The sequence below is a fragment of the Rosa rugosa genome, chromosome 4, assembly GCF_958449725.1.
Source record: "Rosa rugosa chromosome 4, drRosRugo1.1, whole genome shotgun sequence".
Classification (NCBI taxonomy): Eukaryota; Viridiplantae; Streptophyta; class Magnoliopsida; order Rosales; family Rosaceae; genus Rosa; species Rosa rugosa.
The window spans coordinates 39,644,666-39,930,609 of record NC_084823.1 but is presented as its reverse complement, the minus strand read 5'-3'; the positions used below and the strand labels follow the sequence as shown (position 1 = coordinate 39,930,609).

The 285,944-nt window shown below is 38.2% G+C and overlaps 22 protein-coding genes, 4 long non-coding RNA genes, 1 other non-coding gene and 2 pseudogenes across 57 annotated transcripts; 11 read left to right on the top strand and 18 right to left on the bottom strand.

Moving 5' to 3' along the window:
- Positions 1–16,004: 16,004 nt before the first annotated feature.
- Positions 16,005–20,222, top strand: LOC133745826 (pentatricopeptide repeat-containing protein At5g47360). 16 transcript variants are annotated; one of them, XM_062173980.1, is made up of 4 exons: positions 16,005–17,698; positions 18,544–18,652; positions 18,861–18,971; positions 19,718–20,222. In XM_062173980.1, the coding sequence occupies exon 1, from the start codon at positions 16,075–16,077 to the stop codon at positions 17,503–17,505; it is 1,431 nt and encodes a 476-aa protein (XP_062029964.1). In that variant the 5' UTR covers positions 16,005–16,074; the 3' UTR covers positions 17,506–17,698; positions 18,544–18,652; positions 18,861–18,971; positions 19,718–20,222. The 16 variants fall into 16 exon arrangements, with proteins under 16 accessions (XP_062029964.1, XP_062029967.1, XP_062029963.1 ...); XM_062173983.1 differs by lacking the exon at positions 18,544–18,652 and adding an exon at positions 18,177–18,219; XM_062173979.1 differs by lacking the exon at positions 18,544–18,652 and adding an exon at positions 18,177–18,219 and having other exon boundaries at positions 16,005–17,708.
- A 3,481-nt stretch (positions 20,223–23,703) lies between these two features.
- LOC133707031 (phosphatidylglycerophosphate phosphatase PTPMT2) lies at positions 23,704–26,948 on the top strand. Its single transcript, XM_062132577.1, has 6 exons — positions 23,704–24,434; positions 24,831–24,953; positions 25,042–25,135; positions 25,406–25,488; positions 25,561–25,650; positions 26,368–26,948. The coding sequence occupies exons 1-6, from the start codon at positions 24,237–24,239 to the stop codon at positions 26,755–26,757; spliced, it is 978 nt and encodes a 325-aa protein (XP_061988561.1). The 5' UTR covers positions 23,704–24,236; the 3' UTR covers positions 26,758–26,948.
- A 244-nt stretch (positions 26,949–27,192) lies between these two features.
- Positions 27,193–32,724, bottom strand: LOC133707032 (uncharacterized). The gene is made up of 12 exons (XM_062132578.1): positions 32,355–32,724; positions 31,168–31,252; positions 30,743–30,794; positions 30,636–30,656; positions 30,493–30,546; positions 30,104–30,154; positions 29,537–29,599; positions 28,892–28,957; positions 28,743–28,781; positions 28,249–28,371; positions 28,058–28,150; positions 27,193–27,727 (listed from the first exon to the last, which is right to left on the bottom strand). Exons 1-12 carry the CDS (start codon positions 32,449–32,451, stop codon positions 27,506–27,508), a joined length of 966 nt encoding a protein of 321 aa, XP_061988562.1. The 5' UTR covers positions 32,452–32,724; the 3' UTR covers positions 27,193–27,505.
- Positions 32,725–37,595: 4,871 nt separating this feature from the next.
- On the bottom strand, positions 37,596–41,403 carry LOC133707434 (cullin-1-like). 4 transcript variants are annotated; one of them, XM_062133000.1, is made up of 3 exons: positions 41,187–41,403; positions 40,297–40,356; positions 37,596–40,092 (listed from the first exon to the last, which is right to left on the bottom strand). In XM_062133000.1, the coding sequence occupies exons 2-3, from the start codon at positions 40,310–40,312 to the stop codon at positions 37,844–37,846; spliced, it is 2,265 nt and encodes a 754-aa protein (XP_061988984.1). In that variant the 5' UTR covers positions 40,313–40,356; positions 41,187–41,403; the 3' UTR covers positions 37,596–37,843. The 4 variants fall into 4 exon arrangements, with proteins under 4 accessions (XP_061988984.1, XP_061988983.1, XP_061988986.1 ...); XM_062132999.1 differs by having other exon boundaries at positions 40,297–40,340; XM_062133002.1 differs by having other exon boundaries at positions 37,596–40,086; positions 41,187–41,402.
- Positions 41,404–41,472: 69 nt separating this feature from the next.
- On the top strand, positions 41,473–44,920 carry LOC133707438 (uncharacterized). The gene is made up of 4 exons (XR_009845117.1): positions 41,473–41,569; positions 42,084–42,707; positions 42,826–42,928; positions 44,786–44,920. It is a non-coding gene; the product is annotated as an uncharacterized LOC133707438 (long non-coding RNA).
- Positions 44,820–46,903, bottom strand: LOC133707437 (RING-H2 finger protein ATL22-like). The gene is made up of 2 exons (XM_062133005.1): positions 46,080–46,903; positions 44,820–45,271 (listed from the first exon to the last, which is right to left on the bottom strand). The coding sequence occupies exons 1-2, from the start codon at positions 46,732–46,734 to the stop codon at positions 45,030–45,032; spliced, it is 897 nt and encodes a 298-aa protein (XP_061988989.1). The 5' UTR covers positions 46,735–46,903; the 3' UTR covers positions 44,820–45,029.
- A 316-nt stretch (positions 46,904–47,219) lies between these two features.
- On the bottom strand, positions 47,220–48,850 carry LOC133707436 (cullin-1-like). Its single transcript, XM_062133003.1, has 2 exons — positions 48,257–48,850; positions 47,220–48,151 (listed from the first exon to the last, which is right to left on the bottom strand). The coding sequence occupies exons 1-2, from the start codon at positions 48,669–48,671 to the stop codon at positions 47,352–47,354; spliced, it is 1,215 nt and encodes a 404-aa protein (XP_061988987.1). The 5' UTR covers positions 48,672–48,850; the 3' UTR covers positions 47,220–47,351.
- A 4,400-nt stretch (positions 48,851–53,250) lies between these two features.
- On the top strand, positions 53,251–59,153 carry LOC133746169 (cytochrome P450 CYP72A219-like). Of its 2 annotated transcripts, none has more exons than XM_062174332.1 (5): positions 53,251–53,539; positions 56,537–56,751; positions 57,285–57,529; positions 57,893–58,280; positions 58,562–59,153. In XM_062174332.1, exons 1-5 carry the CDS (start codon positions 53,257–53,259, stop codon positions 58,985–58,987), a joined length of 1,557 nt encoding a protein of 518 aa, XP_062030316.1. In that variant the 5' UTR covers positions 53,251–53,256; the 3' UTR covers positions 58,988–59,153. The 2 variants fall into 2 exon arrangements, with proteins under 2 accessions (XP_062030316.1, XP_062030315.1); XM_062174331.1 differs by lacking the exon at positions 53,251–53,539 and adding an exon at positions 55,608–56,271.
- Positions 59,154–64,447: 5,294 nt separating this feature from the next.
- Positions 64,448–66,553, bottom strand: LOC133707321 (cytochrome P450 714A1-like). Its single transcript, XM_062132878.1, has 5 exons — positions 66,199–66,553; positions 65,889–66,115; positions 65,529–65,785; positions 65,011–65,407; positions 64,448–64,924 (listed from the first exon to the last, which is right to left on the bottom strand). The coding sequence occupies exons 1-5, from the start codon at positions 66,464–66,466 to the stop codon at positions 64,499–64,501; spliced, it is 1,575 nt and encodes a 524-aa protein (XP_061988862.1). The 5' UTR covers positions 66,467–66,553; the 3' UTR covers positions 64,448–64,498.
- Positions 66,554–81,756: 15,203 nt separating this feature from the next.
- On the bottom strand, positions 81,757–86,004 carry LOC133742954 (cullin-1-like). The gene is made up of 2 exons (XM_062170682.1): positions 84,923–86,004; positions 81,757–84,624 (listed from the first exon to the last, which is right to left on the bottom strand). The coding sequence occupies exon 2, from the start codon at positions 84,602–84,604 to the stop codon at positions 82,151–82,153; it is 2,454 nt and encodes an 817-aa protein (XP_062026666.1). The 5' UTR covers positions 84,605–84,624; positions 84,923–86,004; the 3' UTR covers positions 81,757–82,150.
- A 495-nt stretch (positions 86,005–86,499) lies between these two features.
- LOC133742955 (cullin-1-like) lies at positions 86,500–89,341 on the bottom strand. The gene is made up of 2 exons (XM_062170683.1): positions 89,192–89,341; positions 86,500–88,879 (listed from the first exon to the last, which is right to left on the bottom strand). The coding sequence occupies exon 2, from the start codon at positions 88,851–88,853 to the stop codon at positions 86,733–86,735; it is 2,121 nt and encodes a 706-aa protein (XP_062026667.1). The 5' UTR covers positions 88,854–88,879; positions 89,192–89,341; the 3' UTR covers positions 86,500–86,732.
- Positions 89,342–100,557: 11,216 nt separating this feature from the next.
- LOC133707207 (phenylalanine--tRNA ligase alpha subunit, cytoplasmic-like) lies at positions 100,558–102,217 on the top strand (annotated as a pseudogene).
- A 137-nt stretch (positions 102,218–102,354) lies between these two features.
- Positions 102,355–117,043, top strand: LOC133707208 (uncharacterized). The gene is made up of 3 exons (XR_009844994.1): positions 102,355–102,757; positions 116,598–116,692; positions 116,932–117,043. It is a non-coding gene; the product is annotated as an uncharacterized LOC133707208 (long non-coding RNA).
- A 52-nt stretch (positions 117,044–117,095) lies between these two features.
- LOC133742423 (uncharacterized) lies at positions 117,096–119,416 on the top strand. The gene is made up of 6 exons (XR_009862576.1): positions 117,096–117,299; positions 117,404–117,460; positions 117,867–118,007; positions 118,119–118,265; positions 118,370–118,449; positions 119,228–119,416. It is a non-coding gene; the product is annotated as an uncharacterized LOC133742423 (long non-coding RNA).
- A 1,685-nt stretch (positions 119,417–121,101) lies between these two features.
- LOC133744811 (cullin-1-like) lies at positions 121,102–124,886 on the bottom strand. The gene is made up of 3 exons (XM_062172853.1): positions 124,832–124,886; positions 124,542–124,742; positions 121,102–123,664 (listed from the first exon to the last, which is right to left on the bottom strand). The coding sequence occupies exons 1-3, from the start codon at positions 124,884–124,886 to the stop codon at positions 121,206–121,208; spliced, it is 2,715 nt and encodes a 904-aa protein (XP_062028837.1). The 3' UTR covers positions 121,102–121,205.
- A 5,016-nt stretch (positions 124,887–129,902) lies between these two features.
- On the bottom strand, positions 129,903–134,117 carry LOC133743663 (cullin-1-like). Of its 2 annotated transcripts, none has more exons than XM_062171668.1 (2): positions 133,814–134,117; positions 129,903–132,165 (listed from the first exon to the last, which is right to left on the bottom strand). In XM_062171668.1, exons 1-2 carry the CDS (start codon positions 133,847–133,849, stop codon positions 130,033–130,035), a joined length of 2,169 nt encoding a protein of 722 aa, XP_062027652.1. In that variant the 5' UTR covers positions 133,850–134,117; the 3' UTR covers positions 129,903–130,032. The 2 variants fall into 2 exon arrangements, with proteins under 2 accessions (XP_062027652.1, XP_062027653.1); XM_062171669.1 differs by having other exon boundaries at positions 129,903–132,159; positions 133,814–134,116.
- Positions 134,118–136,082: 1,965 nt separating this feature from the next.
- LOC133746502 (cullin-1-like) lies at positions 136,083–140,972 on the bottom strand (annotated as a pseudogene).
- Positions 140,973–149,994: 9,022 nt separating this feature from the next.
- Positions 149,995–152,342, bottom strand: LOC133742253 (phospholipase A1-IIgamma-like). Its single transcript, XM_062169925.1, has 2 exons — positions 151,806–152,342; positions 149,995–150,820 (listed from the first exon to the last, which is right to left on the bottom strand). The coding sequence occupies exons 1-2, from the start codon at positions 152,340–152,342 to the stop codon at positions 150,218–150,220; spliced, it is 1,140 nt and encodes a 379-aa protein (XP_062025909.1). The 3' UTR covers positions 149,995–150,217.
- Positions 152,343–152,582: 240 nt separating this feature from the next.
- TRNAM-CAU (transfer RNA methionine (anticodon CAU)) lies at positions 152,583–152,672 on the bottom strand. The gene is given in 2 exon segments: positions 152,583–152,618; positions 152,635–152,672. It is a non-coding gene; the product is annotated as a tRNA-Met (tRNA).
- Positions 152,673–154,204: 1,532 nt separating this feature from the next.
- LOC133744810 (phospholipase A1-IIgamma-like) lies at positions 154,205–155,886 on the bottom strand. Its single transcript, XM_062172852.1, has 2 exons — positions 155,263–155,886; positions 154,205–155,090 (listed from the first exon to the last, which is right to left on the bottom strand). The coding sequence occupies exons 1-2, from the start codon at positions 155,884–155,886 to the stop codon at positions 154,464–154,466; spliced, it is 1,251 nt and encodes a 416-aa protein (XP_062028836.1). The 3' UTR covers positions 154,205–154,463.
- A 744-nt stretch (positions 155,887–156,630) lies between these two features.
- Positions 156,631–162,049, bottom strand: LOC133745668 (deSI-like protein At4g17486). 8 transcript variants are annotated; one of them, XM_062173781.1, is made up of 6 exons: positions 161,646–162,049; positions 159,950–160,237; positions 159,671–159,741; positions 159,498–159,584; positions 157,772–157,898; positions 156,631–157,190 (listed from the first exon to the last, which is right to left on the bottom strand). In XM_062173781.1, exons 1-5 carry the CDS (start codon positions 161,824–161,826, stop codon positions 157,818–157,820), a joined length of 708 nt encoding a protein of 235 aa, XP_062029765.1. In that variant the 5' UTR covers positions 161,827–162,049; the 3' UTR covers positions 156,631–157,190; positions 157,772–157,817. The 8 variants fall into 8 exon arrangements, with proteins under 8 accessions (XP_062029765.1, XP_062029767.1, XP_062029763.1 ...); XM_062173783.1 differs by having other exon boundaries at positions 156,631–157,180; XM_062173779.1 differs by having other exon boundaries at positions 156,631–157,122.
- Positions 162,050–166,180: 4,131 nt separating this feature from the next.
- Positions 166,181–168,542, top strand: LOC133741749 (uncharacterized). Of its 2 annotated transcripts, none has more exons than XR_009862094.1 (5): positions 166,181–166,369; positions 166,609–166,683; positions 166,787–166,858; positions 168,311–168,390; positions 168,480–168,542. It is a non-coding gene; the product is annotated as an uncharacterized LOC133741749 (long non-coding RNA). The 2 variants fall into 2 exon arrangements; XR_009862095.1 differs by having other exon boundaries at positions 168,486–168,532.
- Positions 168,543–170,268: 1,726 nt separating this feature from the next.
- Positions 170,269–173,745, top strand: LOC133744809 (uncharacterized). Its single transcript, XM_062172851.1, has 3 exons — positions 170,269–172,835; positions 172,976–173,075; positions 173,158–173,745. Exons 1-3 carry the CDS (start codon positions 170,269–170,271, stop codon positions 173,743–173,745), a joined length of 3,255 nt encoding a protein of 1,084 aa, XP_062028835.1.
- Positions 173,746–174,055: 310 nt separating this feature from the next.
- Positions 174,056–177,002, top strand: LOC133744808 (uncharacterized). Its single transcript, XM_062172850.1, has 7 exons — positions 174,056–174,236; positions 174,381–174,625; positions 174,744–174,950; positions 175,032–175,121; positions 175,338–175,424; positions 175,512–175,841; positions 176,706–177,002. Exons 1-7 carry the CDS (start codon positions 174,056–174,058, stop codon positions 176,823–176,825), a joined length of 1,260 nt encoding a protein of 419 aa, XP_062028834.1. The 3' UTR covers positions 176,826–177,002.
- Positions 177,003–185,457: 8,455 nt separating this feature from the next.
- On the bottom strand, positions 185,458–189,301 carry LOC133745342 (nudix hydrolase 8). Of its 3 annotated transcripts, XM_062173401.1 has the most exons (10): positions 188,769–189,296; positions 188,590–188,683; positions 187,920–188,212; positions 187,589–187,654; positions 187,246–187,383; positions 186,846–186,923; positions 186,705–186,755; positions 186,537–186,571; positions 186,201–186,309; positions 185,458–185,972 (listed from the first exon to the last, which is right to left on the bottom strand). In XM_062173401.1, exons 2-10 carry the CDS (start codon positions 188,672–188,674, stop codon positions 185,766–185,768), a joined length of 1,062 nt encoding a protein of 353 aa, XP_062029385.1. In that variant the 5' UTR covers positions 188,675–188,683; positions 188,769–189,296; the 3' UTR covers positions 185,458–185,765. The 3 variants fall into 3 exon arrangements, with proteins under 3 accessions (XP_062029385.1, XP_062029384.1, XP_062029386.1); XM_062173400.1 differs by having other exon boundaries at positions 188,590–189,295; XM_062173402.1 differs by having other exon boundaries at positions 185,884–186,000; positions 188,590–189,301.
- A 2,716-nt stretch (positions 189,302–192,017) lies between these two features.
- Positions 192,018–198,962, bottom strand: LOC133706399 (plasma membrane ATPase 1-like). Its single transcript, XM_062131932.1, has 22 exons — positions 198,804–198,962; positions 198,264–198,364; positions 197,701–197,820; positions 197,469–197,567; positions 197,237–197,374; positions 196,968–197,102; positions 196,575–196,754; positions 196,203–196,406; positions 195,980–196,099; positions 195,426–195,545; positions 195,147–195,269; positions 194,952–195,056; positions 194,726–194,870; positions 194,369–194,533; positions 194,050–194,288; positions 193,910–193,942; positions 193,729–193,810; positions 193,428–193,588; positions 193,085–193,297; positions 192,740–192,922; positions 192,412–192,590; positions 192,018–192,286 (listed from the first exon to the last, which is right to left on the bottom strand). Exons 2-22 carry the CDS (start codon positions 198,321–198,323, stop codon positions 192,193–192,195), a joined length of 2,898 nt encoding a protein of 965 aa, XP_061987916.1. The 5' UTR covers positions 198,324–198,364; positions 198,804–198,962; the 3' UTR covers positions 192,018–192,192.
- A 27,238-nt stretch (positions 198,963–226,200) lies between these two features.
- LOC133746430 (ethylene-responsive transcription factor 5-like) lies at positions 226,201–227,589 on the bottom strand. The gene has a single exon (XM_062174619.1). It carries the CDS (start codon positions 227,449–227,451, stop codon positions 226,429–226,431), a length of 1,023 nt encoding a protein of 340 aa, XP_062030603.1. The 5' UTR covers positions 227,452–227,589; the 3' UTR covers positions 226,201–226,428.
- A 21,212-nt stretch (positions 227,590–248,801) lies between these two features.
- LOC133745769 (ethylene-responsive transcription factor 2) lies at positions 248,802–250,045 on the top strand. The gene has a single exon (XM_062173887.1). It carries the CDS (start codon positions 248,935–248,937, stop codon positions 249,832–249,834), a length of 900 nt encoding a protein of 299 aa, XP_062029871.1. The 5' UTR covers positions 248,802–248,934; the 3' UTR covers positions 249,835–250,045.
- A 5,170-nt stretch (positions 250,046–255,215) lies between these two features.
- On the bottom strand, positions 255,216–261,036 carry LOC133706754 (COP9 signalosome complex subunit 7-like). Its single transcript, XM_062132297.1, has 9 exons — positions 260,725–261,036; positions 259,693–259,768; positions 258,994–259,082; positions 257,550–257,639; positions 257,345–257,389; positions 257,174–257,244; positions 256,734–256,875; positions 256,017–256,105; positions 255,216–255,535 (listed from the first exon to the last, which is right to left on the bottom strand). Exons 1-9 carry the CDS (start codon positions 260,881–260,883, stop codon positions 255,514–255,516), a joined length of 783 nt encoding a protein of 260 aa, XP_061988281.1. The 5' UTR covers positions 260,884–261,036; the 3' UTR covers positions 255,216–255,513.
- Positions 261,037–285,944: the final 24,908 nt, after the last annotated feature.

Below are 285,944 nucleotides of genomic sequence, written 5' to 3'. Positions count from 1 at the left end.
AAAAATGAGGGGGGGGGGATGAAGAGACCTCCCCCAAATATAACATTCAATTAAATTAATTTTTTTTCCTGGAATTTCCTTATATTGCCTATATAGTTTTATAATTTACCTAAAATAATTCATTAAAAATAATAATTTATATAGATGGCTCATCATTTAATACAAAAATAAATTCAAAGCAATCTGATTTGAAATTTCCTTAAACTAAATTAATTGAATATTATGATATAGTTATTACTCGATCTTCCAATCCAAAACCCTTGAAATCTTTCTTTTAGCAAATTCAAAGCTAGAGATTCCAGCAACATATCAAGATCGAGAACCAACTCTCTGATTAATTTTGGTGGAGGAAAGACCTACTAATAAGAGAGCAACATCATGTGATTTTGATTCATTCTTCTTCTCGTAGTTGAAGATATAGATAAAAAGTAGAGTAACAGATTGTTGTATCTTATGTTCAAGGGTGTTTTGGTAAAAATAAGGAGGTCTACTTAGCTATTCAAGTATTTTAAAAAGTAAATTACAGGTGTACTAAGTATGGGAGGTCAATAATAAATTGTAAAAAACTCAATTTGCAAAAACTTGATATTTTTGCTAGAGAACGCACCCCGGGCGCTCAAACCCTAGGAAACTTGCCTGTGTTTTGCTTCGTTCTCGTCTGGTTGCGCTGCAGCGCTGGGGCAGGCCTCTGGCCGCACCGGCCCACGATGTGTGTGGCCAGACGGGATGCCGGTTTTGTAGGCGTATCCCTTGCTCAAAGGCTGAGATCGGAGGGTGTTTGTAGCCATTTCTCTCGGTGTAATGAGGCGGCTGCATCTGGACAGTTTGGGACCGAAGCGAAGATGGACCGTAGCCAGGTTGGAGTGGCGTCTTGCTGCGGTCGGAGGGTGGCCCGGGATCGATGGTTAGAGGGGTTGGATCGCTGGCTTGACGGGAGGGACGACGACGGTTTTCTGAGGCTTGAATCTGTTTCTGCTGTAGATCCATGGTGGCAGTTAGAGGTGGCAAATGGGCCACTAAGCACGAGCACGGCACGGGCCCGACACGCTTAAAAGATGCCCGGCACGGCCCAAGCCCGTTAGTGGCCTGGCACGACCCGAGCACGTTAGAATAACGGGTCGGGTTGGGCCTAAGAATATTGGCCCATTGACCCGGCCCGGCCCGAGCCCGTAATGGGCCCGACACGGCCCGAGCACGACATATTGTGGGCCGGCCCGTTACAAACACAAAATTTCATTTTGTTTTTAAAAATATTAAAAAACTACAATGATGAGATTTGAATATGAGACCTTTTATTTAAAATATCATGACAATTCCACCAATGCTTTCTTTTATATTGTCAAAATAATGAAACAAAACATTATATCCTTGTTTTGACATAAGTATTTTTTCTAAATATTAAATATATGTTTATTAATAAAGACTGATCTCATAATAATACAACTATAGAATGAAGGAAAGAATAATAGATACTAAATCTTCATTATATTAATAAAGATTAATCTCACAATAATATACTAAAAACAATATATTTTGAGTTTTTTTTTTCTTTCTTTCTTATAGTGGAATATAAAAAATTATTTGAAATCTAAATAGTTAAATAAAATTAATTTTTATTTGTTCAAATTAAGATTTTTAAATCGTGCTTTATAGTGGGTAGGCACGAGCACGGCCCGTTATTGACCAGGCACGAGCACGGCCCGACACGATATGGGCTCGGGCCGGGCTTAATGTTTAAGTAAATGGGTCGGCACGAGCCCAGCACGATAATAAATGGGCCGGCCCAAGCACGGCACGAAGCACGACTAGGCCCGCTTAAAATGGGCCGGCCCGTTTGCCACCTCTAGTGGCAGTGTGGTTGGCTCTACAGCAGTGCGCCGAAACAGGAAGGGGAAGTCGTACTGGTCGGGGTCCGACGACAGTGTTGGAACGGCGGGTTGATGCAGCTGTTGTTTTGGGCTGGGAGGGCAGGTGGCCCACTTTTTGGTTTGACCTTTTGGGCTTGGATTCTGCCTGTGGGCCCTTTCTGGGCTGAAGTTAGGGTTGGGGCTCAATTTTTGGGCCCTGCCTTAAGTTTTATCTTTTTTACTGTTTTCATTTATTTTTGTTGTTTAGTTATGATGCGCTTTTTGCGAGCAATAAGTCCCTCTATTTGTTGGGTAGGGCTAGTGGGGCTTTGTGCCTGTGTGTGCACTCAAAATGCCTTGTCTGCTCTAGGTAGGCAGCGAGTTCCTTGCTTCGTCAAATGGTTGCTACCACCTAGTGGCAGGGTGAGACTAAGTGTCGTCGGATTTATCCTCCGGCGGCAACATAGTAAGAAAGTTGTGCGTATGGTAATTATGCTACGTTGTAATCAGGTTACATATCGAGTTATCTTTCGGTTATGTCACCGCTATGTCAAAGCAAATAGAGTCGCCAGTAGAGCGCACTTTGCTAGTTGCTTCGTCAAATGGTTGCTACCACCTAGTGGCAGGGTGAGACTAAGTGTCGTCGGATTTATCCTCCGGCGGCAACATAGTAAGAAAGCTGTGCGTATGGTAATTATGCTACGTTGTAATCAGGTTACATATCGAGTTATCTTTCGGTCATGTCACCGCTATGTCAAAGCAAATAGAGTCGCCAGTAGAGCGCACTTTGCTAGTTGGTGCCTAGTTGAATACAGTTATTGGATAGAGACTCATGATAGTATTTCAGGATGTTCTCTAGATGCTTATCGTAATCAGGGGTTTAGGCTCAATGTCCCCCCTTGTATTCAACAGTTTCATTAATCAAGGCTTGAGGGCAGCTGCACCAGCCCTTTATTCAAAAAAAAAAAAAAAAAGTATGGGATGTCCAAATTGCAAATTTGGAGGTCCAACTAGAACCACCTGGTAAAATATCCCTCCCAATTTTTTTTTATCGCATTCTAATAGTGACATTTGGGTTTTCTTTAGTTAAGATTTCTATAACTTACTATATATGTGTGTGTGTTTTTCCACCCAACTCATCCTTGATGCTAATGAGACTTGAAACCGTCACCTCCACAACCACAATGTTAGTTAGGCCAACTAACCAACAAGCCACAACTCATTAGAAACTTATTTTGTACGATTCTTGGTTTAAAAGGTTTGATTTGGTCACCCACCTCATAATTTCATGTTCTTTGCTTAATATATTAGTGTGTGTGAAGGAGGCTACTCCTATCAATCGTTTCATCAAAACAGAAAAAAATAAAGAAAAAAATCCATACTCATTTGGTGATTTCATTCCAAATGATCATACATGTACTCTAATTATTGCAATTTTTGGTCACATGTTTTCATTTTTATTATTAGCACTAGTTCGCCATTTAGATGATGTTGCCTACCATTATTCCTTAGTTCTCCTCCAAGAAAATATCCAAATGCCTGCTAGATGATGTTGCCTACCAATTCAGAAGTTATTTCTACCAATGATCGAGCTCTGGCCCTCAATTTTGTTGAGTTGAATCTTGTAAACTAACTTGCCGTAATCCCCCATTTCCTTCCAATACTTCTCCACCAAGTATAGTCCAACATACATATATTTCTTATCTCTTCCACCTGATGATTCAGAGCTGCAGATCACTCTAACAGGATTCTTCCCGTCGAGACTATTCTTCATAGCAAGGTTTCCACGTTGACGCTCTTGCTTTCTGGGAGCCTATGATGCATGCATCACACTTCCTCCATGCTTGGTCGGTGTAAGTCAAGGAGTTCAAATCATGGAAATAGTCAGCATATCCTCCAGATGCTACAGTACTGGTTGCAAGTGATTCCCTACAAAAATATGCATAGTCTATTCCACCTTCTGTCTGGCGATGTAAGCCAACAATAGTGATCGAGCTCAACTCTGTAACGGAACTTTACACCAACTTCAACACCCGAGACATCTCCCATGATTTGTTTGCCTGTATTAAGTAAGAACTTAGTCATTTAACACTAAATCAATCACTTCAGTACCATATATAACTCAATCCTTCAGAATGCATGAAATGTATGTATATATTGATCGATGTACAGATTTGGTGATCTTGTATAAATGATATGGAATTTAATGTATACCAAAATTTGCCTACAGTCCATGTATTTGGCCATACCAGCTAGAAGAATTTGAGGTTGGTAAACCTTGTAGGGAAGTCTTAAGTTAATCACTATAAATTCATGAAAATTATACAAGAAAACTTAACAAGTTAAGATAGATACCTTGCATGGGAGCAAGTCCTCTTGGTTCAATTTTTTCCATGCCACTCATTTCTATAGTAGAATGAAATTCTTTGAGTAACTGTAAACGTTTCTCAAGTTTTCCCTCACCTTGCTCTTTCCCATTGTGCTTTCTCCCTTTCCTCATCCCTTAATTCTTAGATATTGCCTCGCAAGTTTTAAATAGATCTATGACCGGCAAGGAAAGAAAGGAAGAAACTATGAAAGTGAAAATGGTTGGGGGCCTATTTATAGAACTTTGGGTGACATAACCAAAGGGTTAAAATTTGAAATTTTCAAAAAGTTCAAGTGAAAATTAGCCAGTCAAATAAAACAGCCTATGACACATATCTTAACTTTCGTGATATTTTAGATAGACATTTGTTGAATTACTAGAAAATCATTTACTGATTTCACGTGAAAATGCAGAGCACCAACAAAAAGAAACTATCAATTAATTTTAAAGTAATATTTCAGGTAAAGTATTGGTAAACTAATAGAGACAAATATTTTACCGGTTTCACGTGAAAATAAAGAGTAGCATTTGAATGAAACTAAGTGTCGCTGGATTTATACTCCAGTGGCAACATAGTGGGAAAGCTGTGCTATTTGTAATGATGTTTCTCCGTAGTAAAGTTATCTTTCCGGTATGTCACCACAGTTGTAAAGCGAATGGAGTAGCCAATAGAGCACTCTTCGCTAGTTGGTGCTTGCTAGAATACATTGTTTTAGTTGAGACTCTTGTTATTATTTCAGGAAGTTCTCTTGATGCACATTGTAATCCGGGGTATAGGCACCATGTCCCCCCCCCCCCCCCCATGTATTCTGCAGTTTCATTAATCAAGACTTGAGGGCAGCCGCACCGGCCCTTATTTCAAAAAAAAGAGTAGCATTTGAAAGTCAATTGCTTCTAATTGACTTATGACACACATCTTACAACATCTTATGCAGAAGTTTGTTGACACTATTGACATATCTTTTTACTGATTTCACGTGAAAAGACAGAGCCCAATAAAAAAATAAAAACCATTTAATTTTGAAATAATATTTCAGGTAAAGAATTGATGAACTAGAGACAAATATTTGACTAGTTTCACAAAAATAAGCGCAATTGAAACAGCTTATGTCTTTCATGACATTTTAGGTAGACATTTGTTGACTATTGACAAATCCTTTACTGTTTGATGTGAAGAATCAGAATGCAATTATATCAGGCACGGTTTAACTCCATGTATCCATGTCAGCATTGTTTCGAGCAATAACAAAAGTACTTTTTGAAGAACTCCTGTCTCTAATAAACAGATTTTTGTTCCGATTCCAACAAGTTGACCTATAGTGACTCGAGCGGTCAAGCCCAATATAGACTCGAAAGAAAACTGAGCGTTGTAGGGAAAACTAGGCTTGGAAAAGCTTTAAAACTTCCTAAAACGGGTTGATTAAATGTGGAAAAGTTTATAGAAAGTCTTTTTCCTCAGACTTCTAGCTAGTTAGTACGACTTAAGGACTCATAACTTATACTACTTTATATAAAACCTTCTCTACCAACTTTTTTCTAAGCCTATTGCTTACATTGAAACAGTAACAGTATCGACTTAATATCAGAAGGTTCTCGACCAACACCACAACTTTGCCCTAATAACTGAGGGACATCAACAACAATTTGTAAGTTAAGTTAATATAAATAGATAAACGCAGTCTATTCCAAACTAACCCATCGCTAATGGTAAGACCAGGTAACTAATAGCAATATAGCATAATAGGTCCTCGGAGCTATACCTTAAATTGAAAAAAAAACTATACCTTAAATTGAAAAAAAAAATGAAAATCTTTTAGTAGAATAGTTAGATATAGGGAGCCCTTCTAATAAGGATTACTAAAATGAGGACTAGTTGAAGACTTTTGTGTGAGACCTACATTTTGATCACATATTTGCAAATCAATCATTGAATGTTTAGATATTATGTGTAGATCATTTATGGAAATTTTCAACCAAATTGAAAATCTTTAAGACATTCATAATTGTGATTTATCAGTTATGAACATAAGCGTTCATGTTTGACAAATTTGGTTTGTCCATTGATTTGATCTAGTTCGGTACTTTAATGATTAACAATTTGGATGAAATTTTTTAGAAGTGATCTATTCATACATACATAAACATCTAATGGTTGATTTGCCATAATGTATTCGAAAAGTGGGTTGATTAGAAAGTCCTCAACTAGTCCTTATTTTAGTGTTCCTCATTAGAAGGGTTTCATTTGGATATATGTATGTCTTTAAATTACTAATTATTTATCTTTGTATTTTTGTATTTCAAATAATGTTATAGGTGTGCATGGAGTACCAAAAATATCAAAGATTTTATTTGAAGACTCTAGTTGGACTGTTTTCCCCTTAATGGTCAGATTTATATCCATGATGATCATTTTAATGAACAAATTAATGGAATTGTGGGTCTGTACAATTCGTAGGAGAGTAATTAACGATGAAGGAAACAATATGATTAGGTTGCAGAGGCGATTCACATTATATAGAGAACCTGTTTGTGGGTATTTCCAATGAACGTACAACTTATGTGATGATCGACTATTTGACAAAACCAGATTGGTCCAACAAAAACATACAAAAAAAAAAAAAAAAAAAATTAACATCTCTCATGATTTAGTTTAGGCATCTAAATCACTCCACGGCTCCATCTATCATTGAACTTGAATCAGTTCAAAAGGTCGGCAAAAGACCAAATCCAAAATGAGTCTAAGTCCAAAACCCAAATCAGTTCCAAACACAATTCATTACCGTTCTGGCTCGACACAGTTTCAAGTTCGAGTACCATCTTTTTGGCTCTCTGTAAAAAGTTTCTTCTCTATTTCAGCATCAAGTGTTTAACTCGATTTGTAGAGAATGGATTCGATTCCCATACATATACGTGCTTTGGAATCTCCAAAATGAAAATGTGTGTTTGAGATTTCCTTTTTTCTAGCTTAAAACTAAGTAGGACCATTGATCTAAGAGATATATTTTAAATGAACATACATATTCAGTCTCTCATTTTCTCCGCTACTTAGCTAGAGTGAAACTTTTCTAGGTGATGGTCGTAACATGTAGACTTTATCATCTAGATTAACTAGCTAGAGAGAATTTATTTGTCTCCTTAGCTACGTGTGAAGTTACGATAGGATTGTCAAACTAGATAACAAACTCTAATAGTTTTGACTGTCACCTAGAAAAATTTCTCAGATTGATGAGGCAAAGCTGGATGACACACACACACACACTTATATAGTACTACCATAATAAAAATAGAGAGGTGAGGCCACCCGACAGTGGTGCACGAGACGGGTTTGCACAGGGTGAGAAAAGGGGAATGGAGCTGGGCCTGCTGTTGGGTCTTGGATTGGGTTGTCCTTGGGCCTTATGGGTTGCTAAGTAGATAGATTTTATTTGGGTCAACCTTATTTGCATTATCGATGACGAGTTAAGCAGGTGTTGGGATTTCGGTCTGGTAAAGCTCCATTCACTTATTTGGGTGTTCCAATATTTGAGGTAAGCCTCGGCGAGTTCACCTTCAGGCCTTAGCGGATAAAGCTCAGGCTAGACTCATGGGTTGGAAAGGTAAATTGTTAACTATTGCTGGTCGAGTGCAGCTTGTACAATCGGTGTTTCAGAGTATGCTTTTGCATAGTTTTTCGGTGTATATTTGGCCTACCTCCCTTTTAAATCATCTAGCAGCTTGTGCTCGCAACTTTATCTGGTCTGGGGATGTGGCTGTGCGCAAATTGGTTACTGTATCATGGCGCCAAGTTTGTTCTCCCAAAGCTGAGGGTGGACTTGGTCTACGTGATCCTAAGGCTCTTAATCATGCAGCTCTTTTACGGTTTGGTTGAGATGCTCTTTCTTCATACTCTCAGTGGGGATCTTTTATTCTCCAAAGGTTTTCTATTTCCAGATACATGAAGTGGGGTTATTTTACTTCTTCAGTTTGGCATGGATTGAAGTTATCCCTTCCTCTCATCTATCAGCATTCTCGTTGGCTTATTGGTGATGGTACTTCGGTTAGTTTCTGGTCAGACAAATGGCTTGATGTTTCAATATTGGATGAGCTACATCTTTCACGCTTCGCACCACTTTTAAGCACTCGTGTGTCTTGTTTTATTACTAATCAACAATGGTCCTTGCCACGTCGTTTCTATGATTTGTTCCCAGATTTAGCTTTACGGAATAAAAATGTTCCTCTTCCAATTTACACAAAGCGAGATTCTCTTATCTAGGAGCTTTCTAGCTCAGGTGTTCTCTCTTTCTCGGATGGTTATGAGCTAGTACGTCATCACTTCCCCACTTTGGAATGGGCCTCTCACTTATGGAAGCACTTTATCCCACCTCGGTATACTTTGTTAGCTTGGAGGCTATTTCATAATAAGCTTCCAACAGATGTGCAGATTCAAAAGTGTGGAGTTTCACTAGCTTCAAAATGCCTTCTTTGTTCTTTGGGGTGTGTGGAGGACTCAAGTCATCTATTCTTCACCTGCTCATTCGCTCAGCATGTTTGGCAATGGGTTGCTTGCTGTTTTGGCACTTCTCTACCCTCTCAAGGAACTCTTGAGGACTTAAGGGTTTCTTTCACTAGTAAGTGTTTCTCCCCACAATTAAAAAATGTGTGGCTTGCAGTGTGTCTTTATTCTTTATTGCAGATATGGAAGACACGTAATAGTCTTGTTTTTGACAATAAATCGCCTTCTCTTAGGCGTGTTTATTGTTCAATCAAGGCTTGGATTAAGTTTGCATCCCCTCACTTTCCTGGTTGTGCTTCGGGGAGGTTGGATTCCAATTTGCTTTTGGAGCTTGGGGTGTAGCCGGTGGCTAAAATGGTGCGGCCTCCCCGCCTTGTTTTTTGGGTTCCTCCAACGTGTCCATGGATAAACCTCAATATTGATGGTCCAGCTGCTTGTGGTGGAATTTTCAGGGGAGAAAATGGTTGTTATATTGGGGGTTATTGTGGTAGGTTGGGTATTGGCAATGCTTTCTATTCGGAGTTGATGGCTATCATTATTGGGGTTGAATTTGCATATCTGCATGGCTGGCATCATTTGTGGTTGGAGAGTGATTCTACTAGCGTTGTCAATTGTCTCGTGTCATCAACCTTTGTCCCTCCTTGGCCTATGCGAATCCCTTGGAGTAATTGCCTAGCTCGTCTTCGGGTAATGCAACTTCGTTGCTCTCATGTTCTCAGGGAGGGTAATGCGGCTGCTGATGGTCTCGCCAACTTGGGTTTAGCTTATCCATCTCTTTCTTGGTTCTTATTTCCTCCAATGGAGATTCACGGGTTGTTGTTACGTGATGCTTCTGGCGCTTCACATATTCGCCGCAAGTAATGTTTTATTGCACGGACTGTTTCTACATAGTAATCACAGCTGCACACAGTTTGATTTCTTTACTCTCTCTTTTGGAGGAGTTTTCTTTTTTCTTCTGTTATTGCTCTTTTTGGGAAAAGTTTTGGTTTGGTCCCCCTTTCCTCTTTGTATATTTTCTTTTATCCTTTATTTTTTAATAAAATTAAATGGAGGGATGGGCGGTGGGTTCCCGGTTGTGATGGCCCCCTTTCATTCGAGGATGTGGGAGGGTGCTTGACGCCCCAAATCGGCTGTTGCAGAGGAGCTAATATCGCCTAATCCTCTATTTATTTATAATATAAAAAATAATTAAAAAAAGATAGATTTTTCTTTCTATTTAATTTCCTATTTTTTTAGGGAGTTATTCACTTGTGTGTATGTAGTGTGCCTATTTGCTATGATAATTTTATAGTTTATAGGCTCGCTTTTTGTAAGCACTGGTTGTTTAATGAGTGGTCTATCCCTATGTACCATCGTGGTACCCCACAACCACTTGTCTGTCTAGTTAATGGTAGCGGAGGGGTATGTAATGGTCATTCTAGCTTGTGATTAATATATTGGCTATGCCTTCATTCAAAAAAAAAAAAAATAGAGAGAAAAGGTCAATTCATTTTGTAATAACGTAGAATTCAAGTGAAAAATTTATGAATCAGAGGCAAGTATTTAATGTTGTTATTGAAAAATACAGAGTAGTAGTTGGAATCAATTGAAACAGCATTTACACTGGAAATCAATTTTTATGACCTTTTAGGTAGATGTTTGTTGAATTGTTGACAAATCAGCACCAATAGAAAGAAAGAAAAAATTAATTTTGAAATAACATTTCAGGTAAATAATTTATGAAGTTTATACTACTTATAAATCACTTATAAACAAAACAAACCTCTTATAAATCACCCAATGGTTGCTAAAAAACTTTATAGTCACATTTGTACTCACACAACCTAACAAATAGGTAGCAGTTGTCCAATGTTGAATCACATAACGAATAGAAACAATGTGTTGTACAACTGGTGCAGAATTTAAAACTGAAAATCTCACATACAACAGTCATTGGGATTACAACCATCAAAGTATCAAACCACAGTTATTTAAAAGGGTTTTTTTCTTCAACAGTGTCTGAACTCTTCAAGGACTTTTGAAATGATACCTGAACTTTCAAAGTTATCAATGTGATACCTAAACTCATTTTTTCGTATCAACGTCGTACCTGCGGTCGATTTCCGTCACAAAACCGTTAACTATGACCACGTGCTCAGCACGTGAGGCACAAAATAAGGGTAAAAATGACCTTTCCTACTTCCTTTAGTTCTTCACGGGGTTTTTTACTTCAACAGTGTCTGAACTCTTGGTGGTGATAGTTTACTCTGGTAAGACATATATTACAATTTACAAACACATATATTCAACTTCTATTGATGCACATGATCTCCTCGTAATTCCCTAGCATAGGACCAGCATTATGAGTACGGCTGCATCACTCATTTGTTACATGTCTGGCAGGATAAGTTGCTTGCTGTTTAGGGAAGAAGAACCCGAGGCTGCCTATGTAAGGCTGCAATTAATGGATCACAATTAAGTAAGAACTTAGTCATTTGACACTAAATCAATCACTTCAGTACCATATATAAATCAATTTTTCTGGACACGTTAATCTGCAAATCGATCAATATATACATACATCTGATGCATTCTGATGTACTCTTATATCAAAATGGATCAGATGTATGTATATATTGATGGATCTGCAGCTTAACATGCAAATTACTCAAAAAATGTATGACTTGTATAAATGATATGGAACTCAATGCATACCACATTCTCCCAGTCCATGTATTTGGCCACACGACTTGGAAGAATCTGAAGCTGATAAAAGTTGCAAAGATATCTAAAGTTAATCACTAGAATTTCATGAAAACAAGAAAACTTAACAAGTTGAGGAACATATCTTGCATGGGAGCAAGTCCTCTTAGTTCAATTTTCCCATACCACTCATTTCTATAGTAGAATAAATTTCTTTGAGTAATTGTAAACGTCTCTCAAGTTTTCCCTCACCTGGCCCTTTCCCCCCGTTCTTTCTCCTTTTCCTCATCCCTTAATTTACAGAAAATGCATCTCAAGTTTAAAATGGATCTATGAGTAGCAAGGAAAGAAATGAAGCAACTATGAAAGTAAAACTGGCTTGGGAAACTATTTATAGAACTTTGGGCGACACAATCGATGGGTTAAAGTTGAAATTTTCAAACTTCAAGTGAAAATAATTGAAAGTAAATTGAAACAACTTATGACACACATCTTAACTTTCGCGACATTTTAGGTATGCGTTTGTTGAATTTCTGACAAATCATTTATTGATTTCATGTGAAAATGCAGAACACAAACAAAAAGAAAATGCTAATTAATTTTAAAATAAAAATTATGGTAAAAAATTAGATAAGTAAAAGAGATATAGAGATAAATATTTAACTAGATTCACGTGACAATACAGAGTAGCAATTGAAACAACTTATGACACATCTTAACTTTCACGATATTTTAAGTAGGTGTTTATTGTATGGCAAATCTTTTACTGATTTCACGTGAAAGTTCAGCGCACCAACAAAAAGAAAATGCCAATTAATTTTATAATAACATATCTTGTACAGAATTGATGAACAATAAAGACAAATATTTAACTTGTTTCACGTGAAAATACAGTGTAGTTGTTGAAAGCCAATTGAAACAGCTTATGACACACATTTTAACTTCACTATATTTTAGGTAGACGTTTGTTGACCTATTGACAAATGTTTTACTGATTTCACGTGAATGTACAAAGCACCAACATAAAGAAAAACCCAATTAATTTTGAAATAACATTTCAGGTAAAGAATTGATGAACTAGAGACAAATATTTAACTAGTATCACAAACATATAGAATAGCAATTGAAACAGCTGATGAGCCACATCTTAACTTTCACGACATATTAGGTAGACGTTTTTTGACTACTGACAAGTCTTTTACTGATTTCACGTGAAGATGCAGAGTGTAATTGTACCAGGCATGGTTTAACTCCATCTATCGATGTCATCATTGTTACGAGCGATAACAAAAATAGTTTTGAGAAGTTAGGAATGATATTGGGTCTCCGATGAACACTTAGGATTTTTGTTCCGATCCCAACAAGTTGACCCATAATGACTGGAGCGGTCGAGCCCAATGCAAACTACAAAACTAAATATTATGGAGGGTAGTATGGAAAATTAGGCTTGTGGAAAACCTTTAAAATTTCCTCAAAACGGGTTGATCAAATGTGAAAAAGTTTCTAGAAATATTTTTCCACAAGCTTCTAGTCAGTATGACTTAAGGACTCCTACCTTATATTACTTTACATAAAACCTTTTACACCAATCTTTTTCTAAGCCTATTACTTATGTTGAAACAGTAATGGTCATGATGAATAATAATATGATAGTTTACTAAAGCGTGTATGTAGAGAATCTGTTTAAAGGTATTTCCAATGAATAATCGGGGGGATATCATTTGGCAAAATCAAATTGGTTCAACAAAAGGGCTGCGAGTACCTCTTGTGTTACACCAATCTAGTTCCATTGAATATTTCAATGATCGCCCACTTTGTTAATTGGGAATATCATTGGACAAGTCTTGTACATAATGTGAAATCTTTCTGCAACTCAATTACATTGTTTCTTGGCACGTTTACTTACTTGGAATGGAAAATAATCATGAATCGGAAATAATGGCACGTTTACTTACTTGGAATGGAAAATAATCATGAATCGGAGACAAGTGGAATGGGAGAAGAAAGAAATCGGTATTGATTCCGGAGGAATGATTTCTAAACCCATCTTCCCCCTTCGTAATCGAATTCCTGAGTATTCAGGAATCGATTCTTGATAAGGAGGTGGGACCTACATCCATTCCGATTCCTTCATGTGTTAGTAAATGCAGGATTTCTTTTACCCGGAATCATTCTGATTCCTTTATGTGTTAGTAAACGCAGGAATGTTTTTACCCCGTAATCATTCCCTTTCCTTCCAAGTAAGTAAACGTGCCCTAAGTGGAATGAGAGAAGAAATGAATCGGTATTGATTCCGGAGGAATGATTCCTAAACCCATCTCCCCCCTTCGTAATCGAATTCTTGAGTATTCAGGAATCGATTCCTGATAAGGAGGTGGGACCTACATCCATTCCGATTCCTTCATGTGTTAGTAAACGCAGGAATTCTTTTACCCGGAATCATTCCGATTCCTTTATGTGTTAGTAAACGCAGGAATGTTTTTCCCCCGTAATCATTCCCTTTCCTTCCAAGTAAGTAAACGTGCCCTTATTGTTCTCCCACGATTTCTAGAGACCCATAATCCCAATTTCATTAAGAGTGATTGTTTTTGATATAAACCCGAAAGAAAGAGATTTCTTAGGAAGACAGTCAGTTCTTCAACGGACACAAAGCGGTTACAACTGCAAACACTAAATATACTGTTACCTTGTAAAAGACAGCTGTCCAGGCCCATTATGGTTGGGCTGTTCTACTAGACCCCAAACTCCTCGGCCTACTGAAGTTTACTGCCTTGTCCTGATCAACTTCATTCAGCGCCTCAATTGTTTGGTGAGGCAGTCGGGGAATCTTTTCCCCAATTTTCAGTAGTTCCATCCAAACCGTTTACTTGGAGACTCTATCCTTCTAGTCTTTGCGGCTCAAACGTTGGTAGAAGATCCGGTTACTCAAGCAGATTCCATGGACAGAAATCTCTATCAAGGAAAGGGTGATTAATCAGGTCAACTCCTCCAACACTTCAAAAAAAGCCTTATGGTGAGGAACGTCTTCCAAACGAAAAGGGAGTATTCACAGGTACTTCTGGGCTCCATGGTGCTTTGGATGTCTGGTTCTCCTGTCCATATTGAAAGCCATTGAAGATTTTGGTGACCGTTATTTAGTTGGCGTATGGCGCTGTAGTGCTTCAGATTTGTATCCGTTTTCATTGTTTGCGGATTACACTTTGTGTAATTTGTTTGTAGGTGGTACTCTTTCCTTGGTTCAAAGGTTTTTTTCATGAGATTTTATCTGAACAAGGTTTTAATGCACTGTATTTTCTACAAACGGCTTCTAGATTAGGTTTAAGAGGAGAAGTGAAGACTTTTTTTCCAGTTCTTTCACTTTTGGTTATAAATATTTTCGTGAAAGATACAGGCAGCGTAGCTAGTTAGTAGTGACAGCACTTTTTTTTTTTTGAAGAATATCATGTCGACATATTAATACTCAGGCCAGAAAGGACCATTACATATCCTCCCTCTACCATCTCTGGGTAGATAAAGAGTTTGTGGTAAACCACAACGATACATAGATTAGGTCCGATCATTTGACGGTACCCATGCTCACTTATTTAAGCAAGCCTATACACTATGAAATAACATAGTAAATAAGCAAGCCTAAGGTAAAAACTCATAGTTGCCCTAAAACAATAGGAAATTAATTAGAAAGCAAGAAACTAACTAAATAGAATAGCCCAAATAAAAGCCACAACCCAAGCCCAGCAGGTGGATCAGCACCCGGCCCAAATCTTCCCCTCCTCCACGTTCTTGCAACACATACAGCAGGCTTCCCTGCCTTCGGTCTAGGCCACCTCCACGACCATCACGCCGCCACGCCCACGTCGCCTGCACCATGCCGCCACGATCATCAACACCGCCACGACCATCAATGCCCACGCCCACGTCGCCTGCACCAACGCCGCCACGATCATCAACACCACGACCACGCCGCCTGCATCACACCGCAATGACCACGCTGCCACGACCAACAACCTCCAAGCTCCACCTCTGTACATCCCACCGCCACACATCGGAGGCTCTAAATCAGACCCCGCTGCCTCAACAAACCTGCAGAAGCGGCAGCGACTTCTCAGACCACCAGAGCCATAGTCTCAAGACAGTCCCGTCCGGCCGCACTCTCCACACAACGACGAAGCCAGAGGCTTGCCATGGGCGGGAGCCGCCGGACGAGCAACGAGATGGAAATCTGGAAAAAACCTAGTTTGGGGTAGGGTTTCTCGTTGAGAGAGAAAGCCCCGTTTTTGTAGAAAACTTTGTTTTCAATATATTTACTTAGTGACAGCACTTTTGTTTCTTGACTTTCATATTAAATTGTGGATTGTCCTTATAATGCCTTTAAAAAAAAAAAAAAAAAAAAAAAAAACTTATAATGCAATTCCTCCACCCTTCTCAAAAGAAAAAAAAAAAAAAAAGAAGAGATTTCTCTTGCATCGTTGAACCGTGAAAAAGACCAAATCCAAAACAAGTCTTGGTCCAAAACCAAAAATCAGTTTCCACACATAACTCATTACCGTTCCGGCCCAATGAAGCTTAACTCGATCCGACCCGATACCCGTTTCAAGCCCAATTCTCTTCCATTTCGGCCGGAAAGTCTGTGTCTTCTCCATTTCGGCGTCGAGGGTTTAACCAAAAGCCCCAAACTTTCCTTCAAAATGACGACCCTTTCTTCAATTTCTCGGTTCCTCTCTTCCTCCATTCGCCTAAAAAATCACAAGCTCTCAATCTCTCACTTCTCTACTGCCTCGTCGGCAGAGACGGTCTACAATCACCTCCAGAAAAATGGTGGCAACATTGAGAAAACCCTAGCCTCAATGAGGCTCAATTTGGACTCCAAATGTGTAAGTCAGGTTTTACATAGATGCTATCCCACCCAATCCCAAATGGGTCTCAGATTTTTCATATGGGCTGGGGTTCACTCCAGTTATAGGCATAGCTATTTTATGTTCAGCAAAGCTTGTGAATTGTATAGGATTAGGCAAAACCCAAGTGTGATTTTTGATGTTTTGGAGGCTTATAGTGTTGAAGGTTGCTCTGTTAATATGAAAATGTTTAAAGTTGTTTTCAATATGTGTAAAGAAGCTAAGCTTGCTGATGAGGCTTTGAGGGTTCTGAGGAAAATGCCGGAGTTTGGGCTGCGAGGGGATAATGTAGTGTATAATGTTGTTATAAGGTTGTTTTGTGATAAGGGTGATTTGGATATGGCTGAGAGTTTGGTGAAGGAGATGAGTATGGTGGAGCTTTATCCGGATTTGATCACATACATGGTGATGATTAAAGGGTTGTGTAATGTGGGTCGGTTGGATGATGCGTGTGGGTTGTTTAAGTTTATGAAGGAAAATGGTTGTTTGCCTAATGTTGTGGTGTACTCGGCCCTTCTCGATGGATTCTGTAGGTTTGGGGATATGGAGAGAGCCTTGAAGTTGTTAGAGGAGATGGAGAAGGAAGGTGGGGATTGTAGTCCTAATGTAGTAACATATACATCTGTGATTCAATATCTTTGTGACAAGGGTCAGTCAGTGGAGGCATTGCTTGTTTTGGACCGAATGGAAGCTCGTGGTTGTTTACCAACTCGCGTCACGGTTAGTTCTTTGATCACGGGTTTTGTTAAGGAGGATCAAGTTGAGCAGGCTTATAAGTTGGTTGATAGAGTTGTTGAAAGTGGAAGTGTTACAAAAACTGATTGCTATAGTTCTCTTGTTGTGGCTTTGGAAAGAGTCAGAAAACCCGAGGAGGCAGAGAAAGTCTTTAGGACGATGCTTGATAGTGGGGTCAAACCAAACAGTTTGGTGTCTACCATTATGTTAAAAAAACGTTGTTTGGAGGGACGTATGGTGGATGCATATTGCTTGTTTGATGAACTTGAGAAGATGGAATGCTTATCTTCTATTGATTCTGATACTTATTCTATTCTTTTAGTGGGGCTTTGTCAGCAAAGACACTTAATGGAGGCTGCAAAGCTTGCAAGGGTAATGCTGAGTAAAGGAATTAAACTAAAAGCTCCATATGTTGATATTATAGCTGAGGTCCTGATGAAATCTGGAGATGAGGAGTTACTGGAACAATTGACAAGAAATGGAAGGTGACATTGAAGAAAAGATAATATTCAACTGTCTCCTTGGCTCTTGTTTGTTAAGAAACTGGCTCTCGTTTGTTGACCTGGGTGCTTCAGCTATAGAAGAAAACAATTCTTGAGTTGAGTTGGTAGTGTTTGCAACAAGCGAGTACTTGTTCCAATCTGGCAGAGAAAACAATTACTGGAAGTGGAAGTGAATAAAGGTAGATCCTGGTAAACATTGAATTCATGTGATTTTGTGTTATTCTAAATTATTCATCTATTATCTGAAAGCTATCTCAATGGCATAACGAATACTGTTCATAAGTTTTAGGATTTTGCTCCACAATCCTAGTTAAATATATCACTCCACAGGTCATAGTTGCTTTTTAACAAGTAAACTGCATAGCTCTGTTTATATTTTGTGGTTCATTATTTGCTTTCAGTTTGTGTGTCATGTAAGGGAGTGGAGTTGAACATAGTGACTGCTGATATCCAGATGCAATTATGTCTTTTATATTCCTCATACCGTGTATGTAAGAGCATAGGTTTTTTGCTAGCATCGATAATGGCAGTCTCATTTCTTGGTGATCTGTGATTGTATGTTGCAGTTTCTGTTGGTTGTTTTTTTTCTCTCTCTCTCTCATAGATGCACTTCTTTACATATGTTTTTCTTTTCTTCTTTGCTTTTATGGATTCAAGGTCATGAAGAGGGTTATCCTTTCAAGTATCGAAGCACTTCAAGGTTTTTCTCTTTGTGCACCTTGTGCCTGTACTGCTTTTCGGCCTCTTTGTGCGGAATGCATTAATGGCTTTCTAACACTGACTTCATTTACATAAGTTTTCTCTCACCCTGATAGATCTACTGGTTAAGATGACATAATTATAAAAGCTGGACTGACTTTGAGGTAGCTTATTGAATTGGTATAGATTGTATAGTTGATAAATAATGAAGGAAAGCCATGCACTTCTACTCTGGTCTGTTAGCCTAATTGCAGAAAATGTGATTGAGTCAGAAAATCTGTTAGCATTCATCTATTCATGAGCTTTTTCTGTTTATTGTTAATAGTTTTCCTATATGTATTGTTGAGACTTGAGATTATATCTCATACTGGGAATGTAAAGTCGTGCTTACAAAAGGACTTGGGGTCTCTCCAGCCATTGCCAATTGGGTTCAGGTTGGATGCATAAATCTCTTCATTTATTTTAACCTGTTTTCTGAAGTTCAATATCTTGGTGTCAAGTCATTATCACTGTCGTCGATCTCAAATCACGAAATTACATGGCTAACTAAGATAGAGCATTAGAAGCACTGTGCTGAGGTTATTTCAATACATAAGCTTGTGATGTTGATAGATCAAACCATTTTTCTCCTATTTCTTTTAGGGAGGGCAAAAATATCTAGCCAGGTACCTGCCACCGACCCTCAACTTCCCCCTTCCTGCCTCCCTTATAGGGAACAAGAGAGCGAGGATGAAGGACAACTGAGCTCTATGGGTGGGTACCCATTCATTATTTTTGCCAATTCTACTTTTTTGGCTCATAGTTCAATTTCAAATCACTGCTTGTGGTCATAGGATCATAGTTCGGTCATATCCTTGTTTTCATATGATGGATAAATGCCTAATTATAAATTATATGGTTTAACTTTTCATTCCAGGCTATATCTGACTAGTAGGGGGATATAATCTTCTTCCAAAGCTTAACAACCAATTGATTGATGAGAGAACTCTATTTATTGAAATTGTTTTGGAGCTTACAGCACTTGGTGCTCTTATCATGGCAAGCTGGAAATTCTTCCTGATTACATTTTAATCTTGGTCTATCAATTATTAAGATTGTTAGAGAAGAAGCATTTTATCTAATGAGAGATGTTCATCTTTCTGCATCTTATTTTTGTGGTTTCAACAATATGACATGACACTGTTAAAATCAATTTTCTTCTAACATGGGTGTCTCTCTCTTAAAAGTTTATTTCTTTTAGATACTATTATTCTGCTCCTCTTTTTCATCCCTCTTTAAATAATTGGAATTTTCAATTTTGAAATTCAAATCACAGAGATAACAAAACACGGTTGTATTTGTTGTCTTAAAATATGAAGAAATCCACCTGGATATAGTTGACCATACAGTACGTTGCTCAATTTCTTATTAGTAAATTTAGTGGAGTGTCACAAGATTTCCCGTTATGGTTCAACCATAAGCATCTCTCACTCTCATTGTGACACCTTGTTTCTATGCAGACAAACCTTTACACTGTGGACTGGATTAGTTTGGAAACCTTAAAAGAACCTGAGAGGTCTGGATTTGTGGTCCAGGAAGTCATTTAGGAATCTCTGAACGTCATATTAGAAAGTATGTGGTGCCTTGATAAAAGATTTGCATCAAGAAATGGCAATCAGAGTGGTAGTTTACTGAGTAAAGTATGCGGTGCCTTGATAAAAGATTTGCATCAAGAAATGGCAATCAGAGTGGTTGTTACTGAGTAAGTGAAGTTCATCATAAAGTTGGTGAGTTACAATGGGGAGCAAGCTGTACCTCGGTTTGAAGCACCAACAGCAGTACTTGAAGGTTCATCCTATCCAGGTGCTTCTCATCAACTGAAAGCTTCTCTAGTTAGCTACTGGGGCTGTTTGCCTTACTGTTGAATAAGATTATTGCATGAACTTTATTTTTGGTCATTGGATGATCAAAGTAACTGTATATGAAATCTATTATTTGCCCTCATCATCATATTTTGAAACTCCATATCGAAGTCCTGTGTCCATCTTATCTGTTAGAAAGAAAGAAATAAATGAAAATCTCTCAATGGGAAGCATCCAAAATTTTGGTAGTTGTAGTATTACTCGGATCAAATATGTGATGATAGATCTTGTGCCACTTCACTGGTAGAAACTAGTCTTGCTTGGTGACACTTTCCATGCTTCTAATCCCACATATATGGCACTGAAAATGAATAGAGCAAGTTAGGGTAGATACATAGAATATAAAGCAATCAATGCAGAAGCTCCGCTGTATCCTAGTCAGATACCGGAAGCTCTGGCTGTGAAAAAATGGACGGTTGTGATGTTGACTGTGGTGAAACTTTCATATCTTTAGTTTATTACAAAAGGTACATCTTTAATGTCTTAGCTTTACTAGGGGGCGGTGGCTTTGTGATGCAAATTTCCATTTTGTTCATCTTAGTGAGGCATTTAGTATTTGGCCCTTGTATGATTTTAGACATCAGTGTGGACCTACATTTTTGTCCTAGATGTTGTGGATGGTGAGGATGATTACATGAATTTCATTCACAAGGAGAACTTGACATGATGTTCTTTTGTTTGTTCTAGAATTTGCATCAAAGCCTACTCCTTTAGTGGCCCTTTTGTTCGGCATCTTTATTTGCATTTATATTCTCCATCTTCATCATATTTTTGGTCTCTCCCTTCATCTGCATTTACCCAAGGGGGGGGTAGTCCTCTTTCCTTTTCAAAGGGCTAGGTAGTCTCTTGGTGGGTAGGTAAGACTCCAATTAATATTTAATTTTCAACTGGAAACCACCAACTGTAGTTGTTGTTGTTGTGTGTGTGTGTGTGTGTGTGTGTGTGTGTTTTTTTTTTTTTTTTTTTTAAATATTTTTAGTTTTTGATTTTTTTTTATATTAAATTTTGGGTACAGTAGGTCATTAGGCCAAAAATGGACACAATGCTTGAAGGTTCGAACAACCAGTCGCATCCGAAAGGGGGATGTCCAGGAGAAGAAGCTAACACATTGAGCCCCAAGATCAGTCTGATGACTCGAGCTAAAGTGAGGATGAGAATATTGCTCTTTAAATCTTTGGTTGGACTGAGAAGGACTCCAGTTCTCTTTTGGTGTGGCTTTTATTAACTATCCAAAGGAGGCAAGGTATATTAGACTGAAAGAACTCAATTTAACAAAGCTCTTTGGCACTTTTTTCCCTTAAGCAACTTAAAAAAATTGCCATTCTGATGAATTTTCACTTTGCTTGCAAGTATAAAAATGTAATTCATCTGCTTTCAATGTTGGTAAGAGCTACCTAATCTTAAAATGTTTTCTTCTATAACTAATTTAAGGTCAAGGCTTCCTACTATAAGAAAAAAGAAATTTGACTTTCAAGATCTCCATTATTTCACATACCTACAACAGTCGGACTAGTCATGACGACCTCTCCCTCTCCCACCGCTTGTTGGAAAAAACTGTCTCACCCCCAAAAGACTTTTGAAATGTAGTGAGAATTTCATTTAGAAAATTAGAAGAAGTATTCCTTCAGATTATCACACAATTTCGAAGTATATCTCTACAACTCCATCCAGCTTGGAAGAAGCATCCAAATTTGTATGGTCCATCTCAATTCGAAATCCTATGCTTAACATATATGTATTAACCAGCCAAATCAGATACGTACTTTTAATATGACTAAGAATTTTTTTTTTTTTTTCTAATATGACTCAGATTAATAAGACGATTATATATAGACTCAAATTTGGATTTGAATTTGGTAATCTCGTAGAATATAATGACAAATTCATTCTTGGAAGAAGTATGCAAGTTTGTATAGTCCATATCAATCGGAATTCTACGCTTAACGGATATGTATTAACAAGTCAAATTCGATACGTAAAACTCATATTAATAAGACGATCACATATAGATTCAAACAAGCTGAATCTGCCACAAATGTCAAGGTTGTGATTACAAAAAAAAAAAAAAAAAAAAAAAAAAGAGTAATTTCTGACTCGAATGAACAGTTAACTGAACTTTAGTATGTAGTATAATTTCAATTTGAATTAACGAACCCAGTCTACATTTAATTATAAGGGAAAAGTTCACAAAGAGTACCTCAACTTAAACCCATTCTACACTTTGGTACCTCATCTTCAAAAAAAATCACTTTGGTACCTCAACTTATGATTTATATATAACATTCATACATACCGTTACTAACACCGTTAACTCAATTGCCGCATGACTTTTTCTATGGGTGTTTTCGTCCTTTATTGTTTTCCCTCTAAAAATCTCATAGCTTTCACTAGATCAACTAGTTCCCTCCAAAAGTTATAACTCCCTCCAAAATGTTTGTTCATGTTTTGCAATATTCCCTCCAATAGCCTCATGTTCTTTGGAATAAATTGAAGCATGTCAACAGCATCCTCATCATTAGTAATTGGTAAATACCCACTCCCTGGTTCATTACTGGGTATTCGATACCAATATATAATTGGACCCTGCACTTAACCTAAATCGTTGGCCTAGTAATTAAAGCCATTGAACCTTGACTATAAATCATCCCTCCATGATTTACTGCAAGACTAAACAGATCACCTACAAATGTTAGCAAAATGAATGTTAAAATCCAAAATGACCATGTTAACCTAAGCTGCAATTTCATTCAAGGAAAAACAAAGTTCAAAATATTCATCAATTCCATCTTTTTGCAATGAATATTCCATCCCAATTTTAATTCAATGCAAGTAGTTCAACTACTTTTTCCCCTGCACATCAGAACCCAATTTATGACTAGCACCCCAACACCCATAAATAAAGAACCACTACTAACAGTAATACGAGTACATGTGAATAACAAATATAGTGAGGTACAAGTGTTTCTACGTGAATTATCTCTGGTAATTGTACAATCTGTTTCTATGTGAATTATGAGAAAGAAAATAATCCCTTATATATATTACCAGAATCTGGAAATAATAACTCTAACCCCTTATTGACGTTGATAAGGGTAGGGGAAAATGTAACAGGACGAAAACACCCATAGAAAAAGCAATGTGACAATTGAGTTAACGGTGTTAGTAACGGTGTGTATAAGTGTTATATAGAGATCATAAGTTGAGGTACCAAAATGATTTATTTAAAAGATGAGGTACCAAAGTGTAGAATGAGTTTAAGTTTGGGTACTCTTTGTGACTTTTTCCCTAATTATAATTCTAACCAAATTTTGTGGATAGACAAAATTAAGAATTTTTCTTGTTTCACAAAAAAAATTATGTGATAAAGTTGAAATAAAATAATAATGACCTATTATCCAATATTATGTCGGCAAAACCCCCACCTTTGCCTTTGAAATTTCCAAAACTCCACCCAAAAAAAGAAAAAAAAAAAAAGAATTTCAAATCTCAAATATTTCCACGCGTCAATCCCTCACCGACTCTCAAACCCTCTCTCTTTTTTTTTTTTTTTTTATGTCATTCCCCGTGACTCTATCCTTTCCCTCCATCCTAACTTCTCGCCTTTTCTATCTCTCTCTCTTCTTTTGCCTCCGTCGGTTTCTCCAAGTTTGTTGAGCAAAAAAAGGTGGACTAGAATCTCGTGCTATCCTCTCATCGAAGCACTTCCAAATTCTCTAGGGTTAGGGTTTTCTCCATATTCTCCAGAATTTCCCCAATCCCTTTTTGATCACTCTATTTCCCGATCCTCCTCGATCGCGTCGCCGTCGTCTCCGCCGCTCTCCGGCCGTCCGATCGACCCTGTTTTCGCAAAACATGGTCGCGATTTCTCCCAGGGTTCACAATCTCTCTATCTCCAACTCGAATCTGCTCCCGATCCTCCATCTCTCTCACTCTTGTAGACGTTACAGGCTCTCTCTCTTGATTCTGTGATTTTTTTGTGAAGATCTAGGGTTTTTTTTTTCTTTTTTTCGATGCTAGATATTGTGTGATTGTTGTTTGTGTGTAAATAGTGTGAAAAAACTAGGGCTTTTTGTGGTGTAATTAGGAGTGATCTGGTTAGGGTTTGACTTGAGGTGCTATGTATATTGAGGAGTTGAAAGGTGGGGAAGGTGGAGAAGAAGTGGATTTAGGGCATGGAAGGGGCATCGTGGGGTCGGATGCGAAACGGGTCTTGATCGGCGCAGGGGCTCGTGCGCTGTTTTACCCGACTCTGCTTTACAATGTCATCAGGAATAAGCTTGAGGCTGAGTTTCGCTGGTGGGATAAGGTCGATGAGGTACAACATGCTCTTTCTCATAGTTTTTTGTGTATCGTTGATCGGATGTGGATTTATTTATCTAATGTTTTTTCTTGCAATTGTGAATTGTTTTGTAAATATCGGAGCTTTTATACATGCGTTAGCTGATGTTATTATGAAATTCTTTTGCTTGTTAGTCAATTGGACATGTAATACTTTTAAATAAACCGAAATTTTGTTGTATGAAAGGCATGTGGCTTTTGCATGCTGAGTGTTTTATGTGACTGATGAGGTGTTTTGTTGATTAGACTGCTGTGTTCTTTTGTATTAGACCTGCAGCATTTAATTTAGTTGAATTTTATGTCGGTTTTTATGTGCGTGAAGAACTGTTGGATTATCTAGATTTTGTTTAAATTCTAACAATTCTTGTTTCAGTTTGTATTGTTAGGTGCAGTTCCATTCCCAACTGATGTGCCTCGCTTGAAGGAGGTCGGAGTTCGTGGAGTCATCACACTTAATGAGCCATATGAGACTTTGGTTCCAACATCTCTTTATCAGGTTAGTTTCACATACATTCAATACGGTGTGCTTGCTGGCGTTTTACTAGCCACCGCCATATTTTTAACTTTCTGCGTAAATTTTGCAGTCCAATGGCATTAGCCATCTGGTGATACCTACCAGAGACTACTGCTTTGCACCATCGCTGAATGATATATGTCGTGCTGTAAACTTCATTAATGGTAAGCATTCTTGCGACTTGAATTGATTGAATTTGATAAATTTTTCTCTAATGGAGGAGGCATATGTTGGAGTTGCTTGTTGTAATTTTAAATTTAAGGGCATACAAATTTTTTGATTGGTTTCAAAGCAGTACTCAATGTGATATGTTCAGTTAGAGGGGGCTGAGGAGTTGTGATACTTCTGTTTTTATTTGCTTTGTTATTTTAGTCTATATGCAGACTTTCCCGAACAATGATCTAACTATATATTTCTGATTTTTTGTTGTGAAGAAAATGCATCAAGTGGGACGACAACATATGTTCACTGTAAAGCTGGACGGGGCCGTAGTACGACCATTGTTATCTGCTACTTGGTTAGTGTGACTCAGAAAAAGTAAAAAATTAATTTAAGATTGCCAGCTTTTTTATATTTCTTTCTTTTATAGGTCCATCACAAGCAGATGACACCTGATTCTGCCTATGAATATCTGAAGTCAATTCGGCCACGTGTGCTTTTGGCCTCTGCTCAGTGGCAGGTAACTTGTATGATTTATGTTCTCACAGTCTGGGCATGTTCTTCCTGCTTTTGGTGTTTGGAACATGGAATTTTTGTTTTCATTTTTTCCCTTTGTGGCAATGCCCGTCTTCTTTTTTATTTTTAATTCTTAATTTTTTTTTTGGTAGTAGTTGTTTTATGGGTGATTATAATAATACGGAAGCAACTCTTGAGTTGGCTAATATATCTGTTGTAAAATTTTAAGTTTTATTTTTTCCTTTAGGCGTTGTCTGCGAGAGTAATCTTCTGACTTTTTATGATGTGGCTCAAGTTTGGGGAGAAAAAAAAGGTGATGCTTGTGTCAGTAATGTTATCCGAGTATTTGGGTCTTAAAGGGAAGACACTGGGGAAGGAGATTTTTAAAAGAAAAAAAACTAGGGCATTCATTATATTTGGTTTGAAGTAACCTTTTGTAGTTCAATTTCTGCTCCATTTTACATTGTAGTACCAGTTCTGCTCCATGTTAAATAATGTCAATAGTGAATAATATCAATAACACGTGGTGGAAAAAATAATGATTGTATCTGCTAATTGCCATTTAGCTAATAAACCTGTGGATATCTAGAATCATTGCTCTGTATTGGAGACATCACGTTGTGGATCTGTTTGACAGAAGTGTACTAACCTGGATTTACATTGACACATGAAATGATCTAACTGTACTTCCTGAACCCTTCTTTCATTGTTGTTTATGCAGGCTGTTCAGGAGTACTACTATTTCATGGTGAAGAAAGCTGTGGTTTACAGCCACTTGACTAATCTAATATTGAATCCCCCATGTTCAGCTCCCTCACATGATCTCCTTGCATTTGACGAGGGCTCTGTAGTAGTGGTCACTGAATCAGATCTTGAAGGATATGATGCAAATCTCCAGTCTGGTACTGTGAGAAATGAGATTTGGGCTGACTTAAGTGTGGTCTATCGGGTTCGAGTAGCTGGTCAGGCAGCTCTCACAAGGATTTCATGCCTGTGGCTCCGTTGCCATGCCCACCAGGAGAGTTCAGCTAAGAAGTTGGGCAGGGAAAGCAGCTGCTCGATTACAGCTGATCATCTGGGAGGCATTAGCGTGGACATACAAGTTTACTGAGGAAAACCTCAGTAGTAAACCGTAAATACATAAAAGATGTTTGCTAAGTGTTTTATATTTTTCCTTCTCGTATATAAAATGGGAAATAACGTTATGTTAGGCTCTGCAATAAACTCGGTTTTTCTCCATCCTGTAAATTGAGTTGGTATTTTACTTTGAATCGAATGAAAGAAAGTTGAGCTTTATGAGTTTATCACCTTGTTCTGTTTTTTTAAAGGTTGCACTTCTCTTTTTTAATCCGGGGTAGTCTTCTGATTTTCACAATTTTGTGATTTACTGAGCTTTCGACCCCTTTAGGAGGCCCTCAAAAAGACCGAAACGATCTCATGGGTTATCGTTGTCAGCATGATAGAACAAATGCTGTGTTGAGTTCTGGTCGGTCACACCTTAAGGATTCCCTCGAGAAGATTGAAACCCTTGTCCGACAATCATACATGAAAGAAAAAGTTTCATACGTATATTATACGAGTTCTCTACTTTCTTGATCAGCATATCAAAGATAGAGAGATAACATGGTTTGTACTTTGTACTGACAATCATTCCTAGTTTTCATTTATTTATGTCTTGGCATTGGGGATCCGTAATTGAGCCTCAGTCATTTGAGTCGAACACTAAATTGCATTTCCTGTACATAGTAGTCCCATCGACCACAATATAACTTTGATGAACCAATTAGTTTTAGTCAATTGCATATACAGAACAAATTCACTGAACAAGTTCAATCAATGCTTTCTCATCAAACTGAGGATCATACGGGCTCCTTTTTGCATCCCACAACCTTATATTGAAGTCCATTCACCTCATTGTTTCCATTTGTTGGCGATGCTGAACTTGTCAAGTAAGGCACCACATGCTTCTTCATATCACTTTTGGAGATTCCAAGATGACCTCCTGAAACACTAATGTATTTGACCCTTCCAGCTTCATCCAGTGTTCTCAAACCAATCCAGTCTTCAATGTACAGATCAGTCTGCATAAGAATAAGATAAATTCAGAAGCAAAACTTGCTCAAAGTGAAAAAAACAAATCAAAATCTTGGAAACACGAACTTTGATTTACTGTGGCTACTTAGAAAGGTATAGTATTAGTATGACTAGGTCTTGAATTTTTTTTTTTGGCTGAACAGAGGGATAAGAGAGCAATGAACCTCCTTAACGCCTCAAAATTTATTTAAAGAAAGCTGAAAGAGATACAAGGAGAGGTCTTGAAATTATCTGATTTTTAGTTTCTTTCTCAACACAAGGATAATTTCACAAGAGAATTTGTTAACCCACTTTAACGATATCAATTGTATTATTACCTGCTCTGGACCTATGATTGAATTGAAGGCACCATCTGGGTAATATCCAAACCACGAGGTTTCTCTGGGTACCAAAACATTGTCTTGCTCAAACTGTGGATAATACAAAGATGATACGATATTCTTTAGTTAAAGTAAATGATTCTTGAAAACTAACAAGAGATTTAAGTATATATTGTTATCCAACTTACCATAATAAGCACCAGGTTTTCTAAGCTACTAAATCTTTCCTTATAAGTGGAGTTTCTCTCATCAGGGAGTTCATTGTTGAGTTTTGGAAGAAATCTACACCCCCCTAAATAATCATTCATATCCTGGAAACACACATTGGTGAGTCAGATGCTTAGGATAGCCATCATCATAAGAAAACTGAGATAATTATGCAAGGTGTAAAAGAATATAAATGCATATGTAACAATCATTATATGACAATTGGAAAATTGATTCATGAAAGTGCTGCTTCATAAAGTGTACTCTATCCCATATACCCAGTGAGCACAAACAACTTTGTTTGAAGTTAATTGTAAGTCAATAACAAAAGGGAAGGAGACAAATAAGCAGGCTGTAAAATAATTTCAGTGAGCTTATGATTGCAAGGTTACTTGTATGTATTGATTCTATAAGAATATTGCTGTAAAAAGCCTCATTAAATGTCTCCAATTCTCCAACAAAGTTAGCCACTCACATTTGGCAATTTAATATAACCACTGGGAGCCAAGTGTTCCTGCAAATTCAAATCAAGATTCAGAAAGGTCATGCCTCACCAGAAATATACTGAAGAGAATGTAATTTGACACCACGCTAAAGATGAAAGAATTAGCACAGGATGCATACTTGGATATAGTCACTGTAGATCTTCCCTTTGATTAGCTTGTTTGCAATAATGCAAAATATGCCAGACTGCAGAGGCACAAAACGAGTTCAGGAACAAAAGCAAGTCAGCAAAATGACATATAAAAAAGGTCACAGATGTCAGAATTTCAGGGTTCCTCAGCAGTTATTTTTTATCTGTGTTTTTTTATATGGCCATTATGATTTGAGGAATGAGCATTATGTACAAAGTGAAAATACTTCATATAGACATCACTTGAAGGTTGGCACCTTCAGTATGATTGGTGGAAATATTTGTTGGAGGTGCCACCTTTTAAGTGGACAATCATACAAGTTTTCAAAGTATTCTGTTATGTTATGCAGGCAAGGAATTGCAGAAAGCGCTGATCCATTTTTTTTATTAAAAGCACAAATTTCCTCATACTTGTTGAACCAAAGTTTACAACCCCCATGTAACACCCCCAAGCTTGTCCCAAATTCCCAGGTGAGGAAATATCAAAGCTCATATACCAGAATTGAATGATGTGAAACTCTACACCCTAAGTCGGTCCAATTGTAGGTACTCTTTTAACCAGAAGATATTTCAGCAAGTCAAATGCATTAATTTATATAGTGACTTGAGAGCCATAAAGATAGTGCAATACTTACACCACAGAGAGGTACAGAAGCAATACCCGCATGAGGTCCTCCTAAAGAAATAAGGTTTTTAACCTGCTCCAACAAATAGAAAAAAAATAAAACTTTTCATGTTGTAATTGGTAAGTATGCACCTGTGAGAAAATCATGAGAGAGAGAGAGAGAGAGAGAAAGGATTTGAAATTATTTCTCTTAAATTGATTCAGCCAAACCTTTACATTTGTTCAACCATTGAAGACCATTCAGAAATCATGCACATAAACTTCTGGCACAAAAAGAAAAAAAGGCAAATCCTAGGAATGATAACAATAGGAAAGAAAAGGCTATAACATTGGTTGACTTGGAAATTTTTTTCTTTTAAGACCCATAGATAAATCCTATGAACTATAATATCACATACAATCTGAACAAATCCTAACAACTTACCATTTCACGTGCATTATCAGATAAGTTTGATAGGATGTAGCTCAATAAGTGTATGATAACTAAGGTTCAACCACAATTACAATAGCAATTCCTGTAGTTAATTGAATGAAATAAAAAGTTGGAACTTGCAGAGTTGCTTGAATCATGTCTTACCGGAGGTCCATTGTCGCAAAATTCTACAACACCTCGGCCTATCAAATTACCCTGTCAAATTAAAGAAAGTATGAGAAACTACCACTCTTGACAACCTTGTACTTCACATAAGCATGACTGACTTGATAAAATCCATTCACTGGTCCAAATCAAGACAGCGATTTCTCTCTCTTTTTTTTTTTTGGGTACTCAAGACAGCAATTTTATTAGAACACATGAGCCTACCCAGCTCGGTGCAATGAGAGAGACGACACATTGCATATATTGGATACAGTTTTGAGGTTTTAACTTTTGATTGCAGTCAAATTGCATATCAATCAACTTGTTGGAAACTTGAAGCATACTGTATCAAAATATGAGTTACCAGAAAAGCTGATCATAACAATTACCTGGGAGAGCCCAACAATGTTGTAACCTTGTCTGAGTTCTTCCATTTCTTTAACCTATGGTTACAATTGCAATCAACGTTAAAGGTGACAGAAACTTCCAAAGCCCAGGCCAGCTATATATGGTAACTGAGAGAGCTTACTACCTTTTCACACACAAATCTGGTCTGCAAACATGTGGGGAAAAGTTCAAATTAGAAAATGTATATAACAATATCATTTCAAAGATGGAAGGCCTTGTTTTGCAGTTTACCTGTTCCTCGAGAGGCACAAACCAGGAATCCCATGTTCCAGCCCCAACTTCTCTGAAAAAAGGTGGTAAAAACAAGCATTACAAGTAGAATAACTAAACTGACCTGTAAAAGATGCCTAGAAAAGAACTGAGAAAGACAAAAACTCATCTGGTCGAAGATACTGAAAAGAAGAGACCTCAATAACCATGTTAATCATATTTTTCATCTTGTTCTATAAAAGTTAGGTGGCAATACTAGTATTATATATTGCAGTAATCATATAGATCTAACTGTTTAATAAGCATACTAGATCAGAATTTGAATCAGAACATATATCAAAATTGTTAAAAGCAAAGTGATGCATGAACTGCTAGAAATTATCTCTTGCAGAATATAACTTATGACAATCAGAAGATAAGCAGATTCGATGAAAGAATGTACTTACATGCAATATCCTTCAGCACCCGAAAAGTCACTCAGTTGCTCCGTAAACTGTTTAACTCCTCTATTGGCGCACTGATCTCCAATGCCTGTCATGATGAAGCATCAGAAGTGGAGCAGAGAAAAAAGAAATGTATAGAACTTATCAGTTAAACTGGTATTATGATAAACTTAACATCTATTCCAAGAATGTAAACTATCAGAACTATCAGAATCAGGATGAGAGAGAGAGAGAGAGAGAGAGGTTACGCAGATTAAGGGATCTTGGTGCACTCAAATTTTTAAAACATACATATACTTTACAATCTCAAAACAGTTATGCAGATTAAGGGATCTTGGTGCAAACTTAACCCGGTGAATGAAAATAGTCAGCTGCAGTCAGATGTTGCATGGCGAGGAAGCAGCAGCATATAACAACACCCATGCTGCTGTTGGTTTTATTCCTCAGCAGTTAAAATTTCAAAATTCACCACAATATCAGCCTTTTTCAACGGAAATTTTCTTTTGATGAACCTTCACATTGATTCTATAAATTCAAAGTTCATCACAATATCATCCTTCTTAGTGATCAAACTTCACATTGATTCTATGACTTCTTTTCTAATGTTCAATTAAAACACAGTAAAGAAACAAAAACCAACCTCACGTGCTCCTCCAAATTAGAAGCATATAGGATACAACTTGGGACAAAGTTATGTACTCTCTCTATAAGGGGATAGGTGAACTGAGACTGGATTTAATTGCTTGATCATCTTCATGTTAACGGTTTGACTAATCTCAATACATTTATTTTACAAGATACTTTTTCACAACAGACAAAAATTCGAGTTTGCAGAAAATAAACCAGAGACCCGCTTCATGAATTCTCTTCATAGTTAGACTAACATATGCTACATGTATATGCATCCTGATAATTGGACACATTAGTGTCTACATGAACCCCTTCAATAACACATGAAACTTATTATTAGTTCTTAAAACCTTCTCTAATACAGCAAATCACACCAATGAGGCTGCAATACCATACATTAATCAACACTTGTGGAATCATATAAATAAACCAATAATATCCAGAACCCAGATCATATAAGCAAAACCCAGATACAAAAACATATTCATACACAAAAAGATTGATTCTTTAATAAGAACAACAGCTAATGAACTACTAAGAAATAGAGCCCAGAAAATTACCATGGAGTACAATGAAAGGTACTGAAACTGAACATGGGATGAACACAAAAGCCAAGATGAAGACGAAGCCAATGGAGGAGAATGAATTAAACTCCATGACCGTATTGGGTACTGTTATCTCTGAAAAATTCTTATACTTTTTTCTACACCAACCAGTCTGTGCAAGAATTAAGTATTTACAGTAAAGAATTGATCTTTGACAATAGTAGTGACAACTGGCGGTGTGGTATTGGTCGAGACGAAGCAGAAAACACGGAGGCACGTAGGGCTGAGCCACCGCGGACTGTTGCAGGTCCTACCGTCCTAGGCTCCTAAGTTGGACTGTTGCGCAGCTCAGAACTTGTTGAGGAAAATCAAGGTTGCTTGTTTAAGTAACCAATTGAGATCAGAATATCAGATTGTCTACTTGGTTTTGTTGGGTGCCGGTTACACCAGGATACTATCTTGGCCGTTGAAAGGGATAGGCACAGCTAGGATGATGCCACGTCATCACTGGTGTGGTTGTGGTGAGATGAAAAAGTTGGATCTCTAATTTAAAACAAAATTAAAGGATCATTCTAAAGTTAGGTTGATATGGCGATCTCATTTGTATTAGAGAGGGCTTTCATCGGCTTTCATCTCATTTTCAGCTGAAACTATTCAGTGTACCGACGTGCATTTGCAACGGGCGGTTGGATAGAGAAAAAATTGTTATTAAAAAAAAGATTGTCTATAAATATTAATGGTTGAGATTTGCTAGATCTGTTGGTTCACTTGCACTATCGATGCATAGAAGAATTTTTCATTTTTCACAAGTTGGAAATTTGGAATGATGAATATCCGACTTAAGCACGTCTCATGTTTCCTTAAACATGTGCTTAACCAGGCGATGGTGGGAATTTTGGTCTCATTTACATCTCATGTTGGTTGGCGAGAATGTCAGTCAGGCAGTTATGAAGTTATCGTTAAGTGGTGATAGGATTTGTCAATTGGTTGGTGAGGTTGCCGGTCGGTCAATAAATCTCCGGTCAGTAAGTGAGATTGTCGATAGCTCGATGAGATTATTGGTCAATCAATGAGATCACCGATCAATCATTGAGGTGGCAGGTTGGTTATCTAAGTTGCTGGTCGATCAATGATGTGGTAGTGGCTGGGGTTTTTCAGTTGGCAATTCTCTAAAAACACCTACAAACTATAAGGAAGTGTATCTGACATAGCTTTTTTTAAAACAACCTACCAAACTTGTTTTACGTCTATTTCTAGATTTGAAAAACGAAAAATTGTGTACCAAATGCACCCTTTCTAAGACACTATATCCATGTAAGATACAATTGTACCCGTGAATTTGGTTCGATGAAAATGTATATTGATAAATTGATTATCTCATTAAATGAACTTAGCTAAATATGACCATTTCATCTAATAACATAAGTTTTATTTTTATAATAGAAGTCATATGTTATCTACTCTATAGTTCATGAATGAGTCCAAACAGAAAAAGAAAAAAAAATTAATGCAGTGCATGGGTACGCCATTCTGTAGGTGTAAGTGTAACTGAGGTTTATGGTGGTGGAGGTTTATGGTTTGGAAAGAATTAATGGTGGTGGGCGGTCTGCGGTCCATTGGGGCAAATCATAACTGACATGAGGCAGAGCGATGGGGCAGGTATCAATCTAGTGGCGGCGGCTATTCACTGTCCAATGGCAGCTCTGTGTCGAAGAATTATGGGTAGCAAGGGCTTCCTTTTGTTTTTCTATGAGAAATTTTGTTTTATATATACGTAGTTTAGTTTGTTGGTTAGGTTTAATGAACCCTACTCAATTGATATGGTTCAAGGGTCTTGGTCACGTTGCTGTGCCTTTTCAAAGGCGTTATTTTTGGGAAGTATGGTTTATTTTATCAATGCGATACTCAATTGCTTTTATATGTAGTCTGACTATTTTGGAACACAGTGCGAAAGAGAGTTAAGTGGCTGCATCCTGATATCATATGTTGGCTTCGTGATTGTATAGTGACACAGTTACCTTTCATGTATTGTAAGAGCAAGTTCACCCGTAGTCAAGAAAAGGCAAAGTCGAGAAGTCAAGAATTCGACCGGTCAAGTTACTATTCACTGCCACTGGATATAGGTTTACACCCGTTGTTTTTCTTGCCCGGTCAACACTGTTCACCTATTAATTCCATTACCGTCGATCCACACATTTAATTGAAAATAACGGCTCAGATCAAAGGACCGTTGCTTTCAAATTTGCTGATATCAAACGGAAAGCTTCCACGCGTCAAGTGTCGTTGCCCACTTGTTGTCGCTAGGAGACAAACCTGCTCTGCCTCCACTTGTTGTCAGCTGTTGATTCGTGCGTGCCCACAACGGTTGCTCTCTTCCGCGTCTGTCCATGTTGCTCTGACGCTGACGTTCTCAATAAATGCTGCTGGAAGGAGATGGCAGCTGGGCAAGAGAAGTCAAACAAAATGTCATGGGCTTGCCTTTTATTTTGCCTAGGGTCATCAAAAGCCAAAACATGGCTGGGCAATATTCTAACGGTGGAGTTGCAAAAACACTCTTGCCTGGTCACCACATCATCATTCCTTAGCCTTGCCCGGGCAAACCAGCACTGGTGATCTTGCTCTAACTCAGGGGTATGGGGCATGAAATTGTGCTCTTTTGACTCATACATATCATTATAGATAGCGATAACATTATATGATGTGACATTGAGATTATAACCAATCATTTCAATGCATTATAATATTTTCATCCATTATATAATATATGTTTTCTCTAATAAAAAAAAAAGTGTTTAAGGAAAACTGAATTGGAAGAGAATTGAGTCGTGCTTTCATTGATAATCGGGTCATCTTTATATAGAGGATTACAAGACATATAATCAGAGTTGTACAATTAATCGGATATAATTCAAAACCCTATTACAACTAGGTCAAATAACCTAGAGTTTGGACCAAACACATATTCTGAATTTACTTGAACAAGAACAACTTTTTAATACAAAATTTGATTCAACATCATCTTAAAATTGTTGGCCATATTAATATTTACGTACTTATCCATTCAAAACAACAGTCATTGAGAGAGAATAGGTAACAGATTCCGCATAAGATCAAATAGGCACAAAAACCCTAATCACAATCAGTCACAAGTTCACAGCTATGGGAATGGGATTCAAACTCGCAGCTGCTTGCTTAGCCAGCATCGCTTGCCTCTTGGTCATACCCCTCGTTATCTGGCCATTAAGTAGGCGACTATTCGAGCACTTTCATCCCGAGTTCAGGGTCGACTCGGCCTTAATTTCCTCACTCAACACGACCACCCCCGCCGAGCTCACCGCCACTTGGGACATCACCCTCGTCGCCATAAACTCCGACGACAAGCTCATCGTTGACTACGACGTCGTCCAGGTGTGGCTCTACTACGGCAGGTCGACCGAGGACAACGCATTCGTCCTCGCAACCACGATTCTGCCTCCCTTTGTTTTGAACCCCACGAGGAACCAGACCAGACTGAGTTTCAAGCTCGTGACGCTGAGGGCTTACGTGGGAGATGACGTAGTGAAGAACATAACCGAAGCAGGGAGGGTTACGACGGCGTTCGGGCTCAAGGTGGTTACTGAGTTTAGGCTTCGGATGAATGGGGTAAAAAAAACACAGAGGGGTACCTATCGGTTCTTCTGCAACGAGGTAATTTTCGGGTTTTCGACGAACAATCAAACTAGGAGTGATTCTGTTACAGGTCAGTCAAAGGCATGCGAGAACGTAAATTACGGTCCGAAGGAAACTCAGCCGCTGAGCAGGTTGTGGTAGTTTAGAACTTTAGTACGTAGTATACAAATTTGTGACATTTATTAGAAGAACTTCTATTTGGGTTTTAACGAAATTAAAGCATTAATTTATTCTATGTGAATCAGTGACAGTAATGTAATCCAAAGAAACCATAACTACTACTTTAACAGGTCAGTTGAGGGCATGCAAGATCAGTTAATAGCATGAATAGACTTGATCCTGTTAGTGTTAAATTTAGTAGGACGGTGACGCACTAGCTAGCATGCTTTTAGTTCATTTAGTTGTCTGAGAACCTCTTACACCACAGCTTGCTCTTTGCGCATTCAGTTTGGATGTTAAACAATCTTTTGAACTTTTCTATCTTGTCAATATTGTGAAAGCTTTGGACGTCGATCAATATGGTAGAATTGTCATTAACATCAATATTGTTAGTGTTAATTAAGTAGGATTGTTATGTATCTTTACGGAGTCCCGCCCTATAACTTAAATAGCGTGAAATGTTAGCTATTTAACATATGTTATATATATTTGGCTCCTTTAATGAGGATCTTGTAGTTGGCACATTGCAGTGACGAAAAATTGGAACCAAGCCCTCTCGATAAGGTTTATGGGAGTCGTTAGCAATGACTTCCGATCCAATTGCAATGAATATTTTGAGTAGTGACGGCTTCTATCCGACATTGTGAAGGAGAAATATATATATCACGAGTCGAGTGAATACAAACTATAACAAAATTCTGCTTTGTTGATCAAACATCCATATATAGATGATTTAATGGTTGATGCTGCCAGATCGATTATTAGAAAACCATGCAAGAACTCAATCAGGCCGTCAATATCACTCAACATGGGTGTGGTTTTTGTTTTGTGATTAGCATGGGTGTGGTTTAGTATGGCAGAACAACTCTTTATTGTTACATATCCATTTAGTTTAAAGTTGATTAGTATGTATGACAACAATAGGTTAGCTGAAAGAGAAGAGGTAATGGGTTCTGCATAGGACTGAATGAGAGTATGATAGGCCTTACGCTTTGAGGAACATCACCGAATAAACAAAGGTATTTGCCAGGTCCCTTAGAACATAGTCAAAGATAGTGAGAGGTCCCGACTGGGATTGGTACCACCGCAACGAGACCAAATTTGTGTTTCCACAAACAATGAAACCATGGTTACTTTAACAGATAGGTTAGGGCATGCATGATTAATAACCACAGAACAATTTGTGTTAGTTTGGTCAAAGGCGTGCCCTTTTTCTCTGGTTTACATTCTACCGAGGTTGTTTATTACACTAGTAAGCTTATGGTTTCTCGATCCCTGATTCATGGAATGTCTGTGTCCAACACATGAACCAAATATGTATAATCGCCATGTAAACATCATGGCTCAAACAACAAATGAAGATGAAATCAGAGAGCACATACATTTATATATTCTAGAAAATGTCATGACACGATGGAGATTCACATATAAGAACAAAGAAAGACAAAAAAAGAAAAGACATTCTCATCTCATCATTTCGTGTAGATCTCCTTTGGGTAAATGTTACAAAACTGGCTGTAATAGGTAATTGAAAAGAAAGTACACTCTCCGTCTGAAGTCATAATTTCTAATAGACATACTTTACAGCAAATCTAACACTCATAAGAACTATAATTACATATATTCCTGAACTTCGACTCTCTATCCCAAGTTATATGAGGAATCCAGCACTTAAATTATGCAAGATACCTGATCATCTTAAGGTTTTCCTTGTCCCTCTCCAGGTAGTCGCGGGTGATGAGATCTTCAATGCGCTTCTTAATTGCTCGGATGTCAGGCTTGAACATATGTTCCAACTGCTCGACACACCCCACAACTAATTCATGATGACGCAAAGCTTTACGACTCTTCATTATCCGCACAACTGCAGCATCAATAGCATATCGTTTATCTTTGTCAACATCTTCGATTACCTCCTTCGTTTCATCCACTGGTGGGAGAGGAATCTTAATTCTTCTCATTTTGTGTGTGAACTTAGAGTTGAACTCAAAGGTGTCATTTGGCAAGATAGTGTTTGTATTTGGCTCCTTAACAAGGATCTTGTACTTGCCACATGACAGGGAGTGAAGAATTCTAACCAAGTCATCATGGTTAAGGTTCAACTGAGTGAATATTTCTGAATAGCTCCATCTATCCGCAGTATTAAACAACAGCAGGAGAGCAGCCTGGTAGGTGGATACAACCAATTCAATCACTTTTGCCTCAAACTTCCCAATGATGTTGCAAGAGCCCAATGAGTAAATCCATGTAAGTTTTCTGTTTTTTGTTTTTGTTTCATAGAATCCCTTGAAAACTTCAACACACTTGACAAGTTCTGCAGGAAGGTTAAGATCAAATGATTTATAACTTGGCCAGAAGCCAGTTGTAAGAACAGTGACTGCCAAATCCATCCCAGGATTCACATTTGGATTACTGTGAAGATATTCCTCAAAGCCAGTCCGATTCTCCCGAGCCAATGTCAAATCAGTGACCATCCCCTCCATCTTTGAGGTAAACTGTCCACCACATTGCTGCTTCAGCTTTCCTAAAGTACTCTTTTCAAGGTCCTCATTCGAACTCTGATTAAAAAGTAGCCGACGAGCAAGTTTTTTCCTGTAGAATTCTGCAAAAAGGTTTTTGTCACTGATATAAGGAAGCAGCTTAACAACCTTCTCAAGAGTTTCTTCTACAGCCTCATCACTTGACTTCTCACGGCCACCTGTTTTGAGGATATTATCACATAGTGCTACAAGTAATTCAGCACAAGAACTCCCTGCAACAGTTTTATTGCAAATGAACTCAAAAGCTTCTTTGATAGCCCTGCGAAGGAAAGAGTGGTTCATAAAGCAATCACTGACGTATGCCATATACTTATCATGCAGCTCGGCTATTTCTTTGACATAAATTTGTTCCCGCATTCCAGATCCATTTGAAGAGTGGTCATTTGCAGCATTTTCAGTCTGTTGGACCAAGGTTATACCTTCAGCAATAACATGCTCTCTAAACAACCTGGCAATCGGTTCCAAGCCTCGTGGAATCTTATTATAAAGTCTATACATCCTTGAAAGATCCTCCACCTGATCATCTCTAAGCAAAGCACGACATCCAGAAATGTCCTTTTCAAGCAGTGGACCTGAATAAACCACTAACAACTCGAATTGTACTTTCTCTATCAGCTTCTGCTCACTACTTGAATGCAGGTAATGAGAAACTCTATCTCTTTCCCTTCTCAAGCATTCCTCTGCCTTAGAAATGTACTCTGGACACGAATCCTCCAAAATCCAACTTGATGCTTTACGAGAATAGTACTCAGATGTAGCTTGTAGCATGTGAGCTTCAAAGTCTTCTTCATAAGCATCAGTTTGTCCCATGCCCATTTCAACAAATATATTTACCACATTCTTCAATAGTGCAATGTCAATCTGCTCCCCCTCACGTTCTTTATTAATAATAGCAATAACAGCAGCTCTCACATTAGCCTTCACAGCCCGATAAACCAAATCACGGAAGCGGGTAAGTCCAACTTCCCTTAGCTTAGGAAGTGATCTTCGACAGACAAAGAAACGGTCAAGATAATTAAAGAAGAATGATAGCCACCTCACCATAACCTTATGAGTTTCCCATCTTTTTATAAACTCCAGCAGAAGAAACTCATCATGCTTGTTTCTTAAAGAGGGCAAAACCGCTGAAGTAATGTATTCATCCAATACCTCCCGGTACTTGTCATAAAGTTGCCAAGAATAATCATATGGGGGCTTTTGAGTACACATGTTATAGATAGTTGTGTAAAGCATCATATTTTCTTCTGATGTAAACTGAGACTCTGACAATCCTTCTAGAATTCTCTTCAGCTTTGTGAACCCCTTCTGCATATAGTCCCATCCTTGATCCCACTCGATAACTTCGAGTTCTGTTTTTGTAGTCACAAATATTCCATATCCTGCAACTAGAACGATAGCACTTAAGAGAAGAGTAACAAGTTAAGAATGGAATATGGTTTCTTAAAAATTTGTTAACGCGAGTGGTCAAGTTCTACAATCCCTATTCTTTTCTGCGTTGTAAAATGTATTAAAGCAAGTTGTACCCTATATTTCCTTGTTTTTCATGGGATTCATATGCTTAATACAAGATGATATCACTAATGCATTACCTGAGTCCCTCGCCATAGTTTGAGAAATCTTCTGTCTTCAAACTCTGTACATCATAAATCCTAATCAGAGCATGAACCTTTGATTAACTACACACAAAGACATGTCTATATAGGTAAACATTCTCTTACCATATTTCTATACAGTCACAAACATTCTCTTATCCTGATGTGTTATAATTCATGTCTATTTACTATTTCATATAAAGGAAATGAAAAGCCAAATAGCATGCGCCGAGTGTTTGACTGTATTGATATGCATGTACAAGTCTATTGCTCGGATGAGATCACACATCAGGATCCCTCGCTGTAATGTCAAGAGAAATATGTTCTTCCGCTGGTTCATTTCCATATTAAACCTCACAACCGCAACCCCATCCATGAAAATGGACAGAATTGGCTCCAGAGCAGCAACGGGTTCTCACAAAGAAAGATCTTTCTACGAAATTGCTATGAACAGAGACTATAATCTTAAATTGGGCCGCAACTTCATCATCTATTGATAATACCTATTAAAGTTTCTTGCTGTAAACTAATCTTATGCATTTGAAATGCCATTTGCTCATTAGAATTCCAACCTTTTGATTCTACATAGTGAAATTGCATAATTATATAACAACCATAAAGCCCATGCACATAACTACAGCTACATCATTCAAGTCATGTAATTTGTTGAGTAACACCAAAGTTACTACCATGGGAGTTTCCTTATTTCTATCAATTTCATAAAAAACAATATGTACAGACCAAAAATAACAATAAAAATCCATTCTTTAGAGCACCTTGAGATTTCTAACCATCAAAACTCATGAAATTCTCCTCAATTTTGCAAAAATAAAATAATTGGGTATCTGATTCATTTCAAATGATAAAGATGAAAGTAAAGACCTCACCTTTCACATGTGCTTTGGTGAAGAAGCATTATCCCCCGTCTGTTGTGTTTTAGGCTGCGATGAATTGTGACCCAGGTTGATCCCAGATGAGACATCAGGAAGGAGAAAGGAAGAGTTCTCAGAAGCAATAGCTCAAAATAGGGATGGTTTGTAATACCCTAACCCAACCGATCAGTTCAGATATCATATACCACCCTTGTTTTTTTCACTACCCAGTCTACCCCTCTCATTAAAGAAACCAACTTTACCTCCTTGTTTTCAACTCCTTGCTCTCACTTACAAATATCACAAAGTGGGTCACTTCTACTGTGGAAATCAGAAGGGTTTGTCTTTGTGATGGATGGAGAGGTTTTGTTATTGTTTAGAGCCACCCATGTATAAAGGTAAATTCTTTTTCCTTTTCACTGTTTGGGAATTTCATAGGGGTCCTTGTTTAGTGGATTTCAAGTTTTGTATTGGAAATGTATAATACCCATTACCCAGGTCCAGATTGTATGTCGTTTTTGCTTGTTAGTTGTCGTTTGCTCTGTTCTTGAGTGGTACAGGAGGGTTTTGCATATTGTTTCTGGGTTTTAATTTTGGCATGGACTGTGATCCGGGGATCGTGTTTTTGAGTCTGAGAGCAAGTGAGTTTGGATGTGGGATTTTGGTATTTGGTTGTTTCCCACTGCTGTACTTTGTTTTGATGCAGTTGTCATGTTTGATTTTAGAAGGAAAGCAAGTGATTGAGTAATGGGGTTTGTTCAAATTGTGGTTTTGGTGTAGTGTGTGCTCAAAAGGTTGTGTCTTGAATTATTCGAAATGCAAATGCAGATTTTAGTGTTAAGCAAAGAGGTTGTCAGATTGGTTTGGCTGATTCTCACTACTGTGCTTGTGAATTTTCATTTGAGTTTACAGGGAAAGCAAGTGAAATGGGCAACGGGGGGCTGGGGGTTGTTCAAACTGTTATTTTGGTTGGTGTTGCATGCGCTCAAAAGGTCCGTCTTGCTCTTCGGGTCCATTGAATGATTCAAAAATCCTAATGTTGATGGAGCATTTGCACCTGAGGAAGCAATGGCCATGATCTTACATCTTCTGAATGAGACACCAGGAGTAGTAGTATGAATCCAGTCAATTCTACTATGCAAGAATGCCATAGTGTAGCCAAACGACAGAGATAGTACTTTTTCACAACAGTGATATTGTGGTCAAGTTTTTGATAAGACTGTTTATATGACCAGGTGACACCTTAAGATCAGAAGTGAATTATAGCAGTATTGTTTTTGCAGTCAACCTCATAAACAGGGTGTTCGCACTGTTAGGGCCTGAGGCTATTGGCCTCTTACTTGGAAATGAAACCCCAAATTGGTAGCCTCATAACTGCAATTTGGTATTATGCTGTTTCCTGTGAAAGCCTCTATATCAAGGAAGCTGGTACTGAAGAAGATGATTTATTTTTAAGGAGGGCCAGACATGCATGTGGCTTATCAAACTGACTGTGCTTTGCTGCGCTGGGAACAGACAGTACCACTGCTAGAAAATGTACACCTCTCTCTCTCTCTCTCTCTCTCTCTCTCTCTCATGATTTTCACCGACTTGTATCCTGCTATACCTCTTCAGTCACTGATTTGTATTAACTCAAGTATTTGTCTCTTGTAAGATACACCTGCTGCTATTGCACACCACCACAATGATTTCCAGAACAAATGAAGTGGTGGATTCTTCAAATGTGGATGGTTATTCAAAAACAGCAACTGAAACAGGTAAACATATATAGTCTGTTCAAATTCTCTATCTTATGCACATCACCGGAAATTTGGTAGCCAAAGGACCCTTGTAGACCACTTGCTGTTATATAACTTGATTATAGTAGTATATATCATTAACATCAGAACTCCTTTTTATTCACTACCCCTGTCAATAACTCAACCCCTCCATCTTTAGGCTTATTTTTTTTTTTTAAATTAAATTTTTTTTTTTTTATCCCTTCCAAGTGTCACCCGGCCCACTCTCCCTTACTGTCAGTGTCTTCCTTTCTGTCTCCATGGGTTCCAATGCTTTCTCCACTATGAATACTAGAATAAATTTCATTTGGTTGTTTTTTTTTTCTTTTTTTCTTTTGGTAATCTGACACCGTGCAAGGATTTTTATTGGCAAACTTCCAGTGTGATATTTCATTCTTTAGAGTTCTATATAGAAAGAAAAATCTTGTTGGATAATATCTTTCTCTTCATGATTAATATGGGAACATCACTTGCTTAAATTGGAAGTTAGAGTACATAAAGTTTGGTATTAGGGAGTGCTGGGAGAGAGTTGACAGATCCAGATGCAGATCTTGGGTATCTTTCACTGGTTGGTTGATGTTTGCTCCACTTTAGTTGTAGATTGGTCTTTGTTTTCTCATTTTTGGGCATGGACATGTGCTGTATGCTTCAAGGTTTCGAGTAAAAGCAGCAAGTTTGTAAGCGGGTTTTTGGTGCTTGGCTGTTTGGCTATTTCTCCTTAGTTTCCAATAGGGGTTGTTTCGATCTTTGGTTTGGGGTATAAGGTATTGCAAGTTTCATGCCATTCTACGAATTTTTAAAGGAATTTTTATTTGATTTTGCAGGTAAGTAAGTTAGTTGAGAAACAGATTTTGTTCCAGTGTAGTTTTGATGAAGTATCCACTGCATAGGGCATGTCTTGCATTTCAGGTCTATTGAAATTATTGGAGAATCCAAAATCACCAAATGCAGAATCTTTTGTAAGGAAAGAGTTTTCCAATATAATTGGTAAATTGAAGGAAAAGATGTAGAAGAAATGTTGATGATGATGAGAAGGAAAGAATGGCTGCGACATCTGCAGCTGAGGATGCAATTACCATGACCATCCTAGTGTTTCTTCAAATCTGAGAAAAGTTCAATTCTGCAAAATGGCTGAGCAGGTGTGGCAACATGATGTCATGATGTAGTAGTTATTTAATGCAGTGGGATGTAATGAGATGCAAATGTTAGAGGAATCAATTTGATGACCTAAATATGAGTCTGTTCCATTGTACAATGGGAGTAAAGCCCAAGACAGTTGAGATAATACTTTTTCTCATCATAGCAGTATTGGGGACTTCATAACATAATTCTTTGGATCAAGAAGCTTGATCAAGCAGTTTCATAGCATATGTGATGGATTTCAGGACCAAGTCACCTAAAGTGGGAAGCAAATTATGGTAGCTAGTGTTATTCTTGCAGTCTTATGAACAGAGTGACTACAGGTTAGAGCTGTTGGGCTCTAACTGGAATCTAAACCAAGAATTTAGATTTTGGAGCCCCATAAGTGCAGTTGCTTGTCGTGCAGTTTCCATTGAAGATTTATACATCAGGGAAGATGAATATGAAGAAGAGGATACTACTTTTATTTGATCTAAGGAGGGCCACTGGGGCTTATCAAACCGTTTTTGCTTTGGTTTGTGTTGATTGAAGATAAGTTCAGTGCTAGTAGTAGAAAATAAACCACCTCTCTATCTCATTGGCTTTTTTCTTTTGTCACACATTTGCATTATGTTTATAACCTCTCATCTTAGTTCATTGCATTTACTCATAGCACATTTATAGTTTCTAATTAGATGATGCTTACTCCAATTGCAGAGCAAAGCATGCTGGAATAAAATAATGCGGTGACTGCTTCAACTGTGGATGATTATTCAGCAATAGCAACTGAAACAGGTAAAAATGTAGGGTATCTCTATTCTATTACATAACTGAAAAGTCAGTAGCCAAAGGATCCTTAGTAGATAAATGCCTGTTGTGTATTGGCCTGATCTTCTTTCCATAGGTGTTGTGACATCACAACTGCATCTTAACATGGTGGATATTTTTTTGACTTTAAATCTCATACTTGCACTTTCTGGTTCTTCATGATTTTAATGTCCATAACTGTTTCACACTGACTGTTGCTTTGCTTGAGATCAGCTTCATGATATCTTCCGGTCTTATTGGCTCTGTACTCTCCCAGTAGTTTCTCAACCTGAATTTGATTTTCCCCTTGTTTCTGATAATGTAGTTTTCTGGATTGATTCATGTTTACTCTTATAATAACTGCTGCCGCCACGAAAATAAGAATTGCAATACACACTGCAGAGATCAAACCACTAGTATTAGAGACTCTTTCTGTGCACAAATACAAATTCATTGAATAGTATAGAACACTGACAAAAATTCCTTGTTGAGGTGCTAGGAAGGTGGTTAGAAAGGTCAGAAGGGGCACACAGTGAATAGAACAGAAGTTTCCTTCGGTTCTTATGGGTGAGTGGGTGACCAGTTAGTCAAAGTCTATTTTATCAATTAATCAACTTGATAGTAACATAATATGATTTCTTGGCATTAATTATAGTAATAAAGAGTGGAACAGATTTCTACCATCTTTGGAATCTTCTATCAGATTCTTCCCTAGTACAATATTTTTCGTTTTTTTATTATACATAAGATTAACAAAAGAAATTAACTAATGAGAAAATTGTTGCTGACATCTGATGTCCTTTTAATATTTCATTTAAATATTTAAACCAACATTTCAGTAGCAATTTCCATTTATTAAAGTGCTGCACTTGATTATTGTATATTCCAGTTCATCATATGTGCATATGCATATTGTCAGTGATTCTGCTACACCTTAGCTAATATTGTTCTAGACTTCCAGCTATATATCATGATTTCTTTTTGGTATTATGTATAGTGCTTTTATGAAAAGTGAATACTTATGTCCTAAGATATCATATAGTCTCTACCTCAAAAGTACTTAATGGTTTCTGATCTTGCAAGTTAAACAACATTCCTTTTGTTTCCACTTTAATCACCTCCATAATATGCAAGTGGAATACTAATTTCCTGAAGAGTTGTGACGGAATGGAAAAAGTAAAAGAAAAAGGAAGATGGAATTTACCTTTAACATGTGCGATAGTGAAGCAATCAGTTTCTTGTTCTGTTCGAGTCTGCAATGACCCTACTTTTGCTTCATGAGAATCTTCATGCCCAAGTAAGTTCCAGGTTAATCCCAGACCGAAGCTATTGTCACTCAGATAGGGACTATACTCAAAAGGAATAGGAACAGTTTTCACCACCCTGCAAGAATTTGGTATAGCGAAAGTAGGCTTAACAGTGTAAACATGGTAGCCAGAGCCACTCAAGCAGGGAACTTCTCTGAAACATTTTGACAGCCTAACCGAACAATTGAGATACGAGTACTCTTTCATGACATAGTAGTATTGAAATGGTGTAAGGGAGAGATTGAGATTAAGAAAGACTCCATGAACACAATTCTTGGGGTCAAGGAGCTCAAGTTTCTTGATATCGTAGGAGATAGATTTCACAATCAAGTCACCATAAGACGGGATGTGGATCGTGGTTCTGTTGTTGCTGCAGTCAAGATCAAAACCAGGGAGACCACAGTGTTGGGGCTGCTGGCTTTTTAATTGGAAAGGAAACTGAATTTTGGGAGCCCCAACAGCACATTTCTTTGTTTTGCAGATTTCACCGGAGGCTTCTGTTTCAAGAAAGATGGAAGTAAAGAAGAGGATGAAGAAGATGAAGGCATGCATAGCTTATTGGCAATGAGAAACACAACTACACACGGGGTTTCGTCTGGTTGTTATATTAGAAAGAAATGTGATGTAAGGAGAAATTTAATCTTGGAAAAAGTCTAGGATACACAAGAAGACTCCAAGTGGGGAAGACCCAAAAGACTCCAAGTGAGAGAAAGATTAATGAATTCCCAGTGGATATAAAGAAATGGCTATTCTTGTAAGCTTTAATAGACTTTTGGGTAGAGTGTTCGTTGGGGTTGAATTTTCAGTTAGGAAAATGGGTATTCTTGTAGACTGGTATCTATGGGCACTTTCTTTGCTTCCCCTTACCTTTCCAACACGGCATTAGAGGGTCCATAATTCATTAATTCTCACTTTATTTTGTTTCCTTGGATTAAGTTTGTTGACTTGTAATCCCTTCTAATTCCATGTAATTATCTACTAGATATATTGTAATCAATAAGTATTAACTATATACTGCAAAGAAAGGACTGTCAATAAGCCCTTATTGTAGTCTTCCATGAAAATGATAGAATTAAAATCTTTGTTACACTTGGAAAGCAAATGGGACAGATTGACAGAAATGTCTCCTTCATTACTTTATGTCATTGTTTGCATAAACCACCAGCAACTCATGCATCTTTAACTTTGTTCACCAGCTTCTGCTCACTGCTTGAATGCAGGTAATGCGAAACTCTCTCCCTCTCCATTCTCAAGCATTCATCGACCTTCAACATGTAATCTGGAGAAGAATACTCTAGAATCCAACTCGACGCTTTGAGAGAATAGTAATCGCCAGTGTTTTCCAGCATGTGAGCTTCCAAGTCCTTTTCGTAAGCATCCATTTTCCCATTTCCGATTTCAACAAACATGTCTACCACATTCTTCACTAGCTCTCTGTCAATCTGCTCTCCTTCACGTTCTTTGCAGATGAGATCAATCACAGCAACTCTGGCATTAGCATTCACCTCATGATAAACCAAATCACGGAAGGAGATAAGGGCAACTTCATTTAGAGAGGGAAGCGACCTCCTCGCGATGAAGTAGCGATCGAGAAAATGAAAGAAGCGTGACAGCCACCTTGCCATAACTTTATGATTTGTCCATCTTTTGACAAGTTCTTGCAGCATCGACTCTTCAGGCTTCTCTCGTAGAGAAGGAAGCACCGTTGAAGTAATGTAAACCTCAAACGTCTCCCGATATTTGTCATAAAGCTGTTGAGAGTAATCATTAAGGGGATCCTGAGTACACAATTTGTAAACAGTCGTGTAGAGCTTCATATAATCATCTGAGCTGAACTGAGTTTCTGGCATCCCTTCTACGATCCTCTTCATCTTTGTGATCCCCTTCTGCAGAAACTCCCATCCTTCATCAAACTCGATGAAATTGCGATCCGTCGATGTGAAAAGAACTGTTCCATATTCTTCCCCAGCTACAACAAAAATGCAGTAAGGAGAGGGAGTATGGTTTGTTGACAATACTCAGCAATATGTCAAATGAATTGAAACAGAATAAAATAGAAGAAGATGACATTTACGTTTGTAATGACAGTCCCTTTGTTCTGCTTTAGGCAGCTGTAGTGGACTCTGACCTTCTTGCAATGTTGTGTGGTTTCCATTGGAGGCCATTGTATCAAGAAAGATGGAACCGAAAAGGATGAAGAAGATGAAGAGATGCATAGGCAATGAGGAGTGAAAGGTGCAACATAGAAAGATAAAATATATAATGATCACAAGGCAAGTTTCCAAGTGGGGGATGGAGCCTCTGTCTCCTAGAAGTAGATGGATTGGTTGTCTTTCGTTTTCAAAAACTGGAGAAGAAGAGTTAACACAAATTAAAAAAAGAGTTTGGTCAATCAAAGAATGGTTTATTGAGGTTGATTTCCAGTTAGGGGAAGGCACATTGAAGAAGCCAGGGACCAGGAAGCTTGGTTGGGATTTGAGACCCACCATTAACCAATCAAACTGCAGCCTCTATATTCCTATCACTAGTTGGGATGAGACATGAGAGGTAGCTTGGTGCTGACTAATGATTTTTTTTTTTTTTTTGGATAAACAAAGCCTAGGTCTGGGAGAGGCTGCTCCCAACTAAGGCCCAGTTGAACTAACACCCACGCCCACGATGTATATTAATAGGAGTGGACAGAGCCCACTAGTTCCAAGATTTCCCAGCTTGAAGAACTTGAAGACATCCGTTGATGACCGCTTCTAGACTAGTATTTCTCCCTTATGCTCGTTAGTGTACTGGTGCAGATTTTTCAAATTCGATTTTGAAACTGTTGCACAGGTTTCTGTTGTTGCTTCTGGGCATGCAGTGGCGTCAGGGCAATGTGGTGACATTTCCCTGTGTCGTCTTGGCGGCCGTGGTGGGTCGTGATGACGGTGGCGTGGTGACGGTTCTTGCACAAAGGAGTGGAGGCTGGAATTGGCTTCGGAAGTCCTATTGGGCTTTGGGCTCAGTCTTTTCTTTTGGGCTTAATGGGTTATTTGTTTTCTGTCTCAATAATTCCCTTTTTTAAGAGGTAGTGGGCTCCGGCCCGGTCTAGGCATTTTTTATGTTTGTTTTTCTTTTGGGTTTTTGTCCATTTACACTATTTTTAGAGATTTTTTTCCCACTTACCCTATTAAGTTTTTTTTAATTATTTCTTACCCAAAACACTCTAAGGAGGTCTTCCCTAATACCCCATTAAGATTATATATATATTTTTTTAATTTTTTTTTAATACCATTTTACCCTCACCCCTTTGTTACTTAGAGAGAGAGAGAGAGAGAGAAAATGGAAGAGAGAGAAACCATGGGAGACTTCGCCGGAGCCCGGTCACCGGCCGCCGAAGTCCGGTCTCTGGCCGCCGGAATCCTGTCACCGCCGCCAGAATCCAGTCAACTTTCGCCGGATTCCGGTCAACAGTCGCCGGATTCCGGTCACCGGCTGCCGCCCATCGGAATTTGCTGAAAATCTCACCGGAAAGTTTTTTTTGCCCCCAATAGACATCTATTGCCCCTCAATAGACGACTATCAGCCATGTATTGCCCCCCAATAGATGATTATCAGCCATGTATTGCCCCCAATAGACGTCTATTGCCCCCCAATAGGACTTTCATTTGCCAGAATGAGAACTAATCTCCTTAAATTTAGACAAATAAAACTTTGATTACAGAAAAAAAAAAAAAAAAAAAAAGCTAGAAATTGATTTGGGCACCCCAATCAATAGTCGGACCAAAACCACCGGATCGAATCACCTCCGGAGCACGCCGCCGACCTCTCTCACCTCTCCGAACCTCCAGTCCTCGTCAGAGTAGCCACCGACTTCGCTCACCACATCCACCTCGTCGCGCCAAATTGTACTGCTCCGGCACCGAAGCTCGATGTCGATTTCTTCCGACTTGAAGCTCGAAGTCGCCGACCGGCACATTTTACTGGTACAGCGAGTCACTTGACCTCGATACGAAGCTCGAGGAACCTGGGGAGAGAGAGAGAGTCGCAGGAGTCGTCTGGGGAGAGAGAGAGACGTCGGAGTTGTCTGGGGAGAGAGAGAGACGCCGGAGTCTTCTGGAGCGAGGGAGAGAGACGCCCGAGACGCTGGGTAGAGAGAGAGAGACACACCAGAGTCGTCTGGGGAGAGAGAAAGAGAGAGAAAGAGAGAGAGAACTCAGAGAAGAGAGGAAAGAGAGTGGCAATGCTGTAATTTATTAATTAGGCTTAGGGAAAAATGGTCATTTAACGTTAAACTGTGTAGGTGGGAACAAAAATCTGTTGCTGGGGTAAGTGGGGGCTAATCTATTCTTATTTTGGTGCTTTGGGTCAAGGACCCTTTTCTTTTTTCTAAACGTTAATTAGGTGACAAACCACTTTCCGCTCAATCGGGTTGGTCATGTCTATGCTAGTAGAAACTCCTCTAGGAGCCTTTGTAGAAGTATTTGGTTTAAACGTACCACAATGGCTTGCTTGGCTTTTGCAGTCAGGTAGAATAAATTACCTAAGAGGCAAGGAGATCTGTTAGCATAGACTACTCTGCGCTAATATTGTCTAAATAGAGTAGTTGTTTATTGTACTATTTTTACACATGATTCAAGGTCATACAAATGTTATTAACTCTTTCATTCATTAAAAAAAAAAACCACACCACAAGACTCTAAAATGGGCCAGCTCCAAATGGAGCAACTACAACAACAACACGCCCATTATGAACAATAGAAATGTAACATTTAAGAACACATAACAAATGAGGACTTTCTTCCTAACCTAGAGTAAAATTAGCAAATCTCCATAGGGAGACAGCATATCTCATTGTTAAATAGTGACAAGTGTGGCCCGTGGCCCACCATTGTACCGATATTGTCTCAACTTAACCACCAATTATGTATTAGGTTTTAATCACAAAAGGCCCCAGTACAATTGGGTAAGAGCCATCCACTTATAAGTTATATTTTCTTTTGTCACTTTTTCAATGTGGGATCTTTCCTCTCCAACACACCCTCTCACGTGCAACCTAACTCTAGGTCTGCACGTGAAATTAATTAACAATCCAATTTCCAATAATCCATATTGGAAATTGGGACATAAGTCTCATATCGGAGACTTGGTCAATGTAACAATCCAAGGCCCACATCGGACACTTAGTAACAATCTAATCGGAATATTCTGATGACAATATAAGAGACCCAAATTCGGACCCATGATAATTGGAGACGCAATTGGAGAGGGGCCCGCTCTGATACCATGTTAAACAGCGACAATCGTGGCCCACCATTGTACCGATATTGTCCAAACTTAACCACCAGTTAGGTGTTGGGTTTTAATTACAAAAGGCCTCGGTACGATTGAGTAAGAGCCACCCACTTATAAGTTATATTTTCTTTTATCACTTTTCCAATTTGGGATCTTTCCTCTCCAACACTCATTGATCTTGCTTTCATTGAACTTCGAAATGGCCGGAGGCTATGTAGCCATACTCTTCCATAGATATTCCAGATCTATCACTGGCCTACTCGAGTTTCTGTCCTAGCACCCATAGATGATAGTCCCTGGAGAGACCTTCCCTCTTTCATTCCAAAAGGGAACATAACATCCATGCTAGGCTTGATACGGTCTAGGGGACCTCATGTTAAACCAATGCGAATTTCACATTGAAAAATTATAACCTTGCAATATAGTGATTGTGAAGCTATTGGTAAATTATAATTATAATATTGTAAATGTCATGGGTTCGATTCTCACTTACATATGTAGTGGTGGGATGAACTACGGGTTTAAAAAAAAAAAAAATAGTGATTGTGAAGTTCTAATTATTTTATCATTTTTTTAAAGAAAATTACTTTATCATTACTCTTATCGCTTAATGGAAGCAAACTCCTTTTAATTTTTATTCTATTCATTTATTTGTTCGTTTTACTTGTATTCGACGTCTGTGGCATGAGCTTGAACACATTACAGAAGGCCACTAAGTTTTATTTGATTATCTACGCAGCAACACTGATTTAGTGGTGTGAATCAAAAAAAAAAAAAAAACACTGATTTAGTGGTTGGACCATCTTAGTGGTTCAAGAGTCCACGAAAGAGTTTCCCTAAATCTTATTACATTAGTGACAGGTATATTCGCAGCAGAGACATCTCTTGTTCTTTTATTTTTATACGAATAGTTTGTGGCATGTGCTTGAACACATTACGAAAGTACTTAAATTTCATTTGATCTCTTTCTAACAACACCGATCTAGTCGTCGGACCATCCTAAGAGCCCACAAAAGACTCTAAATCTTAACGTTACAGATAAGTGGATCTGCAGCGCACAAGACGTGTCTAAGTAGTACTTCTTGAGAGTTAACATGAATTGCATGAGTGCCAAGTGGCAAAATAATTGACACATGGATGCGTTCTTGTGTATATATAAACTACTTGCTGACCTGGGAAGATTATTGCAAGAGTGCCAAATGGACGACCAAAATGTGGAGCACAGCTCAGTAGAGATTGCATGATTGGCAAATGTTGGAGAAACTATTTATCATTTCCCACTATTTCAGTACGTGCAATTACAGGCATTTATGACCGGTAAGATTGATGATGTCAAGGACAGTCCAGTAAAGATTTACCTTGGTGCCAAACCACACATAGATGCTCTTTCCTTGTGAGTTTAATTTCTATCATGGCTTTTCCTGTTTTTTTCTCCCTCGATCTGTACACACACTTTCTTCCCATTTTTTTCATGTGGGTCATTTTTTCTTATACAGTAGACATTTCTATGTGAGGTTGTTAGTTTTACATACATAGAATTTGTTTTCTCTATTTAGATAGTTATATATGCTTCCCCCATATGCATCACCTTTTTCATGAATAGAGTATTTAGTGTTGACAGCCAAACCACCCAATAAGGGTTGGGCGACAATCAGAGTCGCAAGAAAAATGTGAAGGGTGCGTGGGTGACCCAAAACAACCATCAAATGCTCACCCGGAGAAAAAGAAATTATCAACGTAAACCTGCATATTCCTCGTTCCAAAACTCTCCTCAGAAATAATAATATTCTCTCTCTTCTGATCAGCTCAATGGAAGTTTCAGTGGCTGGTTTTGCACTGAGCGTTGTTCTTGTTGGCCTACTGAGTTGTTCATGCAGTGTACTCAACTGGGTGTGGCTGAGGCCAAAGAGACTTGAAAGATTGTTGAGACAACAAGGCTTTCAGGGAAATTCCTACAAGCTTTTCTATGGAGACGTGAAGGAGAGTTCTGCAATGTTGAGAGAAGCAAAATCTAAGCCAATGAAACTCTCGACCTGTCATGATATAGCCCCAAGAGTCATCCCGTTTGTGCATCGAACCGTCAACATCCATGGTATTGCATAATATATATAATTTAGTTATGACATCCTTTTTAATATATTTTTGTTTATATTTCAATATTATGATAAAGAATTTGTAGAGCGGCAATAGACTCAATCAAGAAGTAAGATCTATGAAAAATTGGGTAGATTCATGATAAATTAGTCATAGATCTTAATGCGGCAATTGTAGATCTTATTGTTTAAGATACCCTATATATATATAAATTTTTCTTTCCGATTACAATTTAATATTTTAGATGTAGTTGTTGCATGTGTGTTTTTCTTGACTGGTAGAACTAGTCAAGAACTATTTCATTTCTTTTGGAATTTATTTTAGTGAGGAAGGACCTTTTATATATAGAAGATGTACGGGATTTGATCGAAAGGAATTTCAAGTCAACTTCATGGAGGATCCCCCAGTAGAATATGTAACAAATTAAGCTGCTCCTAGTGTAGCGAAGCATGCTTGGAGTCTTAGTTTTGCGAGGCAAGTTTGGTTGAGAGACGAGGTGCGATGGCTCTCTCAGATCCCGATAGGTCATAGTTTATAGGCCACAGTACGAGGGTGTCCCTTTTTTTTTTTTTTTCCTTTTTACCAGACTTTCTCTTTAGGGTGCGCCTATTGCAAACTTACCATTTTCTTAGTTCACCCTACAAACATATGAAAGACTGTACTACCCAAATATAAAATGACTAATAAGTACACCAATTTTTTAAAATTCAAATATGTAAGAAAAAATAAATACATAAATAATTAAATAAATATAAGGGTTTTTGTCCATTTACCCCATTTCTAGATATTTTTTTCCAACTTACCCCATTAAGTTTTTTTAATTCCCTCTTACCCAAAACACTCTAAGGAGGTCTTCCCTAATACCCCATTAAGATTTTTTTTTTGTTTTTATTTTTTTTTAATACCATTTTACCCTCACCTTTGTTACTTAGAGAGAGAGAGAGAGAGAAAATAGAAGAGAGAGAAACCATAGGGGACTTTGCCAGAGCCCGGTCACCGGTCGCCGGATTCCGGCCAACTTTCGCCGGATTCCGGTCACCGGCCAACGCCCACCGGACTTTTCTAAAAACCTCACCGGAAAGGTTTATTGCCCCCAATAGAGGGGCAATAGACCTCTATTGCTCCCCAATAGACGTATATTGCCCCAATAGTCTATTGCCCCCCAATAGACGACTATCAGCCGTGTATTGCCCCCCAATAGACGACTATCAGCCGTGTATTGCTCCCCAATAGACGTCTATTACCCCCCAATAAGACTTTCAGTCGCCAGAATGAGAACTAATCTCCCTAAATTTAGACAAATAAAACTTTGATTACAACAAAAAAACAAGGAGATTACATCAATTCAAAACGTCTATTGCCCCCCAATAGACGTCTATTAGGAGGCAATAGACCTTTAACAGACCTCTATTACCCCAATAGAGGTGTTTTCTTTTTTTCATTTTTATCTCATTCTGGGCCCTGTGCCCCATTTTAAGTACCTAAATATAAAGACTACTTAATTTCTCATTGGATAATATTAATTTTTATCTCTCCACCCAAATTTGAATTTATTACTATTTTTTTCATCTTTTTGTTACCTCCTCATCGTTAATTCATTATTCAATTCATAAAATCATTAGTGTTAACTTCATCAAAATCTTTGCAATACCTTTTGTGAACACTGCAAATAAAAAATTTAAAACACGAAAAAAAAAATCAATCTCTTCTTCATTGCTCATAGTTGTAAATTTACTAATATTTTTACATGGATTGAAATAAAGAACATTGAAATTGAAAAAATTTAAAAAATGGAAGTAAATTAGATTATGATTTTATTATAAAACTTTAATATATTTTACTTTTTTTATTGGTATAAATTAAATGAGATATTTTCATTAAAAATATTTGTTTTTTAATTGGATATGTCATATAAGGATATTCTTAGAAAGAGAAATGGGTTAGATAAGTAAATTTAGTAATTAAAATTAAAATACAGGGAGTAATGAGCAAGTAGGTTGAACAAAGAAATTAAAGGGTAGGATGGCAATAGCTGCACTCTTTTTTTTTTTAAAGGAGCCGCAGCCTTCTCTCTGCTGTCATCTTAAGTAGTGACGTCAGACAAGAAGGTGTGGTAGTACCCACATTAATTGGTACATAATCAATAGGTTCACTCATTAGACATCAAATTACATAGAAAAATAGTGTGAATCCTCATTTGGTACTATTCCAAAGGCGCTAGAGACACCTGGATTGCACAACAAGTGCTTAGTTCCCTAAAAACAAGTAGGGAAATTTATTGAAAATAGAAATAACTAAAATGTAGTCAAATAGCAGCCCAAGGCCCAAACCCTAGGCCCAAAACAGTTGACCCAGCCCAATTTCCTTCACCGTTGCAGACAAGACATGAATGAACCCCAAGCGACAGAACTCGCCGCTACAAGGCGCATAGTGATCGGATGCACCATCGTCGCCACGAACCCAGAAACTAGTTGCACCGCCGCCACGAAACATGGAAACAGCAGCACCGCAATGCCATAGATAAGCCTTGCTTCCAAGAAGAATTCAGAGCTCCAGCGCCATCATCGCAGATTGGAAAAGAGATGGATTCTGATCCAGTCCCACCCAACACCAAACTCGTCTCCTAGAACCAGTGTCCATGGATGCCTTGCCCCCAAGCCCGATCTGGAAAAAACCACGCCAATCAATATCTGTCAAAACCTCAGGCTAAACCACCTCCCAGATCAATAGGTATTAGACCAACCATCACCCATCTGGTAGCAGCCAATCATCGGCGTGGAAAAACCAGCCTCGACTCCGAGCGCCGCCGGACGAGAGGAATTTTATAAACCCTAGACCAGGCAGTCCTAGTTTTATAATCATTATATATTTGATTCATGATCATAGGGATTTATAGTGATTGATCTCTGCTAATAACCAGATTTCTTTAGTCAATTACTTTTTATTTCACTATTGAAAAATTGTTCTTATTAGGTGAACATAACAATTAATGCAGGTAAAAATTCTTTCACTTGGCTTGGTCCCAAACCAAAGGTAAACATTACTAATCCAGAAGATCTGAAAGATATCTTCACCAAATATGATGATTTTCCAAAGCTAGCACCCATTTATAAAAAGTTGCTAGCAGCAGGATTTGCAACAGATGAAGGTGAAAAATGGGCTAGACACCGAAAGATTATCAACCCAGCCTTCCATATGGAGAAGCTAAAGGTATTACGATACTTTTTATTATTATTACTATTTTTTTTTTTTTTTTGCAATTGAAAAAAAATTATTAATTAAATAAATAAGATAACATTTAAGTGAGGGATATGAAATTAAGATAAAACATAAATAAAATTAAGTATAGCCGATTGAATTAAATATCAAGACGTACAACAGGTGTCCGACTGTGGGTAGGGTAAGGGTCTCATGAACCTCATTTGGACCTTATTTTTTTATTCTAAGACTTTGGAGGAACTTAAAAAAATTCTCATCTAGAGTTGTTTAAACCAGGAACTCTAAGGATTTATCTCAACCAAGAAGTTTATCATTTTTCAAATCACCCCAACAAAACTTAGTTCGATGAACATTAGATTCTATCAAAGTAGAATGCATATTACCAGCAGTGCCAACCAAAGTGTCAATGCGCTCTCCTATAGTTATTTATTTATTTATAAGCTATATTACCACCATTCTGGTTTAGGTATATGTTTGGTCAACATATAATTTTGATATTTCTGGTTTTGCTTGTTCTGTTACAGTCTATGTTACCAGCGTTTCACCAAAGTTGTAATGGGATGATTAAAGAATGGGAAAGCTTGGTTTCCAAAGAGGGTTCATGTGAGTTGGATGTTTGGCCTAGTCTCCAAAGTTTATCAGATGATGCGCTTTGTCGAACATCATTTGGAAGTAGCTATGAAGAAGGAAAGCAAATATTTGAACTCTTGAAAGAGCAGGCAGTACTTTCAATAAAAGCTTTACAAAGTGTTAACATTCCAGGATGGAGGTAACAGTACGTCCAAGTCTCTTTTAGTGTTCCGCTACATGCAGTTTGTACCTAGCTAGATCAATTTCGTATTTAAATTAGACTGATTGAACTATTGAAATATTTTATTAAATCTCAACTCTTACTTTTGTGAAATTTTTAGTTTAAGAAATAAAAACTTAATAAATAATGAATCATGTAGAAGAATAGAAAGACATTTGGGGAAGATTAACAAACCCAGCTTCCATTTCTCTCAAGTTCTAAAATGCACGCAATGCTTTGTTTCCCTCATGTTTCTGGAAGGTCATTCCACTGCATGTTGAGGAAAATGTGCTTGTCTTCTTTTTGTATCTTCACAAAAAGTTTGGCTTAACTGATGTGTAGGTTTGTACCAACTAAGATGAACAAGAAGATGATGGAGATTGATAAAGAAATTAAAGGTTCACTCAAGGGAATTATAAATAAAAGAGAAGAGGCCATTAAGGCTGGTGAACCCTCTAAAGACGACCTACTAAGTCTACTTCTGGAATCCAATCTCAAGGAAATTCATGAACATGGGAACAACAAAAACTTCGGGATGAGTATTGAAGAAGTTATCGAGGATTGTAAGCTGTTTTACTTTGCTGGGCAAGAGACAACCGCGGTGCTGCTTGTTTGGACAATGATTTTACTTGGCCAATATCAGAACTGGCAAACTTGTGCGCGAGAAGAGGTTCTGCAAGTCTTTGGAAGCAACAAACCAGGCTTTGATGGGTTAACTCGCCTAAAAATTGTAAGTATACAATACAAAATTTGCTTGGAATACATACTGGTCATGAATTTATTTGTTTGATGTCTTGGTCGTCTTCTTGTTGTTCAATTAATCTCTCTTTCTTGCCCTAAAATGAAACGACCTTTGTTTGCAGTAGCTTCTCAGCTGCCACTGGTTCCGTCCTTATTTTGAATGTCATGACACAACTAATTTGATCATATATATCATAATTTTGTAGGATTAGTTCGTTGGTCTTACTTAATTTGTTGTAAATCTAAGGACTTTAATTTATTATGCAACAGGTGACCATGATTTTACGTGAAGTTCTCCGATTATATCCAGCGGCAGTCGTGATTTCTCGAAACACTTACAAGGAAACGCAACTTGGAAAATTATCTTTACCAGCTGGAGTCGAAATCTCATTGCCCATACTCCTTGTTCACCATGACGAAGAATTGTGGGGAGATGATGCAAAGGAGTTCAAGCCAGAGAGATTTGCAGAAGGAGTTTCAAAGGTTACAAAGGGCCAACTTTCATACTTCCCTTTCGGAGGTGGTCCACGGGTTTGCATTGGTCAAAACTTTGCTATGATTGAAGCAAAACTCGCCTTATCATTGATATTACAGCACTTCACCTTTGAGCTTTCTCCATCCTATGCTCATGCCCCTTCCTCAATAGCAAGTCTTCAGCCACAATATGGTGCTCATCTCATTTTGCATCAACGCTGATTGGTAATGAGTTTTGAATAGAAGAACAGCAAACAGAGACACCGCCAATTTAAATAAAAGGAGGAACATTAATTATGCATGGCTAGCTGTGCTCTTAATTTCCATCTGGGCCGTTAAATAAATTATCGTATAAACAATCGTATGATATTCGAATTTCATTATTTTGTCTCTACCTCTAAAGAACTAATCACACATCGTTATTTATTTTATTTTTTCTAAGATGTTTGGAACTCAGCCTAGGTGGAAGGCTCAATCCTACAAAAGAGAAAAAAGCAAGAGACAGGGAAATGGGGGACTATACCAAAATCATCCCAATCATTACAACTTAGAACGAAAACAAAACAAAAAGAGATTACAAGCTGGGACCCCAGAAATGAAATCCACAAACAAATTAGCTTAAGCAAATTTATAGGGACGCCCAGAGAAATCATGACCAAAAGATGAATGCAAGAATTGAGGCACCATCTCTCACCAGATAAAGTCACCATGTGAGGTTCTACAATTAGCAAGCCTGTCTGTCACTGAATTTCCTTCCCTGTAGATGTAGGAAAAGGCTAGGGAATATTCAAATGTTTAGACATATGCAAACAATTCCTCCATTGTGTGCGCACACGCCAAGGGACACTAAAAGGGTGTTGGTGCAGAAAAATTCCGTAGAGGAGTTTGACTCACCAATGAATGCGGACTGGAGCGGGAGCTGACCGGGAACGATCGAGAAGCTTCCTTCGAGCGTTGACCTGGAGTTTGACCGTCGGCTCGAGGAGAAGGGGGGGTACCTACAGAAAACTCTCCGATGCCTAAGTCAGTATGTTTCTTAGTAATGGAGCAGAGAGAATTGGAATTCGATGGATTACCTGGACGTCGAGCCTCCTTTATATAGGCGATGACTTACTTAGGGAGCAAGCTGTCATTATTCCGGCTTTTATGGCTGCATTTATTTACACACTTTATGATGATAATTATTGCTGCACTAATAACAGTTAATCATTGCGTACTTACAACCGTCATTCATTGCATATTTATGATAGTCATTCATTGCGCACTTATAATCATAATCATTGTGCGTAGTTATTGTCGTAATAATCGCCGCATTCATGACTGAAATTTAATGTCATACTAACTACGAAGTTAATAGCTTTAATTGCGGGCCCAGCAGAATTTGACCACTCCCACAATGCCCCCAAATTTTCTCTTTGGACACTAGTCCTAAGAGGAAATTTCCATTCTCTGGCTGTTTCGAATCTTGCCTCGATTATTTCCTCGAACTTGGCCGTCCCGATTCTTTCCTCGAGCCCTGGCCGCCCCGATTCTTTCCTCAGGCCCTGGTCGCCCCAATTCTTTCCTCGGGCCCTGGCCGTCCTGGCCGCCCCGAATCTTTCCTCGGGCCTTGGCCGCCCTGAATCTTTCCTCGGGCCCTGGCCGCCTCGATTCTTTCTTCGGGCCCTAGCCGCCTCGATTCTTTCCTCAAGGCGAAGATTCATTTTCAGCATGAGATATGGAATTGCCCCCATTTCCTTTTGAATCTGATCAACAAAATTTTATTCTCCTTGGCCACCGGCCTTGGGTATTTACTCTGGCCACCAGCCTTACACATACATTTCAACAACACCAAGCACAAATATATTTCAAATATAAAAGGAAAAAATCAGAATATGATTACTAAAGGAAAGAACGCTAGTTTACGTTACCCAGACTTTTATCACTTCGGGGCTTGTATTCCATCACTCCCAGTCCTTAGTGACAGAAATGAGATTTCTAATGGTGCAGCTCCCGCCATCACTTTTTAGGGAAAAGTGCTTCCCACAGACGGCGCCACTTGTTGGTGCAGAAAAATTCCGTAGAGGAGTTTGACTCACCAATGAATGCGGACTGGAGCGGGAGCTGACCGGGAACGATCGAGAAGCTTACCTCGAGCGTTGACCTGGAGTTTGACCGTCAGCTCGAGGAGAATGGGGGGTACCTACAGAAAACTCTCCGATGCCTAAGTCAGTATGTTTCTTAGTAATGGAGCAGAGAGAATTGGAATTCGATGGATTACCTGGACGTCGAGCCTCCTTTATATAGGCGATGACTTACTTAGGGAGCAAGCCGTCATTATTCCGGCTTTTATGGCTGCATTTATTTACACACTTTATGATGACAATTATTGCTGCACTAATAACAGTTAATCATTGCGTACTTACGACCGTCATTCATTGCATATTTATGATAGTCATTCATTGCGCACTTATAATCATAATCATTGTGTGTAGTTATTGTCGTAATAATCGCCGCATTCATGACTGAAATTTAATGTCATACTAACTACGGAGTTAATCGCTTTAATTGCGGGCCCAGCAGAATTTGACCACTCCCACAAAGGGTCATTGAAATATTTGAGCAAAATCAAGGAATCCACCTCTGCCCACAAATTCAACCACCCCTTTGAACTTACGATGCTAATTGCTTCGATTACTGCAAGCATTTTCGCATCAAGAGCACATCGGGCAACCACCTTTTAGTAAAAGCACTCAAGAAAGAGGCCTCGATACCCTTAAAAACACCACCGTAACCTGCCTGCAGATGCTGATCATGGAATGGCCCATCTGTATTCAATTTAATCCAATGAGAAGAAGGAGGACGCCAAATTACCTAGACAATTTTTGGAGCTACAGGCCGCAGTTGAGACCAGCCCAGAAGACCAAATATTGGAACAGAGTGTGAAGTGGAGGAGGAACCAAAGATTAATCTCGTCGATTCCCTAATTGAAAGAGTCAGCTTTTGTTTAAACTCGTAGAGATTGAAAACATCCTCATCATGCTTCAGATTATTTCTTTCATTCCAGACGCACCAGATTATATTGCAAACCGATAAGAACCAAAGCAGCTTGAATTATCATGACAAAGCTCACTAATCTCAAAGGCCTGATTGAAATGAAGTCTGAAAAGTGGTAAGATCCAGCCCCATATATCAGCAGCTACCGCACAGTTCACAAAGAGGTGTTGTTGCACTGATTATGTCGCCGCAACGCACAAGTAGCAGCAAGAACAGAGGGTTCTGCCACGCCGCTGCAACTGCTCTTCAGTTGAGATCTTTTTCAGCGAAAATTTCCAAGTCACTAATCTCTTACTGTGCTCAATAGCACGGTTCCAAATTCTTCTGGCCCAAGCTAGCCTAGGCTGCTACTCAGAGAGAAAAACATAAGCTGCCTTGGCGGTGAGTGTACCTGCACTCTCAGCAGCTCAAATCGGTTTATCGCTGGACTCCTCAATTGGGAGTGGCAATCTAAAAATGTCATCAGCTACATCAGGGAAAAAATCTCTCATAACCTCCATAGAATTTTCCATTCTGTTATCAATAAAATCACTATCTGGAATATAGCAGCTTTGAGTCCATTCATTTTCTTAGGCCAGCACCACCACTTTTCACATTCCGGAAAATTGGAGTTCCTAAGTCCGACAACACCTCAAGTATCATAAGAATGCTTTTCAACAATACTCGTCACACCAAACAATATTCACTTGATCATTAATATTTGTAAAAATGCTTGATCAGTGACTCAAAAAGTAGTTATGTTCTCATTAGATATAAGATACCAAATTACTTTGGGCACCCATTTACTATTTTAATAAACTCATCTTCCTTTCTTGATCAACATCAACTCTTATATTAAAATCCCAATGACCATTGTTAATACACAAACCAAAGTCATAGTTACATGCTAACTCAAGATGCATCCAAATCCATCTTTAAATAACTCCACAATTACATATAAATTCCATGTAAAGGTCCAAGACTATACTAAACTCACATGCCAATTCCCAGAAGGAAATCATAAACCATGCTCTAGTTTGGGAGTCCAGAATTTATCTCCATAGAAAACTAAGCCAAAAACATACCATCCAAGTCGCAGCAAAACGAATTATACAACAACTCTTAGGCTCAGGGACATTGTTTACCTTATTTCATACACATTCCATTTTGCTATCGAATTGAAACTCGACCTCAAGCATCAACCTTCAGTTTTCCTGGCCTTCACAACAAGCAGAATTGAACATTCATGTTTAGTTGTTTACACTACGGAATTAAATTTGTATCAATAGCAGCATGAACTACTCGTTGAGACGGCCAAATTCCAAGATTTCCTATCTTCGTTCCAAGGTTCTGTCATTTAAGCAAAACCATGCTTTCATTATAGATTTATAGACATAACCATTATCCAACTATTTCAGCAGATGTCAAAATCACGCAAAGATTAGTACTCGTAGTTTACCTTTGTCAAATTGTTCAACCTCATATTTCAACGCCCTCGATCATCTTTGTGCCATTCAATTTGAACTAATCGCAGGGTGCACACATATACCAACTATCTTCTCTGCATACTTGGAATGTCATCACTTGGACAACCTCTGCCTTTACAGAACCCAAGCCATTATCAACAGGTTGGGTTGGAATCAAAACAAAAGCTTCCTTCCAGCAACTTAGAACGTTAATAGCTAGCTAGCCCAAAGAAGGATTTATATCCAATTTGATCAACTCTGTGAACTAAGCAAAACCAAACTTCAGTATAGATGCAGAGACCCAGTTCGTGATCCCAACTGAGACTGCAAAGACCAAAACCAACGCCATGCATAATAAAACAAGCGATGGCCGAGAAACCCAATTTTTCCAAATCTTAATCGAAACCAAAATGCAAGTATACTTTCCTGTACAGCTCCAACGCTTTGGAGCTCCATTACTCTTTCATATGTCGTCGGTTGAGCAATAAATGAACAGAGTGTGGTTGGCGACTTCGAGACGAAGAGACTGCCACCGGTCTCGCCTGCAGCCTTTGTCGGAGTTGAGAGAACTGACCGGGTTGAGAAAACGGATCACCAGCTCGGGAAGTTCGGTTCCTTCCAAACTGATCTGGGCCTATATATATAAATACCAATCCGACGATCCAGATCAATCAGTGGTAAAAGCAATGGTCCAGATCTCACAACATGATTTTTCTTTTCCTTTTCTTCATTTGGTATTTTTTTTTTCTTTTTTCTTTAAACTTCCAAAATTCATAAGAAATTGCTCAAGTGTTTGAAAATTTTAACGAACTCATCATGATGTGTACTTAATTATCGAGTTCTCAAATTGCAGATGTCACTTCCTTGAAAATGACTCCCGATCATTCTTAGTAATTATCGAGATCATTAATCTTAGTCTTAAATAATTTCATCTTAACTCCTTGAATTTTATAGAGTCTCACACATTAGATATGAGTACACTCACTCAAACCTTCAAAAAAATCTCATAGAGTTTGAATTGAAAAGCACAACTAGATCGATGCAAGTTTGGCCAGACATTAGCCAATTATTCAAACATCTACCATATCTAGTGTCTGGCCAAACTTGCATCCAGTTGTGCTTTTCAATTTGTTTCCTATGTTGTTTATATGCTTATGATTTTTAATTTCAGTTGTGTGCTTTAATAAAGGAAATTTTTAAATAAAACTTTTATTTCATAACATTTATGCATACATAATTGATAAGCTGCTGCCTAAACACGCCTAACAAGGAGATTGATGCCATGTTCTGGCACCAATACCATTTTCAAAACGGGGGAGTGGTGATAGTTTGGTGAAAGCGAAAATGAGAACTTCGATAGTAATAGAGAGAGTACTATCTTCAGCTCCATCATCGCAAACGTCTGGCCTATACACAGTCGACTCCCAAAACCAAATGGCAGATATGCATTTGGAAATTTGCATGCTTCTGTTACGCCATTTGCAAATCTCTCCGGCTTGAACTCATTAGCATCTGGACCCCAATTTTTTGGGTCACGGTGCAACGATGCAATGGCTATCCATATGATCATGTCTTGTGGCACATCAAGATCCCCCAATTTCATGTTTGCTAGAGCTTGCCGTGGTGTTAGGACAGCTGGTGCGTAAAGACGCAGGCTCTCTTGAATCACCATTGTTAACTGCAGAGATAAATCAATTAATGTAACAACAGTTTTGAATTTATTTATAGAAATAATAATAGTAATTAGTTCAAGTACGTCCGTACCATTTTTAATTTGCTTAACGTATCCATGTCTTGTAAGCAACGATGGAGTTCATGTCGATCATGATCCCCACAAATGCCAATAATCTCAGCTCGAAGACGCTCCTGCCACTCGGGGTGCAAAGAAAGAAGCATCAAGGTCCATGATGCAGTCAGAGAAGTGGTCTCAGAGCCAACAAAGTAGATAGTTCTACAATTGTCCAAAACGAAACGTTCAGTTTTAGGTGTATGCTTCCCATTGTTAGCAGCAGCAGCACTTTCTAGTAGCACTTGTAGTAGGTCTTTTTGTGCATTGTGGACACCACCACCGGATTGGCGATGCCTCACTATTTCGAGCAACATAGCGTCCACTTCTCTCCTTAAATTCCATATCTTCTTGTCATTGTTAAAAGGAAGAAACCTGAAGATTAGGTGGATAGACAATCACATGATGGTGGAAGAGCACTCTCCCTCCATTTATTAAAGAAAAAAAAAATTAGGCTAGAGTTCCCTTTGAAATTGGGAAGGCCCAAATGACAAACCTGAAATTTAGAAAGCCGAAAAGCAAACTTGGTTTCGACAAAGCTTCCTGCATGAGAGAAATCTTTTCAAAAATCTGGTTTCCTTGAGCGTAAGAGCTGCTAAAACAAGCCCTGGAGATGATATCTCGGGAGAGGGTCTTCAAATCCTTATCAATACTCATGTCAAGAACATTCGAATCCTCACCAACTTCTTGTATACGGCTCTCCCATTCCTTCATTATTTTCATTGTAGATTCCAGCATCAAACCCACCATGCCCTACATGCGGTGGTAAATCTCTTAATTTCATACTAATTTAATTTAAAAGATAACAAGAAGTTAGAAGGCGTGCTCATACATGTAAATATATACATATACTTACCATAACCTTGTTAAGGAAGAATTCGGGAGCAATGATTTTTTTCTGGTTGGCCCAGTGTTGTCCGTTGGACCTGACAATTCCGTCACCTAGCAAGGGTTGGAGTGGCTTACCCAGGTACGTAGGTTTACCCAGATCCAAGGTGTTATGCTGTTTGATCCCCCTTAACAAATTTGGATCACTCACATAAAGGTGTTGCTTGCTCCCTGTGGAGTACATGTATATTGGACCTGCATGTTTTAACTAAACTAGTTACTATAAGGTAAAACTTGTTGTCAATAATTTATCTCATGGTAATTCCAAACGTGCGTACCGTACTTTTTTTCCCATTTGTGAAGATATGGGAATATGGAGGGAACCCAATTGTGGTGCACATGTTGCTGAGCATCACTAGGAATCTTGATGGAGGACTGCATCTCAGGAATGTTTCCGAAAGGGAAGCTTGGTCTCGGTCCTCGAATGCCTTGCTTATAAAGCACTGACCTAATTCTTCGAGGCTTAAACCACAACTGGTTAAGCGCTCTCAATACCAGGCTTGATATACAAACAAATAAAGCTGTCAGCAGCAGTGCTATTGCCATCTCGATCTCTCTTTTCTGAGGCAAACGTGGTGTGAGAGCTAATTATTAGAAGTTTTGCACGGGGAGAATGGTATACATTGTGCTATGTTGAGGGAAGCCTTCTCTCCCTTTTAAACTAACTTCAATAAGTGCCCATATATCCTTTTTTGGGGTGCCTGACCGTATCTTACAAGGAACTTCACATATTTCCTATTATCAGTATAAATCTGTAATATATATTGTGATTTTATTAAACTTATGTAACTTCACACAATAAATTTAGATGAATCAGATTCTAGCTATCTCTCAGTTCAATATCTCTTTATATCGTCGATATTCTTACTGAAATTTTATGATATATTTCGATATTTCTTGGATCATGTTCAAAATTCCCAAAAGTTAATCAGATCTTTTGTAATTAATTTATTACCTAATAACATTGAAATATGTAGAAGAATCAATTGGCCGGCCCTCCCAAAAATGAATATCTATGAACAATTAAAATAAATTAGTTGGCGTAAAAGCTGCTAAATCAAATACGAATAATAATTCAACAAGAATCGTTGTATGTAGATGAAGTTATCATCTATCAATGCTTTAATCCTTAAGGAGTGATGAGAATAGAAATGGCAGTCACAATTTCTCCGCTGTGAGTCCTTGATGCAAATCTGAATAAGGAAAGTTTATTTTGATGATGGAAGTTTTTATCCTCCTTATTTTGATAAAAAAGCAAATATGGAAAGAAGAGAAGTTGTAGAGAAACTAAAATTGGTTGTTTGATGTCAAATTTTAGAGGCTAGGATAGGGTCCATGTACTATAATAAGAGGAATCAATATCAGTTTTCTTTCCGTGGAAGCAAGCACCTTTATGCTAAAAACATGATTTTGCTTAATATTGATAAACTCAAAATAGCAGTTTTTCAGAATGATAAATGCTTATTCCTTTCAATGCCAGCAATACCAAAAAAAAAAAAAATGACAATACATTCCGCTACAAGCACCATATCACACGAAACCATTATAATGTAAAACTTGCAAATAACTGAAAAAGTTTCTTCTTTCGATCTACAGCTTTTGCACACATTAAATTTGGCAAGCTAAATTAATTAAGAATCCAAAAAGTGGTTGTTGAAGATTGAAAAAATCCATACAAAAAAGTGACAAAATTCATAAGTGGTACTAATTAATTGTAATAAGATTCTTGACCCAATTGCTTTGCTGAAAATGACACATATCAGCTGGATCCCACTGAATTGTGGAGGAGGAATTGAAAAATGCAAAATTACATTATGCTACAAGCACCATATCACACAAAATTACCATTATAATGTAAAACTTGCAAATAATCGAAAAAGGAAACTAAACTTAAGTTTTAGGATTAATTCCAGTTTACCTACCTCAACTTATAGTCATTTTTCATGTTAGTCTCTAAACTTTCAATTTCATCAAGAACACCCCTGGACTCTCAATTTTCATCAGCCGTGTCCAATTCTTCAAACTCCGTCCAAAATTTCCGTCAACTGATGACGTGGCAGACGACAGAAAGGTGAAATTCCGATAATAACCCTATTTGATTATAATTATAAATAAATAATAATTAAAAGCCAATGTTTTTAAAATGAAAATAAGGACTTTATAGGAATAATATCTTCCACGTTATTAAGTCTTGTATTCATACATAATCACAATTTCTTGACAGATTCTTTCTTCTATATGAACACAACATCTCCTCCAAGATTTTGAGACTCTGAGCCACAATATCAAGTCTTGTTCAGTTTTTTTTTCCAGCAGTCTGCGATCTAACTCTCTCTCAGACTGAGAGTCTCAGTATCTCGCACTCCAAAACCCAGTCCTTTAGTCTTTAATTCAAAATTCAGTCGACCACCGTGCGCTTCTCTATCCCCTTCCCCACCGATTTTCTATATCCAACTCATAGACATGATTTATTTCAATTCCTCATTCTACCAACGGAAAACAGAGAATTTGATCCTAGAAATAAACAAATCGAGTTAAACAAAGGCGTATATAGTTATATACCTGGAAAATGAACCTCGACCAATCAGTCCCTTCGATCTGAAGCAAAATGACTCTGACGGCTTCCAGGTTCGGTTTTTCTACCAAGTTTAGCTTGCCCAGACCTAGTGTACGAATAGCTCCGCATCTCGCACTCGATCGAATCAGAAATTGAATGGTGCTAGATTTGGCAGCCTCTCCAAGTTATATATTACGGTCAATCTATCTAATCCCATGGTCTTATCTCAAGCCTATCACTCCCAAGCATGCATTTTTCTTGTACAGATTCTTAAATTTAGAACTGCAACAGGTTTCTAAACCCATATGCTTTCCTCAATCTCTCATCTCCACTACCAAATTGGAAACCACAACACCAAAAATTCACAGATAATTGAAGCCATCTAGCTAGAAGAAAACCCAGCAATTGAATCCAGATTGCAACAATTGAATCAATCAATTCTACATATTTATGTTCTTGAACCCAGCAACAAAATAGAAAAGGAAAATCCCAACCAACAAAATTCAAATACCGGCAACCCAAGTCGTCCATGAACCCACTGCCACCATCAAAGCCGCTCGAGCACTTCCACCACCGCGACTCTGACGCCAGCTTCACAAGCAGATCGCCGTGAGGCCTTCCTGTGGTTGCCGAAGAGAGGACCTTCTCGTCGTACTTGATCCCTAGGTTTTGAAGATCTTATGGAGGCGATTCACCTTAGGGTGATAGAGAACCGTAAGAGTGAGGTTCACGATCTGGAGATCCTTGGTGTCAGAGACAGAGAAGAAGATGTGGAGCTTGGTCCTGATATAAAAAAGAAAAAGAAAATGATCCCCTTCAAATAAAAATAAATAAACAAATAAAAAAGGCAGATGAAATGTAAATTGACCATTTTAGCCCTTCTGTCTCTTGCCACGTCATCAGTTGACGGAAATTTTGGATGGAGTTTGAAGAATTGGACACGGCTGATGAAAATTAGGAGTCCAGGGGTATTCTTGATGAAATTAAAAGTTTAGGGACTAACATGAAGAATGCCCATAAGTTCAGGTAGGAAAACTGAAATTAATCCTAAATTCTATCAATCTACAACTGTTGTACACATTAAATTTGGCAAGCTAAATTAAGAATCCAAGAATTGATTGTTTTTTTTTTTGAAAGAAATAAAATAATATTAAATACTAAAGCCTCTGGAGCACCTAGAGTTTACACGGTCAAACAACAAGGCTCTTGAAGCTACCGTCAGAAATCTATTAGACCAAGTAGCTTCAGAGGTAACAGTGTGTCCTAAATTTGCCACTGCATCAGCTACAAAATTTGCCTCCCTAAGAACATATTTAAAGGAAATGGCATCAAAGCAAGAAGCAATCTACTTAATATCTCTAACAAGGGTGATCAGTCGCCAAGGAGGGTTAATGTTTCCTGTGACAGCGTCTATTGCTTAGAATCCCCTTCAACCTCAATCCTCTTGTAGCCTTTGTCTCGGGCACAGGCTAAGTTGTTACGCAAAGAGATGGCTTCCGCAACCGGAACCGTAGTCTTCCCCAAATTTCGAGCCGCCGCAAGCAAGAGCTTTCAGTCAATATCTCTTAACACAAAGCCTCCCGCAGCAGAATTCGAGCAAACAGATCCATCAAAGTTTATTTTAATGAAATCTCTGGAAGGGGGTCGCGAATGTATTAAGTTTGGTTGGGTGTTTGGCAGCTCCCTTCAAACCGTGGTCAGCTGGGTGGAGCTGCTGAGCACGGTGGCAGCAGAAGCTATAGAGACAGTTCTCGGGCTAGGAGATGTATTTCTAAAAATAACATCATTCCTAGCTTTCCAAATTTGCCAACATATAGTTATAAGCTTGCAAAATAAGACACTATCATTGGGCTGTAGCAAAAGAGCTCTTTAAAAACCTTAAGGTAACCCTCTTCCCAGTTTCCTGAGGTGTCAACATTTGCCAGCTTCCAAACTTCTGAAGCAAATTTGCAGTAGCCAAATAAGTGATTTGCTGTTTCATTATCTTCTTGACAAAGGGGGCAAGTGTTATCATCCAAAACTCCAAACTTTGAAAGCCTATCTCTAGTTTTAAGCCTGCCCCGAAGAAGCAGCCATCTGAATAATTTAATTTTTGGTGTACCTGAACTTATCTTCTATTTTATCGATGGTACCTGAACTTCAATTTTGATCACAACCAGTACCCAAACTTTTCGATTTCATTTTAAATGGTACCTAAGGCCACCTTCGGTCACTATTCTGGCCAAAAAAGCCAAATCTAAAAAAAGAAAAAGAAAAAGAAACAAGTTCAAGGCAAGTCTATTACCAAAAAAATCGTCACTATATATGATTGCAACCCTTGAAATCATCAAAAATCATCACTATGCCTCCCATGCCGTTTTTAGTCGGAATAGTGACCGGAGGTGGCTTTAGGTACCATTTAAAATGAAATCGAAAAGTTCGGGTACTGGTTGTGATAAAAATTGAAGTTCATGTACTATCGATAAGATTGAGGTATAGTTCAGGTACCATTTGTGATAATAACCCAATATTTAATTTCCAGAGTTTATTAATGAGATCAATTTGATCATGTTTTTGTAAGTCTGAAAGCTGTTGCCAAGTGGCAGACTTAATGGAATACTTACCTTGAGTTGCAGGTCCAACGTACCCATCTTGCTGTTCTGAAATTGGAATGGGGATTCCAACAATCTGGTTAACAATAGGGCTGTTCAGAACAGTAGCCAATTTGTTCCTATTCCAAATTTCGTTAATGATGTAATCACTCACAGTTTTCTCAATATTGATTGAATGCCTCTTTTCTTGCGGAATGTAGCTTATTAAGGGGTGATCAAGAACCCAATTAAAAGTCCAGAACTTTATATCCCTTCCATTTCCTAGAATCCAACGCATAACTTTGAGAATCAGGATCTGTAAAACCATATATTCATGCTCACAATCATATGCAAAACAACTCGACAACAATCACAAAAGACCAAAACTTACCTGCAGCAATCACAGGCATGGATTCCATCTTCTGCAGCTGCAAACTCGATCACTAGAATATAGTCTTCTGTTGCTTACCAACCTTGCTTCTCAATGGACAGAACTAATGCAATAATCGTGGTAGCAATAGGGACCAATTCATCCATATATATAGGAGACTTAAACCTCAAGAAGCTTCCCATTAAAGCAGTCCATATCGGTTTAGGTTTCCTAGTTAGATTCTTAATGTATCACATCATTGTAGTCTTTCTTACAGACCAAGAATTGGATTACTTACCTTAATGAATTGATACACTCTTTCATTAAGTTACAATATTGATTTTCAGTTTGTATCCATGTTAAACTAGGATTGATATTAAGCTAATCATCATATACATTATGATAATTTGTGACAAGTCCATATTTGATTCTTACAATCTCCCCCTTGGACTGACACATATTATACTTGATGATTTGCACCATATAATATCAAAACTAATTTAACTTACCAAAGTGCGCGCCAGATAACAAACTTGAATCATAAATCCATTCCAACATGGTCAAATCACAGTTACTTATGCAGAGCAAGAAACAGTATACATTTTAACAAAAATGCAGAGTTTCAAAACCACAAACACAAGCTCCTGCAATCTACATATGTCAATCCAAAAGTGATACGATATATGCTAATGTGTATCAACAAGAAGGCATATACCAAGTCCTACTTTATGTTTCATAAACCAGAAACTCAAGCAAATTTTTTTGAACACTGATGGCTTAAAATTATTGCTTGAACCATAACATCATGCTATATATACATGATTTAAGCCATCTGATAGCAAGTATAAAAATCGACAACTTTCAGAACATTTAACAAAAGCTGCAGCAATAACCAAATTCTGAAAATACCTCAAAATTTCATTTATAACTTTAAACTGTCATTACAAATAAGTTGTGATAAACAAAACTAAAAGATCACAACTGAAAACACAAGAACTCAAAAACCTCAGAATTTTAAAATGCTCCAACTGGACAAACTCTCACTGAATTTAAACATCTAAGTTAGCCAAAACTCCAATGCTTGCTGTATGCTTCTGGAATACAGCCACTGACAATGCCTTGGTGAAAGGATCTGCTAGCTGTGAATTTGTGTCAATACTCAAAACAGCTATTTCACCATGCCTTACTCTTTCTCTAACACTGTAATACTTTAAGTCAATATGCTTGGAATTATTTGATCTTTTACTGTTCTTGCTAAAGAAAACAGCTGCTTCATTATCACAATAAATCACAAGAGTTCCAGCCACAATGTGACTCAACACTTTGGTCTGCATCAAAAAATTCCTGATCCAAAGTCCTTCACACACAGTCTCATATACTGCAATAAATTCAGCTTGCATGGTGGAAGTTGAAACAAGTGTTTGTTTCATGGTCTTCCAAGCAATGGCACCTCTTGCAAGCATGAACACATATCCACAAGTAGACTTCTTGGAGTCTGGATAATTCCCTGCAAAATCCGAGTGTGAAAATCCAACAAGTTTCAGATCCTCCACTTGCCTATACACTAGCATGTAATTCTTAGTCCTCTGCAGGTACCTCAACACTTTCTTCCCAGCTACCCAATGCTCATGGCCTGGATTGGATTGGAACCTTGATAAAATCCCTACTGTAAAAGACAAGTCTGGCCTAGTGCAGACTTGTGCATACATGAGACTTCCTACAAGTCTGACATAAGGCTTTGACTCAATATTCTCTTTTTCAATATCACTTTTGGGACTTTGCTTCTTGGTTAGTTTATCTCCTTTGGACATGGGAACTTCTCCAGCTGCACACTTCTCCATACCAAATCTCTTTAAAATTTTGGTAACATAATTCTGTTGAGACAAACCAAGTAGTCTCTGTGCCCTATCTCTTTTAATCTCAATACCTAGTACATAGGATGCTTCTCCTAAGTCTTTCATGTCAAAATTCCTTTACAGAAAGCTTTTGGTATCTTTAAGAAGTTTCAGGTTATTGCTAGCCAAAAGTATATCATCCACATAGAGAACTAGGAAAATAAAATTGTTCCCAACTGTCTTCAAGTAAACACACTCATCAACAAGGTTTTCTGTAAATCCAGAAGTAGAAATCACATAATCAAATTTCTTGTACCACTGTCTAGAAGCTTGTTTTAGGCCATAAATTGATTTTCTTAACCTGCACACTAAGTTTTCACTTTCAGCTTGTACAAAACCTTCTGGCTGCCTCATATAAATCACTTCATCTAATTCACCATTCAAAAAAGCTGTTTTAACATCCATCTGGTGCAGCTCCATATCAAAATGAGCCACTAAAGCCATGATTATCCTAAATGAGTCTTTTGTAGAAACTGGAGAAAAAGTCTCAGTAAAGTCAATGCCCACCTTCTGTGTGAAACCTTTGGCAACTAACCTTGCCTTGTGTCTCTCCTCTCTACATTGCCATTTGCATCTCTTTTGGTTTTGAAAACCCATTTACAACCTATAGGCTTCTGTTTGGGGTTAGGTTCAACCAATTCCCAAACTGCATTTTGGCTCATGGAATCAATTTCTACTTCCATTGCTAGCTGTCATTGATGAGATTAACTACTTTCAATGGCCTGATTAAATGTAGTTGGATCATTGTCCTCTGCACAGTCCATTTCAATTTCTGCTTCTTGCAGATAAACAATGTAGTCACTCCCCCCCCCCCCCCCATAACTTGGTTTTCTTGGTCTCTGTGATCTTCTAGGCTGAGGATTTTCAGGATTAGGTTGAGCTACTGGAGGATTTTGAGGTTCTTCATCAAGGATTGGTTCAGGTAAAATTTCTGGTTCAGCTTGATGATCATCAAGATGCATTTCCTGATCAGGTACTTGATCTTGTGCATCTTGATTTTCTGTAACAGTTTCAGTTGCTAATGGTTCTTGTTCTAAAGGCAATGCTACATTTATATTCTCATTTGACACAATTTCCTCAAAATCTGAGGTTAAATCCTCAAGATTTGTATTGTGAACTTTTTCACTTAGGAATTTTACTTGATGAGTTTGAAAAATCCTAGGTGAGTGGTGAGCAGAATATAACTTATAGCCTTTAGATTTATCTGGATAACCTATAAAATAGCAACTAACAGTTTTGGGATCAAGTTTATTCAAGCTTGGATTATAAATCCTAGCTTCTGCATGACATCCCTAAACATGGCAATGATGAAGACTAGGTTTCCTGCCACACCAAAGCTCAAAAGCAGTCTTTTCTATGACTTTGCTAGGTGTCCTGTTGCAAATATAATTTGCAGTTTTTAAAGCCTCACCCCACAAAAATTTAGGCAAACCAGTTGTACACATCATGCACCTAACCATGTTCAAAAGAGTCCTATTCTTTCTATCTGCAACACCATTATGTTGTGGGTTATAGGGTGTTGTATATTGAGCTTTAATTCCATTGTCTTGCAAAAACAAGGCAAATGGACCCTTTTGTTGGCCGGATTCAGTGTACTTGCCATAGAACTCACCACCTCTATCTGATCTCACTGTTTTGATTTTCTTTTCTAGTTGATTTTCTACCTCAGACTTAAAGATTTGAAAAGCTTTCAATGCTTGTGCTTTTTCTGAAAGTAGATAAACATAACTATATCTAGAGAAATCATCAATGAATGTGATGAAATATATATACATTCCCACAGATAGTTTGATGCCTAAATGGACCACATATATCAGTGTGTATGAGTTCTAGCAAATTTTGGCTTCTATATGCAGTCTTCTTCCTTGTATTGGTTATTTTTCCCTTAAAGCATTCCACACAGTCTGTTAGATTAGAGAAATCAAGTTCATTTAGGATTTTGTTTTTCACCAAAATTTTCAGTCTCTCTTTTGAAACATGGCCGAGTCTTCTATGCCACAAAAATGCAGACTTTTCATTTAGTTTGGTTCTTTTAACACCTGTTAAAGTGCTAGTACTGTTTGTGTTATTTTCAACAAGTAAAATTTCTTCTTGAGTCATTGAACAATTTAACTGTAAATAATCATGAGAAAATTAGAAAAAAACCCAAAAAATGAAGCCCCTTTTAAGAAAAACCCAACCATATGTTTTCTTTTAATTTACACCCATTCACATTTTGAACCTTCCTTATAGGTTTTAAGTCTATAATTAAGTTTTTTCACGTTTTTTTTTAGTTTGACTATTTTACCCTTCTGGTTGAATAAGGAAAATATGCATCAAATATAGCTGTTGATTTTTTTTTTTTGAATTTAAATATGGCATCAGTTATCAACACAAATTAGAATTTTATACATTCAATTTATTTTCCCTTATTTAAAGACGGTTAATTGCCTTAATTATTGTATATCTTCTTTTCTGATTTGATCTATATATTTGCCCTTTTTTAGTAGATATGTTTGTGTTGATATTCCTATTATTAGATATCTCAACGTGATTAATCGCCTTAATTATTGTATGTAACTGATGCCATATTTTAGAAGATATGTTTGTGTAGATATTCCTTATTTAAAATATTAATTGCCTTAATTATTGTATATGTATCTCTTCCTTTCAGATTTGATCTATATATTTGCTATTTTTTAGTAGATGTGTTTATGTAGATATTCCTATTAGATTTCGTAGATTTCTCAACGTGATTAAACATCCTTTTGTGGAGATAACATCCTTTTGTGGAGATATTCCTATCATTAGATATGTCAACGTGATTAAACATCCTATCCTCCAGCTTGTGTATTATCAGATTCTATTATATAAATATTTCTCTTTATTGACATGATTAAACATCCTCTCATTAAGCTATGTTATTTTCCTTATCTGTTCTAATAGGTGTAGTTATACAATCATTCCATATTCATTAATTTTCTAAAATGGTCGAGTTAATGTAATTAGCCCATGTAAAATGTACTTGATGTAGATTGATTGCTTTAAGATTTTTTTTTTCACCCCTACATTTTTCTCCACATGGGTGCCTGATTCTATGGGGTGGTCAAGGACCACATAATAGTTATGTGTAACTGTAGGGTTTGCTTAATATATAATTATCCCTTAATTTTGGCGCATTGAATAATTTTGAATGTGCAAGAGTTTTTGCACTATAATTTAGCAAACTCATTATTATCATTCATTGTTTTACAATTGAAAATGAACTTTACAATATTAAGAAACTTATTTCTAATATCAAGGTAATTTAAATACACATTCTTTTTGAAGGAATAAGCCTAAAAATTTATTGAAATAGGGACAATGAGTACAACCGTAAATGACGTTCATCCAGTATTGAAATAAACAATTTTAAATTTGTTTTTACAATTGAAATATAAACTTTATATTTTCGAACCTAATATAAAGACCATTATAACACTTCATCCGTCATCTCGACTAGCACTTTGCAATGTAGTCTTCAAAAATCTCCCAACTACTAGTGCCTTGCATGTTGTGATTCCTTATACAATTGCAAATTACCTTCATAGATCTATTTCAAAGGTAAAACTCTATTAGGATTTACATACATATATCCAAAATATATTATCTAAATTATAGGTATATTAATTGTCAATGTACTACTATAGGTTATGGAATAAACAACCTACGATATAGAGTCACACAAATAATTTAAAACTACAAAAACAAACATCTAAATCATAGGTATTACATATTAAAGCAATCTAAGTATCAGGTAATTAGAAATAACGATTCTATTTTGAAGGAATGAAACTAAGTTTTGTACCAGATTCATAAATTGAAATTTCTAATTACTAAAAATCCATCCAATTCAAGCTTTACACAAAATCAAGGGATTAACAAATATATTATACTAAATAAATCTAATGAATAGGTAATTTGAATTACGAATATGATATATGTACCTATTTGAAAGAAAGTCTCTAACCCATAAGAAATTGATGAAATAAATCTCATGAATAGGTCGTTTGAAATCATCCTTTGAAATCATATGCAACTTTGTGAAAGGTCTCCACCCAAAGAAAAAATGATGTATGAATTCCTTAGCTTCTATATATAGAAAGAAACATACCAAAAATTCATCATTGTATCATAATAATGAGATTAATGTAAACACCTAAAATTAAGTACTGATTAAAACCTAAAGTGAAGGTAATAACAACAATAACGTCAATCAAACTCCATAATCTTTGCTAGATGATTTTGACTATTAATCCTATTTAATAGGAGAATGGGGAATTTGATAGTGGCAGCTTTAGTAATTCTTAACAACATTGGGTTTTAATATTTATCCTATTTAATAGGTTTTTTTTTATTTTGAATAAACCTAATTAATTGGTTTGGGTTTATATTAAAACACTCTTATGGATGGGTTTATTCTAAAAGGGGTGTGTGAATTTGGGTGTAGAATCAAATTCCCCAATAATCATTCAATAACACCAGAACCAATTTGAACAGAATTTTTAGAAATAAGAATTTCATTACTATCAATAACAAGTCTACAACCAGATTTTACTAAAAAAGAAACTGAAACCAAATTCCTTCTCATGGAAGGTACATAAAAAACATTGTCCAGAGAACTAACAATTTTCCTAATCCTAAATCAAGCTTTAAGGTGCCAATAGCCTTGACTGCCACTCTCATGCCATTGCCCACACACAGGTTCACTTCATCACTTTTTGGGATTCTCCTCCTTATGAATCCCTGCAAAGAATTGGTAATATGAATAGGTGAGCCTGAATCTATCCACCAAGACTGTGGTTCAACATTTATAAGATTAATTTTTAAGGAAAAAATTGAATTAGAAAAAATCTTACCCTTTTTGGCTAACCAGTTCTTGTAGCCAGTGCAGTCCTTTTTCATGTGTCCTACTCTTTTGCAAAAGTAGCACTTGAACCTAAATGGCCTGTTTTCCTTGGCCACTGCAGCTGTTGAACTCTTAGTTATGGCTTTTGTGGGCTTCAACTTGTTCTAGGGCTTTTTCTTTTTAGGCTTCTCTATGAGGTTTATGGCTGTAGCAGGTTCTTTTTCTTCCTTGATCCTTGCTTCCTCATCTACACAGATGGATATAAGTTCATCTAGAGTCCAATTTCCCTTTTGAGAATTGTAACTGGTTCTAAGATGGCTAAAACTATTAGGTAGGGAATGCAGTGCATTATGCACTACCTGCTCATCCCTAACCCCCATCAAGAGCTCCCTGAGTCTTGCTTCCTCATCTACACAGATGGATATAAGTTCATCTAGAGTCCAATTTCCCTTTTGAGAATTGTAACTGGTTCTAAGATGGCTAAAACTATTAGGTAGGGAATGCAGTGCATAATGCACTACCTGCTCATCCCTAACCCCCATCAAGAGCTCTCTGAGTCTGCCATTTATATTGATCATCTTCATAATATGCTCTCTAACTCCACCTGAACCCGTGTACTTCAAATCATGAAACTCCTTAGTTAGCCTAGCTGCTTATGCTTTTTCACTTTCCTTAAACTTAGCAGCTATGAGTTCCAAAAAATCTGATGCTAGCTCAAGCTCTTCTATACTTCCCCTGACAGTCTTGGACATAGAGGTACAGAAGATTTTTAGCCATTCTATTGGATCTATGCCACTTCTTGTAAAGATCAGTTTCTTTCTTGGTGCTCTTATCATTTAACTCTGCAGACTTATCCTCAGTAAAGCAATAGTATATGTTCTCATGCATTCCCATATAATTTTCTACAGAGTCTAGCCAAGCTCTATAGTTGGTTCCAGTTAGCATCAAAACAAAATCCAAGTGAGTTCTCAATTTGTAAAGAAAATAACTTTTAAGTTTTTTGTGTTTTATTAAGTTTTAAGCTACTAAATTAAACAAGAACAATCCAATACAAGATCATATAGAAAACCTAAACAATCCATACTTGCATTCATGTCAGTCCATACATAAAACAATATTAAGCATCACTTTTGAGCAGAAGCCTAATATTCTGTAGTTCTTTATCAATATGCCATGTTTAATCAAAATATGTTATCCAAGGAGATTCATCCACATCTTTAAACAGAAGAAAAATTTCCAAGTATCCAAATATATTTCCATTAAGCATGCATACTGCTGTCTTGCATTCTAAGACCATACTTGACCACTTCTTTGGAAGATAAACTAAAGTATAGTCTTAAAACACAAGACACAATTTCAGTTTTGTTATACCATATGCTTTCTGCCAACATCAATGAAGGATGCTTTATGCACCATGTTCACTTATGCCAACAGAAAACCACAAAACTCATGAGCTTTTAACTTTATATTCTACCCAGATCATTGTCTTTATAAGAAAATTAAGCTCTTGCATCTGTCAATTTCTACAATGTGTAAAGTTTTGGGAGATTCTGATTCTTCATACATTGTCACACGATCACAGATGCAATACCATATAAGCAATCAATTCATCATGCATATTCAAGCACAACCAAAATTGTTTCGATTCCAAGAAACCACAGAACAATCAAGAAATTGTAAATTTCATCCGGTCACCATCTACTCTAGCCTAACGCACGCCGGGAATGCAACTAGAGTTCTTGAGCACAATCAAAAAACTCAATTATCATGCTATGAATCGAAACCAATTTTCACAGAAAAACCTGATTTTGCCTTTTCCCCAATTTGCTGCAAAAAATCTCAGCGGAAGCATGAATTCGATATCCAGATGCAGCAATCGACTCTATTGGCTTCTTGATTCACAGCAGTTGGAGTTTTGAATCCCTTCTCGAGATGAAAACATCCCGCGCGTTTCCGAATCCAGTCCCAGACCTTCATCTTGATCAAAACTAACCGTTGTAATACAACGGTCACCTGTTCTTCATGTTTTGGTCGGGTTTGGGCTTGGATAGTCCGTGTGTTGTGACTGGGCCTAGAGTTGTTAACAGGCTGACCCGTATAGCAAATTTTTTTTTTTTTTTTTTTTTTTTTGCAAAACCCTAAAACGATTTTCATGTCAAGCAATACTTAATTCATATTTGTGAGCCTATGCTCTGATACCAATTGTAAAACCATATATTCATGCTCAGAATCACATGCAAAACAACTCGACAACAATCACAAAAGACCAAAACTTACCTTCAGCAATCACAGGCATGGATTCCATCTTCTGCAGCTGCAAACTCGATCACTAGAATATAGCTTTCTGTTGCTTACCAACCTTGCTTCTCAATGAACAGAGCTAATGCAATAATCGTGGTAGCAACAGGGACCAATTCATCCATATATATAAGAGACTTAAACCTCAAAAAGCTTCCCATTAAAGTAGTCCATATCGGTTTAGGTTTCCTAGTTAGATTCTTAATGTATCACATCATTGTAGTCTTTCTTGCAGACCAATAATTGAATTACTTACCTTAATGAATTGATACACTCTTTCATTAAGTTACAATATTGATTTTCAATTTGTATCCATGTTAAACTAGGATTGATATTAAGCTAATCATCATATACATTATGATAATTTGTGACAAGTCCATATTTGATTCGTACAGGATCCCATTCCATCCAAGAACTTGATTCTTACAGGGTCCCATTCAATCCAAGAACTGATTGTTGAAGACTAAAAAAATCCATACAAAAAAGTGACAATTAAAACGAAATATAATTCATAAGTGAATTATTTACTACTAATTAATTGCAACGAGATTCTTGACCCAATTGCTTTGCTGAAAATGACACACATCGGCTGGATCCCACTGAGTTGAGGAGACTTGAACCCATGTCATGGGAATACACTCTCTACAAATGTACCAACTGGAATAACCAAACAGTCTTTCATTTTTATCACTCCAAGTTCGTTTATAGAAAAAAAAAAACTAATTATGTTAGAGAAAAAAAAAAAAAAGGTCTACACGAGTACCAATCTGTTAGTGCCTTTCCTTTTCACCTAAAATATTTAATCACTTTGTGTCTTTGTCAATAGGTTTGTTCACATCATAATTTTCTTATTTACAATAAATGAATAGTGTCATGACCCAACTGGTGGAAACAAACGTAAAAAAAGCAGTAAACAATATTCTGACCCATAGACTTAACGGATGGATTTGCTCTTCGAATCGGTCAGTTTGAACCTAAATAAGAGTTACCGATTTCTAACAGATGCTTGAAGCTCAAATGAGCCAAAAGGGACTCGAGGAAAAAAGAGCTTTTTTGTTTCGCAGTTCCACTTTGGTATCAGCACCATGCAGCAGTGAAGAGTTTCAGTTGAGAACATACATGGAGGAAAAGGTCTCCAAGGCATACTTGAGTATCTACAGTTCCTAACCACATTATCACATCCGCGCAACTATATTTCTTTTGAACCAGCTTGGCTGAAGCCGCCAAGAACTAGCAAAATACACGACGAGTAACAGTTGTAATGCAGCTTCTAATTTACTTGAGCATAGTGATGAAATATTATAAGGCAAGAAGAATGTGGACAAGGAAATCCCACTTAACTACTTGACAGTTATATAACACACCAGAAGAAAAGTTTTCTTCAGTTCTTTGGTATATAGCTAGTCAAAGTCCTATTCACTCTAATTAGCTAGGCAGCAAGAAAATGTTTATAACAACACCATGAAAGCAAATGTAAGAGAATAATATTTACATCTATTCACATCATTTCCTAGGTAAATTGAAAAAACTTTCTCCACTCTCCTTCCAAAATCCTAGAAATTTCGAAAAACTGCACAGTATGATAGGCAATTCAGAATCTAAAGAAACAATAATCATGCTCTTGTAATTGCAGTATAACCAAAATTATATGAAGACTCCCAGCAGTATTTGTCTCATGCAACATATCTAAATATGTTCTTGTTTTCCTCCTCCCTCTTCAGGTAATCACGAGTGATAAGATCTTCGATGCGTTTCTTAATTGCTTTGATGTCAGGCTTGAACATGTGTCTTAACTGCTCAACACACTCCATAACTAATTGTTGATGACCCAAAACTTTCTGAGTCTTCATAATCCGCACGATTGTAGCATCAGTAGCATATCGTCTGTCCTTATCAACATCACCGATTACTTCCTTCCTTGCATCATTTACTGGTGGGAGAGGGATCTTAATTCTTCTCCTTTTGTCTGTGAACTTAGAGTTGAACGCAAAGCTGTCATTTGGTGAAATAGTCGTTGTATTTGGCTCCTTAACAAGTATCTTGTAATTAGCACAGGACATAGAGTGAAGTATTCTAACCAAGTCGTCATGGGGAAGGTTTAACTGAGTTAATATTTCTGAATAACTCAATCTCTCTGCATTATTGAAGAGTAACAGGAGAGCAGCCTGATATGTTGACACAAGCAATTCAATATCCTTTGGCTTAAATTGTCCATTAACATAGCAAGTGCCCAATGAATAAATCCATGTGAGTCTTCTGTATTTAGTCCTTGTTTCATAAAATCCTTTGAAAGCTTCAATACACTTCACCATCTCTGTAGGCAGGTTAAGATCAAATGACTTAAAACTTGTCCAGAAACCAGTCTTAAGAACAGTGACTGTCAAGTCCATCCCATGATTTAGATTTGGGTTACTGCAAAGATATTCCTCAAAGCTCTTCTGATTTTCCTGAGCCAATGTCAAATCTGTGACCATTCCCTCCATCTTTGATGTGAAATGTCCACCCCATTCCTGTTTCAGCATTGATAGAAAACTCATTTCATGGTTCATATTGGCACTCCGATCAAACAATAGCCGACGAGCAAGTCTTTTCCTGTAGAATGCTGCAAAAAGGTCTTTGTCACTGATATAAGGAAGCAAGATCCTAACAACCTTCTCAAGCATTTCTTCTATGCCCTGATCACCACTCAACTTTTCGCTCCCACCCTTTTGGAGGATATTATCACAGAATGCAACAATTAATTCAGCAACTGAACTCCCAGAAACAGCTTTATTGCAGAAGACCTCGAAAGCCCCATTCAGAGCCTTGCAGAATAGAAAGTGATTTCTAGAGCAATCATTGATATATGCCAAATACTTATCATGCAACTTGATTATATATCTGATAAAGAGCTGTTCCTGCATGCCAGTTTCATTTGAAGCCCGGTTACTTGCAGCTTTTTCAGCCTGTTGGACCAAGGTTGTAACTTCAGCAGTATCATGCTTTTTAAATAGATTAGCAACAGCTTCAAAGCCTTGAGGTACTTTCTGGTCAAGTCTATATGTTCCCAAAATATCCTTTACCTGACCTTCTCTAAGCAAAGCTAGACCTCCAGAAATAGCCTCATTCAAAACTACCTCCAAATCCTCACTCAGAGCCATGTGAAAGTGGTGGTGATTTTTAGAGCAACCATTGACATATACCATATACTTCTCGTGCAGCTTGATTAATTTCCTGACAAGGAGCTGTTCTGGCATACCAGCTGCCTCAGAAGAAGCCGGGTTTCTTGCAGCATCTTCAACCTGTTGAAACAAGCTTGTAAGTTCAGCAGTAAGTTGTTGTTTAACTAATAGATTCTCAAGAGCTCCGAACAACTCATGCTGCACTTTCTCCACCAGCTTCTGCTTACTGCTTGAATGCAGGTATTGAGAAACTCTATCCCTCTCCCTTTTCAAACATTCCTCAACCTTCATTATGTACTCTGTATAGGAATCCTCCAAAATCCAACGTGATCCTCTACACAAATAGTATTCACCTGTATCTGTTAGTATGTGTGCTTCAAGATCCTCTTCATAAGCATCCATTTTTCCCATTCCAATTTCAACCAATATATCAACCACATTCTTTAACAGTGCTTTGTCAATTTCCTCTCCTTCTCGTACTCTACGAATTAGACTAAATACAGCATTCCTCACACTAGCATCTTCTCTATAAACCAAATCCCGGAAGCAGACACGCGCAACTTCATTTAGCCGAGGAAGTGAGCTTGGAGGTTTGTAACACCTATCAACACAACTAAAAAACCGGTACATCCTCGTATCCATAACTTTATGCGTGCTCCATCTTTTCAGAAGCTCCCACAACATTCTACACTCATCACGCTTCTCTCTTATACAGGGCAATACCGTCCAAGAAATGTATTCCTCAAATGTCTCCCTATATTTTTCATAAAGCTGTTGAGAATAATTGTGAGGGCTGTTTTGAGTACACATGTCATTGATAGTTGCATAGAGCTTCATATACTCTCCTCCACTCAATGAAGGCTCCCTTAATCCTTCTGCAATCCTCTTCAGCTTCTTGATCGAGTTACGGATATAGTCCCATCCTTGATCCCACTCGATAATCTCGCCTTCCATTGCTGCAAACATAAACTCTTGATATCCCCCAACTGGGATGATATCACATAAGAAATATCAAAGGTGGAATTCTAGAAAGGTCTAAGATTTGAAATCTACCATCAGATTCTTCTCCCAAGTACAACATATTCCAATCATTGGTGTTGGGTTTTTTTTACTGAAGTTTCAGTAGCAATCATTGCAAGCATTTAGTAGTTGAAGATGAATCCTACTATAACATCATCACTAATTCTCGATTTTCATACATGAATGACTGCATGTGAGATTGACTCGAAGCTAAAAGTCTAAAACTGAATAGATAGAAAAAGAAAAGGAAGATGAAATTTTTACCTCTAACATAAACAGTTTGTGTTGCGCTTTCTGCTGCGATGAACTTTGTGATCAATCAGAATATCAAAACCCAAGTAAGCCCAGGCTCGATAATAAGATTGAGATACAGAGAGACTTGTTCTGCACTTTCTGTTCTGGCGTTCGTTCTAACTTCTAACTATAAAAAATTGTTCTAAGATAGTCGACTTTTGTGTGTCGGATGCACCATGTCGCGTGCTAATGTGGTGCCTCTCTCCGATGTGATTTTGACACGTGGAAATTTAGTATTTTGAGTAGGGCTGCTTGACCATTGGATGGTCCGTTATTCTAAATATCTCTGCCCCTTTTTTCAAAAAAAAAAAAAAAAAATCTCTGCGAATTTCCCCTAAGATTTTGGGGTCTTCATATTTGTTGGTCCGAGCCTACTTACCGTAAAATGAAACATGCCAGCGTGGCGTCAAAATTCCTCTGGATCGAGGTCAGCCTACAAACGATAAGCCTAAGCGGGCATCATTTTTTTTTAATTTTTTTAATTTTTATTTTTTATGGGTCCTCCTTTTGAAAGCTTGCACACCTCACAAGCTTCTTGGGTATGTCTAACACTAATCCACAATTATATATAGCCTTGGGTGCTATAGCCACGTTATCCATCTGCCATCTTGGTCTCATGGCCTTCTCTTCTCTATCAAGTTCTGCCATGTTCTTTATTCAATTACCTGTAATGGCTTGCTCTCACCCATATGCCTTGCCTCGAGCTAAATACGCAATGCTTGCGTGCCACTCGAGTGAGCAACTAATATAGAGTTTGGATTACTTTCTGCTATTGCCCTGTTTCTTACAATATAGAGTTTTGGATTGATATACGATTAACATCTCTCCGTGAATTTCCAAATCACTAAATGTATAGCAAACTAAGTGGGAGAGTTACCTACAGCTTCTATAAAACAAATCATGAGACAGTATCAAATCAAATCAATAGCAAAGAGTATATATATACTACTTTTACCGTGCAAATAAATAACACAGGTCCAGAAAGTCCAAGCCTCCCAAATACAGCTAAGGGATAAGCAAACAACCTGAGAATCAAATCAGAGGAGCCAAAACTGAAAGCAATCAAAGAAAAAAAAAAATACCATCTCGAGAAAAATTTCACAAAACTAACCCTTCTGACAAAGATAACTAAACAATTGAAAAAAGGCAAATAACAAAAGAAAATTGAACAAAGGAAATTTTCATTGTTGAATATGCAGCTATTCCTTCAGTGGAGATAACAGGATGTCCAACAAATGGAAGGCAACAAGGTTCAAAGCTAAAGCAGATAAGCTGTTTCCAGTTTGGTATCAACAGCAGCTCAGAGGTATCGATATGACTTATAATGGGTTAGCCTTCAGACCAGTCATTTGGAAGCAAATGGACAAAAAATAAATATCAACATTTCATATCATTACTTATAATGGGAAACATGGCTCTCATCAGAAGAAAGGACGGGTAATTAACATGAACAATGCAGTCCATCACAGTAAACTAAAATACCTAAGATTATAACTCCATCTCATCACTACAACAATGGAACCACTTAAGACTAAGTTCATGTCATATTGGTTGGTTGAATTGCACAAAACTGGCTTTAATGGTAAACTGAACACATCCTAGAATCTCTACAATCTAAATTAAAGCCATTAAAGCCAATCATAGTTTATATCCTACAATCTACAAAAAACTGGTTGTAGCTGCAACAATTGACAGCAATCTAATATCAAAATAAACTCTAAGTCATGTTCATGTACCTACAGCATATCTCCAGATAATTATGAAGAATCCAACACTTGAATCACACAACATACCTATATACTTTTTGGTTTTCCTTGTCTCTTTCCAAGTAGTCACGAGTAATAAGATCTTCAATGCGCTTCTTAATTGTTTTGATGTCAGGCTTGAACATATGTCTCAACTGCTCAACACATTCTATAACTAATTCCTGATGACCAAACACTTTCCGACTCTTCATAATCCTCACGATTGCAGCATCAATAGCATATCGCCTGTCTTTATCAACATCTTTCATTACCTCCTTCCTTTCATGATCCACTGGTGGGAGAGGAATCTTAATTCTTATCATTCTGTCAGTGAACATAGAGTTGAACTCAAAGGTGTCATTTGGCGAGATAATCTTTGTATTTGGCTCCTTAATGAGGACCTTGTACTTGCCGCATGACAGTGAATGAAGAATTCTAACCAAGGCATTCTCGGGAAGATTTAACTGACATGAGATTTCAGAATAGCTCAATCTATCTGCTGTATTGAAGAGTAGCAAGAGAGCTGCTTGATAGGTTGACACAACCAATTCAATTGTTTTTGGCTCAAACTTGCCTATAATGTGGCAACTGCCCAATGAGTAAACCCATGTAAGTTTTCTGTGTTTCGTTTTAGTTTCATAGTATCCCTTGAAAATTTCAACACATCTCCTCATCTCTGAAGGAAGGTTCAGATTGAACGATTCATAACTTGGCCAAGAACCAGTTGTAAGAACAGTGACTGCCAAATCCATTCCAGGATTTATATTTTGGTTACAACGAAGATATTCCTCAAAGCTGTTCTGAGTGTCCCGAGCTAAGGTCCAATCTGTGACCATTCCCTCCATCTTTGAGGTAAACTGTCCACCACACTGCTGTTTCATCTTTGTTATAACGCTCTTTTCATGGTCCTTGTTGGCGCTCCGATCAAACAGTAGCCGGCGAGCAAGTCTTTTCCTGTAGAATTCTGCAAAATGGTCCTTGTCACTGATGTAAGGAAGCAACGTTTTAATAGCCTTCTCAAGTGTTTCTTCTATGCCCTGATCACCACTCAATTTCTCACACCCACCCTTTTTAAGAAGATCATCACAGAATGCAGCAAGCAATTCAGCACATGAGCTTCCAGCAACAACTTTATTGCAAAATACCTCAAAAGCCTCATTCAGAGCCTTGTGAAAATGATAGTAGTTTCTAAAGCAATCATTGACATATGATGTATACTTATCATGCAGCTCAACTAAATCTGTGATAAGAACCTGTGCTGGCATCCCAGCTCCAATGGAAGAAGCCTGGTTTCTTGCAGAATCTTCAACGTGTTGAAACAAGGGTGCCAATTCAGCAGTAACTTTCTGTCTAACTAATACATCAGCAAGAGGTTCAAACAGTTCATGTTGCACTGTGCGCACCAACTTCTGCTCACTGCTTGGAGGCAGGTAATGAGAAGCACTTTCCCTCTCCTTTCTCAAGCACTCCTCAGCTTTCACCATGTAATCTGCATAAGAATATTCCTCCGCAATCCAACTAGATGCTTTTCGAGAATAGTATTCCCCAGTATCTTTTAGCAAGCATGCTTCAAGATCCTCTATGTAGACATCCATTTGACCCTTGCCAATCTCAACAAATACATCTATCACTTTCTTCAATAGCGCTCTGTCAATTTGCTCTCCCTCACGTTCCTTATGAATAAGACCAAGTACAGCATTCCTCACATTAGCACTCAAATCCCGACAAACCAAATCTCGAAAGCAGTTGCGTCCAACATCACTCAGCCTGCGGAGTGACTTCCGAGGGATGAAGTAACGATCAAGATAATGAAAGAAGCGCGACAGCCACGTCTCCAAAACCTTATGCTTTTCCCAACTTCTAACAAGCACCTGCAACATAATGACCTCATTTTGCCCCTCTCTTAGAGAAGGCAACACCGCGGAAGTAATGTACTCCTCAAAAGTCTCCCCGTACTTGTCATAAAGCCGTTGAGAGTAATCAAAAGGGGGTCTTTGAGTACACATGTTATAGATAGTATTATACAGCGTCATGCGTTCTTCGGAGTTGAAATCAGGCTCCGGTGAACCTTCCACAATCCTCTTCAGCTTCTTAATCCCCTCCTGGATAAACTCCCATCCCTCATTAAACTCTATATATTTGTACTCCATTGCCATGAACACAAATTTTCAACAGCCTCCAACTGGAACAGAATTTCAAATTGGAACTACTTAAAATCCTCGAAAATTCGTTAACAAAGCTCATTCACTACAAATATCATATTGTTTCAGTTTTCCCCAAAAAATTAAATAGTGTTGATTGCAAAGAAAATTTTCAGTAAAAATCATCATCATCATTTTACGAATCAAAATATATAGCAGTCAAGGGTTTTCATTCTAAACTATGAGATGATGTGTACTGCAAACTAAAATCGACTCGAAGCTAATCGATTCAGACTGTCTGTTTCTGATGAAGGAAATGAAAGAAGACGAAGAAATGGAAAATGGAAATTTACCTTTTTCGAAATTGGAGGTGATGTGCTTGCGATCTTCGAATCCCAGCCAAGCCCTAAGTTAATTGCAGGCCAAAGAGAGACAGAGAGAGAGGCTCTTTGTGTTCCAAGGGTTTTTGGAGACGAAGAAGTGAGACAGTGAGTATTGGTATTTTATTTCTTACAATGCGTTTTTCTTTTGTAGTTTCTATTTTTTTTTTTTATGGGAAAATTTAAAAATTGGGACTGAAATTAGAAATTATATTAAAGTAGTTACTTTCCAGATATAGAATTAATGACGGAAAGAATTTTAGTTAATATAAATAAAGGTTTTTTTTTGGGTTAAAAATCTAAAAACTTTGTTAGCTCAGTGGTTAAAACACTCACTACTTAAGATCCAAGTCTTGAGTTCGAGTCATCATGGGGTAAGAGTGAAATCTTTTATTTTTCTTTAGAGAAATAATTTTGGTTGTGATAAAATGTTGCAATTGTAAGGCGTCCCTATACCACCTGGTATGCTTATGTGGTGTATATTAAACTAATAAGAGTTGAACACGTGGCATGCTACTTGGCCTACGCCACCTAGTTACATAGCACAAAGACATCTCTCGGATACGAGAGAGTAGGTCTGGCATTTAAACCCGTAACCCGCAAACTCGCCCGATACCCACACGCTAAAAGCCCGCACGAACCTGCCCGTTTATTTATCCGTGCTAAGAAAAGCCCGCACGCAAAAAACCCGGAAATTAACGGGTCTTGCGTGCTAAACCCGTTAACTCAAAACCTTTCCTAAAACCCATTTCGACTCTTTCCGTCTTTCGGCAACCATAAAAAACGCAAGCAGAGCAGCCTTCACCCTTTTCTTTTCCATCACCCAAAACCCAATGCTCTCTCTCTTCTCTCTGTGTTTTGCTTCCTCTCTCCAAAGGTTTTCACTTTCTTACAGTTTTGGGATTTTGCTGCGTTTTGCCAAGTTCTCAAGGTATTGGATTGGTCTTTTGCTTTGGGTTTTCGTTGATTCCGTGGAGTTTTTATATCTGGGTATTGCTTTGGATCGGTCTTTTGCTAATTTTGAAATTAGCTTGTATTCCTTGCAATTCCCTCCAACTTCTACAAATGTGCTTGTTCTGCAAAGTTGGAGTGCCTCTGGTTAAGCTTTTTAAGTTTTTGTTTGCTGTTCTTGTTGAAGCAGCCTAATGGCTTTTGTCAGCTTTTTTCTTTGGGACGTGTGCTATCCCTTTCTCTCTGCCCATTCCATTATGTTTGGTACGTTTGTTTGTAATTGTTGATTGTTACTGGTCTGGCTTTGAAAAAAAGTTTGAAAAAAGAAAAATGTGCTCATGGGTTTGAAAAGAAAAAAAAAAAATTGTTCACGGGTCTTAACGAGTTTTAACGGGTTCCAACTGGTAACCCGCAAACCCGCCGGGTTTAGTCAGTGAAACCCATTAAGCTAACGGGTTCTTACCGTGTCGGCCCGTTAAGAACCCGACCCGTTAAAAACTCGCACGGTACCCGCACTATACCCGCACGTTGCCAGGCCTACGAGAGAGTCTTCAGCAAGAGAAGATCTTGTGTAAGGCGGTGATGGTGTAATTGTCCTATCACTCCAATAACATCTTATTTCTCTTCTAGAATCACATTGTTTCTTAGTGACTGTCAAAAATATCCCTATATCCACCCCTTATTGGTCTACTGCACATGGTATTGGTATACCATATATGAATAAGTCTAAGTCTCTAGACTATCTTGCTATATGGCGGTGCAGACATGTCCTGATAAATGAAATGTTTTCTATGAATCTCACAAATGAGTTGTTGTCATTGACAACCATGTCATTCCTAAAAAGTCTTAAATTGTCCCTACCAATGGTGCAATTGGTACTCTGCTAGCTAGATACAAACAGTGTTAGTAGTTTGATTTAGCTAGTAATTTTACAACTGTTAACACTAGATTTAGTAACTTCAGACTTTTTTAGATTTTTCAATTTTTCCGTTTACCTCTGCTTTGAAGCTTGGATCTGTTTTGTATGTGTGCAAAAAACATACACCAATATATGTTTAATCTGCTACAGATTACTCGTGCTGTGTTGTTACAAAGATGTACACAAAGAGAGTCTTAGGCGTCCATGCTTCATGTCAGTTGCTTTGCTTGGGATGATATAGGGTTTTTTGTCTTTTTTCTATTCTGATTTGTCAGTTTGGTTTTTTTGCTTTTGAACTTTTTGAGTTTTGAATAATTTTAGTTGGACATTGAGATGTATTATGAGGGACGTCGTCGATTTGTAATGAAATTTGATTATGTTCCCCTCAAAAAAAAAAAAAAATGTCTATGGAAAGCTGTGCATAGATCTTCTATGTATCAATGAATTTGATGGTCTCCAATACTTGTGCGGTTTGGTATGTGCAAGGGGCATATTAATTAGTCACCAATATGGCAATATATTACCCCACTTGAAGGGCAGAACAAGATTCATTAAATGCGTTTCGGGCATTTTGGTCCTTTTACTTAAATGTATTAAATTTTTCTTTCTCTTGTACTAATATAATTGATATGTAACAATCTATATTACCGAGGAATTAATGAGGCTAAACGTTTGCTGTGTATCAATTTCCAAACCAACTTCTTGTCCCTGAAACACCATACAGCAAACAACTACGTGTATGATGTATCAATTTCCAAACCAACTTCTTGTCCCTGAAACACCATACAGCAAAATGCACTGATTCCAGAAGAGTATACCAATCTAGCTAGAGTTCAATTTAGACACTGAAGGAGACCAACTAGTATAGAATATAGGGTTTTCAAAACTTTCTTGATCCAATCTAAGAATTGGAAAACCACCACTAGCATATTCAGGCGGGCGCGCGTATTGTCTACAAAAAGTAAACCACACTACTCAAAAAGACGTCTTCAAGAAGAGGACTGAAAACTTCTGGCAGGAGTGAGACCAGCAACATGCAGCACCATATTCAGGTTTTGAGTATTTCCATAAACAGCTTTAAGATCACTTTCAGCAGCCTTCAAGTGAAGCCAACCAAGGCCATGGCACACTCCCTCAACGGGCAGTGTGGTGCTTCAAAATTTCAGTCCAGAAAGTCTTCTTGTTGAGGGTACAACGGGCAGCATACACTACTACAAAAACAAGCATAGGACACCATCGATTACGGGTGTCAAATACTCACGTTAGCCAAAACCGTGAATAGCCACTATGCAGCCACCGAACTGATGTCAGTGCCCTTAAATTTACTTTAAATTTTGCTTCAATAACTGAAAAGAAAATATTCAGGTCATAAGAACCAGCACTCATCCTGCCAACCGAAATGTAACAATCCTGAGATACACCACTGTCAATAACAAAGAAACAAAGTTAACAGAAGATTAAACATGGTGCAAGCTTGCCATGCACAGCCCAATGCACACAATTTCACATTCTCACAGCTTCAGTAGTTTCCATCACGGAACCAACTTTAGACAAACATGATATTTGGATATAAGTGTCATGACTAGTACAAGCTAGCAATCCCAAAAGTAAAATGCCAGACATTACATGCAAGCTCTGAAACTTAAAAACCCTTAGATCCTATAATAATGTTAAAAAAATAATGGGAGGAGTATTATTACCTTCAAAAATAAAGTAATAGCATGTCTTCTCCTTGATTGGTTTCTCACTCGCTGCAGGAAGTACAATAAACAAAGAAATGTGAAGACCGCTTTTTGTATGGTTCATCACACTAACGGAATATAATACAAGTAGTATTTATTTGAATATTACATGTGTTGCATTTGGGTTTGTAACAAAGAGAAATCACTCATAATTTCCAGATGCTCACTAGTCAAGGCTTCAAGTCAGAAGAACTTTGAAACCTCCCCACTGAAACATACCTAGCCATCCATATAAACTAAGGATGAGAAACTGGAAGCACAAAAACATGTAAGAAAAGATATATAGGATACAGAACGTAATAACCCACATGCCAGCGATAAATGAGAGAAGAACAATAATATAAGCAAACAAAAAGAAAGTTCTAGAAACTAGAGTGAAATATTGAAACAGAGAACACGACTACCAAATCAGAACTACCATCGTTGCATAACTTACAATGCAGCAGAAACCTAAAGGAACCATGATAAAGGCAAAAAGCATTAAGTTTATGCCTGTCGACCCTGACTATCAGACCTTAATTGTTCCTACAAAATCAAATTTTTGATAAGCAAAAATCAAATAGTAAGTACATATATGATGTTTTACGTACAGAATTGAAAGCAACCAAGTCTTGAAGCACCATGCTAATCTTCTCGTCTCTGAATCAACGACTGGTATTATCGTAGTGAATGCCACTACGATAGTAATTGCCCGCCCTGTAGGATAGTCACTTAGTCAGTGGCTCGAACTAAAATTATAGCATAGGTTTGGCTGCTGTTCGGTTCTTCCCACACAAATATTTTTCTTTTCTTTTACATTGAGTTTAATTAGCCCAACCTCAAATTCCTGGATCTGCCATCTGTGATGTCTACGCCGACCCTACAGGTGAGGGACATGGTTGAACTCGATGAAACTGAAGGAAAGATCTTCAAAATGTTGCTGGGAACGCTTGACCATTATAAATTGAAGACAGAGCTTCGTGTCGCAGGTGGATGGGTCCGTGATAAGCTTCTGGAAGCAGAATGCAATGACATTGACATTGCTTTGGAAAATATGATGGGGAGCGATTTTGTTAAAAAAATGGAAAAGTACATAAAGTTTATGGGGGAAGAGGTTCGAGGAGTGCCATTATTCGAAGCAATACTGTGGAAGATAATTAATGTGTGTAGAATTATAGGGATAAATCAATTAATTAGGAAGTAAACCAAGTGGTGTGGTGTGTTGGTTGAATGGCCTAGTCTGGAACCCCCAGGTCTAGCGTTCGAATCTCAGCTCCATCCTGTGGCCAGCAGATTTGAGGGACCCTTTGAGTTCGTGCGTCTGCGGTCCAGTGGATTAGTCTGGCTTTGCCAGGCTTTCGCCGCAATGTCGATGCAGGTGTCCTGGCGCTGGGATACCACTGCATGGGTGTGTGGGTTACTAACAACTAACCCGATCAAAAAAAAAAAAATTAATTAGGAAGTATTTAATTTTGCTAAGATATTTATTGTTTTCTGTACTGTCCTTTTCTAATTTACTTACTTATCTTTGGTGTGCTGTTAATCTAGATTCTCTCTCAATACTCAATTCCTTCACATTCTTAATGATTCTCTCTTTTTCACATACTTCTTTTTATTTATTTTCTTTTTTATTTTTGTCACGCCCCGAATTTTGAATAATAAATTCAAATCCGAAACATGAATAATTACAATTACAAAATCCAAATCTCGAAACTTCGAGTTCATTATTACAATTCACTCTCACAAGCAATATTGTAAAGCTCAAATGAGCATAACACACCTCACAACGTACAATTGCTGTAAAACTCTAACAATTGCTCTAACCGCACGATCACCGTCCTGGTTCTCCTGTCCTGTAGGATTACCCGCTACACAATTTGAATAGTGTACCGGGAGTTGCAACAACACAAAACCCGGTAAGCTTTTTACAGCTAGTATGAGTAAACAAGAAAGAATTGTTGATTTATTTCTTTACAATTAATATAACTCAACACAATCACCATAAAAGGAAGGATACTCTTGAGGCTCTCTTTTAAGAACTCATTCTTAAAAGACTCAAGTATCCTCAACACTTCTCACATAAGACCCCTCACAGTCTCAAGTAACCTCAACATCACTCATACATGACCACTCACAGTCTCAAGTAACCTCAACATTTCCCTCACAACACCACTCAACAATTGGCAGACAGACTAGAGCTCTAACTGATCGTTTCCACCTACCCGGCGCGAGAGCGTGGTTCACGATTTAATACTATCAGTTCCACCTACCCGGCGCGAGAGCGTGGGTCGCTGATAGTATGCCATGGTCACCCCGTGACCTATTGATCTCCACAGATCACAACAATTTATTGTTCCTCAACAATAAAACTCAACATCTCTCTCAATATATTGTTTCTCAACAATAAACTCAATACCCCTCACAATATATTGTTTCTTAACAATAAACTCAAAACAACTCCAACAATACATAATATTTCACAACTCCAACAATACATATTATTTCACGTAAATAATATATATACATAGACATTCGCACAGGAATGCCTATTAATACCAACTATAGTTCACACGCATTAAAAATATAAATTCATTTTATACTTAAATTCATTTTCTTACCTGTGAGCCGCAGCCCTATGAACCGTAGTTGATCAAGTTCATATTATTTCAAAACAAATCTTTATTTCATAAACAATTTCCACACAATTACGACAAAAAAAATCAATTAATTATATTCGGTTCGTAATATGAACCATGTGAGGTTTACTCACCTCTAATCCAGCTGCGTCTTCTTAACAGCTCAAAATACGATCCACAATCGTCCACCAACTTAAACCGTCAATCACCTAGTCAGATACGATCTTAACTTAGCAATCATTCATAAACCACACATATACAACAATCCAACGGTCAGATTCTAAATTAATGATGATCCAACGGTCGGATCGAAATTACGCGATGATCTAACGGTCAGATCCTCACGGATTGCCCTTAGGATCATCCTCCAAGATTATCACGAAGATCCAACGGTCAGATCTTCCTGAATCGTCCTTACAAACATCTCCACAAATTTATACTATAATCCGACGGTCAGATTCTCACGAATCGCCCTCCAAATCACTATTTCACATTTATACGAAGATCCAACGGTCGGATCTTCGCCCGTGACCACACAAAGTCATCGGGACAGTCATACGATCAACATATCTAAATTTGAAGTAAAACCGATGGTCAGATCTTCGCAGATCGTAAACTTAAGATAAAACGTAAAAACGTTAAATAGTAACGTAAAAACGTAAATCCACTATTTATCAACTTTTTCTAACATAACCTTGTAATATATCAAAACGCTCGTATGGATGCGTAGAACATAGCCTAGATAATAAAAATTCAAAAAATGGTCGAATGCGCCGCCACAAGGGGCGGTCAGTGGGCGGTCAACGCGGCGGTCAACGACGGTCAACCACCTCCGATGCAAAAGTCGTCAACTACAAACTTGTTCCAAATGACGAGCTGATCCACTTTCATAACTAGCATGAAGTCTTAAAACGAAAGGAAGTGGTCGGAAATTACCTAGAACAGTCGAGGTGACTGGAAAATTTCCAGAATCCGGCGAGAAACTGCAGAAAACGGCGAGCTCCAATTCGACGTAAAAACGTCAATTTAAGGCTTCGATTCCTTCTGAAGAGTTGTTAAGAAACTCAAGAAGAACTCACTGGTTCAAGAATCACAGAAAAATATGGTCTGTAGCTCGAGATATACCGATCGAAAGCTTCGGTGGTCGGAAAAATTCCAGAATTTTGCAGAATCCGGCAAGGCTCGATTTCGACGTCAAAACTTCAATTTAAGGCTTCGATTCCTTCTGAAGAGTTGTTAAGAAACTCAATAAGAACTCACTGGTTCAAGAATCACTCAAAACGACGTCCTGTAGCTCAAGATATTTGGATCGATAGTTCCGGTCTCGTTCTTGGCTGGGTTGACTTGTAGTTGCTGCTACGGGATGCGCCGCCATGCAAGGCTGCTTCTGGGGGCTTCAGGAGGTTGAGGGAAGCACGAGGATGCAGTTTGGCAAGGATCGGTGGCCGGAAGCACGAGTTATCGAGCTTGGAACTAAAACGGGCTTAAAACTAACCGGACTTCCGCCGCCGTTTCGGACCGTTCTGCGGCGTAAGGCTGCCTCCTGCAGCTGCGAAAGATCAAGGTGAAGCTGTGGAACGTGGTCTGGGGTCGATCGAAGGCCTGTGGAGCGAGAACAAGCTTGGAGAAGGAATGCTCTGTTTTGGTTGCTAGTTTCGGCAGAGAGAGAGAGGTTTATTTTTTTTTTCTTTCTTTTCTGCGTGCTGCCTACCCCTTCCACCAATTCTAATTCAATATACAAAAGAAGCAAAGCAAAGCAATGCAGCCGTCCCTTTGTTGCTCAAAACACGGAACATGCCGCACCATTTCTATTAAAAGAAATCTCCACTTAAAAAAAAGGGGTTATTACAGTTTTACTATACTACCCCTCCAGATTTGTTTGTCTGACATAGCTTAACAGGGTTAATTGTGGTAGTTCAAATTTTGGTGAAGCTTTTGGAGGCTTCGCTTTATTGTAGTAGAGATAACTCCCCAGCTAGAGTCTGCATCTTGTTCAAGAATTTACTGTATAATCTAAATCCCTCATTGTCTTAAAGGGCAATGATATGGGGCCTCAATGAGGCCTAAGATTTGTGGCCTCAAATCCTAGGTGTCATGCCATGTAAGTAAATACAAATTTTATTTTCAATTCCACATAATATATCTTTTCACATCATACTATTGCAACACCAAATTTACCCTTTTACATTTCCTTTTAGATGTTAGGGGGTGAATCAATTACATTAATTAATTTAATTAGGTGACAAAAAAAATATCAGCTATTAATTATGTATTAATTATTTAATTTAAGAGATATATCTACGGATTCTTTGACCAATATTTTTCTTCATTTAATTAAATATTTTCCTTTAATTTTTCTTTCCAAATGGCATTAATATATTGAATTATGTGTCAAGAAATAGCTAGACGTTAACTTTTCTTTCCAAATATTGATTAATTTCATCAAAAAAAAAAAAATAGCATTAATAAATCGAATTTGGGAAATACTCATGTCTTTTTTTTTTTTTGAAAGGATTTGATTTTATTAGGTATCAAAGCCATGAAAAAACAGGCCAGAGTCTAAAGAACTTACATACGAAGAGCCGGAACAAACCGGATATCCTATCTAAGTCATATCTGAACTCATTAAAATCTAAATGGTCGCTCGCTGAAACAGCAAGCCAACAAACTAAGCAAGAATAATCTCACTTCCTAAGGCAAAATCATTCATCTAGTCTAATCTGCCAGCACTCAATTGTGGTACATATATCAACTAGAAACATCTTAGAGAAGCATATAGAAATCACTCCTACTTGAGAAGGCTTGAAGTTCAGAATGTCTTGAAATTTTAATATCTTAAGCAAGCACCTGCTCTTACCTCAGATTCATTAGCAGCCAACAACCTCGGCATCAGGTTGGTCTTCTTGCTTTTCATCTTGTCAGATTCTCCATCTTTCTTTGCATTCTTCCCTTTTCCTGCTGTCCCATATGGTAGTTTGTTAACACTGCCAATTGGGCGTCCCCTCTTCCTCTTAGGTTGTTCGATAGTATGGGAAGGTCCCTCTAGTAATCCCATGGTCATTGCATCCAGATTTTTCTTTCCAATGGCTAGACTCAAACGAAGTTTTTTAGGAGAAATTGTTACCTCATCATCTTCCCGAATCCTACGTATTCCGGTGAGTTGGTTCTCATTGAGTCTTGGTTCAGGTAGTTCCCGAATCTGTACCTGTCTCTTGTGGCGTCGCATGTTCATGACCGATTGAGGAAGGAGAACTTCTGGTATGCTCCTTGGCACCTGCGCTTTGAATATTAGGGTTTGGTTATTGATCACCACCCTATTAGAGTTAGGGTGCGGTACAGATTCTCGCATGACATCCAAAGCCGTGGGTGGTGCTACTGCCCCCACCGGTGTATCAGTATCTTCAACTAGTGCCGGCCCGGAGCAGGGGAGGCCAACATGAGTAACCAAACCACAAGTGCCGCAACGACCGAAAAGCTTGTCATACCTGAACTGCACGATGAATTGGACTGCATCTTCGACCCAGAATCGACGACGGAACAGCAGAGGTTTCACGTAGTCGATCTCAACCCGAATACGCATGACCCGATTTCTGAAAGCCGGACGATCGATTTCCTTGAGGTCACCGATCGCGCTGCCAATGAGGCGCATAATGCGCTCCGATCTAAATGCAGGTGGGATTCCTTGCAGCGTCATCCAGTACGATGACTTCTTGAGGGGTACATCCACCGCCGAGCTGACACCGTCATACAATGCAAGGGCTATCGGAGCTCTGTTATAGCCCCATGGTCCTCCTTTCCAAACACGATCAATATCAGTTGGGTCTGTGAAGGAGAATAGAACTCTGTCATCTTCTCCGACGTCTTCCACCCGGAGGCTGCCATTGATCCTCCATGCAGCTCGGAACATTCCCAGGAACGATCGGCTAGAGTATTCCCTCGCCGTAAGGAGCTTGCCAATCATGAATGCTTCGGGTTGTCTCAAACCCTTGGATGGGCGCAGATCCACCGGGTTCTTCCCTTCAGCCAGGGCTAGGGAGGAGGCCAGGCGGGCTGCCATTGCATCGATCGTTGTCATTGAGGTGACAAAGAGAAGAAGCTACGCAGGCGGCAAAAGAAAACCCTAACCCTAGGTTAGAGAGAGCGGCTGCGACTTGATATACTGCAAATAGTTTTTCTGGGAAATACTCATGTCTAAATTAAGAGGTAAGAAAAAATTCCACGTTAATTAGCAGTCATTAATTAACATCTACAATCTAAATATAAGAGAAAAACAAACAAAAAATAATAAATTCAGATCTAACGTTTAAACCCTAGCTACATAAGGAGAAAACAATGAACAAAAGAATATATACAATCATATGAATATGCATTTTTCACATTATATTTTCAAAATTTGTAGGAACCCAATAAAGGCTGAATTCATATACATGTGTTCTGCAAATCTATTAATCAAATGTACATGCAAGTCTATTGACTGAATTACATGAAATTTTTTCTATTCTTGATTAAAGAAAAAAAAATTGTTGTTTAAATCTAACATGAGTGTAATGAAAAGAAAAAAAAATGAAAGAAAGCCAAAATTTGTTTCTTTTTAGAAGAAGCTAAAATAATTTAGAGTCATTAGATTTTGGAAGGATAAGATGATATTTTTCTCAAGAATTACATGGCATGATTTGACAAATAGGTGATGTGTACAGGTGACAAGGTGTGCCTTAAATTGAGGCCACAAATCTTAGGCCTCATTGAGGCCGCAAATCATTTTCCTTGTCGTAAATTCATTTATTTTCAATATCCAAAATTTGAGCCTAATTTTACGGTGACCTTACGAAGGAAAAAAGAAGAAGAAAAGAATTGTTTATATGTGGCTAAAATTATGTTCCAGCTCGCTTAAGGTAACAGTATGTTCGAAACAACGGAAGGATTTTTTTATTTTTTTATAATTCAGATTACTCATAATCAATTAGGAAAAGGCTTTATTATTTTCCATGGTAATTTCCTAGATTAGGTTGCTTGTTCTAGTTGCAGTAGGATTAGGTTTCTTATTGTACTAGTTTCTTTGGGAACTTGCTCTCTATATTAGTACAAGATTGTCTCATTAAAGGTAGATTGTTTTCTTTCACAAGCAAGCAATGGCGGCAGATCAACACCCAAGAAAAGAAATACTGGAGAAGGCTATTCTTGGATACCTAGAGAACAACAACGATATCTCAAACTTGGAACAGTTTGCAGAACAGTTGGCAGCCGAAAACAAAAGCGAAATCAATCACAACGACATTGACAGTGCCATCAAGAGCCTCCGTGGTTTCGGATACATTGAGAATCACGACATTAGAAAGGAGTCATGGGTGCTGACTGAAGAAGGAAAGGGATATGCTGCTGCTGGATCACCTGAAGTGCAAGTGTTTTTGACCATACCAGCAGAAGGTATCACACAAGTAGAATTGAAGAAAAAGCTTGACGAGTCAGTTTTCCAGAGAGGTTTTGGTCGTGCTGCAAAAGTGCAAAGAACGAATGGGTAGAGATATCAAAGAAACTAATAACCAGAAAGGTTCAGCATGTAGATGACAAGGTCAGAGAATTGCTTATGAAAATACATGCCAATGAGGCAGTCGACCAAGCTGAAATTGAGGCTCTAAAGAAAAGGGAACTCATCCAGAAGCAAACTCAAAAGGGATACTCGCCGGTTAAAAAGGGTCCAAATTATGCTCCCGTAAGAAAGAAATTTGTTACTGATCTGAATCGTGAAAGTTTGCAGAACGGGGATTGGAAGGAATTGGAATTCAAAGAGTTCAACTTGAATGCTCAAGGTATGCCTAGTAAATTTGGTGCATTACATCCACTCTTGAAGGTAAGGAAGCAAGTGAAGGATATTTTCATACAGATGGGGTATGAGGAGATGGCTACTAACAACTATATTGAGAGCAGCTTCTGGAATTTCGACGCGCTCTTCCAGCCGCAGCAACACCCTGCCCGCGATTCACACGATACATTCTTCCTGAGAACCCCTTCAACTACCAAGGAGCTTCCTGAAGATTATGTTGAGCGCGTGAAGCGTGTGCACGAGAGTGGTGGTTATGAGTCCAGGGGATATGGTTGTGATTGGAAAAGAGAGGAAGCAGAGAAAAATATTCTTAGGACGCACACCACTGCTGTCTCCTCCAGGATACTTTACTTGCTAGCCAAGGAAGCCCAGCAACCTCCTTTTGCTCCCAAAAAGTACTTCTCTATTGATCGTGTGTTCCGAAATGAATCAGTAGATCGAACACATCTTGCAGAGTTCCACCAAATAGAAGGTTGGATATGTGACCGAGGGCTTACTCTTGGTAACTTGATGGGAGTCCTCGAAGACTTCTTCAAGAGCCTGGGCATGTCCAAGCTGAAATTCAAGCCAGCTTATAATCCTTATACTGAGCCTAGCATGGAGATTTTCGGGTATCATAAGGGTTTTCGGAAGTGGGTGGAGATTGGAAATTCTGGCATGTTCAGACCAGAAATGTTGCGTCCTATGGGATTCCCAGAAGATGTTGAGGTTATTGCATGGGGCCTCTCGCTCGAAAGACCAGCCATGATACTCTACGAGATCGATAACATTCGAGAAATGTTTGGACATCAAGTTGATCTTGGTTTCATCAAGAGAAACCCAATTTGCCGCCTTGGATTGTCTCATAACATCGAATGACACCACCAACTCATATCTATAGCCATTGATTTTGCGCATGTCTAGTTAAAACTGTTTAGTCCATATGTAATGAATATGAGAGATAATGAGTTCATGCTTATTGTTGATTCTAATTATCATGTCTGCTTAGACGAAGAGAAGAAAATTGTAGCTTATTATGAGTCGCAATTTTTTTTTTCTTAATTTATATATTTTGAGTTGGATCGGTACCATACTACAAAAAAAAAAAAAAAAAATTGCAATGGCTACACAGGGGTAGCGTCGGCACTGATTTGCCGTCGCCAATGGTTCAATATTTGCTTCGGCGAAATATGCGGTGGCCAAAATTACTTCGGCAAAACATGCCGTCGCCAATAGTCCAGTATTCGCTTAGGTAAAACGTACCGTCGCCCAAAATTGATTCAGCAATATAAGGTCGTCGCAGTAATTGCGACTGCCAGTGGTTTCCGTCGCCATGTCCTCCTTTACTTTGCATTAAGCACCAGCCCTAGAGATCATATTTGACAAGAAAAAAAAAAATAGACATCGTCAAGTCCTCTCTTTCTCTTCTCGCCACCACCAGGATCTCTCTCACTGTCGCTGCCGTCGTCACTTTGTGGTCAATTTGAGATCTGAATATTTTTCTATTCAGTGGTAAGTCTCCGACGAGATTTGATATCTAATCTTGATAGTTGTTCACATTGTGAAGATTCACCGATTATGATTTATTGGTTTTGTTTCAAGAGATAAATTGGCGAAGCCCTGGCTACCTTCCGCTGAATTTTTCTGCAATTTTTCTTTTGTTTTGAAATGTTAGGACTTCTACTACTGCAAAGATATATATATATATATATATAATGTGAAATTGGAAAGGATTTCAGACAAATCAGTTAGTTTTGTTTTAGTTTCTGCTGAATTACTGATAATACTTGTGGGTACCCAATTCAGTAATCATGAAAAGTTTGAAGCTTTTGTGAGACTGCTTTGATGGTTTTGATATTACGTATCAGTGTTTTGAATTGGAGTTTGAGGAGGTTGGAATGAAAATGATCTATTCTTTTGATTTTTGTTATGAGTGTGTGACATGAATTGGTGAATAACAGTGTTAGTTATTGATGATTCACATTTTTTTGGTCTTAGCTGTTTGTGATTAATTAGTTGATTTTGTGGCCTATTCACTGTGTTTACGTCCGTATATCAAGCATATACGGGATCCAAAAATATTTGTAAGAGGCAAGGGTCGAACTCCCGACCTCGAACACAAAAGTTTTGCTCCCAACCACTGAAGCAAGAGCTGCCTTCATTAATATATGCTCACGTGTTATATTTATTATGTCATAAGCGACATAAATAAAATAACGGGGGAGGCAAGATTCGAAACCTCAACCTGCTGCACGAAACCTTTGTCCCCAACCACTGGAGCACAAGCTGTGCTTAATATAATGTGTACAAATGTTATACTTATTATGTCATAAGCGAACATAATAAAAATAAACGAGAGGCAAGGTTCGAACCTCTGACCTCTTGTACAAGAGCTTTGCTCTTCAACCACTAGAGCACCAGCTGCTCTCGTTACTATCCATGCAACTCCTTTTATTTATTCTATCATAAGCGATGGAATAACAACAAACTGTCGGTACACTCCACGTGCCACGACACGTCTCTTCCGTGATTTACGGAAAGCAAATCACTTTCGGCTAAAGCTGTCTGCCACAGCGTCTCGAGATTCCCTCGGTCCCCTTACACGCTCTCCACGCGCCAACAGCTTTTCCGTGTTTTCGGGTGACTTTAATCCAACGCGTAGAATGAATCTCAGAGATCGTCCATCCAACGGTGGAGATCTGTTCACCTTGTTCTATAAATAGGTGCATTCTGGAGAAAAACTGTTCACTCCAAAAGAAAAGAAATTTTCTTCCGAGCTCAAGTCTTTCTCTCTCAACTCTTCAGCCTTTCTCTTCTCAAATCCTTTCTTCATCAATTTCGATCCTTCTCTTCTGATCTTCTCTCCCATCTAGTTGATTCAATCCCATCTTTCCTCTGAACTTTCAGATCTTCAATCTTTTCCTCCAAATCTTCAATCCTTCTTTCTCAGATCTTTTCTTCCATTTGAAGATTCGATCTCATCTTTCCTCTGAGAATCTCAGATCTCCAATCACCAGTTCAACAACTCCAATCCTTCTAACAAAATCTCCCTCAACACTAAACCATGTATTCCTCGATTTTCACATCCTCTCACTCCATGACCCAAGAGCCACGAACTCTGCAACTAATGGAGCTCCAAACCCCGCAACAAATGGAACCACAACAACAGCAACCAACAGAGGAGGGAGGAAACACCCAAGCAGCTGGAAGTAGTGCCAACATGGATTTCTGGCGAAGCCGTACCAGGTGGATTCCTACTCCAGAACAAATAAGAATCCTCAAGGATCTTTACTACGTCAAGGGATTTAAGTGCCCAACTACAGAGCACATTCACGAGATCTGCCTCCAGCTGAACCAGTATGGACATGTTGAGGGTAAGAACATTTACTTTTGGTTCCAGAACGTCAGGGCTCGAGAGAAGCAGATGAATAGGTGTAATCAGGCTGCTCCAGTGCCCATGGAAACTAGTTCTCTTGGTACTGGTGGATCCATTGATCTCAATTTTGGGTCCACTGGTTCTACTGGTGCTGGTGGATCCATCGACATCAATTTTGGGCCAGCTGGTGGATCCATTGACATCAATTTTGGGTCCACTAGTTCTACTGATGATGGTAGATCCATTGATCTCAACTTTGGTTCCACCTATTCTACTGGTAATGAAGGATTTCTTGATTTAAATTTTGTTTCATATTCTTCCTCACACTTCAACACTAATACCAGTACAACTCTTTTGGCACAACAGGAAGACAAACATCCCTGCAACAACGAGGAGGAGATCACCAGGAGGTTCAAACTCTTCCTCTGTTCCCCGTGCACGGCGAGGACGTCTTTGGTAACCTGAAGGCTACTTCCGAGGAAGGTAGCGCTTTTGGTTACTATTCTGGTGGCTCAGGCGGTTACCACAGTGGCTCAAACGTTTCTCTTGAGCTCAGCCTCAATCCATCCGGAGCTGCTGACTAGGCTTAGTATAGCATGGTCCTCGTTTTCCTTTTTTTTTTTTTTTTTTTTTTTTTTTTTTGTAATGTAAAATCAATAAGATGGTGTGCATGTTTTCTTTTCTTTTTGTTTAACCAACAACAACACCAAGGATCGAACCTTGGTCACCCAATACTATTTTCAAAACCATAAACAACTCTACTGCACACATCTTTCATAATGATGCAATAAAAACAATCACTCAAAAAGAATCCAACAATCAATTAAGTCGCATCGAGGTCTAGCTAGTGTCCTCTGAGTCAAACCAAACACAACAATTTCATCGATAGGATTAGGGATTTATAAAGCTAAACACATCCTGAGTTAGCTAGGAAAAACCCACGTCTTTAGAGTTACTCTTACAAATCTTATAAAATCTCAACCATTTCCTCTATTAATTGCTCCATTAAACTTACCACAATTCATACCCTATGAATTTACGATTTAGAAACCGAATCAAACTCCATATCGCATAGTAATTCACTTGAACCACTATGGATACCCAACAATGTCACTACAATCAATACCCAAAATTGCACTTAACCATTTCTCCTAAAATCCATCACCACAGAAACACACCCTCATCTAATAACATTTACAGAGAGTTGACTCTAAATCTCCCCATTATTTACCGACCAAGATCAAACTCCATTTCAAAACTTTAAGTGTCCCGCCTACTTAAACTTAAAACACAAACAACCTCAAATTCACTTCAGTCCAACTCCATACTACGATCCAAAACTTAAGAAAACTAGTTCACAAAATCAATTTCCTTCACTTAAATAAAACTATGTCCACAAGTCATAGTCAGGTCAACAGACCAAGGTGTCCAAACGGAGAATTTCCAATCCAGTTGTCTTTGTGAAACGCAAAATATCAATCAAAATGATGCTCGCAACATCAACCACGTATACAAAACATGTTCCTCGGATCTCGATTTAAATTTAGAAATACTAAAACTATCACTAGTCCCACTTCAAATAGCCCTTAAGATTTTAGGTACTCGGAGAGAACTCAAATATATAGTCGTTCGTCTCAATCACTCAAACACGAGATCAAACTCCGTTCTCGCACCTCAAACTCTGCTCAACAACTTACAAGCACATGGAAGAATTAACCACAATAATTTCTTCCCTAACCGCAACACTACTCACAACTCCACATGAGTCTAGAATCTATTCAAATGCATCTGTATGTCCAACTTAAGAAGGCAAAATTACTATCAATTAATACTCGTATCCACATCAGATACGAGCATAGGTCCACACCATGCCTTCAACCAAACACTTCTACATACAAAAGGAAACTCATTTCCATAAACAATCCTCACTGACTCATCAGAGTTAAATCCGGAGGTTTCCATTCCTCGAAGATCACAACTCGCGGAAACTAAACTTATTCTAATACGAACTTAGAAGGCAACTCTACCGTCCTACGGACATACACGCTGTCTAGACCCCATACTAAGACATACCCAATGATTGTACCAGTACCGAAGAGTATATGATGGGGATCCGCTGCAGACGGGCCATCACTCGGGGAGTACTGATTATCACCAAATATGTACCTTACGCTCTGATACCAAACTGTCACGCCCCGGATTTTGAATAACAAATCCAAGTCCGAAACATGAATTAATACAACTCACATAAATACAACCTGAATTTTTTCTCAAAACAACCACACCTCACATCGCTCGATATTACATAAACCAAATCTCAAATTTGTTTATTACAGCACACTCTCACCAAATTATATTGTAAGGCTCAAATGAGCATAACTCACCTCACAATTACAATTGCTGTAAAACTAAAACAAATTCTCTAACCCGCACGATCACCGTCCTGATTCTCCTGACCTGCAGGATTACCCGCTACACCGTTTGAATAGTGTACCGGGATTGCAACAATACAAACCCGGTAAGCTTTTTGCAAAGCTCGTATGAGTAAATGAAAGGATTGCACGATTTAAAGTAACCAAATCAACTCAAGCATAAATTCAACTCAAGTATTTTCTTTGCATAATAATTGAAGTGTACAACGTCACTTCAAGCATCAATCAACTCACATCTCAACATGACTACTCAAAAACAAACAACTGTTTACTCAATATATACTCACAGGCTTATGATTTATTTATATAAATCATCCCATGCAGTATATTATACTTACAGGCTTATGATTAATTAGATTAATCACCCCATTCAGTATATCATACTTACAGGCTTATGATTAATTATATTAATCACCCCATTCAGTATGTCATGTCATACCCAAGGGCATATGATAACTCGTTTATCCCCCAAGCAGTATGACAGCAGACAGACTAGAGCTCTAACTGTATCGTAAAGTGTCACCTGGGCCAAGGTTCACCTTACGAATGACTGCTTTTCTCAATTCACTCGACTCCTCATTTAATTCATCTCAACGACTCAACTATCGCACTTTACTCAATTACCCATTATCATAGACAACACAACATCTAAGATAAATCACATATTCCAAAGGGTAATGCTCAAAATATAACTCAGTAAATCACACCATCCAATATATATTCCACGTAAATATATATATACGTAGTCACCCACACAAGAGTGACCACTAATACCAACTATAGTTCACATGCAATAAAATCTAGAAATTCATTTTTATAGTTTAAATACATTTTACTTACCTATGGACCGTAGTCGATCAAGTCCATATAATTTAAAACAAATATTTATTTTCATAAAACAATTTCCACAATTTCTCAATTAAATAAAATCACCGAATTTCGGTTCGTGAATGAACCATGTGCGATTTACTCACCTCGATATTCCCGCTGCGTCTTCAATTCAACACAATACACACCAAAACCGCTCACCCAAGGGAGACCGTCAATCACCTAATCACACATGACCTTAACTTAGCCAATAACTCAAAAACATATTCAAACGACAATCCAACGGTCGGATCGAAATTAAATGATGATCCAACGGTCGGATCCTCACGGATCGCCCTTAGGATCACCCTCCAAAAATCATCACGAAGATCCAACGGTCGGATCTTCCTGAATCGTCCTTACTAACATCTTCACAAATTTATACGAAAATCCGACGGACGGATTCTCACGAATCGCCTCCCTAATCACTGTTTTGCATTTATACGAAGATCCAACGATCGGATCTTCGCCCATGACCACACAAAGTCACTGGGACAGTCATAAGATCATCATATCAAAACTACAAGTCCATCTGACGGTCCTAACTTCACATATCACAAATCTAACGATCGAAATCGATCGAAACTTAAAAATTCATAACTTAATCATACGATATCCAAAAATTGCGTATAATATATCAAAATGATCGTATTGAAATATAGAATCTGAAAATGTACAGAAACCATATTTTTGATCCCCGGAGGTGGCCGGAAAGGGCCGCCGGAGTTAGTGGCAGAGCCGCCGCCGACCACCGCCAATGGTGTCGGGGCCGGGCTGCTCCTCTTCCTCTCATCATGCTTAACAACTTTCATAACTAGCATGAAGTCTAAAAACGAAAGGAAGTGGTCGGAAATTACCTAGAACAGTTGAAGGTGGCCGGAAATTTTCCAGAAACCGGCGAAGAAATGCAGAAACCGGCGAGCCAAGATTTCGATGTAAAAACTTCAATTTCAGGCCCCGATTCCTTCTAGAGAGTTGTTAAGAACATCAAGGCAAACCCACTGGTTTAAGAATCAATCAAAACGATGCACTATAACTCGAGATATCACGATCGAAAGGTTTTGATTTTCGATCAAAAACCGGTCGAGCTCCGACGAACGTGAAAATGGTCGATTCAGGTCTGGTTCTTCTTGGTGCTTGTTCAGAAAGTTGATGCGAATCATATGAGCCAAGAATCAAGAGTATTGGTGGCTTGTAGCTCAAGATATTGAGATTGATTCGAAATCGGCTCAAACGGAGCCAGGTCCTCCGCCGTCACTACAGTTCATGTTGCGGCGCAAGGATGCCACCGGCGGCTGCGCAAGGTCTAGGCGAAGCTACTGGAGGTGGTCCGACGTCTTGAGGTGGCCTGAGGAGAGAGAGGTCGGCAGGTGAATGGTTGCTCTGTTTTTCTTGCTGGGTTCGGCTGATAGAGAGAGTGAGAGTGTGAGTGGGAGAGAGGGAGAGTGTGAGTGAGGGAGAGAGAGAGTGTCGGCAATGTCGATCAATACAAACAATTAACCCAGCATAATCATTAAAGTTAAAGTAATCGAATCATGAAAGTAAAGCACACTGTTTGCTTTGATTAAAGAAACAACCGGGTATTACAATCTACCCCCCTTAAAGGAATTTCGTCCCGAAATTTAGGCGCAAGTTAATTGCTCTCGATTACGGTTAACCTAACCATCGAATCTCCATCTTTCCCAAAACTGTAGTAATCTACAAAGCCACAGCCCTTTGTATAAAAATACATTCCTATGGCCACTAAATCCTTTCATCACAAACGTAAACTCACACAATAAGAATTCACAAATGAAATCCTCATTCCCACTTAAGTCATCAACATGACATTCCTTCACCGCATCATTTCTCAAAATTACAGCACAACAATTGCCTCAAGCAACCCACACTCAAATCACCACGTGGCATTGCACATATAGCTGTTTTCACACTGATCGTCATCCTGTACTGGCATACAAACACAATAAACACTCCCACAAAGCGTTTCGCTACTCAATTAGCATCACTCAAAACAAATCATTCTCAAAAGCACTCCAACAAAACATGTCACCCAGTGATGATGACTTGGGCTTGCTCAATCCTTGGGCTAAGCATTAGGGCTGGCCAATTGGGCCGAAGAAACCGAACCATCCACATTTCGAACCGGCCCGAACCAATTTGGGTTTAACATTTGGGCCTACCATTCGGGCCGAACAATTGGGCTTACTATTTGGGCTTACTATTTGGGCCTACCAATCGGCCCACCGACTTCCAGCTCGGCTACGGTATGAAATTGTACATACCGTAGGTATACCGTATATATGTATGCATACCGTACAGACCGTATATACGTATGTATATCGTACAACTGTATATACGTATGCATACCGTACAGACCATATATACGTATGTATACCGTATATACGTCCGTATATCAAGCATATACGGGATCCAAAAATATTTGTAAGAGGCAAGGGTCGAACTCCCGACCTCGAACACAAAAGTTTTGCTCCCAACCACTGAAGCAAGAGCTGCCTTCATTAATATATGCTCACGTGTTATATTTATTATGTCATAAGCGACATAAATAAAATAACGGGGGAGGCAAGATTCGAAACCTCAACCTGCTGCACGAAACCTTTGTCCCCAACCACTGGAGCACAAGCTGTGCTTAATATAATGTGTACAAATGTTATACTTATTATGTCATAAGCGAACATAATAAAAATAAACGAGAGGCAAGGTTCGAACCTCTGACCTCTTGTACAAGAGCTTTGCTCTTCAACCACTAGAGCACCAGCTGCTCTCGTTACTATCCATGCAACTCCTTTTATTTATTCTATCATAAGCGATGGAATAACAACAAACTGTCGGTACACTCCACGTGCCACGACACGTCTCTTCCGTGATTTACGGAAAGCAAATCACTTTCGGCTAAAGCTGTCTGCCACAGCGTCTCGAGATTCCCTCGGTCCCCTTACACGCTCTCCACGCGCCAACAGCTTTTCCGTGTTTTCGGGTGACTTTAATCCAACGCGTAGAATGAATCTCAGAGATCGTCCATCCAACGGTGGAGATCTGTTCACCTTGTTCTATAAATAGGTGCATTCTGGAGAAAAACTGTTCACTCCAAAAGAAAAGAAATTTTCTTCCGAGCTCAAGTCTTTCTCTCTCAACTCTTCAGCCTTTCTCTTCTCAAATCCTTTCTTCATCAATTTCGATCCTTCTCTTCTGATCTTCTCTCCCATCTAGTTGATTCAATCCCATCTTTCCTCTGAACTTTCAGATCTTCAATCTTTTCCTCCAAATCTTCAATCCTTCTTTCTCAGATCTTTTCTTCCATTTGAAGATTCGATCTCATCTTTCCTCTGAGAATCTCAGATCTCCAATCACCAGTTCAACAACTCCAATCCTTCTAACAAAATCTCCCTCAACACTAAACCATGTATTCCTCGATTTTCACATCCTCTCACTCCATGACCCAAGAGCCACGAACTCTGCAACTAATGGAGCTCCAAACCCCGCAACAAATGGAACCACAACAACAGCAACCAACAGAGGAGGGAGGAAACACCCAAGCAGCTGGAAGTAGTGCCAACATGGATTTCTGGCGAAGCCGTACCAGGTGGATTCCTACTCCAGAACAAATAAGAATCCTCAAGGATCTTTACTACGTCAAGGGATTTAAGTGCCCAACTACAGAGCACATTCACGAGATCTGCCTCCAGCTGAACCAGTATGGACATGTTGAGGGTAAGAACATTTACTTTTGGTTCCAGAACGTCAGGGCTCGAGAGAAGCAGATGAATAGGTGTAATCAGGCTGCTCCAGTGCCCATGGAAACTAGTTCTCTTGGTACTGGTGGATCCATTGATCTCAATTTTGGGTCCACTGGTTCTACTGGTGCTGGTGGATCCATCGACATCAATTTTGGGCCAGCTGGTGGATCCATTGACATCAATTTTGGGTCCACTAGTTCTACTGATGATGGTAGATCCATTGATCTCAACTTTGGTTCCACCTATTCTACTGGTAATGAAGGATTTCTTGATTTAAATTTTGTTTCATATTCTTCCTCACACTTCAACACTAATACCAGTACAACTCTTTTGGCACAACAGGAAGACAAACATCCCTGCAACAACGAGGAGGAGATCACCAGGAGGTTCAAACTCTTCCTCTGTTCCCCGTGCACGGCGAGGACGTCTTTGGTAACCTGAAGGCTACTTCCGAGGAAGGTAGCGCTTTTGGTTACTATTCTGGTGGCTCAGGCGGTTACCACAGTGGCTCAAACGTTTCTCTTGAGCTCAGCCTCAATCCATCCGGAGCTGCTGACTAGGCTTAGTATAGCATGGTCCTCGTTTTCCTTTTTTTTTTTTTTTTTTTTTTTTTTTTTTGTAATGTAAAATCAATAAGATGGTGTGCATGTTTTCTTTTCTTTTTGTTTAACCAACAACAACACCAAGGATCGAACCTTGGTCACCCAATACTATTTTCAAAACCATAAACAACTCTACTGCACACATCTTTCATAATGATGCAATAAAAACAATCACTCAAAAAGAATCCAACAATCAATTAAGTCGCATCGAGGTCTAGCTAGTGTCCTCTGAGTCAAACCAAACACAACAATTTCATCGATAGGATTAGGGATTTATAAAGCTAAACACATCCTGAGTTAGCTAGGAAAAACCCACGTCTTTAGAGTTACTCTTACAAATCTTATAAAATCTCAACCATTTCCTCTATTAATTGCTCCATTAAACTTACCACAATTCATACCCTATGAATTTACGATTTAGAAACCGAATCAAACTCCATATCGCATAGTAATTCACTTGAACCACTATGGATACCCAACAATGTCACTACAATCAATACCCAAAATTGCACTTAACCATTTCTCCTAAAATCCATCACCACAGAAACACACCCTCATCTAATAACATTTACAGAGAGTTGACTCTAAATCTCCCCATTATTTACCGACCAAGATCAAACTCCATTTCAAAACTTTAAGTGTCCCGCCTACTTAAACTTAAAACACAAACAACCTCAAATTCACTTCAGTCCAACTCCATACTACGATCCAAAACTTAAGAAAACTAGTTCACAAAATCAATTTCCTTCACTTAAATAAAACTATGTCCACAAGTCATAGTCAGGTCAACAGACCAAGGTGTCCAAACGGAGAATTTCCAATCCAGTTGTCTTTGTGAAACGCAAAATATCAATCAAAATGATGCTCGCAACATCAACCACGTATACAAAACATGTTCCTCGGATCTCGATTTAAATTTAGAAATACTAAAACTATCACTAGTCCCACTTCAAATAGCCCTTAAGATTTTAGGTACTCGGAGAGAACTCAAATATATAGTCGTTCGTCTCAATCACTCAAACACGAGATCAAACTCCGTTCTCGCACCTCAAACTCTGCTCAACAACTTACAAGCACATGGAAGAATTAACCACAATAATTTCTTCCCTAACCGCAACACTACTCACAACTCCACATGAGTCTAGAATCTATTCAAATGCATCTGTATGTCCAACTTAAGAAGGCAAAATTACTATCAATTAATACTCGTATCCACATCAGATACGAGCATAGGTCCACACCATGCCTTCAACCAAACACTTCTACATACAAAAGGAAACTCATTTCCATAAACAATCCTCACTGACTCATCAGAGTTAAATCCGGAGGTTTCCATTCCTCGAAGATCACAACTCGCGGAAACTAAACTTATTCTAATACGAACTTAGAAGGCAACTCTACCGTCCTACGGACATACACGCTGTCTAGACCCCATACTAAGACATACCCAATGATTGTACCAGTACCGAAGAGTATATGATGGGGATCCGCTGCAGACGGGCCATCACTCGGGGAGTACTGATTATCACCAAATATGTACCTTACGCTCTGATACCAAACTGTCACGCCCCGGATTTTGAATAACAAATCCAAGTCCGAAACATGAATTAATACAACTCACATAAATACAACCTGAATTTTTTCTCAAAACAACCACACCTCACATCGCTCGATATTACATAAACCAAATCTCAAATTTGTTTATTACAGCACACTCTCACCAAATTATATTGTAAGGCTCAAATGAGCATAACTCACCTCACAATTACAATTGCTGTAAAACTAAAACAAATTCTCTAACCCGCACGATCACCGTCCTGATTCTCCTGACCTGCAGGATTACCCGCTACACCGTTTGAATAGTGTACCGGGATTGCAACAATACAAACCCGGTAAGCTTTTTGCAAAGCTCGTATGAGTAAATGAAAGGATTGCACGATTTAAAGTAACCAAATCAACTCAAGCATAAATTCAACTCAAGTATTTTCTTTGCATAATAATTGAAGTGTACAACGTCACTTCAAGCATCAATCAACTCACATCTCAACATGACTACTCAAAAACAAACAACTGTTTACTCAATATATACTCACAGGCTTATGATTTATTTATATAAATCATCCCATGCAGTATATTATACTTACAGGCTTATGATTAATTAGATTAATCACCCCATTCAGTATATCATACTTACAGGCTTATGATTAATTATATTAATCACCCCATTCAGTATGTCATGTCATACCCAAGGGCATATGATAACTCGTTTATCCCCCAAGCAGTATGACAGCAGACAGACTAGAGCTCTAACTGTATCGTAAAGTGTCACCTGGGCCAAGGTTCACCTTACGAATGACTGCTTTTCTCAATTCACTCGACTCCTCATTTAATTCATCTCAACGACTCAACTATCGCACTTTACTCAATTACCCATTATCATAGACAACACAACATCTAAGATAAATCACATATTCCAAAGGGTAATGCTCAAAATATAACTCAGTAAATCACACCATCCAATATATATTCCACGTAAATATATATATACGTAGTCACCCACACAAGAGTGACCACTAATACCAACTATAGTTCACATGCAATAAAATCTAGAAATTCATTTTTATAGTTTAAATACATTTTACTTACCTATGGACCGTAGTCGATCAAGTCCATATAATTTAAAACAAATATTTATTTTCATAAAACAATTTCCACAATTTCTCAATTAAATAAAATCACCGAATTTCGGTTCGTGAATGAACCATGTGCGATTTACTCACCTCGATATTCCCGCTGCGTCTTCAATTCAACACAATACACACCAAAACCGCTCACCCAAGGGAGACCGTCAATCACCTAATCACACATGACCTTAACTTAGCCAATAACTCAAAAACATATTCAAACGACAATCCAACGGTCGGATCGAAATTAAATGATGATCCAACGGTCGGATCCTCACGGATCGCCCTTAGGATCACCCTCCAAAAATCATCACGAAGATCCAACGGTCGGATCTTCCTGAATCGTCCTTACTAACATCTTCACAAATTTATACGAAAATCCGACGGACGGATTCTCACGAATCGCCTCCCTAATCACTGTTTTGCATTTATACGAAGATCCAACGATCGGATCTTCGCCCATGACCACACAAAGTCACTGGGACAGTCATAAGATCATCATATCAAAACTACAAGTCCATCTGACGGTCCTAACTTCACATATCACAAATCTAACGATCGAAATCGATCGAAACTTAAAAATTCATAACTTAATCATACGATATCCAAAAATTGCGTATAATATATCAAAATGATCGTATTGAAATATAGAATCTGAAAATGTACAGAAACCATATTTTTGATCCCCGGAGGTGGCCGGAAAGGGCCGCCGGAGTTAGTGGCAGAGCCGCCGCCGACCACCGCCAATGGTGTCGGGGCCGGGCTGCTCCTCTTCCTCTCATCATGCTTAACAACTTTCATAACTAGCATGAAGTCTAAAAACGAAAGGAAGTGGTCGGAAATTACCTAGAACAGTTGAAGGTGGCCGGAAATTTTCCAGAAACCGGCGAAGAAATGCAGAAACCGGCGAGCCAAGATTTCGATGTAAAAACTTCAATTTCAGGCCCCGATTCCTTCTAGAGAGTTGTTAAGAACATCAAGGCAAACCCACTGGTTTAAGAATCAATCAAAACGATGCACTATAACTCGAGATATCACGATCGAAAGGTTTTGATTTTCGATCAAAAACCGGTCGAGCTCCGACGAACGTGAAAATGGTCGATTCAGGTCTGGTTCTTCTTGGTGCTTGTTCAGAAAGTTGATGCGAATCATATGAGCCAAGAATCAAGAGTATTGGTGGCTTGTAGCTCAAGATATTGAGATTGATTCGAAATCGGCTCAAACGGAGCCAGGTCCTCCGCCGTCACTACAGTTCATGTTGCGGCGCAAGGATGCCACCGGCGGCTGCGCAAGGTCTAGGCGAAGCTACTGGAGGTGGTCCGACGTCTTGAGGTGGCCTGAGGAGAGAGAGGTCGGCAGGTGAATGGTTGCTCTGTTTTTCTTGCTGGGTTCGGCTGATAGAGAGAGTGAGAGTGTGAGTGGGAGAGAGGGAGAGTGTGAGTGAGGGAGAGAGAGAGTGTCGGCAATGTCGATCAATACAAACAATTAACCCAGCATAATCATTAAAGTTAAAGTAATCGAATCATGAAAGTAAAGCACACTGTTTGCTTTGATTAAAGAAACAACCGGGTATTACAATGTAGTTCGTTTTTGTTCATTACCTTATGTTGTTCCCTGATTGCACACTTAGCAGGTATTTCAGAGGTCCTGAGCTTCATGTTGATTTACAAGATTATGACTATTCTTTGGACGTACTTGTGGAGTATTTGTTGTATGTTTGCTGGAATGGTAAGCATTTCCCCACATTTTTTTTTCTTAGTCATCTAATAGATTAGATACTGCTGCATGCATTGTTGTAGTTTTTTTTTTTTCTGATATATTATATCATCCCCAATCACCCCTGACAGTATGCTCTCCTCAATGTTGACCACTTGAGTGTTATTCACTTGTTCATCGTCTTTGTGCAGTCTGAGCACCAATGTTGACCACTTAAGTGTTATTCACTTTTGTTCATCCTCTTTGTGCAGTCTGAGCAACTAGTTGCGACTTCACTTGCTCACTTGGTTGAGTCTGCATCATTTACTGGATCTGGAAACCCAACTACAAAGTTTCAACAGGCAAAGAATCATGAACCCTTAAAGCTTGTGTGCTGTTTTTTATTTTTTGTATCGTATTACATGCCCTGCAACTTCATACCTCATGATAATAGTTGAAGTTTTGTATATGGTAGTAGTAAATTTGGCTTTAAAATCACATCCAAGCTAAGAAGAACATTTGACCTGTATCTCATCCTCTTTTTTCTTTTCTTTTCTTTTCATGATTTTGCCAGTGTCTACTTCTGAATATAAGCTATTGCCCTGCATCAGAAGTAACTTTGTCTGAGGGGAAAAAATTGGTCAGGAACTTAAAGTTTTTAGCGTCATGATCTTACTTGTATTAGCTGTGACTTTATAGTCTGCCTGTAAATCGTATCAACTGGTGGTGTTTTCTCATCTATAGATTGTCGTGGTGTACAATTCTCTTGGATGGAAGAGGGATGACACAATCCGAATTCCTGTGAGTACTTCCTTTCTGGTTCCAATCTTAGTGTGCTTTATGTAACGTGGTAGTGCTTCTTTCCATTCATAAATAAAATAAATCTATATAAACAAAACAAAGAAAGTCCTGCAAGTTCTCAGCATTAGTTATTATGCTAAGTTGCTAACCAGGACGGGGTAACATTCTGCAAAAGCAAAGTTGATAATCACTAAGGCAATTTAATATTCAAAAATGTTTTATTTATTATACTTTCTCTTTGGGGGTGGGGGGTTGGCGGTGGAACGATTTTCTTATGTATTGGAATGAATCAAGTGACATATACGAAATTGTGAGAAGAATTACCTTTCATAATGATAATGTCAAGTCTTCCCATATATACAGTTGGATATTGTTTAAATTATTTACTTAAGATCATTGGCTGTAGGTCATCAATGAAGATGTCATTGTTCGTGATTCGGAGGGAAAAGAAATTGAGTCATAGCTTCTTCCTCTAGATGATGTCCATCTGGGCTTAAGGAACTACTATGTTGAGGCATATACACTATCTCGGGTGCTGAAGTGGCAGGTTCAGTCTTATACTTGCTCATGATTGAACTTTGTTATGGGGGCATACCTGGGGTCTATTTTTGAGGCTAGTAATATAAGCTTGGGGTGTTGATTTTTCTCTTTTGGTTAGGTGCTAGCTAGCTTGACCAGATCATCTGTTTACACCTTTCAAAGTAGGGAAAAGTTGACTATGGAAGTTGGTCAAGGAAATATGAAACTTTCTTTTTCCACAGATCAAGGCAAAATGATTAATAATTATGTCAATAGCAGAAGCTTGGTATGTACTGCACCTCAAAGCTTCTTGATTATTATCTTATCTGATGCTTGAATTCTGTTCTCCACCATTATTACCTTATGGCATCTGTTTCATTACTTTTGAAGGTGGAAGAATGGTTCATCAGTCTTACAGCTTTTATAATGGGTATAATGGCAGTAATGTTGAAGCTCCTCCGATTCCTCAGGTATATGCATACTGAATAGAAGTTTTTTCTCTTCTCTAAGATCCAAGAATTTTCCAATTTCTTTAAGTGGTTTTGTAATTTAGTACATGTTTCTGATTTAGATGATTGAGAAGTACAATGACATGTACAGGAGTGGAAGGTAGTATTAAAATCATTTTTTCTTAGTTCTGTGTATCAGCTTATATTGAGGTTTTCAGTTCTGTGTAAGGTAGTCCTTTATACTTTAGCTTTGAAAGATAATTTGGAATCTGTTACTCTCTTAATTCTTTTGGTGTGCCTTTCTCCACTTGCATCTGTTGTGATCTCTTATGTATTTTAAATCCTTCTTAGGAGTTAGCTAGGTGTGAATATATATACATGTCACAAGAATATGACTATGTTCATGCTACTTCCTTTTTGCACAAATAATGTTTTACTTGTTGAAGTTTGATGATGATTGTGAAAAGAACAATGCATGGTTACATGAACTGTGGCTGTATGCTAGCTATCTGTGAAAGTTTTTGCTGCTTAGTTGGTTGCCACTAATATCATCAGTTTTGTCACGAAACAAGATCGTAGTTGTATACATGGCTTGCATTCTAAGTTGTAATGTAGCCTGCTATATATTTAAATGAATGGTGACATAATGGAAAAATTGGCACATCTCTGTTTACTTTGGCAATTGAAGCTACACTTGAATTTCTTAAGTTTAAATTGCATTAAGGTTTACTACTAAATTATAGATTATACGTCTACAAATCGTTAGCTTATGTCATTTTCTATTTGATTTTTGTTATAGGAGGCTTGCCACAACATGAATGATTGGTACGTGGAGTAGATCGAGGAAGATTCGTGCAACGTTCATCTTGCAATAGAGGAAGAAAACTACCTTGTAAACTTTTGTATAAGAGCTTCATTGTTACAAAAATGCTAAAATGCTATCATGAGAAATGCTAAAATGTAACATTCCCTTTTATATATGCTTAATTTCTTTTTGTATAGCTTTTATCCACACAAAAATAAAATCTGGCATGCATATTTGCATGCTAGATTTTTTTTTTGAATTCATAATTACCACTATGCGACGGCAAATGACTTTTCGCGACGGCACATTGCTTCTGTAGCGGATGGTGGCGTCGCTAATGCTATTGGTGATGGCAAGTGCGCCATCGCAATAGTATTGCGTCGGTACATCTTTGCCGTCGCTAATGCTCGTCGCAATAGTATTGCGACGGTGCAATTGGCGTCACCAATGCTCTTTTGCAAGGGCGTGGCGCCGTGGCTAATGCAATTTTTTTTTGTAGCGTATGATTAGTATTCTGATGGCTTTCTTCCCCGGTAGTATTCGTCTGTTTCTCCAGAATGCTACTTTGAATATTTACTCTTCATTGATCATAGTTTTACTTTCTCTCTCTCTAGGTAACGAAAAAATTAATTTCTCATTCCTGTGAATATGAAAGTGACTGGTGATGCTCGAATTCAAAGTTAATTATGACATCCCGCTAAAAAAAATAAAGTTATGTATTCATCCAACATTTAAATCATAATGAGATAGATAAGTAGAACTGTATCTGTATTGATAGTATATTAGTAGATACCAAGACTAATCCAACATTTAAAAAGCATCAATCATTAGTATCAAGCTTAGTGAATGCGATAAGAACTTGAAAAACTACATAATGTTACACTACTTCCTCTGGCACATTAAATCTGGGTTGCTTGCAAGCAGATTAGTTGTATATCAATTACATTTTTTCCATCCTTGACGGGGATATATATAAAGGTCTTCATCGTTTCATGCCATCAGGGTTCTCCAGTGATAAGTGGAAAAATCACCCACAATACTAATTTTTTATGCTTCCAACTAAAAACGGAGTGCCCGATTTCACCCTCTTAATAAATAATCCAATTCCTAGTCACTACTGGTTACAAGACAAAGCCTTAAAGAATTTAATTAGGTTGTGTGTGGCCCAAGTAAAGTACATCTTTTAGAAAATTAATTTGGAAACCCTAGCTACATATTCTAGCTCTAATCTCTATATAAGCGTCTACGACTTTGAGTAGGGAAGTTTGAGTAGGAGTTACTGCTGAACGTAAAAATTGGTCCAAGAGGTTGAAGATGCTATGAAAAACAAGACTTCTGGGAACGAAGCTGATACACTGGAAGAGGACGTTCATGCTAGAAAATTAAACAAGCTGCAGAATATGTATACTGCGTATGTCAAGGATCGCTTTAAAGACTACTATCACTTCAACACACTCCAAGAATTTTGGCAATGAAGCTGTAGCTGTGGGAGTTTAATATGAAAGCAGAGAGAAGTTGAGGGGTGGTGAACAGGTCATAACAGAAACTTGGTTACTTTTTTACTTACCTCAAATGTTTATGTGCAGCCCTTTCAGAAATTCAATTTTGTTCAGTTTGGTAAAAGTCTACTCAAATACCGAGCGCACAAAACTCATGAACTAGACTTAAACTATGGAACATGAAACAAGAATCAAATAAATCTTTCTCCTGCAACAGATAATATATTTGTAAGGTATAGTCAACAACAAAGGCAACTGTAAACATATAGAATGTAATTTTTATTCAGCTCGCTTCAAAGTCCATGTCAATTTAGTCACTTGATGGAAATAAAAGGCCAGAAAACCTTACTGATAAACCTCGGAATCAAATGTAAAGTATAAATGTTCTTTATTTCAAGCTCACTCTTTTGGTGAATTATTGCAGAAAAATGAATTGAACAGGTAAACTTCTAAAAGACCAGCACATGATAGCATCACGCAACGTACCGGTACAAGTTATAGTTTTTCTGGTCCCTTTCCAGGTACTCACGATCGATGAGATTTTGAATGCGCCCCTTAATGGATTTGATGTTAGGCTTGAAAGTCTGTCTCAACTGCTCAACACACTCCAGAACCAATTGCTGATGACCCAAAACTTTCTGCTCCTTCATAATCCGCACGATTGCAGCTTCAATAGCATATCGCCTGTCTTTGTTAACACCATTTTTTACCTCCTTTGCTTCATCCACTACTTGGGGGTGAGGAATCTTAATTCTCCTCATTGTGTCTGTGAACTTTGAATTGAACTCAAATTCGTCATTTGGCAAGATTGTCATTGCATCTGTATTCTTAATGAGGATCTTGTACTTGGCACATGAAAGTGAATGAAGGATTCTGACCAAGTCATCATGATTGAGATTTAACTGAGTTGCGATTTCTGAATAGCTCAAAGAATCAGCAGTATTGAATAGTAGCAGAAGAGCAGCCTGATGGGTTGACACAACTAATTCAATCGCTTTTGGCTCAAACTTCCCAATGATGTTGCACGTGCCCAATGAGTAAACCCATGTAAGTTTTCTGTGTTTGGTTTTTGATGCATAGAACCCCTTGAAAACTTCAACACACTTCACCATCTCTGCAGGAAGGTTAACATCAATTGATTTATAACTTGGCCAGAAACCAGTTGAAAGAACAGTGACTGTCACATCCATCCCTAGATTTGCATCTGGATTGCTGCGAAGATATTCCTTGAATGTTGTCTGCCATTCCCGAGATAAAATGACATCTTTAACCATTCTCTCCATCTTTGAGGTGAACTGCTCCCCATATTGCTGTTTCATCTTTGTTAATATACTATTTTCAAGGTCCTTGTTGGCACTCCGATCAAACAAAAGACGGCGAGCAAGTCTTATCCTGTAGAACTCTGCAAAGAGGTCTCTGTCACTGACATAGCGAAGCAACGTCGTAACAACCTTCTCAAGAATTGCTTCTATGTCCTGATGACCACACAATTTGTCATTCCCATTGATTTTCAGGATATTATCACAGAATGCCGCAAGAACTTCAGCACTTGAATTGCAAAATACCTTAAAAGCCTCATGAAGAGCTTTGTGAAATAGGGAGTGATTCATAAAGCAGTCATTGACATATGCCATTTGCTTAGTGTGCAGCTCAAGTAATTGTCTAATAAGGACCTGTTCCTGCATGCCTGCTCCATTTAAAGCCTGATTATTTGCAATATTATCAGCCTGTTTAATCAAGGCTGTACCTTGAGCAGTAACACACTGTTTAAATAAATTAGCAAAAGGTTCCAGGCCTCCAGGTACTTTATGGTAAAGTTTATATATCAGTAAAAGATCCTCCATCTTATCCTCTCTAAGTAAAGCAAGAAATCCAGAAGAAACTCTATCACGAAATTCCCCAAAAGCCTCAAATAGAGCCCTCTGAAAGTGAAAGTAGTTCTTGAAGCAATCATTGACATATTTCACATACTTAACATGCACCTCACTTAATTTCCTGACAAGAACCTGTTCCAGCATGTCTGCTTCATTAGAAGAAGCCTGGTTTTCTGCAGCATCTTCAACCAGGTGTACCAAATTTGTACATTCTATAGCAACTTGCTGTTTAAATACATCAGCAAGAGGATCAAACAACTCATGTTGGACTTTGTCCAACAGCTTCTGCTCACTGCTTGAATGCATGTAATGAGAAACTCTATCCCTCTCCTTTCTCAAGCATCCCTCGGCCTTCCACATATAGTCTGCATATGAATCTGCCAAAATCCAACTAGATGCTTTATGAGAATAGTATTCACCTGTATCTCTTAGCATGTGTGCTTCAAAATCCTGTTCATAAGTATGCATTCTTTTCATTCCAATTTCAATATATGCATTTATCACCTTCTTCAAAAGTTCACTGTCAATTTTCTCTCCCTCACGTTCTTTACGAATAAGATTGATTACAGCAACTCTCACATTAACATTTGCTTTCTGATAAACCAAATCACGGAAGCAGTTAGGTCCAACAATGTCATTTATTCCAGGAAGTGACCTACGAGGCATATAGTAGCGATGAAGATAATGAAAGATGCGCGGCACTGTATTAACCGCAATTTTATAATGTGCCCATCTATGGACAAGGTCCCACAAAATAAACTCATCATCCTGATTCATTGGCACACTGTATTTTTCACATCTCTCCCTGCATTCTTCACCTATATTTCGGTATTTGATATAAAGCTGTTGACTATGATCATAAGGGGGCCTCTGAGTACACATGTCAAAGACCACTGTATGAAGAGTCATGTGTTCTTCAGCTGTGAATGGACGATGTGTTCCTTCCGCAATCATCTTTAGCTTTGAAATCCCCTCCTCAATACATCTCCATCCTTCATCGAACTCAATCGGATATTTTGTTGGCCAATTCATTATTGCATATAGAAATATCCAGTATCCTGCAATTATAGTTAAAAAGGTATGTGTATCAACATTGTTATGACTCGGACAAATTTAATAAATGAAAATATAACCAAAATGAGGAATTTTAACTGTACATAGTTAAGGTAACATTCTGGTCATAATCAAGGCATGTAAAAATAAATATCATGATGTAGAGAAGCTTACTGAGTCCATAGTGATAATTAGATAGAGATCGTTATAGAAATATCTATATATACTATATATGTATTAGCCAAAGCAGAGAGTTTGTCCGACAAACTGAAATGATCGAATGAGTAATATCTGGAATTAATTAATTTGTTGAGGAATGAATTTTAAAGGATACCTAAAACATTTGTAGTTCTGATCATTGGTGTGCAGGCTTGGGGTAGGGTGTTCAGATTGTTATAAATGTGTACGTTGTTCATTCTCTGTATAAAATAGATCCAAAGGTTCTGTAAAAATCAGTTCCATCCTTCAAAGAATCATCTAACTTGGGCTTACACATAAGCTAAAGTTTTATACTCATGTATTGTCATGTACACATACATAAGGTGCAAGAACTCCATATTCATCATCACAATCTAACACAGAACTCAATGAACTCGTAGTCCATTAGCTTCCAAGAAATTTGGTCTTTTTTCTGTTCATAAAGTTAATATATGATGGACATAGTAATTAGCCTACCAGAAGATATTTAAAATTTATATCCACTGACTAAATTTTCCGGAGCAATTATTGGAAAAGGTTGCATATTCTACCAATTTCTGGTGTGTAAACTCTGTGTGTGTATGTCTGTGTGTATTGCATTAGAGTGTAGAGGCATGAATCAAAAAGAAATGAACTAGTGTATTTTGTGCATTTTCTTTCCTTTTATTGTATTCTGTCCATTGCCAGGTTCAATATGACGTTCCAATGACCCGAAAAACTCCACAGATAATCTCCGGAAAGGGCCAGTTCTGTTGGCTAAGAGTGGAGCAACAATCACAGCTTCAACCACATTGCAGAAGCTTGGCTCCACCACTCTCATATCCTCATCACTACCACCGGCCAGTACGTACCCACCACACTTCACCACCTCCGACTGCTCCAATCCTACCAATATATATAACCGCTTCCCCAATTACTCAGGCTACTCAGCCATGCATAACTTGTAGCCCCACTGAGTAATTGGGTGGACATACTCTCGACCATGGCCACCATATTCTCTGAACACAGATCATGCTCATCTTCAACCATCATTCCTAACACCCAAGCACTAACCTCTCAAATCCCACATCTGAACCACTCTCTTTTCCACAAACAAAGTATGCATGTCCCTTCTTCCATTTCTGATTTGACTAATTCAAAAGCTTGATTACTCACTCAGAAATCATGCCATTAATCCCCCTTCCCCCAAGTTATCAAAATGAAAATAAACCCTAACTACAATAATGGCATGGATCAAACAAATAATGTCCTGCACAGTTCATATATGCAACACATGATTTCCTTCAAATAAAAAATAAAGAACATAAAGATAATTCAAATTTGACATGCATCAAGTCTCTGATTTGGGGACTAGAATAAATTTATCGAAGACATGTAGTAATATCAAAATTTCAAACAAAAGGAGCTAGAGTTTTCGTTCTTGTAAATTAACAACTATGATCATGATCAAGAAACATGCAAGCAAAAATATATATTTGATCTAACAAAGTGTATATACCTGAGCCTTGGGTGGTACTGTAAAGAACCTCTGGCTCCGGCGACTTCAGTAGTTCGGAGTGAGAGTGAGACTGAGAGAGAGGAGACAACCTTTGGTTATGAGATGTAATGAGACCCGGATTTTGGAAATGAGGAACCTAGGAACGTGAATCTAGGGACACGGCTGTTTTGCTTTATATAGGTAGTTTTTTGGGCTTACGTGTCGTTCTTACAACTCTAATTCCTTTTATTTTCCAAGGCACAGCTCTCTTACCTTCTTTTAAATGCGAATAGAAATGATACTTTCGTAATTAAATCGTAATCTATACTATATTTAATAGAAGAAAGGTTGTCAGTTAAAATAGAATTTTAAATGCGACTAGAGATGATACTTTCGTAATTAAATCGTAATCTATATTATATTTAAGAGAAGAAATGTTGTTAGTTAAAATAGAATTTCGAATGTGAATAGCAATGATAACTTTTGTAATTAAGTCGTGATTTATACTATATTTAAGAGAAAAGAGGTTGTCAATCAAAATAGAAATTTTTTACGTAATAATCCTCTCGGTACACTAAAATACTATGAAAACCAAATTAATTAAAAATGATAAATAAGTAAACTACAAATAACAGAAAATATAAAAATAAAATAAAAAATAAAAGACTTGCATAAACTGTTTATAATCACCCACCTTCTTTTTCTTGGTTTTTTGACTGAGTACGTCTTGTGGTATTCCAAAGCTTTCAACCAAGAACTAATCCGCAATTGAAAAGTCTTGTCAGAATGCTTCCTCCTTCTGGCCACAAACAACAACTTCATGGATCGAACGCGGGTTGGGGGATTCCCAAACCTAGCTAAACGCTCAACCTTAAGCATGCATAATTTCTATTGGTTTGATCACTTAAATACATGCACTTTTTGTTTTTTTTTTTTGGGTTTTGATCTCCGTCGCTCCCTTTCGAATATATGAAACTATAGTCATTTTCAAAGTCCATATATATATTTTTTTTAACCAAACATCAATTTCATTCAACTCAGGCCAGAATAGCATGGAGATATACCTTCCCTTGCCATACCAATGACAAGTTTAGGACTTGGTATGCTAACACCACTCATTAGACAACCAGGCTCACTTATTCAAAAGTGAGATTAAGAACTATGAAAACTAACACATAGTAATTAGGCATAGTTTAGAAAGAAAATAACAAAAATTAAATTTTCTCCTTACTCTTAACAGTTGGGCTAAGAGGTTTGGAAAGATAAGCAAAACAAGTCTCTTGCGCATCCACAATCTTCTTTGACTTTAGGGGATTTTTATTCCTTGACCCCAGAGGCCTTCCTCTTTTCTTTTTTGTCTCAGAGCTTGTTGGCATCACATCTTTAGGGACCAGAATATTTCCAAGTGCTTCAATCATACCCAGGGACCTTGACCCCAGAGGCCTTCCTCTTTTCTTTTTTGTCTCAGAGCTTGTTGGCATCACATCTTTAGGGACCAGAATATTTCCAAGCGCTTCAATCATACCCAGGCCAGGGACCTGGCAGAGAACTTCCTTGTGAACATTGGCATTTCTTGCTTTTTTGCCTGAACATCAGGGAGAAGCGGTTTGAGTAACTCTGGCAGCAGAATCTTGAGCTTTTGGGGAGATTTAGCAGGAGAGGGAGGTAGCTGGCGCTTGTCCCACCTATGCTCTTTGTTCCCTTCTTCAACTGGTGCAGATGTACCTGTGTCTTCAGAAGCTTTCGGGCTTTTAGTCTTGTTAGCCGGTTCAGGTAGCTCTTTTTCAAGCTCCATGCAATCACCTGGAGCATGAGACACAGGTTCTGGTACATCTGTGTCTGGAGCTGCAATCACCGCCAAAGCCAAAGATTGGTGCACTTCCTTCTCACTCTCTGTTAGATTTAAGGCTCTGTCACGCAGTATGATAGGTTTGCGTGCTTTACTTGCTTCCTTGGGTTGGAATAGAGACCTGCAAATAGATGGGAGTATAGGTGTTTGCACACCCTGAAAACGAAAAGTTCCATCCATGAATTTGTTAGTAGCAAAACCTAGAGAAGGACCAACAATTTCCTTCCTTCGTTTTCCAGTTCCACTTATTGAACCCAGTGTAGCATGGCTACCAAGTAACGGACAATTGTCTCCCTCATGGTAGATTAAATTACAATGATCACACTTGCCCACCAAATTCTCAAAAAAATAAGAAATTTCAACTTCAACCCTAGGAGCAAGTTTTAGGGTTTTCTTGAGGAAAAAATGTTTGGAGATGTCATGTGCAACATGAACCCTAATTTTACCCTCATTTGCAAAAAGTTTATCATCCAATTCAAGGAACTTACCCGCCACCGATGCAATGTTTTTTATCATGTCAGGCTCCTCAAACATTGGCGGTATGTTGTTGATTCGCACCCAGAAGAAGAGTAAGGTCAAATCAATTTCTTCAATAGGCGTGATCCCATCATATTCCTGAAGCACAATCGGCGCATGATTGAACCTCCATGGTCCACCCTTTAACACCTTGTTGCGATCCTTACGCAGGTCAAAAGCTAGGATGAAGCGGTTTGGCTACCTTTCTTGAATCTTGAAACCCTTATCAAGGACCCATACTCTTCTGAAAAAGCGTTTCAAATCATTCAACGACGGCGACTTTTTCACTAGCGGACGAGCCAACAAGTAGGATTGTTTAGGACATCAGAGAGATCCCTCAGAGGTTTGGGAGAAGTCAATCACGTCGCTGCTAGCAAGTGCAAGCGATGTAGCAAAAGACGATGTTACATCATCGATGGTGGACATGTTGACGGGATTGGGAGTCGGAGAAGAAGCGACGGTAGTCGCTTTGTTTGCTAGGTTTGACGGCTGCGCACAGAGCACGGCCTTAGGGTTCTTAGGATTTGCAACTTTCAAAGTCACAGCAATCCCAAACTAGCCCTAAGGCCTAATTTGGGATTGCTGTGACTTTTAAAAAAAAAAACTGTTGCTGCTGCTGTGTTGTAAGAATAATCAGCTGTGAATTAAAACAGTTTAGTGTTCGGTAAATAATATTTTTAAAAGTGTTGTCAGTACATAAAACAACTGCAGAGTGTGTTTTGATCCACAACATCTTCTAAAAGCAACCTCTAGGTTGCTTCTAAAATCTGCTGCCAGTGACCTATAACTTTCATTTAAAGCTGCTTTTTATTTACTTGCCAAACACAATAAAATCTAAAATTTTGAACAAAAGCTGATTTTTTTTTAAAGCGAAGCAAATCCCAAACAGGACCTAAAACTATCTAATAGACACATGATACGCTTTTTTGTAATTTTTTTAAATATATTTATAACTAATTTTCTTTATTAATTTAAAAGCGTTTTTTAATTCCAAACCTGCCCTTAACAAACGAATGATACAAAAGGACTTGGGTCAACCAATAACCTCCCTTTTAAGCCGAATTAGATGACTAGATCGACTAGAAGGCTTGCATGACAAAACAGACAGAAATCAAGCTAGTTTTCTGCTCAACCATTAAATGGCTATTAGAAAGAGGCAAGGGGTGTTCAACCCTGTGAAATCACACAACTTCCCTAACCATTTCAGGTTGAAGAAAAATTTTTATATCCAGAAAATTCTGTAGTGGTGATCCACTTGATGACTACTAAGAATTTAACTCGATCAGAAGAGGAAAAAGACCCAACGCCTCTCTGCATATTATTGAATCTCAGCAAGTAGCTCACTGGCGAGGACGGAGAACCATTCCCCCTACAAGAACACCCCTTTTCATCAAAGAACAAAGCACCAAATTGCTTCCAGAGGGATAAACCTGAATGAGACTTTTGTATCAGTGAGACTTGTCCAAGTTGGGCTTATTTCAATAACTGTTTACGAGTGTGAACAATTTCCAAGGACGAATAGAACGATTTTCGACAGCGAGTGTTCATTTTCCAGGGGATTTGGGCCTTTCCATTCAATATATCAATCAGGAGCCTAGAGTAACCTTCAATATTAGTATTCTGGTACCCACTACCCAGCATTCCTTGTAGCAGAAGATCCCTGAGAGTAGTGCACTTCCTTCAGCTTGAAGAAGGATGCTTGTACCAGTACTTCCTGCTCCCACAATCAAACACTACCAATGGAGTCTCGAACAACCTGTAGCAGCATCATGGTTCTGGTTTACGCAGCTGTCAAAATTCAATTTAAGCTGAGAATCATCATCTAATAGTTACTATTGCACAGGCTTGATTTCCAGTTGGCGTTGAGGCTGGTGCAGGAAAGCATAATCACATTCCGAAACTCATTTGTAGCTTTCAACACTTCGGATAAATTAATTGAAGGAAAGTTTCCTACTTACCTCTGGTTGACTACCACGTCAAAGTCTTAAGCAACTTATTCCACTTGATGATGGCTTCAAATATATAAACTTCCATGAAAATAGCTACAAGAACCTGTAAATAACAAGACCTTGGAAGCAAATAGAAAAAGTTCAACTTTTTCTTCATTTCCATCACTTCTTTTTTTTTTTTTTTTGAGAATAATTTCCATCACTTCTTAGACTAACTGCAGGGAAAAAAAATGGCTAGCTGTCATACTGCAATGTACAAAAATCCTCCTAGATATTTCAAGCTGCATACATATGAAAACATTCTAAAAGCCAAACTAAGTATAACATATGATTCCGCGCTTGCAGCATATCCACAGATATATGAACACTACAACAGTACTTGCATCACAAAATATACCTATATACTGTTGCGTTTTTCTTATCCCTCTCAATGTAGTCACGGGTGACAAGGTCTTCAATGCGCTTCTTGATTGCTTTGATGTCAGGCTTGAATGTATGTCTCAACTGCTCAACACACTCTGTAACTAATTGTAGATGACCCAAAACCTTTTGCCGCTTCATAATTCGCACGATTGCCGCATCAATAGCATAACGTCTATCGTTGTTTACGTTACCTATTACTTCTTTCCTTTCTTCCACCACTCGTGGGAGAGGAATCTTGATTTTTCTCATTCTGTGTGTGAACTTAGAATTGAACTCAAAGTCGTCATTTGGTGAGATAGTCTTTGTATTTGGCTTCTTGATAAGAATCTTATACTGAGCACATGACAGTGAATGAAGAATTCTAACCAAGTCGTCGTGGTTAAGGTTTAACCGAGTTGCTATTTCTGAATAGCTCAATCTATCTGCAGTATTGAAGAGTAGGAGGAGAGCAGCCTGATAGGTTGATACAACCAATTCAACTTTTTTTGGCTCAAACTTCCCAACAATGTTGCACGAGCCCAATGAGTAAACCCATGTAAGCTTTCTGTGCTTCGTTTTTGTTTCATAGAATCCTTTGAAAACTTCAACACATCTCACCAACTCTTCAGGAATATTAACATTAAATGATTTATAACTTGGCCAGAAACCAGTTGTAAGAACAGTCACAGTCAAATCCATCTCCAGATGATTTACATTTGGATTACTCTGCAGATATTCCTGAAACCTCATCTGAATGTCCTCACTCAATGCCAAATCTGTGACCATTCCCTCCATCTTTGAGGTGAAAGGCGCACCACATTGCTGCTTCATCTGTGTCAAAATTCTCTCTTCATGGTCCTTACTAAGACAGTGATCAAACAAGAGACGACGAGCAAGTCTTTTCCTGTAGAATTCGGCAAAAAGGTCTTTGTCACTCAGATAAGGAAGCAGCGTACTGACAACCTTTTCAAGAGTTTCTTCTATTTCCTGCTCACCCATCACCATCTCATTCCTTCTGCTTTTGAGGAGATTATCACAGAATGCAGCAAGTAATTCAGCACTTGAAATCCCAGCAACATCTCTATTGCAAAATACCTCAAAAGCCTCCTTCAATGCCTTGCGAAAGGGATAGTAGTTTTTAAAGCAATGATTGACATATGCCATATGCTTATCGTGCAGCTTGATTAAATTTTTGACAAGGACCTGTTCTGCCAGGCCAGCTCCATCTGAAGAAGCCTTGTCTTTTGCAGCATCTCGAACCATGGTTGCACCCTCAGCAGTAACTTTCTGTTTAAATATGCTAGCGAGAGGTTCAAAGAGCTCATGTTGCACTCTCTGGACCAGCTTACGCTCACTACTTGCATGGAAGCAATGTGAAGCCCTATCCCTCTCTTTCCGCAAGCACTCCTCAGCCTTCGACATATAATCTGCATCAGATTTTACCTCCAAAATCCAACTTGATGCTTTACGGGAATAATACTCACCAGCATTTCTTAGCAAGTCTGATTCAAAGTCGCTTTCATAAGCATTCACTGTTCCCATTCCAATTTCAACAATTACATTTACTGCTTTCTTCACTGCTGCTCTATCAATTTCCTCTCCACTGCGCTCTTTATCAATAAGATGAACTATAGCATCTCTGACCTTAGCATTTACCCTCTGATAAACCAAATCATGAAAGCGGTTAACTGCAACTAATTCATTTAGTGTAGAAAGTTTCTCTCGGGGGACAAAGTAGCGATCAAGATAAGCAAAGATTCCTGGCAGCCAATAAACCATGAGTTTGTGATGTTCCCATATTTTGACAAGCTCCCGCAAAACAAACTCATCAGGTTGATTTGTTGAAGTAATAAATTCTTCACACGTGTCCCTGTAATATTCATGACATGTCTCCTGATATTTTCTATAAAGCTCTTTAGAATAATCATAGGGGGGCTTTTGAGTACACATGTTAAAGATAGTTGTGTGCAGCAACATATATTCTTCTGCTGTGAACGGAGGCTCTGATCCTTCTGCAACCAGCCTTAGCTTTGTGATCCCTTTCTTGACATATTCCCATCCTTCACTGAAATATATGAGTTTGCGACTCATTGTTGTGAATTCAATATCCTGCAGCTATAACATAATCAAATAAGGAACATGTTCAAATTTGTATTTATGATATAAATTTAAGCAAAGATAATAAAACAGACACCAAATGATTTAATCGTAAATAGTTAGTATATCATCATGGTCATCATCTTGGCATGTATAAGAAATCCAATCATTAAGAGAGTTCACTTGAGTCATGTATATTAGAGTTACATATCGTAATATATATACGTGTCTGTGTGTGTATTAATGTATATAATCAGGTTTACTTCTGGACATCTGATAATTTGAGTAAAATTGTGGGCTTCTACAACTAGACTGCTCTGCAGAGTTCAATTATCAGAATCGCACATCTCTATTACTGAGAACCATCAATGTAAAATCAGCCACAGACAAGGAGAATTTGTCTGATAAACTGAAATAATGATACTATGATGATGTGACTAAACAATATCTCCATTTGAGTCATTGTTTCAGGAATGATCCTTAAAGGATTAACTTAAAATGAATAGTCTCTGTTATTTATTGCAGGTAGGTTACCGGTAGGGTTCCAAATTATTCATATTTCCTTCTTGAACCTCCCTATAGAATGTATACAATTGGGGTTTATTTTGGTAAATAAAATAGAACTGGGCCTACTATCTTAAATGTCAGGAATTTCACTGTTCTTGGGGGTTCCTTCCCTTTACCTCCCAAGGAAAATCCCAAAAAGTATCTCGAGTTGACGGGCTAGTTTGAATTACTTACTAATGGGATGGATATACCTAAATGAGCTCGATAGTTATGATTAGTTTATGGGTTAATATTAAATGTGTCTAGAGTATGCTAATACGTCATTTATTGTTATATAAGTGAATGAGCTTTCACTGTAAGAGGCTTGAATAAAACAAATTAAAGCATATTTCCTGCATTTGATTTCCTGTTCATGTACTATTTCCTTATATTGCGCCAGCTTCATCAAGAAGTTCAGACCTATATATGAACTCAATGAATGACCTCCAGAGCGCCATTCATGGAGAAATTCATCACCGATTCCCACCAACCGAAGCAAGCTTGGCTCCAGCATTGTCTCATCTCCTTCTAACCTCACCGACTACCACCAGCACCAATAACACTTGAGCACCACCTTGAACTACTCAAATTACTCCCAGTCTTACTGATAAAACCCAATACCCAAACACTCAGCCATGCTCAATTTTACCGCCTCCGATTACCCCCTTTACTCTCAAATATCAACCATTCTGATTCCATGATCACAACCTAGAGCTTGTCCCATCACAGTCAAACCCACTCCTTTTTCACCCAACAGAAAAAAAAAAAAAAATTTCTCTTAAGCCTTCTCTCTTTTTTCATTTCAAAAATTCTACCCCCTCAAGCAGGTTCATATCAACAGCCCTAAATCATGACCACTCAGAAACCTTGCTATCAATTATCAATTTGATTCATCTATTACCACCCTAAACAATTTCAGCAAAACAAGAAAACAAAACCCTCAGAACTAACAGATCAGATGAACAACCATGCAGTTGTAACACTTCATTTCAAAGGCAAAACACACAACTTCATCCAAATTAATTGATACCCAGACAGAACGTAAAGCTCTAATTGCTGTAAATTAAGCACCAAATCAAACATGAAGAACAGTAAAAGATTGATTTAAACAAAAGCACACCTGAGTGTTTGAGCACTGGAGATCAGAGAACACCATAGAATCTGGGGAACTACATTACTTTGCTCCTTTCTCCTTCTTCTTCTACACAGTGAGAGAGAGAGAGAGAGAGAGAGAGAGAGAGAAAAGGACAAACTTGCGAGACGGATTCATTTTGGAGATGAAATAATTTGGGACCCACTAGGTATTTCCAAAATTGATCTGTCCCAAATTGTATTTTGACTGTTTTTTGGGCATCGATTGACGATTGAGAAGAGAAGGTGTTCGATCTGGACGGACGGTCACGACGGGGTTGCATATTTTTCATTTCTTTCTTTGGGAAGATGAGATGCCAAAGTCAATTTGAAATGATTTTCAAATTTGAACCATATATCCTCCTGACGTCTGTTGTAATTATTTAAATTGTTTAATATTATGTAATTTTTATTTTCAGAAAAAAAAAATATATATATATCATGAAGTTGTTCCTGCACTATCATGAAATCTAAATTTCAGAATTTGAATTTTATTAAAAATCTTGTGATACTTGAACTGTTATGTGAGTGTGACTACTGCCAATGGTAGCATCAGAACCTTGAACCTACCATTGGCAGCGGACCACTACTCGGCTACAAAGGAGGAGTCTTGGCTCCATAAGCTTCCTTCACTCTAACTCCACCACCAAACTCCAACTGACGCTCTTTCCTTCCCTTTCTCCCCTCCTTCTCTCGCTCTCGGACTCTCCCGACCCGACCCGCCATGCCATGGCCGTGGCCGTGGTCTCCGCCTCCCCGGACAGGATCGAAGTCACGCCGCAATAGCAGCAACACCCCGTCATCGAGCCCTCGCCGTCCAGATCCTCCACCAACTCCGACGCCGCCTCGTCCTCACCGCTCGTCTCCTGCTCCGCCGACACACCTGATCATACTGATCCTTCGTTTGCTTCTCCCAACGCCGTTCAGGTCCTCCCAGTCTTCTTCTTCTTCTTAATTCACAGTGTTCTTGTTTTGGAAACTTCGTGTTTGGAAATTTATGCTTTCCAATCCAATTGGATTTTTCACACACTCGGGGCCGTCGAGGAAGTGGCATAGCAAAGCTCAATTTTTGTTCACTCTCCGCATCAAATTCTCACTACCAGTCACAGATGAGTGAGAAGCTGTGCGTAGCTATTAAGCAGAATTATTAGACTTCCGTTTGGTCTCTCAGAGTGAACAACCCATACCATCAATCAATGGCTGAACCCAAAACCAAATACGATCGTCAGCTTAGGTACTCTCTCTCTCTCTCTCTCTCTCTCTTCTCTCCGTTTTGCCCTTCACCATTCTCACGGCTCTGCTCTCCTCCGAGCTTTTTAGTTCGTTTTCGCCTTAAAAATTCATATCTGTTTGCCCTAAGGTTTTGACTCCAGTTGATTTTGCAGAATCTGGGGCGAGCAAAGCCAAACAGCGCCCAAGAAAGCCAGCGTTTGCTTACTCAATTGTGGCCCTACTGGCTCCAAAACCCTCAAGAAGAGAGAGGAAACACGTTGACAAACGAAAAACTAATTTTGCCCTTCATTATGTGTGTAATGGCATGCGGACTGACAGAGTCATTGACGTCGTGTACATATATTGGGTCGGGTTTCATATTTGATGTACCGAAGTTTATATTTTGGAACTTGATGTACTGAAATGCATAGTGAGCCTTACTTTGGGTACCATTCATGAAATTTTCCCTTAAAGTAAAGGATAGCCAAAGACCAAACTATGCTAAAGAGTGAAGGAGATGATCCTGATAAAAAAAAAAAAATACAAATAAAAACAAAAACAGAACATACCATGACAAAAAGAAACAAGATGAGCCAGTGAGTTGTGATTGTCGCAGGTTCAATTCTCACAAACATCATGGGATGGATGGGATAGTGTTAAAATGTCATTTCTCCAAACAAAAGAAGTTTAAGGAAGCAAATTACCCTGTTCAATTCAATGTTATCATGTATAATTATGTCACCAGCGTTATACTTTGAAAGGGGAGAAGCTTAAGTTTTCAGTTCATTAACCATAGAACTAAGACTAACTACATATACGGATATACCTGCTGGGATCTGGCTCCTCGATCCTACTTCATGATCTTCATATGATACAAGTAATACAAGACTCATCTTGCCAAGTCTCAAACAAACAAAAAACCTGAAGAAATTATCGGCAGGCTTAAGGTTTTCCTTTCTTATATTTCAACAATTGAAAAGAATACATGCAGCAGCACTACGGAAAATCAATTTTACACAAGTTTGTCATGAGATACACCAACACTACTTGAATGATCACACAAGATACTTCAACATGTTAAAGTCTTGCTTGTCCCTCTCCAGGTAGTCACGAGTGATAAGATCTTCAACACGCTTCTTAATTGCTTTAATGTCAGGCTTGAATATATGTTTCAACTGCTCAACACAGTCTGCAACCAATTGTCGATGATCCAAAATTCTCCGGCTCTTCATAATTCGCACGATTGCAGCATCAATAGCATATCTCCTGTCTTGGCAAACATGGTTAATTACTTTTTTCCTTTCTTCCACCACTCGTGGGAGAGGAATCTTGATTTTTCTCCTTCTGTGTGTGAACTTGGAATTGAACTCAAAGTCGTCATTCGGCGAGATAGTCTTTGTATCTGGCTTCTTGATAAGAATCTTGTACTGAGCACATGAGAGTGAATGAAGAATTCTAACCAACTCGTCGTGGTCAAGGTTTAACCCAGTTGCTATTTCTGAATAGCTCAGTTTATCTGCAGTATTGAAGAGTAGAAGTAGAGCAACCTGATAGGTCGATACAACCAATTCAACTTTTTTTGGCTCAAACTTCCCAACAATGTTGCAAGAGCCCAATGAGTAAACCCATGTAAGCTTTCTGTGCTTCGCTTTTGTTTCATAGAATCCTTTGAAAACTTCAGCACATCTCACCATCTCTGCAGGAATATTAACATCAAATGATTTAAAACTTGGCCAGAAACCAGTTGTAAGAACAGTCACTGTCAAATCCATCTCCAGATGATTTACAGTTGGATTACTCTGCAGATATTCCTGAAACCTCATCTGAATGTCCTCAGATAATGTCAAATCTGTGACCATTCCTTCCATCTTTGAGGTGAAAGGTGCACCACATTGCTCTTTCATCTGTGTCAGAATTCTCACCTCATGGTCCTTGCTAAGACGACGATCAAACAAGAGACGACGAGCAAGTCTTTTCCTGTAGAATTCTGCAAAGAGGTCTTTGTCACTGAGATAAGGAAGCAGCGTGCTGACAACCTTTTCAAGAGTTTCTTCTATTTCCTGCTCACTCATCAAACTCTCTTCCCTTTTAAGGAGATTGTCACAGAATCTGGCAAGTAGTTCCGCACTTGAGCTCTCACCAACAGATCTATTGAAAAATACCATGAAAGCGTCCTTCCAAACCTTGAGAAAGGGGGAGTAGTTTTTGAAGCAATCATTGACATATGCCTTTTACTTATCATGCAGCTTGATTAAATTTCTAAAAAGAACCTGTTCCAGCATGCAAGCTCCATCGGAAGAAGCCTTTTTTTCTGCAGCATCTTGAATCAAGTCCGTAGTAACTTTCTGTTTAAACTTACTAAGAAGAGGTTCAAACAGCACATGTTGCACTCTCTGCACCAGCTTCTGCTGACTCCTCATCGAAGGCAAGTAATGTGTAGCCCTCTCTCTCTCTATCCTCAAGCATTCCTCAGCCTTCAACATATAATCACTATCAGAATATTCCTCAGAAAGCCAACTCAATGCTAAAGGAGAATAGTATTCTCCAACAGCTTTTAGCATGACTACTTCAAAGTCCTTCTCATAAGCATCCATTTGTCTCATGTAATAACCCCTTTTTTTTAAGTGGAGATTTCTTTTAATAGAAATGGTGCGGCATGTTCCGTGTTTTGAGCAACAAAGGGACGGCTGCATTGCTTTGCTTTGCTTCTTTTGTATATTGAATTAGAATTGGTGGAAGGGGTAGGCAGCACGCAGAAAAGAAAGAAAAAAAAAATAAACCTCTCTCTCTCTGCCGAAACTAGCAACCAAAACAGAGCATTCCTTCTCCAAGCTTGTTCTCGCTCCACAGGCCTTCGATCGACCCCAGACCACGTTCCACAGCTTCACCTTGATCTTGCGCAGCTTCAGGAGGCAGCCTTACGCCGCAGAACGGTCCGAAACAGCGGCGGAAGTCCGGTTAGTTTTAAGCCCGTTTTAGTTCCAAGCTCGATAACTCGTGCTTCCGGCCACCGATCCTTGCCAAACTGCATCCTCGTGCTTCCCTCAACCTCCTGAAGCCCCCAGAAGCAGCCTTGCATGGCGGCGCATCCCGTAGCAGCAACTACAAGTCAACCCAGCCAAGAACGAGACCGGAACTATCGATCCAAATATCTTGAGCTACAGGACGTCGTTTTGAGTGATTCTTGAACCAGTGAGTTCTTATTGAGTTTCTTAACAACTCTTCAGAAGGAATCGAAGCCTTAAATTGAAGTTTTGACGTCGAAATCGAGCCTTGCCGGATTCTGCAAAATTCTGGAATTTTTCCGACCACCGAAGCTTTCGATCGGTATATCTCGAGCTACAGACCATATTTTTCTGTGATTCTTGAACCAGTGAGTTCTTCTTGAGTTTCTTAACAACTATTCAGAAGGAATCGAAGCCTTAAATTGACGTTTTTACGTCGAATTGGAGCTCGCCGTTTTCTGCAGTTTCTCGCCGGATTCTGGAAATTTTCCAGTCACCTCGACTGTTCTAGGTAATTTCCGACCACTTCCTTTCGTTTTAAGACTTCATGCTAGTTATGAAAGTGGATCAGCTCGTCATTTGGAACAAGTTTGTAGTTGACGACTTTTGCATCGGAGGTGGTTGACCGTCGTTGACCGCCGCGTTGACCGCCCACTGACCGCCCCTTGTGGCGGCGCATTCGACCATTTTTTGAATTTTTATTATCTAGGCTATGTTCTACGCATCCATACGAGCGTTTTGATATATTACAAGGTTATGTTAGAAAAAGTTGATAAATAGTGGATTTACGTTTTTACGTTACTATTTAACGTTTTTACGTTTTATCTTAAGTTTACTATCTGCGAAGATCTGACCATCGGTTTTACTTCAAATTTAGATATGTTGATCGTATGACTGTCCCGATGACTTTGTGTGGTCACGGGCGAAGATCCGACCGTTGGATCTTCGTATAAATGTGAAATAGTGATTTGGAGGGCGATTCGTGAGAATCTGACCGTCGGATTATAGTATAAATTTGTGGAGATGTTTGTAAGGACGATTCAGGAAGATCAGACCGTTGGATCTTCGTGATAATCTTGGAGGATGATCCTAAGGGCAATCCGTGAGGATCTGACCGTTAGATCATCGCGTAATTTCGATCCGACCGTTGGATCATCATTAATTTAGAATCTGACCGTTGGATTGTTGTATATGTGTGGTTTATGAATGATTGCTAAGTTAAGATCGTATCTGACTAGGTGATTGACGGTTTAAGTTGGTGGACGATTGTGGATCGTATTTTGAGCTGTTAAGAAGACGCAGCTGGATTAGAGGTGAGTAAACCTCACGTGGTTCATATTACGAACCGAGTACTTTTAATTAATTTATTTTTTTTGTCGTCATTGTGTGAACTATAGTTGGTATTAATGGGCATTCCTGTGTGAATGTCTATCTATATATATATTATTTATGTGAAATAATATGTATTGTTGAAATTGTGAGATATTATGTACTGTTATGGTTGTGTTGAGTTTATTGTTGAAAAGCAACAATATTGTGAGAGGTATTAAATTTATTGTTGAGAAACAATAAATTGTTGATTTGTTGAGATATATTGATCTGTGGAGATCAATAGGTCACGGGGGTGACCATGGCATCTATTAGTGAACCACGCCCTTGTACCGGGTAGGTGGAAACTAATAGCATTAAATCGTGAACCACGCCCTCGTGCCGGGTAGGTGGAAACGATCAGTTAGAGCTCTAGTTTGTCTGCCAAATGTTGAGTGACCTTATGAGGGTAACGGGGAGTGACTCATAAGTGTATAATATTTATACATATATATATATTTATATATATATGAGAGTGAGAAAGTGAAGTGGTTTTGTGGTGATCATTGTAATTGTGATGTTTCTACATTTCTATACTTGAGTTAAAGGAAATGTATTTTATTAAATCAACAGTTCATTCTTGTTTACTCATACGAGCTGTCAAAAGCTTACCGGGTTTTGTGTTGTTGCAATCCCGGTACACTATTCAAATTGTGTAGCGGGTACTACTACAGGTCAGGAAAATCAGGAATGTGATCGAGCTGCGTAGAGTAGCTGCAAGTGTGTTATTCTGATTTTCTATTGTGAGGTTTGTTATGCTCATTTAGAGCTTTACAATTTTACTTGTGAGAGTGAATTTGTAATAATAAACTCGAGGTCTTCGAGATTTTATATTTGAGTGGCGAGTGGTGTGTTTGTTCTGAAAAAAAAAAAATTCAGAACGTTTATTTGATTAAGTTGTTAAATTCATGTTTCGGATTTGAATTTGTTATTCAAAATTCGGGGCGTGACATCTCAATATTCCAATTTCCACAAATACATTTATCGTATTCTTCACTAGTTCTCTATCAATCTCCTCTCCCTTTCGCTCTTTATCAAAAAGACGAATTATAGCGTCTGTGGCATAAGAACTCACCTTCCGATAAACCAAATCACCAAAGTTGTAAACTCCAAGTACTTCATTTAGCTTAGAAAGTCGCCTGCCATGGCGATCAAAATACTGAAAGATGCGTGGCAGCCAATAACCCATAACTTTAAAACATCCCCATCTCTTAACAAGATCCCGCAAAATAAACTCTTCAGATTGATCCATTGAACTATTGTATTCTACAGTCACTCTGTAAAAATCTTCACATGTTTCCTTAAATTTGTCATAGAGCGGTTGAAAATGATCAGATCGTTGTATACACATGTTATAGACAACTGTGTACAACTTTATAAATTCTTCTGCTGTGAGCAAAGGCTCTGATCCTTCGGCAATCATCTTTTTCAGCTTTGTTATCCCCTTCATAATAATTTCCCATCCTTCGTCAAACTGGATATCATCATTAGTCTCGAACGAAGAGACAGGAATATCAGGGCATTGCTTACGTTTCATTGCTGTGAATAGAAAGCACAAAAGCAATATGTTACAACTCCAAAATGTATTGACAGCAACAGCTTAAAGAAATCTACTAGTCCCATGATTTATTAACGAAGGTTACATATCCATTCTTAAAGGTTGATAGAGGTAGAAACAATCAATCAACTCTAAGGAACCACCACAGGTGGTCAAGTTGGTAAGAGCCTCCAGGTGTGGAACCCCCACACATATCCATTCTTAAAGGTTGATAGAGGTAGAAACAATCAATCAACTCTAAGGAACCACCACAGGTGGTCAAGTTGGTAAGAGCCTCCAGGTGTGGAACCCCCACACCCGGGTTCGAATCCCGCCAACGCTTATTGGAGTTAAATCTCAATATATTCTTGGTGGCCAGGGGGGAGGAAGCGTTCTGACAAGATCCCCCGAGCACGGATTAGTCTCTGAGCCTAGGAAGCCTTTGAGGACACCGTGTGATTAACAAATCAAAAAAAAAATCAATCAACTCTAAGGAAGTTTTCATTACTAGAAAATAGTTGCTAGACTATGTCACTCTCGCTTTTTGACCAAAATTTCAATAGCCAAACGGGAATGTAAATTTTTATGTAATAGGGAGAGTATATTTAGTCATAAATTTCCTATCCATATTCTGAATAGATAGTCTTGTAATATTAGATTTAAATTCTATGTAATCTTTGTACTCTTTTCCAAATAATAAATATATAGATGGCCCTTCTAATGAGGGATCTTTTTTTTCTGTTCTTTTTTTGTCTATTTAAAGGGATCGTTGATTATACCAACCTTTCGATCACATATTGACATTTCAACCGTTTAGTTATTAGGTCTCTAACTATATCACTCTCAGTAAATTTTCAGCCAAATTGATAATCGTTAAGGTACCGAATTAGATAAAAGCAATTGACAAACTGAAGCTGTCCAACTTGAACCGTTCATGTTCATAATAGTAAATCACGATTAAGAATACCCAAACGATTATCAATTTGGCTGAACATTTGCACAAATGATCTACTCATAGAGATGTAAAAACTAAATAGTCGAGATGCTGATATGTGATCGATAAGTGAGTCCCAAAAAGAGTCCCTTAAAATAGCCAGTATAGAGACCAAAAACATAAACCCCATTTATTCAAGCTAAAGAAAATAAACCCCCATAGATCAAACAAAAGCTGTGCAAATCGAATCAGTTAAGTATGTTGCAGTGGATTTAAATAGTACTATTGTTTCCCTTCAAACACTCAATTGGAGACTCTGGATACTATTCAACTTAGACAAGCTAGTTTTTCACTCATTTTCTTATTATTAGGGCTTCAAGAAAAGAATTGGTACAGTTTTTGTTCGAATAATAACCATCAATTTCTATAACCAGCAAACATTAGCATACTCGTGATTATCGATCACCTACCCTGAACATGAAAAACTATATACTGATATGATAGAGCATACCTGAGTTCTAGGATATAGACGACTAGACAACCACTCTTTGCTTTCTCGCCGTCTGGTGATTAGAATAACCTCTTGTCCCTATCAATGAAGAAGTACGCATTATTCTCTCTCAAATTTTCTCATTCTACAACAAATATATATATATATATATATATATATATATATATATATATATATATATATATATATATATATAAGGCATTCAAAACGGCCACTTAAGATTATAAGTATGAACAGTTCAAGTTTGACAGATTTGGTTCGTTCATTGATTTATTCTAGTTTGATACCTTAACGATCACTGATTTGGCTGAAAATTTGCATAAGTGATCGACACATTTGAACCTAAAATCTGAACGGTTAAGATGTTAAAATGTGATCGAAAAGTTGGTCTAATGCTCTATCCCTATAAAAGACCAAAAAAGAGATCCCTTAGTGGAAGGGCCCTGTATATATATATATATATATATATATATATATATATATATATATATATAAAACCCTTCTAGTGACGGATCTTTTTTTGTCTATTTAAATGGATCGTTTATTAGACCAATTTTTTTATCACATATCGGCATCTCTGAGTATATCACTTATGTAAATTTTCAGCCAAATTTTTAATCATTAAGCAGGTACCGAACAAGATCAAATCGATGGACAAACTGAATTTGTCTAACTTGAACCGTTCATGTTCATAATAGTAAATCACGATTATGAATACCCAAACGATTATCAATTTGGCTGACATTTGCACAAATGATCTACTCATGAAGATGTAAAAACTAAATGGTCGAGATGCTGATATGTGATGGATAAGTGGGTCCTAAAAGGAGTCCCCTAAAATAGCCAATATTTATAACCACGGACCAAAAACATAAACCCCAGTTATTCAAGCTAAAGAAAATAAACCCCTACAGATCAAACAAAAGCTGTGCAAATCAAATTAATCGTTGTTTAGGTGTGTTGCAGTGGATTTAAATGGTACTATGGTTTCCATTCAAACACAAAATTGGAGACTTTGGATGCTATTGAACTCAGACAAGCTAGTTTTTCACTCGTTTTCTTATTATTACGGCTTTTAGAAAAGAATTGGTATAGTTTTTGTTCGAATAATAACCATCAATATTTATAACCAGCAAATACTAGCATACTCGTGATTTTCGATCACCTAGATTGAACATCAAAAACTATATACTGATATGATAAAGCATACCTGAGTTCTTGGATATAGACGACTAGACAACCACTTTCTGCTTTCTTGCCATCTGGTGATTAGAACAACCTCTCCCTATTTTCGAGATATAAATGGAGACCAGAGACTATACTGATAACTTGGTCCATTAGTCTACGAGGATAACTTTTTATGTCCATTTAACTTGGCCACATTAAATTCCATGTAGAATAGTAGGAAATTTTGACTAATATTTTTACACGTTTACTTACTTGAAAGGAAGAATCATGAATCAGATACAACATGAATAGGAGAGAAAAATAATTGGCCGACATAATCGGAGACTATACTGATAACTTGGTTAATCAGTCCACGAGGATAATTTTTCATTCCATTTAACTTGGCCACATTAAAGCCTATGTAGATAATAGGAAATTTTCACGAATATTACGTTTATTTACTTGAAATAGAGGAATTCATGAATCAGATACAACGTGAATGAGAGAGAAAAAGAATTGGTCGGTATAAATAGAGATCAAAGACTATACTGATAATTAACTTGGTATATTGGTCCACAAAGATAATTTTTCATGTCCATATATTTAACTTGGCCACTCGAACAGAATGCCCCAATTTTAGTGACAAAAAAAAAAAAAAAAGACAGAGACGCTAGGGTTTTAGATCTTCTCATCCTCTCTGTCAGGCGGCACGTTCGGTGACGTTGTTGTCGGATGGGAATCCGTTGTTGTTGGAGTAAGGTATGTAGGACGAACATGGGGTTCCTAGGGGCCATCTTGGATTAAAGTTTCAAGCCGAGGTTGGTTGAAGGAGATGGTTGGGGATCAGAAGGCAGAACGCTGCTGCTGATCTCACCGGTAGTTGTCGGATATGGTGGAAGACACGATCGATCAAATCAGATCGGAGGATGATCGGAGAGTGGGGAGGTAGGGGTGCGAGATCAGGTTTCTCTCGAGTCTCTCCGTTGGCAGCAATGGCGTGCAGAGATGGCAGAGTTGCAAGATCGCGGTTGGCGTGCGGTGAGTGGTGGTCAATCTGGTCTAGCGGCGCAAAGGGTGTGGAGCGACAGAGGTCTAGCTTTGCTGCGACAGGAGGCGATGATCCTGCATGGTTGTTGCGACGGTGGTAGTGGAGTTGGCCCTGACTGGGCTGGTGGGCTTCTGACACTCTCTTTGGAATTAGCTTTGGGCCCGGACCCCTTTGGGGTTTATCTTTTGTCTTGTGTTTTGTTAGATTGGGTTTGGGCTCAATTCTTGGGCCCAACTCTTGCTGTTTTTTCTTCATAGTTGTTTTTTATTTATGTTTTTTAGTTTGGTTGCGCTTTTTGAGAGTAATAAGTCCCTACACTTGTCGTGTAGGGCTAGTCGGGCTTTGTGCCTGTGTCTGCACTCCAAGTGCCTTGTTTGCTCTAGATAGGCGGCGAGTTCCTTACTTCGTCAAATAGTCGTTGCCACCTAGTGGCAATGTGAAGCTAAGTATCGTCAGATTTATCTTCCGGCGGCAACATAGTTGGAAAGCTGTGCAATTGGTAATTATGCTACGTTGTAATCAGGTTACATATCAGTTATATTTCTGCTATGTCACCGCTATGTCAAAGCAAATGGAGTAGTCAGTAGTGCACTCTTTGCTAATTAGTGTTTGTTGGAATACATGTATTTTGTAGAAATTCATGACATCATTTCGGGACATACTCTAGATGCTTATTATAATCGGGGGTTTAGGCTTAATGTCCCCCTTTTGTATTCAGAAGTTTCATTAATCAAGGTTTGAGGGCAGCCGCATCAGCCCTTTTATTTAACTTGGCCACATTAAAGCCTCTGTAGATGCTAGGAAATTTTCACGAATATTTTTGCACATTTACTTACTTAAAATTTGAGAAATTCATGAATCGGATACAAACTATGAGAGAAAAAGAATTGGCCGGTATAAATGGAGGATCAGAGACTATAATGATAACTTGGTCCATTAGTCCAAGAGGATAACTTTTCATGTGTCCATTTAACTTGGCCACATTAAAGCCTATGCAGAACTGTAGATACTAGAAAATTTTCATGAAAATTTTGGCACGTTTACTTACTTAAAATAGAGAAATTCAAAAATCTTATATAGCCTGAATGAGAGAAAAAAAGAATTGACCGGTATGGGAATGAAAATGATTTTGGTTATGCTATACTAACCATAAACAATGTTGTTTACAATTTAGTCCGAATCGGAAAGAAAACCAATATGATTACTAAAACGTCCCTACTAAAATAGGTAGTCGAAACTTTATTTTAGAAAAATAAATTATTGGCGCACAAAGCTCGTAAAAGGAATTACTCTTTAGTATATGATGATCATAGTTGATAGATAGTTCTGTATGTTCTTATACAGTGTATACCGGCCAACTAGATATGTTTTTTTTTTTTTTTTTTTTGAGAAACTGGAATTCATTGAAAAAGGATCAAAGATTACATGAGGACGGAACAGCCATCCTTAATTCTAGAACTATAGTATAACTTGAATTCACAAGCCCAACCAGGCATTTATCACGCTCCAAAATGCCAGATACAAACCCAGAACCTCCTGAACAGCTGCTAGAAAAATCCCAGAAAACCATCGTGCACAGTGAGCTCCGTCGGCACCAAAAGCAACCAAAAACCAATTCGTTCATAACTCAAGCAATCGAAAACCATGTATACAATCGTGTAGAACATGAAGAAGAGATTGATTTTTGTACCTGATGCATTGCTGATGATCGCCGGAGTCGCTGGAAAACACATCGAAACTTCACCGCAAAACCCCGAAGCTTCAGGCTTTGATTCTCTCTCCTCGATCAACGATTAGACAAACCCATACCATGGGGACGTCAGGGAGGATGAGACGAAAGGTTTGGCGTCGGTGCGCCTGTCGGAGGTGACCTTTCCGGCCCGTCAGCCTCCAGCTCCGAATTGGGCGAAAGTGAGATATTCGGGCTTGAATCGGGTTTGGGGAGATAGAGAGGAGTTACAGAAGCTTATGCCTACGCCGCCTACTCCGATCGAGGAGGAGGACGAGGAACGAGATGGCGTGGTGTGGAGCTTCAGATCAAAGGGAGGTGGAGGTGGAACCGTGGTCTTCAATATAGACAAGGGGAGAGGGAGGGAGAGAGGGAGAGAGAGAGGGAGAAGAAGAAAAAAATAAGAGAGAAAAAATTAGAAAAATTGGAAATGTCTATTTTGCCTTCCTTGTAGGGTTTAAAATCTAAAAAATGGGCCCCTATGTCTGTTCCAACTCATCACTTGACGTCATGTTTTGAGCCAAATTCAAATTTTAGACTCGGGTGATGTCATTTGAGAGTATAGGGACCATCGTAATCGATTTTCAGAAAGAGGGACCAATCTGATTTTAGGCCTAAAGTTCAGGGGAGTAGACTGAATTTAATCCTTTAATTTATTCTCAAAGTTTTTTAATATTTCGGGGTTAAATATGTCAAAATTTTTGGTTTTGGCTAACAAAACCTCTTATCTTAATAATAGTATAGATAATAATAATAATAATGTGAAATATTGACAGAACAATATATGTTACTTTCAGAATGAATTAAGTGATTTACCAATGTTATTAGAATTTAGAAGTAAAAAGGTCACTTTGATGTCTCGACCTAGCAGAGATCTGCTAGGGTTGGGAGAGCGCCGCCTTCGGGTTTGGCCTCTCTGTACCTTTCTCCGTCATGTATGGAGTACAACTACGGCGTCTCTTTTGGGATCACCCAAATCAAGGCAGGGCTTTGCCGTGTCTTCTCTTTCGCAGGTTTCCCCTGCGTCATCATGGCTCATAGGACTAGGGACTTGGTCTTTTTTGGAGCGATTGGTTTTTGCGGTGCAGGACTGTGCAGTGTCGGGGGTGCCGTCAAGTTATGGTGGCTCGTCTAGGCCACGGCGTGCGCGGCTCAAAGAATCTGAGGTGTAGGCAGATCTGTTTCGAGCATGGCAGATGCGATTGAAGGGTTGGGTTTTGTAAGGGTCGGGTCAGATCCTGTTCAAGTCCCTTCATGGCTGTCTTTCGGCTGATTGGCGGCTACTGGTATGGCGGTAAAATCATCCTACTGCTCCATCTCCGTTTTGCTCGTCTGTTTTCCAGGTTGACGACGTTGGACTCCGTCTTTTGGTCCCTCCTCATCGGCAGGTTGAAGGCACGGGGGTTGGCGTTCTCTCTCTGCCTAGGTCGTGTGGTTGTATTGGTGTCAGGAGTTTTCTGGTTCCTTGGAGCAGGTTGACCGGAGCTATGGTGGCAGGTGGGGACGGCGGTGGCGGCAAGACTAGAGCCACTATTGTGTTGGCTACAAGGGCAAACCCTAATTGGGTTTGGGCTTGGCTCTAATTTCCTTATTTGGGCTTGGGCTCTAATGGGTTGACTAAGGCTGCAGAGTGTGGGCTTCTGCTGTTCTGGATTCGAATTTGGGATCTCGGTGGATTTCTTATAAAGATTTGGGATCCAGGACGACATCTCCAATTGTTATTTAATTTTGTTAGGTCGCAAAGATCATAATCTCTGAGGGTTTTTTTATCTTGCTTCGTAGATTATTGATTTTTGTTTGGATTAAAAGTGCGTGAACTGTCTAAAATGTGGGTGTACTGGGGGTATAGTGAGTTCTTGTTCTTGTTCTTGTTAGAATAGGAGTCTCAGGATACTCTGAGAAACGATTCTTTCTGTCGACCCCTTAGGGGTGTTTCGTTTTTGTACTGCTTGCTGAATCTATATAATAGGCTGACCTCTTTCCATCAAAAAAAAAAATTAATAATAATAATAATAATAATATACTACTATTATTAAGAGAACTCACTTTGTCAACCAAAGTGGGTGTGAAATAACATAAATATCCTTACACCATAGGTTAATATAAAATAGTTTTTAATATATGCAGGATATTATGGTAAATAGCAAAATAATAACTTAAAAATAAAAATTCAAAAAAAGAAGAAAACTGTCAAGAATAACTTTCAATCTCACTTTTTACATATATAACTTCCCACTTTTTTCCTCCAAAAAGTAAAAGTAAAAATAAAAATAAAACTTTTCATACATGCATCACATGTGTCAATAAAGATGATACTAATAATAGTAGTAGTAGTGGTAGTGGTAATAATAAAAATAAATAACAAAATCTATGTAAATAGAGAAGATAGTTATATTGTGTTAATGAAACTACTTGAGAATATTTTTGTTAGAAAAATTTCAATCCCGTGGGATCATTCCTACTTTCCCATTGGTTATCAATTTCCTAAATATTCAGGAATCGATTCATGACATTGATATGGGATCCGCACTCATTCTCATACGTACCCATATACGTATGTTAATAAAATCAAGAGAATTCATCTAGTGGAATCAATTCTTCAATTCTCATCAGAACCGGCTTAGAGGCTGTGCAAAGTGTGCGATGGAACAGGGCCCCCAAATTTTGGGGCCCTATATATACTTCTTTGTACATCTATATTATTTATGAAAGGACCCTCATTACTTGAAAGTTTTGTAGTTCAGTTGGCAATTAGCTTTCTTTCCAACTTAGTAGTACAAGTTCAATTCTCATTGCAACTGATTTGCTTTTTATTTCTTTTTTGGGCCCCTTTTCCTACCCCCATTTTCTTGTCCTTTTGAGCCCTTTTTCCTCATTGCAGGTGATTTGTTTTTAATTTCTTCTTTTTTTGGGCTTCTTTTTCTGCCTCCATTTTCTTGTTCTAGTAGATATTACATTTATCTTTGATCCTTGTTTCATTTATTTCTGTCTTTTAGATAGTATTGTATTTATCTTCGTTAATAATTCATAATTCAATTGTAATTTTGTCTATAAATGGTTTTTTGTTAACAAGCTTTAGTTCTCCTTCTCTCTAGATTTTTTTGTTTTTAAAAATAATAATATAAGATAAGAGGGCCAAAACAAAAACAAAAAAACTAAAGTAATTAATTATGTATTTATATTTGTTTGTATATAACAAAAATTTTCTAAACCCCTTTCAAAAAAATATATATATATATATTTCAATGATATATATTCATGTATAATCGCGTAAAGAGGGTCATATTTTCTATCTCGCACAGGGCCTCCAAAACTTTTGAGACGACTCTGATTCTCATACTTGAGTAAAACGTGTCATTAGAGACTTTAAGATTTAACTCTCTATCTCTCCATTTTTTTTTTGTTGTTTATAACTTCTCATGTTGCCATGGCCTTTTCATTATCTCTACACCTACCTCCAGTCCTCCACACCACCAAGTCACACCGACCTTTGATAACGCCAATCAAGTACTTACGCCACCAAGTTTTACGAAATTCTTCATGTACATTTGTTATATTTTGAAAATACAAATAGCAATTCGAACAGTGAATACACATTGAAATGTTGCCAGAGTTACAGATGATAATTTATATATTGAAGACTCGAACTATCTCTGATTCTTATTGTAGTACAATTCACATTTGTGCGCTTATATTTCGTCATCAACATTTCAAACGTTCCCAAATAGTGGAATGAGCGAGAATCATCCAATATATATTTTCTTGCTGGAATTGGCATGGGAAGGACATTGATCCCAAACAACTAAGCACGAACACATAAAAGGCCGCAGACGTACAATACCATTGGTAAACTTTACTAATAGACTACCTCTTTCAGACTGGTCAATTATCATCATCTTTCTCACGATCCATCAAAACCCAGGAGCCATTATCCATTTGAACCATAGACTTGTTCTTCTCTGTCCACCAATTAGCAACTACATTATGTTCGTCGTTTAGACCATCCAGCTTTTTGTTCACTAATGCAAGATCACGATAAACCTCCAATTTGAAACCATTTATCCCTTGTGTTCCTGCAACTCCATGAAGGTAAACTTCCAAATTGTGTAGGGACTGCGATGCATCCTTCAAGTAGGGAGATTTGAGAGTGTCGATTTCCAACTCTTTTCCAACGTGAACATAACTGCTTGATGGCGGTAGAATAGTTATAACATCGTGGAGATTTGTGATGCGTAAGACATGAAGGTTTTCGAGACTACTGAATACTTTTCTGAATCCTTCGTCTCCGAGACGAGGGCTAGCGAACACAATGGATGTAACAAGGCAGGCTTTATCTGGATATGCAGTAGGCACATTGTATCTATTGTAAACAATGTCCGTTGCATTCAAGATTGCAAATGCAGCACCCATGCTGTAGCCAGTGACAGTTACGCTTATTTCCTCATCCTTGTATTGGTCCACTACTTCTCTAATTGTAGCTAAAACCTGGAAGAAGAGTATAAACTTGTTAGATTCTTTGAAGTTTGAACAGCATATGATAGATTAGTTAGTTGTGATCGATTTCGTAACAATTACACAAGCAAAGAAAATACTTTCTATTGAACTGAAACAACAAAAAGATCATGATCGTTGTTGATCAGCACCAATAAATTTTCAATTTAGCTGATATTGTGTAGACTATATATATTTGAAGGGCAGGTAGCATAAATAATAAACAGTTCTAGCTCAGCCATGTTGCGGGGTGGACCAAAAGAATACTGCTGGATGAATTTTTTTTTTTTTTTTTTTGCATCAGACCGACTATTATCACAAATGGTACCTGAACTATACCTCAATCTTATCGATGGTACCTGAACTTCAATTTTGATCACAACCAGTACCCGAACTTTTCGATTTCATTTTAAATGGTACCTAGAGCCACCTCCGGTAACTATTCCGACTAAAAACGGCATGGGAGGCAATCATAGTGATGATTTTTCATGATTTCAAGGGTTGCAATCATATATAGTGATGATTTTTTGGTAATATACTTGCCTTGAACTTGTTTTTTTGTTTTTTTTTTTTTTTAGATTTGGCTTTTTTGGCCGGAATAGTTACCGAAGGTGGCCTTAGGTACCATTTAAAATGAAATCAAAAAGTTCGGGTACTGGTTGTGATCAAAATTGAAGTTCAGGTACCATCGATAAAATAGAAGATAAGTTCAGGTATCATTTGTGATAATAACCCTTAAATTTATGTGGCAGCCATGTAGTACAGAAATCTTATCAGATTTTATTATTACATGATGTGCCTATGCTATATGATCTATCACATGAAGTGAGATCTAGATGGGATAAGAAAAAAGAGTTGTTCACTTAACATTAATCGGCCAAATGAAAAGAGTGTTTAATTTGTGAAGCTGTAATCATATATTCTTAAATGATTACTGCTACATGTACCTAGATATGTGATTAATTCATTTCATGCGTACCTGGTCTCTACAACTAGTTTTAGTGTATGGAGAAACAGGGTCCACATTAGTGTAATAGGAATGCCAACCATGGTGCACCTTAGCTCCACTCTCACTTCCCAGAATATCAGAAGCCGAGACTAAATCGAACAACAAATCAATTCCGGCCTCTTCGTCCAGCACAGTTCCTCTCCATGAAATCAAAATGTCCCTCCTCCCCAACACTTCCTTTCCCTCATCCGTTGCCACCGCAACATAAGCCAACCAGTTCGATCTGCCGGGAGATAACATTGTTGCTGCATACAAATACTTCTTCACCACGTACTTATAAGGGTTGTAGTTCTCCAAACCCACCTTGGTGAAGAATTGGCTCTTTGCATATCGCGGAAGTCCACAGTTGCTTGATTTTGTTTCCTTGATGAAGCCATCGCCTATGGCTCCGGCCCTTTCACCATAGTGAATGATGTAGCGGCGGAGATCAATATCGAGAGGATCCAATAAACCCGCCCACTCGTTCTCGCCGCTCAGAAGCCTCCACCTTGTTGCTATGCTACCCATTAGCTTATTGTTTGCTTAATTAGTTACCAACTTGAAACAAGATTAATACTCTTTGCCTTTAACATGCAATTTTAGAGGATTGAAATTGTTGAACAGTTGGTGCATGCTTCTGTCATGACTCCGTGCACCTTCAAAAATCAAGAGTATCAATCCTCTCAAATTGGAGTTGCAAGTCCAATTTGCAAGTTCACTATAATCCTGCATGGAAAAAATTGTGCAATCAACATAAAAAAAAAAATTTGGGGTGAGAGAGGCTCGAACTCTCGACCTCAGGATAACTCACTGTTTAAGCTATGAGACCTACGCGCTAGCCAACTGCGCCACCACCCCAATGATGGTCGTTTAGCTTGGTACGCATATATGTTGGAGTTTATCATCAAAAATGAGTTGGGATTGAAGTTTGTGGAATTTGAATAGGAACAGTTTGAACTTTGGAGAACCAAACTATTTCAACTATATATGACTACTCTTCTGTTTTCTGCTCCCACCCTTAACATCACTACTTGGAACCGTGAAGTTGCATCTCACGAGTGTTGCAAGCCGTGTACCAAAAGATCACCAACTAGATGCATGGGGACTTTAGTAGATTTTATTTTTCCTTTGAAGTTAAAACATTATTTTCCTTCTATTGTGTAGGTTACGAAAGAAGGGGTTTAAATATCTATAAAATTATTGAATTTTTTGTAATTCTTTGACCATAAGCAAAAGTATATTTAAAACTAGTATTTAAGTACTATATTGACTGATATTTATTAAAATCCAACCGACACTCTAAATTTTCATGAATTGAAAGTAACAAAGTTTCCATCAAAATTAAAATTTTAAGGGACAATGACATATAAGGCCATTTTTACTAATTTTATTATCCTCTAGGCCACATAACATTTTTATCTCTCATAAAGCCACCAAAATATATAAAAAAATATCAATATTTACAAAAATACCATCGCATTTTTTATCTTCATCATTTATGAAAATGCCACTATGTCAAAATAGCTATTGTCATTAATTGAAAAGGTACGGTCAACGAACAAAAAACATACCGCTGACGAACAAAAAAAAAGAAAAGGAAAATGTCTATTTACCCAAATTTTAGCTACTTTAATTCCATTTACCCCAACATCTTATAAGATGACCCACTTACCCAACAAATTACATATTTTTTGCCCTAATACCCAATTAAATTTTGTTTTGGACAATTTTGCCCTCAATCCCTTTGTCACATAATAGGGAGAGAGTGTAATAGAGAAAAGTCATCGGAGACTTCGTCGGACTCTGGAATCGTGTTACCAGAGGTATCCAAAGAGGTTTTCGAAGATCTCATAAGTCACTGAAGACTTTTATTGTCCCCAATAGGCTTTTATTACCCCCAATAAACTTTTATTCCCCCTCCCCCCTCAAATAAAATTTTATTTTATTGGGGGGCAATAAAAATTTATTGATGAAAAAAAGACTAATCTCCTTAAAATTAGATAAATAAAACTTTAATTGAGAAATGAAATGAGGAGATTACAGCATAAGAGAAAACAATGAATAAATAAAGACCTGTTTTTGAGTCTTTGACTTCTATTTCATAAGAGAATAAATTTAGCTTTGTTATATAATATAACAAGGAGAGTTTGTGAGGTGAGAGAAGCCTCGCCTCTTGCAAGATTTAAACCATTTTGCATAATAGGAAAAAAAAAAAAAAAAAGGACAGATATGCGTACAATAGAACTTTTTTTTTTTTTTACTTTGTCAAGGGAAACCCAAAGGCTTCTTAGGCCCAACATAAACCCCTTCAGCGCATGTGAAATGCTCCAACTGTGCATTGCAGCACAGTGGCTGGTCACTTTAATATGAACTTAATTTATTCAATATGACAAGACTTCAATACATGCTGATTGGACTGTAGCTAACATGTAGAAGAAGGAATTAACAACATGAGACTATGGAAGTTCCGACAAAGACCCCTATTCCAACAGAAAAGGGGATTTTTGGGAACCCAACACAGCACCAAACCAGACGAAGGAAACCTTATTCGAATTACGATAGAGCTTATAAGCTTTATTTAAAGCTGGAATACCAGATTATATATTATATGCAAGCCAATGGTACCATTTGGATCATAGACTAGCCTAACTATTCATCTTCCTCGTGATCATCCAACACCCAAGAGCCATCATCCATTTGGATCATAGACTTATTCTTCTCAGTCCACCACTGAGCAACTATATTATGTTCATCCTTCACGCCATCAATAAACTTGTTTACCAGTGCCAGATCACGATCAACTTCCAATTTGAAATCAGAACTTTTGATCCCCTGTGTCCCTGCAACTCCATGCAAGTAAGCCTCCAGATCGTGCAAATTGTTAAGTTTTTCTGTGACATTAGTATCAGGAATAACTTTCAAGAACGGCGACTTGAGAGTGTCGATTCTCAACTCTTTTCCAACATGAACATAATCCACCGATTCTGATGCTTTAGGGACGATATCTTGGTCATTTGTGACACGCAAGACGTGAAGATTTTCAAGACCAGAAAGTACATTTTTGAAACCCTGGTTTCCAAGACGAGGGCAGGCAAACACAATAGCTGTGACAGGAATGACCTTATTTGGTTGATCTGTCATTTTATTGTATCCGTTATGAACAATATCAGACGCATTTAGAATTGCGAGTGCAGCACCCATGCTGTGACCAGTGACAGTAATGCTGATTTCATCACCCTTGTATTCATCAAGTACTTCTTTAAGTGCAGCTAGAGCCTGAGACATAGAAAAGAAATTATTAAATCTGAACTCAGTCACTTAATAGCATGCAGTTAATCATATTGTGGTTAATCACTTAAGAGGCTAGGATCGGCTTAGCTACGTAACTGTTTTTTTCAGTTAGTTTCATATTCAAACTAAAAGAGAAAAAAAAAAAAAAATAGAATACCTGATCTCTGGAACTAGTAAGTTGATTGTGTGAGGACTCAGGGTCCATATCAGTGTAATAGGAAAGCCAACCCTGGTGCACCTTAGGATCATTCTCCTCTCCCAGAATGTGAGAAGCTGAGACCAAATTGATCTTCACGTCAACAAGCCACTCATGTACCAATGTGGTTCCTCTCCATGAAATCAAGACATCCCTCCGGCCTAGCACTTTGGTTCCTTCATCAGTTGTCACCGCAACAAAACCCAGGAAGTTTGATTTCTTGGGCGAAAGTTCCAGATGAGTTGCATAAAAATATTTTTTCACCATGTACTTGTATGGATTACCACTCTCCAAGCCCACCTTTGGGAACAAATGTCCTTTTGCGTATTGCGGAAGTCTGTAGTTCTTCGACTTTAGCTCCTTCACCACGGATATCGTCGCTCCAGCCCTTTCACCATAGTGAATGATATAGCGGCGGAGATTGATGTCGAGAGGGTCTAGTAGACCCTCCCAGTCGTTCTTGCCGCTCAGATCCCTCCAGTTTTCTGCAAAGCTAGCCATCGCCGTAAGTTTTCGTGCTCGAGTAAGCAAAACTTGAAAGGACTGAGTTTCTTGTTCTTCTTCGATCTGAGTTTCTTCTGCCATCGCCGGCTCTTGTATTTATAGTGCCCTGCATGGTGCTGCATGCATTATTTTATTCTGTTACGTACTACAACGTGATGGTTAGGTTTGCATAGGTTTCATCGAATCTGAAAGGACCATACCTCGTATAATTCTTAGAGCCAGCAAGGACTTATCAAGTTATCATACACTCTGCTTTATAGCCTTGTAGGCATTTTTTTTGTTTGTGTATATATAATGGTAAGTAAATTTGGTCCTCAGAAAATCAAAACAGATGTGGTGTTCTGTTACACTGCACGGTTTTATAAGTAGGAAAGAGGTTTGAAGACTTGCATCATCGGTGTCTAAAATTAAAGTTTAAAAAGAACCCAATGTAACAGGTCATATATATATATATCATGATTCATGATGGTAAGGTCTGATTTTATCTCGATTGCTCGGGTCATGTAGGAAAGAATTTTACGTTTGAAGTATGGTGAATACAAAGATGGAATGGGCCTTCAATCTTTTCTCTTCTCCACCACGTCTCCTCCCCCCCCCCCCCCCCCCCCCCCCCCCCACCAATTTAAAAGATACGGAACAAAAACTAATGTTGAACGATTACACGTAAGCAATTTCGTGTTGAGAATAATTAGGAAATTATGTTGGTAAGGGAGAAAAGTTCAATCTTATGATGATATATTGAGCTTGTGCAAGGACTAAAATTAATTCACAGAACCCTTAATTGGTTCTAATGTGTAGGATGACAATTTGAAGAAAAGGGTTAGATCATCTCCAATAGATTTTGCTAAACATTAATTTTGCATATAAGAGTTTATATTAAATTGGACATTACATGTAATCAATCACTTCTTTTTTAATCAACTAATTTTCATTAACCAATCATAATAAACTTAGCTAAATTTTAAGCAACATTGATGGTCTATAGGATGAATATAATGCCGTTGCTAAGTGGTGGCAAGAGTACCACAAGTCTACGGTTCAAAGTGATGATGGGTCTTGGGTGTTGGCTGATAATGAAAAAGATGAGGACACTGAGCATGGTGATGATGGTAGAGCTGGAGCCTAATCTTTGAACGTACGAGAAAACTAAAAGCCACCATTTGGCCTTAATCGCTTTGCACTGGCCCTGCACGGCATAATATCTAAGCTGGCAATGCCGCTTGCTAATCGTGTATTGCTTGGGAAAGGGGTCTCGATGGAGCCTCTGTTGTCACATCGCTGCGGCAGCAGCATGTTCAGACTCTGAAATGCCATCTCCTAAATGGAACATAAATTGCTTTAGCTTCACATTCACATTGTAAACCCTGCAAGGATGCTTCAGAACTCTTTCATGAAATATCAGCTCCCACAAATACTCATCAGTCTGGCATGAGGTATAGCTATTTATGAATTTAGCATACAGTAATATTTTCCCCAGAAAACTCTGATTCGCCAACCAAAATTTTTTGTTTCTGCTAACTTTTCCAAACAAGTAATATATTTGGTGATCAAAAGAATTAATAATCAAGTATTTAATAAAAAACAAGACCATTGCAAGACATTGTCAGGGATCTGCCACATTCATAATTGCAATTTCTTTTCAATCAAATAGCATCTCGGCATAATTTATTATATAAAGAATGATAATGCAACAACTGAATAATAATGCATGGTAGTTTGGATATAAGTTGGAGCATTCACATATATTTCAGAACAATACAGGCAGCAGAAAATCTCGAGCACCATCAAGCAAACTATCGCCCTTTTTTTTTTTATATAAGAATCAAGGAACTAATCCCTGAGATTGGGAATGCTCAAATAAATGAGACATGTTTTAGTGGTACATTTAGAATCATAGACTACAAGGGCACACAAAGAGACATGCCACACAAATAACGATGGGAGTTACATGAGCTCCCTTGCTAACCTTACTGGTGTTTCCTTCACGAAAGCTACATCCCCGATTGGTGCATTCAGCAGGTGATGATTTGAATCCTCATCACTTCCTGTTCCAGATGAAGCAATTGACTCTGATCCATCATCATCATCTTCTTCTGTATTGACATAAAAATAAAGGAAAACCATAACATGTGAGAAACACATGTAAAGCACCAAAACACCTACATATATAAATGCTATCACCAAATAATTAAACCATAGATTCTACAATTAGTGTAGTCACACATAATCAATGTCAGAATGCATAGCATTCTGTCACAAGATCCAACAAAATAGCACTGAACATCCTCACAACAAATGGCTTAGCCAATTTGAGTTTCTAATTGTACATTAGTACATCAATTTTCAACCAAAAGCCGATATGCAACTAAGCTTCTGTCCATCCATCTGGTGTTTGAAATGACTTCCCACAAGATTCGCAAAGATAATCACAGAGCATGACACCTTTAGGCTAAAAGTTATGGCATACAAAAGACTTGTAGTGTTACTTTTGAAACCAAAAATAGGCTATACGACTATTAAAGAGACATTTGGGTGATTCTAATTTGACTCCAAACCCATCTTAGTTCCCTCTTGGTGCAAATTTCAATATCTAGATTACGATTTTATACAATGATAACCATAAACAGATAAAATCAAGCTAATGAAACTAACGTATTATCTATCCCCACCACTTACAATCACCACCCTCTCTCTTTACTTCGTCTCTCCTACTCCGCACTCTGGCCAAGCTTCTCATATAAAGTCTCTAACTTCTTAGTGTATCTTAATACGTTTGGCAAATGAAAATGTGAAATTTATTGATAATACTTGTTTACAATTATGGGTCCAAGATTCCTTCAGCCAACCAGGGTCAAATGATAATGCACCTAACCTGGCAATCAAAAACTTCAGTATGTTCCATGCATGTCGACTAATATGTTCCATTTCATGTTTGTTCAGTTATAGGGCATCTCAAAAAACATTCAAAAATCAGACTACAAAAGCAATGGAAGTTATCAAGCAATTTAACGCAACCTATAAATCAAACAATATATCCTATAGTAATCTGATGAGTGCAAAGTATTGAGGAAGTGAGATTGAATGAAGTTATGGGTCTAGAGAGGAATTGCAAACATAAAGTTATATCGGTAATATTGGTTTGTTTAATTAAGGTAGTTTTGGTAGAGGGATTTATGAAGTAAACTTTTTAAATCATGGGTGGGCCAACTGATATAAAACTCGGGTCCAAATGCAGTCACTGAGCTCTTCTTCGTTGTTGATTATGTATCTGTGTGACTGTGCTCTTCTTCGTTGTTGATTATGTATCTGTGTGACTATGTGTATATACATTGAAGAGGACATGACTACCCTACTTTAGTTCTATGTTTCCGGCTTATACTCTCAACTTCCTCCGTTACACCAAACTCTCTCTCTTCGCATAGCAACTCTGACCACATTGCATGCCTATCATGTGTACTATAAAGAAAAGAACTGTGTCAATAGAACTGTGTCAATTTATTTTCACGCTCTGTGATATAACATATACATTTATACGTTACTAATATGTAATATAGATAGGAAGATCATATTCATATAGCAGCTTTGTTTTGCTTTCTTTGTGACAGCTGAGCATAACTCTCTTAAGGATAGAAAAGTATGCAATATTGTGATTCAAAAATCTTAGAAACATGGGTTGTCCACTAGAAACATACCAGAATATGGCGGATGATCAGGAAGATGTCTGACTGCTGATAATTGAATGTTTTCTGGCAGAAGACAATTACAGAAAGAACCTGAAACTTAAGAAGATTCTTTACTCAGTATTGGAAAAGCCCATTAACTCTGGTCCAGACAATTAATATCAACAAGGTGAAGCGTTAGCAACCATGGCAGATAACCCCTGGAGACCCTTACAACCCATTTCCATAATGGTTGGACCTGCCTGCGGCATGGAGTCTATGGACAGATGTAACTAAGTTAATCACATAATATCCAAATTCCACACTAAAGGCATTTATAATCAAAGGATATGTTATGTCTATGGTCTAGATCAACCCCCCCACCCCAAAACAAAAAAAACAGAGAAAAAAAAAAAGCGACTATCAAGTATCAAGGTAGCTTGTTAGGTCCTGTGGATATTGAAGTAGAGGATTTTTAATCTCACCTACTCGTGCCAGCCGGTTTACCCATCCAGGGATAGGTTTTCCAGTTAGCCGCAAACAGACTTCATCAGTGAAATGGTTGCAATTCTTAGCAATTAAATGATAGGTATCGCCATGATACTTTCCAGAAAGCTGTTCCATAAATGAGCGTAATTCTGTACGAGACATATCAGTGCTGCCCAGCAGGACTGACCTTCTGAATATGAAGCCAGGGCAACTTCTTGGTTCGACCTCAAAAACTCCACTGCTAGGATACTCATGGGCTCCAAAGCCATACTCCATGCCATGCACTGTTTGTAAGAACAGGTAGAACTGTATCAGGCTTCTGGAGTATAATCATACAAAGGCTGCACAGGGGATGCCACCCCATCTAACACTCATGTATGGAATAACTAACTAAAAACTCCATGGCAAAACAAACAATAATAAATGTAAGAATTTTATAAAATCAAAAAATTAATGCAATCTCCAACATTTCTGTAGTACATTTGGTATTCATGTGTACCACAATTTACGATACATTGTGCCAAAGTAACATAGATAACTATCAGCTTTTTTTGACATAGTTACAAAAACCCTTTACTTAAGCTGAAGCAGTTGCTTTACAAAAAGTATATGTTCTGTCTGAGTAATTTGATGCTTCTATTCAAAGACCATAAATAATCTACTAGATTCTACTAAAGATCTTGTCAAATTTAGAATTCCCTCATGCCAAATTGCCTTTCCTATGACAGATCCTCAAACTAACTTATCATTTTAGTTTAACAGAATCTCCAACTCCTTGCTATATAAATTTGCACTACTACTATCTAGTTATGCATGCAACGGCACTTTCACATGATAAGAAAAAAAGAAACTTCTTAGATTCCTTAAAGTTTGTTCAAGCTGTACTGATGTTTGTTATAGAGAAAAGAGTGATTGAATTGGCAACTAGGGGATATTCCATGCACACAAAGATTAAAATTCATCGGTTGCCATTAATTTGTATTAATAGAGGATGGAGTTCTTTTGGGCTTCATTCAAAGCATGCTGATATGTTCTTCATTTTAAATGCTAATCATGTTCTTCATGTTGCTAAATTAAGAAAACTTTGTATTTTGAACAACATTATGATATTTGGTGTACATTTTGATTGCTGTTAGAATGAACTCTGCAGACTCTGCTATCCTTATAGCTTCTTAATAAACGAGTGACCAAACTGGCAAACTAGAAGAGATGGCATGCATGCAAGCAATGCTTGCATTGATTTCGATTATATGCCACGCAAGCCAGCAGAGCATAATCTAACAACCCATTAAATTCACTTCCCCCCATAAGTATCTCAAACCGTGAACAAAACAACATACCACATTTCAAACTAAAAACTTCCTAATTTGACAACAACAAGAACATAATCATCAGCATGCTCCCAATGAAGCCCGAAACAGAGTTGCCTTGTATATCAACACAAATCAACCATAACCACTTAAATTTTGATCTTTGTGTGCATACAATCTCAACACACTCTAGAATACCACAATCTAGCTCAATCTAACAACAACCAAAATCTCCCCACCAAACTCACTACCCCACATAACCATCAAAACACTAAAAACACTTTTTTAACAATTCTCAAATTTCAAAAATTTAACCACAATCAAGCAGCAAGAACACCTCAAGATCCAAACTTGAAGCAGCAAGAACCCTAATTTCCCATACCTTCGATGCCAGAGTGGAAGACCCCAAATCCGAACCAGTAAAGATAGTTATTTACAGGGGTGAGATCATAGACATTGAGGTACAAAAGGGCGCGAGTCCTTTTCCGATCAGTCTGCTGCTCCTTCTCTACGCTAGAGCTAGAGCTCGAGCTCGGGCTCGAGTTCAAAGGGAACAACCGCATTGGATTATCGAGACGCTAAAACCCTAATATATCCCCAATCGGGTTATCACAAGCTCATCATCTTCTTCTTCGCCAATTGGATTGCGAATTGAAGATATGGGTTTCCAAAATTTGTGGAATTTGGATTGGATAAATATTCAAAATTTGGGGGTTGGATTTTGAAAGCTAAGTTGGCGAATGGCAAAACAAGGTTTCTTTAATGGGGGCTTTTGGACAATGCCCTCGGTTTTTATGGTTTATCACCAAGTTATAGGTCTTTGTTAATATTTTTCATTTTGAATTAAAGCTATGTTTTTAACTTTTCCTTCAAATCTTTGGTTTTGTTTTTCAAATGTTAATTACTTGATTATGTTTTGGGTTAATGCTCATACACCCCAGATTCCTGAGAATACTTCTCATACACCCCAGTGTCTTATTTTTATTCCTCTTTACACAACTTTTTCTCTTTTCTTTTCTCACCAACCCATCTTATCAAAATTCCTACCAGTAGTACCCTTCTCTGAGGTCTCTGTCAGTTGTTGGTTTTCTTTAACTATCTGTTTTCTATTGTTTTGTTGAAACGTGATGGGCCCATAAGAATTATATTTGTTTGAATATATACAGCTGTTGCATTCATCCTCTATTTCAAAGGTAAACAGTACACTTTACTATTCAAGATTTCAATCATTGACAGACTTGAGTTAAATGTTATCTGCAAAAATACTAGCAAAGAACTGCAAAAGGAAAGAGAAAAATTGAGAAAATTGAAAGAATATAGAGAAAGTCTTAGTAGAGAGACTCCCAATTACTGGGATATTATCTATAGACTTCAAACCAGAATTTATAAATTAGAAGAAGATATTGAAAATCTTTTATATATTCTGGGAGAGGAACAAAAACCTCTTGATTATTTGAGCATTGGTCTGATCCGCAAATCACTGGTATCAGAGCTTGTAAAATAGCTCAGCAGGGGAATCCCCAATGGGGACAATGTCTGATTTAATTATAGAGAGACTGAATTCTCTATTAAAATCTTCTGATGAAAAATATCAGATCCTGCAAAAGGAAATATCTAGATATCAAGAACATCTAGAAAAAATTCCTGTTATAATCCACCAATTAGAAAAATTAGAAAACAAACTGGATTATATCAAAGATCTTCCAAAAACGGAAGAAGAGAAACTAACAAGTGTTAGTAGAAAAATCAATGAACAGCAAAAAACGCTGGATTCTATGAAAAATATACTGAAGGACAAGAAAGTGCCTACAGTAAAACCAAAAAAGGCTAATGGATTCAAACCATTAGAAAGACCAGAAAAGAATCCTGTTCCAAACATGATTTTTTTGGATCCCTCAACTAGTTCTACTAGTATTCGGTATGAAAAGCCGAAAGAAACTCGAGATGTCAATATGATGAGCATCTTCGAGAAAAAGAAAGGAGTACAACTCCTAAATGCTGAAGAATTTGAATACAATGAAATCGAGCATGAGGTAAAAAACGCCTCAATTCCTAAGCTAGATTTCAAACAAATCTACAAAATGGGAACATTTGACCTGATGGACAGCCATCATTTCAAATTGCTGGAATTTACAACCCCCTCTACAACAGGAGAAACTGATCTACTTCTGATCACTCCTGCTGAAGTTGCCCGAGCAAAAGCAAAAAATTATCAATTTATGCACATTGGAGCAGTCCAAGTAGGCATAAAACTTCTTGCTCGAGAAAGTATAAACTGTTCAGTTCTATGTGTCTTACAAGACAATAGACTAACAGATTTTCAAGCTAGTCTTTTGGGAACCCTTGAAGCAACTCTGTGCAACCAAGTGGCATATTTCAACTGCTTCCCCAACTTTTCAACAAGCTTGAAAGATGCAGCCCTCCGACTAAGAGTCAAGACAGATGGCATATCTATGAAAAATGATATGCAAGAATTAGCAATAGTATACAGGATATACTATAAACTGATGAGTACTACAGTAGAGCCAAAGACAAGGATATCAAACATCCCTGGTCTTACTACTGGATTCCTCACCAGTCAGAAGAACCATTCACAACAGATCCATAAGGTTACTTGGAATGAAGTAACTTTTCCTATTGAATGGAAATTATCTGGTCCGAAGCTACCAGCAGAAAGTGCAAAAGCTAAAATTTATGAAAGTAGAAAGACTGGAGAAATCAGTCTAAATTTTGACAATCACAGAAAAAGTGATGTCTGTCCTGAGAATATCAGGATAAACAAAAATCTTCTCAGAAGAAGCTATAGCACTAGAGAAGCTAGTACTAGTGGCACAAAACCCACTATTGAAGATCCAATTACTGAAGAAGACCTAGAAGCTGATCTAAACAGACCATTCAATATGCTTAGAGCACAAAAGCTCTATGATCTTTATGAAGAAGCAGAATTCTGCGAAAATCCTGAAAGATTAGAAAAACTAATCGAAGAAATGAAAACTTCAATCCAGGAAAGGAAAGAAAACTCTTTCCCTACCAGGATGTTGAAATGGAAGACGGAGATAGCTCCAAAACTTTCATCACTAGAGAAAAGGGAAAAGTGAAACTCCCTATACAGAAGGCCCCTACGGGCAGAAATGGAGAAAGAAATTCTCAAAGGTTTGTCCCAGAGGACAAGATACCCAGAGTACCAATTTCCAACTATGGTATCTGGCTAGATTTAGACAAAGCTCTAGACAAGAGAAAAACTCTTGACCAATGGGTAGACAGCCTGATGATGGCATCTGCTCTAACCCTTGGAAAATTTGAAGCTCCTGATCTTCAGATGTACTTTGAAACTACTCTCACAGGAGTAGCCAAAAAGTATTACTATTCTTTCAAAGAAACAGCCAGAGGAAAAGAATGGCTGGAAGAAATCAAAACTTCAAAATCTCCGTATGATTTTGCAGCACCGCTGTACGATCAGTTCTGTGGAGATCTTGCAAATATGAGTGAAAAGGCTAGAGAAACGGCCAAATCAAATATCTATGCTCTCAAAATTTGTGACATGAGATATTTTGAAGAATACTTGAATGAATTTCAAGAATATTACTGTACAATTGGTGAACTAGAAATTACTGATCTAGTCAACCTGTTGCACAGGAAACTCCTTGAACCATGGAGAACAGCTGTGCGGGAAAGCATAGCAGAAAAACCCATTGAAAGATTTTCAGTTGGAGGAATTGCCGACAGAATCCGGCGGCTATTGAAAGAACAATGCAAAGCCAATCTTAGAGCTAAGATGGCCAAGAAACAACTCAAAGGAGTTGAAAATTTCTGTTACGGAATACTGGATATGCCAACCAACTGGGGATGTCATGAATCCAAGTTCTACAGAAAGAAGAAAGGAAAATATTACTCTAAAAAATTCAAAAAGAGTAATCAAAGAAAGAATTGGAAATTCAAGAAAAGTTCCAATTACAAGAAACAACAGGATGAAGATCCAAAAAAGAAATTCTTCAAGAAAAAGAAGAATAATCATCAACATAAACAACCAAGCAAGAAAGCTTGCAGATGTTGGTTATGTAAAGCTGAAGGGCACTATGCCAATGAATGCCCGGAAAAGGGTAAAAGATCTACTAAAGCTCTCTTTGAAGAATATGAGCACATAGTAGAATCTGCAAATATGAAAGGCTACGAAATAGCCTATTCTGATGATGAAGAAGACGACAGGTCAGTTTACTCTGCCTGGTCCGAAGAAGAAGATTCATCTGAGTCTGAGACAGATTCTAAAGTAGAGTACTTCGAATCCAGACAAATGAATGTTTTGAAAATCAAAAACTGGGAAGAAAGTAAGACAGGATCTTTAATGTCTTCTTATCAGGTGAACCCTGGTACATTCGTTTGTGACTACTGCTTATGTCATGAAAAGAATGGTCTCCCTATGTTTTGTGAAGAGTCAAAAAAGACTTACCACAAAGAATGCTTCATAGCTGAAGCAAGAAGAAAAACCAAGAACGGCCTTGTCAGCCAATTGGTAGAACAAGAATATCACTACAAAAAAGAATTCATTTAGCTTCACCAGTTAGCGTCGGCGTCAGAATGCCGTCGCCATTGATCAAAAATTTGCTACGGCAAATGCCCCGTCGCAAAGAGAAAAATTATTTGCCACGACATGGCGTCGCCGTCGCATAAATGTGCCTTCAATTGCTACGGCATATTTTTTCCGTCGCTAAATTTCTCTACTTTTAACTACGGTAGAATGTGCCGTCGTGTACTTTCCTTTTATACATTTTTTTTGTTTTTTTTTTTTTTGACTTTTGGGTGAATATAGGTGCCAAAATTAAACATGTCAACAAAAACTTTGGGTTCATGAACATTGTTCTTGTTCCCGCTCCCTCCATCTGCTATTTCCCGCTCCCTCCATCTGCCTTCTCCCTCCATCCAGTCCCGACAACGAAGTCAACCATAGCAATCCGCGAAGTCTACATCTGCTAGTTCAGCTCCACCTCCTTCCTATTTTTCTTCTTCCTCCATTGCTCAGATCCTAAACTCTAATACCCAGAAATCAATCAGATCTGTTCGTCTCTCACTTTGTGGACTGCATGTTGTCGATCTCCACTCTCAAAACAGGTCAGAAGCTCAAAGCTCACTTCTTTTCATGTTTTGGGAGCTAATTAATCAAAACCAAGATTCGATTTGGCTTGGGTTTACTCCAGGGAAGTGGTCTTTTATTTCAACAAATCAAATGGGATATTTATTTTTCTGGGCTTTGCGCACTAACAAAAATAGTGTATATCTGATTTGTTATGTAACTTTGGTTTGCATTGGAATATTTGGATATATAATCTAGATGATGCTAATATTTGCAGAGATTGTTCACTGTTGAAGAATTGGCTTTGTATAATGGGACTGATCAAAGTTTGCCAGTCTTGTTAGGAATTGGGGTACCTTTTTACTTTCTCTCTGTTCAGATGTGTATATGATTACTAATTATCTGTGAACTTAGACTTGGTGATTCCTAGAAACTAATTCGTATTTTTTGATCAGGTCGGTTTTTGATGTGGTGAAGGGAAAGTCTCATTACAGTGAGGGTGGGGGTTATAATCATTTTTCTGGAAGGTGTGTTCCCTTTTATACATGTGTTGAATTTTGTAAATGCTATTGTTAGACCTCCTGCAGTCTGAACTCTTCTTCTTTTTTGTAATCAATTTCATTCATAATGTACAGCATAGTTCATCTTATGGGGTAAAAATGTTTCAATAGTGCCTTATGGACTGGTTAATTTTGTGTAAACTGAAAAGATCCCCAAGGGGACAAGCTGAAGTACACAAGAAATATTCAACCAACTCTCTGCTTGAATGCGTCATTGCACAAGCATATTGAGTGGTAAACTTCTTCGTCTTTATTTAATTTCTATGTAGTACAAAGATACAGATTTATATCACCGAACAAACTCACCTCTAAATCGTTTGTTCTGATGTTCAGACATACTCACATTTTGACATGCAGAACTATACTGACTGTCTAGACATTGATTCTGTTCTGTCATTGCTAACTCAAATGCTGCAACCAAATTTAAACAATATTAGTTTACTTTGAATATCTAAAGAATAAACAGATTGTCTTCAAATTATTCATTTGAATGAACATTTAAAATTTGATAATACACACACTCACCACGTCTTGATGTCCTTGATTTAACCTCAGAATGTTGACCTCTCTTAGAAACAGAACCTTCACTTTGAACTGTACTGGAAACAAAATTCTGATGATTATAGATTTCTTGCATTCTCTTTTGATCATTATAATTTTCAGCATGACCTTGTTGTAGCAATTTTTTTGTTCTGCTGCATCTCATCTTTGACGCCATAACTGTATCAAAAAAAAGATAAATGACTTAAAATCTTTAAACGATTATGCTTTATAATATGCAAATCAATGTACAATCTATAAATTAAACATGACTATATATTGAATAAATTTTTTGATAAAACTAAATTTGTCTATACAAAAATTAACACTTGTAACGACATCAAAAAGGCAGAAACAAAAAGATAAACAGTAAACATTTGTTCACAATCTATTGAAGTCAGATTCCTTACTTCTTTCTCCATACACAAAAAAATATATATCATCAACGAAACTAAGTTATTCACTTTCAGCTAAACATTCAAGGCAATTTAAACATAAATTCGAACTTATGCATATATCAGGAACAGATTCATAAATTCATAAGTCAATTTATGCATATATCATATTAAAGTTTGAGTCCTGCAATTGAAAAACCAGGTGCGTCTTATCTAGCATAAGGTCAATAAGAAACTCAGCATTAACTTCCAACAACTATTACAGCAATCTATGCATCTTTTCATATCTTTCATTGTAACTGCATCATGGGGTGTGTATTGAATTTGTAGAAAAACGTTTGAACTGAAGTCCACAACATTCACCATACTATGTTGGACATGCAAAATTGTGTGCACATTGTTCATAATGAATTACTGTTTCTCAGCCCTGTTTCTGTTCTTTGTATATCCTTAGATTCTCTACTTATTATGCTTGCTCATGCAGGGTATCACTCTCTTTGCATCTGTTGCTGCAACTCTTGGACTAAAATATTGCTCGAGTCTGCTTGAGAACTGATCTCAAAGGTAAGCGATCCATCTTGTTAAGTTTGAAAATTTTACTTTTTTTTTTTGTGAATTTATTTTGCTGGCATTTTGTTTTGGTTTTGAATAAGGAGTAGTTTAGAGAGAAGCACAGAAACATTGCCTCAACAAATCAGTCTCTGCTATAAGTGAATCTCATTTCCCAGATCTGCATGCTCAATTCTTCTTGATATGATTTTTTTTTTGGTTGCTTTGCAGAAATGTTAGTGTTGGTCCATAAATATGTCAAGTTGTTAGTCAATTTATGATTCATAAATTCGAACTTATGCATATATCAGGATTACCCAAGCAATTAAAGTTGTTAGTCAATTAATATCATTTGAGTCCATTACAACATTTTTGTTTTGTTCCTGCACTCCAGACTTCAAGATTAATTGAGCTTTTGTCTTGTTCACTTTTGATTACAATTGATTAAAACCTCATGATAAATCCCAAAAGCCACCGCTGCATGACAAAGTTTCATTTATGCAAACAAGAGTCCAGAAGATTTTGACAAGAAGCCATTATATTTGGCTAGTGCATGACTCCATTTCTTATCTGCTAAGTGCTAACGCCACCACCACAAGTAGCCAAAAGTTTTATTTTTAACTATCTCTTAGCAAAATAAAAGCTCTCAATTGCTTTTAACTTCACCCATGGCAGCAACGAAGACATATATAACTTCAAAAAATGAAAACAAAAAGTCTAGAATTATGAGAATGATAAGTAGTTCATTTCATATCTAATTGTATCTAGTCACAAACTCGTACTGCATCATATCTAATTATCTTGTTAGTTCAATTTTGTTAGTTTGGAATGAAGAAAGTGATGGAATTGGACTGGTTTGAAATACTTGCTTGCTATATTCATCTGACTAGTTAATCAAATGCTTAATCTAAAGATTGTCTGATTATGTATATTCCAAGTTTGAGAACATATTTTTTTCTTGTCTGGACATTATTCCGCTATGTTAAAAGAAAAACCTTAGTTATGACTCTTTAGTATATCTTGATGTTTTTGATTTTGATGAAGAGACTAAACCAATATATTCCAACTTGATTTTATGCCTCTACTTTGTCTTAATACTGCTTTCTTCACGAACCTCTGCATTATTTTTGGCACTTTGGCCAGCAGCTGAAATAGATACCCATGCAATTACCCAACTTAATGTCATTCTGCTACTAAATAATCAAACATTTTAATGATTAAGTTGCTTTTAACACAACCCCACACAACCTACCATGCATGCCTATAATTAAAGCACATATATATGTTCATATAATTCGATTTGATTTTTCCATACATATGACTTTGACTGAATTATTCTTTTTGTTTTTGGTTACAGGTTCTTTGCATTATAATCTCGTTGTTCGATCTGTGTCATTTGTCTTCCTCTTATCAGAAGCTCTATCTATTGGTTTTGATTCCAAGTAAGGCTCCTCTTTTTGTTATATTGTTTTTAATGATAATATTTGGTTGTAAATGTAGTGGAAAGTTACGCCCTTGATCTTTGTCTGTTGCATTTTGTTTTAATTGGTATGTTGGGGTTCTGATATAAAATCTATGACAGGAATTCTATAATTCTTATTATTATTTTTATTACTCAATGTCTTCTCCAAAGTAATGAAGCTCCCTTATCCTGCATGTGTTTTATGACTTTGCATATATCTGTGCACATTAGATTAATTAGATGTTAATCTAATATACATATTGTATCATGTGTGTTCTCTAATTAATGATTTAGTTTTGTTTATTTCTGCTTGATGTGATGTTGTTCATTTAATGTAGAGATTTATTGTTAGTATAGTTGGTTTATATTTTCATACTTAGCTATTTGTGTTACTGTATTTCTAGCTGACATAGATATTGATAAGGGAAAAAATGGACAAGTCATGGATTGATTGGGCTGATTGGTGTTCTAAGCCATATCGTGCGAAGTTAGAAGATTTCTTGAACTTTGCATATGTCAATAGGGATCCGAGTTCAAGGATTTACTGTCCTTGTAGAAAATGTGAAAACCGAAAATTCTTTGAAAAAGTAATTGTGCGACAGCATCTTCATGGTAATGGGTTTTGGAAGAAGTATAAGATCTGGGATAAGCATGGTGAGTCCAGGGATGGTGCTGATTCATTGCATAGAGATGAGATGTTTATGGGGTCAGATGATTATATGGAAGAGGATATGGTTAGACTAGTCCAAGAAGCTATAGGAACAGCAAATGTTGTTAGACCACATGATGAGAGTGGTGGAGAAAGTTCAAATCCACTTGTTGGGCCAAACGAGTCTACTAAGCAGTTCCTAAAGTTGATGAAATCTGCAAACCTTCCATTATATCCTGGTTCTAAGAAACATACAACATTGTCATTCATTGTCAGACTCCTACAGGCGAAAGTGTTAAATGGTTGGACTGACAAATCTTTCAAAGACTTGCTTGACATATGTAACGAGTCTATGCCAGAAGGTGTAAACCTTCCTAATTCTTATTATCAAGCTCAGAAGTTAACTGAAGATTTAGGGTTCACGTATAACACAGTGGATGCTTGCCCTAATAGCTGTATGCTTTTCAGAAATGAAGACATAAATCTTGATCAATGTTTGATATGTAAGGCATCTCGATGGAAAGAAGATGGTTGCAGTTTAGTTTCTGATTTGGGACCTGGGAAACGGAAGGCAGCAAAACAAGCAAGATATTTTCCTTTGAAACCAAGGTTGCAGAGGTTGTTTATGTCCTCTAAAACTGCAACGCTTATGAGATGGCATGCCGAGAAACGAACTGATGATGGTGTGTTTAGGCATCCTGCAGACTCTCTCGCTTGGAAGGATTTTGACAAGAAACATCCAAGTTTCTCCGGAGATATTCGCAATGTAAGGCTTGGGTTGGCCTCAGATGGATTTAATCCATTCCGGACTATGAACATAGTTCATAGTACTTGGCCTGTCATACTAGTTCCGTACAACTTACCGCCAATGATGTTGATGAAGCAACCTTTTATCTATCTATCTGTGCTTATTGATGGCCCAAAAGGACCTGGTGATAAGATCGATGTTTACTTGCAGCCACTCATTGAAGAGTTGAAGGAATTGTGGGATGAGGGCATAGAAACTTTTGACGCATCAAGCAATCAAATGTTTCAAATGCATGCTGCCTTACTTTGGACGATTAATGGTTTTCCTGCCTATGCTAATCTATCAGGGTGGAGTACAAAAGGTGAATATGCATGCCCTTCTTGCAACTCTGAAACTGCTTCTATATGGTTGCCAAACGGTAAAAAGTTCTCATATGGTAGCAGCCGGCGGTTTTTACCTTATGATCACAAGTATCGGAAGGATCCCAGATCTTTCAATGGCTTACGAGAATATAGACGATCTCCTACAACATTATCTGGAGTAGATCTTCTCACCCAGCTTCAATCGAATGGTATCCTTACAGAGTATAGAAGAGAAGATTTGCAGACAAGGCAAATGATGGGGCCAGAGAAACCTGAGAAAGATCCTTTGAAGAAAAGGAAGCACAATTGGAAGAAAAAAAGTATATTTTTTGAGCTTCCTTATTGGAAGGATAATCTCATCCGTCACAACCTTGATGTCATGCATATAGAGAAGAATGTGTGTGACAATGTTCTTGGGACCATACTAGGAGTTACTGGAAAATCAAAGGACAATATCAGTTCTCGACGTGATCTTGAGCTTATGGGAATTAGAGAGCAGTACCATGTGAAGAGGAGGGAGTCCGGTTCAGAATACTTTGATCCTGCAGATTTTGAGATGAATAATGATGGGAAAGATAAGTTCCTCGTAGCCTTATCAGAAACAAGAATGCCGGATGGTTCTGCTTCTCATATTGCACGGCGGGTACGTTTGAAAGATCGAAGTATCAGCGGTCTTAAAAGTCATGACAATCATATTCTTTTACAGCAATTGATTCCATTATCTGTACGAAGTTCTTTACCGAAGAAAGTGGTCGAAGGGCTGATTGATCTGGGCAAGTTTTTCAAAGTATTGTGCTCCAAACTAAATTGTGCAGCAGATTTGGAAGAGGCACGTTCTCGTATAGTGGTGACCCTTTGTGATCTTGAGAAGATATTTCCACCATCATTTTTTGATGTGATGGAGCATTTACCTGTCCATCTAGTCCAAGAAGCATTAATTGCTGGTGCTGTGCAGTTTCGGTGGATGTACCCCATTGAGAGGTATCTGTTGACTTTAAAGGAATATGTACGTAACAGAGCTTGTCCGGAAGCATCAATAGCTAAAGGTTATCTAATGGAAGAATGCATGAATTTCTGTACCCAATATCTTAAAGATGTGGAGAGTAAGTCAAACAGACCATTAAGGAGAAAGAATCGTGACGACCCTGAGAAGGGAAATTGTGTTCTCAGTGAAGTTACGCGCATACAAATTCATCGATGGGTCTTGTTTCATACAAGGGCAGTCACGCCATTTCTCAAGTATGTAATGAAAATAACTCTGCATATTTCTTTCAAAAATTATGTATATATGATTATGTGTACGTTTTCTGGTCGGAAGGAACATGTTGATTCTTCTTCAGGGATTGTAAAGTATGACACATCAGATTTTTACTGTGCAGGGAACATCTTACTGCCATTAAACAACAATTTCCGGATGCAGATGACCATTATGTTCAACGTGTTCATTTTGATGAGTTTGCGAACTGGTTTAAGGATCATGTGAGTTGTTAGGTGTTTTCCTGTACATTATGTTCAGTAGTACTTTTGTAAAGGTTTGCTTTAATTTATTTGTTCCTCACAGGTTATAACTCTGCAAAACACAAGTGATATCTTGTTATCAGAAGAAATTATTGCCTTGTCTAGTCCTCCTAGTCCTTCAGCAACTAAGGTGAATTCATATACATCTAATGGGTATTTCTTCCGTGTGAAAAGTGTTGATAACAAGCGATCAAGACAAAACAGTGGTGTAGCTTTACAAGCAGATACCATGAGTGTCGGCAATAAGAAAGATAAGAATCAACGTGTAGATGTTTTACCATATTATGGGAGATTAACAGAGATTATCAAAGTCACCTACTCTGTTGATATCAAATATGTGTTGTTCAGGTGTGATTGGGTACATCCTGTGGCAGGGATAAAATTAGATCCTTTTAACTTCACTTTAGTTAACTTCAATCGATTGTTGTATCGAAATGATCGGATTGGGGATGAACCATTCATCTTAGCATCTCAAGCACAGCAGGTGTGGTATGCTCCAGATCCTTCAGGACAAGGTTGGCTAAATGTCGTCGAAATGGAGTCAAAAAACTTCTCTCATGTGCAAACTGACAATACTGAAGAAAATGATAGCTCAGGGGAGTTAATGGATGGTGTTGAAATGGATGAATAAGGCCATTACAATAGAGATGTTATGACTATTGCATATTGGCCTTAATGTGTACTTTAGTATTCTTCCTGGAACTTTTTGATAAGGATAATGATTCATGTTTGAAGTCAAATATTTGTAAGGGTGTCATCATTTTGAGTTTCTAGTTAATATCTCAGTTCCCTTTCCCTTTCCCTTTCATGAACTTTGTTATTTTATTTAGTATGGAAGGTTTGAGTTTTTAGTTTGTACCTCACCAACACCAAATTTAATTGAGTTTGCATTCTTATTGCAGGTGACCATGAAGAAAAGGAAGGTTGGGAGACCACGCACTATGTCTGAGTTTTTGACTTCAAGTGGATCTAATTCTTCAAACAACAATGGTTCCTCATCGCAGTCATCCTATAGGTCTACTAATCCACCTCCTACACCCCCACCACCTCCACCCCCACTGCCTCCACCCCCACCGCCTCCTTCTGCACCTTCTCCTCCAATATTACCTCTTCCATCTCTAGGTATTACTTCGCTTAACAAGTTTTTTTGTTTGTTTGTTTTTTTATTTTTTTTTACATCCTAATTCACTTATCACCTGTTCCTACATCAGCACTATTGATATGTTTTTCAATGATGGAATTTAATGTTTCTTGCAACTTTGGTAGAAGCTGAAGCACAATCTGCTACCTTTATTACTAGAGGTCACAATAAAGGTATCCCAGAGTGGAATACTGGAGTTAAAATCAAGATTATGTTTGATTCTAACTTCCAACCTATTGGAGAAAGAGCTACACAGCTAAAGTCACAATTGGGGCAAATTGTACGCGATGGCCAGAGGATTCCACTAACATTACTTGACTGGAAGGCTGTTGGACCTGATGTGAAAGAGGGAATATGGAAAGAGGTTCAGGTAAACATGTTACTACGTGTGTTATTTGAAAAATAGTAGGAAATTTCTTAATTATCTGTGCTTATTTATTTAACGATGATTAGAAGTTATTGATAAATCTCCTTTATGTGATTTGTAGCAAAATCTGCTTGATGTTCCAGAAGGATATAAACATGTGTGTCTTAGATGTTGCAATACACTGTGGAAGGATCACAAGAGCAAAACCAAAGTCAACTACTTTCAGAAAAACAGAGATAATCCAAATCTAAGTTCTCTAGTTCCGCCACATATTGTAGCAGAGCAGTGGAATGAGCTCATTGCTTATTGGAATAGTGAAGATGCAAAGGTAGAAATGCTTAAACATTCATAATCAGATTGTGCTAAAAATATTGACACTAGCATGATGATTTTGGAATTGATTTTGTAGCTGATAGCAACACGAAATTCTATCAATCGGGAGCAGCATGGACCAGTTCATAGTACTGGTCGAAAACATTTCGCCCAGCTGCGATATGAGGTATTGTTTCTAACATTATTGGTCAGAAATGCATGGAGGCACCAACAGAAAATGTTTACTTCTTGTGCAATGTTTGCATCCATATTGTTTTAAATTCTAGTAACATTTAATACTATTTACTATAAAGTATTTGTAAGATTTGTTGGTAGTATGTATGTGTGTGTGTGTGTGTGTGTGTGTTATATGTACATAGATTCATTGTTTTGTACTTGACAGATGGAACAAAGTGGAGAACAAACCGATAAGATGAGTGTGTGGAAAAAAGCACGCAACCAATCAAATGCAGATGTTGCCCAAGTCACTGTATGTTTAGCTTCTTATATCTTATATTAAGAATTTCAGTTATTTTTTTAATCTTTTCCAAGCTAATTGATCAGTACTTTCATGTAGGAGGAATATGACAAGAAATTGCTAATGGAACCTGAGGACCAGCGAGAACTTAGGGCTGTAAAAGATCGAATATTCCATGAATTGCTTGGGGAAGATGGTCATGGTTATTGTCGTACCTATGGTTCTACCGTGCCTCGCAGTTTGGTGTATCCACAGGAATCAATGCCTTCTCATAACACCAATGACCTCATACAGAAAATAACTGAAGAGGTTACAGAGAAAGTGAAAGAGGCTTTCACAAGGAAGATGCAGGACCAATTAGATATGCTTCAAGCTCGGATTAACTTTTTAGAGAGCAATGATGGGCAAAACAGAAATCCATGTGGACAGGTTGGTACACAAATCCATAATATTATTTATTACAATAGTTGACTATTTTTATCTTCGACAAATTTGTTTATATACATGTTTGTGTATATATATGCATGATTATGTAAATATTGAATGTGTATAAAACGATCTGTGTAGATATTGAGATTGCTAGCTCAGATAGGTTGCAGACTTAGTTGCAGTTTTGGTTGTTGATTTTGAGTTTATGAACAAACTATGTTAGCTTTAGCTTTTTGATATGGCTTAGAGGATAAAAGTATGAGTCTAATACCATTTCAATTTTGTTTATTGTGTGACAGTTGATGAAACTCTTGCTGCAAGTTGAATTGTTTTTTTTTTTTTTTTTTTCCAGTTTTGAAGAAAGAAAGGGAAGTTGTGTTTGTGTGCTTCAATGATTTTGTATCATCTATTATGTGTCAAATGTTTCATAACAAATGCATGTTATATGAGTATGGAGTAAGCCAAAATCATCATGTTCTGTAGCCAAAATCATCATGTTCTGTAACCAATATCATGAGGATAACATTCATGCAGCAGTTCTTTAACAAATAACAAATACATGTTTCTGACACTTTCTGTTTTCGATTAAAAATGGAGAAGGGGGAAAAAAAAAAAGAAAAACAGTCCAGATTACTTGCAGGTTGTTCAATGCTACACATTGGGTTCATTACTAAAAGGTTGTTGATAATAGACCTTACACAATTATATGACTTGAGATTTATATGTAACAGCTGATTCTTATCAGTATTAGGATAAAATCCCAGATTTTGAATTCAAACTACATGTGATAGTATCCGATCTATTCATGTTTCATTTTCATGTGAATCCGGTTTGATATTTGTATACTTGTGCATTATGTGATAGGTTCAAGATGCAACCAGTGGCCATGAAGTTAGAAGGGAGTCCATAGGAGAAGGAGTTCATCCACATTCAACTAGTAATCAAGAAATTGAGCATGCTCCAGTACTCACCAAGCCCCTCTAGTTAATGATAACTAGTATTGTGGTCAAGGATGCTTTTGAACAATATTAAGTTTGGCAATGTTTCCTTTAAGTTATCTAGTATGGTAGGATCTTATAATTATGAAATGTGGTTGGTTTGGTTTGTACTTGGTAATGAAGTATAACTTGGCACTTATCTTTTGATTATATAATTTCAGTTGTGAGATACTATGATTGAAATGATTGTTTTGGTGCTTTATATTGTTTTACTATATCTTTTGATTAGGTGTGTAAAACGGCAGAAAACATTTTGGTTTGAAAAAAATTGGGTGGCCAATTAGTTGCGACGGTCATTAGCTGTCGCTAAAGCTTCATATGAAAAATACTTGAGGTGGCGACGGCAATGACGCCGTCGCAATTATGGAGGGAAAATCAATTTCCAGCCTATTTCTAATAAAATTTGGAGGGAAAATTTCTGGAAAAAAAAATATTTGAAAAAATAGTTTGTTGCAAGCAACGGCATCTGCCGTAGCAAATAGGTTACTTGCGACGGCGTTTTCAGTCGCTACATGCCGTCGCCTAATAAGCGACCAATGGATTGCTACGCTCGTTGCCGTAGCTAAATCTTGTTGCGACGGCGTTTTGCCGTAGCCACGACCAATGGCGACGCCACCAACAACAACGGTGTATTTGCCGTCGCCTAGCCGTCGCCATTGGTGTTTTGCGACGGCAATCAGACTTTCCGCGACGGCACAAAGCCGTGGCAAAATGAATTCTTTTTTGTAGTGTATGAAGAATATTTCTCTGAACAAAAAGAGAAAGAAGTAGAAACTTTGTTCCAAAAAATTATGGAACCATCTTCTTCCAAAAAAATGGAAGAAATCATCAATGAAGAAAAAACCGATGAAAATTTAAACTTTGAACTGGTAGAACCACCAGAAATTGTTCCAGAAGAATGCAAGCCATTCATTCCCAAGGAACAAGCTCAAGAAAATGAGCTTCAACAATCGAAAGTTGTCTCTACAAGTAGATACAGCAACTACATAGAGATTGGACTAAAATTCCCTGATCATACAAAATATCATCTACATGCCTTTGTAGATAATGGATCAGGATTTACAGTTGCAAAAAGATTTGCAATTCCAGAAAAACTCTGGAAAGAAGAAAAGAAAACAGCTACTGGTGTTACTTTTGATGGAAGCCATCTCACCATGAATAAAGTAGCAAAAAATGTTCATATCACCATTGGTGGAGCATCATTTACCATCCATAACGTCTGGCAATCTGAAGGCCAAGACGCAGATTTCTTGTTGGGAAATGATTTCATTCTCCAACAGAGATTTATTCAGGATGAAGAAGCAATAGGCTTCAGAAAAGGAGAACGGGTGTTCTGGGCAAATAGGCTTATTCAGGCCAAAAGTATTGTAGGTCCACACTTTACTACCCAATATCAGAGATAGCACCAGAATAGTGGTGATCTTACCCCCTACAAACCCAAATTTGAACCCATACTCCAAATCAAACAACAAGAAGAATTACTTGTTGAAGAATCTTCTGAAGAAGAAGAAGAAGAAGAAACAACTAGTGAAGAAGAAGAAGCTAGTTTCATTCATGAGCATAACCTCAAGCACTTTCAGAATAAGCTTGAGTCTCAGAAAATTCCCACTCTTGAAAAAATCAAGAAACTACTCGAGCAAAACATCGATGTAGACCCTCAGAAGTTTTGGGAAAAAGACCCAGTGGTCTGTGAATTAAGATTGCATGACATGAACGCCATCTGTCATGTCAAAGCCATTCCTCAATACAAAGAGGAAGACCAAAAAGAATTCAGAAAATATATTGAAGATCTCCTGAACAAGAGATTAATTCAACCTTCCACTAGCCCTCATCATGCTCCAGCATTCTACGTGAGGAATCATGCAGAAACCCTTAGAGGAAAAGCTAGAATGGTTATTGACTACAGAGATGTCAATAAAAAGATTGTCAAAGATGGCTATCAAATTGCTCAAGTACGAGTATTGATCAACCAACTCAGAGGAGCCAAGGTCTTTTCAAAATTCGATGCAAAGTCGGGTTTCTGGCAGGTCAAAATGCATCCTGAGAGTGTACCTCTTGCTGCATTTGGAACACCATAAGGACATTACGAATGGTTAGTAATGCCTTTTGGTCTAAAGCAAGCTCCCTCAATCTTCCAGAGAAAGATGGATAACATCTTTAAACATGTTGCGGAGTTCTGCGTCGTCTACAAAGATGACACCCTGGTCTTCTCCAAAAATAGAGAAGAACATATGAAACACCTCCATGAGGTTGTAAAGCTGATAGTTCAGCATGGAATTATCCTAGGTGAAAAGAAAATCTTCTTTATCCTTGATGAAGTTGATTTCCTAGGAATAAATATCAAGGATGGAGTGATAAAACTCCAACCTCATATCCTTGAGAAAATCTGGAAGTTCCCAGATAGAATTCCTGATGCCAAAAGTCTAGAGAGATTCCTTGGTGTCATAAATTATGGGAGAGATTTCATCCCCAAGATCTCAGGATTAACAACAATGTTATCTCCTAAAACGAGTTCCAAAAGAAAATGGAACTTCACAGAAGATGATGAAAAAACTGTGAAGCAGATAAAAAATCTCTGCAAAAACCTCCCTCCTCTTCAACAACCAGAAGAGAATGATGAGATTATCCTCCAAACAGATGCGAGTGATAATTACTGGTTCGGTGTAGTCCTGGCGAAAGCGCCTGGAACTAACATTGAAAAGATCTGTAAATTTTGTAGTGGCAAGTTCAGCCCTGCAGAACTGAATTATCCCACAGGGGAAAAAGAAATTTTGGCTGTTAAGAAAACAATTTTAAATTCTCCAGCTTTCCTTGGAAAACCCTTTACTGTCCGCACCGATTGTGCCAGAGTAAAGAATTTCAAAAATTTCAAACTTGATAAAGCTGCTGATAGAGGAAGACTAGCTAACTGGAAATTATTCCTTAACCAATATGATTATATTGTTGAATTAATTGCAGGAAACAAGAACTATCTTCCAGACGCCTTAACAAGAGAATTAGCCATGTTCAGCAAAAGAAATGATGACGACGACGAAGGTCGCAATCCCAGAAGCAGAAGAGCTGGGAAAGAACATGAAACCAATGAGGATCCCAAAGAAAAAATCCTCAAGAGATTCCTGCCAAGTCCGAGAGGCTTAGCCACAACTAATCAATCCCAGGGTAAAGGATTGACTAGCCCGTCTCAAACGGCAGACGGTAAAGGCTCATCAAGACCGTTGACGGCTGGTGCTTTGCCAAAAAGCAAACCTACTCCAACTGGAGTAATAAATGTTTTCAATTATGAACTTCGAACTTTCGATACTCCTGTGTTCAGAATTGGCAGGAGATTAGCTTACCACCAGAAGGCGATTTTAAATAATCTTTTATTTGCCTTTCAAGAAAGAAGCAGTGTCTAATGTTCCCAGCCCTCTTTGCCTTAGCTGAAGAACTTTATGAAAATGGCAGGCCACAATTCGAAGAACTACAGCATAGTGCTGTCAAGAAAGAAAAAATTAACTTCCTTGAAAGCCCAGAAAGTGCTAGGATCCCTATCATGGCACTCACTGAAGCAGACTGGCATAAATTCCACAATCTAATAGGAAGGCACAATTCAGAAGACCTAGTTCCTCCAACCCTCTTTATCATCTCGGGACCATATGTTGGAAGATACCTGGTAAATGTTCAAAGTGAACATCCTCAAGAACACAAGCTTTGGCTTGTTGAAAATGGTTTTGTCCATAATCTATGGACCAAAACTAATGATGATCTAAAAGGATTGCCGCCCATCATCGTCAATACAGTCAAGAATGTTAGAAAAACTGACTGTACGCTTCGACTGAAGTTTAGATCCACCCCTCCAGAATGGATTCAGCAAGCAAATGGGGAAATTGAATATATTGCTCCATATCACTATGTGAGAATTATTCCAAGACAATATCTACAACCTGCTTGTGTTGGATACAATGGCCAATCAAACTTTAGCATCCCATGGATGAAGGCCATGGCTCTGGAATACATGAAAAAGATCATCTCTGAAGACCTCAGCAATACCTTCCTGGCAGCAGGAGAAAAGACTATTATCACTGCATACGATCATCCTGACGTAGTCAGCAGTGACCTATTCCTATCTCTCACCAGAAAAGAGATAGACTCAACAATGGCATGCATGTAGTGGGTGGACAAACTTGAAAACAACAACCACTACAAGATGTATGTCGACACAGACGTTGAAGACAATGCTACAACAGTCAGAATGGCCCAGGCAGATAACAACTCCTTTGTCTTTGGCCACAACTCGGAGACTGACGACAACATGTAGCAGCTGGTGAAGAAAAAAAAAAGAGCACCAAGACAAAAAAAGCAACTGTTCCCTTTTTCAAAAAGATACTTTTGCTTTTCAGAAAAGAAGAAGGTGAAAAACATTTCACCCAGAGACTTTTGCTTTTCCCTGTCCGACCTCCATCATCAGGAGCACTCAGAAAAGCAGAAGATCACGGAGTTGTTCTGTACATTTTGTGTTTTGAATTCCAGTTTGAGTTCCGCTCTCTATATAAGGAGCTTTAGTTTCATTTGTAAGGCATTCGAAAAACGGAAAGATAAATCCGATATAGCCTTAGGAGTGTGCTTCCTTTCCTATCCAGAAGTGAAGTAGTGTACTTCAGTACAAGTAAGTACCTGTTCTCATTCTTATGGATAGTTAAACAGCTTTTGTTGTTTGCCTGAGAATGAGGCTCTGAATGTTTAACATATATATTATTTGAATAAATGAATTCATGTGGTTACTCATCCACCTCTTCAACAAGTATCGTTGTCATATATAGTTATCTTCATCTTTATCATTGTCATAATATAGTTATCTTCATCTTTAGGTCACTATCTAAATGTCTGCATCTTGTAGAAATCTGAGGTTCTGATGGTACTATTTAACCGAAAAAACCAGTTTTAAATCTAAAACTAAGACAAGCAGCAGTGATTCCGCCTGTTAAAGTATCCATTAGGCAAGAGGCCGTTAGGAGAAAAACTTAGGCATGTTGAAGGCTAGTTTTGTTTTGTTTTGTCGTTTAGAATGAAATTTTTTTAGTCAAAGGGTATTAGCAAAACCACAGGTTAATATAGGATACAAATGGCATTTAGATAAAGACTTATCCTTGTTAGTCTTTTCTTAAAAGAAACAGTGTAATACAAAAGTGTTGGGTAGTTGGGAAAAATACCGGTGCTTTTTGGGTATACGGGAAAAACCCCTTATGTTTTTAACAAAGTTTCTTTTGAGCTTTATTGCTTACGCTATCGTGCACCGATGTAGGTTTTTCACCCGTACTATTCTGACTGATTTGGTTGATTTCATTAATACAATGAACTGTTTTATCTGCCAAACAAAACAAAAAAAATTATTCACTAAAAGGGCATTGAGAGATTGTTTCTAATCAAGGCTGATATCGAATAGAGTCTGTATTAGGTCAATGCTGAAAATGTGCCAAAGAAGATACCTTTGTTGCTAACAAGGTTATACGTACGTTGGCTAATGCGATAGTGAAGTTGCACTAGGATCCTCTTAATTAAGCTTAGCTAGGCCAGCTCAAGTTAGCCAAACTGTTCCAACTTCCAAGTTCCCTGACCAGCTGACCTTGAATCACATGATTCGGGGGTTCCAGCCAAGAATAAGAAATCAACTAGGATTGTAGTGAAACCGAAGCCTCCCAAACAGAAGGGCGCTTTAGTTGTTTAGGAAGAGATGCTCTTATTGCTCGAAAACGAGTCTCAAAGAATTCTACTATCTAGTGTTACATGAGCAAGGTGGTTTTTCATTTAAGATGACTATATATGTAATTTGCAGTATTTGATTTTTTTTTCTTTGCAACAATTTGTTTCAGAGAATGTTTCGACCATTTTGAATTAAGACTCAAAAAATAAAGCAAGTAATTTTGGCACTTCACTTTTAACTACATAAAAGTAAGGGTTTTTGTCCATTTACCCCATTTCTAGGGATTTTTTTCCCACTAACCCTATTGAGTTTTTTTAATTCTCTCTTACCCAATACACTCTAAGGGAGTCTTCCCTAATACCTCATTAAGATTTTTTTTTTGTTTTTAATTTTTTTTTAATACCATTTTACCCCTCACCCCTTATTTACTTAGAGAGAGAGAGAGAAACCATAGGAGACTTCGCCGGAGCCCGTCACCGGTCGCTGGAATCCGGTCACCGGTCGCCGGCCAACTTTCGCCGGAATCCGGTCACCGGCCGCCGGATTCCGGCCAACTTTCGCCGGATTCCGATCACCGGCGGCCGGAATCCGGTCACCGGAATTTGTTGAAAATCTCACCGGAAAGGTTTTTTGGCCCCCAATAGACATCTATTGCCCCCCAATAGACCTCTATTGCCTCCTATTGCCCCCCAATAGACGTCTATTGCCCCGATAGTCTATTGCCCCTAATAGACGACTATCAGCCATGTATTGCCCCCCAATAGACGACTATCAGCCATGTATTGCCCCCCAATAGACGTCTATTGCCCCCCAATAGAACTTTCGGTAGCCGGAATAGGAACTAATTTTCCTAAAATTAGACAGATAAAACTTTGATTAAAGAAAAAAACGAAGAAATTATATGAATTTTAAAACGTCTATTGCCCCCAAATAGACGTTTCGATTACCGAAATGAGAACTAATTTTTCTAAAATTACACAAATATAACTTTGATTAAAGAAAAAAAAAAAAGATTACATCAATTCAAAATGTCTATTGCCCCCCAATAGACGTCTATTGCCCCCTAATAGCCCTTAATTGCCTCCGATAAAACTTTTTTTTTTTCTTTTCTTTCCTTCTGGGCCTTCTGCCCCATTTTACCAAAAAAAAAAAAAAAAAGTTTGACCGGTTCCTCCTCCTCCAGCTACCCCACCTTCAGCGATGAGATCCAAGCTACCCATTTTCACACAAACACGGCCATCATGAAATCGCTAGCTATACAAGGAGTTTACATGGAGGTCATGCATGTTTCAAAGCTATACAAGTGCTGTTTTGTTTACACGGAGGTCATGAACCAATTGAAACCGTCAGAATCGAAAACCAAAATTGAATGTCGTAATTGGTCCACCTGTGGAAAACTCCGGCGACGGTGGCCTCATATCGAGTCTGCCGTTCGGGATTTCCGTCAGATCCGACCAACACCGTCCCTAAACTCGCCGGCAAGCTCCGCATCCTCGACAGCGACGACGCCTCCGGTGACTGGTACCAATTCAAACCGGTGCAAAAGATTTGACCGTGATACGCGACGATCGCTTTAGATCCAGGTGACGACGTCTTGATCTCTACCGTCGCGTGCCTATCTTTGGTCTTCTCCGGCAGTCCTCCGTTGCTCCCCGTCGTCCGCCTGCAGAAGAAGGCACCGGCAGTTAGGTTCACGTTTTTGATGTGCAGAGAGAGAGAGAGAGAGAGAGAGATAGAGCTGGTGTGCCACTTGTAATTTTTTAATTTTTCAGGGGCAGAATCGTCTTTTGAATCTGTAGTTAGGTTAGTGGGAATAGAATTCTGTTGGTGGTGTAAGTGGGCTAAAATTAACCCATTTTGGTGCTAGTGGTCACAGACCCTAAAAGTAAAGTGCAAGTGGTACAGAATATGACAAAGTAGAGTGTCAAAATAATCACTTTAAAATGTAAGTATTTTGCTCGAAGTTTGACTCACCAAGAAAACAAAGTTTCTGTTAAAAAGAAAAGGTACATGTATTGAATCCTAATAATTGTTTGTACATCTAATTGCAGCCTACGTACTATCTCGTTCTTGAGGTTTTGGTATATGGTGTTGGAGAGGGTTAGTCTCTTCTTGAGGTTGGCTGTAATTAAGGATGTATCAGGACTCGTGGGATAAGTTGATTGTTTGTAACCCAGAAGAAAATGCGATTTATGTGGTTAGAGTTAAGTCCATATCGGCTCATGGTATCTGTAACTGCTAGTTCTACATTACAGATTTAGAGATATGAGTAGGTCATCTTCTCAATTGGAGTAGTTGCAATTTTATGGAGTCATCTCCGTCATTGTAATCTCTTAAATTAATAAATTTTCTTCCCTTTTAAAAAAAAAAAATTATTGTTTCATTCTAAATGAGGTACATCTGTTGCTGCTGGTGGTTATAAACTATTTCCAAACCGGTCTGGCTCATTTTTGAAAGGGCTCCCTTTTTGGTGAAACCCCAGAAATGCTGGTACTAAGTTTTGTCATTGTTCCTCCCTCACAAGAGGTCCTTAACAAGCAGGTTTCATAATGAATCATTGTCAAGTGTGATATGGTAATGTCATATCAAGATCATGATATTTTGAATTATGTCACCTAATCGCAAGACAAAATAATGATGTGAATGACCCTGTGACTTGCATTGTAACGTACCCTTATGGCATGAGCCCATGAGGCAATGATGCATGATGATCATATCACACATGGTCTTGTCTAGTTTTTTACCCCCTTACCTGGATGTTTGGCTGTTTTATTCATCAACGGAGGATCCATATCAGCAAACATAATTTGAATTTGTCGGATCACAATTCGAATTAAGTATACGAGGAAATGTTCATAATCACTATAGCTATAAAACTTGAAGTTTTTTATGTTAATTTCAGTTGACCCTTTGGCTTTATACATGATTGAAATGTGAATTTCAAGGAAAATTAATGGTATATCCATCCAGTAACATCAGGAAATTTGACGACAATGTATTTACAACAACCTAATACATGATCCCGAGTATGACACGTTGTTGTTACCATCCATCCTGTCTATATCAGAAGACATATTTACATCATTAAGTAAAAACATTGTAATTACATGTTAAACATTAGTTGTAACCTTTGCTTAAAACGTTTCCCAGGAGTGAACCCCAAATAGTTGGCTTTGGTTACAACCATATATACATCAACAGATGACTTGACAGGCAGGAATGTTTTTGGGCAGTGAGTCTACAGCTTCAGCAATTTGAACAGTTGAAATCTTGTGTATCAACGACGTTATAGTACAAGGAAGACAACCTGCCATCGAACTTGGAGACCACTTGATGAGAAGATAAACCGCAGTAACGCTTTCCTAGCCGGGCAATGCATATAGAAATGACCTTCTTGAACATGGAATCTTCTTTTACTAGTGGTTGCTCCACAAACTCAGCCAGGGGCATCCACTGCATAATAGCATGCGCTTCAAGTCAACTAATCCAATGTTCCAAGTGATGCATATAAGAAACTGTAGCTTATTGCCTCAAATTTGCATGCATTAGCAAATTTTAAACCACCATGGAAAATTTTCACAACTTTATTGCAGAACAAAAAGGTAAGGTGTGGTAATTGGTAATAAGCAAGAATTGTAGACAGTAATAGGCTTAGAATTCTGTTTGAGTGCAAAGTCTTACCTTGGCTGCTTCAATTTCAAGATCATCAACTATAATCTGAGTCGATAGTGGTTTTAGCATGCAGATAAAGAACAAATCTGACTTTTCGAAAGCAACATTGTGAGCATGCCTGGAGATGGAAGTCACAGAAAATATTAGAAACACATGCAGTATTTATAGGAATTGTTCAGTTGCATTGGTTTCAACTCTTTCACTACTAGAATGCTTTTTGCTGAGAAACACATGCAGCATTCTGTATAGCAATGATGATTATAACACTAAAAACTTAAATCCTACAGTAATCATCTTCTATCATATATCTATAAGAATAAGAATTATGTGTATGTGGTTTATTACCTGAATGCTATAACTTCCACAAACTCCGTATCAATCTGAAACAAAAGAGAGTGCAGCTAGAGCTATTAGACCAAGAGCTTGATTGGCCGGAAATGTTGATTTTGTATCACAAGAGCACACTAGTACAATAGATGAAATACAATCTTAGAAATAAATACACATTCTTACCCCAGTTTCCTCCTTAACTTCTCTCACAGCTCCTGTGAAAATCTCTTCCGACTGATACCAAAGGAAAAATCAGATAATTTCCAAGCAGAACATAGTGAAACTTATAAAATTGTGTTCAAGGTCCAAAGTTGGATAAAGTACCTCAAGGATGAAGCCAGTTGGTATTTTCCAGAAACCAACGCATGTAGGAGCACAGTGTTTCTCTTGTACGACAAGAACCTGCGATCAGTCATCTGTTCATTAGTACTTGATTTAAGCCTGAACAAGCAGATCAAAAGATTTGCCTAATAATAATCTTTCTGTATCTAAATCAATAATGTGGACCACAGCTATAGTCAGTTCAACAGAACAAAAGAATCATTTCACAACTATGGTCAAGTGGTGCCCATTAGGCTGTTTACCAACAGATTTATGTATAAGTTTGCTACTTAGATACTCCTAGTAATATCGGAAGAGCTTGGCCAGTTGAAAAATGCAAATCTAATTGGAGCAGGAAAGTGATATATAATGCGCGCAGCAAACAGAACAGAAGCAACTATACCTCATTATTGTCATTGATGACAAATCCCCCAACCCCTACTTGATGTGAAGCATTAGCGGGAAGCATGCATGGTCCTTCTGGAATCCAATATGTCAGCATCACATATCCTCGTTCTGCATGGTGATATTGGAAACCTTCCTGAAACCAAGGAACTTATCTCATATACTCCCAGTATTCAATACTTTCAGTGAATAATCATAATCAAGATAAAAGAAAGGAATGGCTAGCATTGTACTAAAATTGTTGTGCAATCAGGAAAGAAACCGATCAAAACATGAACTCCATTGATTGTCGTCTCAAGAAAGAATAGTTTCATAGCTTAAAGTATGTATAGAGAAGTTACCTTAACAGCAACTGGAACAAGCTCAGCTCGTTCTACCGGCAGCTTAAGCCAAATTCCCTTCTTTCCCTGCAATCAAATTGAATTATTTGGTATATGCTTAGGGTTCAGGCTAATACAAGGATATAATCATCACTAAAACCATGTTTGGACAACAAGATTGAACTCATGCCTCTGATTATGCAAATAGGCAAATTGTAGATGTTGGTTTCAGAATGTATAAAACCAAGTAGAACCTACATACGTTTCAACTATGTTTAAGGAGGATCAGAGAATCAGGCTCTCCAAGTGACTAAAGTTGGCAACTTTCCTAGGGAAAGGCATAGGAAGATACCTCCATTTTCCAATTGGAAAGCGAGGAGTGGAGGATGTAAGCAAAGGCATCTGCATTTTCTGGTAGTCGTTCTGGATCAACGATAACTCCCCCATACTCATCATCAAAGGCATCAAGTACTCTAATGTCTCTAGGAAACAGATTTGACTTTGCACCATTTGTTCCAAAGATTTGAAACAAGGAAGTTTCAGCTGCAAGTTTATCCCCTCCAACACTACCAATGGCGTTTGTTGACAGATATCTATTGTTTGAACTAGAAGGATGAGAAAATGAAGAAGCCTTCAGAGGATTCCCTGGAAAAGAAATCGAAAAAACAGAAGAAATCATCCATAACTTTCATTACCTCAAAGCCTCAATTCCCACTAAGATCTCACTTTCTTAGTACTCTAATCAATACACCTAATGAGGAAACAGAATTACATACTAGGACTAATTTGTGCCGCATAATGGACAGAATAATCGACATAAGTTTCTGTTGTATGATAGAATAGGTCCTCTTTTCAAATGCTGTACTTCTTATTGGGTACTTTACACAGCAAAATTAGCTGCAAACTCATCGAGACTTGCCATGTTCTTTGATCAACTAATACACTACAAAGCAGGACATAACAAAACAAAAACAAAAACTTGGAAATCACAAAAGAAAATGTAGGACTGTGAAAGCAATTACCTGTGCAGGCGCAAGAACAAAACTGTGGAAATACTTTGATACCAACCGGTAAGTACCTGAAACTCGTAAACGAATTTGAGTACATCCTCCCCACCTGAGCCATTTCAGAAGCAGACATAGATTTCGATTGAAACAAGCTCATCTCCATTAATACAGACATAATCCTAAATCCCAACTACCTTAAACAAAACCACAGCTGTACCATCCAATGAAATCTACTCCTCAATATAACCGTCGCTGAATATCACATTCTCATCATACACAACGCTCAAGAACAAGAAAACCCCTATAGGATTCACCGCTGGGAATGATCTAGAACTTGGAAGCTAGCTTGCAGATTAAGCAAGCTGGTTGTGAGTTACATAAACAACTAAACATATAGAGCCAAGCAAGTGAGGCCACGTTTAACGAAGTCGTTTTGGAAGCGGGGGTGTGACGAAAACGAGGGAAGTGAATACAATTTATAGCAATGACTTAGAAGTTGAGAGCAGAAAGTCAGAGAAGGCGTTAAAAGAGAGATGGAAATGCAGAAGGAGAAAGTTAAGCACAAAAGGACTGAAATTGGCACAACCCAAGTGAAGACGGCCAATAAAATCCATGTTTAAGGCATGCATCTTATCTGGAAATCAAGATTTTCCAAGTGGGGATGCTTGTTTGATTTGTGGTGTGAAATGTGTGGGGTGCAGTAGTTCTGATATAGACAAACGGCCTAATATGGAATAATTGAAATTTTAAGCAAAAGAGAAGAGCTTTATTATGTGAAATTAATGGAGAGAAGATGATGAGGAAGGACTGGTAATAAACTTAACCCAAAAGGTGGGAAATTTTGGTAATGTGGGAAAGAGACATAGACCATAGTAGTCCAGTTCTGACTCATCGGTTGAGGAATGCAGTTGGAAAAAATAAGGGTGATAGTCTCACACGTCCTCCGTGAATTGAAAGAAGAGGTGCATTTCATATTCCATCTTGGTCGGCAATGTGAAAATTTTATAACTTTCTCTGATTAGCGGTTTGTGAGCAAGCCAATGATGCTTCACTCATGTATTTAATTCTTAAGTCTATAGTTAGGAGTGGGTTACATTTTGCACTAACCTTTCACAACTCAAGAAAAGTCTTGATCGATAATACATGGGGGGTTGGTTCCATACACAGAATCCAATGATTTCTTTGTTTGTCTTATAGGCTTATGAAGAATAGTGATGCCTAGCTATATGAAGAGCAGTGATGTTGACTATATCACCATGAATATGAATATATTTCCATTTTTCCAATCGGGTATGTGTGCATTTAGTTTGTTTGTTCCTAGATGATTGGTTCAGGCAGTGTATTTAGATTTTCAGGATTAGAAACGCTTTTTTGTGTTACGTCTTCAACATTTGAGGTTAGATAATGAGTTATCATCTAAATTTATATTCGATGTACTTTCATAATAATCTATCACGCATTCAACAAAAAAATAATAATTTGCTGACACCTTTAGTTTCATGTTTATTTCATTCCCTTTAGAATTAAGAGAAGTGTTTTACTCTAGTTCACACCTGATTAATACCACAGAGGCACAGAACGTGTGAATTTCATGGGCATGTTGGGGATGGCAAGAGGAGGCCTGTTGCACTTCATTCGTCTGTTTTTCTCTTTTTAGGTTATGTTGATTGGAGGATGATCAAAGGCTAAGCTAAACACGTTTATATGCAGCTTTCTGTCATTAATTAGGTAAGATTATTTTGAACATGGTGATGGCCTACAAGGAACACAGTATCCATCAAGATATTAAAAATCTAATATCATTATTCTCTATTAACCAACAAAGTCTCTTTATTGTCTCAATATTTGAAAAAAAATCTCTTATTTTTGCAATAATTTTAGTGGTTGTGGTGGAATGATTGTTGAGATGGATAGGGACTCTTTTGTGGCCATTATATTTGCTGGCATTCTGATGCATATATATATATATATATATATATATATACAGCCCTTCTTGGGTGCGGACGTCCGCACTTTTTGCTTCGGTGCAGATTTCCAGTTTTTCACCACTTTCCGATCATATTTTCACATCTTAGTCATTCCGTTTTTAGGTCCTAATGTATAGATCACTTCTGCAAATTTTCAGCCAATTTGATGATCGTTAAGGCATCCAAAACTGCAATTTACCATTATAAACACGAATGGTTCCGGTTTGACAGATTCGGTTCGTTCATGTAAATTGCAGTTTTGGATGCCTTAACGATCATCAATTTGGCTGAAATTTTGTAGAGATGATCTATACAATAGGACCTAAAAATTGAACGGTTAAGATATGAAAATATGATCAGAAAGTGGGAAAAAATGGCAAATCCGCACCTTTTTGCTTTGGTGCGGATATCCGCACCTGAGCAAGTTTCTATATATATATATATATATAGATAGATATCTGATGCATATATATATGCTAGGGATGGGTCCAAAACAGTAAAAAGAGTTAATGACGCAGTCGGAATGATAAACTAGGTTTACAAGCGATAAACCTAAACAAAGGGTTCTGGAGTCCACCAGAGATAAAAGAGAAAATTCTCTATTTGATTGATAATAAGATGAAAGATAGGTTCTGCAGCCGTTTAAGGTTGCTTAAATAAGAGAAAAGAAACCCTAGGATGACTAACAATGAAACCCTAAAGCTCATGGGTAAAAACGAAAACAATCCAAAATAAACCAGAAAACCAAAACTATGGAAAATTAGAAAAACTGCGTTTTGAGGCCCTAAACGACCCCGAAAGCCCGAAAAAGCCCACACGTCGTGGCATAGCGACGAGTTTTGTTCCTGGCGTGATTCTCTTTCCGGAAAGCTATGGCACGTTCCAATTGGACACCGAGCTATGGCGTGGCTACTAGTAACTTTTCGTTTTTCTCCTTTTGCACGATCAAGCTGCTCTTCGAATTGGACTGTCATCCGTTCGGCATCAGTTAATGTCTAGAAGACAATAAGATTTTTTTCACTTAATTATATTTTTGCTGTTTTTGTGATAAAAACAATGTCATCTGCCCATTACCATTTGGTCTAGTGGCATAAGTCTTCTTTTTGTAAGTGGAATGTCGTGAGTTCGACTCACAATAAACTAGTTGTTGTATATGAGTTGTTTATTTCATAAAAAAAAAAACAAAAAACAAAAAGAGAAAATCATTGGAACAACCAAGAGGAGAAGAGTTTTAAACAATGATCATAATATGGTACTACTCTATTTTTGAAGAAATATTTTCTCAATAACTACTTCAAACTCAAATGTGTATTAGTAAAGTTTGTTCATCAAATGATGCAGGTGTTTATTTTATACAAGCGATATGTGGAGATACGTATATCATAATTTGGTGAAGAGATTTTGTAATTTGATGATCACAGTACTATTGTAATCACTTGTAGGCTTCAATTGGGTGAAAGGATAACAAGAGAAAAATGGATAATCATGATAGGAAAAGTTTTTATTAATTTATTATTTGGAATCATCAAGCTCCATGTGCCATCAACCTCATACATGGAAAAAGATTAATAACAACAAAGAAAACAAAGGAAAAAAAATGTACATAACTGAAACACAATGAGGGAAGCTGCAGTAGAAGTGGAAAATGATTTTAGACTGTGTAATGTGGATTGACGTCAATGTCCAAACCCCTTAGCTTTGCAAAGGACTCCACCTTCCCTTTGAGAGTGTGAATTTCCCTTAGTCTGCATTGCAAGGAAAACAGCAATCCACATGAGCAAGGTTTATGCAGATATATGTTCTATATATGTAGTTACTAGCTTGAAAAGAACTTGAACTAGCAATGTCCAAACTTGAAAAAGAGACTAACCTTGCAATCTCTGCACGTCGTCGGGCTTCTTCAGCCATCATGCTAACATCCCTGAATGTGTGCCTCTCATGGAAGATATTTCTGTCCATAGTTGGGAGGCCATGAAGTGTACGCTGTTCTGTTGCCCATGCAGCCTCACGAGCTTCCCTACCAAAGTCCTTTTGGGTGGTGAAAGCCGTCTGCAGAAACATAGGTATGTGTGTAAGTAGTATTAGAAAGACTAATGGAACCATATATATAGGAGCTCGATCAGCAAATCAAGCACATACTTTCATTCAATCTAGATGTCTAATCAAATACTCAATATGGAAGGGTTAAACTCACTCACCCTTTTGTTCAGTACCAAACTCCAGGCCCTCCCACTGAGTGCATATCGCACAAAAAACTTGATAGGATCAAGAAGCATATAGATTATAATGTTGTAAATCCATACAGCTCCAGTCCAACCCCAGCCAACGCTATGAATTTGAGCAAATTTCCATGTTGCCTGAGCAGATATTACTGTTGCAACCTGTGAGCATGAAGCATTTCATGAATATGAACCATTGTTAGTTTGCTTGTGGAGAAAAGAATGTATGAAGTCTGAAGGATTTGAAAGCATTATATGATCCCACATAATATGCATCTAATATTATCTATTGAAAGCTCTTCAAAAGTTGCATGCGATCATTACCATTTGAGCAACTATGAAGGCACCAACAAGAAGAAGACCAGGTCTTTCCATGAATGACCAACCTCTGGAGCGAGTTACAAAAATTAGAGCCTGGCTGATGGTGCTAACTTGAAGGTACACAACAGATGCTAGCTGGCCATTCAGTGTCTCTGTATAACTCGACTCATTGAGATCAGCGAGTTTCTTGAAGTCCAGGTCTAGATGGAAGTGTTTCTGAGAGACACAGAGAGATATGTTAATAACTTCTTCATTGTCATCAAGTATAGAATATGAGCGCTCACAATTATATTTAGGCCCTACACAATAACCATTTGGCAATGATTACACAGGAATGCATAATTACCGGGAAGAAGTGGGTTTCGTAAATGATATAGAAAAATATAGCTGTGGTCACGGCAAGGTAACTCCCTAAGACAATCCCAGTTGCAAATATTTCACTGAGCTTCCAACTGTCAGGAACTGGAGATGGCTTAACCTTGTCTTTGGATATTGTCATAATAGTACCTGGAAGATAGTTCAAAGTTCAGATTGATTTTCAGAAGTAAGAAATGGAATAAATGAAAAGAATAATAGAAAAATGAGAATTCATATCCATAGGATTAGAGACAAAAGGTAAGAGAACTAAAAAGGATGATAATTCTCACCGTCATTAAGAATGGCTATGATGAGGACCATAAAAGGAGGGAAATCAAATCGCCAGAATGCAGTTAGCAACAAGAAACCAAGCTGTTATACAAACTCAGTTAGAAATGAGAACTGACAATTCTGTTTGCTTGTATGTACATAATCTATTTTCAAATAAAAGAGGCGTTACAAGATACTTACCACAATACGTATTGTTATAGACACTGCATATATCTGAAAAAGGAAACCATAACAAAATGCAATTACCGAAAACAGAAATCCAAGATTTACGACCAGGCTGGTCCAATTCCTAAAAAAATGACAAGGGAGAATCCCCTTACTGTGTAGTTCTTCATTCTTTGAAAGATTGCACGGCTTGTCAGAACAGCACTAATAATAACACTCAATCCAGGCTCTGTCAGTACTATATCAGATGCACTACGAGCAGCATCTGTGGCATCTGCCACAGCAATTCCTATGTCTGCTTTCTTCAAGGCAGGTGCATCATTAACTCCATCACCAGTCATTCCAACTATGTGCTTCTTAATTTGTAATCGCTGAACGATCTCATATTTATGCTCTGAAATGAAGCATCTAGTCAAATAGAAGCAATGCAAAGTACGTTAGCAAACTGTGACGCAAGTTCGTAACCAACATTACCTGGAAAGACACCAGCAAAACCATCAGCATTCTCAATGAGTTCATCAATTTGTAGACTTGCATCTAAGCCATTCTTATTTTCACCAAGCAATGAAGATGATGGATACATGTTTGAGCCCATCCCAAGTCGTCTCCCTGTCTCTTTGGCAATTGCCAGTTGATCGCCTTGGGAAAGTAAAACAAATAGAGTAGTCAACAAAAAGTTTTGAAAACTAATTAGAGTTAGATTTTGATATGGCTGGAGTGGAATCAGTAAGAATCTAAGACGTTGCATCAAAAGTCTAGTCAAGTGAATTAGTTTATTACACTGAGCAGTCTCCATTGAATTGAAAACAGAAAAAGGTCACTTTTTAATACCTGTAATCATCTTAACACTCACACCAAGATCTAGAGCTCTTCTAATAGTTTCAGCACTGTCGTGACGTGGTGGATCAAACAAAGGTAGAAGACCAACAAACTCCCAAGGTCCACCAGGACTGTCTTTGGTTCCAGCGGGTACTTCCTGTAAATTACAGAAATCATTATCCATTAGCATCAGAGGAAGAGAAATCTATTATCAGGGACATGATTAAATCTTGGTTACCTGTCGTGCAACAGCAAGGGATCGAAGACCACGTTCTGCAAATTTGTCAATTACTGTGTGTGCCCTCTTTTCAATATCTGATTTGTTCCATGCCAAATTGAGTATCTACAAAATTAAAAATAGAAGGGTTTGGAAGGTTAGATCATTTTCCATGTGAGATATGATTTCAATATATTGAATTGATATATTAAGTACCTGCTCTGGTGCACCTTTGCTCACTCTGTGCATTTTACCAGCTTTGTCTAGGTATGTAAGTGCTGTCCTCTTATCAGTTGGATTGAAAGGAAGGAAGTGAACTTCTGTAATTCCCTCTCGTGCCTTACAATTGAGCAAGAAGAAAAACTCAGCTCAATGAAACCTTTAATAAAGAAATCACTACATTGAATCACATATTCTTGTCCAGTTTCTCTAAAAAAATCATTTTTACAAGCCTGTAAGAATTGCATTAACATTTTCAGTTATCAGGTCTACTACCTCCTTAGAATCAGCCAGCATTGCAACAATTGCTGCATCAATGGCATCTTGATTTTCCAACCTTGAAGCTCTTGCAGCCATCAATACAACCGAGTCTTTTTCAACATCTTTAGCAAACACCTGCAAATGGAAGCGGAAGTCAAATGTCAAATAAATCCGATATGAAATTTACATATGAAGAAAATACAATAAGATTTCATATTAATTTGTGCAAGCGATCTAAGCAGATGAAAATTAATCTTGAGACATATGGTTACAAGAAGACAGCTTCAGAGAACAGGTACTTTATTCATAGATATGGTTTTCCCAGAGTATTGAGGTTATATTCATATATTGGTAGATGCAAAATGTATTTCAGTATAATATCAAGTATGGAAACTGTTGCCATTGTCAATAGTTCTTTTGTGCAGAACACTCCATCAAAATGTGCATTTAGCTTTATGAGCTAGATTAATTGCATAATTCACTGAAAAATCCGTGAAACCAGAAAGAAAGAAAAAAAAAAAAAAAAGGAAAGAGGAGAAAGTCATATGACAGGATAAAAAAAGTATCACCTCTATCAGATTCTTGTCCACTGTTAACTTGTTGAGAGTTAAAGTTCCTGTTTTATCACTGCAGAGCACATCCATCCCAGCCATTTCTTCAATGGCTGTCATTCTCTTTGTGATTGCACCCTGAAATAAAACTCGGATAAGGTCTCACTTTGATTTCCATACTAAACAGAGCCAACTCAAAGCTGAAATTTCATGGTTTTAAATCAAATGAAGTTTCTTATACCTGCTGAGACAAACGATGAGAACCAATGGCCATGGTGACAGAGAGAACAGTTGGCATAGCAATTGGGATGCCGCCAATAAGTAGGACAAGAAGGTTATCTATTTTAGAACGATAACTCTTTCCTTGACGAACTAGGACAATTAGTTCAATCGCAATACCTATGGCAATTGAGCAGATGCAAAAGTTTCCAATGGCTGTTAAGACCTGAAACAAGCAGTCCATATGGTAATTCAGTAATTCAAAAACTGAAATTGGTTATGCTTCTGATCCTATATTCAAAAGCTTATCATATGAAACATGCCCATTGGCTTCACATTCTACCAACATGAACATGATTTGACTCCACTAAGGCGAAAGATTTCTCAAACGAACCTTCTGAAAGTGCCCAACATGTGTTGTGTTTTCCACAAGATGAGCAGCTTTTCCAAAGAAGGTATGTACTCCTGTTGCAATGACAACTGCTTCAATTTCACCTTGTTTACATGTTGAGCCAGAGTATACTCCTTCACCGGCATGCTTAGTTACAGGGAGAGACTCTCCTGTAAGAGCAGACTGAAAAAAAAAAACAGAATAATAATTAAAAAAAAAAAAACCTTGGAACTGAAAGTCTGAAATAACATAACAATATGATGAAGTGATGCATCTTATCGTATTGATATTCAAATGTCAATGCACCTGCATATAAACGATCTTAAACTATGGTTTCCAGAATGAAAAAGAGTATAAGACATGATTTTTTTACACATTAGAATATAACTTAGCTACCTGGTCGATCTTCAAAGGATCTCCTTGAAGCAGGCGAGCATCAGCAGGAATTATATCTCCTAACTTGATACTAATAATGTCTCCAGGAACCAGCACAGCTGCATCTTCCTCATTCCATTTCCCATCGCGTAAAACCTGTTGAGCATCAATGAAATGTCAATTTTACATGGAGAAAATCAAAAAAACAATCTTCGGTATGGCAAAGAAAGAAAATGTAATCAAGTGGTTGGTACAGAAAAGAAAGATAATTCATCAAATAGTGATGTAACCTTGGCTTTTGGAGCAAGCCGGGCCATAAGCGCTGCAGCTGCATTTCCAGCATTGTTTTCCTCGATAAAGCTTATTGTTGAATTGATAAGGAGTAGTGCTAGGATTCCACAGAAATCCTCAACGTCTCTTTTTTTTCCCTGAAAGAAATTAATTTTGAGAAGTCAGTCCAGAAACCTAGGTTTTTTTTTTTTTTTTTTTTTTTAACAATAAAGTGTACTTCTAGTCACTTACGCCTCCATATGCGAGAGTTATTGACATTAGTGCAGCTGCTTCCATAACCCAAGACAAGGGGTTCCACATAAACCCCAGAAAGTTAAGTATTTTACTTTCCTGCAAAGCAAAAGATAGTTATATAACAAGAAGGTGGAAGCCTATTCAAAGAAATTTTCTACTTAAGACAGCGTTTGTATAGCAAAATCACAATAGACGAAAAGATCACAATCTGAAACAAGTTCTTTGAAACCTTTTTCTCTTGAAGTTTGTTGAAACCAAAAACCTCCAGACGCTTTTGCACCTCCTCAGAATTGAGACCCTCTGCTGTACATTTCAATTGTTCAAAAACTTCCTCCACAGGGATGTTCTCCTGCCAGCATATTCAAGTTTAGAAAAAGTAGCAGCCTTTGAAATAATATGGATTAAAGCAAAGTCTATGAGGCATGAAAATAGATAGCCTTAATAGCTATTAGATACATTAGACTCTGAACTAGATATAGGCAACTTAGAAAAGTAGTTATCACTCCCAACTTGCAACAAAGTAAACATTGCTCCTTTCATCAACAAACACTGAAAGTAAAAAATTAGACTATATATATGTACTAGACCACAAATATGCTTTTGTTCCAAGAGGATTGTTGTCCAGTTAATCAAGAACAGAGGTACTCAAAATGATCTCATATGACGAGTAAATAGGTACTACTTCCTGAGGAAATCATCATGCACACTAGTTTAATGGAACCTATTAAGATCAACATAAGATTTGGGGGCATCATGGTTTAACATAAATGAAAAGAGGTCAAGAACATGCACCAGATCAACAGCTTCCTGCGTAATAGGCTGAAGGGCAATTGATGTATCCATTGCGGCCATACAGTCTTACGTCCTCAACAACAAACACAAAGATGGAGAATCTGTAGAACCGGAAAGTAGTCATTAAAAGATGTTAAATTTAGTTAAAAAGAGCAAATACACACATATCTAATAAAGGTTGGTCACAAATGATTCCTCCAACTTCTTGAGACCACAGCTTCTTATACCAATTTTGAAATATGAGAAATCAGGCTTCGTTATTTAGAAAATGCGGCATCAATCTATGAGAAATGATCCTCTTATTTCATCACTATCTGAGGGAACTAATATTCACATGAGCATGGAAAATAAATCTCCAATGCACCTCACTGGTAACTAATTAATCCTATCTCACTTTTCAAAGCATAATTATAAACATGGAAGACTAAAACGTAAACTAAACAAGTAACCATAAACTCTCAGAGAACTTGAATGAAACATCTGGTGATCGAGCAACAAAAACACAGTCATCAGAAAGATGATTAAAATGCGGAAATATACCAAATCCAGCAGAATACTCAAGCAGACTGCTTAGCCCACTTGAGATAATCACCAAACACCAAGACCCTTAAAACCAGAAGCCGAAAACGAACGAGAGAGAGAGAGAGAGAGAGTCTGCGAATGGAGAGTGCGCTTGGAGAACAGAAGAGAACATGGAATATATAAGTGCCATGCAAGCCACGCCTCCACCCTATAAGACACGAAAAGATGATAAAACAATATGCCAGTGAGAGACCAGAAGACGAGGCATTTGAAAGAACAAGACAAAGATTCAACATCTGAAACAACGTCGCCAGCATCAACATAGCTGCTCAAACAACTCGACTGCTGTTTCCAAAGATATGAGAAATTGACGTATGATGAGTAATGATTGGATGATTGTTGTTGCAGATGATGACAAAATAGGGAAAGCCGTACGGGTTGACATTCTCTTGGTCTTAACGGGGTTTCCCACAGATAGTCCTTTCGGTACTACTTCGTTGGGAGTTTGGAGTCTTGTTCTTGAATTGCTTTTTGGGTTTGGAATCTTTGATGATAACACAACGGTCGACTTCACGGCGCGCAGTCTCTTTCTAATACTCGATTCTGTTTAAGGAAAAGAGAATTGAGAGAGAATTGTAGAGAGAGATGTATATTATTATGGGTAAATTCCTCCTATGGTACCTGAGGTATTGCTACTTGGACAGTTTGATACCCGATGTATTAAAGGGGACAGTTTGGTACCTGAAGTTAGACTTTGTTTGACACTTTGGTACTTCTGTTAATTTTTCTGTTAAATGTAAGGATAAAATTGACATTTAGAATATATGTATAAAAACATAATAAAAAAACATGAGTTTGTGGGTTGATTGCCGTTCTTCATAATTTTATAGGTATGAATTAATGTTTATGAGTTATGTTGAAGGTGAAATATTCGAATTTTATGTTAAAGAAATATAATAATCAGATATTTTTTTGGTACTATTCTCTATGAATCCACTGATTTTTCCTCCTCTTCATAAACACAATGCGATGATATTATTTGGTATTATTTTAGGTCTTCATCATTTTTTGGGTCATTTAGGAGAAAATGAAAATGAATTAATGCTTTTGGGTTATGTTAAAGTTGACATAATTGAATTTTATGTTTAAAAAAATTTAGCTGTACGAGACTAGTTTCAATGGAGTACTCTCATGGGTGTTCACTATATGATTATTATATTTCTTAAACATAAAATTCGAATATTTCACCTTCAACATAACTCATAAGCATTAATTCATACCTATAAAATTATGAAGAAAATCAACCCACAAACTCATGTTTTTTTATTATGTTTTTATACATATATTCTAAATGTCAATTTTATCCTTACATTTAACAGAAAAATTAACAGAAGTACCAAAGTGTCAAACGGAGTCTAACTTCAAGTACCAAACTCTCCCCTTTAATACATCAGGTATCAAACTGTCCAAGTAGCAATACCTCAGGTACCATAGGAGGAATTTAGAGAATAGGAGCCCTATATATAGGGATTACAAAGTGCTAGTTTTAATGTTACAAGGAATACCAATCCGTGTAGGATTGGGAAATCTAGAACCTTCTCTCCTATTGCTACTCCTAGTTTGATAAGGCACACTAAATCGATATTCCTTCAACACTCCCCCTTGTGCCGCTTCAAACTTGGTGGTGACGCTTCATCCGTTGCCTCGTTAAAAACCTTGCCAGGTAACAAAAACCCTGTGGGATAAAAATAACCCTGGTCGAAGGACAAAAAGAGCACAACACGTCCTTCACTCTTCGAGATCGAACATGTAGACATCATAACTCCCCCTGATGTCGATATCTCCCCCTGATTGCTACAATCGTGGGAGTTCGGATAACTTTCTCAATCCGATGCTCTTCACATGTTTCTCGAAGGTGGATTTAGGTAACGACTTAGTGAATAAGTCCGCTACATTATCCTCTGATCGGATTTGATTCACTTCAATCTTTAGAAGTGATTGTTGTTGCTGATTATAAAAGAACTTAGGCGATATATGCTTGGTGTTGTCGCCCTTGATGAAACCTAACTTCATTTGTTCAATACAAGCTGCATTATCCTCATAAATGCATGTAGGTTCATCTGTGGTAGACTTCAAACCACAACTTCCTTGAATATGTCGAATCACAGACCTTAGCCATATACATTCACGAACGGCTTCATGTAGAGCAATAATCTCTGCATGATTCGAGGAAGTAGCAACAAGGGTCTGTTTTGTAGACCTCCAAGATATCGCAGTGCTTCCCATGGTAAAGACATAACCAGTTTGGGAGCGACCTTTGTGAGGGTCAGAGAGGTACCCTGCATCAGCAAAACCCATCAAGACATCGTTGTCGTTTTGATGGAGGGAGATAGGAGGACGCCGGCCACCATGAGCGGCGGCGGCAACATGGCCGGCGGTCATTCCATGGACGGGGGCGTTTTGCCTTTTAGGGTCCGATCCCAATTTTCCGTCATTCCTTTTCTCTCTGTAGGGATAGAATAGGCTCATATCAATCGTACCTCTTAGGTATCGAAAGATGGTCTTTACACCAATCCAATGGCGGCGTGTTGGCGTAGAGCTATGTCGAGCTAACAAGTTCACTGCGAATGAGATATCCGGTCTTGTGCATTGAGCTAAGTACAATAATGCGCCTATTGCACTCAAATAGGGCACTTCGGCCTCTAATGGTTCTTCGTCCTCATCCCTTGGACGAAACGGATCTTTTCCTGGCTCAAGACTACGGCCGATCATGGGAGTACTCGCAGGCTTCGCTTTATCTTCATTAAAGCGCCTTAGAATTTTCTGAGTATATGCAGACTGATGGATCAAAATCCCATCACTACGGTGCTCGAGTTCTAAACCGAGACAAAACCGTGTTTTCCCAAGATCTTTCATCTCAAATTTGGATTTCAAATATTTAGCAGTTTCCTTCAACTCATCTAGAGTTCTAATTAGGTTCATGTCATCGACATAAACTGCTACGATTGCAAATCCGGAACTTGTTCTTTTAATGAACACGCATGGGCATATTTCATTGTTAATATATCCCTTCCCAATCAAGTAGTCACTTAGACGGTTATACCATATCCGTCCGGATTGTTTTAATCCATATAGTGAGCGTTTTAATCTTATTGAAAACGCGCTCCGTGGTTTAGAGCCACTTGATTTGGGTAATTGAAGTCCATCTGGAACCTTCATATATATCTCTGAATCTAGATCCCCATAGAGATATGCTGTAACCACATCCATAAGCTGCATGTCAAGTTTTTCGGAAACTACCAAACTGACAAGGTAGCGGAACGTTATCACGTCCATTACGGGAGAATATGTCTCCTCGTAGTCGATTCCAGGGCGTTGTGAGAAACCTTGCGCCACAAGGCGGGATTTATATCTTACCACCTCATTTTTCTCATTACGCTTTCTAACAAAAACCCATTTATGGCCAACAGGCTTTACATTTGGGGGTGTCTGCGTTACAGGCCCAAATACCTGTCTCTTTGTTAGTGAATCCAATTCAACCTGGATCGCATCTTTCCATTTAGGCCAATCTGCTCTTCGTTGACATTCTTCAACAGAGCGAGGTTCGATATCATCATATTCTATAATTCCTTTTGCAATATGATATGCAAATGCATCATCAATCGCCATAGAATTTCTATCCATCATCTCATGTACACTAGGGTAATTTATGGAGATCTCTCTATTCTCTAGAATTGGTTCTGACATTGGAGCGTCCCCCAATGATGTCTCTTGGACATAACCATAATCCGGAATATTCTCATGAGATGGATTATTTATATCGATGATTAATGGATTATTCTGTGCCAAACTCGCTTTCTTTCTTGGGCGAGAATCCATCGAACCTATGGGCCTCCCGCGCTTCCTGGCAGGAGCCATGGGCCTAGCCAAAACGTCACCATCACTGTGAGAGGGGACGTTGGCGCCATGCTCATGTACTCTTGAGTTGGCGTCATGTCCTCTAGTTTTAGGGACATCAATCCTTGCAGGCACGTTTGCAGCAGGTATGTGTGATCTCGTCACTTTAGCGATATCAGAAAACGCATCAGGCATCGATTCTGCTACGTTCTGAAGATCGAGAATTCTCCGCACTTCAATTTCGGACTGTGCGGTTAGGGGATCAAGATGAGACAGAGTGGGGACAGACCACGACAATTCATGTCGTTCCTGTTGAACATTGATGTTCTTATCTCCCCCTAACGACGGGAAGACTGTCTCATCGAAGTGACAATCCGCAAATCTAGAGGTAAAGAGATCGCCTGTCAAGGGTTCTATGTAGCGGATAATCGTTGGAGAATCATATCCAACATAAATGCCTAATCGTCGTTGAGGACCCATTTTGGTGCGATGTGGCGGCGCAATAGGCACATATACTGCACACCCAAATATGCGTAAGTGTGAGACATTAGGCTCATACCCAGTTACCATCTGGGACGCAGAAAAGGGTTGAGTGGCAGTGGGCCTCAGACGAATAAGCACAGTTGCATGCAATATTGCATCGCCCCAAGCAGAAATAGGGAGATTGGTGCGCATTACCAATGCCCTAGCGACCATTTGTAGTCGTTTAATGGCGGCTTCTGCGAGACCATTTTGGGTGTGAACATGAGGAACAGGATGTTCAACATCAATCCCAATGGACATGCAATAATCATCAAAAGTCTTTGATGTAAACTCTCCAGCATTGTCTAATCTTATAGACTTAATAGGATGATCAGGGTGGTGAGCCCTTAACTTAATTATTTGTGCTAGGAGTTTAGCGAATGCAGCGTTCCTTATGGACAATAGCATGACATGTGACCAGCGTGTCGATGCATCAACCAATATCATAAAATATCGAAATGGTCCACATGATGGTGGAATAGGTCCACAAATATCACCTTGGATTCTTTGCAAGAATGGTATATTTTCTTTGGTGTCCTTTGCATAGGATGGTCTCGATCCTAACTTTGCTAAAGAGCAGGTTTTCCAGAACGAATGATGGGCTTTAGAAACAACCAATGAGGATTTTGGTTGAGCCACAAAGTCACAAGTGACTTTAGAAGTAAAAGTTGGAGACAAAGGAGCCTTGGTGGCGTCAATGCCACCCTGAGGCCGCAGGGGGAAGGCGGCGCCGGCCAAGGATGGCCGGATTTGGGGGTGAACGGCGCCGTGAGGCACAGGGGCTCCTTCGGTGTCCAAAAACCGAGTTTTACTTCTTTTCGTTCTGAAAAAGGGATGTCCGTGTGAAGTCTTTAATATACGGATCATCATGTCACGACCTGGGTGTCCCAAACAGTCGTGCCAAAGCCTATATGTGTCGGAATCCCATAAATCATCTCTCATGACATGGTTGGATTCAATGACTCGAATAGTGGTTGCATACAACCCACTAGAGCGACACATAAGTTTCTCTAAGACTCGTTTATGTCCGTAGTCATTAGAGGTGATGCAAAGGAACTCTTGTCCATTCTCACAATGTGTTTCCACATGAAAACCATTGGCTCTTATATCTTTGAAGCTTAATAGGGTTCTTCCTGCCCTAGGAGCATAAAGAGCTTCGGTGACATTTAAAGTCGTGCCATTTGGCAACATAAATTGGGCTGGTCCTCGACCATGAATCAATTGAGATGATCCAGCCATCGTAGTCACAGAAGATTGAGTAGGCGTCATCTCAAGAAATAACTGCCTATTTCGAAGTATGGTGTGCGTAGTAGCACTATTCACGAGGCATTCTAGCTCTCCGGGAAATATACTTGAAATTAATAAAGTTCGAATCAAAATCGACACTTTATTTCAATGAAAGCCAATGATTACGTCAAAGTTTCTAATTTAATCCAAAAAGGGTAATCAAGCTTAGACAAGTAGTAGTTACTCAATCCGTTTGGTAATTCCAATTTGGTTGTGACCAGGTAAGGTAAGGTGAGATTTTGGTGGAGCGTTGCTCACTTTTAAAACCATTCTCTCAGTTCAAACCTTGTCTAGACATCACAATTACTCTTGAGTACGCCTAGTGAGAAAGAGTTATAACCACTGTCTTTGTTGATAGTTTCCAAATTTTTTTTTTTGGATTATGGATTGAAACCAATGACGCTTATATGGTCAGATTTTTATGCTTACGAACGCTCTTAGTCCGTAGCCTACGAACGCTCTTAGTTCGTAAAAATCGATGCTCACGAACACTCTTAGTCCAAAGTCTTACGAACGCTCTTAGTTCGTTAATTGCGTGAATCCCCACGATTCCGCTTTTCAAGAATCGAACCCACGTTATAAGAAAGGTGGGATGTAGAAGAAGGGAGGTTTTCAAGTCCCCGAGAAAGAAGAAATATTTAAATTTCGAATTATAGGAACTTCAAAACTTACTCTTTTGAATACTTACTTGGTATTTGGATCACGCGCGTGTTGATGCAGGCGTGAAGGATTGCAGGTGTGCAATTGATCCTGGGTCGGGATTGCATATGCTGCTTCAATCCTAAGCTTAGGATTGAAGTGGATGTTAGATCCTAACCTGGGATTGCATATACTTACAAAGGTAGCTAGGATGCAGATGCTGCAGGGCAGCAGGGTACACAAGCAGCAGGGGCTGCGGTGATGCTGCAGGGGCAGCGATGCTGAGCTGCAGGCGCGTTGTGGGACGCGGTAGGACTGCGGGGCTGTTGCAGCAGCAGGGGGGGCCCTGCAAAGGGCAGCAGGTGTGCGGGAGCTGCGGGGCAGCAGGCACACGGGTACGCAGAAGCTGTTGTGGCAGCGTGTGGAGCAACGGACGCAGAGGCGCGTAGCGCCGGGCAGCTGGGCGCAGATGCTAGCGAGCAAGGCGCGGGAGCGTGCTGGGCTGCACGGGAGCGCGCTGGGCTGCGCGGGCAGCGTGCGCAAGGGGGCGCAAGGGCGCGCACGGGGCAAGCTGCAGCGATGCTAGCACGGGCTAGGGGCTGCGGCAGTTTTGGCGATATGAAATTCTTTTCGGGTTTTGGCTTTTGGCTTTTGTGGTTGGGCTCATGCTGATAACGTGTTTAAGTAAAATAGATTCGAGAGAGAATTGTAGAGAGAGATGTATATTATTATTGAGAATAGGAGCCCTATATATAGGGATTACAAAGTGCTAGTTCTAATGTTACAAGGAATACCAATCCGTGTAGGATTGGGAAATCTAGAACCTTCTCTCCTATTGCTACTCCTAGTTTGATAAGGCACACTAAATCGATATTCTTTCAACAGATTCAAATTTGTTAAAATTACTGCGACTAGCTTACTTGATGGTTTTTACTTCTTTTTGTTTTGATTGTAGTGTTTGAAAACTCTAGACAGTTTTGAAAACCCTACACAGATTGATTTTTATTTCTTTTTTCCTGTAACTGAATTTGGATTTGGATACGAGATCAAGGCGGCTTTCTTATTTGGGTATGGACACAAGTTGTTTCTAGATCAAATGTACTTCATTTTTATTGAGACCCTCGAGGATTTACATATGGTTTTTTTTTTTTATGAAGAGGATTTACATATGGTTGCGGCGTCTCATGAATACTATTGATTTTGCTTATTTATTGCTAGATTGTTATGTGCTTCAAACTAATAGCTAGGCAAGGTGGTGTTGCATGTAGGAATGTTTTATTTCTATCGTACCAACTACTTTCCACTTAAATAAGAAGCTTGAATCATTATCTAAAATATGTCGGCTTAATTTTTTTGAACAGAAAATGTTTGTCTTTATTGATGAATAATAAAAGCGAAATTACATATAGCGTCTTTATATAATGGAGTTCATCGATTTGAGTTACCTAAAGCTCCTAGAAAATTTCACAATAAACGTGTTGTTCCAATCACAATACTTGTATATAAACAATCATGATCCTATCAAATCTTGCGTAATTGTTTGAATTATGGACTAATGAACTAATCCTAGGAGTTAACTCACAATTGTACTAAAGGGGACTCTGTACCAATTGTACGATCGGACTTGGACATTAGCTGGGCTGGCGCCCTTTCGAGTTAAGGAAAATGTACAATGCTGATGGTACCCCTAATTGTCATAGAAAAAACCAATCAAAATGTTCTTGGTTTTGTTTCTTATCGAAATTTTCTTGGGCTTCCATTAGCCAAAAACGAAAGATGCTTTCTTAGGCTACAAGTTAAATTATACATAATCCAAAGGGCAACAGAATAGCCATGTTTAGAGTACATGCCTATATATGCATATGCATGCTTCTTTGTTAACCATGAGAAAAAACCAATGTGAGTCACATTTCTGAGAGATTCGATTGAACTGGTATTGGCTGTAGAAAGCTTATTGTAATGGGAACAAGAAGATAATTTTGCCTTCAAAGAAAGCATCCAAGCTTACCACATATATCCTTATCATCCTTTCCGGTATATGGTATATAGACGTACAATAGTACAACACGATTTAAGTTGTTGGCTATTGTACGATTCTACGTAACAACAAAAATTAGACTAGAACAGGGGAAACTTAGATGTTAAATTTGAGATCAATCTGTAAAATTTTCGAAAAACAAACTGAGAAACAAAAACGGACATAAGAGCTAACAAAAGGACACATTTTATGGCACAAGAAGATGGGGAAGTTTTATCAAATGACACCTGTTTTTGAGAAATAGATAACTTCATTGTCAAAAGGCACGTACATCATCAGTTGTCTCATACCAACAGTTCTAGATGGCACAAGCCGCCAAACAAATGACAGGTAACCCTCATTGTAAACAAATAACACAATTATTTTAGTGCCTAGCCAAATGAACACAAATCCACACTACCTAAATTCTTGCTAAAGCAACTCTAATTACCTAGAGACCTCAATTGGTCTACAACTAGAGAAGCTAAACTTAAATAGCAAAAGACTAGAGTCCAAATGCTAGGTACCAGGCCTGCCCACACCAAGCACAACTAAAGGTCCAGCCCAAACTAGCCCAAGCCAAAGAGAGGAGGGAAAAGTGGGCTGAAAACAAAGCCCAACCCACTACCCCATACCCTCGCCCCAGCACCAAACCAGCAGGAGCCGGAACCCTAGCGAGTTCGCCAGAGCCGCCGCTGCTGCCAAGTTAGTCCGGTGGCCGCCCTACCCGAACAGCCATATCATCCATACCTCACACCAAACCTGCTGGTATTCCGCCGCTACAACAACACTACCTTCCCAAGTCAAGGATCCGCTCGCCTCCTTCGGAAGATCGACACAGCGCCTCCGATCTCAACACTGCCGCCACAAGACGAACAGGACTGGCCTCCTCAGCAAGGATCGTCGGCGATCTCTCACCCAAAACTCGAGTGAGCCGAAAACTCAAAACTGAGATCGATACTACCACCGACACCACCACTTCACAAGTCACTGTCACCTGAGACTCAACGCCGGAGCGTCCTTGTCACAGCAGGAGGATCCTCGAAGCCGCTGCCGTACTTCTGCACGAAACCTAGGGTTTCGGCCTGGGTGCTCCGAGAAAACGGGAGCTCGTACTGTTATATACTTTGCAACCACTTCTCATGACCCTTAGTTATCAAATGACACCTGTTGAATACCATCTTTGAGATTTTAAACAACCGCTCATCTAAAATACCATCTTTGAGATGTTAAACAACCCCTCATCTAGTTTTATTTTTGTTGGTCTGAAAATGGATTTGCGTATAAAGTTATAAACATCTTTGAATTTCAAAGGACTACTCCGAACTTATTATACGCATGGTTTGGTTGTTGCGGGTATGAAAAGTGAGACGGAGGGAGATCTAGAAATTTTCACGCTCTTTTTTTCTCAAGTATCAAAATTAGCATTACTTCTTTCCATCAAATTTACATGACTACTCAGTACTTCACATTTACATTTACACCTTGTTTGTTCCGTACGTAGTGTAAGGTTTCCAAACCAAGAAGCTTCATTTTTCATGGTTAGTAAGTCCAACATTAGAACATCGAATCCTTATTGAAACCCTAGTCTACCTTTTTTCTTTTTTAGAAGAAACGAGAACACTTTTATTACACGGACTTAGGGACAAACAATAATAAGATGTTACAAGAAACTAACCACGGTATGGAAATAAACCCCTAAGTAGTAACAAAGACTCCAGCTCCTATATAGAACAATATGTGGGTATGCCTAAGCCGACCACGGCCATACTAAAAGGACACGCCTCACTATTGTCCCGCATACAAAAACTAAAAAAAAAAAAAAAGAACCGAAACTCAATGTGCGAGACTCAGCCTGTCACTTCCAAACCCAACAATAAAGGGAAATAAAAATAAGAGAGAAAAAATTATTGGACCCTGGCTCCCACTACCAAGCCCAAGAAGCCCCAAACAAAACCCTAGGGCACAGGAGGAACCCTAGCCGCCAAGGATGCAAGCCGAGCTTCAGTATTGAGAAACCGCGCCAGCACCACCATCGTTGGCGACCGCCCCACTGCTAGTTTCACCGTTATCAGCAACTCCACCCCCGGGATCAAGAAGCCAAGACAGGAAGCAGAGATTGTCCACCCGAAAATAGGAGAAAGGTTCCCTAGCCGTCATCAAAACAAGATCGGAGTGCATGATCTCATTTTGGTACACCGTCCCGTCACCGTGAACACAAAGTTGACAGTCACGAAGCCACCATGCTTTGGTGTTTCGAAAAGGGAGGGCTGTACTCGTTAGATATTTAGGAAGAGGAGACGATGATGGAAAACAAGGCAGGGACAAGATCAGGAAATCGGAGTAATACACCGTGAGGCACCAAATAGAAGACGAGAGAAGGGTTTTCTCTCGAACGTAAGTTAGATTTTCAAGCTTCGACTTGAATTAGTCTACCTTTGGAAAAGAGTATAAATACCAATATCGTCCGTATATCTTCATTATGAAACATTGTTATTTGAATGTCAATTGCTTCACCACTCTCATATAAAAAGGAAAAAGTAAAGAGTAAAGGAATAGATTCCTCAATCGCACTCTGTGAACCAGACAAATATTCAACACACATGGATACTCGACATAAGTAGAACCTGACTGTAATTTTCACACTGGGTCTTGTCGTCTCCATTGAATCTCAGTTGTAGCACTGCATGAAAATAGGTTTACAATGACATTATTTTGTCCCAAAATATAGCAAGGTTCATATTGATGTATCTAAACAACAAAGGTGTTTATATGCAACCGAGTTTGGTTTGGATATTGGTAGGAGTTGAGGGTACTTAGAACACTGCGACAGAGTTTTAAGGAAAACAAACGAGTATTGTAATCTTGTGTGACTACATTATTTTACATGGTATACTATTAGCTTTCACCAATATCATTGAAACATGTTGTTATGCACCAAAATAATAACTCAACTAATAGGGGCTCCAAAAGCTACCAGGCCCAATATATAAACTTTACAAACGGCCTATATAAGATGGTAAAATAATGAGGGTGGTGCTATTATGATTTTATTTCATGCCATATTTTAAATCGTTTCACTTGTCCCACATTTTCAATATTGTTTATATTTTCACGTTTATTTTTTAGGTAAATGGTATAGCAGCGCTTCTCCAGTGCGGACGTCCGCACTTTTTGTTTAGGTGCGGATTTCTAGAATAATGTACATTTGAATGTCTCTGCTTTGTATTCTTCTTAAATTGTAATGAGACTATACCATTTAAGTTTGCTCAGGTGCGGATATCCGCACCGAAGAAAAGGTGCGGATTTCCAGTTTTGACCCACTTTCTGATCACATTTTTACATCTTAGCCGTTCAGTTTTTAGATCCTAATGTATAGATCATCTCTGCAAAATTTCAGCCAATTTGATGATCGTTAAGGCATTCAAAACTGCAATTTACAACAATTAACACGAACGGTTCCGGTTCGACAGATTCGGTTCGTTCGTGTAAATTGCAATTTTGGATGCCTTAACGATCATCAAATTGGCTGAAATTTTGCATAGATGATCTATACATTAGGATCTAAAAACTGAACAGCTAAGATGTAAAAATGTGATCGGAAAGTGGGTCAAAACTGGAAATCCGCACCTTTTTCTTCGGTGCGGATATCCGCACCTGAGCAAACTTAAATGGTATAGTCTCATTACAATTTAAGAAGAATACAAAGCAGAGACATTCAAATGTACATTATTCTGCAATGTGCATGTGGTGACAAATAACTACTAATAGCTAAACAAATATTTGAGTGCTGGCAAGGTATACCAGATTAACTAGAAGATCATAGTGTCAAAAGGAGAGCTAAGGTAAATTACCCTACCTCCTTGAAATTTCCGTTTACCAAACCATAGCAAATTTGATATTAGCAGCTCATCCCACCCTATGCTTAGTACAAGGAACAACAAAAGGCCAAGCACAATCCATTAAAGATTGATTTAGTATATTAGTTTCTGCCAATATATTAAATGTTGTGATAACAAGAGTTTAAAATTGAAAACATAGATATCTATTTCCCCCGCATCAACCATGGCTCCCAGCCTCATCAATGAGTAGTGGGTGTTGCCTTACGGGTTCGTAAGGTATCGGAGCTCCAGCTTTCGCGTTTTCTTCATCGATTTGGGCTGTGTACAAGACTTCTCTCCTCTCAAGCGGCGGCGCAAGTGTGGATGATGGGTGACTGGCGACGGTGGCGGCGCAAGCATGGAGGAGGTGACCAGAGGCTAGATCATGGCGGCGGCATGCCACGGATCGTATGGCGCTGGTTACTTCTCTGAGATGCGTCGATAGTCGGAGTTTTCAATGGTGGTTTTGTGCTCTCCATCGGATGGACACAAACGGGTGGCAGGGCACAGTAAGCCCGAACTGGTTCTCGGTTTTGGTCCGTGGATCTGGTCTGGACCCCGCCGATAACAGGTAGGGAGTTTGGTGTGGCTAGTTGATTGGGTTGTGTTTCTTCAGTGTGGTGACTTCGAAGGTAGGGATTTGTGGAGGGGGTCTGCCGACGAGGTACCTAGGGAGAGGGAAGAGGATTGTGGCGGCTGGTTTATGTTCTTGGTTAAAGTAGTTTTTTTGTTTAGGTTTTTGGTTAGGTCTTTCTGGTCTTTAGCATGTCCCTACTCTTTATAGCTAGGGTTAGGTCAAATTGAGGTGCCATAGATGTGGTCTCTTTCCTGGGGACGAAACTGTTTATATTCGGTGTTATCTTATGGTCGATATGTTGACGAGCGATCTTTACACGTGGTCTGGTATCTTTGGGACACGGTGTAGAAGAGGGTGTTGGTTTTTCTGGCGGTTGTCTATGAGGTGGTATCGAGATTCTGGGAAAGTTTTGTAGCCCGAGAGGTTGGGCGATATAGGTGGTTAGGGGTTAGGCCCTTTCGGCTCATAGAGGTCATTCATGATGACAGACCCGTAACTGATTTAGGCTTTAGGGAGGAGAATGGGGAATTCATGTCCACCACCGATCATTCCCGTGTTATGTAATCTTGTTTATTATCAATAAAGGTTTCTTATATATTCTCAAAAAAAAAAAAAAAAAAAACTATAGTAATACTAAAGCTACCTCAGCTACTTATTATAAAATTACCATCCAACATTCCTAATTCTGTCTTGTTTATGTACGAAGTATAATCCTGCAGGTAAGAATGGAATGAAGTGAAATCATATGTATTCCACCCTTCCTTTCCTCACATAACTGGGATGAATGGACTCATGTGGGTGAAACTCATTAACATAAATAATAATAATAATAATAATAATATATATACAGGCGGGTTTTGAAGCGGACATCCGCACTTGGCTAAAGTGCGGACGGCGACGCAGCGGCGGCGTTCCAGGCTGCGACGGCGGCTCGGGGCTTGGCGAACGGAGGCCGGAGGCTTGGCGGACGGTTTTGGGCAGCGTTCGAGGTCGGGCTTGCCGGTTTCTGGGTAGTCACCTCACCTGCAGTTGCAGGTTCTGTGCAGATCCGCAGAACCGTCGCCGGCGACTCCACCGAACCGCAGACCCCTCCGCACAACCCTCGGCGACCCTACGGCAAGCCACGCCGCGCCGTCGCCGCTAGATCGAGGCCGGAGGAGCGACGTCCGCACTTTTTCTGGGTTGCGGACGTCCTCTTCAGAACAATATATATATATATATATATATATATATATATATATATATATATATATATATTAGAGAAAACTACTCGATCTACTAAGAGGATTCCAATTCGAGTTGCCTCATCAAAACTTTGTTAACTGAAAAAGTTAAATGAGTTAAGAGCGATTGAGAAGAATACATATACATACCCTGATACCCTACTTATAATAAAAAAAACATGTACAAAAACAAATTTCTTGCTAACATCATCAATTTGATAATTCGATCAACTTCAACTATATATCGCCTTGATAATTTAGAATTTGTGGTGCAAGGTGGTATTGCCAGCTCTAGGTGTTGACCTACATTTACACGTACGCCTCCATTAGCTTATCAAGAGCCTAGATTTGTTCTAAAACGTACGAGCGCAATCAAGCAATAAGTCCTTTGGTTAAGGCAATGAAGTTAGTGTGCATAAGAGTCATATTTCAAGACGTCGATCACTTGACTTTTACATATAGTTGAACTTGAAACCTTAGATTGATCTCTTGATCTATCATATAGTAAAACGTATATCTATTGAAAACCCTAGAATTTTCGCCGACTTTGACGGCTCTGTGAAAATGAATAAGCAAAATGCTGGAGGTTTCATCTTTAGAGATGTTCATGGTACTCCAATTTTAGCTGCTTCTAAGAATTTGGGATTGAATGATGTTCTTACTTTTGAGGCCTTACCGCTTAGAGCTAGTCCTCATGCTTTCATTCTTTAGCCGGGCACCATCTCTTCCCCTTGACGTATCAAATTCATCTTGAAGGACATTCTCTACCTAGCAACTAGCAAGTCAATTACAGAGTTTCTTTTATAGGCACATCAAAAGCGAAGCAAATTTCTTAGTGTATGCCATAGCGGATACTGGCCATAATTCTAGTGCTAATGCACTTTCAGCTTGTAATGAATCTTGCTATAGGTTGTGTTAGAGGATCTTTCTTGTAGTTTTTATTTCTTTAATAAAAAAAATATGTACACGTACGTGCACGTGCAAATTCATCAAAATACTTTGGCACTTATCAATCAATAATCACGCTATTCTTAATAATTCATTTGGTTATAAGTTCTTAGTTAAGATGTAGGCTTGACAATTAATTATTAGTATGGTGTACTTTAGAGCTTCTCATATTATTATGTTTTTCGTTAATGTGTAGCACTTCACTCTAGTTACATGTATGCATAAGACCCTAGCGTACTAATTCGGCATCTTAAGGAGCGGAGTGTGACCGAAGCTGAGCGTAGTGCACCTTTGGAGGATCCTTCTTTTAGAGCCTGTACTTTGCGAGCGCCCTAGGGAGGATGGCAATCAATGAAATTCGGTTACGTTATCTCCTGAAAACCAAAATTGTTGAACGTCTTAACTCTTAAATTATCGTATTGTCAATTCGTATCAAAATGCAATATTTACAAAAGATTTCCACAATTAGAGATAATTAATTCATACTCTTTAGCGTACTAGATCATCGCTTGCTTATTTAATCAATCCTTCTAGCTTGTTCTGTAGAAACACATGTTCGATCTTCTGTGACTAATCTTACTTAATTAGATCGATATCTTAGTCTAGCAATATCATAAGCTTATATTTTTATGAAAATCCTTTTCTTGTAGTATATAATAATGCTGCTGGTAGGTTTCTGATCAACATCAAGGCGCACGAGCTAAGCTGAATTTATTCAGCAAACAAAATAAAATTTGTTATTATGACCACAATGAATAATTTAATGAGTATTCTTATTACATGTACATGAATAATTAGATTATTCCTTCCTTCTTGGTAATCTTTCTAATAAACAAGTGCTTAATTTGATCAGATTGATGAAAGGAGATCCTGTTTTAGGGTTTTCTTCTCTTACTGATAAAGTCTTCATTTTGTATGAGTCTTATTCACGTGGTCTTTTGACAATTCTTTCTCTCCCAATAATTGATAGGCTTATCTAAAGGCAAGGTTGGACTGACAGAATTAAATGGAAATGTTGGACTAACCAAAAAGAAGAAGAAGAAAAAACCCCGGTTGACCAGGCTTGCCTGGTCAACCCATCCATAACACAACCAAGAAGCGAAGAGTTCTTTCGCAGGATCGATTCTCCAAAATGTCTCTTTACAAATTACACCGCCCTCCATGCATATGTTCATTGAAAAAATACTTATAAAAAAAAAAGTGGTTTGTCAAAACATGAGTGTCAATTTCAATCTCTTATAGTTTAATTTAGATTGATAAATAATAATCTACATCTTTATATAATTTGATCACATATATGTGAGACTGTTTGATAAAGTAACATGATTCTTGTAGTAAAAAATTTATAATCAGCAAATGATGATGTCACAAGAAAATGACAAGAGAGGATAATCAAAGTATGAGATTAGTTGAATAAGAGCTAATTTTGTAGCATGACTTCATGGCTACAAGATGGAGTTGAAACCCATTCTTAAGTTGGTCATTCTTTTGTAGTTTCGGAAAAATAAACTTTTAACGAGGTTACTCGTTGACATCTCTCCTTCTATACTTTACTTCAAAATGGATCAATTAAAACACATTTCAATCAAAATTAGGAAAAAAAAATCACTAGACCCTCGATTTTCAACTCTATCAGTTTAATATCAGTTTATTTGTTCAAAGGAGCTAGGATATCTTAATATTCTATCGCAGAGGAACTAATATCGCCTAATCCTCTATTTAATTTAAAAAAAAAAAAGGATATCTTAATATTATATATTCTCTAAAATGGTTGAATAATAGAGATTTATATACATTCATTGATCAGACCAAAATATATATATATACACACACACACTCATTGAAAAATTAATCCATTAATAAAGTTCATTTTCAAACATGTCAGTTTGCCAAATGATGAGTGAAAGCTTAATTGTAACAAATTGATCCTCAACCACGCGACAGCACCATTAAATATCATGTTTAATATATTGTTATCCTTACCTCATCATGTTAAGTTATTAAGCACTCACTAATTGAGTCATATACAAAACAACACAAAGTACAAATGAGTCATTACTGAGAATGAGATTGTCAAGGATACAAGGAATTTAGGAATGCAAAGACTTTGACTCATTAATTAATCTAGCTAGTACACTTGAATTAATATATAAGTATCGTTAATTTGCTTAATTACAGTCGTTAATTATCATATGAGTCGCCTAAAATCAAGCCTTGATATCTTCATGTATAACTTCAATATCTGGTCGAAGATTCTGTCGTTAATATATAAATTCAGTAACTCATCTATGATTGCGAGTCCAGTGATTAAACTATATATAGTAACTTCTGATCTAAGTCAACAGGACACAACCTAACTAGCTCCTTATAAATATTCAATGGTTATTCAGTGGCTGAAGTACTCGGTGTAATGTTGCTAGCTTCTGATTTCTGAAGGCCTTATTGCCAATATTAATTGGGCATTCTATGGAGCTGGCTTCTCGATCATGTGTTTGAGACTCAATGGTGACCCCGAGATTATGGAAACCTAAGATGAACGATCAAAATATGAATCGCATGAAAATGAAAGTTGATAATATTAACCACATAATAATTGTTAGGTCCTGGCTATTTGCTCTTACAATAACTATACCTCCATCTTTCTTGACCTTTTCATAAATGAGAGAGGTAAAATGTGTTTAATGCAATCAGAAAAGCACATATATTAACTAAAATAATACACATTTACAATGTCAATAATCTCTAACTCCACCACCTAATTAAACTAAAGAGTTAAGGTGTTTTGCAGGGTCTTGAATCTTCTTAACTGAAAACAAAGGTAGCTAGGGTTGAAGTTAATTGTTGTTGATCTTATTGCTGCAAAAATAGGGTTGTAGTACTTCAAAAATCTCATTTCTACAGTAAGTGTAACACAAAGAAAGGAATAATAGTTAAAATTAGGGTATAAGGCCAGGGTTGGATGAGTGGTGTTGATCATATTGATACAAGAGTAGGGTTGTAGCTAGTACTTTAACTCTTTCCCTCGATAACTTTGAAGAATAAATATGAACGGATATAAAGGGTAGTGATGTAAGACATGAATTATTAGCACTTGCTTTTTCACACTCCTTCTAGTTCCTTTTTCTTTTTTTGGGTACACTCCCTTTAGTTCTTTGATAATAAAAACAACATTACTATTGTAAAGAAAAAATTTAAATAAATTAATTGAAGCTTAGAGCAACTCCAACAGCTTCCCCATATTTTGATTTTTCTCTACTTTAGGAAAAAATGAACCTCTTTTGCTCCAACAGATTCTCTATAACCATCCCTATTTTAGAGAAAAGGAGGAAAGAGAAAACCAAATTCCCTATATTTACAGCAATCTCTAAAATTTTAAGGAAGAATATGGAGATTTTAGATATTGCTGTAAAATAGGGAATCTCACTACTAAAAATTGTCCCATAGCACACTGTTTTTTATCTATATCAATTGAGGCAATACACACTAATAACAGTGTCTAATAGGTAAAGGGGACGGTGCAACCACGGATTGGCTAACTGTATTCTCTATTGCCGGTGCTATTGACCAAATCACACCCTTTACTCTTCCGTATCACCATTTTTCTGTGGGTCCCAGCACATTTCTATTATTTATAATTTCTTTTTTTCAATTTCTATTTTCTCTTTTTCCTTTTTTTCTTAATTTCTTTTTATTTTATTTTACTTTTTTTTTTTTAGTTTTTTTTTTCTTTTGTTCTTTATCTTATTTTATTTACGTTTCTGATTTCTCATACCGTATTATTATTATTTTTTGTATTTTGTACAAAGTACAGATACTTCGTATAATACTGCAAAAGAGATTTCCATCTGAAGTTCAGAACCCAGCTGATTTCATAGAGCCAAAATAAGAGTCCCTTGGCTCCTCTCCTCTATCGTGCAAGACCAGATCCAGCAACCAGAAAACTGATATTGAAAAAGATTCCAGAACGTCTAAAAAGCCTTTCAATTTTATCCCCAAATATCATATTCATTCCCAATCGTATTTAACCATGGATTGAAATTTGGGTTCGAAGAACAAAGCGGTGAGCGTCGATTTTGACATCGCCGATGTTTCTTCATGCCAATCTGATCCATACCCCTACAGATCAATCCAACTCTCAAGGGAATAAATGGCTCAATTAAAAAACAAAAATCTCAAATCTGAATACAGAAAACTAGATTTGAATCTAAATTGGTTCAATACCTGATGATGAAGGCGATTGCAACCAATTGCATCTTGATCTTCTGAGTTAAACGGAGTAAAGTCAGACCTGCTCTTCTGCAAAGCTTCTGCAAAGAAAATAAAAGGAATTAAGAGAGAAAAGAATAAAACAAGGAAGATCAGAAGTATGCAAATATGTCGACTATATGCGTTGTATGCTTTGAAGTTTGACGTGTCTGGGATATAAGATTAAACATATATATTTCTTTTGCTAAAAAAGAGGAAAAGATTAGATTTATATATTTTGTTTGAGATAAAAGCAGAAAAATTAAAATATAAAATTTTTATTCCAATGTAAATGGAGGAAAAGATTCAAATATTGAATTTTGTTTGAGATAAAAGAGGAAATTATTAAAATAATTTATTTTTTCCCTCATTGAATACGGTTTATCAGTAGCAAAATAGAAGGCATACGGATATAAGTATGTAATAGATAATATAAATTTGATATACCCCCTTTATCATTTATTTTACTACACTTATCCGTGGCAATCAAACAAATGAAACAGAATATATAAAACAGTGTCTATTGATATATAAAAGGGCACTCTTTTTAAACTGTGTGCAATACTAGCGTGGCCTATGGTCATTTTTCTAGTAGTGTCTGTTGGAGTTGGAGAAGAAAAAGATGCTAAATCTTTTACTTTTGCTTCCCTATTATACAGAAATTATAAGGAAACTGTTGGAGTTGCTCTTAGAGTGTAAAGACGAGAATGTGCATTTCACTCTAAAATTAAATTCCCGGATCTACAAGAAAAAGAAAAGGGTGAATATATATGTAGTGATGCAAACCATACGATACATTGACGTCCCACTGGGAACGAGAAGACAAGATTAGTTTATATAATGTTTGAGGCCTACAAACCAAACAAAAAGAAATGGATGAATTAGTCATCGGGGTATTGACCCATTAATTAATTTGTTATGATCGATTACGGAATGCATATTCATCCAGGATCATTAGTTACTCCAAATTTAAGGATTTAGCTAGTTTTTATGTTATTAAGTCAATCTCATATGCTTAACTTCAGTTATACTAGAACAAAACACACCCGATGGGTGTGGATAATTATTAATTAAATAGATATGGAAAAACTTTTTTCAAAATAAGTGGGGAGTTATTGCAAATAGTGGGAAGTTTTGTCTTAGATGAAATGCACATAGTGGGTAAGTAGGAAGTTATCTGCAGATAAGTAAATTATTGTTTTCTTATTTTTTTCAATTTTGATTTTGTTATTTACCTTCTTATCCCTTAGTTATTAAATATAATTTCAAATTAATATATAATGTAAGGATCCATATGTAATTTCATATGCATTTTGGCTAACAAAGCCTCTTCTAGCATTTTCTCTTAATAATAGTATAGATATATCTGTTGAGTACTGCATACTTGCATACTTAGTTTTGAATACTAACAAAGTCATCAAATTAAAAATGATGCATACATTTTTCACTTCGTCAACCACGCAATAATTCAGGTACTCGAAATTATTCAAAATTTAGGTTTCTGACTTTTACATTCCTTTGAATATTTTTTTTTTTTTTTTTGAAAGGCCTTTGAATATTTCTTAAGAAAGCTTAATACAACGTATTCTCACGTCCGTCTAAATTTTTACTTGTGACAAGTAAGAAGAAACCGTGGTACATTTGCCGGTGCGTGACAGCCTAGAATATACAATAAACTTCAAGCATAGCAAAAGAAGAAACGATTTTGGAATTAGCCGTATATAACGGCAAATGAATCGCTACGACTTCAAAGCAATAGACTGGTGTGCCTGACGGTGGTGCTGTCAGTACATAAAGTACAGCAACCGCCGTGGACCGCAGTTAGCTGGAGTGCGGCGCCTCCTCCACGTACGAGCCATGCACCGTGTACATGGTTCCATCTGGCTCCATCTACGTGATCACCAGTGTCTATTACTGTTTTGCAAGCACATGCAACTTAGCTATATGTATATCTTTAGCGATAGCTTTGACAATTTTTTCGTTTGTTTTGAATTCAAAGTCCAGCAATGAACCGACATGAGAATGGTTCTGTCATGGTCACAACATATTCAAAAGCTAGGGTTTTAGTCAACCTCAAGCCCGGAGAGTTTGTTTGTTTGAATAGTCAGAGAAACAAAGAAATAAATATGCCCACACTCTATGTGTGCGACTGTGCGGGTGTTTTTTTTTTTTTTTTTTTGAGATAAGGAAGTTGGTAGTTTTTGTCTAGAACAATAACTACTATTTATTTTATTTTAAAGAATTTAATTTCTTTTTATTTTTTCTAAATTGACACTATTGTCTCTGTTGGTTATTTCAGTTTTTAAAGTTTTTTAATATTAGAGAGTTATATTCATTAAATTTTTCAGGTTTGAAGAGCAAGCTCTCTTCTCTTATAGATTAAAAAGTAAAACAAGAAAATTAATACTTAAGGTTGAACTATAAGCGAAAGACGATTATTCCTGCACAACTTGCATCAACGAAAGCAATTTTAATTTGTTTCTGGGGAATTAGCAAGGTCGAGCTGACCTTTGTTTCTTTTTTCTTTGGAATTTTTATACATAAAAGTCCCAGTCAGTGCTTCAACACATACGTTCTGCTCCAGGTGACCAGTAATTTATCTTAGTCTGGAGATTAGGGTTCTAATCACCTTTATTTTATAATATTTGAATAGTTGACTTCACGTCTTCACCGATATTGAGAGCCTGAGAGTCTGAGAGTTCCCTCTCTCTCTCTCTCTCTATCAACTAGATAGGTCTTTAATTGGGATTCTACAAGACATAAACCACGCTCATATCTAACCGTTTATTATCTCAGTATCAATGAACTTAAGAAAAGTTGCATTGCCGATATTTGATATATCAAATTACCACATGCAAAACAAAAATATTAAGCATCGACAATTATGAAAACAGTGATTATGAAGGTTCTCCTACTCATAAGGCCTCACGTTACATTAACATATATTACTCGATGTTTATGTAATTAGACCCTCTGACTGAACTGAAGCAAATCGTTGCGGTCTTGCGAAAGCTTCATTTTATTACAAGAGCCATGATTTCCAAATCATTTATACAAATCTGTAGTATTGACTTTGTATATCCCTTGTGCTCATTCTTTGTTAAACTAAATCAAAAATCCCAAGACAGGAAATTAATATACTACACAAGTTCTAGTCAAGGTAGCGGTCTCAACAGGTTATAACATATAAGCCTTGTAATCATAACTAGCTTGGTCAAATGCATCGAATGGGGACTAGTACAATGATGTAACAACAATGCCAGTTAAGGCATCACATCTTGATTATACCGTTGAAGCATCACATCAAAACTGGAGAACGATTGCCAGAATTAGCAGCCTCCAATTATTAGTTATGATTCCTTTACATGCTCGCTAGTATAATTTTTCAAGTCAATTATTTGATATCTTATGTTCGTTTAAGTAAATATGTAAGAGTTATGTTAGGTGAATCATTTTTGTAGGTATCACGTGCATTCCACCTTATATGATAGTTGATGTAATAAAAAGACAAATTTATTACAAAATTTCATTAATTTCACAAAATTTCACAAAATCTCCTTGTTTCAAAACTTTAAGAAGTAAGGCCATTTTAGTTCAAGCAATTGCTAGTTGGGAAATGATGCAGAGCGATTCAGTATAATTAAGATGTACTTGAGCAATGGTGAGAATGATTTATACATGCGACTGTGCTGTTATGGTGAAATCTATAATGAAATACTGCATTTTACATAATGGTCACTTACCCATAATGGGTCGACTTAATACTGCAATAGATTCATAACTGAAACTAATTGCTGCAATTTTAGCAACAAGTCCTTAATTATTAATCGACAATTCTTAGGTTCACCCCTAGAGTGAATGAGCATATTCACCCCTATTGTCGATTAACATACTTTTACGTAATAAATTTATAATCCAACGGTCCATATCTTAAATAAGCATTTAAAGATCATATTTGTAAAAAAATCAAGAGAAAATTAGAAAAAAAAAACCCAAAAAATAAAGCTCATTTTAAGAGAAACCCAATCATATGTTTTCTTTTAATCTACACCCATTCATATAATTAAACCTACCGTATAGGTTTTAAGTCTATAATTAAGTTTTTTTCTCATTTTTTTAGTTTGACTATTTTACCCTTCTCGTCGAAAAAGGAAAATATTCCTCAAATATAGGTGTTTTTTTAAATTTAAATATGGCATCAGTTATAAACACAAATTAGAATTTAATACCATCAATTTATTTTTCCTGATTTAAAAACGATTAATTGCCTTAATTATTGTATATCTCTTCCTTTCTGATTTGACCTATATATTTTCCATTTTTTAGTAGATATGTTTGTGTAGATAATCCTATTATTAAATATGTCAACGTGATTAATTGCCTTAATTATTGTATGTAACTAATGTCATATTTTAGGAGATATGTTTGTGTAGATATTCCTTATTTAAAAAGATTAATTGCCTTAATTATTGTATATCTCTTCCTTTCAGATTTGATCTTTATATTTGCCATTTTTAAGTAGATGTGGTTGTGTAGATATTCCTATTAGATTTCGTAGATAATTTCTCAATCTGATTAAACATCCTTTTGTGGAGGTATTCTTATCATGTAGTGATTAAACATCCTCTCATCAAGGTATGTCATTTTGCTTTTCTTTTTTTCCCTTTTTTTGAATGAAATTTGATTCCCCATTCCAATAGGCGTAGGTATAGAATCAATATTCCATGTTCATTAATTTTCCATAATAGGGTCCATGTTATTCATCTAGAGGGTGCAATCATTGCAAGGACCAGCTTTGATTCAAAAACATTAGCATTTCCAATTTATAGTCACACTACATATAAGGATATATGTGAGGAAATATGGTTACATGCTTCTATAACACAGGAAAATAAATATGGTAACATGCTTCTATAACACAGGCAAATAAATCAATCGCAGCTTCAGTAGATAACTATATATGCACACAACAACCTGCACACCGACAGCTTCCTCATTCAAGATGGCTAGTACATCCTTAACAAATACTCCTGACTTCACTCCATGCCACAGGGGCGACCTACATGCATACATACCAACTTTCACCGGTTACAGCACAACATAATGCAAACATATACAGCAACCTTCTCATGAAGAGGTACGAACCCTATGTGATACGGAGACACCAACTTGAATAGGAACTCATAAAAAGGGTATCCCATTTTTATCCATAATTGTACCACTTACTTGTTCTCTCTTTTCGCCAAATAAACCTTAAGCCTCTTTGCATCAGGAATCGTCATGCACTTACCAACCCGTAGTCTCCAAACACCTATGTTTTGATCTACTGTTGGGTCTTCTTTTTCTTGGAAGGCGATTGTACGACAAAATCATCATCGTCCTTCTTAACAATTTCAGCTTTTGCTTTTCCTTTCTTGGTCCTCTCAGTGATGAAGTCGGCTAAAATAAGGGGTTTTTTGCATTTAGACCTCGACCTCAGGTTCATTGAAATTTGATTCTCATTCTCAACCACTTTGTTACTCGGAGCATATTAATCATACCTGCAATCAAGAACTTGTATAGTTTATCATACCTACTCAATATCAAAAACCTAGAACCATCACAAAACAAATACCTCTTCGTCAGGAGCACACACACCTTTTGAATAGGTAGCAACCACAATACTCATGAACCGTACCAATCGGATATGCTGTTGAACACAGGCAACCTACCAACATCTGATTGTGCAATCCATTTATATCACAAGCTTGTAGAGATATTGACACCAGCTTTGAATGTACAGATTAGACTTTTTTAATGTGAAGATTACGTAACCTCCAACCCAGAGGAGAATTTTCAATTGCTGAAATCAAGGGTTAAGTAATTCTGGGGCAACGTCTATGGGCAGCCGTTTCATGATCGACTTCCATCGGCAACATTACTGGATTTTATTATCAATCCTATTTAATAGGTGAATGAGAAATTTGATAGTGGCAGCTTTAGTAATTCTTAACAACATTGGGTTTTATTATTTATTTTATTTAATAGGTTTTTTTTATTTTGCATAAACCTAATTAATTGGTTTGGGTGTATATTAAAACACTTATGGATGGGTTTATTCTAAAAGAGGTGTGTCAATTTGGGTGTATAATCAAATTCCCCAAAAATCAATCGAATCAGAAATCGTAGAATTATCTAATTGAATCAAACAAATGGATGGTTCTAACAACACTTACTACTATTATGATGAACAGTCCATGTATTTCATAGAAATGAATAACTAAAAGGTCTTCTATTTGATTGGTTTTTTACAGAGCTAATCTTAAATCTTTGTATTACATTATACAACCATGAATGGTCGGATTAGAAAATTATAAAGTGATTATGCCTTAATCGCAAGAGATGATGACTATGCTCATTCACCCAAGGAGTGAACCTAAAAATTGTCCATTATTAATTATCAATTGAATTGTGGGACCGGACGTTTAACCGATGAAAAGCTTCATAATGGCATTTTTCCAAAGTTACTATATATCTTCCATATTGGAAATTTATAACTAACAAATAAAAAATAAAACAATTTTGTACTTTGTTATTTTGATCGCTAACCAACCTAAAATCAATGAGACCAAGAAACCAAAATGCAAAACTACTTTGGAAACGTACAAGTCTCTTTCACATTAAAAACATCTTTAGACAACTCATCTGATTACCCCAACACATTGATGTCCTAAACTCCGTTGCTCTATTTGTTTAAAGATCAGGTTAGCATATGACATGTCTTATTAGCAACTTACAATCAAAATGTTGATCCAAATGTTAGGGGTATGAAGTCATTACAATTAAGCTTTCAAAATAAGAAGTAAATTAAATTAACCCAAAACCCACTATAGAATATGTAATGATTTTCTCTTATTGTTAAGTTTAGACCACAACTTAGTATTTTCAAATACAGAATGAAAATCATTCATTCTTATTCCTTGGAGGGAATCAAATACATTACAAAAGCCAAATAACCTTGTGAATTCTAAACGGTAGTTTATGAAAAGAAAACTCTATTACTAAAAAATTCTTCTATGTACCGGCGGTGCAAGTGAACCAGCAATTTCAACATATCTGAATAGTTGATATTTATAGACAAATTCTTTTTAATAACAAAAAAAAATATACTTGATGTTATCTAGCTATTTATTAATGTTTGTGTAAAAGCAAGTCGGTGCACTAAATACTCTCTCCGGTATTAGGTTGTTCAACATATATGTTGAGTGTTTGTGAATTGTAGTAATTACCTATGAAATGAAAAAGGGCCTTGGGAAGAGAGGAGCTAGCTAAGCATATACTAAAAATTTATAAGTCAACCACTGGCCAAATCAAATCGATTCAAAATTAAACTATCCAAGCATCCACTATCCCTGGAGTTCAACATAAAAGATCGATATTCCTAACTTAAACTCCCAATGACGATCAAAGTGTCGACCTTTAGATTTTAGTTAATAGTTTACTTTTTCCATGACATCGTGCATTAGCGATTAGTACAAGTTGAGTGCTCAATTTGGGTTTGTTGACACAGCATGTTCTCACCCAACAGAGGAGAGTAGTATCCTGAGTGAGAAGTTTATGCTATCACATGTACATGATCAACTAATTGTGGAAGCGTGATTATTGACTCCCTAACGAAGCAATAAAGTTGGCCTTCATCGAAAGCCAAAATCTTACTCCAAGATTGAGTATGAATGTGTACACACTCTTCCAACACAAACACATACATAAGAAAATATCCTTCATCTACCCACTATATATACTGTATTGTCCATATATTTTTCAGTGAAAAAAAAAGAATCATTTATTTTATAAAAAATAAGTTACACAAAATAACTCATATAATAGAAATGACCATTACCTAAACAACTTCACTTTATTATTTTATATAAATGAAGAAGAAGAAGAAGAAGAAGAAGAAGAAGAAGACAACCATGGAATATGTATTGACAAATATATAATACATAAGCAACTTTTACTTTCTCATTCCGTAATGGGACATATGATAAAAAAAAGAAAAAAATTATGAAAACTATGACATCATAATCTAACTCAAAGTTATATTTTCTTCTCTTGTTCTTTAATTGATAAGTTTTTTTTTTTAGGGCTTTTTATTGATAAGTTCATTCCTTTTTTATTTTTATGAATTTTGATAAGTTCATAAGAAAAAAAGAAAAGTTCATTCATAATTAAAACTGGGAATACAAACTTTATCAACACAATCCTCTCCATTATCGAAAATTCCCACGTATATATATCAATCATATATATACGGGAACAATATATACCATTTTCTTCAACAGATTAAAAAGAATAATAAAGGTCTAATCCATAACAACTGGGCGGCAATGAAAAATAAAATTAGTCTTTTTTTTTTTTTTTTTTAATTTCATACGACCATAAGTTGTGAAAAACCCATCGCCGGGTGGGGAGATAACGGCGACAACGGCGGGATGTTGAAGATCCCTTTCATATCCGTATCGGAGTCCCAATACGCCGCCGTCCAACTCGACGGTGTCAACGGCATATCCTTAATATAACTCACAGCCTCCTCTGACACCGTTACTTTCTCCTTCTTCACCACCACGGGTTCCGGTTTCACTTCAACCGCACGACGTCGTTTTTTCTCAACCACGGCCGCCGGCTTGGGCTGCGGATCTGATTTCCCGGCTTCGAGAGGAAAGTTGAGGATGGCTTTGGAGCCTCGGAGCTTGAACGCCGCCCTATCGTAAGCCTTAGCGGCCTCGATGGCTGTGTCAAAGGTCCCGAGCCAGACCCGGGAGCCTCTCCGGTTTGGGTCTCGGATCTCCGCCGCGTACTTGCCCCACGGCCGTTGTCGGACCCCCCTGTAGTGCTTCTTCCTCTCCTCATTCTGAACCGTTTTCTGGACCACTTGAGGCTTCTCGGATTTCGAGAACTGGATCCATTCGGTCTTGTTCGGGAGAGAGATGGTGAGGGCCGGTTTCCGGGCGGAGGTGACCGGTTTGGGAGCTGTTTGGTTCAAGATCTGAACCTCCTGTTGGAATTCAAAGAAACTAGTGTTGGTAACTTGAGGCTTGGAGTCAAATTCAAAGGAAGTTTGGGAGGACAAATCAGTTGGTTTGGGGGTTGTGAGGTCAATCACTTGTGGCTTGGTTTCGAACTCAAAGAAATAATCATTAGGGATTGGATTATTCGAGGTGAAGTCCAAGAGTTCATTGTCGAGGTAATCAAAGATTTCTATGGAAGATTGAGAAGTCGACAACGAACTGGACTGAGATCTAGATAGATCCGAGGACGAGGAAGAGGAGGAGGAGGAGGAGGCGTTTAGCTCAGTAAGAGCAAAGCTTTTGCTCATCGGAGAGAACTCTCCGAGAAGATGATTCTTGATGTAATCAAGGGCAGCCATGTCTGAGCTGAGAGCAGTTTCCATTGAAGAGAATGATTTCAAATCTGTTTGAGAGAGATCGGAGACTCGAAAGATGTTTTGTTTCGTACGTGATGAGTTCTTAAGAAAGAGAGATCGAGAGTGGAAAGTTGGGAGTGGAATGGGAATGAAGAAACGAGAGGCCTCTATGGCTCTATATATATACAAACAATTTGCAGGGATTTGACTCAAAAAACAAATAGGAAAGGAAGACTTTCGTGCTGTGTGGGAGGGACGAAGCATCCTTATTAGTTATTACCCTTTCTCCCAATATGGCCCTATCCATTTCAAGCTTCTACGTAAAACAATGTGAGAGAGGTGATAATGATATTGATGGGCCCATCAATTTTACGCTCAACCATTGGATGTTGGGGCCCACTAAAGTTGTCAGGTATTACATCGGCTTTTTGACCTTTTTGTCGTTTCTTCGAGAAGTTAGCTTCATTTGAGGTTTTTGCTGGACAGTGGTGTACTTCCTTGCCTTCCTGGACGCTTCTCGTAAAGTGGAACCTTTTGGTTAGAATCTTATCTAGGGTTCGTCATGGGATATGGGCACCAAGTTCCTCTTTTAAGCTGGGGATGATTAGCACATTGATTGTAGATTGTACTGTTAGCATTATACTGTGATTTCTGAATCTATGGGTATTTATGCTTGTATTGTTACGATGAATAAATAGGTGATAATCTTAGTAATTTATTATCATAGCTTGAAATTTGATTCATCATATTAGATAATTAATCTGAAAAAAAGGGTAAATGTGTCGATATGGCCTACACATATTTTTTTGGTTCGGTTAATTGTGTAGTTTCAATTTACAAAACTGGTTATCAAGCTAGACGTACTAATATATCTCCCATTCTTCTTTCTTATTCTCTTCTATATATCTAGGTTAATAGACGCCAATATAGAATAATTATTTTAGAGCTTACTAGCATGTTGAATATCATGTCATTTTGAAGTGACACATCACTTGTCCGGTTCAAATAATTTAGACAATATCAGGGCCAATCCATTTGCTAGTTACTAAATTCTCCAATTGATCAATAAAGCACTTGAGCTATGGAAAAACAATTTGGATATTCAAAATCCTACATGAATTATCTATCTAAGTTAATACAGAAGAACATTGGTGTGTTTTTCAATAATTTAGATATACCCTTTATTAATCGATTTGAGCTATAGATTCTAATTTATCTTATGGCTCAAAATTTAGATTTGATTTTATCATATCAACCCTTGCTCAATACTCGCTTTGGATTTGGTCATCTGATTTCATGCTTAAGTTTCTCTCAATCTTCGAATTTTCGATAGCTTGAGATTCTAGATAAAGCACAAGTTGACATACGTGCAAGCAAGCAAGTAATGGATTGGTTCTCTTGTCTTTTTAGTTCCAGAAACAAATAGATTTCCACCCCAGGATTCTTTCTTTCAGTTATTTTACTCATGACTAGAATTCTACTTTATCGCGTATTTCAACTTTGTGAACTTCCTACAAACTTTGTTTTTATCTCGTTATGTGTGAATTGAATGACCTTACCATTCTACTCTTTGATTTTACATCAACGTTTCAACAGGGACAGGGTAATCAGATTTTATAATCATTTTACCTCTTTTGAATATGCTGTCTGATATGAGTAGTGAAAACTCTCTACTTGTATATTTTATACAGACTTATGTCTATTGTCAAAATGAATAAAGAGTAGACAAAGAATAATCTGTTTCTGGGAAGAACCGAAGATGAAAATTTTGATTTTCTTAAGTTGAGTAATTTGTGAGAGTGCTGACTATTTAATTGATAAAAGTCTATAATATTGATTAATTGTTACATTACAGATACGTAATGTAATTTATTATTAATTAAGTTGAAATATGTCTTTCACATTAATGATCAGAAGGTTCTTACATCAAGTGATGTTGTGCTACATTTTCAATGCAATTTATTTTTATAGGATATAAAACACGTTTTGATGAAATTTTCTTCATATGAAGGATTGGACATTTTCAATGGAATTAGAAACAGAAACAAAACATCCAACACAGCTGTACTTGGAGAAGTTTACAAAATCGGATAGAGAAAACAAACTCTTCTAGACCTAGGTAGTATGTACTCGGACCACCCTTCGCATACAAACTTGAACCCCTTGCTGGTGATTCCTATTCTACAGTTAATGAGATTGGTTTTGAACAATTAACGATATTAGAGAAGGGGCCAAACCCAAGACCTCGGGCATAGAGAAGAAAAGTTTTTCACGAGCTATAAGCCATTTACAACTGTTGATGTTTTTTTTCAGTTTAGAAAAGGACATCCCGGTTTTGCTCAAACTAGCTCATAAAAACTAGATTTAGATTCTTTTGAACCGGTAATTATTAAGCGATTTTAATCCGGTCTTGCACACTCGTACTAAACACATTGAGCTAGATTATCACTGTGTTTGTGAAAAGGAAGCACTCGGGCAGTCATTGTGTTGCTTTGTTCTTTTGGTGGATCAACCACTTCATAAGCAATGTCATCTTCTCATTTGTCACATTTAATGTGTTGTAAACTTGCTATCCTAAGAGCATGTTTAGCAGACTCTTTATTTTGACTTCTTAGCTATTTTGGAAAGCATGTTTAGTTTTTTATATATTTTAGCAGCTGCACCAGACTCCTAAATGGCTCTTTATTATAATTTTTAGCTATCTCACTCATAAATATAGAGAGCGAGATGAAGCTCTCTATAATTTAAAACATTTATTTTGAGTTATTTTATATAATTTATAAATATATTTAAACTATCTAATATTTATTTAAAAATAATATAAATTTTAAACTAGCTAAAATAGAGAGCACTGATGCAGACGTATTTCTAAAGTGGACTGCCAAAATGACTTTTTAGCTACTTTGGCTAAAATTCGACTCAAAAATGGCTAGCATTGCTAAAGATGCTCCAAAGAGTTAGTCTACAACTACTGCTACAACTACATGAAATTAGTCTATGATTATGAATCCACATTTAATGCACTGAAGAATTTTGTGTCATTAAGTTGGCTAGATTTGAACTGGGTAAAGGTATAGTACGTTAACATTTTTTATTTTTTTTTTTTGACGAAAAGAGGTCAGCCCATTATATAAAATTCAGCAAGCAGTACAAAAACGAAACATCCCTATGGAGTCGACAGAAAGAATCGTTCCTTAGGGGAACCCTAAAACCTACTCTAAACAAGAATAAGACCCAGGAAACCTCTAGTACACCCACCTTTTAATACCGATACGCACCATTATTCCAAACAAAAATCTAAAACCCCCGAAGCAAGAGAGTAAAATGAGTCCTCAGAGGAATTGATTTTTGCAACCTTGTAAAGAAATTAAATAACATTCAACATGAGGAGAGAATACTCCCCGTTCATGTCATCTTCCTTCACCTCACCCTCCACTTCAGAGGGCACCGTCACCATGTCAGCCTTGTCCACACTACCCACACCCACAGTCTCCCCCTTACTCTTCCATTTCCTAGGTTTCTTCACTTGCCCTTCCAATTCAAGGACCCGAGCCGCTTTGGGCTTGTTCTTACTTCCACAAGGGCGCCCAAGTTTCTTCTTCTTAGGAGAAACTATAATTTTACCATTTTTGTGCTGCAGCATCAGAGTAGTATCTTCATCCACCTGCAACTCAGGAGTAGGAAGAGCAAGATACCGTTTCCCAACCTTCGTAAGCTCAAAGGCTGCTTTTCGTTTCGAACCCAGAAGAACCGATTCAGAGAACTTCAAATTCGGATATAATTTCCTATCCACCTTCTTGGTATCCAAGACAATCAATTTAGGTATAGGTTTGGAAGGCACCATGGAAGCCCAGTTGGTGAAGCAATTTCCGTCCCTCAAACCGGCGAGGACCTGCTCAGTACCAGTAGGAGTACCATACATAACGGGTAGGCCTCCTAACTCATGGTGTGACACATGGACTTCCACTAGCCCATGCAATCCACTCTACACCGCAGTAACCCCTTGCACCCCCACCGGTTCTGGAATCACCACCATCTTCATTCCGACAGCATCCTCCTCCCTCTGCACCAAGGAAATCCCCGTAGCATAATCAGACCCCAGTCCAGCTGCTGTCCTTCCAATTGTTAACAATATATACATCCCACATGGGAAAAATGTGACATTACCTATGGGTTTATAAGGGTTTGGGCCACTCCATCCATTGCCAATTGTTTTTGGATGTGAACCCCAGATTACTTTATCATGGTATCAAAGCCAGGTTATCCCACGTGTGCATGCCTCGCGGCCACACGGGCTCCACGTCACCCAAAAATTGTTCACATGTATGGCTTGAAAATTCGCCACACGTGCGGGGGCGTGTTGAGAATATATACATCCCACATGGAAAAAATAGGACCTTGCCTATGGGTTTATAAGGGTTTGGGCCACTCCATCCATTGCCAATTGGTTTTGGATGTGAACCCCAGATTACTTTATCATCAACGACAGACCTGCCATGGCCGCCGCCGGCGGTTGCTACAACAGTTCCTCCTTTTCTTTCCTCAGAAAACCATCGCAACCCAAAGCATCATGTTCAAACAAGCCATAGTCTCTGCAAAAGCCCTTCACCTTTTCATAAATCAAAGTGATCTCCGGTTCAACTGTGGAAGAAAATTCAAACAACATCCATGTGCGAACCCGGCGACGAGTGTCCAAAATCAGACGGATTCTTTGCTTCTCCTCCTTACGACGAAGAGCCGGTTGATCAAACCGAATCACTTGTCCAATGGCTGAGCCAATAAGTGTTAGAGCGGTCTTGTTCCGAAGGGCTACCGGTAACCCTCTTACCGCCACCCATATCTCCATACCCCACAATGGGACTGCCTCCACCGAGCCCATCCCATCATATTCACCTAACAAGAGCATGGTGTTCCTATAGAACCAGGGACCACCATGGAGAGCACGATTCCGGTCAGCTTGTAATACCCCGAAAAATCCAAATTAAATTCCATGGATTTTTAGAAATGATTTCACGATAGTGGGAGCGAGTACGAAGCTTGGAGAAGTTGTGGAATTAGTTCGAACGATTTTATTTTCGAAAACGAACGTTTTTTAGGGGGTCGAGAAAGTTGACTTTTTATACGTTCAAAATTTGGGAACACTTCCTTCATGAAAGTTGTAGAGCTCGTCGATACGATCGCGTGCATATGTGGAACGCAATATTCGGAGTTCGTATGAATAAGTTATGAATATTTGAAAATTGGGAATTTTCTATAAATATGGAAATTTTCTGATTTTTCATTAAGGACGAAAGTTTGCAATTTTGCGGAATAGTCCCTCCGGTCTCTCTCTCCCGGCCTCAGACCCGCCGGGTTTCCGCCGACCCGACCCGGCCGGAAAGGGCACTTCCCGGCATCCTCCGGCCACGACCCGGCCCTCTCCGTGATCGCCGCTCCAATCCCAGCCTCCCTCTGGTGTCGCTTTGCTCCGCCGCTGCCCCGAAAGCTGGATCGAAGACACCCAGACGAGCGAAACCGACCCGGCCGGAAAACCTCGACGCCGGCGTTGCACGGGCCGATCCTTCCCATTTTCGTGATCTCCTCTTCCCCCTGATCATCCCCATGTAAGTCTTTCATCACGATTTTGAGTGTAGAACACTAGATCAAGGTTTGACTTTTTCGACGTCCCTGATTTAATATGAAATCTGATCGGACGCACAGGATTAATCCGACTTCCAAGCTTGATCTAGGACGATCTAGACCGAATCTCGCTTAGCTCCAGGTATGAAAGTCGATCAACCCTTCATTTTGAACCAGTTTGTAGTTTGTCACTTTGCCATCTGAGGTTGTTGACCGGCGTTGACCGCCGTCTGACCTCCGGGTGTGGCGGCGCGTCGGACCTTTTTTTGAGTTTTCATTATCTAGGCGATGATCTACGCATCCATACGAGCGTTTTGATATATAACAAGGTTATGTTAGAAAAAGTTGATAAATAGTGGATTTACGTTTTTACGTTACTATTTAACGTTTTTACGTTTTATCTTCGGTTTACGATCTGCGAAGATCTGACCATCGGTTTTACTTCAAATTTAGATATGTTGATCGTATGACTGTCCCGATGACTTTGTGTGGTCACGGGCGAAGATCCGACCGTTGGATCTTCGTATAATTGAGAAATGGTGATTCGGAAGGCGATTCGTGAGAATCTAACGGTCAGATTTTCGTATAATTTTGTGGAGATGTTTGTTAGAGTGATTCAAGAAGATCTGACCGTTGGATCTTCGTGATAATTTTGGAGGATTATCCTAATGGCGATCCGTGAGGATCCGACCGTTGGATCATCGTGTAATTTCGATCCGACCGTTGGATCATCATTAAATTAGAATCCGACCGTTGGATTTCCGTATTTGTGTGGTTTATGATTGATTGGCTAAGTTAAGATCATTTTTGGATTAGGTGATCGACGGACGATTTGTGATTCATATTTGGCTTTTAGAAGACGCAGCGGGAATTGGAGGTGAGTAAACCTCACGTGGTTCATATTAAGAACTGAATAAATTTAATTACTTTATTTTTATCGCAATTGTGTGAAAATATTTGTGGAATAAATATTTGTTTTAAATCATATGGACTTGATCAACTACGGTCCATAGGTAAGTAAAATGATTTTATTGTACAAATGAATTTCACGGTTTTTATGCTTGAACTATAGTTGGTATTAGTGGTCATCCCTGAGCGGATGATTACGTATATATATATATTTACGTGGAATATATATATTGGTTGATGTGTGATTGGTGTGATGAAATGATTGAGAATGGATTGGATATTATTCAAGCTATTAATCTCGCATTTTAATTGTTGAATAATGAAATGTTGATCATGTGGTGTGAAAGCTATTTTATATGCCCACTTGTGATTATGTGAAAATTATTTTAAGAAATAAAGATTTATCTTGAAATAATATGTCTCTTTATGTGGGTGTACATATACATATATACGATCTATAAATCATAAAGATTGTATTTTGTGAATTTGATTATGTCTGAGAAGTACAATTGTGAAGCCGAGTGATTTCTACAACCCCGTGCTTAAATGAATTACTGGTAAATGTGTTTTGGTGTTATGAGACGTTAAGCCTGGGCCCTAGTCCCTATAGATAGTGCACTATTATACTCTTAGGAAAGAGGTGTTCTCCTTGAGTATACATACTTTGGATTTGTCCTCTGTATGCTACGGCTTACCCGTGCTTTGGGTATAGTAGACATACCCTAGTACGTGGATTTATGATTTGTTACCAGTCAACCTGGCTTACCCGTATTTTGGGTATAGTAGACATACCCTAGTACGTGGATTTGTGATTTGTTACCAGTTAATCCGAAAATTCACTAAAAAGAGAAGTGTGCTTATATTATCCTGATCAAATATCTATCTGTGATATATTGCTAATATGTGAAGGTGTTAGTGAAAAGAGAATCAAGCATGCTTTGCTTTAATGTTATTTCACATATTAATGTTGCAATATTTGTTGGTTGTGATCAGTCAAATGTGGAGTTTTAAAAGAAAGCATCGAGAATATACTTATATGTTTCTGTGATTTTTGGAGTTACCTTGTGAGTGTGTTGATTGTTTACTTGAGTTATAGTAAATATAATTGAATAAATCAACAGTTCTTTCTTGTTTACTCATACGGGCTGTCAAAAGCTTACCGGGTTTTGTGTTGTTGCAACTCCCGGTACACTATTCAAAATGTGTAGCGGGTAATCCTACAGGTCAGGAGAATCAGGGCAGTGATCGTGCGGTTTAGAGTATTAGTATTAGATTTATAGCATTTGTTTTGTGAGGAGAATTGTGCTCTCTTGAGCTTTATAATTTGTTTTGGTGAGAGTGTACTGTAATAAGTAGCTTGAGGATTTGGTTTATGTAATTATTGAGAGGTGTAATGTGCAGTTGATTTTGAGAAAAAAATTCTGAGATTATAAACAGGGTATTTGAGGTTCATGCTTCGAATATGAATTACTTAAATTCAGAATTCGGGGTGTGACACAGCTTCACTGTCAAACTGGAACAGAAAGCGATCGCCGGCATCTTGGATTGTAAGGCCAGATCTGAGACGCCAAATGGATGGAATTGTGCTCTTGAACCCCGGGAACCTAGTTTTAGGTCCAAGCAGACGACCCACCATGTACTACTGGTCGTCCTGCAAAGCCGCCGTCCCTGCCTGCCTAAGAGACACTCGGGCAGAGCCATTGGAACCAGGGACAAGACTATCAGAAGCCATGATTTTCTAGATCAAAGTTGAAAAGGTGCTGTCGCAGAAATTCTACGAAAAACCCTAGCAGAGAGACGGCTAGGTCAAAGTTTGTTCAACAATTGAACGTGTTTAGTACGTTAACATTTCTCATACATGTCCTATATTATGTAATATTTACCACTCTGAAGACTCATATTACCACTTTGAGGACTCATATATAGTAACTAGAAAAAAGTCCTCATCAAAGTAAATGAGGTCCTCATTAGAGTAAAATAGGTTCTCATTTGAATAATTATTTCATAAAAATTGTAATTGTATTAGGTTCTCTTTTGAGTAATTAAATTTTAAAAGTGTTTTTTTTTTTTTTAGGGGGAAGACGTCAATAGAACCACACGTGCACGCACCCTCATGCAGTGTATCCCAGCTTTGCCAGACTAAACACTGCACCGCAGACGCATGAACCCTCGTGTTAACAAACAAAGGTCCCTCAAATCTGCTGGCCACGGGATGGAGTTGGGAATCGAACACTAGACCTGACGGTTTCAGACTAGGCCGCTCGACCAGCACACCACACCACGTGGTTTAGAAGTGTTAATTGTATGTTTTTTTTTTTTTTTTGAATAAATGAGGTTTGGAATCCAGTCAAGCTGGGAGGCTCATCCCCACGCCCATATTATTAATATTAATATTAATTTTAGAAGTGTTAATTGTATATATATCATATTGTAGAAATTTCTGGATTGGAACTATATTGCCAAAATCTCTATAAACTTCAACTAGGGTGGTAAGGGCGCCTCTTACCCTATCTCAAAGGAACATAAACAAATGGAGAAAATTAAGCAACAAGATTGTAGAAAAATATTGTCTTCAGGTAGATATAAGACATTTTGACCAAAAAAAAAAAAAAGGTACATATAAGACAAAGAATTAGTCATAAACATCAAAGTTAGTTTGACCTGACCCAATCCCATCCCTTTAAAGGCTTCCCAACAAGTTCAATGATGTAGGGTCATTGGGGTCAATGACTGAAACCGAAAGAAAAATATATAGGAAGAAGTCAAGCACTGCAGTCTGATACTAATAATACAGATCGAGTCTACACGACCCCAACAAGCTCAACCACCCCAATATTATATACAACGATGAAGAAGAAGCTAGAATCATAGCAATTATAATAGTCATAATGCTCCCAAATCAGCACTTAATTAGGAACTGAAGTAGTAGAGGAGGTTTTTACCAAGTCCAAGGAGTTTGCCAAGTCATTTTTCCATTTCAGTTTTAACAAATCGGAGATAAGAACAAGAACAACACAATTCATGCACTTCCAAGATTATCAGTTTTCAAAAACAGATAGCAGGGTGAGGTCATAATGGGGCCACCAGAAATATTTATATCTAGATTCTAGCTATGTTTTTTTTATAAATTACTGGTATTTTTGTATCTTGGCTAAACTCCTTGTTTGATACTGTTAGTCTGTGATCACCAACCTGGCCATTAAATTCTATGACTGCATGTTTTTGTTTTCCAGTTAGTTTTAGCACTAATAAGATTCTGAAAGGACCGAGTTTTACGGGGTATTTCGAAATAAAAGAAGGGAACTAAGCGAAACATTGAACAATTCATAGTGATTGAACCAGTCACATATAGTTTGTATCTTAGCTGTGCTGATGAAGAAGATACTCTTAATCTCTTATAAATCTCCGTACCGTCTCTTACCCCAGAAACATGTACAGACCAAAACACAGCATATATAGATATACAAATATACAGGTCCATATACTCGAGGACAAAATTGTGTTGTCCTAACTCAAGATTTTCTTCAGAAATCGCTGTCTTGAATCAGTTTGATACTTAAATTCTGGACTGCAGGGTTGTGTGTGTATGTACTATTAGAGAATATAGGATATCATGTGGATTGAGAATTCTAAGCCCTATCTAACAAGTAACAACAAAGACGGAGCCAGGAACAAGTCCTTACGCGGCTACTTGCTAGCGAGGTTTTAGTTATTGTAGTGTATAGACTAGCTTCGCCGGTCTTGAGCAATGTATAAGATACTTTGCCTCTCGAGTCTGACCAACTAGGTCGGTTTTGTGTTGGATAGTTCGAACTTGTACGCGGTTACTCGTGCGTATGAGATTTCTAAGGGAGATCTCTAACGTTATAACCCCAAAAAGGGTGAGGTCGTGATCGACCGTGGAATAATATTAATGTTATCAAAGTTATGAATGATCGATCTTGAAAACTTTTGTGTGAAAAATAAAAGAATTGTGTTTAAGATTGCTAATTCATAATCGCACACTTTTCCACATCTAAACGTATGCAAGGCCGATGACAGCGATTTAAAATATTGATCTTTCAAAGTTTAAAGCTCTTCTTTTGCTCTGCTTTGGGCAATTTTGTTTTAGACTTCCAAAAGAAAATCAACGGATCTTCCTAAGGTCGAGGGTTGATTACGGACCTTCTAATCTGTTCGAGGGTAAATTGGTTTGGATAATAACTAGCATATATTTGTGTTGCAACTTTTCAAAACATAGAATGTTTCATACTTTCAAGTTTCAAGTAATGGATGAGTACTAATTATAGTTGCATAGTGTTTCTTAAATTGAATGGTCTGACCAATGAGAGTTGGTTCAGTTGGCAAGGGCGGACTTGAGGTGTAAACCCACACAAGTTCGATCCCTGCTACCAACAATCTCTCATTTGGTGGACAATCTAGAAAATGTCCTGCATAATTCCATACCAATGGGCTAGGCTGGGACACTGGCCAGTTTCGTAAGTCCTGTTGGGTTGAGGTCGTAGGTTTGCCCTGGCCCGGGTAGTGTAGGGAAACCTCCCTCTTACCTAAACTTTTTGCAACCAAAAAAAAATTGTATGGTCTGGAGGAGCTGCAAATTTAAACAGGCATATCTTTTGAAGCAATGGTCAAACACAGAGATTAGGTGTTAGAGAGATTCTCTCAATCACCAAATGAAGTTAGAAATCTCTGAATTGATTTGATCAGATCTTGTGCATCTTGTAATTATATAGAAATTGATTCTCAATGATTGATTGAATTACAAGAATACAGTATATATAGTAGAAGAAAGGTTGCATACTATAATTACAGATAATTACAAGATAGACAAAATCAATTTCTACATTAGGTGTTGCGCAAAGAGCGAATTTGGAGTACAGGAATGAAGGATAACGATTTGCATGTAGACATGAATGTCATTTTTTATAACACGTACAGTTTGAACAGTTGGTAATGAAGCCTCTATATGATAACTGCAGTTGGTTAGGAATCACAACCATATAGTTTAATTTATAAGGAATGCAGCAATGGTCTTGTCTGAAAACATGCAATTTGATTTCTCTTCATGTGTGCTTAAGCTAATGGTCCTGTTTCAGCAGCATCGACCATTTCTTTCTTAAGGGAGTGCAGCAACATATATATATGTGGGGTACGATAGGAATAGCTTGATATGTTTTATAAATAGTCTCCTAATTCCTAAATATTGGAGGAAAATTGCAGCATAAAATCAGAGAGCCTTCTTTGTCATGAAAGATGGAGATGTAGAGTACCCAATGAACAGAATAAGGTTACTTGTAGCACTAAAGTAAGCAACAGAAAGCCTGTCCCATTCTAATTCTGATACTGCAGGCTCACTCTTTCGCTTTCGATGAAGACTATATACAACCGAAAATAACTTTAAATCAGAAAGACAGTTTATAGCTCGGACATACAAGTTGATTTTGAGTGATCATGCGCATGTTGAATAAATATCTTCTACGATGTTCTTTCTGCTAAATATAGCTGAGAAAGCACCTTTCATTACACGCAGCAGTTTTCATTAGTGCTTCATCCAATACTTATGAATTCAAACCTCGATGCACAATGAATAACCCAAAGAACTTGCAATGCACCATCCCATAAACATAGATTTCAGCGCTGATTTTTAATCATTGAAACCTCTTCCCTTCTATATATATGCACTTGCTAGCTAGCTGTGCCAAACTGTTGCTTAGTAAAAATGCAGCTACTATCACTATTACTCTTCACATCTTAAGTTGACAAAATCTACCTCACTCCCAAACGTTCTTTTCTTGGTGACTTCCAAATGCTTTCATTTCACAGGCTTTCATCTGTTATCTTTCCATCCCCGGGCAACATGAAGTTGGTTCTTGGGGTCAATTTGGTGAAGCGTTTCAAGCAGTATTTGGAACATCTCGTTCTAGGTTTTATCCAGTACTTCGATATTGATATGGTCCCTCAGTTCTTACAGTCGCTATATATATGAATTATGAAGTAGGTTAAATCAACTTCCACACTACCGGAGAACTACATTATATTCTAGAACTAGAAAGATTTATTAAAACAGAGGAAATCAAGAAATGTAATCCTAATTAATTACGGAGAATATTCTAGATACTACACTTATATATATCCTTCATTGTGATATATTATTGTGTTACTCGTGTTAAAAACATAAGGCCATCTAATAAGGACGTAGACTTGAGAGACATATACCCATCGATATATCTCCCGTTTCTCCTCAGCAACCTGCAACCATGCAGGGTACTATTCTATAGTTGTAGAGAAGCTAACCTTAACATAATAACATGCTCTTTACAAGATGGTTGTGATTATAAGATGGTTGTTCTTACACAGGTAATGATCAACTACTATCAACTACTATTCTGATCTTCTGCTCCTGGAAGCAGTACTTGTATGTTCACCATGCCAGGCCCATGCTTCTTGAAGCTGCAGCAACACTTTCCCTTAAGCACATAACGTATTGCTAGACATCTGAATGCCTGTAATCACAAATTCTCTGGCTCGATCAGCACACTTCTTTCTTTTTATGCATACTTGGCGCTAAAGGCAAGATCTTTATTTAGTCATTTGCCTCGATCTTATGAACACAATTAATCCTTCTAACATCAGGATTACAGTCTTACACAAAGTCCTAAATGGACTTTCACTTTCTACATGCAACAGTTCCTTACAGAAGTTGGATTTCACGCTATACAATTTTCATCACTCCGAAAAATTCACCAGTTTAATGAGAATATATCATGCAAATTACCTAGCACCATTTGACCATTACCATCTCCATCACTGAGATCCTTAACCAAGCTTGTACTTGTAAGAGCTATACATGGCCTCAATGTATTGGGATTTCGGATATTTATTCATGGAGAAAATACGATTTGTAAGTAGAAATTATTAAATATAGAATCAGTCTGACACAAACTTGCAAGTGTTACGTACCTTCGGTGAGTTCACCGGAAACATCTCCATAACGATGTATATACAACCTTTAATTAATGCTAATTATACGTAATTCCTTGAGTATTAGCAACCGTAGTAACCATAACTGATTTTTAAAAAGACCTAAAACATCGGCCTATATTCGTTCAACCATTAATTCTAACTCAAAGTAATGGGGGAAGTATAAAATGACCCTCACATAAGTAGATCGAGTATTGTGTTCGATCTACCAACATTTGCATGTTTTTGTAAACGTTTTAATTCTATGTGTATGTTATTTGTGCATGTACAATTAAAAAGAATAATAACTCATTCACAATAAAGTATAAATTATCAAATCTTTTGCGGTAATTATAACTGTAGTAATAATTAGCCAGTAAGAAAAATGATTGTATAATTTACCACACACTTTTACGGCGATGAAATGGATTTTACGTTTGCATGATGAATTGTATTCGAAGTGGACAAGTGGTAATGCAAATGAAGGAATCAAATATCAACAAAGTTTTTCTAAAGTTTTTCTAAGTTAAACAAATGCAAGTTGAAACCAAAATAATAGCTGCAGGCTGCCGCATAACCACAATTATTATGAACAAGCCAAAACGTGCCTCTATTCCAATATTCAAAGGTTATTAATTAACAAATATCTTTCTTCCCTGTTCACACAATGCCCCGACATGATATGAATCTGATCGATCTACGACCCAAACCAATCTAATGTTGCGTGCCTGATAATGTTTTCTTATATATATCGATCAATCTCGATCTTGTGCCTCTCTTTAATCACTTGATTAACTTTTAACTCTGACTCACTCATCAACTTGCAATATATATCATATTAATCCAGATTCTAACCCAATCTTTTCGATGTTTGTAATGGGTTTCTTATTATATGCCGTAAATGCTGACAACATTTTGTTTTGAAAAATCAATCCAATTTTCTTTTTCACAATGCAAATCCTTCACGACTCGATTGCTAGCTCATTAGGGTCTGGTGTCTGTCATTCATGGTGTTTTTTAATTAGAGTAGAGAATCTGATTAGCTTTCTAAACTGGGAAAGTCATTGATGACGATCATGTGGCAATGGTATGAAGGAAGAACTTGGTCTTTGGAGTTTTAATTGTACAATTTAATTAGGGCATATATGATTAAACAAAAGCCTGTAAGGTTGAAGCTGCACATTGATTCAGTCTATTATATGTGTATACCATCCAATCATCAAATTCAAACTCAGAATATGGAAAATTAATTATTCAATGTATAAAATTACCAACTTAGTTGAAGTTTGCAGCTAATGGCCCGGGTTCATTAAATATAATTAGTTTCATAAAGTATTTGAAACTCATTAGATTTGAATTCAATTCGACGACTAAATCCACAGATCTACTAATACTTTTTATCAACCCAAATTTATGATATAAAAAGTTCAGTTCATAAAAAATAAGATTATGAGTAAGCACATAGTGCACGTATGATTAGCTCTGTTCTCTAGTATATTTTTCCCTTCACAAACGCCATTCTTTACAAAGCTTCTTGAGTTCGTGAAAGCAAGTTTACGTACAGAATAACAAAATAGGCACCTTGCTATCGAAGAAAAAATTTGCTATAAATAATACCCTTCTTAGGCGCACAACTCTTTTATAGAACAATAACACATGATCTACAGGAACACACGGAAGAAAATGTATTTGGAAGGAATTGAAGAACCTCCATCATAAGATGAGCGATTCAGAGCACTGACGTGTACTTACATTAATAAGATGGACGGCAGGATAACATCAAATGCATTTTTTGATTATTAAAAAAATGATTAACTACAAATATCAAGGACTGAAATCACTTAATAGGTGCTGTGTCACTTTGTATTGTCTGTGCATAAAAGAATTTTCTCTCTAATAGTAAGTAATTAATGAAGGTAGCAATACATCCTCCCTAACAACTCAAATTGTAACGAATGATTTAGTTACTTGCAGCTTAGTTGATATGTCAGGCCCGAAAAAATCTTGATAGATAGAGCCCGCCAACAACAACCAGAAAACATTGCCATTGTCACCGGTTTGGCCACTGCCCCAATGTAGTACCAAGTGTTTGGACCCAAAATGAACATTTTGGCCTGACAAGGCATGTGTTGGAGAAATTGAGCCAATGTCAGTGGCTCAAGCTATATATTGTCGACAAGCTCGAAATATATATTTAGAGGCTAAATAAAGCCTACTATGGAAGCATGGAAGCATGAAAAGTCAACTTTAGCACATTTTCCTACTTCGGCTAGGAGAAACCGAGCTAAACAAGGAAGTAGGGGCGGCAGACTAACCAAATGAAATCTAAATGAGCTAAAACTTTCCAGATTAATACTAGACATTCCAAGGATCATTTCTTATGAAGAGTGCCAGAGCTATTTTTGAGTGGAATGCCTTCAAACAATCAGTCCAATTTTCTACAGAAGCAAAACTGGAAAACTGGACCTGTAAGAGGTCCAGCAGCATTTCCAGCCCAACCGCATGGAATAAAGCTCTGAAAATTTGTCAGGATGATCTACACTCATAGTGGAACACTTTTTATGAAGAAGTCGAAGGCTCATTCTGAAGGCTTGTTGGAGAAATAATTGAAGGAATAAAGGGGCAGAAACTGACCTAAAACCAGCTCAATATTCACATGTTCATGTTTCCTACCCACATGAAGAAAGCTAGATGCTTTTCTTTTTTTCCTTGGATATATTTTTCTACTACAATATCTTTAATAGATCATCATCACTTCCATGTTTTTGCACCTTCATGCCTTGCTTTCATTTCATCATTTCTCTATCTTTTCCATATTTTACAAATCACTTTCATACTCCACTTTCATTATTTTTCTTCCACTCATCATTTCACTCTTCTTTTTCTTCCCTATATAAACACCTTCTCCTCTCATTCTAAGACACCCATTCACATACAACAACAACATCTCTAAGATGATCTAAGTTCTCTCTAGAGCAAACCTCTCTAAGAGCAACTCCTCTCCTTCTCTTTCTCTTAGCGGTGATCACACTCCTAGTCCTAGTCTTCTCAGAAGCCGACTTTCAGTGCCACCAAACCCTCTGTCAACGTACTTCGGTCCTAGTCAACGGTTACAGAACCAGCCAAGCAAGGGTAACGCCCTAGCAACCCAGCCAAGCTAAAGTCACGCTTTAGCAAGTTCTCCTCACTTCCCAGTGGTTCTCGCTCTGCTCGATCTACAACATCGAGTATCGATTGTGATTTTCAAGAAGCTCAGCAAAAGTCCTCGCCACGAGGCACAAAGAATCCCACGACGAGGTTGGTGCTCTCCTCGTCCACAATTGCTTGATAGAAGTCAGGTCAAGGGACACCCCCGACGACCGCACCCGAACGGTGCTGGCACGCCCGCGCAAGAAAAGAGACTGTTGACCAGCTGCAGCAAAATTGGAGCCAAACACCAAGATCAGGAGGTCGGCCTTAGCAACCTTCCATTCGGACAATAAATCTAGATCAACAAAGATTATCTTGGCTCCTTGCGTAGAAGATGCATAAAACACCATATTAAATCCATGCAAAGGACCTGCCTTTCTCGAGCTGCCACAATCCACCAAACGCAATATCCGAGCAAAAGATCACCTCCTATTCCCCAACACATCCAAAAACAAACCAAAGCAAACTATCTCCGACTTCTCAATCTACAACAAAACACAAAACGTCAAACAAACCATGAGATCGAGAACCTTCAACGAAACGCATCTAAAATTCTCTAAGCTAAACCGATATAAAACTCTGCCGTTGTTAGGTATTGAGGACCGAAACCCTAAAACTACTGGACCACATGGTCCAGTAGTAAGGTCTAAACATTGTTTAGCCAAAATTCTTTTTCTTCTTTCCCGTTTTTAAACGTTATTATCCTAGACCGTACACAATCTATACTTTTGTTAGCCGACCAACAGTAAGCAGAGTGCAAATCATGGTTGGCCCCTAACGTAATGATGGCATTAAACAACTACTCCTATACATCTATGATGCGGCCCCATCACGCTTGCAAGTGGCAATGAGAACCAACCGTGCAGCCTCCTAATTCCATCACGTGTTTGAAAATCGATTTCTAAACTAATTAATTTTCCTGGTCGCTGTTGGCTTGTGGATTCATGCATCATTGCATCCCAGCCATCCCTTAACAAATAATTATTCTGGTTTTTGTCCTTTAGTGAATGAAAAGAATATTCACGGGTACACACCGGCACGTGCGGGCTGTTTTTGCCCACTTGCTATTTTTGGAAAACCCGGGGGGGAGCATTGCATTATTGGACCAGAAGTCTCTCCTGCGACCGCTACGGTCATTGGTCAAGGATTCAACGTCAGTTGTTGACGATTCGAGGTTTTTGGGTATCGGACGGATAAGATCATTAATGAGAGCTTATCATCCGACGAGAAAAGTAAGACCTTAGAAATTGTTTTTACCAAAAAGAGAAGGCAGAATAAAACTCACTTCTTCTCTTTGTTTCTTTCTAATAATGAGGCTGACAACCCTCTGTTAGAAAAATCACCACAATTACTTTCTTCAGAGGGCTTCTAAGCTGCGAGCTTCCAAAGTATGTTTCTCTATTCTTTCAACTTAGGAGTTCACACTTGTTTATTTTTTTTAAAGGTTTTTTTTTAAAAAAAAAAATTTGAAATCATTAGAAGAAGAAGAAAAAGATTGAAAGTATGAAAAGATAAAATTTGGAGTGTACAATCCCATATCTATCTATATCAAAGTTTGAAATTTTGATATTTTGAATTTATGAAAATTTCAGCATAGATTTAAAATGTCAATATTAGTTCACTAATTCTGAATATATTTTTGCTATTACTCATTGGTAAGGTCAAATTACCGAAGTTTCAATAATTTTATTTTATACACACAATGTAAAAAAAGTCTCAGTGTCTACGCCAATAAAAAACTTCATGTGAGACCCACAACCATTATCGGCTAATTACGAGAAGTCCGATAATCCTATCCCAATACCACAACTTGTGCTAGTACAAACGACTCGCAGAGGCCGAAACCGCTAAACCGGATTTTAATCCACAGACAAGATCCAACACCTTGCCTCATTACGACGCACAGAGGATCAATGAGCAAGTGGCTCTGGCTGTGGCTCTAGCATCATTATAATCCAATGAAGGTACGTACAACTTGACCCAAAAGAAAATATAAAAAGGTACTCCCCAACTAACAACATGAAAGCTATACTAGTGCGTTGCAGCAGATTGGATCCACTCCAACAATTTTTGGATAATCACATCTTTAACAGGAAAAAAAATTAACAAGAAACAAAAGTGACTCACTTTCCTTGAAGGGATGTTAAAGTGTCAAGTGCGTGAGAGAGAGGAGGTGGGGGTCGATCTCCATCCCCATTTCATTTCAATGTTTTTGGAGTTAACTGACTTTGTGGAGCCTTATCCATGTACGAAATATTTTGTGTCCAGGACCGATGTATCTGTATATTCCAACAGACACGTCGTTTTCGGCTCGTTTTTCTTTACCTTCGTTTCTTGCAAGTTACTCCCCAGAGAGACTCTTCTATTCTTTTTCCAACCATTGACTCATTGACAATGACTTAGGTGCCACTTGGCAGCAAGTTTCGGTACACACTTTAACGAGCAATCGATCGAGTCTTAAAGCAAGTTCACCCGTTGAGGTCACTGGGTCAGTACTATTCACTACTTTTTACCTTTTATTTTCACCATCTAGGTCACTGGGCCATATATTGTTCACAAAATGTCACTAAATGTCAGTTTGTAGGTCACAAAATTGACCCAGCAAGTGACCTTTTGTGAACAGTGTCTGGCTCAGTGACTTAGATGGTGGAAATGAAAGACAAAAAGCAGTGAATAGTATTTGACCCAGTAACCTCAACGAGTGAACTTGCTCTTAAGGCCATTGGTTTAGGAAATTCTCCCCATGTTAAATTTGGTTATGAAATAATGTATTATTAAAGATTTAAATTCATGAAGAGTTTTTAATGAGGATTACTAAAATAAGAACTTTATTGTGAGACTCACTTTTCAATCACATTTTCGTAAATCAATCGTTAGATGTTTAGATATTCATGTGTATATCATTTATGCAATTTTTCAACTAAATTAAAAATAGTTAAGGCATTCATAATCGTGATTTATCATCTATGAACATGAACAGTTCAGATTTGACAGAATTGGTTCGTCTATTGATTTGATCTAGTTCAGTACCTTAATGATTAGCAATTTGGAAGAAAATTTTCAGAAGTAATCTACTTATGCATACATTAACATCTAACTGTTGATTTGCCGTAATATAATAAAAAAGTGAGTCTCCCAACCGTTGATTATAAAGTCCTCATTTTAGTGGTTTTCATTAGAAAATCTCCCCTAACTTCATTATGAATTGTGTTAATTATGAATAAATATTGGGCCATATATGGAACCTAGTTAATAAGTATGTTGTGCTCGTACTAGCACATACAACCAAGACCTAGACTTGGCTCACGGTGAAAATGTTTATATGATTTTACATACGTACCGTTTGTATTTAATCATAATTTCACTTTTTTGTTATTCGGGCTTAAGCACGTCTTGGATATTTAATGTTTGCACTCATATTGTGCTTGACTGATATTGTGCTCGTATTGTATTGTCCCATTTCAAATGTGTCATGATAAGTGGTGAACGGGTTTCACACATACGTATCTAACATGTTGATAATCTCCCGCTTTAGTCATTAGAGAGAGATCCATATATGAAGTTCTAACATAATGTTTTAGCACAAGTGTGTGGTTTCATTCCTTGTAACTCAATGTCTCTTTAATTTTTTTAATGTGAAATTCCAAAGATTTTAATCTAAACTACCAATTCCGTCAATACTCTCTCTAAATTAATTATGCATCCATTTGAAACTTTTTTTTTATTTTTTTTTTGACTTTGTCAAGGGGAATCCAAAGGCTTCATAGGCCCAAGATAAATCCATTTGGCGCATGTGAAATGCTCCAACTGTGCATTGCAGCACAATGCCTGACCACTTTTGACAGCTTCGGGGTTCGAACCTAGGTTGGGGAGCACACCCAACTAGGCAAGAACCACTAGGCCACTTGCAGTGGTTTAATTTGAAACCTTTGCTTCACTAACATAATACACAAATGAAAGATTAGATCTCGGGACCACTCGCAAAACTACATGATTGCATCATAAGAATGCCCATTGAAAAAGGAAGTAAAACTGTAAAAAAGAAAATGCTAGTTTAGTAAATAAACCAATAACAAGAAATAAAGCGATAATTAAAGACTATTATTAACAGTATCAACAACACTATTTTGAGGGCACGGTGTACCGTAAAACAATATTTTTTAGAGAATCAAGACTCTAGTCCAAAATATCTCAAGACTAATCGATCGATTTTATTCTATTAGCTTCAATGAGAGACAAAATTTGTTTCCAAACGTGTATCATTGACAAAACATTGAGGGGGACTCCTTTGTAATTTTCTTTTTTATCATTCGGAAAAAGAATAAACCCTGAGAGATGAAGGGGGGAGTTTCATACTACAATGCCGACAAACATGTCCAGATCGACAAACGGCTACAGAGTTTTGCATCTGTAATAAGCTGACGTCATGCCTCCCTCACAAGTCAATTACCTCCCTCACAAGTCAATTAATCACGTGATTAATAACAAATTTGTGACCCCCCCCCCCCCACCTCACTCGCAATTTGCACACTCGCAAGAACTTTCACAGAAGCTCCAGCCCACGCATCCAAAACAAAAAAGTCTATTATAATAAAAATATCGTCCACATACAAAATTAAACAATTTTGGAAAAATAAAAAAAAGTTAAAAGACTCCTGTTTTTAAATGCATGAACCTACTCACCTATATAACCCTTTTCCTCCCCTCTTTCCACAAAGAAATCCAAATCCAAAACCAAAACAACCAACTCTTCTTCTCTCTCTCTCTGAGCTTCAAACACAGTCTTCTACAAGCTCCGATTCGAAAACCCTAAGGAGTGTCAGAGTTGCAAAAATGTATGGACAGAGTGGTTCTGATGCGGATGTTACCCTGCTCGACTCGATTCGGCGACACTTGCTCGGCGGCGAGAATAATAATCATAATCCGGTGACGAATTCCGGCGCCGGGCCGATTTTCTCGCGGACCTCCAGCTTCAGCAGCTTGTACCCGTGCTTGACGGACAACTGGGGCGAGCTGCCGTTGAAGGAGGACGACTCCGAGGACATGGTGCTCTACGGTGTTCTAAGAGACGCCGTCAGCGTCGGGTGGGTCCCGTCTCTCGGGTCCGGGTGCGGGTCGGCCGACGGTTGCGGTTTTGAGTTTGCGGTGAAGTCGGAGCCGTGCTCGTTCGATTTCGAGGTGAAGTCGGAGCCGGAGGAGGCTTCGGCGGCGCCGGTGAGTAGAGTGCCGGAGACTAATTCGGCCGTGGTGGCGGTGACTCAGCAGTCGGCTCAGGCCAAGCCGGCGGTGGTGGTGGCGCCCAAGGGGAAGCATTACAGGGGAGTGAGGCAGCGGCCGTGGGGGAAGTTCGCCGCGGAAATCCGTGATCCGGCGAAAAACGGCGCCAGAGTTTGGCTCGGGACTTTCGAGACGGCGGAGGACGCGGCGCTGGCTTATGATAGAGCCGCTTACAGAATGCGCGGCTCGAGAGCGCTATTGAATTTCCCGCTCCGGGTTAATTCGGGCGAGCCCGACCCAGTTAGGGTGACGTCGAAGCGGTCGTCACCCGAACCGGCCTCGTCTTCGGAGAGCGGGTCTCCGAAGAAGAGGAAGAAGGCGGCAGCGGCAACGGCAACGGCAACGGCGGTTCAAGCCGGGCTGGAAATGGGGATTGGGATTGGGATTGGGCAGCAACAAGTGGGAGGCCAAGTGGGGGTCTCGTGTGCACGTGGCGAGCAGTTATTGGTGGTTTGATGGTGAGAGTGTGAGCTGGGAAGCAGTGCTTGCAATTGTGGAGGATACATTGTAAATTATATGCAGAGAGATTATAAAATGTAGGATCATATTTCAGCCTTTTACTTTTGGGTTCCTATGATTTTGATGGTTGTTTCTTAGAAGCAAATTTTTTTAATTTGCAAAATGAGAACAAGAAAAAGAAATAAGAGGGATGCAAAATTTGTTATCGTTTGATGAACTAAATTTTGAGAATTGGGATGCAATATTATCTTCTATAGAGATGGATCAAGTAGTATTACTTGCAAGAAAAGAGAGAGGTGGCAATCTAATGGTGCGCTTCAAGTCGTGTCATAAGGTGTTAATTAGCCAATTAAAACCGACCTCTTCTTAATCAGGTCAAGAAGCTTCTTCGATTGAAACATAAGAGGGATTGGTTGAGATTTAAGAGTGTAAGTACAAAGTTTGTATCGTTTGATGAACTAAATTTTGAGAATTGAGATGCAATATTGTCCAAAATCAAAAAAAATCATGTTGAGCCCTGGACATTTTGTTTTATGACAAGTTTTGCACCCTTGAATTGAATTTGAGTAGTAAATGTTAGGCAAGAGTGTGAAATTAAATGAGAAAGAGTCAAAGAGATCGAGATCGATATCGATATTGAATTATCGATTATAAAAAAAGTCATGTTTTTTTGTATTATATTGTTCATTTGTAATCTTCTGCAACTTCCCTTCCAATTGTTTGACAATCTTCTTAATGAAAGTTTATCTTCTATAGAGATGAATCAAGTAGTATTACTTGCAAGAAAAAAGAGAGGTGGCAATCTAATGGTGCGCTTCAAGTCGTGTCATAAGGTGTTAATTAGCCAATTAAAACCGACCTCTTCTTAATGAAGTCAAGAAGCTTCTTCGATTGAAACATATTTGTATACTCGAATTTATTAACGGTAAACCATTGTCGGTGAGCTGTGATATGTTAGTTATATGGTCTAATTACTATCGTACAGATAACGAATCATTATAAAAGAGTTAAGTATATGAAACCGGTGAACTGTGGTATATTAGTTATATGGTCTAATTAATATCGTACAGATAATGAATTCAAATTTCACTACTACTATTGTTGGATGATAGGTAATGCACAAAAGCAAAAACTCGTTACAAAACAAATTTGCCTGTGAAGATGTCATTTCTCGTTTTAAACAAAGATAAGCATGAAATAAGTGTGCTACCTTACACTTCCTCGTTTTAAACGAAGATAATGGTGAATGGCATTTGCCTTACAATGACTTTCACTATTAGATGATTTCAATTGTTAAAATACACTCTTCTTAAATAAAATAAAAAAACTGTTAAAATACACTCTTGTCTGGACCGTAATATTTCAATTAGCAACTAACCCTTAGCTGGACCTATCGTATAATTTAATTAGATAATTCAAACTATACAGATCATAATATTTAGAAGCAGATTTTGGTGGTTGTTACCTAGAAGATTTGGGTATTGTGCATACAAAATTGGTTAATGTTCGATGAACTAAGTTTTTGAGAACGGAGAATTTTGAGATGCAATGTTGGCATCATTTGCAACCTATAAGAACAAATTGTTGCTTACACCAACACTATGCCAAGCTGTGAGATTAGGTTTTCATTATATTTTCAGAACGAGTAATGTTAAGTGAACTATCTTTTTGAATACCATCTGCATCTCACTTTATGTGATAGCTGATGTAACATAAAATTGAACCTATATATTAGAATTTTTCATTATATGAACAATGATTTGACAATGTCACAACAGTTGCTACATAAAGTTAGATAAAAGTGACTCACCTAACATTATTCTTTCAGAACTCATATGGAATGTTGACATTCTTTAGAATTGAAAAAAACAAATTTTTGCCTACACTAAAAGTCTAAAACCCACAGTAAGATTTGAAGTTAGACTTGTATTATTAATCGAAGGAAGAATTTTATAGGGAATTTGACATTTTTTGAATTTGAGTAGCAACTGGTCAGACTAATTTTCCCGTAAACCATAAACTTTGAACACCAAATTTGGACAAGAATAAGATGAAATGTGATATAAATAGACGCCGAACTCTGTTGCCTTTGCAATTAGTCTAACTATCTTCTTAGTTAATACTAATCTTCCGTAGAAATAAATAGAAAAGTAAACTTGCTAAGAATGAGAGAGATGACAATGATTTTTAACCGATCTCTTCTTAACCAGTCAAGAATCTTGTTGAACATAACCATATCCTAAGAATCTTGTTGAACATAAACATTTGACCTCTGCATGCGATACAGTGCTTCTTAATTAAGGTTACGAGTGTTCTCTCCTCACACAATTTAGTTATGAAATCGAGTATCTAATTACACTTGTCTTAGTTATGAAATCGAGTATCTAACATAAACTGAGATATAAACATCAAAGGTTATCTTACGAAATCTCATTTTAAACATTATTATAAATTTGTAGGTATTAAAAGTACCAAGACAAACATGAAAGGATTTGGCTTTACAATCATTTTCACCATTAGATTTTCATAACTGTTAAGACACTAAATTTCAATCAGTAGCAAGACAACCCACGATTATTATTTAGTCTATTCGCATAAGTTTTAAATCATAAATGTGTGACTACATATACATGAGTGATCTAATAATCACAAAATTCGGAAAACTATCAAACTTCGGAACCTATCAGTTAGTTCTGGCTATGTGTGAACTTGAAGAATTTTTTTTTGGGGTCAAAACTCTAACTTTGACCTCGATCCCAATAGAATGTAGTAGAGTAATAAACTATACTGAGAAGTTGAGAATGGTATAACTCGTCTGAATATTATGAGCTAATCAACTAGTTGGTCACATTCACACACAATTTAAGTCATGGATTCCATTCGTCCCCTTATAGTAAAATTGACATTTTCAACCTGCAAGTTGTCCTGGTCACCAATCATAATATAAGCCTCTTCAGTCAATTTCCACATGTTATAAGACACTAGGCATATACACTGAACTAGATCGATATATAGATACCATCCCCACATGACTAGGATTTTTTTTTTTTCAGTGAAATGTAATCAAATGTAGAAATAGTTAAGGGCAGTATAAAATCCATTGCAAGTAGCAAAGGTTAACTAAAAAACACAAACACATTAGAAAGTAAATACCTAGGATAATCAAGAAGTTAAAAGAATAGCAACCCTATACCAGGCCTAGTGCGTATTTCAGTCCCTATCGCAACAAGGAACAAGACAAACAAAGAAGAGGGTAACAAAGAAAGAAACCAACTCGAAACACTCTTGCGATAGTTAGTGGTGGAATGTACTCAATATTTTCAACTAGCTAGCTAGGCCAAAAGGCAAAACCGTAAGGGAGAAAATACTCCAAAGAAGTAGTCATTTCTTGAACGATTGTGTTTTTTTGGAGGAAGGGCGTTGATTGTATTCTATGTGAAATACGTATTTTTTTATATATTATAAATTATAGGAATTGTAGCTAATTTTCATTATTGTATGACAATAGTTTATTTCTAGTGTTTTAACTTTAATAACTACACCTAAGGTTAAAATTGATGTCAAAAACTCTAGTCGATCTATAAACTAAGGTGCAACGCTCATATAATTGAAGTGAATTCTTCGAAGATAAAATTGGTATGGTAATGTGTGACTTGAACTATTGATCTGTCTTTTAATTACGTCTTGATTTGCAATTTTTAAATTTACAATAAAATGTACTTTCTTAGTCAGAATCAGCGATCAGATCATGAAATTTCTCGTAAAAAAACCCAACCATAAAACCTATTATCTCTAATCCAATATATATATATATATATATATATATATATATATATATATATATATATATATATAGAACCTTGCTCAGGTGCGGATATCCGCACCTAAGCAAAAACGTACGGATTTTGTGTTTTTTTCCCACTTTTTGATCACACATTCACATCTTAACCGTTCAGTTTTTAGGTCCTAATGTATAGATCACCTCTGCAAAATTTCAGCCAATTTGGTGATCGTTAAGGCATCCAAAACTGTAATTTACACGAACGAACCGAATCTGTCGAACCGGAACCGTTCGTATATATTGTTGTAATTTGCAGTTTTGAATGCCTTAATGATCACCAAATTGGCTGAAATTTTGCAGAGGTGATCTATACATTATGACCTAAAAACTGAACGGTTAAGATGTGAAAATGTGATCGGAAAGTGGGTACAAACCGGAAATCCGCACCTAAGCAAAAAGTGCGGACGTCCGCAGCCAAGAAGGGCTGTATATATATATATATATATATATATATATATACAACCTTGCTAGGTGCGGGTCATGGTGGCATGGGTCATGTCAACCTCATACAAAAGCACGTGTGGAGAGCAAAGCATGGAGACAATTGTGCGGTCATGCAAGCAACAGAAAGCTAAAGCTTATTTCATTCTTTGGACTTTCAAAATTTGGACCTTGACTACTGTTCAGTTTTGAACTATCTACAATTTTCAAAGTTAGGAGCGGATAGATCTGCATGCCGAAGACTCTTCTAAACTTGTAATCAACGCTTCTTCTTCTTCATCGTCGTCTTCTTTCTTCCAGTCCTTCACATACCTCCAAAATCTACTCGCATGGTTTAATGGTTTTGGTTTGTAGCGAAATCCATGTTCATATTTTGTCCCTTCATAGCTTCTTTTAGTTTAATTAGAGATATGTCTGGGGCTCCAGCAACATCAAATCTGTTTAGAAATGGCTTCCGAAAGGCCTAAAAAGCGTTTTACAAAATTTTAAGTGCTACTAAAACTCCCCAAAGATGGATTTCATTTTCCTCTTCTTTTGCAACTTTTTCTGTTAATTTAAGCTTTTGGATTTGTCAAAAAACAATCAAGGGGTCTTGTTTGCTCATCTACAAAGTTCCCGAGGCACTTGACGTCCAAAATTTAATGTCTAAGATTCACCCACATCCAAATGTTGGAGACGATACGATGACGACTATAGAAGCATGACCATCTGGGATGTATAGGGTATAGCCATCTCGGCCAAAACCACAACATTTTGTACATAGTCGTGCAAACTATTGATTTTCTAGTGTGAAATACAATCAAGAGTACATCAGTGCACTTGAATTCTACTTTCGGGGATGTTAAAACCTACATCAGCCGGATTGTATATTTCACATGTGAAATTCACTGCAATCCCCACCTGTTCTTAGCAATTCCAACAACAGAAGATGACTACACTAAAAAAAAATGATGTCTTTGGATGGACCTCATAAATTCTGAATTAAAATTGGCATCCCTGTTTCACACTTTCACAACAACACCACCCCCCCCCCCCCCCCCGCCCGAATGAGTAACGAGTAATTTTCCAACAGACATGTCCACGGAGGAGATTGTGGTTTGTAAAAAAGGGGTACCAATTTAACTCCCCATTTGAAAAACCAATTATCACAACTCAGCAAGGTGCATTAGTTATAGGATATAAAATTTATAAATACACGGGATGCTTTGCAATGCTATACCATCATCCTACCATGTACTATGCATTGTGCTAAAAGAAAACTTCACCTCCTCTCCAATGGTTCAATTGAAACATTAACAAGATCATACTTGAGAGATTTATCATATGATTGCAATTTCCCATGAAAAATAAAATCTGACAGCCATCCAAAAGATATTGAAGGATTCCTTGCAGTTTCAATATCTTGGCGACCTTCTCCTGCCAAAAACAAACTTAAATGAGACAACAGGAATGATGAATTACATAAATGTACTATATGCTAGTCTAGACCAAATAGGGGAACAATATTGTCAATCTGCAAGCAACACACGAGCCTTCAGGGAATCAGAAGTTGAATAATCCATTATGTGGTTCTTCCATATAGTGCAGATGCACTAATAGACCAAAATCATGTAATACAGGCACAAACCATAGATGATATTGCTCTATTGTCATTCAGATCACTAGGCGATACCATACACTCCCGCCTGAGTGGGTCATTAATAGAAAACATAAATGCCTCAATTGCCATTAATTACTTCAGTCCAATAGTTCATGTACCGGAGGTTCAGGGAAGAAAAGTTTCACAGGTGGTGGTTCATCACAATTAGTATATAGGTTGTCTTGGTGTTAACTTGATTGCCAACATAGAAAAAAGAAGGGGTGAAGATTTAATTAAACACACAGATTTGAATTATACCTCTTCATTCGGGTTCGATCTTCTTCATAGTCCATTAATCCAGCTGGTTCACCAAACATAAAGTCTTCAACACGGTATTCACGAGGCAACTGTTAACATGTAAGTGAAACAACTTAACAATATCAGTATCACAAGCGAGATAATTATCCCCTTATCTCTCTCATGATCAGTTTTCTGGGTGAAATTACTATAGCCTTTCAACTATATTTGGAACCAGAAGTGGAATAAGCAAAAGGCTAGCCTAGAAGTTCTTTTTTTGAGTGACGTAAACATTTTTTTTAATTTTTTTTATAGTTTTAATTTATGAGAAACATAACTTTAACTACACAAAAATAGATCAAGTATCCACTAATCAAACATAAAGAAATTGCAAAACAACTGAGGACATCAAGTAACCAATACAAGAACAACACACGTCCTTTTGATATCCAATGATCTAAACTACAGCAGCCAGCCAAGGGCGAATAGCTGACAAAAAAGGAACACTCCCTACACTCTGAATATAAAGACGCTAAATGTGCGGGAACTCCCTAAGCATTTGAAATAAATCTTTTATGTCTAGTTAACAAATCTTTTGAAACAGATGTAAATAGTAAAACTGAAAAGTACAATCTGCGAATGTATGATAAAGTTCAATTGCTTCTCCCTTTATCTTGTAAAAGTGTGAAGTTTGGCAAGTTCAAGCCGTATGATTTTGATAAACTAGATTCAACTTACCCTGTTGTGATTAAGAGACTTCTTCACTTCTTCTACTCTGTCCTTGACTTCCTTTTGGTGTGTTGCATTCAACTCACACTTCTTATCTGCCCATTTGATCTTCTCCTCAATTGTGAGAAGTACATTGTCGGTAGTGGCTAACCTGATTATTGCAAGTAATTACTGTAAGAAATCATCTACCCTCAAAATTTCTTAGCAAAATGATAAAGAAGATGTAAATTACAAAAAATAAAGGGACACTGTCTTTAAAATCATACGTTTTGTAAGCAGTTAGAATCAAGAAAAGGCACCATTTGGAATAGAAAAAGTCCAACAACCCAAGTTTCATCCAACAACCCAAGTTTCATCAATACATAAGCATTGAGAGAGAGAGAGAGAGAGATGCAGGACAGTTTTTTGGAAGATCGAATCTAACACCAATGACTAAATAGGATACAAACCAATCCGTTAAGGTCTCTATTATATTCCCAAGCTGTCCAGGTTTCAGATCCCTCCCAGCTGCAAACTGAACCTGCAAATAAAATGATTGTCAAGATTATGGATTTGGGTTGAAAACATGTGACCAGGAAATTATAATGAAAGGGAAAATATAATCAAGCAACATATTCAACCTCAACAGATCTTTTCAAATGATCCAACTTCCCTTTGATTATGCCCTATAAATAAAACACAAATATTAGGATTGTCAGTTTAGGATCATCTTAAATGTAGATTATACAAGCTCTAGCAAATATCAACTCTTTTATTTACTGGTCCTAAGAAAATCACCTCGTAGATACCAAATATTATATAAGAAACTGAATAAGGGGCACCTACCATATACATGCATTCATTGATAAGAAAGTCTTCAAGTTCACGTACATTTGAAAGATCAAGTTGCTCAAGGAGTTGATCATAGGATAGAACCTGGCAAAAAGAGAGAAATTACAAACTAAAGGTCCACAAATCCAGTTTTGTATCTCATGATACATCAATTATCGTCGACAGTTTAGGAAAAAAAATATAGAGGTAGATACCACATTACAAGTGAAAGAGTTGGAATATGAAAGATGATGGCTCAGATCCTATGAGCTGTTTGAGAATATTGATAACCCAACAAATTTCTTGATTGGATGTTCAAGAGGGACATAGAGCAGACCCATTTGACCCATTTTATTAAAAACATAGTCCAAATAGTGAGGAAGACTAGCTACAAGCATGATGGACAAAATGTTCACCACAATCGGCCTTTACAATTGACAAAGGTACCATTCCATTAAACGACAAGAATTAAATTTAAAGAGACATCCTTTTAAATAGCTTCAACAAAAATTACCCTTCAGAAGCTAAAACCATCTTAAAATGAATGCACATTCTCCACCTTATGTTTAAAAAAGAGGTAACCGTCCACCAGAGTAGCAATTTACAGTCCCTGGGTCACACCCACACTACTTTAAATAAATGCCTTGAGTTTTGAAGAAAAATTGAATTTAATTTAACTCAATTCCAAATATTATCAGAAGCATTGGCAACAACTTATTTTAGCCAAAAAAAAAGTTACTTCTATACCCAAATCAACCCAAAAAACAAGTGGGGAAATAGGACCATATTATAAATGCTTTTCCTTCTCTTCATTAAGAAAACTCTTGGTCACAGGTTACCATACTTCCCATAATTTTCTTTCTGTCCTCTTTGCATATAAAGTAAAACTCCCAGAAAACCCTGAGGATTTTTTATTTTCCACACAAGGGGCTTGTACAAGGGTTAGGGTTACCCTAGGCCTCCTCCTTTGGATGCCACAGGTGTTCATTTATATTTGTCTCTAGTTGCTTTTCATACTAAAGAGAGACATACATTGGCATTGGGGACTCACAACTTCCACTCATTTGTGTAGCACACATAAAAATAAACTTGACAGGAGGCAGTAGCTCCAATTTGAGCTACCCTTATCCTTTTTCTCTTTTGATTTCTCTTTTCCGGACTCTCAATCTTTCACTTATCTTTTCTAACTAAAAAATTTAAAAATTCAATTAGAACGAAAACTGCAACACAAGCTTTTTGCCACCACAGTCTAAACCAAATCAATATAGGGCAGCCCGCCAGCCCCTACAAATTCTGGATATAGCAAAATCACAGGGCCTTTTCGGCTGCTTTATGTGTGAAATAATTTGATCATGCAAAACCACATACTGACATGTATTTCAGATTGCAACTATGAAAAGAGAAGTTCAATGATATTAGGGTATGATAAAATAGTACTTGGTCTTAAAATAAGGTATACCTTATTCGCCTCAGCTAGAGACAGCACAGTAAGTTGCTTCAGCTTGTTGATTTGATCTGGGACTAGTGGTGGAAGAAGGCTAGCATTACCTGCGGTTCATTATTTCAGTAAAAGTCCTGAACAGATATATGCACAGCGAGGAAGTGAAATTGCAAAGTGCCACAGACAACATCATTATCCAATGAACTATCCACTAAATATGACATATATGCATACCAAAGAGATCCTCATATAGTTAAATAGTCTAATGGTGGTGGCAAGAGAAGTAGACCAGACAGTGTCACGCTAATAGATTTGGAACAGTCCACTCAATTGACAATTTAAGCTGCCTTACGGAAAACAAGTATGCAAATGAAAGTTAAACTGTTCAATTGCTGCTGATGTAGAAAAGAAAGAAGTCCGGAAGATTCATAGTAATATTGTCAACATGGTGTTTCGGAACTAGTAACATATAGAAAATAGCTATAATTGCAGCTCTTGTTTGCAAATATAGGTATAACAAGAGGACCAGCAGATCTGTAAAAGATCATGATGATAACAACCTAGGAAACAGCAGAACCTCTAACTTATGAAGAAAAAGCATGATAGTACCCGAAAATTGAAGAATGAACAAAGAACAAAGAACAACGAACAACGAACAAAACAGAATAACTTCCTCATCCAGATGGTGGAGGAGAGCTTGGAAGAATAGTTGCTTACTTTTATAATCGCTCCATGTACCATGAGCAAAGAGGCGAAGCATATCAATGTATACAGCATATTCAGTTCCTTGAAGCTGCATTCAAATTAATTTATTAGAATAGCACCAGCCCATTACGGTCAAAAATCTAATATTGTCATGTAAGCACAAATAGAAGAAAAAGATAAGGAAACAGTGATTCCTTAGTCAAATCAAGAATCATACAATGGAATTTAATTGAGTTAACTAAAACAGAAAATGAAATGGGGCGCCGCTTTGCCCCTCCTTTCCCCTTTTGCAGTTCAAGACTTCACATAAACAAACATTTAATAACTAGCCCAAAAAAGAAAACAATTAAAGTTCGATTACATACTTAACAATCTTTATAATTGATTAACTAAAAACGAACAACGGGTAGCTACACTAGGATAGATAAACTCAGCTTATCAAAGTTAGTTTCCACAAAATTCCAGTTGTGATGTGGTATATCCTAAAAAGTTATCTCCTTTGCACTCTTTTTAGGGTATCCGTACTTTGTCAAACTCACATTATACAAACCCGATCAATAATCAACACTACCATTCAGTGCATAAAACAAACGAAACGGCTGGCAAAGCGAAAGAAAAAACCTCAAAAGGCCCATAGATATAACGAAACTCATAACAAATTTGATATTCAAAACCACTTTTTGAATCATACACTAGATAATCAAACCCAAATTGACAACATACCCACCAAGTACATTAAACCAAAACACAATCTTGACATGAAGACTAGCACAATTCCAAAGCTTCTAAATTGCATCATAGGCTAACCAGGAACTCAAATTGTATCAGGCATAAACCCAACAAGCATTACAATCAGCAAAAATAAAGCGACAACAGAAAATGTAAAAAATTCCCAGATACTAGAGAGCACAGAATCCACAGAAATTAAGCAAAAAGCATGAATCTTTCACAAACCCAAAACTGTACCAGGCAAAAGAATCACATATACACCAAAACCCACCAAAAAAATCAACCTGGAAATTCGGGAATGCGGGTAAAACTGACCTGGAGGACATTGGGGACGGCCAGAATCTCAGAGAAAGCGAAGAGGGAATTGTGAGAGGTGAGTTGGACGATGAGGCTGACGAGAGAAGAGCCTTGGAGAGTAGAGGCTTGCTTCACAAAGTGATCGATCAGCTGGGCTTGTTTCTGTTCTATCTCCATTGAGGAAGACAAAAAAAAAAAAAGAAGCAAAAAACAACAAAAGGGTTTTGGGAAAAAGAATCAAACAGATTCAGAGTAAGAAAAAGAGACCAACTTGAAGGGTTTTAGGCGGAGAGAATTTTGGGTAGTGCTGCTATTATATATGTTCGTATTTCAATTCTGGCTTGTGTAGGGTTCTTGTTTCTTTTGTCCGCTGACGTCACCCGGGTTTGGGTTTTGGGTTTTGGGTTCGGGTGGGGCTCCTCTTCCTACTTTTGGGGGGATGGGCAGATTAGAAACTTTGAAGAAGAAAAAAAAATTATCCGCAGTTTAATCCATTTTTGAGATCTAAATATATGACTTTTACGATGTTAGTTTTAGTTACAGTTCATTTTAAAAATTAGTATTTTTTTTTTTTTGTTGGAATAGACTTTATTTAGTCTAGACCTCTGAAGATAGTACATAATTTAGCCAAGAAGGGCTATGACATACCCAAACGTGGAAATCAGGGGACATAAGGGCATATTTTGCTACCAAATGTGCCGCCTAATTACATTCACAGGATGAGAAAACACACTTATTACAACAAAATAAGAAAATAGAGATTTGACTACATTCAATAAAGCTCCATCAGCAGCCCAACTTTCATCTGCAGAGTTAAGGAAGTCTACTACCTCTTTGGCATCCATCTCAAGCAAGAGATCAGTGTACCCTCCATTCCTTGCTAAATGAAGACCCAAAGATGCAGCATAAAGCTCTATTGCTCTTAGAGAGAAATTTCCAATTAAACCCTTAACAGCAACCACTAATACAAAACCATCCCAACGACGAATCACAACCCCTAAGCCCCTACGCCCATTCTCCAAATTGACTGCACCATCAACATTGATTTTCACAAAAGGAAAAACAGGCTTCCTCCATTTGGGACATGTAGAATGAGGTTGCTATAGAATTAGTAATTTATATGTCACTTTATAAAAAAAAAATTGAATCTTTATTTCAAATAAATTAAAATTGAATCTTACTATCTTAGTACATGAGAAAAGATGGAGAGAATTTCAAAAAAGAAAAAGAAAAAAGGGGAGCGGGGATGAATAGAAGGTTAAAATCTAAACGTAACTATTTTTTGTTTTTTTTTTTTTTTGTTACAAAAACGAGTCAAACATAACTGTTTTTCTTATAACCATTAAAAACCAATAAAGTATTACTTAAATACAGACCGGAGAAAATGAGATTGGAAAAGTCGGGGGTTAATTCTGAAGCCTTAATGCAGTAAATTTTTACTTTAATTAGCTAAAGAGCAACAATGACAGATACATCAACCACAGTCTTGTTTACCAAAGAGATAGTTTTAAGAGATTGTGTGGTACAAGTAGATCTCATATATATGTATAAATTAAAAATTAAAAATTATAATAACTTAAAAAAGCAACACACACAAAGGGTTACTCAAATCCTAACCTCATTCCTTGGATGTCCTATGAAAATTAGAATAACTTGTTGCTAAGCTTTGATGTTGCCCGGCTTGTACAATTGTGGAAAACTGTTCCAGTGTGATCACTTGAAAACTCTTTACGTTGAGCTGTTATTGTGATATACTGCCCTCAAATAGGTCTCCCAGCATACATATTGCAGTTTTCAAGTATCATCTTAGCATTACCAAAGATAAATAGATATGTATTGAAAAAAAAGAAGATATGTATTGACATTTTAACTAAACATGTACACATGTATGTAATCTTTTGTGTTCGGATTTGCCTTGCCTCTAGCAAAGCCAAATTTTTGTAAAGCTCTTGCAAGTCAAAAATCTCCTTGATTGATCATCTTATGAAGTGAGGTCTTTCCTTCTCCTTTCCAGGAATACATCTCTTTCTCTTTGTCTTCTCGAGGAACCAGTATTGTTGATAAAAGTGTTTGGATGAAAAATAAAAATAAGTAGAAGATTAAAGTAACACTATTATACTTACATAAATTAGAAGGAGGCAGCCGGACATTCATTTATTTTTCATCGATTTCCTCTTCTTTAGTTTCTACAACTTTCCTGTTTTGACTTAATGTCTTTATGGTCTCTCTATTGTTTGTAGGATTCTGATATCAGTACCGGGTGGCGAGGTTGTCAGTTTGGCGACTGAATCTGCCTTTGTATTTTGTGCTCTCGGTATCAGGTCGATCTTGTAGGAGGTGAGACATTGTTTGAGCAAGGTTGTGGCAAGAGATTGGTAATGTGACAAGTGAGATTCCTTTGCTTGAAAACCGCCACCAACCTGGTTCACAACGAGTTGCGAGTCATTGAAGATGTGCAAATTTTTTACGCCTAGCAAATACTTTAGGCGACAACAATGAGGCATGTTGTTTAATTAATAGCCTTTCCAAAATGATCGTTAAGGATTATAATAACTTCTATTTTGCTTCTCTTTATGCTAACCTAGAGAAGCACTACAAAAGGCCTTGGAACAAATGGAAGGCAAATCTAAGGCAAAAACAAAAGAACTAAGACTAAATGTTCGGATGAATTACAATGACAAAGAACGAATGAGTTTCAAGAGGAAAACATTAATCCTCTTAATTGTAATCCAATTTCACGGTTTTCACCAAGATACGTCTGCAAAAACGATCATCAAAACCAAATGAAATTGCTCACATAAAAAGTTTAGAAAAACAAAAAATCTTAGTTCAAACTAAATGTTCGGATGAATTACAATGACTTTCAAGAGGAAAACAATTAGTCCTCTGTTGTAGAGAAACTGAAATTGAGAGGAATTTGCTGTGCATTCTCATTGATAATAGGGGCCTCTTTATATAGAGGATTACAATGCATAGAATTTCAATCGTACAAGGAAAGTAATCGTACATTGAATAGGAATCTAGATCCTTCTAATTTAACCCAATTACCACTAGGTCAAGTAACCTAGAGTTTGGACCAAACACAAATAGAGATATCCTTAAACACTCCCCCTTGTGTTGTCCAAACGCGGTGCTTCTCTCGTTGCCTCGTTAAAAACCTTGCCGAGTAACAAAAACCCAGTGGGACAAAAATAACCTCAGTCGAAGGGGAAAAAGAGCACAACACACCCTTCACGTTTCGAGACCATACATGTAGACATCTCCCCCTGATGTCTGCATCTCCCCCTGATGACTACGGTCATGAGAGTTTGGATAACTTCCGCAAATGATGCTACCAACATGTTTCTCGAAAGTGGAATTTAGGCAATGACTTAGTGAGCAAGTCTGCCACACTGTCCTCAGATTGAACCTAGTTCACTTTGATTTTGAGGAGAGTCTGTTGTTACTGATTAAGCTTGCTGTTGTCGCTTTGATGTAGCCTTGCTTCATTTGTTCAAAACAAGCTGCATTATCCTAAATGCTCGTAGGCTCATCTATGGTAGACTTCAAACCACAATTGTTCGAACATGCGTAATTATGGATCCAATCCATATACATTCACGAATCTCTTCGTGAAGAGCAATGATCTCTGCATTGTTCGAAGATATAGCGACTAGGGTCTATTTCTGTAGACCTCCAAGTTATCACGGTCTTTACCCATGGTGAACACTTAACCAGTTTAGGAAGACTTTTGTGTGGGTCAGAGAGATACCCAACATCAGCAAAACCTTCCAAAACACATGTTGTTTTGGGATGGGGATAGAGGACGCAGGCCAGTGTTGGCGGCGTTCCTGGTGTGTGATGGGACTGAATCCATCATCTCTCTGTAGGGATAGAACAAGCCCATATCAATCGTACATCTTAAGTACTGAAAGATATCTTTTACACCAATCCAATGGCGTCGCGTTGGCGCAAAGCTATACCTTAGCTAACAAGTTCATGACAAATGAGATGTCCGGTCTTGTGCATTGAGCTAAGTACAATAATGCGCCTATTGTACTTAACTAGGGCATTTCTGCCCCTAGCGCATCTTCGTCATCATCATTCGAACGAAGAGGATCCTTTTCAGGATCAAGATTACGGACGATCATGGGGGTGCTTGAAGGTTTGACCTTGTCAAAATGCCTAAGCATCTATCAACACGATGTCCAAGTTCCAAACTGAGACATAATCGTGTTCTCCCATAATCCTTCATCTCAAAATCGGATTTCAAGTGTTCAGCGATTTTCCTTAACTCTTTAAGGGCTTCCAATGAAGATCATGTCCAACATGAACCGCGATAGAATCCGAAACTTGTTATGGAAACGCGTAGGCATATCCCTTCCCAATCAAGTAGTCACTTTAGTGCGCGTTTCAACCTCTTTGTAAACGCGCTTCGTGGTCTAGAGCCACTTGACTTGGGTAAATGAAGTTCACCATGAACCTTCATGTATATTCCGTATCTAGATCCCCATAGAGATACGTAGTGACCACATTTGTAAGCTGCATAATCAGTTATTCGGAAACTACCAAACTAACAGGGTAGTGGAGTGCAATGACATCCATTACGAGAGAATATGTCTCATCATAGTCGATTCCAGGGCGTTTTGTGAGAAGCCTTGCACCATAAGGCGAGATTACCATATCTTTTTCTCATCACGCATTCTAACAAAGACCCATTAGTCGATAGGTTTTATGTTAGGAGGTGTTGGCATCACTGGCTCAAAAACCTTCCTCTTCGTTAGAGAATCCATCTTAATCTGGATCGCATCTTTCCATTTAGGCCAAATTTCTCTACGTTGGCATTCATTCATCAACGGAGCGTGGTTCGATATCATCAGACTCAACAAACTCATGCGCAACGAAATACGCAACTACATCATCAATTATGATGGAGTTTCTATCCCACGTCTCATGTACACTAGTGTAATTTTCATAGAGCTCTATATTCTCAGGAATAGGTTCTGACGTTGAGGCGTCCCCCACCGATAACCATAACCTGGAAGATTCTCATGAGACGGATTTTGAGTGTCGATGATCAAAGGGTTGGAATGTGCCAAAGTATCCTTCGAACTCACGGGCCTCCCACGCATCCTAGCTGGGGCCATGGCCTATAACGCCAGAGTACCACTCTCTTTGGCATTGGCGCCATGCCTACCTCTGTGTAGGGTGGCGCTACGTCCTCTCGTAGGGACTTCCATCCTTGCGGGCATGTTTGCAGCATATTTGTGTGATCTCGTCACTTTAGTAGGGATCGAGATGAGACATGGTGGGGACAGGCCACGACAATTCCTGTCGTTCCTGCTGAACATTCGTGTTCTTATCTCCCCCTAACGACGGGAAGACTGTCTCATCAAAGTGACATCCGCACATCTAGCGGTAAGGAGATCGCCATGTAAGGGCATTAAGTGGCGGACGATTGTTGGAGTCTCAAATCCAACTGAGTTGCTCATTCGTCTGTAAGGACCCATTATAGAGCGCTGTGGCAGCGCAATTGGCACATAAATGGCACACTCAAATATGCGTAAGTACGATATTTGTACCCAGTCACTAGCTGTAACGCAGAGGTAGATTGAGTGGCAGTGGGTCGTAGACGAATTAGCATAGCTGCATGCGATATTGCATCACCCCAAGCGGATATAAGGAGGTTGGTGCGCATTACCAACGTCCGGACTACCATCGTAGTCGTTTCCGCGAGACCATTTGGGTGTGCTCATGGGAAGATGATGTCCAACATCAGTCCCAAATGCAATAACTATCGAAAGTCTTCGATGTAAACTCACTAGCATAGTCAAATCCAATTGACTGAATAGGATGATTCGGGGAGTGAGCCCGTTGTCATATGATGTGTGCTAGGAATGTTGCATAAGCAGCATTACAAGTGGACAATGGCACAACACGTGACCAGCGTGTTTGCATATCAACCAACATCATGAGATATTTAAACGTTCGCAAGTTGGTGGAATCGGTCCCTACGGATTCTATGTAAGAACATAATGAGTATTTTCATATCCTTTGCATAGGACGGTCTCAGTTCTAATTTTCCTAAGGAAGTGGCTTTGTAAAATGAGCGAGAGGCCTTAGAAGCAACCAAGGAGAGTTTTGGTTGGGCCTGAGCGTTTGAGACGCATATTGAAGCAAAGTTTGTGACTACATCACCCATCATGGTGTCATGACCATGGGAAGTGGCATCCATGGCGTTATAACCATGGGGATTGACATCCATGGCGTCATGGCCATGGGTAGCGCCATATATGGCGTTGTCACAAGGGACTTGGGCGGCCATATGGCGCCCCAAGACAGCTGCAGCGCCAGATACTGCAATTGTTGCGGTCTTGCTAAGTCCAGGAACCAATTTTTGATTCTTGCTTCATTTCGCTCGAGGGTGTCCATGTGAAGTCTTTAGTAGATGGATCATCATATCATGACCAGGGTGACTTATCCTGTCGAGACAAAGCCAATATGTGTCTAAATCCAAGAGATATTCTCTCATAACTTTATTGGATTTAATAGCTCGAATAGTGACATAGAGTCCACTAGAGAGACACATAAACTTCTCTAAAATGCGCCTTTATTTGCAATCATTAGAGGTATTGCAAAGGAACTCATTTTTGTTCTCCTCATGCATTTCTGCATGGAATCCGTTGGCTATTCATAGGGTGTGATTTGCCCTAGGAGCGTAGAGAGTTTTGTGAGAATAATCAAGGTGCCACTTGGCAAGGGGAACTTGGGCTATTCCATGTCCTTGAATTAATACTAATGGCCCAGCCATCGTAGTCACAAAGTAACATGCTCATGAATCAAAATGGAGTCATAATGAAGAGAACTCGAAATTTTATTCATAAGCCAACGGAGTACATCATTATCTCTTAACCATTAGGAAAATCTAATCCAAATGCTAGCTAATGCAAAACAATGGTAGTCGTCTAACTTCTTTCGGTAATTCCAACGCAAATGTGACCAGGTGAGTAGAGAGATGTCGGTGGAGCACAGCTCGCTTAATTACCACTTATCTCAAAACCTTCCTAGACATCACATTTACATTGAGTACGCCTACTTTGAAGAAAGACTAAACCATAGGCATCTACTACAAGAATAATATGGCAATTGCCTACATCTCTTGGAAAATAAAGACTTAAACAGAATTGGCGATCTATTGATCCCAGCCAGATTTGTAGTCTTTAACCCTTCACTCTAGATCATCTTCTTGATCTTCTTGTTCCACATAGTGAGCTTCTCTTGCTTCACAATATGTTTTGTAGGCGGTGACAAGTTCTGCACGAGCTCTACAAATGTGTGCCTAATGATCAGACACTCCACATCGAGAACATACATCTCTTTGCTCAAACTCCATTGATTGAGGCGCTTTGAAAGCGTCATTTAGATGGCTCTTAGTGTTGGTGGCGCCACCAACATGGCCAGAGGCGTTGCCTTCCTCTCTCTTTCCACGTTGACCTCTTCGGTTCCGTGTTCACTTATTTTGGCGATTACCTTCCCAAGTAGAGCGATTATATGGACCAGAAAGTCCATAAGTATCCCTAAGGTTAGGGTTTCGCTCTTGGCGCCTTCTCTTAGGGGAACCACTATAATTGGATTTCGGAATATGCTCTATTTCCACGGATCTCGAATTATAGTTCTCCACAAGGATGTTGTCATGCTTTTCAGCGACATTCATAGCTCCAATGAGCTCATGAAACCTTGTGATTCGTCTTGCAGTAACATCGATTCGATAGTTCTTAGCAACCATTAATGCAGAGACGGGGAAAGTAGAGAGAGTTTTCTCAATCAACATCGCATTTGTGATCTCTTTACCACAGAATTCCATTAAGGATTTAATGCGAAGTGCTTCCGAGTTGTAGTCAAGACTTGACTTGAAATCACAGAAGCGGAGGCTATGCCATCTCACTTCTAGGTCAGGAAGCAGGGAGTCACGGACATTGCCAAATCTTTCTTCGAGTGAGGCCCACAGCTTTTTAGGGTCTTCTTCATTCATACACTCGTACTGGAGCGAATCATCCATATGACGAGTCATTAGGATGATGGCTTTCGCCTGATTTGCCTCTAAGGCTGCTCTATTTGCTTCCAAAGCTTGAGCTTGCTCAACAGTTAGCACGTCTTGGCTAGGCTCGAGAATCGTATCCAGGATTCCATCGGCCTTGAGATGCTGGCGGACATCACGAACCCACCTGTGATATTCAGAGCCAGTTGTTCCCAATGGAGCAAAGTCCAATTTGTTCAGGTTACTCATCCTGAAAGAGAACAAGAAATTAGGGTTAGTTTCGGAGCGTGAAAGACTACCACGAAAACATATAAAATTTCTGAGCGTAGTCGCTTCCAAGAAATTAGGAATTTCCGAGCGTAGTCGCTTCTAAGAAATTCGATTCCAATAGGGGTTGGATTAGATCGAAACAATGATGTATGTGGTCGATCGTTTTTCTTCTCAACAAACTCTAAGTTTGGAGGACTCTACAAGCTCCAAGCTTGGAGTGAGCACGAACCCCCACAGTTCGGCTATTGGTCTCCCCTATGAAGAAGAAAGGGGGGTAGAAGAAGGGAGGTTGAAAGTCCCCGAGAAAAGAAGAGAAATTGAATTTAAAAACTCTAAAAAACGGGAACGTTTAGTAAAAAATACATCGAAATAAGTCGCCGAAAAAAGTTGTCGGAAGTCGGTCGGAAAAAGGTTGACCAGCGTTGATCGGTCGTTGACGTGGCGGCCGGTTGCTGACGTGGCACTCTGACGCTGACGTGGGCTGCTGACTGGACGCTTGCGTGAGCGCTGACGTGGCAGGCTGACGTCAGTGGGCTGAGAGGTTGGGCTTCAGGTATTCTGGGCCGAGCTGTATTCTCCTGCTGTTGGGCCGAGCTGAGTTCTGGGCCTAGGGTTGATCAGATATGGGCTCGGTTGACTGAAGCAGAGGCAGATGATGCAGGCGGCGGTTCAGTGGTTCAGTTGCTTCAGGCCGCCGGTTCGGGCGGTTGCAGGCCCGGTCGGGTGGTGAATTTTCGGCTCCGGTGATCTGGGGTCAGGCTACAGCTTCTGGTGGTGTATGGAGGCAGTAGGCTGTGGGGAAGACTTCGAACCGGGCAGAGAGGTTTTCGGTATTTCCGAGGGCCGGTTCGGGTATTTTCCGACCGGTTCTGGGGGCAGCGCCGCCGGTTCTGGGCTTCTGGAGGTAAGATCTTCAAGGTGGGCGGCGGAGGTTTCTGGGATTTGAAGGCTACGAATATTAGGTTTTAGGGTTAGGGCTTCATGCTGATAACGTGTTGTAGAGAAACTGAAATTGAGAGGAATTTGCTGTGCATTCTCATTGATAATAGGGGCCTCTTTATATAGAGGATTACGATGCATAGAATCTCAATCGTACAAGGAAAGTAATCGTACATTGAATAGGAATCTAGATCCTTCTAATTTAACCCTATTACCACTAGGTCAAGTAACCTAGAGTTTGGGCCAAACACAAATAGAGATATCCTTAAACATCCTCTTAATTGTTTGTATTTCTCTTCCACAACTCCTTTTCCACAGTTAAGGAGGTTTTCATTTTGCCTGTCGCTAAAAAGCGAAAATTCATAAACAGAAGAGAATGATGTAAAGCCCGGCCGACCCCCCAAAATGGTATTCCTGAAATTCCGAAAGTAACAGTTTCTCATTGCATGGAGCTTGTGTTGAGAAATTTGACTGCTTTTGAACAATGCTATTACTATAGCAACAATATATCTTATTATATTGAGCTCATAGATTGTTTCGTCAATACTCCAAAATATAGAGTTGCTCGTCGAGTAGGGAATTCCTTCAAATACTTTAGGCGACAACAATGAGGCATGTTGTTTGATTAATGGGAGAGGATCCCCTCCTGAGCTCTTTTATTACCTGAGCTACCTAAGCTTTTCATGGTAAGCCGCCAGGTGTCCAAAAACTCATCTAACGGTTCCTATATTTTATTATAATTATTGTATAATTTGCAGCTTAATCCTACTGCTGAAATTGAACCAAACTACATCCATTCCTTATCTTCTTCTTCTGCCTGATCTCACTCTCTCTCTCTCTCTCTCACTCTTTCATCTCAATCTTCTTATTTTTCCAGCTTTCAATCTAAAAGGACAAATTGCAATGAGCTCTTGGATATCAGATTTAGGAAGGGAATTTCTTATAAGTTTCAGCAAAGATGCTTGATCAATTCCTCAAGAACACCCACTCTGGCAAGTACCAATAAAACCCGGGAACATTGAAGCTTTTCTCTCCTCGTATTTCAAACTTTCTGGGCATCAATGAGTTCTAAGTTTTCATGGCATCTGGGCATTTCTTCAAATTGTGGATAATTTTTTTTTTTTTTTTTGGGTAACTGGGGGTGATTTGAGGAATTGAATTAATTTGTGCTCAAGGTTTTGAAAGGTCAGAATCTTTCTTCCTCAATTACACCATTTGGGTATGGGAAGCAAAATCTGAAGTTCAATGATTTTTGGGTAAAGGAAAATCTAAAATTTATCATGTGTGCCAGTGATAATTGAAAAATCTAAACTTTTTGGGTAAAGGCAAACACAGAGTGATAAGTCAGGAGACCAAACTTCAAGTCCAGTGAAACAAACTGTTGAGTTTAATTTGAATGTATTGGAAGGTGGAGAGAAGCATGTCGAAGAAGAGTCCTTTGTGCACAAATGTTTCGGAAAAATTACAAGAATTGGGTATTGAGAGTACCGAGAATCAGAGTAATTGTCTTGGTGGTGTGGAAACGAAGGAACCAAATCTGGAAAAAAGAAGAAGATAGAAGAATAGGTGAAACCGTGAAAGAAGAAGTTGAGCAATGAAACTGTTGTCGTCCTATTTCAGCCGTTAGATGTGTTATTGTACACGTGGCGGTTTAGGATGAAAAACTTAGGTAGCTCAGGTAAATAAGCAGCTCAGGAGAGGATCCTCTCCCTTGATTATGTAATACCCGAAAAATTCAAATTAATGTCCGATGACATTTTGGAAATGATTTCGTAGGCGTGGGCACGAATACGAAGCTTGAAGGAGTTGTGGAATTAGTTCGAACGATTTTATTTCGAAAACGAACGTTATTTAGGGGGTCTTGAAAAGTGACTTCTTATACGTACAGAATTTGGGAAAACTTTCTTCATGAAAGTTGTAGAGCTCGTCGATACGATCTCGTGCATATGTGGAACGCAATATTCGGAGTTCGTATGAATAAGTTATGAATATTTGAAAATTGGGAATTTTCTATAAATATCAACAAAATGTTGACTTTTTTCATTAAGGACGAAACTTTTCTGTTTTTGCGGAATAGTCCCCCGGATTCTCTCTCTCTCTCGATCGAAACCCTCAGACCCGGCGGGTCGTGTTCGACCCGACCCGGCTGGTTCTCTCCCCTCCGGCCTCCTCCAGCCCCGGACCCGGACTCCTCCGTGATCGCCGCTCCACGCCCAGCCGTCCCCTCCCATCGCTTCGCCCAGACGCTGCTCCAAAAGCTGGATCGAAGCCACCCAGACTCTTGATTCGGACCCGGCCGGAAAACCACTTTTCCGGCGTTGCATGGGCCGATCGTTCCCATTTTTGTGATCTCCTCCTCATGCTGATCATCCCCATGTAAGCCTTTCATCACGATTTTGTGTATAGAACGCTAGATCATGGTTTGACTTTTTCGACGTCCCTGATTTAATCTGAAATCTGATCGGACGCACAGGATTAATCCGACTTCCAAGCTTGATCTAGGACGATCTAGGCCAAACCAGACTTAGCTCCAGGTATGGAAGTCGACCACCCTTTCATTTTGAACCAGTTTGTAGTTGGTCACTTTGCCATCTGAGGTGGTTGACCGGCGTTGACCGCCGCGTTGACCGCCCACTGACCACCGCTTGTGGCGGCGCATCAGACCATATTTCGAGTTTTCATTATCTGGGCGATGATCTATGCATCCATACGAGCGTTTTGATATATTACAAGGTTATGTTAGAAAAAGTTGGTAAATAGTGGATTTACGTTTTTACGTTACTATTTACGGTTTTTACGTTTTATCTTCGGTTTACGATCTACGAAGATCAGACCATCGGTTTTACTTCAAATTTTAATATGTTGATCGTATGACTGTCCCGGTGACTTTGTGAGGTCACGGGCGAAGATCCGACCGTTGGATCTTCGTATATTTGAGAAATAGTGATTCGGAAGGCGATTCGTGAGAATCCGACCGTCGGATTTTCATATAATTTTGTGGAGATGTTAGTAAGGGCGATTCAGGAAGATCTGACCGTTGGATCTTCGTGATAATTTTGGAGGATGATCCTAAGGGCGATCCGTGAGGATCCGACCGTTGGATCATCATATAAATTTGATCTGACCGTTGGATCATCATTAAATTAGAATCCGACCGTTGGATTTCTGTATATGTGTGGTCTATGAATGATTTCTAAGTTAAGATCGTGTTTGACTAGGTGGTTGATGGATTGATTGGTGAACGATTTCGGATCGTTGTTTTTGAGCTGTTAAGAAGACGCAGCGGGAATTTAGAGGTGAGTAAACCTCACGTGGTTCATATTACGAACCGAATAAATTTAATTACCTTATTTTGTCGTAATTGCGTGAAAATATTTATGAAATAAATATTTGTTTTAAAATCATATGGACTTGATCAACCACGGTCCATGGGGATGTAAAATGATTTTTATTATACAAAATGAATTTCACGATTTTCTTGTGTGAACTATAGTTGGTATTAGTGGTCATTCCTGAGTGGGTGATTACGTATATATATATTTACGTGATTATATGTGGAATGGTGTGACATTGAAGAGTGTGGAAATTGGGATGATTAAAATACTATGAATTGAAATTTGACTTATCATATTTATATGTGATGATCATGATTGATGAGTTCTTGTTAATATTCATGATTTACATTGGAGTATGTATAGAGTTGGAGAATGTAGGATTCTGAGGACGAGGTGTCCGAAGTTTGACGGTTATGGATAACCGGAGTGTTTGTGTACTGAGGACGGGGATGTCCAAAGTGCGACGGTTTATTATTAACCGAAGTTGTGTACTGAGGACGGGGATGTCCAAAGTGCGACGGTTTATTATTAACCGAAGTAGATGGTGCTGAGGACGGGGATGTCCAAAGCGCGACGGTTATAGTGTTAACCGAAGTATTTTGCCGTTGCTTGACCCTAGGCCAAGGTGTCAGAGGTAACGAGGCAGTTAGAGCTCTAACGTGTTATTGGGATGGACCAGAGTGGTGTTATGTGGGTTGGGTGTTTACAGGACCAGTGTGGTGTATTGTGATTTGAGGATTGTGAAAATGTATTCCTTGTGGTTTCCATGAGTGGGTTGATGTCTCTTTGCAGACGTAATACTGTTGAATTTTACTTGAATTGTAATTTAATAAATCAACAGTTCTTTCTTGTTTACTCATACTGGCTGTAAAAAGCTTACCGGGTTTTGTGTTGTTGCAACTCCCGGTACACTATTCAAATTGTGTAGCGGGTAATCCTACAGGACAGGAGAACCAGGACGGTGATCGTGCGGTTAGAGCAATGGTTATAGTTTTACAGCAATTGTAATAGTGAGGCGAGTTAAGCTCATTTGAGCCTTACAATTTGATTTGGTGGGAGTGTGCTGTAATAAATAACTTGAGGATTTGGGTTATTGTAAATTTGAGAGTTGTGAAGTGTGGTTGTTTGTGAGAAAAAAATTCAGGATGTTAGTTGTAATTTGTTATTATTCATGTTTCGGATTTGAATTGATTATTCAAAATTCGGGGCGTGACAGTTTGGTATCAGAGCGTAAGGTACATATTTGGTGATAATCAGTACCTCCCGAGTGATGGCCCGTCTGCAGCGGATCCCCATCATATACTCTTCGGTACTGGTAAAATCATTGGGTATGTCTTAGTATGGGGTCTAGACAACGTGCAAGTCCGTAGGACGGTAGAGTTGTCTACTAAGTTCGTATTAGAATAAGTTTAGTTTCCGCGAGTTGTGATCTTCGAGGAATAGGAACCTCTGGATTTAACTCTGATGAGTCGGTGAGGTAGAGGTCGAGTCTGATGTAGGGACAGGATCTTTCTATGGAGACAGTTGAGGATGAGGTGGAGGCATTAGAGGTTGAGTTGCCTAGTCTACCTGTAGTTGATGTGATGGATGTTATTCTTGGGTTGAAATGGTGAAAGAGATTGAGACCCTAGGAATAGTTGAAAAGAGAATTGATCTCACCAACTCAAGATGATAGGAGTGTGAGAGATTATGAGACAGAATTCTCAAGACTATATTGGTGTACGAGTGTAGTGATGTAATTTGGGAGATACTTATGTTACCTTTGATAAGGGTAGTATGTTAAGTGATCATGGCATAGGTTGACTTTGTAAGTGAAGTGGTGGAGTTTGTGTAGCTTCTTTGAGTTATAACCTTTGAGGAATGGGAACCTTTGGATTAAACTCTGGTGGAGTTATTGAGGATGGTTTCCACGAAAAACAGTATCCTTATGTGCATTGTAGTCGTTGGTTGTTGGGGTCATGGTGTTTGACCAATGCTTGTATCTAAAGTCGTTACGAGTATTTGACTAGTAGTTGTGATACTTTCCATTAGTTGGATATGCAGATGTTTTGAGTTGAAGAATACTTAGCAGTTATTGGTTGCTTAGTGATGGAATTGTGTTATAATGGAGCATTCATTCATGCACAGTTGTTTGGTGTTTAGGATAGCTACTATATATTAGCTAAATGTCGGGGTGTGGTTTGAGGTCTGCGGAGGGTATTGGAAATTATTGTGGAGTGCTGCTTCACTGACTATTGTTGAGTAGTAATGCATAATTCGTTGTTACTATGATGGATTTTGTGTATGGTTGACTTATGGAAAGATTGATATGACCTCGTGATAGGATTGACTGTGAAGAGACATTGTGTTGATGTATGAGCTTAGGTAATAACGTTGTTTTCAACTCTAGGAGTGCTAGGGTTGTATAACTAATTTATGAGGCCAGATACTGTTGTGAGGACAGATTATGGATTATGACGTGGTTAGTGTGAAGTGCTATAATCACAGAATTTTGACCACTAGATGTTGACTTACCACCAAATGAGCAGTGAGGTGATTCGTGGGTGAGATACTGAGTGTTGTACCAGTATCGATTAGTGGATGCTAAGATGGTACATATTGCTTGTTGAAGCAATTGATAGATGGAATGATCGAGATTTTTTTTAGAGTTGTAAGTGTAACTCTAAAGATGTGGGTTTTTCCTAGCTAACTCAGGAAGTGTTTAGCTTTATTAATCCCTAATTCTAGCGACGAAATTATTGTGTTTGGTTTGACTCAGAGGATACTAGCTTGACCTCTGTGTGACTTAATTGATTGCTAGGTTTTGAATGATTGTTTGTGATAAATCATTTTAAAAGATGTGTGCAGCAGAGTTCTCGATGGTTTTGAAAAGAGTATTGGGTGACCAAGGTTCGATCCTTGGTGTTGTTGTTGGTTAAACAAAAAGAAAAGAAAACATGCACACCATCTTATTGATTTTACATTACAAAAAAAAAAAAAAAAAAAGAGGAAAACGAGGACTATGCTATACTAAGCCTAGTCAGCAGCTCCGGATGGATTGAGGCTGAGCTCAAGAGAAACGTTTGAGCCACTGTGGTAACCGCCTGAGCCACCAGAATAGTAACCAAAAGCGCTACCTTCCTCGGAAGTAGCCTTCAGGTTACCAAAGACGTCCTCGCCGTGCACGGGGAACAGAGGAAGAGTTTGAACCTCCTGGTGATCTCCTCCTCGTTGTTGCAGGGATGTTTGTCCTCCTGTTGTGCCAAAAGAGTTGTACTAGTATTAGTGTTGAAGTGTGAGGAAGAATATGAAACAGAATTTAAATCAAGAAATCCTTCATTACCAGTAGAATAGGTGGAACCAAAGTTGAGATCAATGGATCTACCATCATCAGTAGAACTAGTGGACCCAAAATTGATGTCAATGGATCCACCAGCTGGCCCAAAATTGATGTCGATGGATCCACCAGCACCAGTAGAACCAGTGGACCCAAAATTGAGATCAATGGATCTACCAGTACCAAGAGAACTAGTTCTCATGGGCACTGGAGCAGCCTGATTACACCTATTCATCTGCTTCTCTCGAGCCCTGACGTTCTGGAACCAAAAGTAAATGTTCTTACCCTCAACATACCCATACTGGTTCAGCTGGAGACAGATCTCGTGAATCTGCTCTGTAGTTGGGCACTTAAATCCCTTGACGTAGTAAAGATCCTTGAGGATTCTTATTTGTTCTGGAGTAGGAATCCACCTGGTACGGCTTCGCCAGAAATCCATGTTGGCACTACTTCCAGCTGCTTGGGTGTTTCCTCCCTCCTCTGTTGGTTGCTGTTGTTGTGGTTCCATTTGTTGCGGGGTTTGGAGCTCCATTAGTTGCAGAGTTCGTGGCTCTTGGGTCATGGGGTGAGAGGATGTGGAAATCGAGGAATACATGGTTTAGTGTTTGAGGGAGATTTTGTTAGAAGGATTGGAGTTGTTGAACTGGTGATTGGAGATCTGAGATTCTCAGAGGAAAGATGAGATCGAATCTTCAAATGGAAGAAAAGATCTGAGAAAGAAGGATTGAAGATTTGGAGGAAAAGATTGAAGATCTGAGAGTAAAAAAAAAAAAAAAAAAACTGGGGATTTGAGAAGAGAAAGGCTGAAGAGTTGAGAGAGAAAGACTTGAGCCCGGAAGAAAATTTCTTTTCTTTTGGAGTGAACAGTTTTTCTCCAGAATGCACCTATTTATAGAACAAGGTGAGCAGATCTCCACCGTTGGATGAACGATCTCAGAATTTGAATCCACGCGTTGGATTAAAGTCGCCCCGAAACCCGGAAAAGCTGTTGGCGCGTGTTGAGCGTGTAAGGGGACAGGCCGAACCTCGAGACGCTGTGGCAGACAGCTTTAGCCGAAAGTGATTTGCTTTCCGTAAATCACGGAAGAGACGTGTCGTGGCACGTGGAGTGTACCGACAGTTTGTTGTTATTCTATCGCTTATGATAGAATAAATAAAAGAAGTTGCATGGATAGTAACGAGAGCAGCTGGTGCTCTAGTGGTTGAAGAGCAAGGCTCTTGTACAAGAGGTCAGAGGTTCGAACCTTGCCTCTCGTTTATTTTTATTATGTTCGCTTATGACATAATAAATATAACACGTGAGCATATATTAATGAAGGCAGCTCTTGCTTCAGTGGTTGGGAGCAAAACCTTCGTGTTCGAGGTCGGGAGTTCGAACCTTACCTCTTACAAATATTTTTGGATCTCGTATATACTTGTTATACGGACGTATATACGGTATGTACGGTATACATACGTATATACGGCCTGTACGGTATGCATACGTATATACAGTTGTACAGTATGCATACGTATATACGGTCTGTACGGTATACATACGTATATACGGTATGTACAATTTCATACCGTAGCCGAGCTGGAAATAGTAAGCCCAATTGTTCGGCCCGATTTGTAGGCCAAAATAGTAAGCCCAATTGTTCGGCCCGATTTGTAGGCCAAAATAGTAAGCCCAATTGTTCGGCCGATTGGTAGGCCCAAATAGTAAGCCCAATTGTTCGGCCCGAATGGTAGGCCCAAATGTTAAACCCAAATTGGTTCGGGCCGGTTTAAATGTGGATGGTTCGATTTCTTCGGCCCAATTGGTCAGCCTTAATGCTTAGCCCAAGGATTGAGCAAGCCCAAGTCATCATCACTAGGTGACATGTTTTATTGGCGTGCTTTTGAGAATGATTTGTTTTGAGTGATGCTAATTGAGTAGCGAAACGCTTTGTGGGAGTGTTTATTGTGGTTGTATGCCAGTACAGGATGACGATCAGTGTGAAAACAACAATATGTGCAATGCCACGTGGTGATTTGAGTGTGGGTTGCTTGAAGCAATTGTTGTGTTGTAATTTTGAGAAATGATGCGGTGAAGGAATGTCATGTTGATGACTTAAGTGGGAATGAGGATTTCATTTGTGAATTCTGGTTTTGTGAATTTACATCGTGATGAAAGGATTTAGTGGCCATAGGAATGTATTTTTATACGAAGGGCTGTGGCTTTGTGGATTACTACAGTTTTGGGAAGGATGGAGATTCGATGGTTAGGTCAACCTTAATCAAGAGGAATTGACTTACGCTTAAATTTCGGGACGAAATTTCTTTAAGGAGGGTAGATTGTAATACCCGAAAAATTCAAATTAATGTCCGATGACATTTTGGAAATGATTTCGTAGGCGTGGGCACGAATACGAAGCTTGAAGGAGTTGTGGAATTAGTTCGAACGATTTTATTTCGAAAACGAACGTTATTTAGGGGGTCTTGAAAAGTGACTTCTTATACGTACAGAATTTGGGAAAACTTTCTTCATGAAAGTTGTAGAGCTCGTCGATACGATCTCGTGCATATGTGGAACGCAATATTCGGAGTTCGTATGAATAAGTTATGAATATTTGAAAATTGGGAATTTTCTATAAATATCAACAAAATGTTGACTTTTTTCATTAAGGACGAAACTTTTCTGTTTTTGCGGAATAGTCCCCCGGATTCTCTCTCTCTCTCGATCGAAACCCTCAGACCCGGCGGGTCGTGTTCGACCCGACCCGGCTGGTTCTCTCCCCTCCGGCCTCCTCCAGCCCCGGACCCGGACTCCTCCGTGATCGCCGCTCCACGCCCAGCCGTCCCCTCCCATCGCTTCGCCCAGACGCTGCTCCAAAAGCTGGATCGAAGCCACCCAGACTCTTGATTCGGACCCGGCCGGAAAACCACTTTTCCGGCGTTGCATGGGCCGATCGTTCCCATTTTTGTGATCTCCTCCTCATGCTGATCATCCCCATGTAAGCCTTTCATCACGATTTTGTGTATAGAACGCTAGATCATGGTTTGACTTTTTCGACGTCCCTGATTTAATCTGAAATCTGATCGGACGCACAGGATTAATCCGACTTCCAAGCTTGATCTAGGACGATCTAGGCCAAACCAGACTTAGCTCCAGGTATGGAAGTCGACCACCCTTTCATTTTGAACCAGTTTGTAGTTGGTCACTTTGCCATCTGAGGTGGTTGACCGGCGTTGACCGCCGCGTTGACCGCCCACTGACCACCGCTTGTGGCGGCGCATCAGACCATATTTCGAGTTTTCATTATCTGGGCGATGATCTATGCATCCATACGAGCGTTTTGATATATTACAAGGTTATGTTAGAAAAAGTTGGTAAATAGTGGATTTACGTTTTTACGTTACTATTTACGGTTTTTACGTTTTATCTTCGGTTTACGATCTACGAAGATCAGACCATCGGTTTTACTTCAAATTTTAATATGTTGATCGTATGACTGTCCCGGTGACTTTGTGAGGTCACGGGCGAAGATCCGACCGTTGGATCTTCGTATATTTGAGAAATAGTGATTCGGAAGGCGATTCGTGAGAATCCGACCGTCGGATTTTCATATAATTTTGTGGAGATGTTAGTAAGGGCGATTCAGGAAGATCTGACCGTTGGATCTTCGTGATAATTTTGGAGGATGATCCTAAGGGCGATCCGTGAGGATCCGACCGTTGGATCATCATATAAATTTGATCTGACCGTTGGATCATCATTAAATTAGAATCCGACCGTTGGATTTCTGTATATGTGTGGTCTATGAATGATTTCTAAGTTAAGATCGTGTTTGACTAGGTGGTTGATGGATTGATTGGTGAACGATTTCGGATCGTTGTTTTTGAGCTGTTAAGAAGACGCAGCGGGAATTTAGAGGTGAGTAAACCTCACGTGGTTCATATTACGAACCGAATAAATTTAATTACCTTATTTTGTCGTAATTGCGTGAAAATATTTATGAAATAAATATTTGTTTTAAAATCATATGGACTTGATCAACCACGGTCCATGGGGATGTAAAATGATTTTTATTATACAAAATGAATTTCACGATTTTCTTGTGTGAACTATAGTTGGTATTAGTGGTCATTCCTGAGTGGGTGATTACGTATATATATATTTACGTGATTATATGTGGAATGGTGTGACATTGAAGAGTGTGGAAATTGGGATGATTAAAATACTATGAATTGAAATTTGACTTATCATATTTATATGTGATGATCATGATTGATGAGTTCTTGTTAATATTCATGATTTACATTGGAGTATGTCTAGAGTTGGAGAATGTAGGATTCTGAGGACGAGGTGTCCGAAGTTTGACGGTTATGGATAACCGGAGTGTTTGTGTACTGAGGACGGGGATGTCCAAAGTGCGACGGTTTATTATTAACCGAAGTTGTGTACTGAGGACGGGGATGTCCAAAGTGCGACGGTTTATTATTAACCGAAGTATATGGTGCTGAGGACGGGGATGTCCAAAGCGCGACGGTTATAGTGTTAACCGAAGTATTTTGCCGTTGCTTGACCCTAGGCCAAGGTGTCAGAGGTAACGAGGCAGTTAGAGCTCTAACGTGTTATTGGGATGGACCAGAGTGGTGTTATGTGGGTTGGGTGTTTACAGGACCAGTGTGGTGTATTGTGATTTGAGGATTGTGAAAATGTATTCCTTGTGGTTTCCATGAGTGGGTTGATGTCTCTTTGCAGACGTAATACTGTTGAATTTTACTTGAATTGTAATTTAATAAATCAACAGTTCTTTCTTGTTTACTCATACTGGCTGTAAAAAGCTTACCGGGTTTTGTGTTGTTGCAACTCCCGGTACACTATTCAAATTGTGTAGCGGGTAATCCTACAGGACAGGAGAACCAGGACGGTGATCGTGCGGTTAGAGCAATGGTTATAGTTTTACAGCAATTGTAATAGTGAGGCGAGTTAAGCTCATTTGAGCCTTACAATTTGATTTGGTGGGAGTGTGCTGTAATAAATAACTTGAGGATTTGGGTTATTGTAAATTTGAGAGTTGTGAAGTGTGGTTGTTTGTGAGAAAAAAATTCAGGATGTTAGTTGTAATTTGTTATTATTCATGTTTCGGATTTGAATTGATTATTCAAAATTCGGGGCGTGACAGTTTGGTATCAGAGCGTAAGGTACATATTTGGTGATAATCAGTACCTCCCGAGTGATGGCCCGTCTGCAGCGGATCCCCATCATATACTCTTCGGTACTGGTAAAATCATTGGGTATGTCTTAGTATGGGGTCTAGACAACGTGCAAGTCCGTAGGACGGTAGAGTTGTCTACTAAGTTCGTATTAGAATAAGTTTAGTTTCCGCGAGTTGTGATCTTCGAGGAATAGGAACCTCTGGATTTAACTCTGATGAGTCGGTGAGGTAGAGGTCGAGTCTGATGTAGGGACAGGATCTTTCTATGGAGACAGTTGAGGATGAGGTGGAGGCATTAGAGGTTGAGTTGCCTAGTCTACCTGTAGTTGATGTGATGGATGTTATTCTTGGGTTGAAATGGTGAAAGAGATTGAGACCCTAGGAATAGTTGAAAAGAGAATTGATCTCACCAACTCAAGATGATAGGAGTGTGAGAGATTATGAGACAGAATTCTCAAGACTATATTGGTGTACGAGTGTAGTGATGTAATTTGGGAGATACTTATGTTACCTTTGATAAGGGTAGTATGTTAAGTGATCATGGCATAGGTTGACTTTGTAAGTGAAGTGGTGGAGTTTGTGTAGCTTCTTTGAGTTATAACCTTTGAGGAATGGGAACCTTTGGATTAAACTCTGGTGGAGTTATTGAGGATGGTTTCCACGAAAAACAGTATCCTTATGTGCATTGTAGTCGTTGGTTGTTGGGGTCATGGTGTTTGACCAATGCTTGTATCTAAAGTCGTTACGAGTATTTGACTAGTAGTTGTGATACTTTCCATTAGTTGGATATGCAGATGTTTTGAGTTGAAGAATACTTAGCAGTTATTGGTTGCTTAGTGATGGAATTGTGTTATAATGGAGCATTCATTCATGCACAGTTGTTTGGTGTTTAGGATAGCTACTATATATTAGCTAAATGTCGGGGTGTGGTTTGAGGTCTGCGGAGGGTATTGGAAATTATTGTGGAGTGCTGCTTCACTGACTATTGTTGAGTAGTAATGCATAATTCGTTGTTACTATGATGGATTTTGTGTATGGTTGACTTATGGAAAGATTGATATGACCTCGTGATAGGATTGACTGTGAAGAGACATTGTGTTGATGTATGAGCTTAGGTAATAACGTTGTTTTCAACTCTAGGAGTGCTAGGGTTGTATAACTAATTTATGAGGCCAGATACTGTTGTGAGGACAGATTATGGATTATGACGTGGTTAGTGTGAAGTGCTATAATCACAGAATTTTGACCACTAGATGTTGACTTACCACCAAATGAGCAGTGAGGTGATTCGTGGGTGAGATACTGAGTGTTGTACCAGTATCGATTAGTGGATGCTAAGATGGTACATATTGCTTGTTGAAGCAATTGATAGATGGAATGATCGAGATTTTTTTTAGAGTTGTAAGTGTAACTCTAAAGATGTGGGTTTTTCCTAGCTAACTCAGGAAGTGTTTAGCTTTATTAATCCCTAATTCTAGCGACGAAATTATTGTGTTTGGTTTGACTCAGAGGATACTAGCTTGACCTCTGTGTGACTTAATTGATTGCTAGGTTTTGAATGATTGTTTGTGATAAATCATTTTAAAAGATGTGTGCAGCAGAGTTCTCGATGGTTTTGAAAAGAGTATTGGGTGACCAAGGTTCGATCCTTGGTGTTGTTGTTGGTTAAACAAAAAGAAAAGAAAACATGCACACCATCTTATTGATTTTACATTACAAAAAAAAAAAAAAAAAAAGAGGAAAACGAGGACTATGCTATACTAAGCCTAGTCAGCAGCTCCGGATGGATTGAGGCTGAGCTCAAGAGAAACGTTTGAGCCACTGTGGTAACCGCCTGAGCCACCAGAATAGTAACCAAAAGCGCTACCTTCCTCGGAAGTAGCCTTCAGGTTACCAAAGACGTCCTCGCCGTGCACGGGGAACAGAGGAAGAGTTTGAACCTCCTGGTGATCTCCTCCTCGTTGTTGCAGGGATGTTTGTCCTCCTGTTGTGCCAAAAGAGTTGTACTAGTATTAGTGTTGAAGTGTGAGGAAGAATATGAAACAGAATTTAAATCAAGAAATCCTTCATTACCAGTAGAATAGGTGGAACCAAAGTTGAGATCAATGGATCTACCATCATCAGTAGAACTAGTGGACCCAAAATTGATGTCAATGGATCCACCAGCTGGCCCAAAATTGATGTCGATGGATCCACCAGCACCAGTAGAACCAGTGGACCCAAAATTGAGATCAATGGATCTACCAGTACCAAGAGAACTAGTTCTCATGGGCACTGGAGCAGCCTGATTACACCTATTCATCTGCTTCTCTCGAGCCCTGACGTTCTGGAACCAAAAGTAAATGTTCTTACCCTCAACATACCCATACTGGTTCAGCTGGAGACAGATCTCGTGAATCTGCTCTGTAGTTGGGCACTTAAATCCCTTGACGTAGTAAAGATCCTTGAGGATTCTTATTTGTTCTGGAGTAGGAATCCACCTGGTACGGCTTCGCCAGAAATCCATGTTGGCACTACTTCCAGCTGCTTGGGTGTTTCCTCCCTCCTCTGTTGGTTGCTGTTGTTGTGGTTCCATTTGTTGCGGGGTTTGGAGCTCCATTAGTTGCAGAGTTCGTGGCTCTTGGGTCATGGGGTGAGAGGATGTGGAAATCGAGGAATACATGGTTTAGTGTTTGAGGGAGATTTTGTTAGAAGGATTGGAGTTGTTGAACTGGTGATTGGAGATCTGAGATTCTCAGAGGAAAGATGAGATCGAATCTTCAAATGGAAGAAAAGATCTGAGAAAGAAGGATTGAAGATTTGGAGGAAAAGATTGAAGATCTGAGAGTAAAAAAAAAAAAAAAAAAACTGGGGATTTGAGAAGAGAAAGGCTGAAGAGTTGAGAGAGAAAGACTTGAGCCCGGAAGAAAATTTCTTTTCTTTTGGAGTGAACAGTTTTTCTCCAGAATGCACCTATTTATAGAACAAGGTGAGCAGATCTCCACCGTTGGATGAACGATCTCAGAATTTGAATCCACGCGTTGGATTAAAGTCGCCCCGAAACCCGGAAAAGCTGTTGGCGCGTGTTGAGCGTGTAAGGGGACAGGCCGAACCTCGAGACGCTGTGGCAGACAGCTTTAGCCGAAAGTGATTTGCTTTCCGTAAATCACGGAAGAGACGTGTCGTGGCACGTGGAGTGTACCGACAGTTTGTTGTTATTCTATCGCTTATGATAGAATAAATAAAAGAAGTTGCATGGATAGTAACGAGAGCAGCTGGTGCTCTAGTGGTTGAAGAGCAAGGCTCTTGTACAAGAGGTCAGAGGTTCGAACCTTGCCTCTCGTTTATTTTTATTATGTTCGCTTATGACATAATAAATATAACACGTGAGCATATATTAATGAAGGCAGCTCTTGCTTCAGTGGTTGGGAGCAAAACCTTCGTGTTCGAGGTCGGGAGTTCGAACCTTACCTCTTACAAATATTTTTGGATCTCGTATATACTTGTTATACGGACGTATATACGGTATGTACGGTATACATACGTATATACGGCCTGTACGGTATGCATACGTATATACAGTTGTACAGTATGCATACGTATATACGGTCTGTACGGTATACATACGTATATACGGTATGTACAATTTCATACCGTAGCCGAGCTGGAAATAGTAAGCCCAATTGTTCGGCCCGATTTGTAGGCCAAAATAGTAAGCCCAATTGTTCGGCCCGATTTGTAGGCCAAAATAGTAAGCCCAATTGTTCGGCCGATTGGTAGGCCCAAATAGTAAGCCCAATTGTTCGGCCCGAATGGTAGGCCCAAATGTTAAACCCAAATTGGTTCGGGCCGGTTTAAATGTGGATGGTTCGATTTCTTCGGCCCAATTGGTCAGCCTTAATGCTTAGCCCAAGGATTGAGCAAGCCCAAGTCATCATCACTAGGTGACATGTTTTATTGGCGTGCTTTTGAGAATGATTTGTTTTGAGTGATGCTAATTGAGTAGCGAAACGCTTTGTGGGAGTGTTTATTGTGGTTGTATGCCAGTACAGGATGACGATCAGTGTGAAAACAACAATATGTGCAATGCCACGTGGTGATTTGAGTGTGGGTTGCTTGAAGCAATTGTTGTGTTGTAATTTTGAGAAATGATGCGGTGAAGGAATGTCATGTTGATGACTTAAGTGGGAATGAGGATT

Excerpts from the sequence above, each read along its gene's own strand:
- LOC133744810 (XM_062172852.1), bottom strand. The coding sequence starts at position 155,886 with ATGGCAGAAGAAACTCAGATCGAAGAAGAACAAGAAACTCAGTCCTTT. Across the intron at positions 155,091-155,262 it reads TTACTAGTTCCAGAGATCAG|GCTCTAGCTGCACTTAAAGA; the intron begins GTATTCTATTTT and ends TCTATGTCTCAG.
- LOC133746430 (XM_062174619.1), bottom strand. The coding sequence starts at position 227,451 with ATGGAAACTGCTCTCAGCTCAGACATGGCTGCCCTTGATTACATCAAG.
- LOC133742955 (XM_062170683.1), bottom strand. The coding sequence starts at position 88,853 with ATGGCAATGGAGTACAAATATATAGAGTTTAATGAGGGATGGGAGTTT.
- LOC133706399 (XM_062131932.1), bottom strand. The coding sequence starts at position 198,323 with ATGGCCGCAATGGATACATCAATTGCCCTTCAGCCTATTACGCAGGAA. Across the intron at positions 195,270-195,425 it reads TGCTGGCTGATTCTAAGGAG|GCACGAGAGGGAATTACAGA; the intron begins GTAGTAGACCTG and ends CTCAATTGTAAG. Across the intron at positions 194,871-194,951 it reads CCCTTGCTGTTGCACGACAG|GAAGTACCCGCTGGAACCAA; the intron begins GTAACCAAGATT and ends TGTAATTTACAG.
- LOC133744811 (XM_062172853.1), bottom strand. The coding sequence starts at position 124,886 with ATGGTTGAAGATGAGCATGATCTGTGTTCAGAGAATATGGTGGCCATG. Across the intron at positions 124,743-124,831 it reads TATGGTGGCCATGGTCGAGA|GATTGGAGCAGTCGGAGGTG; the intron begins GTATGTCCACCC and ends ATATATTGGTAG. Across the intron at positions 123,665-124,541 it reads GGAACGTCATATTGAACCTG|GATACTGGATATTTCTATAT; the intron begins GCAATGGACAGA and ends CTATAATTGCAG.
- LOC133745826 (XM_062173981.1), top strand. The coding sequence starts at position 16,075 with ATGACGACCCTTTCTTCAATTTCTCGGTTCCTCTCTTCCTCCATTCGC.
- LOC133746169 (XM_062174332.1), top strand. The coding sequence starts at position 53,257 with ATGGAAGTTTCAGTGGCTGGTTTTGCACTGAGCGTTGTTCTTGTTGGC. Across the intron at positions 53,540-56,536 it reads TCGAACCGTCAACATCCATG|GTAAAAATTCTTTCACTTGG; the intron begins GTATTGCATAAT and ends CAATTAATGCAG. Across the intron at positions 58,281-58,561 it reads GGTTAACTCGCCTAAAAATT|GTGACCATGATTTTACGTGA; the intron begins GTAAGTATACAA and ends ATTATGCAACAG.
- LOC133706754 (XM_062132297.1), bottom strand. The coding sequence starts at position 260,883 with ATGGAGATAGAACAGAAACAAGCCCAGCTGATCGATCACTTTGTGAAG. Across the intron at positions 259,769-260,724 it reads CCGTCCCCAATGTCCTCCAG|CTTCAAGGAACTGAATATGC; the intron begins GTCAGTTTTACC and ends ATTTGAATGCAG. Across the intron at positions 259,083-259,692 it reads TACATGGAGCGATTATAAAA|GTAATGCTAGCCTTCTTCCA; the intron begins GTAAGCAACTAT and ends AATGAACCGCAG.
- LOC133707437 (XM_062133005.1), bottom strand. The coding sequence starts at position 46,734 with ATGCATGCCTTCATCTTCTTCATCCTCTTCTTTACTTCCATCTTTCTT. Across the intron at positions 45,272-46,079 it reads CACTATCGCACATGTTAAAG|TGTGTATTGCAATTCTTATT; the intron begins GTAAATTCCATC and ends TGATCTCTGCAG.
- LOC133742253 (XM_062169925.1), bottom strand. The coding sequence starts at position 152,342 with ATGGGTAGCATAGCAACAAGGTGGAGGCTTCTGAGCGGCGAGAACGAG. Across the intron at positions 150,821-151,805 it reads AAACTAGTTGTAGAGACCAG|GTTTTAGCTACAATTAGAGA; the intron begins GTACGCATGAAA and ends CTCTTCTTCCAG.
- LOC133745342 (XM_062173400.1), bottom strand. The coding sequence starts at position 188,749 with ATGTCTGTATTAATGGAGATGAGCTTGTTTCAATCGAAATCTATGTCT. Across the intron at positions 187,655-187,919 it reads TTTCCAATTGGAAAATGGAG|GGAAAGAAGGGAATTTGGCT; the intron begins GTATCTTCCTAT and ends ATTTGATTGCAG. Across the intron at positions 186,756-186,845 it reads CAACTGGCTTCATCCTTGAG|TCGGAAGAGATTTTCACAGG; the intron begins GTACTTTATCCA and ends CTTTGGTATCAG.
- LOC133744808 (XM_062172850.1), top strand. The coding sequence starts at position 174,056 with ATGTCTGAGTTTTTGACTTCAAGTGGATCTAATTCTTCAAACAACAAT. Across the intron at positions 174,237-174,380 it reads ATTACCTCTTCCATCTCTAG|AAGCTGAAGCACAATCTGCT; the intron begins GTATTACTTCGC and ends CAACTTTGGTAG. Across the intron at positions 174,951-175,031 it reads GGAATAGTGAAGATGCAAAG|CTGATAGCAACACGAAATTC; the intron begins GTAGAAATGCTT and ends TTGATTTTGTAG.
- LOC133707031 (XM_062132577.1), top strand. The coding sequence starts at position 24,237 with ATGTATATTGAGGAGTTGAAAGGTGGGGAAGGTGGAGAAGAAGTGGAT. Across the intron at positions 25,489-25,560 it reads CCATTGTTATCTGCTACTTG|GTCCATCACAAGCAGATGAC; the intron begins GTTAGTGTGACT and ends TTTCTTTTATAG. Across the intron at positions 25,651-26,367 it reads TGGCCTCTGCTCAGTGGCAG|GCTGTTCAGGAGTACTACTA; the intron begins GTAACTTGTATG and ends TTGTTTATGCAG.
- LOC133745668 (XM_062173776.1), bottom strand. The coding sequence starts at position 161,826 with ATGCGGTTGTTCCCTTTGAACTCGAGCCCGAGCTCGAGCTCTAGCTCT. Across the intron at positions 159,585-159,949 it reads AAACCGGCTGGCACGAGTAG|TTTCAGGTTCTTTCTGTAAT; the intron begins GTGAGATTAAAA and ends AATCTTCTTAAG. Across the intron at positions 157,899-159,497 it reads TGATCATCCGCCATATTCTG|AAGAAGATGATGATGATGGA; the intron begins GTATGTTTCTAG and ends ATGTCAATACAG.
- LOC133707321 (XM_062132878.1), bottom strand. The coding sequence starts at position 66,466 with ATGGCAATAGCACTGCTGCTGACAGCTTTATTTGTTTGTATATCAAGC. Across the intron at positions 65,786-65,888 it reads TCTTCCTTAACAAGGTTATG|GGCATGGTGGGTTTGATGCT; the intron begins GTAAGTATATGT and ends CACCGCATGTAG. Across the intron at positions 65,408-65,528 it reads TTCGGCTTTCTAAATTTCAG|GTTTCTTCCTTTTAACAATG; the intron begins GTTTGTCATTTG and ends CCTAATCTTCAG.
- LOC133742954 (XM_062170682.1), bottom strand. The coding sequence starts at position 84,604 with ATGTTTGCAGCAATGGAAGGCGAGATTATCGAGTGGGATCAAGGATGG.
- LOC133707032 (XM_062132578.1), bottom strand. The coding sequence starts at position 32,451 with ATGGAGTTTAATTCATTCTCCTCCATTGGCTTCGTCTTCATCTTGGCT. Across the intron at positions 30,155-30,492 it reads ACATTGTTGGGCTCTCCCAG|GGTAATTTGATAGGCCGAGG; the intron begins GTAATTGTTATG and ends TTAATTTGACAG. Across the intron at positions 27,728-28,057 it reads CAATCATAGGTCCAGAGCAG|ACTGATCTGTACATTGAAGA; the intron begins GTAATAATACAA and ends ATTCTTATGCAG.
- LOC133745769 (XM_062173887.1), top strand. The coding sequence starts at position 248,935 with ATGTATGGACAGAGTGGTTCTGATGCGGATGTTACCCTGCTCGACTCG.
- LOC133744809 (XM_062172851.1), top strand. The coding sequence starts at position 170,269 with ATGGACAAGTCATGGATTGATTGGGCTGATTGGTGTTCTAAGCCATAT. Across the intron at positions 172,836-172,975 it reads GCAGTCACGCCATTTCTCAA|GGAACATCTTACTGCCATTA; the intron begins GTATGTAATGAA and ends TTTACTGTGCAG. Across the intron at positions 173,076-173,157 it reads CGAACTGGTTTAAGGATCAT|GTTATAACTCTGCAAAACAC; the intron begins GTGAGTTGTTAG and ends TGTTCCTCACAG.
- LOC133707436 (XM_062133003.1), bottom strand. The coding sequence starts at position 48,671 with ATGGTGGGTCTCAAATCCCAACCAAGCTTCCTGGTCCCTGGCTTCTTC. Across the intron at positions 48,152-48,256 it reads AAGGGACTGTCATTACAAAC|CTGGGGAAGAATATGGAACA; the intron begins GTAAATGTCATC and ends TTTTTGTTGTAG.
- LOC133743663 (XM_062171668.1), bottom strand. The coding sequence starts at position 133,849 with ATGGTGTTCTCTGATCTCCAGTGCTCAAACACTCAG. Across the intron at positions 132,166-133,813 it reads TCCAGTGCTCAAACACTCAG|CTGCAGGATATTGAATTCAC; the intron begins GTGTGCTTTTGT and ends ATTATGTTATAG.